This window comes from Phascolarctos cinereus, unplaced genomic scaffold (assembly GCF_003287225.1).
Source record: "Phascolarctos cinereus isolate Bilbo 61053 unplaced genomic scaffold, phaCin_HiC Scaffold_5;HRSCAF=322, whole genome shotgun sequence".
In the NCBI taxonomy this organism is placed as follows: Eukaryota; Metazoa; Chordata; class Mammalia; order Diprotodontia; family Phascolarctidae; genus Phascolarctos; species Phascolarctos cinereus.
The window spans coordinates 78,201,891-78,457,084 of record NW_027555958.1 but is presented as its reverse complement, the minus strand read 5'-3'; the positions used below and the strand labels follow the sequence as shown (position 1 = coordinate 78,457,084).

Here is a 255,194-nt window from a genome sequence, read left to right as displayed (position 1 = left end):
GAGCACTAAAGAAGAAGAGAGAGGGAAGAAATTTCTAAAGAAAGATACACTAACAGAGGTGCAGAGACAGAAAGAGAAAGAAATAGGGGGAGAATGAAATAGAATGCTAAAAAAACAACAACTTTGGACTCTATTGTCTAGGAGAGAGAGGAAGAAGGGCATATATGTGAGTCAGTGAGAAGCCAAGGTCCACTGAAGGGATCCATGATGAGGGAAGGGGTCAGCATAGGGGAGGGCTAATGAGGACAGAGGGTAAGTGAGGGAAAATCATTGAAGAAGAGTGATGAGAGAAGATCAGTGAGGAAGAAAGTTTATTCAGAGAGTCAGTAACAGGAAGAGTCAATGAGAAGTGAAAGTCAGTGAAGGTGGAGGCAAGGGTCATGAAAGGGGTCAGTAAAGGAGAGTCAGTGAGTCGAGTGTCAGTCAGGGAAATGTTAATGAGGGAGGGTACCTAGGGCTCAGTTCTAGTAGCTGTGCTATGCCCCCAGGGGTGGGGAACCTTCAGCCTCAAGGCCACATGTGGCCCTCTAGGTCCTTAAGTGCTATGAAGTTTGGATTCAGTCAAAGGGCTGACCTAGAGGGCCACATGTGGCCTCGAGTCCGCAGGTTCCCCACCCCTGCCCCAGACCCTCAGATCTTGCCTCCTCTTCACACACTATCCCCTTTCTCCTACTCAATGGAGTCAGGACTCCTGGGTTTTCATCTCCCCAATATGAGACTAGCTAGATGCCCTTCCTTTGTTGCTCAGTTTCCCTATCTGAAAGTGGTATATAAATCTTTCCTTAATCTTTATCTCTCCATTTGCCCCATCAAAATCCAAGCCTAGTGTAACCTTAAGGGACCAGAAAGAAGTAGCCTCTGAGGGAACTATGTTTATCTTAGCTGTCCCTCCCTTCAACCACCACATCAGCTCTACTCAGTGAATGCTTTGAGATTCCTAATCAAGGACACCAACAGAAAACCTCTAACTTTTTGGAAGGTCAAAGAAGTATCTGACATCTGGGTCCTCTCCCTTCACCTCCCTTTGACATTGAGGTCATAGAGTTGGGAGTGGGCCTTTGACATGGGCTAGCCAAAGGACTTTGGGAACAGAAAGGGCTGAGAACATCATTTACTACCCTACAGTGACAGCTCAGCCAGAGACTTGGGGACCTTACAATAGCATCTACCTACAATGGGTCCCTTTAAAAAACTCTTTTTTTTATTCTATTAAGGAAATAAACCTTAAACACAGACCTAGCCCTCCTAAATTGAGGAGCGTTAATCTGTGTTTTCTGGAGGGATTGTCAAGGGATTCCTGCAGCTCTTTGACCAACATCATCACCCCCACCTCAATCCCAGTCCTGCTGGAATTGGTAGCTGTCCTAATCTCTTCCTCTAGCAGCCCTTTCAGGTTGCATCTGTGATATCCCCAATCTTTTTCTTCTTCAAGGTTATCTCTGATGTTCCTTGTGTAAAAATATTACAGGTAGTAGAGGAAGAGAGGAAGTAGATACAGTGTATAACTCTGTACCCGTCCCCTAGGGATGAACCTTCTGCCCAAATGGCCCAGACTTCACAACTGGGCAGGTCCAGAGAATGACAGACGTTGTCTGTCAAGGCCCAGACTGGGGAAGGGGCCTGGCAAGAGGAAAATTTCAGGTGGTTGGTGAGGATTTGAAAATTTGAAGGTTTTATTGGTTTGGGACATTCTAGGCTGGGGGAGGGCTAGTGGGCCATGAGAGGCTTTAGTGAGATCCCATTTAAAAGATTTAGCAAGAGGGCGGAAAGTTCAGAATGGAAATCTGGGGTCTGGGAGATCAGATTGGGGAAAATGATCAAGGAGAGACCTAACGATAATGCAGAAGAATGCATGTATTTCTCAGGCTTCCCACTTCTCAGGCTCTTCTGCACTGCTCAGGGAGCAGCTGCAAGGCTGAGCTGGGCTGGCTGCCAGGACTCCCAGTTTCTCTCCACCTCCGCCTTGGCTGAGCCCCTTCCCCTCTACGGTCTCAGATCCCACCTGTGCCATGGGGAGAAGACCCGCCCCGATGATGCTTTGAGATCCAAAGCTGCCTGGGGTGGGGCTGGGCCAGGGGGCAGTGGGGGGGTGTGTGTGTGAGCAACTTCTGTAATGATTATAATTATCACACAGTGGATCCTATCTCACTATGGAGCTTCCTGTCTTCCCACGGATACTCCCCTCCTCCTCCCTGAAGCATCACAGGTAAACTGAGGCATTGGGGAAAAGTGGATGGTCAGATGAGCAAGCAAAAGCCCTTGTCTCCATCTCCTGCCATTTCCCATAGAAGCTCCAGGCTGGCAGGCAGGCAGTCAACTAGCATTTCTTAAGTACCTACTATACGCTAGGCAGTGTGCCAAGGAGAAACTCTACTTCCTCTCTACCCCTCAGTATCTCTCTGGATCACCCAGAGAAGCCATACCAGCTCAAAGCCCCTCTCACTTCAGCTCCTTAAGGGGAGGGCTGGACAGTCACTGTGAAGTTGGGACACCCGTGTGTGTGTGTGTGTGTGTGTGTGTGTGTGTGTGTGTGTGTGTGTGTATGCATGTGTGGTGGGAGTGGGTTGGGGTAGGGAGGGCCATCCTTGATATGTGCAGGATCCAGGAGAAATGTCACTGTCGTCCACCTTATATGCAAGTGACATCTGCTTATGGGGAATATCAAGGGTAGCTTTTTTTTTTTCTGGAGTGGGGGTGAGGCAGTTGGGATTGAGTGACTTGCCCAGGGTCACACAGCTAGTAAGTGTTATGTGTCTGGGGCCGGATTTGAACTCAAGTCCTCCTGACCCCAGGGCTGGTGCTCTATCCACTTTGCCACATAGCTGTCCCAAGAGGTAGCTTTGGGGGCAGCTAGGTGGTGCAGTGGATAGAGCACCGGCCCTGGATTCAGGAGGACCTGAGTTCAAATCCGGCCCCAGACACATAACACTTACTAGCTGTGCGACTCTGGGCAAGTCACTTAACCCCATTGCCTAGCCAAAAAAAAAAAAAACCAAAAAACAAACAAATAAAAAAACCAAGAGGTAGCTTTGAAGGGAGAAAGGAGGAGAGGGGATGTTGTCCAGGAGGGTGGAAGAAAAAGGGGGACCCTGTTGCTAGGCATCCAGCTGTTGTCTTTTGGGAGCATTGTAGGGAAGATGCAAATTTTTTTTATGTGTATGTGAATAAGACTAAATTATTTTTCACACCAGCTTGCAGGAGCAATTCTCCTTCCCATTTCTCCCCTTCCCCCTCAAATCTCCCTGACAGTTTCTCTTTCATCATAGACTCCCCCCACCTCTCTTTTTTCTCTCCTCATCCCTCTCTCTGAGTCCATTTCAGTCAAAGCCTGCCTTCATACAGTGGAAAGATCAGATTTGTGGTCAGAAGACCTGGGTTTAAATCCTTACTCTGCCGCCTGGTAGCTGTGTGACCCTGGACAAGTTGCTTACCCTTTCTTTGCCTCAGTTTCCCCTATAAAACGAGTACATTAGACTAAGTAACATCTAAGGTTCTTTCAAGCTCTAACTGAATCCTATGCTCTGCTCCCTAGAAGTCCTACACCTTGAGGAGAGGCTGTCCCTATTCTCCACCCTCCTTACACTCTGCTGAGGAGATAGCTGAAGGGGTAGCATTGGGTGGAAGAAGTGGTGGGAGGCTGATCATGTCAGGAGCCAGGAACCTTATCATCTGACCTGTCCCTTGGGCAGGAATCTTTTGCTTCTCACGTATCCTTCTGTCAGCCTTCCCTGTCCACACATTCTTCCCATCCACATCCAAGTAACCATCCTTTCTCCCTATCCTCAGGAACAGGGACAGAAAAGTGGAAGATGGACTGTGCTCCCAGCACTGGGCAGTCTTTGCATGTATTTCTGTCAGGATGCATGTATATCTGTGAATGTGCGTGTTCTATGTGGGCCCCAATGAGTTGCCGTAAACACATATATGTATGTGTATGTCAATTTTATGTGTGCCTTTGTATATGCTTGTTCATATCTACACGGGCTCATCGTTCTTCATGTATCTGAACTTTCACATGTGTTTGCATCTGTCCCTGTCCCCAAGACAAGCTCTTTTCCTTGGCCAAACCGGTTGGAATGGGCTGTACTGAAATTTCTGTTTGTGTTAATGAGACTAAGACATGAGTCAGGGAAGGATGAGGATGGGTGGGGTGCTGTGAGGAGGAGGAGTGAGAGTGGGGGTCAACACGTACAAAGGGAGGAGGGTGTTGGGGTGGTAGGTCAGTGTGGGTTGGGTTGGGGTTGGAAGTGGGAAGGGGACTGACTAGGGAGGTTGGGGTAGTAGTGGGATGGGTCAGGAGTGGGAGTGGGACGAAGAACTGACAGGTGAGTAATATCCTGTTTGTCTGAAGCCAGGTCCTCCTTTATGAAAGAGCCAGAGGTTAGGGGATCACAAGTTTTGAGAATGATTGGGGCAAATGGGAAGCTGGAGGATAGAAGGAGGGGGTGGGAGAGCAAAATGGCCAGGATCCCTATGGGCTACACCTACCCATATGTAAAGGAATCAGGATGTATCTGCCTAACTGCCTCAGCTTCTCCATTGTGAGGACAAGCTGGTGCTGGAGGAGGTATAATATGCTTGGCACGGGGCAAGGTGGAAGAGGGGAGTTAATCAGTGTGAGGTGGGACCTTGGGAAGAAGAAGGCCCTGGGAGGCTCTGTCTTTCTCCCCTCCAACTAGGACTGTGTTGAATGGACCCTTTTAGGTTCCTAAAGAACCTAAACTCTGCATAGAAGTGAAGGTGGTAGCTCCAGGGTCTATTTCCTCATAAAAAAACACCTTACAGCTCTCCAAACTTTCACTACCCCCATACACCCCATCACTCTAACCCAGGGCATGAAGCCCTATTTTTCTCTCGCCTAAACTCTGCCAAGAGGGACTTCACTACTATCTTCAGGACCCTGGCCCAAGCCCAACATGAAGTCCAACCTCCAAAACCCTAAAGATACCTCTTTCCTTGATTTTAGGAATACCCTAGGGTTAAAAGCTGAAAGCCTAGAGCATAGAAGATCACTGTTTTTTGTTATTGTTGTTTTTTAATTAAATTATATTTAATTTGTTGTTGTTCAGTAGTGTTCAACTCCCCATGGCCCCATTTGGGGTTTTCTTGGCAAAGATACTGAAGTGGCTTGCCATTTCCTTCTCCAGTTCATTTTACTGATGAGGAAACTGAGGCAAACAGGGTTAAGTGACTTGCCTAGGGTCACACAGCTACTAAGGGTCTAGACCATATTTGAATTCCATTCTTCCTAACTTCACTGTGCCACCTAGTTGCCTATTTTTTTTTTGAAGTTTGCCTAGATTGGATTTTTATTACATGTTCTTGGCCACAGGGTCATTTTTATCCCAGGCAATTCCAAGTATCCTAATAAAAAAGCTCACAATAGAAGTGCCTCTTCTACCATAGTAATTGCAGCATCATTAAAAAACTGAAAAAGTGGAGAGAAATCTTTATTTGTAGAATTAGGGACTGTTCATGCTGGAAGGGACTCAAGAAGTTACCTGATCTGATTTCCTTGTTTTACAGAGAAATGAAGTGACTCAATTCCTTTTCTAAATCCTGGAATGGGGGTGAACCCTGATATTCTGGTCCCCTGCCCAGCCCTCACTGGCATTGCCAGGCATTCCTGATTGGTCTAGAGCAGAGATTAGTGGCAGTTCCACAGTGGGGTCCTTCAGAGAGATCAGTCACCCTAGGCATTGCAGGGACAGGGTCAACAACCTCAGTGCAAAGAGTGTGGGGCTGGGGAGGGGACAGGCTATAGAGCTGTGTGGAGAAAGAAGAGGTCAGACTTAGGAAGGGGCCCTGTTCCTTAGCCCCCACCCCCAAACCACTGGACAGAGCCAGACAAAGGGGCTTTGGGAACTTACCCGCAGGAGAACATGGGGAACAGTAATAAAGGGGCGGCAGAGCTGGAGACTTCTGTTTCCCCAGGAATTGTCTTTAACCAGATCTTCACTCTGTGAGCTTTTCCTGCATCAATCTACAGATACTCCGGGCATAGTTTTTTTTCTGGGGCTGAGCCCTTCTGGCTGACTTCAGCATTCCAGGCATTTTACAAGTGAGCCCCAAAGGAAAGGACCCTGAAGCCTCATACTTCAGGGTCTTCCTAGTACCTGGACAATGACGGTGGCAAGACACTTGCAGAAGTGTATATGGACCTGGAAGTAGAAAGAGACTGTGATACCTGGGGGCAAAAGAGACTGGAAGAAGGGAAGGGACTAAAAGATAGGGACAGGGACAGAGACTGGAGGAACATGAAAGGAGAACACTTAGAGGAGAGGGATGGGTGCCGAGTAAGAAATAGGATGACAAAGATAGAGGGAGAGATTGAGGCAGAGGAGGGCTTTGGGGTGACACATACAGACAAAGATGGGTCCTAGGGGAAACTTCTCTAGAACTCACCCCACATCCCCACAAAGTATTACCTCTCATGGAGCCTACCCCTACACTCTCTTATCACCCTTCTTCCCATCCCCTACCTCCACTCTGGGCTCCCCAGGCCACTAGGGCCCTTAAGCTCACTCTAGACCTGCATTTCCACTTCATGTTCCCATCAATGGTGCTCACTGCTTAACATGCAGGTGTCTTTGTCCTGATCAGAGGGTTGGACGTGGTGTAGAACCAATGGGGCACCATGCCCAGGGCTCAGTGCTGCAGGCCCTGACTCTGCCCAACCCTGAAAGGCCTGCCGCACCAGATCTGCACCTCCTCTAGGTTTTCTTTGCACCAGGACCAGTTCAGTATCTCTATCCCACTGTGCCTGGAGCCAAGGGCCTTGCCCAGTGCCACCCCCCTACCAGGGCATGGCAGGGTACCCGGGTTTCCCTTTTGAATGAACAGCTGCTTCCAACAGACTGGGGATAATGGCAGTTGAGGGGCTGAAGATGGAGGAGAGAACAAAGCTATAAAGAGGTATGAAGCTATAGGGGGACGAGACAATAACAGCCCTTCCAGCTTTTGTCTCCCTGGAGTCCACCCATTTTACCCAGTTCACTCCTTATCTGTTCTCTCCTTTTTCTCCAGTTCCTCTTCCCTACACTGGACCTTTAGGAAGCATTTCTTAACCAAAGGATCCTATAACATATATAGGAAAATTATAACTTTCCCCCCACTAACCTCTGACTCAAACTTACCATTCCTTTCAATTATGAACATAAGCAACAACACATTATTCTGAGAGGGGGTCCCTCGGCTTCACTGGACTACCACTGGACTGCCTATTTTCAGAAAGGAATGAGAATAGCAGGAGCTACGGGTCAAGAAGCAGGCTTCAGATAGCAATCTCTCACCCGTGATGACCTATATGGCTTAGGGCAGACAACCCATGAGCTGTAGGAGTTGGGGTTAGTGGGGGAAGGGTAATTGTGGTGAGAGCAGCAAAGCATGGTCACTGTTCTCTTCCTCATCCTGCCTTTAGTTCTAGTCTCCTGGGAGCCCAGTATTGTCCAGATCCCTGGGGGACCCACCCTGAGAGCAGTGCAGCTCACAAACGTCTTGTCCCCTGATAGGACCCCAGGTCTCAAGGCTGCCTCTGACAGCAACCTCCTTCCAATCTTAGAAGTATCCCCAAAACCGAACCCAAAGTTCTAGGGTATAGGCCAGACATACAATACGATCTGTTGCATAATAGGTAAAGTTCCACAGAAGCTCACAGTACAGAAAGAGAAAGACTCAAAGAAAAAGACTGAAAGAGAGAAAAACAAAGGAAAAAACAGGATTATAAAGCAGTAAGGATGAAGAAATAGAGATACAGGGAGATGTGACCATCAGAAACACTCAGATATACACTGCAACTAAGAAAGAGCCAATTCCATCACATCTTCAACCTGGTGTACCTCTGGGCCTAGTCTTTTAAACATTTTCATTATTCATTATTATCATATATTTATTTATTATCATTTTTATTATATATTTATTATCATAAATATTATTATTTTGACATTTCTTTTTCGGTTTACCTCTGGCCTATTTCCTACTCCCCGCCTTGCAAAAAGGATCATTACTGAAATTTTCTAGCTCTTCCATCCTGAGACCTCAGCTACTTAGCCCTTCTCCAGTGTCCTCACATCACCTTCCCCCAATCTCTCCACCCTTCTCTAGCTCCCTGTCCCCATGAAAGTCCAAGTTACACCATCTCCCTTCCCTCCTCTCACCTTCTCACTTGGAAGGGCTCCACTCCCAAGAACTGTATTTCTGGTCTCTTCTAGCCTACTTTTGTCGGTCTGTCTGTCTCTTGTCCCTCTGTTCATCCACTTCTCTAGGTTGGCTGAGCTGGGAACCTGGAACTGGAAGCTGGGATATGAGATCAGGAGACTGGGAGCTGGGAGCAGAGCCAGAAAGGCAGAAGGCCATGGGAAGAAGATAGAAAGAGCAGAGGGCAATGGCGAAGAGGTAAACAGGAATAGAAACTGGGAAGCCCTGGGGACAGAACGGACCAGAAGGAGGTATTACAAAGAGTGGAAACAGTGGTGCTCTTGAGGGTGGGAGCAAGGACTTTTGGGTCACCTTGAGGCAAGACCTCGGGGTGTTGGTCAGAACCTAGGGATCAGACACTCTCGTTTCCTCTTTCCACCACTCCTTTACTGATATTTCTCATCCTCCTAGTTCACTCCCAGATCCAACATCCCTCCTTCACAATGAAGTTTCAATTAAAGACCATTTTGGACCTTACCCTTGGGCTGACATATCTGCTGTGAAAAGTCTAATAGAGATACAGATTCGTTGCTCTGTTTTATCTTCTTTCCCCTGGCTTTCTGGTCTAATCAAGGCCCTCATCACGTGGAACAGACTCCTAACTGGTTTCCCTTCTTCCAGATGTCTCCACCCAACTACCAAAACAATTTTCCTTAGACTCAGATTTGACCGTATCAGTTGCTTGCTTAGAAAAAGAGAAAATAGGAGCAGGCCCTAAAGCAGAGATGACCTACCTGTCTGGTGGCTGGAGCGTGAAGGCCTTAAATATGCCTCACCCCTCTGTAATCAGCTGGGCCCTGGGATTTTTACCAGATTCTGCCTTGACCGTCAGGCGGATCCAGACACCACTTCTTGGCCACCCGGCATACTTCTCCTCTCTAAGCCCACCCCTATTTTCCACCCCTGGCTGGATTGATAATAAATCAACATTAGCATCACTGCTGTGAAGAAGGATGTTTCTTTACATAGAAGAGGTAGTCCTTACTCCTCTCCACACCATAGTCTTTGATCTAGGGCAACAATGGATAGAAGATGAATATTCTCTGGAAGGGATAAGGACACCTGAGATCATTCGGATCACTATCATGCAGAATCAGCAAAAATGGACATCTCCGTGGTCACTAGGTTGGACTATAGCAGGTTACCCACCCCTGGACTATAGCCTAGCAGGGATGGAGCCAGATAATTAATTTTGGGTTTAAAGCTTTGTGAAAGTGGATAGAAATGAAGACTCCAATACTCAGTCGGGGGCTGAGTAAGATGCAGGAGGACTAGTCAGCCAATCAATAAATAAACATTTATTAAACACCTACTATTGGTCTAAGCCTTGGGGATACAAAGAAAAGCAAAAGACCACTCCTTCTCTCAAGGAGTTCACAGGAGACAACAGACAAATAACTATATACAAACAAGATGGATCAATTGGAGATAATCAATAAAGGGAAAACATTAGCATTAAGGGGGACCAGGAAAGCCTTCCTGTATAAGGTGGAATTTTAGCTGGAACTTGAAGGAAGTCAGGGATTCCAGAAGGTGGAGATGAGGAGGGAGAGCATTCCAGGCACAGGGGACAGGGAATGAAAATGTCCTGAGTCAGGCAATGGAATGAGTGTCTTGTTCCAGGAATAGCAAGGAGGTCAGTGTCACTGGCTGGCGGCATGCTGAGTGAACGACACGGTGTAAGGTGTAAAAAGACTAAAGGGGGGGCGGGGCAGATTATGAAGGGTTTTGAATGCTACAGGATTTTATATTTGATCCTGGAGGTAATAGGGAGTCATGATAATTCAATGAGTAGGGAATGGGGTGGGGTGACATAGACATCCCTCTCTTCTACTCTCTACCTTCTCTATCTCACTGAGCCAAGCAGGATTGAATAAAAGTTGGATGAGGCCAAGGCTAGGAAGTAGGAGAGGTTGAAAGACTCCAAGGGTCAAGAATTGTCTTTTTCTAGGGGAGACAGAAGACTTGCTAAAAAAAAAAAATTTTTTTAAATCTGGCAAACAGCCAGAGAAGAAAACAGTTTCCGCAGACACCTAAGGAAACTGATCGAGATAGGCATAGACAGTCCAATGGGGTTCGTGTAAGAGAACCCACCCTCAACTGGCTCCTCCCTGTAGGTCCTGGGAGAGCGACAGATTCACACCCAGCTGTTGGGAGGCTAGCCAGTTAGAGACCAGCTGGAGGGGATGGGGAAAGGGAGGAGGCTTGTCTCTGGTTATGGGCAACAACTGGGGAAAGGAAGCCAGTGGTCTTCACCCAGAGCGCAAGGTAACAGAATTAACTGTTAGATACGGGAAGAACCGGGGCCTGGGTAAGCAAGAAACACTCCACTGGGGCTCAGCCTTAGGCTGAGAGTAGAAGGGGGGCAACTCCCAGTAAGAAGCCCAGCCTATCTACTGGCTTGGGCTGCAGATCATCTAGTCCCATGCCCAGCTCCATCTTTGACTCCAGCCCCTTCAACTGCTCCTTAGCAGTGTTCCCCTAGTTTGATAGGAGGTGGGAAAAGCTGGGGGCAGTACAAAGCAGAGTTGCTGGGGTCCCGGCTGGTCCATCACATCCCTTCATGTCAGAAGTGAGGTTCTTCCACCCCCTAGTGGACATCATGAAGACAGTTCTGCCACCTAATCAAGAGTTCAAAGACATGAGCTAGAACTACAGAATTTTAGAAGGGAGAGGGATGCTAGAGGTTTATCTCATCTAATAATCCCCAAAGTGTTTTTTTAACTTTTTTTTTTAGGCAATTGGGGTTAAATGACTTGCCCAGGGTCACACAGCTAGTAAGTGCAAAGTGTTTGGTCTGAGGCTGGATTTGAACTCAGGTCCTCCTGACTTCAAGGCCAGTGCTCAAGCCACTGTGCCACCTAGCTGCCCCCAAAGTGTGTTTTGTGGGAGCATAATGTCCTATGTCCTACATCTGTGAATAACTATCCTGTGAGAAAATTCTGTGTAAGTGATCTTTTCCCTTCTGATTCATTTCAACAACTATTTAGCACCCATTCTATGAACAGAGAGCTAGGGAAGTTAAAAAGTTTAGATAAGACACTGTCCTCATGGAGTTTACAATCTAAAAGAATTGATGTAAATTCACCAAGCAACCTTCTCATTACTGATTCAGTCTCACAGGTACCTTTAAGAGCATGCCTGGTATAGCTAATGAGCATTGTGGACATTGGAAAAGTATACTTTTTAATTATAAATTAATAGATGCTATTGCAAGCTGCTCCCCAGCACAAAGGCCATAATGCAAGTTGTGTGTGTGTGTCCATGTGTGTGTTGCCCATGTTGGTTATGTGTACATCTACATAGGTGTGTCTAAATGTGGATCTCAGAAAGTCTCTAATGTCTCGTGTGGGGCAGCTAGGTGGCACAGTGGATAGAGAACTGGGCTTGGAATCAGGAAGACTCATCTTCTTGAGTTCAAATTTGGTCTCAGCCCCAGTAACTGTGTGACCCTGGGCAAGTCACTTAATCCTGTTTGCCTCCGTTTCCTCATCTGTAGAATGATCTGGAGGAGGAAATGGCAAACCACGCCAGGATCTTTGCCAAAAACAAACAAATGAACAAAAAGAAAAACCCTCTAAATGGAGCCACAATGATTCGGACCCTACTGAAAAACAACTGAATTAGTGTCTCATCCCCTCCTCTCCTAGGGAGACTGTAATTCCTGCCTGGAGGGGAGCAGAAGGCTGGAATAATCTCAGAGTGATTACCTGAATAGAGTTTTGTCTATCTGTCCCTCAAAGTAAGTATCCCTAGTCAGCGGGAAATAATTTGTTTTGCTTTGGACAGCTGACTATCACTTAATAGGAAAGAGTGCCCCCAAGCTATATCAAAAGGCTTGACTCCCTTCCCACCCAATGCTAGTTATAAAAAGACTATAATTTTTTTGTTCAGTTGTGTCCAATTCTTCATGACCCCCCTTTGGGGTTTTCTTGGCAAAGATACTGGAGTGATTTACCATTTCCTTCTCCGGCTCGTTTTATAGAAGAGGAAAGTCAGACAAACAGGATTAAATGACTCACCCAGGATCACACAGCTAGTAAGTAAGTGTCTGTGGCCAGATTTGAACTGCGTAAGATGAGTCTTTCTGATTCCAGGCCCAGCTCTATCCACTGTGCTCCCTAGCTCCCCCTTACTATCATATTAGTAAATAAATACTTTATCCAAGCTGATAACAAACAGAAAACAGAGAAATCAGACAAATTAGAAAACACCAAATAGTACTCAAAGTGAACGATCTCTCAGATTCAGATAGACTGAGAGAAAGGTCTCACACAAAGTAAAATTCTCCAAAATCTCTGGTGTAATAAACTGGAGGTCAGAGCTATGCTCCAAGAGCCAGCTCTACATGGAAGTATCTTCACTAAGTCTTTCTCTTCCTCCAGGAATCTCTCCAGAAACAGAGCCTGGGGTCATCAGTGTTCTCACTCAAAGCCAGAAGCCAGAACTCTCCTCTCCCAAACTTTCACCAGCTCCACCCATCATGAAAGCACAGAAAGTGGAGTAATGATTCTATTTGCCAATAAGGATAGACTTATACAAATGCCAAGGCTCGAACCCTGAGATACATTCACACAAATATTCTCCTGGTGAGATATGGTTACAAATCTTGGAACAATACCACAATCTCTGAAGAATAAAAAGTTGTAGGTGACCCCAAAAATCAGTGGTGGGAGGAGAGGTCAAAATAGGTACATCTAGCCTGTTGCACTTCCAAAGAGGACGTACAAATATGTGATGAGATACTCAAAGTACTCAAATGGATCTTTGATGAATGAAGTCCCTTCAATGATGAAAGTCACAACCCATCCACACTGGTCTGTCTTTGATGACTTTTCCATGCTCTCCCACAAATTTGCTACAAGGGTGCTGGGGCACTTCCTTACTTTCTCTTGACACCTTAACCATACCAATAGAATACTCAATTGTCCAAAGATTTCATCTTCATCCTCTGCGACAGATGTTGAAGCTGCAAGTATTTTCACATCACTTCCCTACTCAATAAACTCTAGTGGCTTCCTATTGCCTCAAGGAGCAAATACAAACCATTCCGTTTGGCATTCAAAGCCCCCCATAACCTAGACCCTTTCTACCTTTCTAAAGTCTTCTTACACCTCATTACCCAGCGTATACTTTTCAACTCAGTGACACTGGCCTCCTGGTTGTTCTACAAGAAATACACTCCATCTCTCAACATTTTTTCTCTGACTATCCCCCATGCCTGGAATGTTCTCTCTCTTCCTCTTTGACTACCAATCTTTCCTGATTTCCTTTAAGTTCTAACTAAAATCCCACCTTCTACTGAAGCTTTCCCCAACCCTCTTAATTCTAGTGCCTTCTGTTTTGTATATATGTTTGCATGTTGTCTCTCCCATTAGATTGTAAGCTCCTTGAGGGCATCTTTTCGTATCCCCAGAACTTAGCACAGTACCTGGCACATAATAGGCACTTAATAAATATTTATTGTTTAACTGATGTACTGGGTTGGTTGATCAGGAGTACCTATGATCCATCCGAATCTCCCCTCCCCCTTCCACTGGATAAGATTATAGGGCTTGGATATTTGTCAAGAAGGGGAATATGCCCTACCCCTGACTCTTTTTTTTTTAGGCAGTCAAGGTTAAGTGACTTGTCCAGGGTCACACAGCTAGTAAGTATCTGAGGCTAGATTTGAACGTAGGACCTTCTGACTTCAGAGCCAGTGTTCTACCCACACCTGCCTGCCACACCTACTCTTACTGGGATAATACACTAAACTCCTCTGGTATCTGGTATCTGGTGATTGGAACTACCTCCTGATAACTTGTTACTGAAAGTCAAAGGGGATAAACACTCATCTAAGGAATATCCCCCTATCAAGGCTTCTAAGAGTGAGTTGTGGAAAGATTTGGCCTCTTTTGGACCTTCCTTGTAACACACTCTCTCTCCTTTAGAAGAGGACATTGGCATAACGGAAAGACTGCCAAACTTAAGAGTCATAAGACTTGAGTTCAAATCCTATCTATGAGAGAGTCACTTAAACTCCTTTGACCTCAGTTTCCTTATCCATAAAATGAGGAAAAATTGAACTAAATGACCTCTAAAATCTCTTCCAATTCAAATTCTATGACCCTATTATTACCCTTTGGATTTCTAGCAAGGGAGGATAGGAAGGGAATACCTCTAGTCCCCAGAAATAATAATGATACGTTGCAGAAACTCATGGTAGTGCAAGACTTTCTTGCTCAGGCATGTTTGAAACTGGAGGTTCTTGGGCCTTGAGTTATGGAAAGCCTTCCTTTTACCTGTTTCCTGTTCTGGGAACAGTTTAAGTGACTAGCTCTGGCGAGAATTTTCTGGGTCCTTGCTAGTGACTGCACGAATAAGTGTGCACAGGTTACAGACACACAAGTATACTACAGTTTATCCACTCAAAAGTGTGACGCAGCCCATCAGCCGGTGATGGACATGATTCTCACGTTTCCATAGATATAGTCTCTCCTGAGCTACGTGACCCAGAGTTTGGGTATGATCAGGTATGTCATGTAGGCAGACTTACAAAGTTAGTTTGGGGTAAAATAACGTAGGGCAAAAGAGAAAAAAAAATGCTTAAATTATAACAAAGGAAAAAAATGTTCATTAGCATAGCCATTTACACTAAGCCAATGGATAAGGTCTCTTCTTTGTCAGTTGGTTAATCAACATTCGTTAAGCCCCTAACACATGCTTAATTAGGGTAAAAGGGAAGGGAATGAGTTCCTGGAACTGTTCAAAGTCCAGTGAGTTTTTGATTTGGGGTTTTTTGTTTTGTTTTGTTTTGTTTTTTGTAACTATATTGGGGGAAGGGAAGTACTGAAGGAGACAGTCAGTACATTTATATATAATAACAGCAAATATAGCACAAAATAAAGTCAGTTATGTTCTTCCAAAAATTTACTTTTGACATAGCAATCCTGAGAAATGTACTATTCCATCCTCTTCAATTACTTTGTTCATTGAGAGTTCCTGAGTTCAGGATTTGGGCTTTCAGATATTAGAGGAAGAAGATTTCTATAAAAACATGGGGTTTTTTGTTTGTTTGTTTCTGAGAAAAGGACTGCCAAGAGGAGGATTCTACACCTGAAGGATTGAAGCCCTGCCGTGGTTGGCTGGGAGATCTGGACCTTGCCAATCCTTCATGGTAAATTGCTGTGAGTTGCTTGGACAATCTAGGTGTAAAGGAGTGACTCTTGATCATTCCCTTGTTTGGGGCTAATTTGGCTTCCTTGCTAAGTTAAATCGCTTTCACTTTTCTTTCAGTGGAGCATGCCTTGCAGCAAGGCTCTAAGAGAAGCAGCTGCTGAGTTTTCTGCCCAGACTTCTGTTTTGAGGCAGCAGTTGCTCATTTGAATATGACAAGCTGGAACCTAAGGAGAACACAATTTGTTTTAGGGATTTTCATATGAAGAATAAAAGCACTGGAAATTTTTTAAATTAACACCAGTTTCGTGATTCTGGGACAAATGTAACTTACCTGATTATAGACAGAGATGGGCATTTGCTTACTATAGACTAACTATATGCTCAGGTGGGGTCATCTGAAGAGATGACCTAGCAGCTGAACTGATAAAAGTTAGGAAAGGAGAGAGAGAGAAGTAAGAGAACAGATTTCAGAACTATGTGAGAGAGAGATCCTAACTGTGCACTCTCACTTGTTAGCAGGCACATTTTTTTTTCCAATGAGCCTGGAGTACTCCCTACTGCCAGTTGTTACTGAGAAGAATAAGAAGAAAAAGGTTGAGAGAATATAGTCTGCTTTCTTTGATGGTTTGTTGACCAAAAGAGATGATATTTCCTCTGCATTGCTAAGAGGTGGAATCCTACAAAGGAGCAGAGTTGGAGAGACTTTGCCAACTTCAGAACACACATGGTTGCTTTTTCTCTCTTTTTTTTCCCTTTGGCTAGATGATGAGGCTAAGTAACTTTTGCAGGGTCACACAGCTAGTAAGCGTTTGTGTCTGAGGTCAGATTTGAACTCAGGTCCTTCTGACTCCAGGGCTGGTGCTCTATCCACTGCGCCACCTAGCTGGCCCGTGCTTTTTTTCTTCAAAGAACATAATATTGCCTTAGCTGAAGTTATCACCCAAGGCTAAAGTTGGAAGAGATAGATACTAGAGTTGCTGCACAGCTGAGCAGAGGTATAATTTGGAAGCAGAATCAGAGAAGCTCCTGTGGATTAAATAGTAGATTAAATTGTATGGCTGACATTTCATCCCCCTTGAGATATTAGTCAAGCACATCACAGATCAGCTCAGCTTAGCAGTGGAAGCAAAAAGAAGCTATGCTTATCAAGGAAGTTTTATGGACTGAGATAGAAAAAGGGAACCCAAGTTCACATTTTCAAAGTTATTCATTGTCGTGACCACATATTACCCTGGAATATTAAGTGCGTACCTAACCTCCTCATAGATACTGTGTGCATTGCTGGAAGCATGTAATTGAGGTTTATGGGTGGAATGTTATGTAAATGTTATGTGTTCGCTTTGCATTTTTAATAAATTTGGTTAATGTTAACTGAGCATTTATAAACCATGATTTATTCATGGGAAATAACCAGTAAGGACTCACAAGCTGTAGTATTAATGGGAATAAATCACCCATGAGGATTACCCCTAGGATAGTAAGAATTGGAATAATAACCACATGGCTGTTCTTTTGGGAAGCCACTTTAACCTGCTAAAGTGGATGCAGGTAGGGTCAGCAATCCAGTCCTGGCCCAGGGGAAGAAAGAGCCTAGGTACAAATAGTAGCACAAAAGGTCTTTACCTTCCAGAGGGAGTATAATGAGTATAAAAGGCTATTTGAATGTTTTATGCTTCATATATTTTGCCACGCCTTTTTTTTATATGTGACATATTTTCTGAAGTGAAGGAAATCTAAACAAACAAAAAACTGCCCCATACCTGATACTCATATAATATATCAAATGCCTTTATTACTCACATTTGGGGAGACCCTAGACATGATCCATACCAAAGCCATATTGTAGAGATTTTCTGTAGATTCCACTTCCAGGAGCCAAGATGGCAGAGTAAGAAGTAAGTTGCTCTCACCCTTCCTTATTGACCTCTGAAAGCCCAGAAAATATCATCCCAGGAAAAACCCTGGGAACAGCTGAACCAGCAGAAAGATGGGGTGCAGCAGTCTTGTAGCCCAGGAAGCTTGGGGGGAGGGGGAGCAGTACAGAATGGAAGGCTTCCCAGAAAGCTAGTAGAAAGCCCCACCTCAGCATATCAGGGGGAGATCCTGAACCCCAGATGGTAGAGCAGGCAAGCACCAACACCAGGACCCCTAAGTGCCTCATTACCGGCAGGGGAAACCGGTGGAAACCGGCTTGGAAAACCACCACGTCCCACAGTGTTCTCCACCAGCCAAATCTCCCAGTGCCTCAGTAAAACTCTGGGAAGCACAATTCCAGGAGGGAAAGCCCCAAGCGAAAAGACATCCTGCAGCAGCAAAACATCCCTCTGCAAGGCCTGGGTGAGCAGGAGCCAAAGATAGGTGTGCAATGCCTGGTGAGCAGGCATCCTCCAGGGGCCAGACTCCCCACCCCTACTCCTAGAGCTCCAGTGTTGCTGATTCCAGCCCAATACCAGGTAAGCTACTGGAACCCTACAACCTCCAGCTGCCAGCATCTGAGGCCTCAATACCCCCTGCTCCCCAGCAGGAGAGCTCAATTTTTTTTTGTTTTTTTGGCTAGGCAATGGGGTTAAGTGACTTGCCCAGGGTCACACAGCTAGTAAGTATTATGTGTCTGAGGCCGGATTTGAACTCAGATACTCCTGAATCCAGGACCTGTGCTCTATCCACTGTGCCACCTAGCTGCCCCTCAATTTTTTTTTAAAGGTCAGGAAATAAGCAAATACCATCAGCAAAAAGAAACGTACAATGACCATAGATTCTTATTATGGGGACAGCAAAGATTGAGGCAGAAGTTCAGAAGAGGAGGGGCAGCTAGGTGGCACAGTGAATAGAGTACAGGCCCTGAGTCAGAAGGATCTGAGTTCAAATCTGGCCTCAGGCCAAACAACTGACACTAGCTGTGTGACCCTGGGCAAGTCACTTAACCCCAATTGCAAAAAAAACCCCAAAAACCTACAACAATTTTCAGAAGAGGACAACATGTTAACATACACACATCCAAAACCTCAAAAGGGAATATGAACTGGTCTGAAGTCCAAAAAACCTTATTGGAAGAGCTCAAGAAGGATTTTAAAAGTCAAATAAGAGAGGTAGAAGAAAAATCTACTGACCCCCATAACACTTTTCTTTCTTTACTTCCCCAGTGAGTTCAGTGCTTGGCTCACTGTTTTTCTAACCCAACTCTTGTTTTCCTACAAAGGAACTTCAGTATATATGTGTGTACATGTATGTACATGTATGTATGTATAAGTATGTGTACACATATATATATGTGTATGTCTATGTGTGTGTGTGTATATATGTGTGTATATACGTACATTTCTTCAAATACCCTAATTTCCCAGTTCCTCAATTTACTCATTTCCCATGACCTTCACTCATAGCTTTTGGTAAAAGAATAATGCTGGAAGGGGAAGGGTTATCCATAGGACTTTCCCTCCCTAAGGTCACATGGCCCCCAAGAAAAGGGCCTGGATCTTTGACCTTTTGGTCACTCTCCTGGGTTCTGGGAGTAGAGTTTCTGACTTTGGGGGTTTCAAAGGCCAGAAGAGTTAAGTCACAGAAAGAAATGCAGGAATCGAAATCCAGCCCATTTACCAAGTTATTCATAAGTATTCCTCTTTTGAGCAAGATCCACAACTGGTGATGTACCATGTTGTCCAGCAGTCTGTCTCTACTTAGGTTCTTGTGATCCCATAGGACCTATATTCTTAAAGGTCTCTATCAAAAAGGACCAGGCAAAGTGGGGCCTATGACAGGCACCAAGTGTTGACCAAATTAAAAGGCTATTAGGTTTCTGGGGCCAGCAGCTACCCAAAGTGGCCATTTAATACACCATTTTTAAAAAACAGTTACTTGCCTGTTATTGATATTGAATATAGTCATATCATTACTTCTCATCTATACTTAGGTATTACAAGGTGACCTCGCTAATAAAATAGGTAAAGCACAGAAGGCTTCCACTGTTAGATTCAAGACCATGCTCTCCCAAACCTTTATGGCTTTAATACCCTTCACGAACAGGTTTCTGACTTTACTAGAGTCTGAGATCTTCAATCCCAGCCCCAATACTTTTTGTCTTCTACTAGACAAATGTTGTTGTTTAGTCATTTTCAGCCTCGTCCAATTCTCTTTGACCCTATTTAGAGTTTTGTTGGCAAAAACATTGGAATGGTTTGCCATTTCCTTCTCTTCTAGATCATAAGAGATAAGGGGGGCAGCTGGGTGGGGCAGTGGATAGAGCACTGGCCCTGAAGTCACGAGGACCTGAATTCAAATCTGGCCTCAGACCAAACACTTGACACTTAATAGCTGTGGGCAAGTCACTTAACCTCAATTGCCTAAAAAATTTTTTTTAAAAATAGATCATAAGAGATGAGCAAACAGGGTTAAGTGACTTGCCCAGGATCACACAACTAGTAAGTGTTTGAGGCCAGATTTGAACTCACTAAGATGAATCTTCCTGACTCCAGGCCCAGCACTCTATCCACTGAGCCACCCAGCTACCCCCTAGTCAAATAAGCCATTGCCTAAAAGGACAGATCTCTTGAGGAATACCATTTTGTCCAGTTATATGATGACTCTACCAAGAGAGAGGTATGTGCAACTGGACCTCAGTGATCATTAATCCAATAATGATGAACACTCTGAAGAATGGGGGTCCTGGAAACTGCTCCCAGTGGGGCCAAACTGTTGGTCATATGACTGACATATAAGAGAACCTTAAGGAACAAGACAGACACGATTTTTATTTATACTGGTTCCTGGGCAGTGACCATGGTTCTAGTCGAGTGAAATTGGACCCAGAGAGAACAAAACTGGACAGTTAGTTCTTTTAAGTCAGAACTAGTGGAGGAATTTTGTTTATGCCCTCTTCTTTTTTTAAAATATATTTTATTTTCTTCCCAATTACATGTTAAGTTTAATTTTCTTAAGTTTTAAGTTCCAAATTTTATCCCTCCTTCCTTCCCTTCCTTTCCCCTTCCCTGAGACGGTAAGCAACCACATATAGATTATACATGTGCAAACATGTAAAACATTTCCATATCAGTAATTTGGACAAGAAGACTCGAATAAAAGGAAAAGAATGAAAGAAAGTGAAAAATAGCATGCTTCAGCCTGTATTCAAATAATATCAATTCTTTCTCTGGAGGTGGACAGTATGCTTCATCATTACTCCTTTGGGATTTTCTTGGATCATTGTATTGCTGAAAATAGCTAAATCATTCACAGTTCTTCATGAACAATATTGCTGTTGCTATGTACAATGTTCTCCTGATTCTTCACTTTGCATCAGTTCATGTTTATGCCTTCAACTGTATACAGTTCTTTATGGGACATGTTAGTGCGTATCAGAGACATCATATGCCTTTTGCTGAACTGAACAATAAGGTTGATGTTCTTATGAGAACAGCAGAGATTGGGGACTGAACCAGTCATTAATCTGGACATGGGGATTATGATGCTGTGATCCCCTTAACTAAGGAAGAAGCAACCACTTCTGCTTAATGACGTTCTTGGTGTCATTCCGAAGCATCCACCTTCAAAAGATCATCATGGTATGATGTTACATGGTTCTCGTCAGCAAATTGATTTTATCTTTTTCTATTATCTCAGTGTAACAGGTTTGCCCTCACTGCAGCTGACAATTCAGATTGAAATACTAGTGAAGCCTGCCACCTTCATGGCCACCATCAAAGTTCTTAGAGAACATATCCTTCTTCTTTTTGGGGTTCCCTCTACCATCACCTCTGATCAGGACACCCATTTAACCAGGAAGAAGTTTGGAGATTGGGCCTATTGATATTATGCTCTTTTGGTTTATCCTCTTCAGTATCATGAGGCAGCTAGTATCATGGAATCTTCGATGAAAATAATAGCTTTGTTCCTTGTTCATCAGGGTTGGATGTACCACTTCCAAGAAAACGTGTCTTCTGTTAATTTAGTGCTACACCAAGAAGTGGGAGAGTGTTCTGGTCCAGTGGTTTCTTAGATTTGACCTTTACAAAGACTGACCTGGTGAAGATGGACTACTTTTAGACCCAGTTCCAGTTAAACCCTCTCTAACCCTTCCTTAGTCCATTTCCTATGCAGAGTTGCTGGGGCCTTGAAGTTTCTGCCCCCTCAATGTTCTATACAACCAGAGGAAATGGTTCAGATCCCCCCTAATTGGCAGGTTTCCTTTACCCCAGGCTGATTCTGACAACTCCTTCCTAGAAAGGGCTTTCGAGATTAATAGGTGGAATTATTGGGAAGATGCTTTGCTTTGTAATGATATGGAGAGGTAAAATTATCTTTTTATAATTATAGGGAACAGAAGTTCTCCTGGAAGAAAGAGAATCCTTTAGCTGATGGGGTGGCATTCATGGATCCCTAGATGAAGTTGAAGGAGAGTTTTAATCCAAGACCATAGCAGAAGAGGGCAGCCTCTCAGTAGGGACATCTAGATGGGCCAAAATTTGGTACCATCCCCCAATGGGGCTCCTATGAAGAACGTTTTAACTGTGGATTGGGGAATACTGAGGGAGCAGAGGTATGGGTTGAGTCTTGGTGTTGATTCAGGCTCTGCCTTGCTAGAGATGGGGATTGGTGACTATTACAGGTAATCTCCTCTATTCTATGGACCTGGTGCTGTTCTTGGCCATCATGGTTTAATTTAGCTTAGTTTTTTAAATCAGATCTACTCTGCATTATCCCTGACAATACCCATGATACATGAATTATATTTTTAGAAGATTGTATTATTTATTTTTGATCTTTTTTTGGGGGGGGGTTAGGCAATGGGGTTAAGTGACTTGCCCAGGGTCACACAGCTAGTAAGTGTTATGTGTCTGAGGCCAGATTTGAACTCAGGTTCTCCTGACTCCAGGGCCGGCGCTCTATCCACCGCGCCACCTAGCTGCCCCTATTTTTGATCTTTTTAAAAAATAATTTGCATTAGGCTTCTCCTCTAGTGCTGCTTATGAGGTCAGAATTGTTTAAAAATTATTTTAATAGTAGTTTATATTTAATATAATATTTATTTAATAATAGTATTTAATAGTAGAAGGTTCCCTAGAAAATTTAGGGGATCTTGACACAAAGGGGTGGGATGTGATAGGAACGGCAGCTATTTTATATATAGACCAAGACTGGTTTCCTTTTTAGGGTGCAGGGAACCCCTCTTTGTAGCTTTGTTGTCTTGAGGTAACTAGAGATTGATTTATTTATTGGTTTGGCTTCCTTGCCCCCTCCCCCCCCAGCATAAAAGGCCCAGGCTATGGGAAATTGGTGTTCTGGAGGTTTTAACAGAATCTCCATTGCCCTTTGGGGATACCTTCACAACTGTTGCTAATTGCTATAGTGAGTAAGGAGACAGAGAATCATTTTTTATTTGAGTTTCGTGAGGAATTATATATTTGGGGGCAGCTAGGTGGCACAATGGATAGAGCACCAGCCCTAGAGTTAGGGAGACCTGAGTTCAAATGTGACCTCAGACACTTACTAGCTGTGTGACCTTGGACAAATCACTTAACCCCAATTGCCTAAAAATAAAGAATTTTTTAAAAAAAGGAATTATATATTTTTTAACCTTATCACTGATAAAGTTGTTTTTATTGCAATTTATGAGGAAAGTCCATGAGTACCTTGTTGCATTCTAAACCCCAGCTGAATCACTGGACTTGCCTAAAATAGGTTTGGCCCAGAAAGGACCCATATAGACAAAAAGTTTTATAGCAATTTTCTGTTGCAGCAAAGAACTGGAAACCAAATGAGTATTCACTGGGACTGGCTAAACAAAGTATAGCATATGAATGTACTGGAATAATATTGTGCCATAAGATTAACATATATAAAAAGGACAGACTCAGAACAACCTGGGAAGTCCTATATGATGAATTAACACAGAGTAAAATGAGCAGAACCAGAAGGATAATTCATGACACTGCATGTTATAAAGGAAAACACCTTTGAAGACTTAACAACCCTTATCAATGCAATAACCATCAAAACCCTAGAAGACTGATGATGAAACATACTTTCTTAGGTTCAGAATGAGTCACACATTTTCAGATGTTCCCAATGCACGTATTTTGTTTGATCATACTTATTTGTTATAATCAAACACATTTATTTGCTAGGGAGAGTTATGGGAAGTACTAGAAGGGTAGTGATAGTGATGCAAAAAAGAAAAACAAAGGACAGCAAGAAAAAAGTTTCCACAAAACATTTAAAAATACATGGAAGAAAACAGAGGGGAGTTTGGAAGGGGACATAGACAAGCAGGGCTGTGTTGATATATACGTTAAAAACCCAAGTTGTTAATAGGAATGTATATGTATAGCCTATATCAGATTTTGTGCCATCTTGGGGAGGGAGGGGGAGAAAAATTTAAAACTCAAAAGCTTATAAAAGTGATTGTTGATAAATTAAAATAAATTAATAAAAATAGATTTTTAAAAATACAGAAGGCTGATTTATTTACATGATGCTTCAGTATTTAAGTAGACCTCTCATCTCATCTGTGTAAGTGGAGTTTATCCATATCTTCTCATCCTGCTCAATTCTTGGCCATTTTTTTATGTTTCTTCCACAGAAAAGAATTTTCCCAAAATGCTAGGAGTCTTCCTCAAGGCCTTTCTACATTTTTTCCCATTTTTTAAACTAGCATTTTATTTTTTCCAATTACATGTAAAGACAATTTTTAGACATTTTTAAAAAAATTTTGAGTTCCAAATTTTCTCCTTCCCTCACCTTTACCCTCCCTAAAAAGGTAAGAATTTAAAATAGGTTATATATGTACAATCCTTTCTACATTTAAAAATATGTTCAATTGTTACTCTTTTATTATAACGTCAGTCATTTCCAATAATTTCCCATTACCCCCAAAAGAATTCTACTTTTGTAACAAATAAGTATATTTAATCAAAACATACCAACAGATTGGCCATATATGAAAATGAATGAATCATTCTGCACTTAAAAGTCTACTACATCTCTACCAAGAGAGAGTAATCATGTTTTATCATCGGAACACTGAAGTTAATTTGTCATGTTACCCATCAGAGTTCTGGTTTTTCATTTTTAACATATTTTCACATTAGTGATGTTGTAAGTAAGAATTAGAATAGGAGGAACCACCAGAAAGAGGAAACAAAACACAACAGAAGAAAAAAAATAGCAAATAGTATGTTTCAATCTGAATTCAAATTCCATAGTTCTTTTCTTTGGCTATGGATAGCATTTCCATCATGATTTAGAGCATTTTTTCATATAGACGGCTAAGTTGGAGGTACAGAAATCAAAGAAACTGACTCCCTGAGATGGAATGATTTATTAGAAGGCTAGTGGCAGGGCTAGGATATGAAATTAGGTCTCCAAATCTCCAGTCCATATCACATCCCTAACGATTGGGTGCAGATTAGGAACTCAGAAGTCATAAAGAACCGCAGTCCCCAGCTGCCTGGCAGGGAGACACAGTCCCCTATATGTCCACCTCGACCTGATTCATGGCATTGGTAGGGCACACAGCAGGGTTCCTCGCCCCTTTCTTCACCACACTCGAGCTTACCTACCCGGGCTCTAGAGCCAATTAGTCCTCCGAGGGTTGCTCCTAATCGCCCCTCCTCTAGTTGCCATAGTTACCAACACCTTACTGGACACCGGGTAGCTACCCGGTTAACAGACTTTTATTTGCGTCCCCGTCGCTATGGTAACCAAGCCTTTCCGGCCACGCAGTTGCTAACAGTCGTCGTTGCCAGGGCAACACTGGGAAAGGCGGGGCTCCGAGGTGGGGGAGAGCTCGCCACAGGGTGGGGGGGAGGGGTTGGGTAAGGCTGAGAGCGGGGTTCCCGCGAGCCTGGGGGCGCGACGTGGGGGCGGGGCGGAGGGCGGAGTAGGCGGGTGAGAGGCGGGGCCTGGCAGAGGTACCTCCCGGCCTTCTGACCCACACCCTCAATGGCCGCAGCCCCGCGCCCTGCGTGGGCCTGGCGGCCCGTGGCGCGTGACCCGCTCCTGGCGCGGGCGTTTCACTCGTGCACCGTGCTGCGGGGTCGGTTCTATGTAGTCGGGGGTCTGTCGTGCGGGGGAGCGCGCGAGCCCCTCGGGGACGCAGTGACCTTTGACCCGGCGGCGGGTCAGGCCGAGCGGGCTGGCGCCCCCGGGGGGCCCCGGCGCAGCCACCACGACGCGGTGGCCCTGGGTGGCCGCTGGCTCTGCGTGGTGGGCGGCTGGGACGGGTCCCGGCGCGTGGCGGCCCTGGCGGCCCTGGATGCGGAGCTCGGGGCCTGGGAGGCGTGGTCCGCGGCCCCGGGCAGCTGTGGCCCGGCGGGGCTCAGCAGTCACACCTGCACCCGCCTGTCGGACCGCGAGCTGCGCGTGGCCGGCCGCGAGGGCGGCACTCGCACCCAGCGCCGCTACGGGAGCGTCTACACCCTGCACGTGGACCCGTCCGCGCGCACCTACAGGTAGGGAGGCCCCGCGGGAGGCCGCCCACGGGCACGGGCGGGTTCCCTCCCCATCCTGGGCCGGGCCTGAACTGCCCATCCCCGCAGCTACCGCGAAGAGGGCGGCCACACAGCCTCGCGCTCGGGCCACTGCGCCGCGCTGCTCCGCACCGGCGGCCCCCACCCCGGCCACCAGCTCCTGCTCTTCGGGGGCTGCAACTCCCCCGAGCCCGAAGTGGCCGGGCGCTGGGGCCCGGGGCAGATCCAGGTGAGTGCTCCGCTGGAGGCGGCGTCGGGGGACCCTTTGGCTGCCCGGCTGAAGCCTGTGAACGCCTCCCCAAAATGCTGGCTCTAAATGCATGAAATAACGTACCATTACAAAGGAAACCAGATGTTGAAATAAGGAGGTAATTTTTTTCCTCATCCACGTTCAACAGACCACAGAATCTGGCCAGGGGACCCCTCAGGGGGTCTGCAAACCCACTGAGAGATGCGTGACTTGCCCAGGGTCACACAGCCAGTTGGTCAGAAGTGGCTTCGGCCAGCTCATAACCGCCATGCAGCTTCCCGTTTCTCTCACCCCCCCACCCTCCAGGAGGAGCCGGTTGTTGCCTCTCGGCTGACAGGACAGCTCTCCGAGTTAGTGAGCAGGGAGCAGGGGTCCCTCCAGGGACCCCAGGGTCTTCGGCACCATTCCTGCTCCGTGGTGGGGCCCTTTGCTGTGCTGTTTGGTGGAGAAACTCTGACCAGAGCTCGGGACACAGTCTGCAACGAGCTCTACATCTATGATACCCGTGAGAGCTGTCCTAATAGTTGGGATAGGGAGGTAGTACAAAGGGAGGAGTATGGTAATAAGGCTCAGGCTGGGGAAATAGGGCGAGGAAGAGGGGAAATTAGCACATGTTTAGTGGATTACTAAATATAGGAAAGGGCCAAGGGGAAGGGAATGGACAGAGCCTAATAAGGTAACTTTCCCAACTTTATATCCTGAAGTGTTTCTCTCCCTACAGGCAAATCGACACATCGATGGTTCCGATTTCCATGTGCAGATGGAAGCATGAAACGGGTAGGCCATCGAACCTGCCTCTGGAATGACCAGCTCTATCTAATTGGGGGCTTTGGTGAGGATGGCAGGACAGCTAGTCCAGATGTTTATACTCTAGAACTATCTTTCTGAGCCAGGGAAATCGGCTTCCTCAGTTCATCCAGACACACAAAGCATTATCCTACCAGACCTATGAAGTTGTTCATTAAATGCTAATCTGGAAGTCAGACACACTGACTCTCTTCATCTTTTCTGGGGTTGGGGTGGGGAAGGGGCATTGAAAGTCAGGTGTGACACTCTGAGTTTTTAGCCTATCCTAAGAGCCACTAGGTATCTGTATAATTCATCTGAGTGAGTCTTGACCTGGTCCCTCTTCTCAATTTTTATCAATAACATAGGAGAAAGCCTCAGACCAGAACTGGGCATTGAGACCAAACCATTTATTTAACAAAAATATTACAAGAGCAGCAACAAAGAAAAATAATAATAAAGGGTATAAGAGGCATGGGAGAAAAAAACGTCACAGAGGTCTTAATTCTTAAGAGACCAGCACGCCAGCTGAGCTGGCTTTGGCCCCAGACCCCTCCCCGTTGTCCTTGGCTGCTGGCTTCTCATCCTCACCCATTAGCCGAATATTATGTTTCTCCCTGAAGTCATTCAGCTCCCTTCCCTTTGCTTGAAGCTGCTGGGTCAGTGTCTCAATGATCTTTTGAATCTGGTGGGTAAGAATTAGTGTTAAATTAGAATACCAAACCTAGGAATAAGCTGTTTATAGGGGAAGTAAAGGAGAAATCTCACCTTAATGGCCACCTCTAACCAAGACTAAGCAGCCCAACTGATGAGTTCAGAAAAAGAAATAAAACCACTGTTGCCCTTCTCCCTCCCACAGCTCAGCCCAGTTGCAAAGCCCATAAAAAGAATGGGCCTAACTCAAAAGACACAGAGGCTAGCTTTAACCAGATGTCCCTCCTACTCAGTGATCTCAATTTAAGTTCCTAACCTCCTCTCTTTTCCTGCCCCCCCCACCTTGTCATTTCCCTTCTTACCTGCTCCTTGTTACCCTCCAAGGCAGGTAGCACCTCTTTGACAGTTCGCTCCACCAGGACCCCTCCAACCATTCGATAGCACTTGCGGGTTGGGTCCACTTCTCTCAGGGTATCTATCACTAGGCTACGGTAGGAAGAAGGGTCTAAGGATACAGCCCCAACAGAGCACCCTCAACTCTTCCTTATATCTTCCCCCAGACCTCTCACCTGTGCTCATTCAACTCCATTTCCAGCTCAGCTGCTTTGGATGCCAGGCCCCTCTGTTCCTGACGAAGGCGGTTGAAGCCAGCAACCACCTATGGGAGAAGAGAGAAGAGGTGAGGGAGAGAAGCCTATGGAGATGGCAAGAGAGCAGCTTCTTAGGTGGTAGCCTACATAATGAGAAAAGAGTATAAATCAGGGGTCCCAATTCAGGCTAATGGCCAGGACAAGTATTAACATTGGTGTTAGGGGAGCAAGTACAGAGTGTCTCCTCACATATAGCTGTTTCCTGGGCTTGCACTCTCTACCTTCTGCCTAGGACTGAGAGTATAAACCAGAGAGATTAGCCCAAACCCTGACCTAATCATATTAATTCAGTGCCAAATCTTCTATTCCCCTCCCTTCTCTATTCTTATATCCAGAGAATGGAACATAGTTACTATCTTAGCCCTACAGATTTCCTTACTTCTGGTACCTCACTTGCTATGCAATATATCAGTATTTGCTTTGTCCCTATTTAAAATCCTCCAGTGGCTTCTGCTGCCCAATAAAATGACCTTCGAATTGGTCACTCTTCTTCCAGTCTCTCAACATTCCAATTCGTCCTCCACACAGCTGCCAAAGCTCAGATGGGACAATGTGGCACGCTCCCACCCTCATTCAATAAACTTCAATCCTTCCATATAAATATGCTTCCTTTTAGCATTTAAAGCCCTTTATAATCTGGCCCCATCCTACCTTTCCAGCCTTACTGTACAGTATTTCCCTTCATATACTCTATGATCCAGCCAAACTGGCCTTCTTGGTGGTCATCACACATGACACTGTTTCCTATCTCCATGCCTTTGCACTGGCTGTCTCCCATGCCTAGAACACACTCTCTACTCACTCCCCACTTTTGGAATCCATAGTTTGCTTCAACAGTCAGCTCAAGCATCACCTTCTGCATAAGTCCTTTCCTGATGCCCCTAATTCCTAGGACCTTCCTTCCCCCAAGTTTCTTATATCTACATATATAGGTATATGCTGTCAACTTGTTAGAATATAAGGCAGGGACTGTTTGAATTTTGCTGAATCTCTAGAATCTAACACAGTGCCTGACACATAGTAGATGCTTAACAAATATTGACTGATCAACTTGGACTCCAACAACATCCAAATGACTTCTGTGTGAACACAAATGATGGAACCTACTTAAAAGAACTCACCTGAAAAGATAACATTTTCTGAGCACACACTCAAAATGTATTACTTTGTGAAATAAAATCAATCCTTGAATCCATGAGGTTAAAACAACTAAGGGAAGTTAGTATTTAAAAAACAAAACAAAATTACTCTTGTTAACTAATCAGAGATGCTTCTAGGTTAGAAGTGAATTTTAAATCAGATGTCACACCAAATTAAATCCATTTAAATTTGTTAGAGAATTTCAGCCATTCCTGTATAGAAAGATAATACTTTTAGCAGCTACCCAAAATCTTAGCTGCAAATTTTTAAAGAAGCAAAATAATCCAACACTAACTCTCATGGGAATGCTATGCCCTGGCTCCCTGAATTTTCTATTTACAAATGATCTTTCCTACTGTGTTTTTTTCTTTTCCTATCCAAATGCTTATATGTAACTCTCTACTTCCCTTTCATCATATTGTTCTCATGTTTTCTAGCATGGCTAGAGATGACCAGAACCAAATGAGTCTATACATGAAACATGTACACATACAGGGGAAATGGAAGTTAATCTCAGAAGGAAGGGGAGAGGGAAAGCAAGGAAAAGCTTCTAGCAGAAGGTGGGATTTGAGCTGAGTCTTGAAGGAGGCCAGGAAAGTTAGGAATTCAAACAGTGGAAGTGACGAAGTAGTACATTCCAAGGAGGGCCAGGAGGTAGAATGTCATGTGTAAGGAGCCAGCAAGAAGACCCATGGTCCCTACTAGCAGTTGGTGGTGCAGTGGATAGAGTACCAGCCCTGGAGTCAGGAGGACCTGAGTTTAAATCCTGTCTCAGACCAGACACTTGACAAGAGCTGTTTGACCCTGGGCAAGTCACTTAACCCCAACTGCCTCACCCAAAATAAGTAAACCAACCAACCAAACAAACAAAAAAAGACCCATGTTCCTGAATCATAGACTATATGGAACAAAGTATAACAAGAACAGAAAAGCAGGAGGGGGCTAGTTTTCAAAGGGCTTTAAAAGCCACAGATGATTTTATATTTGATACTAAAGGAAGCTAATGGACTTTACTGAGTAGGGAATTTGACTGACATGGTCATACCAATGTTTCAGAAGGTTAGTTTGTAAGCTTTTTTAAAACAGAAAAGAATAAAAATTCTCTTAAAGTGCAGGTTCAACTATGTCACCCTGCTGCTCAGTGGCTCCATATTGCCTCTAGGAACAAATAGAAAATCCTTTGGCATTCGAACCCCTTAATAACCTAGTCCCCTCCTACCTTTCCAATCTTTTTCCCCCACCACATATTCTTCAATATAGTGACACTGGCCTCTTGGCTGTTTCTTAAACAAGATGTTCCATCTTAGCTGAAGACATTTTCTCTGGCTATCTCCCCCTCCCACCCCCACCATGCTCTTCCTCATCTGTGCCTTCTGGCTTCTCTGGCCCCCTGGTACCAACTAAAATCCAACCTTCTACAGGAAGCCTTCCCTGTATTTAGCTTGTTTGTACATGTTTGTTCACCTGTCTTTCCTTGAAAGACTGTAAACTCCTTGAGGGTAGGGACCAGTTTTGCCTTTTTTTGCACCCCCAATGCTTATCATAGTGCCTGGCACATAGTAGGTACTTAATAAATGTTTACTGACGGACAGACATAATCACAGACATTTCTTATACAGACAAAAGGGAAGCCCCTTGCTTTTGAGCTTACATTTTATTAGGGGAAGCATATACAGATAAGGACACCCCCCTAAATATGCATATAAATAAATAGAAATACAAGAGAATTTTGGGGAGGAGGCATTACCAACAGGGGTGATCAATAAAGAACTCATAGTAGCTGGTGGTGCAGTACCCACAGAGTTCTAGGCCTGCACTAAGGAAGAACTGAATTCACATCCAGCCTCAGACTCATTATCTATGTGATCCTAGGCAAGTCACTTCTGTTTGCCTCAGTTATCTCATCTGTAAAATGGGGATCATACACCCCCCCCCAATGGGAATCATAACAGCTACCTATTTCCCAGGGTTGTGAAGATAAAATGATATTTGTAAAGCAATTAGCACACGGTGCCTGGCACATAGTAAGCACTATACAAATGCAGCTCAGTAGATAGAGCACTGGACCTGGAGTCAGGAAGACCTGAGTTCAAATACTAGGCTACTGGACCCTGGGCAAATCACTTAACCTCTGCCTTAATCCATTGGAGGAGAAAACAGTAAACCATTCAAGTGTCTTTGCCAAGAAAATAACACGGAGGGTATTAGTGTGCTGTGGTCCCTAAGGCTGCAAACAACTGAACTACAGCAAATTATCTTCATCATTTTTACTACTAATATTTAGAAAGTAGAGCTTTAATTCTGAAGGAGACCAGGAAGTGCATCCCAGCATGAGGGGACAGCAACCTATGTTGAGGTAGGTGGAGTGTTCCACATAAAAGCAGCAAGGCCTCAGCACCACAGAGACTAATTCACTCCTCACCTCCCCTGAGAATGGCTTTGTATTCATAACTCCCTCTCCAGATCAAGGAATTTCTGGCTGTATGTATTTTCTATATTCTGTACAGTGGACACTCCCCCAAATGCTCAATAAATATTGGCTTCAAAGAGCATAAAGAAAAGCAGAGCCAGCCATGAGCAAGAATCACTTTTAAAATATTTTAATAACAAGTTTTTAAATATTTTAAGATTTAAATAAATTGAATATTCTAATTTTAAGTAGCATTTAAAAAAATACATGGGGGGGGCCAGAAATCCCATTCTTTAGGTAAAAGATTTTGTGACAAGTCACATACTATTACATTGAGTATTCTAAACCGCTGGTGGTCAAGCAGGGTACAATTTTCCACTCGCCCAAGAGCGGATGTTTTGGAACACAATTCTCCCAACACCTGGTAGGTCTTAGTCGTTTGGGTGTAGCTGTGGGCCATCTCGCAGGTAAATGCCTTCAGGCACTTTCCTGCAGCACCGCAGGAGGGGTGGACCTTAGAGCTCGGGCTGAGACTAAGCTAGCCCAGAACACCAACTGTCAAGAGCCCACAGTGTAGAACGCGGGGAAATCTCCCCCAACAAGCTAAACGACAGGTTCGGGGCGCTGGCCTGCACCTCAAAGACCACGGACCTTCCCTAGACTTGTGGATTTCGGGCCTCACGTGACTCTTTCACAGGGAGGGGCCTGATCCTCTCCAGCCCGTCTCTGGGCCTTTCCCAGAATCACTGAGAACGGGGATCGGCCTCTTCAGGGCCCACAGCCACGGATGGAGCTGGGGGTTGCTGTCCCACGCTCCTGTCACGAGAGGCTCCCCTCCCCCCGAGCCCATCGTCGTGTCCATACTCACCCTCAGCACAGACACCCCCAGTTTTCCAGCACGCCTCCCGCGCGCTTGCCTTCTCCCTCCGCAGCGGGGGCCCCAGGATTGCCCAGGTCCGCGAGCCCGGGCTGCGGCTGGGGGCACCGCACGTGCCACGGGCCCCGCCCCCACAGCCCCTAAAAGAAGAGCCGGGGTCGCCGTGAGGGCAGCTAGCCTCACCTGCTCCGCCGACACCGCCCCCTTGCCCGCGCTGCCAGCGCCGCTGCCGCTGTTGCCGCTGCTACCGCTCTTGTTACTCCGGTTGCTACTCTCCGCCATCTTTACCCGCCCGCTAGGTCTAAGGCCCTAGAAGCCCAAGCTCGCCTCCTTGTGCGTCACATCCGGAACTCTCAGTCCCAGCCTCCTCTGGAGCCTTGTGCCTCGAGCGCCATGTTGGTTAGGGGCACTTCCGGTGGGCGGGCCCGACGTTTCCGGGTGCCCTATGGCCTCGAAGCTTCAAGACCTTTGGGCGGGAGGCGAGAGAGGGAGCTGCGGACAGCCCTCCTCGAGGCTCCGGCTCCATGTAGGATCCTATTCTGTGGCTTCCTCCGCTTGTACCAGAACGCCCCTCCCGGGAAGGATGTGGGAGGAGGGAAAGGTCGAGCTGGGTCAGAGGCAGCGCGTGTCTGGTTGAGGGGCAGGGGTCTGGGAAGTGAGTGCAGAGTTGGGACGCTGGGGAGGGGGGATGGTTTTCTTCCCTTTAGGGATTCCCGGCGTCGGGAGCGAGAGGAGACTTGTCCTAGGTCAGTGAGTGACCTACGCGCTCAGAAGAGAGGTCCGAAGGCGGGCGGCGGCGAGCCGGGGCCACGGAGGTCCTGTACTCCCGCCGTGCCCGTCTCGCGGGGGCTTAGCGTCCCGCGCTAGGAGACGGGCTGGACAGAGCCGGCTGGGGAGGAGCCGGAGGTCGGGCCTGGTCACGTGGCTTGTGGGCACAGGAGGGGCCGCTCGCTGTCCTAGCATTCCAGGGCGGGAGTGGGGCGAGAGTATCCTGGAGCCCTTATCTTCTCTAGGCTGAGCTCCACCCTTTGGATGCCCAGAAAGTGCCTGTTCCTGCTGCGATCTGCATTCAGGCTTCCTGGTCTCTCTCAACTCCGTGACCCAGCAAGCACCAAGCACAGCAGGTAAAGCCCACTCTCACCACTTCTAATCAAGGTGGAGGAAGGTCCCCAACTAGGTCTAGAGATATGTAGACCAATAATAGCAGCTCATCTGTTTATCTGCATGTATAGCTTTTCATAGTTTACAAAGCACTTAACCATAGCTCAGTAGAGTTTAAGTATTAAGCACATTTTACAGCCCCCTGAGGCCGAGGGAGGTTGAGTGACTTAAGGATACTGTCAGAATAAGAACTGAAACTCTAGCTGACCACTAGTCCGCTTTTGCTGGTTTTCCTTCTTTGTCAGAGACCAAAGTCACGGTCAGAAATATGTATGGAGAAAACGTCTAATTCTCTTCTAAGCTCTCACTTTCTCAATTTGGGGATGTCTGAATATTCTGTTCTTCACAGGCCTGGGACCATGGCCGTCTCCTCTTCTTCTCGAGGTTTGCCTCTGGTAGCAGTGTGCCAGGTGACATCAACACCAGATAAGGAACAGACCTTTGCAGCCTGTTCAGGATTAGTTCAGGAGGCTGCCAAGTTGGGTGCCTGCCTGGCCTTCTTGCCTGAGGCCTTTGACTTCATTGCGCGTGACCCAGCAGAGACACTTCAGCTGTCTGAGCCACTGGATGGGGATCTTGTGAATCGGTATGCCCGACTTGCCAGGTATGGAAGGCAGCAAAGGAGGAACAGTGTGGGTTAGTAGGTTCAGGTGACTCTGGTGGAGACAGGTTTCTGAGAACGGTTGTTTCTGTTGCTCTCTACAGGGAATGTGGACTCTGGATATCTCTCGGTGGTTTCCATGAACGTGGCCAAGACTGGGAGCAAACTCAGCGTATCTATAATTGTCATGTGCTTCTAGACAGTAAGGGTAAGACTTTAAGTCCCTAACTCCCTCTTAGTCCTCTCCTGCCCTTCTGAGTTGCATTCCTAGAATCCCGTTTTCAGCCTCCAACTTCACTCCTTCTACTTTCCTTGCCCAGAGACCTTGGAGATAATTTACCAAGCCCTCAAGGCCATTCACCAGTTGGATTTCCTCCACTCCTCTTCTCCCTCCTCCTCCCTCCCAAACACATACACCTTGTGGACATAATGTCTATGCCTCTGGTTCCTAACTATAAGTAGTTCCCTCTCTGGGGGCAGTGGAGGAATACAGAATCATCAGCAGAGTATTCCTCTTCTACTCCCAAGGCTCTATTGTGGCCACATATAGGAAGACACACCTCTGTGATGTGGAGCTTCCAGGACAGGGATCCATGTGTGAGAGCACCTCTACTGTACCTGGGCCCACTCGTGGGTCACCTGTCAGTACACCAGCTGGCAAGGTTGGCGGGGATGGAAGGGAGGAGGTTAAAGTGGGGAAAAGGAATGAGAATATGTTGGAGGGGGCAAGATAACAATGGAATAGTATGAAGAGTGGCCAGTACACCAGAGAAAACTAAATGTTCTACTTTCCTCCATCCCAGATAGGCCTGGCCATCTGCTATGACCTGCGTTTTCCAGAGCTTTCCCTTGCACTGGCCCAGGATGGTGCTGAAATTCTCACCTACCCTTCAGCCTTTGGCTTAGTCACAGGACCAGCCCACTGGGAGGTGAGGACTTACCAATATATAGTACCTACCTATCTGACTAGAAAGAAATGTATTTCTTCCCTGTCTCTCAACTGAGTGGGAAATACTTGCTTCCAAAGGTCACCACTCTTTTCCTTCCCACTTCTCCCCTCCAGATGCTGAAGATGATTTCATCCACCTTCATTCTCTCCCCAGGTGCTGCTCCGGGCTCGGGCCATCGAGACACAGTGCTATGTAGTTGCAGCAGCACAGTGGGGACAGCACCATGAAAAAAGAGGGAGTTATGGACACAGTATGGTAGTGGACCCCTGGGGAGTTGTGGTAGCACGCTGTTCTGAGGGGCCAGGCCTCTGCCTTGCCCACATTGACCTGGCCTATTTGCGCCAAGTACGCCAGCATATGCCTGTGGCCCAACACCGAAGGCCTGACCTGTATGGCAATTTGGGTCGCCCAAATCCTTGCCTTCACACCTGCTGACTGAACTGGGGTCCTATTCTGGGCCGAGGAGGATCTGTGGCTTGGAGGCAGGACCCCAGGCCACTGAAGAACCTCTACTCCCTTTCCTTTGTGGCATACAGGTTCAACCTGTTGTAAAGCCCCAAAAAATGCTTTTATGGGCTCAGACTTTAGTTGCATATAGATGAGCTCTTAAATCACAATTTTATGAAAACTAAAGCTACACTGAAGTCTGAGCAGCACTGACATTGAAAAAATATAGTCATGAAGTCCAAGTCTCGACATCTCCTTTGGGGGTAGGGGAAAGAGTGTAGCAAATGTACTGGACTGTGGTAGCAAGTAGGCTCATTCATAACTCCTTAAAACAAGTGCAGAAGTGAGTTTCTGTCCAAGCCCAATCCTGAGGAGTAAAAAGGAACTGGGGCTGTTCAAGCACTGAAGGCTAGGAAGAGAAAGGCTGTACCGAGATAAGACTCAAAGGGATGTCCCAACCCCAACTCCACCCCAAGCCAGACCACAAAAGAGATGAGAATGGGCTGCAGGATACATTTATTTTCACTTGAACATGGAAGGAAAAAATGTCACACACCCCTTTCTCAGGGAGTGTGTGCTACCAGCAACCCTTCCCCCTCATCCTGCATACATACAGGCACTTGTGCACAAAAGTGCACACACAAAGGGTTCTCGGGATGCCCCAGTCCTCCCTTCTCATTGCTTCCTAGAAGAGGAACTGACAAAGGGTAAAGGAGGGACCAAGACTAGGAAAAAGAGCCCCTAATCTCTGTCCCTGGGGAATGGGAGGGAAAGAGAGGGAAGCACCAGGGGCCAGGAGTGAGCAAGTGAGGAGGCCGTACCTTTAAAAGTGTTGTTCAACTTGTTCCTTACAATCTCAGTAGGGTGGAGGGAATGTGGTAGTAAATCCCCATGATACAACCCTGACTCTTAACCTCTCTCCAGCAAGTTCCCACACCACAGCCCTTTGGTTTCTCAGACAAAACAAAACAAAACAAAACTAGCCCTCATGAAGCCTGAGGGCGATTGAGACAGCCTCCTATTTACCCCCTCCCCCCAAACCACTTCAGCAGTGGTTCCACAGAGCACTCTGAGACAAGACTGCTTCTTTCTTCCTTGCCCAGGCTGGATTCCCAGGCTTGTGGAAGTCTGGGTGAGGGAAGGGATGGGGAGACACACCACTTCCACTTTTTTGTCTTTTCCTTTAAAAAAGAAGGGGGGGGCGAAGGTGACAGTGTGTGAACTCCAGAGGTGGGTGCCAAACTGAGGCCCCAGATTTGTGAAAGGTGAAAGGAGGGTCAGGGCAGTGCCTGCAGCATCAAGTTCCTCAGGAGTTTCTGTCGGCCTAGCTCATAGTCCTCCTCATCCACATTCACCAGCAGCTTGATAGCCTCATGGCCCACAGCCTGTTTAAGCGAGTCTGTGATGAAGACACCTTTGAGCGCCTCCAGAAGGGAGCCGTTGATGTAGTCGCGCCAGAAGGCATCGAGGTAGGTGAGCTCAGAGAACTTGATGTCACAGATGATGGAACCCAGGTCCCGGGATTTGAGGATGGTATTGGCCTGGTTGAAACGTTCAAACTGGCGCTCAAGTGGGTCCTGCTTATTTGAGAAGACGTTGCCCTGCAGAGCTGTCTCGTGCTGGCAGTACTCAGCCCTCACCCGAAGCCTGATGTCTATAGGAAAGAAAAGTTTGAGTGCTTAGGCCATACCCTGTTAGGAGAGTGACCGGGGTGGAAGACCAAGGCACTACAGTAAGGTAGTAGTTACCCATCTCCAGGGTAGAGTTCCCCTATGGCTTCTCTATACATGTCTCATCTTGGGATTTCCCTTATGTATGTCCAAATTTGTTTGAGCCCATGCTTGGGCCAAGAGAAAAAGGCAGTAGAGGGAAAGATTTCATAGTAATGGGGCACAATAAAACTACATCACCTCCAAATCAAACTTGCATTTGTGGATGTGGGGATGACCTTCTTCTATATTAAATAGACTTAGCTTCATTGCACAAATTACTTTAACTCTTATCTCCACCTTGGATGGGAAGAGACTTAGCAGGGAGAGCCTTTGATATAGTACAACCTGAAATTAATTCAGGATCATTCTAGAAGGACAGTAGGGCCATGACAAGGCAAAAGGTCAGCGCCTCAACCCTTTTCAATGTCCCCATCCATCAAGAAAAAAAGTATGGTCTGCCTTTTGGAAAGTAACTTCCCTCCCACTAGCTCCCTGCGTGGGCTGCACTATAGCCTCCCTTACCACAGGTCTGTTTCTCCTTGGGGTCTGGTGTCACGGACTTCCGGCGCTTCCGCTGACTTACAAATGTAGCTCTCCCCCGAGCCGGCCGTTTGATGCACATCTGTTGGCCAGCATTAGGGCAGCACACCACAGGATAGTGGGGAGGCACTAGTGGAAAAAGGGGAGTAAATGAAGTAAAGACCTATAATCATCTATCTATTCCATTGTCAATTTATGGAACTGAAAATAAGTTGACTGTTGATTAACTTTTTCTTTGGGAAGGAGGGGAAGAGGCAGAATTAGTGGAAAGTGACAGTGAAGGGGAGAAAAGAACAGCCATCAAACATTTTAAAATAATCCACGAAACCTAAAAGGAACAGCAAAGAGTACATTTAGGGGCATCGCCTTAGCTTTGTGCGGGGCCAAAAGGGGAAGAGTCAATATCCTTTCTCCTGGTTTTGGAAGTTAGGCATAGAATAAGGCTAGAATCCTCTTACTGAGAGGAACTAAAGGACATCTACATCTTTTCACCTGATTTAGGGGTTGGGGGAGGTCCCGGCTCTGGGTTACTGTGGGCTCTGGGGGTCACGTAACGGATTGACGTTTCCTCCAGGTATTTGTCTACAAGGTCTGGGCACACTGTGTGTGGGGAGAGAAGAAAAGTAAGTCATTCAGGGAAAGATGGGAGACATACACCCATACCCATCTAATCCTATACTAGGGGCTTTATATGCCGCTCTCATCCAGATGCTTTATAGGGCAAGACTCACACCCAGGACCACAGTGCTACGCCTCCCCAGTCCCTCATGAACTCCTTCGTTGACCTCCCCATGTTCCCAGTCCCCAATAACCCCCTCACCAGCCCGCCTCCTCTTGAGTGTGACATAGGGCAGCAGGTCATGTCGAGTGATGATACGCAGCAGCTGCAGCACCTGTCGAAAGTTACTTTCGTCACATCGGCCCTGGCGCTCCAGTGCTAACAAGAAATCCCGTCCACTTCGAATGAGGCCACGCTCGTGGTCGTCAATCACATCAACGAAAAGGAAGGAGAGGACGCGCACATCTCGGTGCGTCAGGTGGGTGCCCACGATGTCAAACATGCGGTGCAGGCTGTACAGCCCATGCTCCTGTTCTCCCCGCTCCTCAGGCCACACTTGGCTGGCCCGCCGCTTGAGCCCTGCCATGCTGGGTCGGGGCTCAGGGGCACACTGCTCTCCAGAGCCCCTGTTCACTGTAAGAACAAGGGGAACATCAGTGACTTGGAGTGAGGTGCCCATCCTCACCAGGAAAAGTGCTCCCAGCCTTGAAGTCCACTTAGGGGGAGGGAATAGTTTACCTTCCCCAAGCTGGCACTTTCTGCCCATTTTTAGCATCATGTTCTTAGAAGAGATGCTGTCCATTATCACCTTAATCATTCCCCCACTCACCTCCAGACGCTTTCCATCTCCCACTGTATCTCCTACCACAGAGATGTCCTTTCTCATACTAGTTCAGCTTATCATGAAGAAAGACAGGGAATTCTGGGTTCTAGCTCTAGCACCTAAGTCGCTACACCAGATGTAATGAGTCACAGAACTTTAGCTATGGAAGAAACCTTAGAAGTCATCATGTCTAACCTCATCTTAGAGATTAGGAAAATGAGGCTGGGATAAGAGAGCTGAATTGTGAAGTTCACTTGGGTAACAATTCACAGCAGAATCAGAGCTCAAGCACAACCTATACTTCGGTAGAGACTTAACTGTTACTGATGACAGAATGAGCACTATGCGCTTCTCTAGTCCAGTCATCCCTTCTTCTGGCTGAAGCCCAATTTGTCTTAGGGCCAGTTAGTCAACAAACATTTATTAAATGCATACTATGTGCCGGGCACTGTGCAAAGCTACAAAGACAGGCAAAAGACAGTTTCTGCTTTTAAGGGGAAAGACAGCCATGTACAAACGAGATACATACAGGATAAATTAGCAATAATAAACAAACGGAAGGAATTAGCATGAAGGGGGATCAAGGAAGACTTCTTGTAGGTTGGATTTTAGCTGGGACTTGAAGGAAGTGAGAAGGCAGAGATGAGGAAGGAAAGAATTCCAGGAATGAGAGACAACTAGTGAAAATGCTCCAAGTTGGGAGATGGAGTGTCGTGTGGAGGTCTAGAGGTCAAAGAACTGACTGTTTCCCCCAAGCTTGGTTAGATCACAAACCCCTGACCTACATCAAAGTTTTGAGAGGAGAGCACACAGAGGTGGCTAGGATACCAGTCCTGCCTGCAAGATTACAGGAACAAGAGATTCACTTATAAGGTTATAAGTGTATAAGATCTCTCAGCAGGAGTGACATCAGGTGCCAAAAGCTACAGTTAGAAACCCAACAAGGACTAGTCTCTGCCTCTAACCAACTTACTCCTCTCAATATAAGCTAGACAAATAAATGGATGGACTAGAAAATAAAGGAAATTTGAAAGAATTTATCCAGGCAGATCTAAAGTGAGAAATCTTCCAAGAATGGCAGGGGAAGTTTCCAAGTTTTCAGACTTCCTCTAGTAAAATTCCTTTTGTGAGTTCATGACCCAGGGGACCACAATAAACCAAGTAACACACTTTAAAATCAAGTCCCAACACATAATTCAGGTTTCTAAGTGTCAAACAACCTCTTCACTAATACCCTGCTCACGATCTGGACACAGCACCATTAACAGCCTTATCTGTTGTGGCAAAGCCCAGAAATAGCCTCCTCACTAAAAGAACAGACCACTCTACGTATTTTTTACATTAACAAATTTAAGTCCCTAGACCAGTAAAGGAATTAACAAATACAGTACTCTTCTACCAGAGGTGCTTTACTGAGGAGTCTGAGGGGAAAGACCATGATTAGGATACTGATTAGCAGGACCTGGCTTGATCTTTACTACTGTTTCAAGGAGTCTAGAAAAAGAGGGGAATACTGGAACTGATCTCTATTAGAAAAGAGAAGGGGAAGAACCAGGTAGTGAGAGAATTTGGTACTCCACTAGGACCTTTGAGAGGAATGTGGCCCATACCAAGATTTGAGGGCGTAGATGCCCTAACTCCCAAACATGCAAAGGTCCTGGGGAACCCCTGAATAAAACAGTCACACGGAATCATAAAGTCATAGATCTGGTCATAGGGAAAGAAGGTCATCTAGTCTGAGCTCATTTTACAGATATGCAAATAAGCCCAGAAAGGTTAATTGTCTTACCCAGTCAGACACAGGAAATAGCAGAGCTAGGAATCAAACTTATGTACCACAACTTCAAGTTCATCATTCTTTTCACTATGACCTCCACGGTCAAGTGATCTATCCACAAGCCAGATCTTTTTCACCTCAATTTTATACCTCCAACTGTCCCCCAGATAGGGACAGCAAGAACAGTTTCTTGCTTTTGGCTGGTCAGAAGGCACAACCATTTAAGTCCACCTTACTCCCTATGCCCAGCTGTTAGCCGTGAGGGCCAGAGGACAGGCAGCTAGACAGGTAAATACCTTACTGCCAATCAATCAGAATAGGTGTCACCAATTCAGATAATGGCCTGGTTGAATCCTGAATTTTTCCATAAGAGAGCAAATACAACAGTGTCTCCCTTCTACAACTTTCCCACCTGCCTGCCTGGCTAGTGGGAAATAAGACTCAACCTAGAGGTACTGCAGCCACAGCGGAGTAATAATCAGGGAGAAGTCTAAGACAGTTCTGAATTCTCCAGACCCAAGGCATTTCCAATGCTAATTTCCCCAAACTCCACAGAAAGTAACAACCATATTAAGTCCTAAGTTAAAAGATCATGCAGATTTAGACCTGGAAGAGACCTCAGAGGTCACTTTAGGGAAGAGGAAACTGAGGCTGAGAGGTTAACTGGCTTTATGATAAGGACCATAAGGCTATTCAGCCAACAGCAGATGGCAGCCTCACTACAAGCAAGCCTGACCAGTTTGAAGAGGTTCAGTGTGAACTCTATTCTGGGATCACAGCTCAAGCTTCCTCACATTCATTTCAATCTTTATTCTAGTCTTCATTGCTGAATTGGACAGCGTGATTTCATTCTCCATTGGTTTACTCTAGGGAGCAGAACTGGAGGAGGGTTTACCAGGTTCTCAAAGATATACCCACTGGGTCATGGTGGGTGACCAGAGACAGCCTGACTTAAATCACACTTGAAATAGGCCACCACTTCCTTCACAATAAGGATCTAGGAGTTTGCCCAACTTCATCACTAGCAGAACTTGTTCCCTCTCAGCCTCTGTGCCACTCAGATGCCTGTATCAGATCAGTGAGGTGAAAGAAACAATGAATGAGCCTCAGATCCTAGTTAAGTGAAAAGGAAAGAATGCTCCATTCCAAAGAAAAAATCAATGGGATCTCTGGGTCTTGTTATATGATAAACTGTCAAAGGGCACAAGGTAAATAATCCAGTAGCTTCCAAAACCCAAAATCTTCCTCTTACCCCAGGCTGGCTGGTGCCGATAAGAATCTCTGTGAGTGATACCTAGAATGGATCAAGGAGACTGATCTACCAGACACTTTGGGTTTCCAGAGTGAACATTCCCTGTGTCTCCTATCTAATGAACTGACAATAACCTTAGAATTATGATTTAGCAGTGGTCTAAACGTATCTTGTTAGCTAATTCTGATACACCAATCAGGAAGTATAGTATCATTTACCCCAACATCTGAAGCATGGGGTTCACCCCATGATCTCATTAAAATCAAAAAGCCACTATTCCTTCCCTTGTTCTTTTCCCCTGAATGGGAGCAAAAATCACTGACAGTGTTAGACCACCTATGCAAGTTTTTCTTCCCCACTCTCCCTAGCAATTATGTTCAAATACAGCAGCAAAACACAAAACATGAGTCAATTCTCAATTTCTAACACACAAAAACCCAGACACAGTCACAGCCGCACATGCTGTCCTAGAGACCATACAAACAAACGTAAGGATTTTTTCACTGAAATAACCTAACCCTAAGATTAGAGACAAATGAAGGGCAAGATTAACCTGACCTGCCAAATGCCTTCGGCCATCCCAGCAGCAATTCTCCCTCCACCAAACCTGACGCTAAGACTGTCTCCTCCAAGACAAGACACATGGCAGATGTTACAAGTTCAATGACTGCTGGGAAAACTGAACATAGTGAACATTTAAATGCAAGAATGACACTTCATTTACCCCAGATTTCCACGCTTCCCCAGTTCCTGTTTATATTGTGAAAGGAGGAAAGACTAACGTTGACGGTTTCCCACTATACCCCCCCTTCCCAAGAATATGGTGGCTTAAGTGGCTGCACAGCCAAAGCTGAACATCCAGCCGTGTCCTATATCTCTAACAAGGGGTTCTTTTACCCCTTGTTAGAGATATAGGACATGATATCTCTCGTTAGAACTTCTGCCCCTTACATGCCACGCAAGTGTTCTATGAGGGCTGCAGCACTCAAATGCCAAAATGTCACCAGGCTCTCGGGAGTCCGTATTTTGTAGATACAGAATGACTACTCCCTCCCTCCCTGACACAGCATCATCACTAAAGGGACAGATGAAGAGACTCACTTAATGGGCCCTGTGGTGCTCGACAATGACTGTCCAGTTTTGTTGTTTTGTTTTTTCCCCCTGGTCTCCCCCTTCCTGCAACCACCTTTCCACAAAAAACTCCAACCCGGCAAGGACAATTTCCTTGCTCTGCTCTTTTTTGTTTTCTGACTTAAAAACTACAAAAGTACTCTTCTTCCTCCGCACCCGCATATCACCTCCCCGTTCCCCCCACCCCACCAACAAAAATAAGCCCGAGAACACTGAAGTGGGGAGCTTCCGAGAAAGTCCAAGAGTTGTTCGCCTCCTCCCCCCGTCCTCAGCAATTCCCCCAACGACCACGGGCACGTCCCAGAGGCGCCTGGGCCGCCCACCCCCTCCAGGCCGGAGGCGGCCGACGCTGCCCAACTCTTCGCTGCCCTCTCCAGCGAGTCCCGGGTCTCGAGCTTCCCGGGTTCTCCCCGCATTCAGCTCGTTTCCCCCTCCCCCCCCCGGGCCTCTCCCCTCCCCCTCTCCCTCTCCAGCTCACACTTTTCCTCCAGCCTCGCCCTTTCCCCAACCGACGCCGGCCGAAGGCAACTCCCTCCCCCACGGCCAACTCTCTCCTCGGGCCCCCCCCTCGCCCCCAGCCCCTCCCCAGCCTGGCTCCTCTCACTCCTGCTCGGCCTCTGCCCCACATGCCCCCTCGGCCTCCCCTGGCGTTTATTTCGGCTCAGCTCCTCCCCTTCCCCTTCGCCTTCTCCCCTACCTCTTTCCCGGTCTCCGCCCCGCCCCGGACCCACGGTTGCCCCCTCCCCCCCTTCGCCTCACCTCACCTCGCGGCGCCCCGACCCGTCTCCGCCCCTCCCCTCTCCTCTCCTCTCTTCCCCTCCCCTCCCCTCGGCTCCCCCGGGTTGGGCCCGTAGTCGCCACTTCCCCTTCCCCACCCCCAGGGCCCACCGCCTCCCAGCCCCGCCCCTCTCCGTTCCCCGTCCCGGGCCTCACTCTCGGCTCAGACTCGGCGCCGCCATGTTGGGTCCATCGGCTCCGCTCTCCCGGGCCCCGTCTCGCTGAGCAGCATCCGGGCCCTCAGCGCTGCTGCTGCCGCTGCTGCCGCTGCCGCTGTCGTCGCCGCCGCCGCCGCCGCCGCCGCCGCGCCGGCGTGAAGAAGGGGGAGGGCGGGCGGGGGTGGCTTCATCCGGGAAACCGCGGCCTGTAACCTGGGCGGTTGCGGCGACTTCGGCACCATTAAAAAGAATTGGGATGGGCAGCCATGTTGAGTGAGGGCGGCCTGGCAGTGACGGGCGGCCTGGCAGTGACGGGCGCCCGTGAGACCCTGGCGTCAGAGTAAGTAAAAACACTAGAGGCCGGTGGCCATTTTTGGTAGGGGCAGGTTGGGTATGTTGGGCGATCCTGGTGGCTTTTGGCTTCGAGACCATAGAAGGGAATTGGGAAGGGCAGCCATGTTGAATGAGGAAAAACGGGTAGTTTCCGTTGTCCGGCTCATGCTGGCTTCACTTTTCTTGGAGAGAATAGGAAAAGGCAGCCATTGCGGGTAAGGGCGGAACTGGCGCGAGAGGCTGCAGGGCCTGGAATGGAGGGAAAGACAAGGACTCGAAGACTGGCAAGAACAGGGCAGGGGGCTCCTCGTCAGTGGGTCGTGGCTGGTTTAGGACCCCAAATCTGGGCACATGGTCTGATGAGTAGAAACTCTTGTCTCCCCCGATTGCTTAAAATACAACTGTTCAAAGTTAAAACCACACACACTCACACTCACTGTCTCTGGATGGGGCGCTAAGACTGGAATCAGGAGGACTTGAATTCAAATGCAGCCTCAGACGCTCAGCTGTGTGACCCTGGATAAGTCACTTAGCCTCCGTTTTCCTCAGTTTCTTCAAATGTTGTTGGACCTTCATTTTTTTGAAGAGTAATGATGTCTTGACTCTCACGTGAAACAGATGTAAATGAGGCCGACTTGCACAAAGTCATCAGCCTCACTCTTCCAGAGTTGTGGAAGTCCAGTGGCAACACCAAAGTGTCTTCCGTGCCTGAACGAGTTCTCAGCCTGCTTCAGCTGGCTTCACGGCCCTGTACACACTGTTCTCCTCTGCCCGGCTGGCGTGCTCGGGGTAGACATCCCCCTAACTCACCGAAGGGTTTGAGATCCCTCTGCTGCCACTGGGGTGTGGCGGCTGAGAGCGCGGCGGCCAGGGGATGAGCACACCGAAAAAGGCTGGCCCCCCTGGATCACCCCGTGCACTCCGGAGGGAAGCCCCACTGACACACGCGCGTACACACACATGCGCACGCACACGCCGCCCCAGGGCTGGGTGACCAGGGGATGAGCACGCCGAAAGAGGCTGGTCCCCCTGGATCACCCCGTGCACTTGCACGCCCACACGCACACACACGCTTGTCATGTTACAACTAACGTCTGGTATGATAGAATGGCATGAACGTAATCACAGAAACTCTCAGTTAGGATACCGTGAGATGTTGGAAGGCTTGGGTCTGCGTACAGACTATTATACGAGGCCGATGAAATACAAGAGAGACAAAGTGGCATCAGCTTTTCCTGGCTTGCCAACAGCTTGAGGGTAGACGGGGACAGTGGTTGAAGCGCTTGTGTGGATGGAAGCTTGGAATCACACGTTTCTTCTCGGCTGAGCAACCTACGGGAAGAAAAGGGAAATGATGTAGATGGTGGAGATACTGCCTGCTAGCACTGATTGTACCTGTCCTTTACAATGAAGTTCACTCACGCAATGTTAAATTTTCTGGAGAGGCAGCCAGTGCAGATGATGATGGGGTAGGTAAATATCCTGACATCTGGGAGAAAATGATCAAGGAATGTAGATTCATTGACCCACAAGTTTTTAACATGTAGGAAAGTCCTACTCTGGAAAAGAATGTCTTACCTTACAGAACTTACATTTCTTTCTTTTTTTTTCCCCGAGGCAGTTGGGATTAAGTGACTTGCCCAGGGTCACACAGCTAGTAAGGGTCAAGTGGCTGGTCAGAGACCAGATCTGACCTCGGGTCCTCCTGACTCCAGGGTTGCTGCCCTATCCACTGCTCCACCTAGCTGCCCCCAGAACTTACATTTCTTTTTTTTTTGGGGGGGCTGCTTTTTTGGTTAGGCAGTGGGGTTAAGTGCCCAGGGTCACACAGCTAGTAAGTGTTAAGTGTCTGAGGCTGGATTTGGGCAGTAATGTAGAAAGGAATATTACACTAAAACCAATCTTGCTTATCAAGGCAACGAGGTGATGCAGTGGAGAGCGCTGGGCTTGGAATCAGGAAGGCTCATCTTCTGGGACTCATATCTGGCCTCAGACACTTAACTAGCTGTGTGACCCTGGGAAAGTCACTTAACCCTGTTTGCCTCAGTGTAGAGCTGAAGAAGGAATCTTTGCCAAGAAAACTCTAAATGGGGCCACAAAGAGTTGGATGTGACTGAAATGACTAAACAACTTATTTATCAGACTTGAAAGCCTTGCCCTCTGAAAGCCTACAGTCATTGACCATTTCCCATTGTTTGTTGGTCAAATAAGAATGCATAGATGACTAAAGCTGTTTTCAAAGACTAGTTTTCAAGTTATTTTAGCTCAGCTGTTGAAAAGTATTGCAAGGACAACAATGTCATGTTTAAAGCATTACTGATCTTAGATACTACCCTAGGTCATCCAGCTACACTTGGTTAATTGTGTGTGAATTTGAGTATGTAAGTTCACTGAGATGTAGATATATATGAAGATTTTTTTAAAAGACAGTTCAATTTATAATGCTAACATTCTAAATGACAATAACAGTATTTTTGTCATAGCAACATAGGCTTATCTTTAGGTACAATATTCAGTAATTAAAAAAAAACTTTGCTTACTATAATGTATTATTTTATAATAAACTTAAATCAGAAATGCATTTTTCTTCTCCTTTGCTGTTAACAAATAAACTGAAAAAGAAATACATTTCTCTTATCCTTTGCTGTATATTAATTAACAGATTTTTAAAACTTCTATAAATTTTTTTTGCATATTTCCACAGAGCTGGAATCAATCACCATATTTTAAACATAATTATAACTTCAAATAGTGTAAATTTGAAAAAAAAATGGGACCACTTCATAGGAATTTGTTATTTGAATTAATTAGGACCTAGCTGTGATCTTTTTAAGTGTAAGGATTATTTCCATTTTTTGGCTTTGTATATGTATCTTGTATTCCTTTCCCTAGTGATTTAATTGGTTTAAAGAAACTCCTTCTGTCATTGTAGTTCTGGCAGCTGCTGGGGCTGTTGATTTGTTAATCATACTTCTTTGTTACCTGGGAGGGTTCATTTTGGCACAGGGAAGGAGGGAGGGGTTCATTGAGAAGTGACAGACAAATAAAAAGAAAGCATCAATATAACATTTATTTAAAAAAAGAGAACCTGTGACAAGCAGAAGACCAATTTAATTCAATAAACATTTAAGTGCCTATTTTGTGCTAGGCAGTGTGCTAAGCACTGGAATACAATTAAGAAAAAGAAGGTTCCTGTCCTCAAGGGACTTATAATTAAATGGGAGAAGACTACACACAAAAAGAAGTTGAAAGAGAGGGGGCTCCACCAGGGGGTACTTGGCTGGGGGCATGATGTGTTCCCCAGAGTAGCTGCTGATGGAAAATGGAGAGTTACCTGGAAAGTGCTGAAAGTTCTGAGCCCTCCATAAAGGATGACTTTGAGAGTTTATTGCTCCATCCTCCAGCCCTCCAATCAGAGGGGAGGGAGAATGGGGGAGTTGAGGTGTTGAGTACCTTGCCCTCTTCCCTCCCCCCCCAGAAAGCCCCCAAAACTCCAACCTGCCCGGTGATGAGATTTCAGGTGATCATCAGCTTGTCCTGGGGGAGACAGGATGTTCCCTGGAGCGGCTGATAAAAAAGTTACCTAGTTCTAGTTCTTGCTCTCTTAGGTCAGTCCTTTTATCCCTCTATGCACGGTTTCCTAATCTATAACAACTAGAGTACTGGACTGGATTTTTCAAGTCCTTTCCAGCTCCAAAATCCTATAATTTTTTGAGATAGAGGAACTAAACAAAATTATATTTGTTGAGTTTCTATCTCCTCTGTTGCATGTGATTAATAATAGCCAGCCTCAGGAAAGTAATAGGGCATGGTGGTGATATTGATGACCAAATAAATGGTTTGGCCCCATTTGGAGTTGTAGAGGCTATAATCACGTGAGCCGAGTTGGCTCTGACAAGTAGGTATGTAAATATGCCTTGTCCACGTATAACCACGATAGAGGGGCAGCTAGATGATGCAGTGGATAGGGCACTTGGCCTGGAGTCAAATGTGGCTTCTGACACTAACTGTGTGATCCAGGGAAAGTCACTTAACCCTGTTTGCCTCAAATACCTCATCTGTAAAATGAGCTGGAGAAGGAAATGGCAAACTGTTCTGTTGAGGTGTAGGTCCTAGGGATGCTGGGATGCCGAAATCAGAACATGTGGGTCCTGTCTGAATGAATTCGACCCAAGTCTTCTTTCAGCCAAAGACAGGGTTTTGTTAGAGATGAACCATACAGGCCAGATTCTTAAGGAATCTGAACATTAGTGATGCCCGAAAGGACAAGAGGGCACGAGGAAATCTCAGCGTTTAAATGAGGGCCAGGATGGATCTTACATACTGCCAAGTAATTTTGGGTGACTGGAGGAGTTTAGGGAGAATCCTGATGGAAATGTCTGGGAAACTGAATGGGGTCATCTGGGAATAGACAATGGAGGGCCAGGCTTCATCAGGGTAACAAAGAACTGGAAGAGGTTAAATGGGGTCTGGATGAGATCAAAGATGGGAAATGTACTAGGCTTCATTAGGGTGTCAAAGGGAGATAGGGCCTAGGCCATAACTCCAGTTAATGATCAGGAGACTGCTAAACTTCCTTGACCAGATAAGTGATTTCAAAGAAAGTTTAAGGGTTTTCTGGGGCCCGTAGACAAATGGAACCCAGATTCTTTTTGGAGTGACGGGCAAAGGTCTCAGCTTGGGCCCATACCCCATCAGTTCCAGTATCTTTGCTAAGAAAACCCCAAATGGAGTCATGAGTCAGACATGACTAAAAACATCTGCACAACAGCAAACCTCAGCAAGCAGTCTCCCCTCAATATATAGATCTTATCTCCAAGTCATGGGACAAGAATTCATTCTCCCCTTTGTATGCTGGAGTTGCTCGACACCTTGCAAGTTCAAAGATAATCCCCATTTCAATTTCCACTGCATATTTGGATGTTTCCACCTCTCACTCTTACTCCTCAAAACCTATATTGAAAGTTAGGCTACAGTTTTCAGGCAAATCAAAGCTATCTATAGTCATGAAAAAATGCTCTAAATCACTATTGATTAGAGAAATACAAATTAAAACAACTCTGAAGTACCACCTCACACCTATTGAAGTGGCAAAAAAGGAAAATGATAAATGTTGGAGGGAATGTGGAAGAACTGGGACACTAATGCACTGTTGGTGGAGTTCTGGAGAGCATTTTGGAACTAGCCCAAATGGCTATAAAAGTATGCATACCCTTTGATCCACTGGTAGGTATATATCCCAAAGGCATTGCAAAAGGGGGAGGGAAACCTATTTGTACAAAAATATAGCAGCTCTGTTTGTGGTGGCTAAGAATTGGAAATCGAGAGGATGCCCATCAGTTGGGGAATGGCTAAATATATGATTGTGATGGAGTATCACTGTGCTATCAGAAATGACAAGCAGGATGATTTCAGAAAAACCTGGAAAGACTTACGTGAACTGATGCAAAGTGAAGTGAGCAGAACCAGGAGAAAGTTATATACAGTAACAGCAATATTGTACAGTGAAGAACTGTGAATGACTTAGCTATTCTTAGCAGTGCAATGATCCAAGGCAATCCCAAAGGACTAATGATGAAGCATGCTATCTGCCTCCAGAGAAAAAACTGAAATTATCTGAATACAGATTGAAGCATGCTATTTTTTGTTTTCTTTCATTTTTGTATTCGAGTCTTCTTGTACAAAATGACAAATATGGAAATGTTTTCATGGTTGTGTGTGGGATAAGTGGTCAAAATCCCACTCAGTTGCACATGTTTAAACTATATCAGGTTGCTTACTATCTCAGGAAAGGAGGGAGGGATAGAATTTGGAACTCAAAACTTAAAAAAAAACTTTAAAAATTGTTTTTAATATGTGCCAACCTGTCAGAGTTTGTTCTAAGAAAGAAACAAAATTAGGCTGTATGCACTTGTTTATTTTTCTCACAGCTAGCACGTGTGCATGCTTGGAGCTCAATTGAAATGGGCTCCCTTTGGGGTCAGGCTGCACAGGTTATGTATCCATAGAGTAAGGAGGTGTTCCCCCCTTCTTCCCCCAACTCAGGATGCCTACGTCAGCCAAAATTATAGTTTCCATAGAACAAGAGGGTGCACCCAGGGTGTCTGGTTTCTGTCAGTCATAAACAAGGAAATGTCATAAGAGAATGTCATAACAGGATAGTGTCCATAAAACAAGCTAAGAGAAGTGCCATTAATCAAGAGAATATCCAGTCAAGGTGCCTGCACCTTATTAGTTATATGCTTACAGTTAGCTTAATTTGCAGGTTCATTCAGAGCATTTCAGAGGGTCTCAAGCAGGGTTCCACAGATGTAATTGGGGGAAAAATACATTAAAAAAAGAATTATGCTGACTCAATGACTCCATTGTTTCCTGTCCTGCTTGTCAGTCAGTGTTGAGGAAGGCTCTGTTGGGGTGGATGATACCCAGTCTGCAGCTTTTGTTTTACCTGCTATCCAACACATAGTAGGTGGTCCCCTGCTTGCTAGCTACAGTTTAGAAGCCCATTCCCCCTATCTATAATCTCATTTCCTTATGTTGCTACCTTGACCTATTTTTTTTAAAAACAAAACTCTTAATTCTCACTTTCCAGGATTTTGCCTCATTAATCAAGATTTGAGTAATAAGAATTATCATATTAAAAGGAAGAAAAAGAAAAAAACAAAGAACATGTAAAGGGGTACTCATCTATTGTGAAATGGCAAAATGTGGTATATGCATGTAATGGAATATTATGTCATAAGAAATGATGGAAGAGATCATTACAGAGTATGAACTGATGCAGAGTGGAGTATAAACAGAATGAGAACAATTTATATAGGGATATACAACGTTTAAAAAAGACTTTGATTTTTTATTTTGTTAAATATTTATCAATTACACTTAAAAAAATTTTAACATTAATTAAAACAAAAATTTAGTTCCAAATTCTCTCTCCCTCCCACTTCTCCCTCTTGAGAAGGCAAGCAATACCATAGCTATTATACACGTGGAGTCATGTAAAACATTTCCATATTATCCATGATGTAAAAAAAACACACACACACAAACATACATACTGTTAACCTGAAAGTTTGGTTAAAGAAGGCAAACAAGTTAGGTGATACATGATTATATAGTTTATTCTCTTTCAGCTAGCGAATCATGTTAACATGGAAGCCAGAATGTGGCTTCCGAGAGGGGTTTTATACAGTTTAGAGTGATCAGACTCAGAATGTCTGTGTTACAAAAAAAGGTATAGCCTCCATATGTTTCTTAACATACAGCATAAAAAAAGGGAAGTTACTTAATTGCATAGATTGCAAATACAATAGAAGAATCTCAAAGTATCAATCAAAATTATAGATCAAGGATATGTGTTTCCTCTACATAACGTATGTCTATAGGATACAAAAGAAGGAAAAGTCTCATTAATCAAGAGAGTGTCTAGTCCCAGATATCCTGGGCTCAGTGATGACAAACAGGAAGAATGTTGGTGAGCTCCATCTGGTCCTGAAATTTGCTGACACAGGAAGGGGTGTTTTTAGTTCACTCAGAGAGAAAAAGATTAATTCAGGTTTTTGGCCCTTATTGGGGCTCAATTGATCTCAAATGATTATCAATACAAAACAGCAAGAAAAATTTTAAAAGTGAAAAAAATATGCTTCAGTCTGCGCTCTGATTTTACCAGTGCTGTCTCTCAAGGTGGACGGCATTTGTCATCATAGGTCTTTTGGAATTGTCTTGGATCATTGTCTTGATCAGAGTAGCCAAGTCTTTCAGCTGATCATTAAATCATTAGAATGTTGCTGTTGATGTGTACAATGTTCTGGTTTTGTTCATGTCACTTTGCATCAGTTCATACAAGTCTTTCCAGGTTTTTCTGAAACCATCCTGCTTATAGCACAGTATTGCGTCATGATCACATAACACAATTTGTTCAGCCATTCCCCAATCGATGCACATTCTCTCAATTTCCAAGTCTTTGCCACCACAAAAAGAGCTGCTGTAAATATTTTTGTACAAATGTGTCTTTTTCCCTTTTCTTGGATCTCTTTGGGATACAGATCTAGTAGTGATATTGGTGGGTCAAAGGGTATGCTCAAGTCTTCTTAGGCTTTAGGCATAGTTCCAAATTATTCTCCAGAATGGTTGGATCAGTTTGCAACTCCACCAACAATGCCTTAGTGTCCCAATTTTTCCACATCCTCACCAGCATTTGTCATTTTCCTTTTTTGTAATGTTAGCCAACCTGGTAGGTATAAGGTGGTATCTCAGAATTGTTTTAATTTGCATGTCTCCAGTAATAATTTAGAATACTTTTTATGTGACCATTGATAGCTTTGATTTCTTCTTTTGAAAACTGCCTGTTCATATCCTTGGGCCATTTATCAGCTGGAGAATGTCTTGTATTTTTTATAAATTTGGCTAAATTCCCTATGTTTTTGAGAAATGAGGACTCTTATCACAGAAACCTGTAAATCTTTCTGTTTCCTGCTTTCCTTCTAATTTTGACTACATTAGTTTTGTTTGTTTAAAATCTTTTTAATTTTATGAAATCAAAATTATTCATTTTACCTCCCATGATCCTCTCTGTTTCTTGTTTGGTCATAAACTCTTCCTTTATCTATAGATGTGACAGGTACATTTTTCCATATCCCCCCAATTTACTTAGGATATCACCCTGTATGTCTAGGTCATTTATCCATTTTGACTGTATCTTAGTTTGTTGTGTGAGATGTTAGTCTATATCTAGTTTCTGCCAAACTGCTTTCCAGTTTTCCCAACAATTTTTGTCAAATGGTGTGTTCTTGCTCCCCAAACTTGGATTTTTGGCTTTATCAAACACTAGATTACTGTGGTCATTTACTGCTGTGTATTGTACAGCTAATCGAGTCCACTGATTTACCACTGATATACAACATTGTAAAGAAAAACAACTTTTAAAGGACTAAGATAAAGAAAGAAACATACATTTTTGGGTATGACCATTGTATGGATTTGCTTTGTTTAACTATGCTTATTTGTTAGAAGAATTGTTTTGTTATGTTTTTTTCCCCATTCAGTTTTTAGTTGAGAGAGAGAGTTGGAGAGGATAATAGTAATGCCCTTTAAAAAGAGGGCTATTGAAACACTTTTCAAAATGCATAGAAGGGAACAGAAGGAAGCACAGACTAGCAGAATGGTTTTGAAAGTAACATGAGAGGGCAGCTAGGTGGCGCAGTGTGACCCTGGGCAAGTCACTTAAACCCACTGCCTAGCCAAAAAAAAAAGAGAAAGTAACATGGAATTTTTTTTTTAAAGCAAGTGATATGAAATAGAAACTCACAGTTTTATATGCAAACTTCTTTTTTTGTGTTTTGCTGTGTATGTTGAAATATTCTTTTTGGTGAGTTTAAGTTTGGAATAAAGATAAAGTTAAAAAAAAAAGAATTATTGCCAAGGAGTGCCCCACTGGTGACCAGACTGTTGAACATAGCTCACTGTAGTAACAGAATCATAGATCACTATGGTGGGGGGATGGAAAGCTGAAGAATCTTGATAATTTGACCTCAGGAGGCCTTGCTTCTGTTCCTTGAGCTGCACTGGGGCTAGAATCCTGACCTTTCTGACAAAGCTTCCATATTCCAGTAATTTTGTCAGCTTGCCATCTGCAAATCAGACTAGAAAGTTCCCTCACAATTGTGATCTGAGTAAAGATCTTGTTGAGGGGAAGAAGTAGGGTAGCTTTTTTTTTCTTTATTAATTTATTTTGAATCATCAACAATCACTTCCATAAGTTTTTGAGTTTTAAATTTTTCTCCCCCTCCCTCCCCACGATGGCATGCAATCTGATATAGACTATACATATACATTCCTATTAAACATTTTCACATTAGTGATGTTGTAAGTAAGAATTAGAACCAATAGGAAGAACCACCAGAAACAGGAAACAAAACACAACAGAAGAAAAAAAATAGCAAATAGTATGCTTTGATCTGCATTCAAACTCCATAGTTCTTTTCTTTGGATGTGGATAGCATTTTCCATCATGAGGCCTTTGGAAATGTCTTAGATCCTTGTAATGCTGAGAAGAGTTAAGTTTATCAATATTAGTCATCGCACAAAGTGGTTACTGTGTACAACATTCTCCTGGTTCTGCTCACTTCACTCAGCATCAGACCATACAAGTCTTTCCAGGTTTTTCTGAAGTCAGCCTGTTCATCATTTCTTATAGCACAGTAGTATTCCATTACATTCATATACCACAACTTGTTCAGCCATTCCCCAATTGATGGGCATCCTCTTAGGGTAGCATTTTTTTTAGCCTGGCATAGGGCCCTAAGCTCTTCTCTTTTCTCACATACCTACTTGTCAACTAGGAACTTGCCTATGAGGAGAGTAAGCACAGACCCTGGTATGAAATAAGGTAGATATGGAAATAGAGTCAGACACAGGAAATGCTATCTGCAGGAAAGGTATCAGTTTAAACCCAATATAATAGTGATTTCCAACTTTTTCAAGTATGAGAATGCCTTTTTAACACACAAAAAAAATTTCATACCATCTTTTCCCCACCACAGGTGCTAGTTAGTTGTATACATTTATTGAGAAAATACGTCATAATAATAAGCTAGGACTTAAGTAACTCTTTAAAATGAATTTATGATAATAGCTATTGTGATAAATATGCTTTGGACTCAGTCTTCCAGGTCAAGTCCTGCCACATCTCCTCCTCACAGTTCTAGGGGTACACTCCCGTTGGGGTATTGGTTCTCTGATACTATTGTCTTATCCCTGATGGTTTTGTTTCCCTCACTGTTAGCTTCCAGTGACTAGTATTCCAGTTCCATTTAAAATCGATTAGCTTTTAAAGAAGGATATTTACTTTGAAGATATAGCAAGAACACATATACAGCCATTTCTCCCCAACATCCTAGAGGCATGCTGTCCCCTATCCCACCTTGGTCTCTGAGGAGAGTGGTCTCACTCTTAGTTCAGATCCTATATAGCACTGGTCCCATCAAGTTCCCATTCACAGGTGCCAGATGAGTCTTTGTCTTGGCTCCCACTGGACTGGGTCCTGAAGGTCATTTCTTGTCCTTTGGGGCTTTGATGCTGAACTGGCTGCAAAACCTGGCATGGTTCCTAACTCTCAGATTCCTGGACTCTTGATGTCTTGCTCTCCTTAAGTCAGAACCTCTAGATTAATCTTTGCCCTTAGAGGGAGAGGCTTCTCCCTGCAGAGCATTGTTCTTCTCCTTGCATGTGGGAAATATGCATTAGCCACATATGCTAATACATCCAGTGGATTTGAAAAATTTGTCACTTTAAAAAAATATTTCCCCCATTTAGAAAATTGGCAGGCATGGGTTTTGAACACATTGTTCATGTCCCCAAGCCAGAAGATTCCTCCGAGGTCCCAGTGAGGCATAAGCATTAGTATTCAACAAGTACCTGGCTTGGTAATCAAAGTGTCATTCCCCAACACAAAGACAATAAAAGAAAAGAAAATCAGCTTCAGGTCTGAGAAGAAAACCTGATCCCTACAGAACTTCCCAGACCAGGTGGGGTCCTCCCCAAAGGGATTAAGGACCTGGGCTCAACTGGAAGTTATCCCTTCATGCTCAGGGGAGAAACCAACTAAAGATGAACATTTTTCCACTAGGCACCAGAGTTGTAATGATGCATGCATCACCACCCCCTCATTGTTCTAGGGGTGTGCTGAGGGATTGGGATGTCTCTTATCTAGTGCTGTAAGCTCAAGCCTCCACCAGGAGTATCCCCTCACAGTTAGCCATGAATGACTGTGCTGCAGTCCCATTTAACCATTTGTCATCAATGAGCTTTTAGAAAGAGATATTTACTTTGAAGATATAGCAAGAACAAAAGTTCAAGCATTTCCCCTCTGTCCCTCAAAGTTACCTATTAAAAATGTGATGGGAAGACGCAGCCAGCTTGTCTCTGGAATAGTGAGCTATAACATATTTGCTACACATGAGACCTTGTCTAGGATAAAAGTGACCCCTTTCCATTTGCCAGGGACCAATGGGAAGATTATCTATGTTTTTTTGTGTGTGAATACCCTAGTTTAGGAGATCTTAGAGAAACTGGCAAAAAAAATTTTTTTCTTTGTTTTAGGCTATAACTTTACAATTATTTTTCCAGTGTGTCTTTCCCATTCAAGTCAGTTCCTTTGAAATAATTTTTACAAGATTCAGTAATATAGTAAGTAGCAGTACTTAAACATTCAACAAATTAATGAATGAAAACTCCATTACACTAGCACTGATATAGCTTAATGTATGAAAAAAATGCCTTACATATATTATCTCACTTGATCCTATTATTATCCCCATTTTAAAGATGGGTAAAATGAGGCTGAGAGAGATCAGGTGACTTGCTCAGGGTCACACAGTAAGTGTCTGAGTCAGGATTCAAACTCAGATCTTCTTGACTCCCAGTCTAGGACACCTAGCAACCTTTATTTTCATCATCACATTTGAAAATGGTAATATTCATGTAAGATATTTAGTCTAAAGAAAGTTGGCCTTTTAATTTTTAATTTATTTTATTGATATATTTTGTTTTTATATCACCTATATTTCCTCCATTTGCCTTCCCTGCCTCTCCAAGAGACAGTCTCTCTTATAACAAATAGTTTTTTAAAAGAAGAAAAAGATCAAAACAGATCATACATTAAATAATGTCAATTATTATACTCAGTAACACAATGTTTTACTGAAGTTAAAGATAAAAATGATAATGCTATATCATTAATGAATATCTGTTCAAATTTTTAAAATAAAATTCTGTCAAACAGAATGCAGTAATTTATACAAGAAATCATTCATTATGGCCAAGTTGAATTTATGCCAAGGATGGTTCAACATTAAGAAAATAATCAACATTATCAATAATATTAAAATAAAATCATCTAAAACCACATGATTAGCTCAATACATGCAGAAAAAGCCTTTGACAAAGTACAATACTCATTCATGCTAAAAACCCTACAAAATATAGGCAGAGAGTGACCTTTTTTAAATGTCATAAAAAGTATTTAAAACCAAAAGCGAGCATCACATGCAATGGGAATAAATACCCTTCCAATAATTTAGGAGTAAAGCAAGAATGCCTACTTTTCCCACTGGTATAGTTCTACAAATGCTACCAATTGCAATAAGACAAGAGAAGGAAATTAAAGACATAAAGAATGGTAAAAAGGAGATAAAACTATCCCTATTTGCAGAAGATATGATGATTCAGTTGGAAAATCCTAAGGAATCCGCAAAGATACAATAGCTTCAGAAAAGCTGCAGGTTACAAAAAACCCTCAAAAGCCAAATCCATGTCTATATAACAAAATCTAAAAGTCAGTAATAGAATGAGGATTCCAATTCTACACACCTACAGGTATCTGGGGTTTGATCTACCAAAACACACGGTAGACTTACATAGATTCAATTATAAATTGCTACTTTAAAAAAATAAAGAACTTAAATAGCTGGCAGAATATTCAGTGTTCAAGCCAAGTTAACTTAAACTTTTAATGCTATACCAATAGAATTATCAAAGGGATACTTTATAGAACTTGACAAAATAACAACAAAGTTCATTTTTAAAAAACCCCAAAAGATCTATAATATCATTGGAAATTATGAAAAGAGGTAGGAACAAAAGGAGAATAATTGCCTTACAGGCCTTAAGCCGTATTATAAAGCAGCCATAATTAAAACATCTGATATTAATTAAAAAAGATAAAACAATGGAACAGACTAGACAAGAATTAGAAGTAATAGAAAACCCAGTGTTTGATGAACTTGAAAACATAAATTAGGAAAAAACTCCCTATTTGATTAAAAAAAACTACTGAGGAAACTGAAAAATTAGATTTATATCAGCACTTTACACCATATTCCATAACATATTCTAAATGGATGAGTGTCCTTAAAGATCCTGCTATTAAAAAATTAGAAGAGAAGCAGATCATATAATAATAATAATAGCTATGAGTAGGAGTAACCAAAGATTAGAAATAGTTACAAAAGATAAAGTAGGTGACTTTGATTACATGAAACTGAAAAGTTTCTGCATAGACAAAATTAATGCACTTAGGATAAGAATAGAAGTCAAATGGGAAAAACAAATAGTGCCAGATTTCTCTGTTAAGGGTTTGGTATTCAAGATATATAAACAATTAATAGATCAATCTAAGACCAAAAACCATTCCCCAATAGTTGTGGTCAAAGGATATGAATAAACAGTTCTCAAATGAAGAGTTGCAAACTAGTGTTTTTTGTCCTTCATTTTCACAGAGGACCAGCAACACCGTGGGGTGATGTCTTTACTCATGCATCAACTGTATTTAAGTGAGGCAAAGTTGCACAAAGTTGTCAGCCTCACTCTCTGTTCCAGAGTTATTGAAGTCCAATGGCAAGACAAAAGTCAAGATGACTGGCAATGGCCTGGGATGCAGTGGATGACCTTGGCATCTTTGATCTCTAACCAAGCTGTAAGCATTCCAAAGGACCTGCTTCAGCCACCTTCATGGCCATTGGAACAAATTGTTCTCATCTGCCTTTTCTTCTAGAGGATGTCTTCATGACCCATTTGAGGCCAGTCAGTTACCTTCAACCTGGGTTAGCCCCTCTACTGAGGTATGGCCTAGGTATGGCCACTGCCTATGCTACAGCTTCTTGGAGTCACAGGTGAGAATTCAGTTTCAGGTAGACATCTATGGATGAGCAGTCCTGAAAAAGGCTAGGTAAGCCATGCTAGTCCTCCATGATTATCCCAGATACCCCCTGCAAATTATTAATATCCATATGAAAGAATTTGCCAAATGACTAATAATAAATAATAGAATAATAATAAAAGAAATGCACATCAAAACAACTCTGAAGTTTTACCTCATATCCGGCAACTTGGCAAAAATGACAAAATATGGGAATAATCAATGTTAGAAGGGTTGTGGGAAGATAGGCACACTGGTATATTGTTAGTAGAGCTGTGAATCAGTACAATTTTGGAAAGTAGTTTGGAATTATATGAAGTTACTAAAACATCCATACCCTTTGACCCAGAGATTCTATAACTAAGTTTATACCTCGTAGAATCATTGATAAGAAGAAAATCCCAACATACATCAAAATATTTGTAGCAACACTTTTTGTGATAGTCAAGAATTGGAAACATAGTAGATGCCCATTGATTGAATAACAGCGATATAAAATATGGCACATAAATGTAATGGAATATTACTGTGGGGGGATGGAGCCAAGATGGTGGAGTAAAGGCAGTGACTTGCTTGAGCTCTCCCCCAAGCCCCTCCAAATACCTGTAAAAAATGACTCTAAACAAATTCTAAAGCAGCAGAACCCACAGAAAGACAGAGTGAACCAAATTTCCAGCCCAAGACAACCTGGGTGGTTGATCAGAAAGGTCTGTGGCCCCGGGTGCAGAGAGGAGCACAGTTCAGCGTGGGCAAGGAGGCAAAACAGGCCTCAGGGAACCTGGAGCAGCCTCAGAGGACTGCATCACTGGCAGCTGTGGTGGTTTCCAGAGTTCTCAACCCAAGAACGCCAAAGACAACTTAGAAGATCAGTAGGAAAAGTCTGTGACTACAGTGAGAGAGAAGCTTGGTCCCTGCCCGAAGCCCTGCATGTGGCCCTAGGGCTACAGCTGCCTCTGGAAGTTCCAGCCCACAGACTGAGGGGGAATCGAGTGGCTGATCAGAGGGGCATTGCCGGGATCTCTTTGCTGGTGCAGGATTCTCTTGCTTTGCCTGTGCTTAGATCTGAGTCAACAATTCTAGATGGCAGTCCTGGGATGAGGAGGGGTGTTAGCATTGTGGAGTAGTTTGTAGTGGTGGTGAAGAAGAAATCATCCTCACAGTTCCAAGGGAGAAAAGAGTGCTTGTGGTCACTCATAGACCAGAGCACAGGCCAGGAAAGGAGTAAACACCTTGCCCCTAATCATACCACCTTGGAAGAACTGAAAATTTACAGGTCCCTAGAAGTATCTCTGAAAACAGCTGCACAAAACCCCCAAAGCTTGGGACAGTACATTCTCCACACTGGAAGCAGACCCCTACCTTAACAAAGCATTTATAACTCAAGTAATTGGCTGGGATCATGAGCAAACCTCGCAAAAAGAGTCAGACCATAGAATCTTTCTTTGGTGACAAAGAAGATTGAAACATAAAACCAGAATAAGACAACAAAGCCAAAGCTCCTACATCCAAAGCCTCCAAGAAAATATAAATTGGTCCCAGGCCATGGAAGAGCTCAAAAAGGATTTTGAGAAGCAAGTAAGAGAAGTAGAGGGAAAACTGGGAAGAGAAATGAGAATGATGCCAGAAAATCATGAAAAACAAGTCAACAGCTTGCTAAAGGAGACCCCAAAAATACTGAAGAAAATAACACCTTAAAAAACAGACTAACCCAAATGGCAAAAGAGATCCAAAAAACCAATGAGTCGAAGAGTGCCTTAAAAAGCAAAATTGTCTAAATGGGAAAGGAAGTCCAAAAGCTTACTGAAGAAAATACTTCCTTAAAAATTAGAATGGAGCAATTGGAAGACTTTATGAGAAATCAAGACACTGTAAAACAAAATCAACAGAATGGAGTATTACTGTGCTATAAGAAAGGATGAATGTGATGAATACAGAGAAGCATGGAAAGATTTGCATGGTCTAATACAGAGTGAAGTAAGCAGAGCCAAGAACACAATATACATAATAACTAGTATAATGTAAATGGAAAGAACAGTAACAAAACAAAAATTAAAAGTGAAAGTTATAAATTATAAAGAATAAGCAAGGCTCAACAGAAGAGGTATGAGAAGACCTTCTATCTCACCCCTTTGCAGAGGAGGGAGGCCCACAAGTGTTGCACATTGCACATATTTTCAGACTTTTTTAATGTATTGTGCTGATTTTTTATTCTTTGTCTTTAAAAATACTATTTGTTACATAGGATGGCTTTTTGGGTAGGGGAAGGAGCAGGATACTGTGGAAAATGATGGTATAAAAAAAAAGACAAACAAAAACTTATTTAAAAATTGTAATACTTGGCATACATATGGATTCAACACGTTTGGCTTTGAAAAATGTGGCCAGCCCATCAGAGTTGCATTCTCTGCAGTAAAGTTTAAATGCTTGACAATTCAGCTGAAGAAAGGACCTTAGTGTCTGGTACCTTTTCTTGCCAGGTGATCTTCAGAATCTTCCTAAGATAATTCAGATGGAAGCAATCCAGTTTCCTGGCATGGAGCTGGTATGTTGTCCAGGTTTCACAAGCGTACAGCAATGAAGTCAACACAGTGGCCCTGTAGATCTTCAGTCTGGTGGGCAATCTAATACCTTTTCTCTCTAACATTTTCCTTTGAAGCCTATCAGACACTGAACTAGTTATGGCAATGCATGTGTCAACTTCATCATCTATGTGTACATCCCTGGAAAGTATACTGCCAAGGTAAGTGAACTTATCCATAGCGTTCAATATTTCTCCATTTGCTGTAAGTGATGGTTATACATATGGATTGTGTGGTGGTAGCTGGTAGAGAACCTGTGTTTTCTTGTGTTAATTGTTAGGCCAAAATTAGCTCAGGCAGTAGAGAATCAATCCATACTTTGTTGCATCTCAGCCTCAGAGGCTGCATTGAGTGCACAATCATCTGTGAACAAAAAATCCTGCACCAATTCTCTCTCCTCTTTAGTCTTGGCTTGTAGCCTTTTCAAGTTAAATAATTTCCATCCCCATGGTAGCTGACCTTGATGCTGTGTTTAGTTAGCCTCATTGAAGGGATCTGACAACATTGCTGAAAACATCATGCTAAAAAGCATGGGAGCAAGCACACAGCCCTACTTCATTCCATTGGTGACTGGGAAAGCTCATGAGTTTTGTCCATTATCTAGAACCTCTGCAAGAATGCTGTCATGGGGGGCAGCTAGGTGGTGCAGTGGATAGAGCACCGGCCTGGAGTCAGGAGGACCTGAGTTCAAATCTGACCTCAGACACAAAACACTCACTAGCTGTGTGACCCTGGGCAAGTCACTTAGCCCCATTGCCTAGCAAAAAACAAACAAACAAACAAATTAATTAATTAACTAATTAAAAATAAAAGAAGAATGCTGTCATGAAACTGATGTATAATACTAATGAGCTTCTCTGGGCAACTAGAATTTAACATAATTTTCCACAAGCCCTTACGATTGACAGTGTCAAAAGTCTTAGATTGACAAACAACTGGATTTAAGTGAGGCAAAGTTGCACAAAGTTGTCTACCTCACTCTCTGTTCCAGAGTTATCAAAGTCCAGTGTACAGATGTCTGTTCTGTTCTTGGCATTTCTCCTGGAGTTCTGGTTGCCAGCAATGACTAAGAAAGAGAACACCCTGTGATTGCACGGAACAACCTATTTCCTTTACTTTTACTCAGATGGACAATGGAGGCATCTTTGAACTCCTGGGGGATAACCTCCTCTTGCCATATAACCTGGAAAATTTCAGTCACCTGCCTTATAAATCTCATCTGAGATTTACATCAGCACCAGGCACTTGGCCACACAAGAGGAGCCTAATGGCATTCAAAACCTCTTCAGCCCTGAAGTCAGGAGGACATGAGTTCAAACCCAGCCTCAGACCAAACACTTGACACTTACTAGCTATGTGACCCTAGGCAAGTCACTTAACCCCAACTGCCTAACAATAAAAAATAAATAAAACCTCTTCAGCTGGAGGTTTGGCTAGAGAGGGACTGACTTCAACCTGAGGTATATAGTCAATGGCTTCAGCATAGATTGATGATGGTGTGTTGAGAATACTACAAAAGTATTCAGACCATCTCTCCAGAAGCATGTCCTTATCCCTAATCAATGTGGCTCTGTCAGTACTGAGTAGTTCAGAGGCACCATAGGTCTTTGGCCCATATATTTCCTTCAGGGCATCATAATAACTCTTTGGATTGTTACTGTCAGTGCAAAACTGAATTTCGTCTGCCTTCTTACTGAGCCAAGAATTTTGAATCCAAGAATTTCTCTAAGCTTTGCTTGCACTTTACTTCTGATGGATTTAAGCACTGCCTTCTTAGAGACAGATTAACTATCTTGCTGGTAAACCCTGTGGAGTTCTTGTTTTTTCATTTAGAAGTTTCTGAATTTCCCCATCATTTTTGTCAAACCAATCTTGATGTTTGCAGGTGCCCTGGCCAAGACGAATAAATGTGGTGCTGTACATCAAATCTCCAAAAGTTACCCACTACTTTTCTGCTCCACTGTTGCCAACCCTATGTTGGCTCAGCTTTCCCACCAAGCTAGCAATGAATTGTTCCCACTTGGAGAGTCCTCTAATGTGCTGACATTAAGTCTTCTGGTAGTTGTCTTGCCTTGGGGCTACCGCTTTTGTTGAATGAGAATATTTAGCTTGGAGGGGATAAGTCTATAATCAGTCCAGCACTCTGCACCTCACATCCTTCATCACTCTCACATCCTGTGTCTTTTCTCCTTACAATGATATAGTCTATTAAATGCCAATGTTTGCTGTGATGGTGTATCCACAAAGTTGTGTTTAGGTAAACAGAAGACAATGTTGGGGATGAGAAGGTCATGAGATGCACAAGTTTCAGTAGTATGTGACCACTGCTATTGCTGTTTCTGACTCCACTCCTCCCAGGGACTCCCTGACACATCTGGGTAGTCACCCAGAATTATAAGCTTGTCCCCTTTTTCTGCATTGATAATGAGGGTCTCCAGGTCTTCATAAAATTTTTCTTTGATTTTGTCAGAGTTTGTTATGGTGGGACCATACTCACTCATGATGGTGGCGTGGTGCTTTCCTACCAGTGGCAATCACATTGTCATGAGCCTGTCATTCACTGCTTTTGGTAGGCATACAAGCTTGTTGACTAGTTTTGATTGCAAAACCTACACCAGCTGCTTGGTGCTCCCCTTCACTGCAGCTACTCCAGAAAAACATGTATTCAGTTCCAACTTTGGTAAGCTGGCCTTCATTTGCCAGCCCTATTTCACTCAGGGCTGCTAGTTGGATGCGATACCTGCTGAGCTCTCTCATGAGAGCTGTTTGTCTTTCAGGTCTCCTGGATTTTGTGTTGTTCATAAGTGTGTGCATGTTCCATGTATGATGATGAGTGGAATCATCTTTGCAAAAGTTTTTGCAGTTTTTTTGTGTATCAACCACAGGTGGGGATCCCTGCCTGCTGTGGTGAGCAGGCCAGGGTTGAGTGAAGCAGGCTTTTTTTTATAATCCATTTTATTTTTTCCCTAATTACGTGTTAAAACAATTTTTAACATTAGTTTTTTTAAGTTTTGAGTTCCAAATTCTATACCTCCCTCCTTCTCTCCCCCTTCCCTGAGACAGTAAGCAATCTGATAATTTATACATGTGCAGACATGTAAAACATTTCCGTATTAGTCATTTTGTACAGGAAGATTTGATTTTTAAAAAAAGTGAAAAATAGCATGCTTCTATCTGTATTCAGACAATATCAGTTCTTCCTCCGGAGGAATATCATATGCTTTATCACAAGTCCTTTGGAATTGCCTTGGATCACTGTATTGCTGAGAATAGCTAAATCATTCACAGTTCTTTGTTGTACAATATTGCTCTTACTGTGTACAATGTTCTCCTGGTTCTGTTCACTTCACTTTGCATCAGTTCATGTAAGTCTTTCCAGGTTTTTCTGAAATCATCTTGCTTGTCATTTCTTATAGCACATTTCTTATATTCCATCACAATCACATACCACAGTTTGTTTAGTCACTCCCCAATTCCCTGAATACACCCTACACCCCAGTTTGACAGGTGAGCCTACAGGCACATTATGCCACCTCCCTGGCACCTTGTGTATCCCTCCCACCCATCCAGCTCCCCACTTTAATATATTGTCTTTCCTTATTAGAATTTAAGCTCGTTAAGGGTGGAGACTGTCTTAATGGTATCTTCGGCACTTAACATTGTTGAAAATGGATTTTTAGAACATAACTGATTCCATTTTGTGCTATATTTGCTGTTATATAAATGTACTGAATGTTTTCTTTGGTACCTCTATTCTCCCAATTACTTTACAGAAAAGAAAATTCACAGGACTTTGAACAGTTCTAGGAACTCATCCTCTTTCCCTTTATCCTATCTAATAAAGCAGGTAGTAGGGGCTTAATAAAAGCTGATTAACTAACTTACAATTACTATATCATACTGTACATATCATTGGTTCAGTGCAATAGCTCTGCTGAAGGACACATTTTTTTCCTTTGATAATAATTTAAGCATCCTTTTTCATTTGGGAAGAATATGCCTTTTCCTGTCTACCTGTTTTACCCGATCTTATCCCAGATCGCTCTGTAAGTCCACCTACATGACTTACCTTTTCTTATCCAAACTCTGTCATCTGTGCAATTGAGAGACACACATTTCTGTAACCTACTGATGGTGTGTACCACACTCTTAAGTGGATAGATAAACTGCAGCATACTTCTCTTTGTAACCTGTGCTGGCTTATTCATGGAGTGGCTAGCAAGGAGCTGGAAAATTCTTGTAACAGCCCAATGCCTGACTCATAGTAAGCACTTAATAAGTGATTTATTTATCATATCATATCTAAAAGTATTCATAACATTTAGCCACAAGACTTCTGTGTAGTCTGTTAATCTTTGGCTTCTCTCATTCCTTAATTCTTAGCCCTATTTTCTAACACACTTTTCGCCATCCTCACCTGTTCCCACCTTTGCATTAAAATAATGAAATATCAAAGTATATAGCACAATTATAGGGACTGGACCTATATACAGCCTCCATCTTGAACTTCATTACCAACTGCCTTTTGGGTATCTCAAACTCAGTATGTGCAAAACAAAATTCATTGTCTTTTCTCCAAAAACCTCCCTTATTCTCAACTTTCCTATTAATGAGAACACCACCCTCCTCCCAGTCAACCAAGTCTGGGTCATTCTGAACTTACTCTCCGTCACTTCACATATTCAATCCACAGCCAAATTTTGTTGATTCTTCCTTCACAACATCTCTGGTATACATTCTCTTCTCTCAACTTATACAACAACCAGGTGCTCGTCATTTTTCACTTACCAGTATTGTAAGAGTCTTCTAATAGGTTTCTCTGTCTTAAGTCTCTTCCCATGCCAATCCATCCTAGACTCAGGTGCCAAGGTGATTTTCCAAAGTGTAGATCTGACCATGTTTCCCCTATGCTCAGTGAGCTTCAGTGGTTCTCTATTACCTCCAAGATCAAAGATAAAGTCCTCTGTTTGGCATTTAAAATTCTCCATACGGGGTCCTTTCCTACCAGTCTTCGTATACATCTCTTCCTTCCACAAGCTCTTATGATTCAGCTACAATGGCCTAAGTGCTGTTCCCCAAGCACATGTCCCGTTATCTCCCATCACTGTCTGCTCCCCAAGCCTGGAATGCTCTGCCTCCTCACCTCTTCTTTTTAGTTTTCCTGGCTACCTTCAAGACTCAATTCAAATCTTAACTTGCGTAGGAAGAATTTCACAATTCCTCCAGCTGCTAAGATTACCTTCCATTTACTCTTGTATATGCATAGTTTTTTACATATGGCTTCTTGACCTGTTGAGCTCCTTGAAGGCAGGGGGTGTGTTTTGCCTCTCTGTGTATCCCTAGTGTGCCTAGCATCCTGGTACATAGTAGGCATTAATAAATGCTTGTTGACTGTACTTTTATTGGTTTAGGGAACATCCAGATGAGGAAGTTTCATCCTAGCAGTGCAGGTCAATACCTCTCCAACTTATTGTCTTAGAATTTTGCCTAGAGCATTGAGAGATTGCCCAAGATCACATATCCAGTATTTGTCACAGTATATAATAATTTGGAGGGTATTACCTACTTCTTCATAGAACATCTTTATCTCTTCATCCTCTGCGAGAGATGTTAATGCATTTGTTGGTGTTTAAGTCCTTTCAGTCATGCCCAGCTCTTCGTGACTCCATTTGAGGTTTTCTTGATAAAGATTCTGGAATGGTTTGCCATTTCCTTCTCTGGATCATTTTACAGATAAGGAACTGAGGCAAACAGTTAAATGACTTGCCCAGGGTCACGCAGCTAGTAAGTGTCTGAGGCCAGATTTGAACTCAGGAAGATGAGTCTACCTAACTTACCCCCTTGTTAATTCATTAGCTACTATTATATTCTTTTAAAAAATGTAAAATTTTTGGGGCAGCTAGGTGGCACAGTGGATAGAGTACTGGCTCTGAAGTCAGGAGGACCTGAGTTCAAATGTGGCCTCAGACTAAACACTTGACATTTACTAGCTGTGTGACCCTGGGCAAGTCACTTTAACCCCAATTACCTAAAAAAAAAAAAAAGTCAAATTTTTTAATGATGCCTTTTGTATTTATATCATATTAATTTCCAAATGTAACCTACTTACCTCCCCCACCAAGCACACCATCCCCTGTTTAAACACTAAATAAATAAATAAAATGAAAAGAAAGAAAAGCAAAAGCATTTCAGCAAAATCAACCGCCACATTGACTGCATCTGACAGTACATGCATTATTCCACACCCATATTCCTCCACCTCTTCAGTGGAGAGAGATGCTATAACTTCTCATGATAGTGCTGTCACAAATGAGTCAGCCTTGCCATAGTGGATAGGAAGCTGAACACCGAGCCTGAAAGACCTGTACTCAAGTCCCACCACCAAGGAGGCGACTTCAAGGAACTCTCAAACTATACAATGAAGAGCAAGTGTCATTCTGCTTCGGTAGCAGTGTCTTTAGTTCCTTCTATACCAATGACATCACAGTCCTAGTTCTTTTATCTACTTCCCTTACCCCCCGTCTCTCTCTCTCTCTCTCTCTCTCTCTCTCTCTCTCTCTCTCACACACACACACACACACACACACACACACACACACTTTTGAAAATATTTTATCGTGAACATTGCAATATGAGATGACCAAACATTCAATAAAATTATGTTTCTATTGCCACTGGGCACATGATAAAACCAAGTCTGCAAGCTCTTTTATTTGCCCTCCAAGCAAAATCTCTGAGTCTTCCTTCCATTTAGCTACAACTTATATCTTTTTCTGATTTCATTTATAGTAAGAATGTTAAGAATGATATAATTCAAATAATTGGAAAAACATCAGTTGCTCATGGGTAGAGCTAATATAATAAAAATGACAATTTTGCCTAAATTAATTTACTTATTCAGGACCATACTAATCAAACTACCAAAACAATTTTTTTTGGGCAAGGCAATTGGGGTAAAGTGACTTGCCCAGGGTCACACAGCTAGTAAGCGTCAAGTGTCTGGTCTGAGACTGGATTTGAACTCAGGTCCTTCCGACTGCAGGGCCGGTGCTCTATCCACTGCGCCACCTAGCTGCCACTAAAAACTATTTTATAGAGTTAGAAAAAAATAATAAGAAAATTCATCTGTACGAACAAAAGGTCCAGAATATCAAGGGAAGTAATGAAAAGAAATGCTAGGGAAGGTGGCCTAACATACCAGCTCTTAAATTGTATTATAAAGCAGCAGTCATCAGAACTCCTTGGTACTGGCTAAAAAATAGAGTAATGGATCAGTGGAATAGATTAGGTATATAAGACACAGTAGTCAATGACTATAGTAATACTCTTTGATAAATCCAAAGATTCCAACTTCTGGGATAAGAACTCACTATTTGACAAAACCTGCTGGGAAAACTGGAAAATAGTATGGCAGAAACTGGGCATAGACCAACATCTTACACTATATACCAAAATAGAGTCAAAATAAGGCTGATACTATAAGCAAACTGGGAGACCAAGGAATAGTTTACCTGTCATATTTACGGAGAATGGAAGAATTTATGACCAAACGAGATAGAGAACATTATGAAACATAAAATGGATAATTTTGATTACATTAAATTGAAACATTTTTGCACAAACAAAGCCAATGCAACCAAAATTAGGAGGGAAGCAGAAAATTGGGAAAGATTTTTTACAACTAGTATCTCTAATAAAGGTCTCATTTCTAAAATATATAGAGAATTGAGTCAAATTTATAAGAATACAAGTCATTCCCCAATTGATAAATGGTCAAGGGATATGAATAGGCAATTTCCAAAAGATGAAGAAATTAAAGCTTTCTATAGCCATGTGAAAAATTGCTCTAAATCACTATTGACTAGAGAAACATAAATCAAAACAACTCTGAGGTACCACATCACACATATCAGATTGGCTAATGTGACAAAAAAAGAAATTGATAAATCTTGGAGAAGATGTGGGAAAATTGGAACACTAATGCATTGTTGGTGCAGTTGTGAACTGATTCAACCATTCTGGAGAACAATTTGGAACTATACCCAAAGGGCTATAAAAACATCTATACCCTTTGATCACTTCTAGGGCTGTATCCTAAAGAGATCATACAAATGGGAAAAGGACCCACATGTACAAAAATATGTATAGCAGCTCATTTTGTGGTGGCAAAGAATTGGAAATAGAGAGGACGTCCATCAATTGGGGAATGGCTGAACAAGTTGTGGTGTATGAATGTGATGGAATATCATTGTGATGAGCAGGCAGACTTCAGAAAAACCTGGAAAGACTTGTATGGTCTGATGCTGAGTGAGGTGAGCAGAATCAGGAGAACGTTGTGCACAGGAACAGCCACGTTGTGCAATGACTGATATTGACAGACTTCGCCCTTCTCAGCAATATAAGGAACTAAGGTGTCTCCAAAGGCCTCGTGATGGAAAATGCTGTCCACAGCCAAAGAAAGACCTGTGGAGTTTGAATGCAGGTCCAAGTATACTAATTGCTATTTTTTCCCTCTTCTGTTGAGTTTTGTTTCTTCCTTCTGGTGGTTCCTCCTAATTCCTTCTAATTCCTACTTACAACATCACTAACGTGAAAATATGTTTAATAGGAATGTATATGTATAGCCTATATCAGATTGTGCACCATCTTAGAAAGGGTGGTGGGGAGGAAGGGGGAGAAAAATTTTAAACTCAAAATCATATAAAGTGATTGTTGATAAATCAAAATAAATTAATAAAGATAAATAAATAAATGAATTTTTAAAAAAAGAAAAGAAAAAATGTGTATGTTGAGCCTGTATTGGATTGCATGCTGTCTTGGGGAGGGGGAAGGGGAGAGAAGTAGAGGAAATTTAAAACTCAAAAGCTTATGGAAGTGAATGTTGTGAACTAAATTAGTTTTAAAAAAAAAGAATGATACAATTCAGTTCCTCCCTTCTTATGTCCTTGGTCATAGGACAAGCTTCTCCCAGTTTGAATATAAACAGCTATCCATACATAAAGTATATGGACAGTCTAAAAACTGTGATTCTCAGTACCCTCTGTACCCTTTTCTGCCATCGTATTACAGAAGTGGAAAGGGGTTTCACAAGAGGTCCATTTTGTATTTTTCTTTTATTCATGGGTTGATATGGCCAAAGAATTCATTATCAACTGGCCAGACTACCTCATGAGTTTCTCTAAACTTAGGTAATTTCTCAGAAGGCAAACTTATTCTCTCTCTCTCTCTCTCTCTCTCTCTCTCTCTCTCTCTCTCTCTCTCTCTCTCTCTCTCTCTCTCGCTTTTTGGTGAGGCGATCGGGGTTAAGTGACTTGCCCAGGGTCACACAGCTAGCAAGTGTTAAGTGTCTGAGGCTGGATTTGAACTCAGGACCTCCTGACTCCAAGGCCAGAGCTCTATTAACTGCACCACCTAGCTGCCCCAAAGGCAGACTTATTCTCCTGCTGAGACTATACTCAAAGATTTTCCAGTATGCAAGAAACATAGCTTGTATATAGCCTTCCAGAATCCAGGATCACTACCACAGCATGATGAGGCATCAGCAAAGGACTTTGTGAAAAGCTTCAAAAAATAAATGTTTATTAATATATCATTTTTAGGTAATTTACATTTCCCAATATATCTCTACCTCCTAGAGGGCATTCCTTATAACAATTTAAAAAAGAAAAACCAGTTATCAAAACTAACCAACACATTGAAAAAGTCTGATATAAATGCAATATTCAATACCCAAATGTTCCCACTTTTGCAAAAAAGGTGGGAAAATGCCTTTTCATGTCTCTTCTTTGGGGCCAATCTTGGTCATTATAATTTGTGAAGGACTTTTAATCAGTATAAAGCAATTGCTACAACAAAGAGGTCAGAAATACCTTGGAATTTGCCTCTGTTAGCAAACCTTGCCAAGCAGAGAGATACAGCAGCAGTGAGCAATAGTGATTTAGAATGTAAACTCCTTTGCAAAATCTTTTGGGGCAGGATAATAGAAACTTAGGAACAGTATCACCACATAAAACATTGGAAAGTTATAGAGGGGAAAAATTACTTTACAGAAAGCTTGGTGAGAGGCCCAATTAATTCAGATTATCCTGAGAACTTTTCCATTTGATGGCAAAACTATGAAAAGAGAATAACAAATGGACAAAAATGGAAGACATGTCAAAATAAAAATGGTTGTCAGACAAACATAGGCAAGAACAGCTCGATAAAATCCGATCTGTTCAGAGGAGATCTATACTGGAGGCTTTGAGAGTGCTGACGGAGGCTTTGAGAGTGCTGACGGAGCCTTTCTCAAATGATTTGAAAGAAGGGAAGATGTCCAGCAACTGCAAAAATCACAGATATTATTACCACCAAAAAATGATCTAATCAATCAATAAATCAAAATTCATCCATTAAGTTCTTCCCCAGATAAGCCCATTACTTCTAATCTCATCATCATGCTAGTAACTGTAGCCTTGACTGACACTATCTCCCTCAGCATCCTTTCCCCTCTGATTGAAGGGCTTTGCCTTCCTTTGTAGAGGGCAGAAATTGCATTTTCAACTCACTCCACTGTGCACCTGCTGCTCTACCTAATTTCATCTCCATAGAACAAGATTCTTCTCTCTTTCACCTATCCCACTTTGCCTTCTTAAGGGCAAAGGGCAGGGACTGTCTTTGTTAATAGTATCCCCAGCACTTAGCACAATGTCTGGCAGCAAATAGGTGTTTAAAAAATGTTTATTGGATTGGATTGGATTACCATATGCTAGGTGATAGAAGTGAGTACATTAGCATCTTCCAAAGATAAAGATAGTAATCCATTTATTCCTTTTTTTTTTTTTGGCTAGGCAATGGGGTTAAGTGATTTGCCCAGGGTCACATAGCTAGTAACTGTTATGTGTCTGAGGCCAGATTTTTGAACTCAGGTCCTCCTGACTCCAGGATTGGTGCTCTATCCACTGCACCACCTAACTGCCCCTCATATACTCCTCCTCATCCCATAGGACTCTTGTCCATTCCTCTAACTAATCTGGTCAAATTTCTTGGGGCTTTACTTTTGTACTCTCATGACTACCAATGTTTGGAAGCACAGGCTCTTGCTGTGTGACCAGCCCATCTATTTTCTGGTCATAGATTTCTCTTTTGATATCCTTTACACTGGTTCTCCAATTAGATGGTATAGTGGATAGGACTCTAGGCCTGGAGACAGGAAGACCTGAGTTGAAATCTACCTTTGCTTACTCAGACTCTGGGCAAATCACTTGACCCTGGAGTGCCTCAGTTTCTTCAACTGTAAAATTAGGATAACAATAACACCTATATCACAGGGGTTGTTGTGAGGATCAAATGAGAATATTTAGGAAGCACTTAGCACATAGTAGGTACTTAATAAATGCTTATTCCCTTCTCTTCCCTTCTACAGCTGTTTCATAATTTCTTGATATCTGAGAGCCGCTGAATAAAGTTGTCTCTGTTTTTGCCTCTTTCAAGGAATCTTGTAGAATCTTAACATATGCATGGGAGTATAAATCAGCTTGCCCCCTCCCCAGACCAGCTTGAGCCTCCCTCACCTGAGAAAGGCCTAAAACCTAGACTGGCCAAACAGAAGAAACACCTTTTTGTGTCACTCTGGGCTTTGCATGCTCTGGCATAACACACATACTTTGCTTTGCTCTCTGAGTGAACCCAAAATGCCCCTTCCTGTGTCAGTAACTACAAGGCCAGATGAAGTTGACCAGGAGCATTCTTCTGTTTATGACTGACAAGGACCAGGTGCCTTGAACAGTACACTGTCTTGAATAATGGGTTTTTTCTTATCTTGGTATTTTATGGACACTGTTATGTTATGTCATGTTAATGATAGAAGAAACACAGACATCCAGGAACTATAATTTCAATTGACACTTTGGCATCTCTCGTATCTTATTGTATTTATGAATCCTATTAAGAAAATTCCTTTCTTATATTATGGTAAACACATATGGAGACTATAGTTTTGGCTGACACAGGCATCTTGAGTTGGAATGGCTCTGAGGATATAAGGTCCTCCTCAGCTGGCCTTTCTTGAGGTCACTTCGAATGACTTCCATGCACGGAAGCATAGTCACTTGATTTGAGAGAAATAAACATGCGCATCCAACCTAATTCTGTTTGTTTTTTGATCAAGCCTCTGGTTAAGGGGGAACCCCAATTCTGTTTGTTCTTTTGAACAAAGCCTCTGGTTAAGGGGGAAACCTGATTCTAATAGTTCTCTGAACATGCCCTTGGTATAGGATGACCAGTTGACAGGAGATAACTTGTAGAAAGAGAATCTTTAAAGCTACATTTTGTTCTACCCCAATCCCTCTTTCTCAATATCCAGTCAACAAGCAGTAAGCTTTATACTGTCTGCATCTTTCCTAGGATGACTCAAAATTTGGTGTCATCTGAGGGATAACGGAGAGAAGGGCAGTGGGCATGGTAGGCAGCAGTTCCCAAGATGATTGGAGAAGTAATAAAAGAGTAAAGAGATGTATGAGCAGAATAGCTAGTGGGGAAGGGAGAGAGCCAGGCATGACAAAACGGACAGCTAGTCTGATGGGCTACATTGGTACCCACCTAACGTCAAAGGCCTGGAACTGAAGAAAAGGTGTGGCTGGGTTGTGATCTGCACCTACATATCGAATGCCAGAAACCCTTCCCGGTTCCCCTCCATGCTAGCGCCTTCCCCTGGTAAAGTTGCCTCCAATTCATCATCTTGTATGTGCATAGTGATTTGCAAGTAGCCTCCCCACACTGGGCCATGAACTCCTGCAGGGCAGGGGCTGTTTTTGCCTCTCTTTATATCCTAAAGGATATACCACAAGGCTTGGCTTTTAATAAACGTTTGCAGACTTGACAAATCCATTAAAGGGCCCACGTGTACTTGTTTGGGCGCAGTGACTCTGTAACGTCGTAGGCCCTGCGCTGCAGGGAAAGCGCTCGGTTGACTTTGGTTGGTTGATTGAGGGCCCTCAGTAGGTCACGGTCGATTTTCGAGTCGCGCATGCTCAGTCTGGACAAGGAGCTGCGTATATACATTTAGAGGGAGGGGAAGTTGTTGGATAAACTTTCTCTGTGATGAATCCTGCGGGTCTTCGGTTCAAGAGAACCTGTGGCACGCACACGGGATAGGGAGATGAACAAAGACGAGAGAACTGCCATGCAGCTGCCACGTTAACTCTTGGGGTTGGGTAAGTTTTCTAGGAAGAGCTCACCGAGCATGAGCGGAAGTCACGCGTCATTTTTGTGACCTCTGTGACAAGCTACCGGCAAAATATCTTTTTCGTTTCTCTTTGTCGTTTCACTCACAGGCAAAGGGGCAAACACACATACATGTCGGTAAACGACAGGGCACTCGAACGAGTATCACGCTGTTCTATGGCGTTCTAGCTTCCCTTAGTAAAGATGATGGAGGCTGAGGAGACCAATAGGAAGAATGCTTCCGGGTCGCCGTGTGCCCTGATCTAAGATGGCGGACGAGGCCACCCGGCGTGTGGTGTCCCAGATCCCGGTGCTGAAAACGAACGCCGGGCCCCGGGATCGGGAGCTGTGGGTGCAACGACTCAAGGAGGAATATCAGGCACTGATCCGGGTTGGTAACGATTTCTCGGTCGTCTGGGTTGGGGGAGGGGGAAGGTGGAGAAATAGGTTCTTCGGGAATAGGCTCCGGGCGGAAGCTGCTTCCGGTTTTTCTTTTTTGGGCCCCCCTCTCCCCAGAACCCCAAGATGCTTGAAGGAAGAGTGGAAAAGAAAGTTTCCATCTTCCGAGCCACGGGCCTCGCGGACCCTGATCGTCACTGCCTTATGCGCAGAGCGTTAGTAGGGTGCCTGCAGGAACGTGACGTGTCCCTCCTGCGCAGCTGTGTGCCCCGGGGCCCCGGATGAAGCCTCCAGAAGGCCAACATCCGAGTTCTTGTGGGGGGGCTCAGCTCCCTAGGCTCCGTTTGTCCGCTTTTCTCCTGCTGGAAGACTAACTAGCTCCCGGGGAGTGCGGCAGCCTCGGGCAGGGAGCTCGCAGAGAGCACGGAGGGCGTGGAGGTGATGAGCCTTCGATGGAGAGATGCATCCCCTTGACTGCGTAGCCCTACCCTGGCCCTACTCTGCAGCTCCACACTTTGCTGCCCCATGGACGTTTTCACCCTAGAAGCCCGTGAAGGAGAAGGGCACTGACCATCTCAAACTGGACATGTCCAAAACAGAACTCGTTATCCTTCCCATTAAACTCACCCCTTCTCCGGGTTTTCCCATTTCCATTTGAGGGCACTGTCATTCCAGGTTCACAGGCTGGAAGTCTTCCTTGACTCTTCCTTCCCCCCTCCAGTTCTCTCAGTATTCAGTCACTTGTCAGTTCTACCAACATAGCTTAAATCTGCTCCCATTTCTTCATATACGCAGCTACTGTGGTTCAGAACCTTACTGAATCTTGTCTGGACTACTGTAACATCCTTCCAATTTCACTCTCAACTTTCAGTCCATACTCCACCCAGCTAGCCAGTTAATATTTCTAAAACGTACGTGCAGCCAAACCGTTTCCCTCCTCAAAATCTTCAATGATTTACTATTGCTCTAAGATAAAATACAGAGTTCTCAAGACTGGTTTTTAAAGCCCTCTTCAACTTCATGTTATTCCTTTCACACTACAATAATTAACAATACTAATTATAATGTTTTTGTAATAATATTTATATCATATGGTTATTATTTTATATGTTTATATAAATATGTTTGTTTGTTTTTAACTTTTAGGCAATTGGGGTTAAGTGACTTGCCCGGGGTCACACAGCTAGTAAGTGTCAGGTGTTTGGTCTGAGGCCGTGTTTGAACTCAGGTCCTCCTGACTGCAGGGCTGGTGCTCTGTCGGCTGCGCCACCTCGCTGCCCCTTATAAATATGTAACAATAACATTTTTATATAGTACCTACTATGTGCTGGACACTGCACTAAGCACTTCAGAAATAATATTCTTTTACTCCTCCCAGTAATCCTGGAAGACAAGTGCCGTTATCTCTGTTTTACAGTTTAGGAAACTGAGGCAGAATCTCTATTGAGTTAAATTGAAGCTAGGCCTTTCTCTAGTAGAACAGGAAGGTAGCCAGTGTTATGTTAAGTGACTTCTCCATGATCACACATGTTTTCCTGACTCAGGGCCTAGTCCTTCTTTCCCTTGGACCACTCCATGCTTTAGCCAAATTGTTTGACTTACTATATAGCTTTATCTCTGTGGCTTTGCACAGGCTTTCCCCGTTACTAAAAGCCACTCCTTCATCACCCCCACTTAGGCAGCTAGATGGTACAGTGGATAGAGTACCCACCCTGGAGTCAGGGGGACGTCAGTTCAGATCTGGACTAGGGCACTTGACACTTACTGGCTGTGTGACCCTGGGCAAGTCACTTAATCCCAATTGCCTCACCAAGGTGGGGGGAAAAAAAAGACTTAACTAATGTGCCCCTTCTAACTCAAGGTCTCTGATTAGTGTTGTTTTCCTCCTCAAAATATCTTGTAGTTATTTATCTGCATAAATAATGTAAAGACATCATTCCCAGTAAAGTAGAAGCTCCTTGAGGGCAGGAACTGTTTGATTTTTGTCTTTTTTATTCTCAGCAACTCAGTGTTTTACTCATGTCTCTTATTAAGTATCTGTTGGATTAAATTGAAGCTGGGCTCTTCACTAGTCAAACTGGAAGGTAGCCTGGTGTTGTGTAAAGATCATCAAACTGGAAATCAGGAAACCTGGTTTCTAATCTCTGCTGTGTTTCTATACAGCTGTGTGGCTTCACCTTTCAGGGCCTTAATTTTGCAATAGCTTGCCGGTGGGTCTGCCTGCCACAAGTCTGTCCCCACTCCAGTCATCCCTACACTCAGTTATCAAAGTGATCTTCCTAAAGTGCAGGTCTGATTCTTGTCACTACTCGACCCCTCCCTTTACTTCCACTCAATCAACTCCAGTGATTCTCTGTCACTTACAGGATCAAATATAAAATCCTCTATTTGGCATTCAAAGCCCTTTATGACCTGCTCTCCCCCTCTCCAGTCTTCTTGTACCTTACATCCCTCCACATACTCCTTAGTTAAATGACAGCAGCCTCCTTGTGGTTCTTCAGACAAAACACTCCACTTCCTGAATGGGCATTTTCAAACCAGCTGTTTCCCTTGCATGTAATGCTATCCCTTCTTATCTTCACCCCCTGGCTTCCTTCAAACTCTAGCTAAAATTCCTCCTTCTACAGGAAACCTTTCCCAATTGTTCTTAATTTTAATGTCTTCCCTCTGTTGATTATGTTCAATTGATCCTGTATATGATTTGTCTTTACTTAATTATTTTACCTGTTGTCTCCCCTGTTAGTTTGTAGACTTCTTGAGAGCAGGAACTATATTTTACTTTTTTTTGTATCCCTAATACTTAGCATGGTGCCTAACACATAGTAGGCCCTTAATGTTAGGTTTCATGGAAAGAGCCTTTTGTTATGAGAAATCTGAAAGGGTTGTGTTTTTTTGCTTTTTGGCTAGGCAGTGGGGTTAAGTGACTTGCTTAGAGTCAAACAGCTAGTAAGTGTCAAGTATCTGAGGCCGGATTTGAACTCAGGTCCTCCTGACTCGAGGCCTGGTGCCCTATGCACCTAGCTGCCTCTAAATCTGAAAGGTTTAAAGAGATGGAGATATCACTAAATTCTTTCCCCACCTTCCCCTCCAGCTCTCCAGATGAAATTTTCTGTTACAGTGAGAATGTGGAATAGAAATTCAGTAGAACCCTTGTGTTGTACTTAGGCATATGACTGGGGGAGGTGTCAAGGTGGCCCAGGAAAGCTAAGTTTAAATCCTAACATTACCACTTAATAGTTACTTTACCTCAGGCACATCACCTAATTTCCCCTATCTTCAGTTTTCTCATTTTGTGAAAAAAAAAATTATAAAACTTGGATTACTTGCTTCACGCAGTTGCCAGGAAAGTGCTTTGCAAAGTTTGTAGTGTACTAAATATCTATCAGTCATTTGCAGAGCCAAATCTTCCTGCTGATACTTGTCTGGGTGTATTGAAGTATGGCTTGGTTTCTTCAAAGGGATATCTGCTTTGCCCTACAAGGAGCATCTCTTTGTTAGTACATAGCCAGGGCAAGGGAGAGAATAGCTCAAATTTTTTAGTACTTTTTGAACATTTTCTCATTTATTCCTCCAAAAGAAGCAGTGCAAATATTATTATCCCCATTGCACAAGTATGGAGTTTGGGAATCAGAAGATTGTATGACTTGTTCATGGTCACAGATCCCCAGTGATCTGCTCTATCTCATGGAAAACAAACCCACATCTGTCTGGGACCTCAGCCTTTGGCGTGGTCAAGGTGACCTAGGTCAAGGCCCGAGGGATTGTTAGGTTATTCTGAGAGACCATGTGGCCACATTTCTCCATGGTGAGAAGAGAATTCTCTTCCCTCTGAACTGCCTCAGTGTTTTTAAGTTTCCCATCACTGGAGATTTTCAAGTGAAGTCTTTATGACTACTTATTGGTAATTTTATAAATATCCCAACAGGGTATGGGTTGGACTAGATGATCTTTGAAGTGCCTTCCAGCTTTTAAGTCTCTGATCTTATGCTTCCTCTGTACCTTTAGTACGTGGAGAATAACAAGAATGCTGACAATGACTGGTTTCGACTGGAGTCCAACAAGGAAGGGACCAGGTAGGCATGGCCTCTGGGGAGGGGTGGGGCAAAGGTGCTTGAGTGGGTAGGATTAGGGGTCTGGCACCGCAAATCTCACATGTAGGGCTGCTTCCCCTTTTCCTCTTTCCCAGTCAACCTAGTGCTTGGTAATGCTTCAAACATAGCTCCCAGGTTTCCATTTTCTCCCAGTTGTTACCCCACAATGGTCTTTCCAGGCCTATAACCCAAGCTAAAGAGTCTGTGTGGTATGAGTAGAAAAGAGGGGATTAGAAGTGGGTCTGAAATCTTGGAATTTATTACAGATGGTTTGGAAAATGCTGGTACATCCATGACCTACTTAAGTATGAGTTTGACCTCGAGTTTGATGTGAGTGTGGTGGGATAGAAAATATGGTGGTGGGGGAAATAGGGGAACTCTCAACATGCAAATTAGCCTCTTGGGCTAAGGAAAACTATGAGAATGAAGGGATGAAACTGGGATTGAGGAGATAAGGATACTTTGGGGAAAACATTGCTAACCAACAGCCACCTCCATGGCTGGGGTTATAGAACCCTGCATGGGGAAGTTCATGACTCTTTTATTCTTCTAGATCCCGATTACATATCCCTCTACTGCACCAGAGATTGCTGTCCCTGAACTGGATGGAAAGACGGCAAAGATGTATAGGTTGGGACTGAATTGGAGATGAGAAAATGTTGGGACAAGGGGAACTCATGTCAGAGGGGTTTTTCACCTACCCTTTTCGGATAATGGGATGGGGGATGTTGATTGGCCCTTATCTTGGCTTGAATTGCCAGGCAGGGGAGGGACATTTCTCTCCATTTCCTTTCCTGTTGCTGTTATACCCTGTAGTTGGGGAACCTCAAGTCTTCTCACTTTCCTTCTCTCTCCCTCAGGGGTGGCAAAATATGCCTAACTGAACATTTCAAACCCTTGTGGGCTAGGAATGTACCAAAGTTTGGGCTGGCTCATCTCATGGCTCTAGGGGTAAGTGTGGTGGTATATGGTGAGATATCTATAGATAGCATATATAAAAATAAATATCAGAGGAAATGGCCAGAGATGGTGTAAGAAAGATAGCTGAGAGTTACAAAGGGTTGGAAATGTTTCTGGATTCTTCCAAAGAATCTCTCAATTTTTATTGGGTCAAAGTATGCTGTGAAATTTCTATGGATTCCTTATTTTGTAGTTGGGCCCTTGGCTGGCAGTAGAGATCCCAGACCTGATCCAGAAGGGGATGATCCACCATAAAGAAAAGTAATGTCTCTGTCTGAACTTCTGACGTGCTCGGCTCCTGCCTCCTTCAGCCATCACCACCTTCATCCACCCAGCTGATACAGTGGGTCTTCTCTGCCTTTTGCCTTGAAGTTGCAGTGACTGGGCCTCTGGGTTGCATTGCTACAAATAAGCTTTGCTCCTACTCAGTCTGGTATCATTTGGGGACAGGGCTGAAAGTAGCTGGCAGACATTGGGACCATGATTCCACCACTTCCCCACTATTTGGAAAAGTATCAGTATCCTGAAGAAATGCAACATGAAAAGTTGTGTCACCTCCTCTGCTTGAGGCAGTAGTTAAGCCCTCCTTGAATAAAAGCTGCTTTCCCTGGCTCCTGTGTCTCATTCATTTTTGCTTGAGGAAGAGGGAGGGAAGAGGTATTAGCCATTTACAACTGGGAGTGGACTTGAAGTGGGCAAGTTGCAGTAGCTGCCTCTGACCTAGAAGATAAAAAACAACTTTTTCAGCCTGGCATTTAAAATCCTTCACTCTCCAAAACTACTTCAGTCTTACTCAATACTGCTTCTTTTCTCATATTTTACATTCCAGGCACAATAGACTATTAGCTGTCCAGGATCATTCTGCTTTTTGCCTCTACATGTGTGCAAGCCTTCCTCCATGCCTAAAATGCATTCCTGTCTCTGTTAAAATCCTTCTGTAGAGAAACTTCAAGATTCAATATCTGACAGAGAAAAAGGACCCAAAAGCACAAAAATATAGCTTTTTTGTGGTGTCAAACAACTGGAAACTAAGAAAGTGACCATCAGTTGGGAAATGGTATACATATGTAATGGAATACCGTTGTGCTACATAAAGGGGATGGTTTCCGAGAAACCCAGGACATGAAGGAACTGATGGAGAGTGAACAGAACAGTGACAACAACATTGTAAATACAACTTTGAAAGACTTAAGAACTCTGATCAATACAGTGACCAACCAGAGGACTCATGAGTGATGAAGCATCCTGACACAGAGTTTATAGACTTAGAATACAAATTGAAACATTTTTTGGACTTTGGCAATGGGAGAATTTGTTTCCTTGATTAAGCATAGTTACAAGGGTATTTTTCCTTTTTCCTCAAGATAGAGGAAGGGGGAGGAAGAGAGGATAGAGATAGTGTTTTTGTTACTTGACAAAAATAAAGTTGGGGTTCACCTCAGGTGCTGTTGTCTTTATAAAGCCTCCTTGATGCCCCAGCTGAAAGTATCAGCTTCGAATTATAGAAATCATGTAAAACTAATAAGCTTTTACAAGAACAAAATCAGTGCCACTATAACAAAAGGGAGGCTGTCAAATATGCCTGATTAAGGTCATATCTAAAGAGCTAGGCAACATGTACACATGAGAATGACTTTCTAAATAGACAAATAATCAAAGAACATGAACAAGCAATTAAAAATACACATTTTATTGATGCCTTTTGTCCTTATATCACAACATTTCATCTCCAATTCAAACCCTCTCCTTTTAGACAAATGCTTAAGCAAAAATAATGATTGCAGCTGATACTGTACACCATGTAATGTCCTGGTAGACCCCTGCTTTTCTGGGGTGAGAGGGTGGCATGTTTTATTTTATGCTTTTCTCTGGAACCTTCATTGATTTTTCAGTTACTCAGAACGGACAGGCAGAAGAAATACCATTAAAAACCATTTGATAGTGTTCCAAATCACTAAAGAGAAATCCCAATAAAACTAAGGCTTCATTTCATATCTATCATATTGGCAAAGATGACAAGTGGTGAAAATGGTAAATGTAGCTATTGCTGTGGTGATGCAAACACTCCAGTACAAGAGTTCTGGAAAGCAAGTTGAAACTATACTAGAAAGTCAACAGATATGTTTCCTCTTTCTGATGATTCCTCCTATTGGTTTTAATTTTTACTTATAACAGCACTAATGTGAAAATATGTTTTATGGGAATGTAAATGTACAACCTATATCAGATTGTGCGCTGTCTTGGGGAGAGTGATGGGGAGGAATGGGGAGAAAAATTTTAAACTCAAAAGCATATGGAAGTGGTTATTGATAAAACAAAATAAATTAATAAAATAAAAAAAAAGAGAAAAGTTAACAGAGTGTAAATACCCTTTGGCCCAGCCATCTCATTGCTAGGCATACTACCCTAAGGAGATCAAAGACTGAGGGAAAAATCCTATGTGGACAAAAAACATTTATAGTGGTTCTGAAAAATTGGAGACAAAGCAGATGCCTATTAGGAAAAGGCTGAAGAAAATGAAACTTGGGAAGATGTGTACGAAGCAATGCAAATCATCCAGAACCAAGGGAACAGCCTTCTAGATAACAAGGAAATATCTCTGCTCAATGTAGTTGCCAATCCTGACTTTGAATGACCCTTCTCAGAGGTGGTAGATGCCGAATGAGGCAGGAGTATACTTACATGGTCAATATGTTGGTTCCTTCTGGGTACCTACACAGGTCTCTGTTACAGACCTAGGGGGTCTGGGTTTAAGGTGGGGTGCTGTCAGAAAGGAACTGGGGAGTAAAAAGCTTCAGTAAAAATAATTGGCCTAGAACACTCTGAATCCCTCTTCTGCCCCTAATTCAACCCTTCTTTGCATTTTCCAGTCACTTGCATCTCTGATTTCCTACCCTCAACAAAACGTTAGCTTCTTGGTCATTCATTTTTCATCATTGCATCCTGGGGAGAGCAGGATTTTGCACACTGGTAGGAACTTCATAACTAAGTGAATGAACGAATGCGCTTAGGCTGTAGGACTGGCCCCTGCTGCACCTCTAAGAGAAGCCTCGTCCACGCCAGGCTGGGGTTTGCTCAGGTTGGCTGGCTCTGGGTTAGTATCAAGTCAGAGCTGTCATAACCTTGGAGATGGCAGATTGAATAACATTAGACCTGGGGGAGAAGGCCCGCCCCTTCCTAGTGACTGACAGCTTCCCCTACCCAAGCCTGGCAGCCTGCAGTTCCCTGTCAGTCAGAGAACCTGGGCCCGGTGGCCCAGCAGAATGACGCGGGAGATGTCGCCCGGCCAAGGCCTTTGGAGACGTCCAGCTCTGGGCTCAACTACTACAGTTGGCTGCGTTTCCATGGCACCCACCGCGGGACGCAAGGGGCGGGGCGACGCCAGTGCCGCGAAGGAGGCGGTCCGAGCGAATGCTGCGCTGCGCAGGCGCTCTCGTTCCGGGTGAAGCTCGGGCCCGAGCGCCGGGCGGGAGGAACAAAGATGGCGGTGGCGCCTGCGGCGGGAGCGGCCTCGGCGGCGGCAGGGCCAGCAGCCGGGCCCGCTGGGGAGGTTCTCTGGGGCAGGAGGGGGTGGCCCTGAACTGGGGCCCGGGCCCGCCTGGCCCTCTGCCGCCTCGCTGGGGACAGGTACAGGCTGAAGGGCCACGGTGGTGGGGGGGCGATGCTATCCTCCTGCCGCTGCAGCGCCGTCGGGGACTGGGGGTACGGACCCGTGTGCTGGCGGCGTCGGGGGAGGGCCGCGTTTGCAGTTGCTGAGCTGGGGGCGGGACGCCGCCGCTGAAGTGGGAGGATGGCCGGCGGCCTGTCCGCCGCGGCCTGGGAGCCTCCCGCACCCGCAGCCAATCAGCGGCGACTACATCCCTGGCCCTCGGCCGAGGCACCTGGGGGAAGGGGGAGCACTTCGCGAGGGAGGGGACGCGGGCCGACCCGGGCCCGGGCGGGAGGTCCGATAGACGGGGCTGAGCGTGGGGTGGGCTCCTCGGGCTTTACTGCGGTGCTGCGAGGTAGCCTTCCGCTCGCTTTGCACGGGCCTTGGAACCCAGAGGGGCGAGTCCCCCGCCAGGGGTAGGACCCTAGCCTCCCGCACAGCCTGGGGGCTCATGGCTGTGTAGCCCTGGGTGCTTAGCCAAGGGTGCCGACTAGAGTGCGGGCAGTGAATGGGATGAGGAGCTGGAGCTGGAGCGAGGATGCCCAGCCATCAACCCAGCCTCCCAGAGGACAGCCCAAATGTGGATGGGCACCGCCCCCGAGGGGGGCTTGGAGCTGACCCTTTCCTCTCCTCCCAGGGCCTGCCCCGGGTCTCCAATATGCCCCAGGCTTCGGAGCACCGACTGGGCCGGGCCCGTGAACAGCCCATCAGTGTCCAGCCCCGGGTGGGAGCCAAGGTACCCATCAGCTCCAGGGCCAGGAGCAAGGAGCGCCGAAGCCCAGCACCTGCGCCTAACCCCGTGCTAAGGCCTCTGCCCCCTCGGCCCGGACCCCCTGAGGAAAGGTTCAAGAAGCTGGAGCTGGGGCGGGGGAGAAACTCAGCCCCTCGTCCTAGGGGCCCTCTCCGAGCTGATCATGGAGTGCCCCTGCCAGGCTCACCACCTCCCACTGTGGCACTGCCTCTGCCGTCCCGTACTAACCTGGCTCGGTCCAAGTCTGTGAGCAGTGGGGACTTGCGGCCAGTAGGGGCTTTAGGTGGACATCGAGGCTGCGGGGAGCTTGGAGCTGCACTGAGCCGCCTGACTCTCCGGCCTGAGCCCCCAGTGCTGAGACGCAGCACCTCTCTTCGTCGACTTGGTGGCTTCGCTGGTCCCCCTACCCTGATAACCATTCAGTCAGAGCCCCCTCCCACCCACGGCCCCTTTCTCACGTCTGCTCGGCCCCTGGAGTCTGTCCACCCTGATGACAAGATGGTGAGGACTGTTTTATATAGATCAGTCTCCAAATCTGAGCTCCCTCATACCCTTGGGCTTCTGACTTGGTTAGGTTTCCTGTCCTTGCCTCTTTCTCAGTCTCTTCTCCACCCCTTCATCATTCTTGTTGTCATATGTAGGCAGTGCTAACTAGTATAGCCCCCTTCTAGTCTCCCTTTCCCTTCCTGGGCTCTTGAGACCCTTTTCTGAGACACCTGAGGCCCTTCAGAATCTCCTGCCATATGGTCCTGCATCAGCCCCTGGGGATTCACTTTAGCTATTTGGGATTCTTCTTTAAGTCTCTATGCCCTTCATTCCCCAATGACCTCCCCTTTCCACCCCCCCCCATCTCTTGGTTTGTGGCTAATTAATCTCTTGGGTTAAGGTGGGGCTAGGAATATCTGAGGGAGCATGGGATAGCTGAGTAAGCTATTGCTGTGCTAGCTGAACTAAGCATAGTTGGGGCCAGCAAGGGAATCTGCCACGGGGGCAGGAGGGGGTCACAGAGGCAGGAGGGTGGAGGCTGGGGGTAACTGGGGAGTCATGCCAGTGCTAGGGGAACTGCCCCGGGAACTGCAGCGCCGACTGGCTGGGCAGAACCGGAATGGGCTAGGAGGTGGGACAGCAATGGCAGAGTCAGTGATGCACACAGCTGTGCTGGGGATACTACTCATGGCCAGTGAGGTAGGGGGACAAAGGGACCTGTGGAGGGATTGGATATAAGTCAGAGGATAGGAAAAAGGGACCCAGAGAGTCAGCTCTCTTGGAAGGGGAAGACACAGGTTGGGGATTTTGTTGTGGTGTCTGGGAGCCCTCAGCTTATCATTGTGGCCTTTTCCTAGGCTCATCACACACTGCTCTTGGGGTCTGGCCATGTTGGTCTCCGGAACCTGGGTAATACGGTGAGTGCTCCTCAATCCCTGGCAACAAGAAAAAGGGGAGGGAAGTGACAAAACTCATGACCTGAGATGAGGCAGAGCAATGTGCTTGCTCTGTCTGGGTGTGGGCCTGAATGGAGAACTCTGTGTGTTCTACAGTGCTTCCTGAATGCCGTGTTACAGTGTTTGAGCAGCACAAGGCCACTTCGGGACTTTTGTCTTCGGAGAGACTTTCGGCAAGAGGTGCCTGGTGGGGGCCGTGCCCATCAAGAACTTACTGAAGGTAGGAAAACATGCCTGATCCATTCTTTGTAGCCTCATTATTTTCCTTATTGTTAGCATGTAGTAATATACTTTATATTATTATTTTATATGTGATTAATATAATTAGCATTTTGTATCTGTGTGATGCTTAACAGTTTTTAAAATTTTGTTCACATCTGTTAATCTCATTTGATTCTCACAATATTCCTGTGAGGTAGGTAGAGCAGGTATTATCCCCATTTTACAGATGAGGAAACTGAGGCTCAAAGAGATTAATGACTTTCTCAAGATTACCCAGCTAGTAAGTGGCCGAAACAGCATTAGAATATAGGTCTTATCATTCCTAGTCCAGTGGTCCCTCTGCTCATTCCACCCCAAATTCTCCAACTTTTGAAAACTACCCTTGATACCACTGCCACCTCCATCAACAAATACATCTGATACAAATGTATCTGCCCTCTCCATAATGTCCATTAATCCCAAAGAGACAACTTCTTTCCTCCAGTGCCCCTTTTCCACCTCCCTCTTCAGTGGTTCACCTTTGTCCATCATCCCATAACAGCCTTTGCAGATGTGCTGGGAGCTCTGTGGCACCCTGACTCCTGTGAAGCTGTGAACCCTACACGTTTCCGCACTGTCTTCCAGAAATATGTCCCTTCCTTCTCCGGATACAGGTGGGGGTCTGGTAGGAGGAAGAACTTCCCTCTGGCCAGGTTGGTGAGGGGTAGGGGTGGGACAGGGCAGGCAACCCTAAGCAGAGGTAAGATAGGAGGATTCTTAAAATGTCACTCATGAAACTATAGATAATCCTTATTCTTGTGTGGGATGCTGTCTGGGAAAGGGGGACAGGGAGGACAGGAGTCAGTGTCCACCAGTCACTGTTTGGCTATAGCCAGCAGGATGCCCAGGAGTTCCTGAAGCTCCTCATGGAGCGGCTACATCTAGAGATCAACCGGAGGGGCCGCCGGGCCCCACCCATCTTGGCTGATACCCCAGCCCCCTCTCTACCCCGGCGGGGGCCTCCTTGAAGAGCCTGAGCTGAGGTAAGGGGAGAGCCTTCTTTCTTTTCCTGATCCCCCTTCCTTATTTATAAATCTATTAGTTTACCCATATTTTCTGTATATAAGCTCATTAGGCTTAGGAATGCAGGGTTAGAAGTGACCCTTTCTGGGGCGAGGGGGAGGCAGAGATGCAGCAATGATTTGGGAAAAAGGGGGCAGGGATAGAATGAAGTGGGGAGAAGATGAATGTTACAGAAAGGGATTGAGGGGAAAATAGGGAGTTGGCCTAGCTGAAGCTTTTAGGGAAAGGGAGCAGACTTAGCATGGCAGAAGGGGCAGAAGAGGACTCCCACACATGAGAAGTGGGGTAAAAGAAATGAGACGCAGAAGAAAAGCCTTCTCTCTCTCTCTTTGTGTGTTCATGTCTTTATCTTTGTTTCATCTTCCTTGACCTATGAGACGTTCCGTAATGCCCTTACCTCCTACAAGGTTAGTGAAGGAGCGAGGAGGGAGAAAAGAGCACCAGGCTCACTTGGGGGCACTTAAGAATGGGGCCTCTTCTAGTGAGAGAGAGGGCAGCCTGAGGCTGGTACCCTGTCTTCCTGGGGCCTCAGGGCTGCTTTCCATGCTCTGTGACAGTGATGATGAGCGAGCCAATCTAATGTGGAAACGATACTTGGATCGAGAAGACAGCAAAATCGTGGGTATGAAGGCAGTGTGAATAGGAAAACATAATAGAGATGAGGTGGAGAAATGGGAAAGTGGGACTGGGAAGACTGAAATATACCATAGAGGGGAGGAAAATATGAGCAGTGTGTGTGTGAAGGAGGGTGTGTGTGAAGATTAGCAATAGAAATGGGGACAGGGCATTTTGTACAGGTGGGACAGGGCTTCAGGGCTAAAACTCATCTCCCCGAGACCTTTTGTTTTCTAGACCTGTTTGTTGGCCAGTTGAAAAGTTGCCTCAAGTGCCAGGCCTGTGGGTATCGCTCCACGACCTTTGAGGTTTTTTGTGACCTGTCCCTGCCTATCCCCAAGGTGAGGGTTTAGGGGGATTTAGGGGATGAATAGACAAAGGGACTGTGACCTCATGGAGCCTATTCCTAGCCTGCCATCTTGGGTTTTCATTGGTTTTTTTTTTTCTATCATCTGTATTAGTGATGAGTAAATATCTATCTGTCTTTGCAACTGTAGCACTATGCACTTTTAACTATATATCCTTGGACCTTACTAAACTTATTCCTCTAGGTTTGGGAGTGAGGGGGTTGGCCCCCTAGGGGAGGGTACCTGAAAGGGATGTGTAACATCTTGGGTGAGTCCTGGGTTGGAGGTGGTCAAATTGAAGTTATACGGATACTGTTTCCCTTTTTCTCCAGAAAGGGTTTGCTGGAGGTAAGGTGTCTCTTCGGGATTGTTTCAGCCTCTTCACTAAGGAGGAAGAATTGGAGTCAGAAAATGCCCCGGTATGCAGTAGTGGGGGAGGGGAGACAGAGCCATAACATGGAAGACTTAAGAATTACCACACATAGTGAGAGGGGAATTGGGAGATGATTTTCTAGTCACCCCCAATATTCAGGGGAGGGGGGGATTGATCATAAGTCCCTCTGTTCAGGTGGGCGTGAGGGACAGATTGCAGGATACCAAGTGAATGGAGGGCACAGACAACTTCAACATGTTTAGGATGTGGGACTCGTTACCTTCATTTGCCATGCAGGTGTGTGACAGATGTCGGCAGAGAACACGGAGCACCAAAAAGCTGACTGTGCAAAGGTTCCCCCGGATCCTTGTGCTCCGTATCCTGCTCTTGGGATGGCCTCTCCAAGTCTCCCGTCACCCTCACTTACTGCTCATCTGTTAGTGTTCCTGTAGGCACACTGTCCTTGAGCTCTTCATACTCTTTGAGGTTGAAGAGATTGCCCTAAGAGCAATAGGGTGTGAAGTGGGTCTGGTCTTCCTTGGGGTGGGAGCAGTGCATGATATCTGTCTCTCCAGGTGTTCTTTATGGAGAGTCAGTAGCTTTAGTCTGCAAACTTCCCACCTTGTTTCCCTTCACTCCATGTTCCTTAACGGGGCCTAGACCTGAATCGGTTTTCTGCATCTCGAGGCTCTATTAAAAAAAGTTCTGTTGGAGTTGACTTCCCCCTGCAGCGACTGAGCCTAGGGGACTTTGCCAGTGATAAAGCTGGTAAGTCTGGTCGTGTGGCTTCCTGGGAGATGGAGAGGAAAGGAAGGAGGAAGAATACCAGGGGACTCTGGTGCCCAAGGGAGGCAGTCCCGGGGGAAGGACTTATTAAATAGCTTTAATTTTACAGGAAGTCCTGTGTACCAGCTGTATGCCCTTTGCAACCACTCCGGCAGTGTCCACTATGGTCACTACACAGCCCTGTGCCGGGGCCAGACTGGTTGGCATGTCTACAATGACTCTCGGTGAGGACAACTACGTTGTCTCATTCTTATCTCAGCATTTCCCCAACACCTGTCTCTGACTCTCAAGTCCAGAACAGGAGCCAGTGTGGAGAAGGGAGGGAAAGGGGAGGAGGGTATGTGTTTTAGGTGACTGGGATTCTTCTGCCTTCTCCTGGGCCCTGGAGAACTGGACACTTGGAGGTGACCAAATCACCAACCAACTCTCCCTGGTCCTGTTCCCATTCTCCAGTGTCTCCCCTGTCAGTGAAAACCAGGTGGCCTCCAGTGAGGGCTACGTGCTGTTCTACCAGTTGATGCAGGAGCCAGCGAGGTGCCTGTGATAAACTCCAAGTCCCGGGACCTGTGAAGCCCTCTTGATGCCCATAAATCCCAGACCTCCCATTTACCTCAGAGACGTCTATTTTTGTGTCTTTTTAATCTGGGAGGGGCTATCTCCCCTGTATTTTTTTTATTAAAACAAAAACGACCCCTTAACACCTGGAGGCTTCCCCGGCCTCCCAGACCCGTGTACAGAGCTGCCCAACCTTTTGCCCATGTACAGCCCCCATTCCCGCTGCAGTCTCACTTTTTGTGAATAAATTTAATAGGAAAAAAAAGATGAACGTGTCTGTTTATAGTCAAGACCTCGGGGAAAGGCCCCTCTCCTGGGTTTCTGCAGCCGCGGCGGGAGCCTTCGTCCTTCTCCAGTGACCGCCTGGGGGCCCGCGAAGCCAGGGGGAACAGGGGGGAGGGTCGGAGGCGGAGAGTCGGGCTCAGGGGCGAAGCGACTCCCCGCGAAGCTTGGGGGCCCCCTCCGTGTTGACAAACACCCGCTGCGTTGCCGGGCGCCCTCGGCTCCCGCAGGTCCGGCTTGTTGCTAACATCAGCCTGCTGTTTATGGAGCCCTTTCCCCACGGTCCCAGCCTCCAGTGGCCCCAGCTTCTCTACCACGCGCCCTGCCCCTGGGGTCTCTGCCCGGTCCCGCTCTCCCGCCGTGCCTAGGGGCCCCTAGCTCTCCTGGGCTACCTTCTTGACCCGCAGCCCCAGTGCGGCTGGGCACGGACGGGTTAAAAAAAAACCACGCCGGCAGTTGGCCCCGCCCCCTATGGAAGCGGCCCGGTGACTCAGCGTCTTTATTGGTACAGCCTACGGAGGGGTTTCTGGCCCCGCCAATCGGAACCCACGAAAGTACCGCGCCCCGGAGCGAGCCTCCCGAGAGTAAGTGGACGGCGAGCCAGAAGGGACTGCCAGGGTTTTGCGGAGCAGGGGGCGGCCTGGCCTCTGAAGGAGGCCTCTCGCCATGGGAGGAGGTCGGGGCCCGCCCTCCTGGGGCCTGACTCCTCGCTCTGGCCTCCCTGGATTCGGCAGGGTCAGATAGCGCGGGGCGCGGCCCTTATCTCCTCTGCCGGCCAGCGGCTTGGGGGCGGGGTCTCCAGAACCCAACGACCCCCGTTTTCCACCTCCCCTTGCCCTTGCTCATTCTGTCTCCCGGCTTCTCCAGGTGAGTCTTGGATTGCGGGGTTCCCGGGGGTCCAGGGGCGGGTCCAGCCCGGCGAGGTCCTGGTGGGAAAGAGTCGTTCGTTCGCTGCCGGCCGGAGGGCCCCACGTGTGGCCGGCTGCCCACGTGCCCAGGGGGCGGGGGGCAGCGGAGCCCACTCTGCAGCGGCCGCCTCCTCTCCCCCACTCAGGCTTTCTGATGCCCGGGACCGTGGCCGTGCTGGGCGGCGGCATCAGCGGCTTGGCCGCCTGTTACCACTTGAGCCGGGCCCCTTGGCCTCCCAAGGTGAGTGCCCTGCCCCGGCCAGTCTTTTCCGACCCCACTCCGTTCTTTCAAAAAACGCAAGCTTGGCGCCCGCCAATGAACCCCAACTTTGACATCAGTGGGTCTTGCACCCCGGCGCGGGCTGCCCATGAGTGGGGAGCCGAGTCTGGTGGCCGTGGGCCTCTCCCACCCTTTTCCCCTAGGTGATCTTGATCGAAGCCAGCCAACGCCTCGGCGGCTGGATTCGGTCAGTCCGAGGGGAGGATGGAGCTGTCTTTGAACTTGGACCCCGAGGAATTCGTCCAGCTGGAGAGTTAGGAGCCAGGACCTTGCTCATGGTGAGGGGGCGTAAACCGTGGGAGGGGGAGAGGGATTTTCCTTTGTGATCAAGTGAAAGGAAGATTACCTTTAAGACGACCCCCAGCCCATGCAATACCTCCGACTCCTTTTCTTCTTTTAATTTTTCTTATTCTTGCGTGGGTGGGGTTTGTTGAGGGCAGGTGTCGGAGCTTGGCTTGGACTCTGCGATTTTGCCAGTTCCCGGGAACCATCCTGCTGCACAAAACCGCTTCTTGTATGTCGGGGGAACCTTGCACCCTCTGCCTACTGGCCTCAGGTAGGTTTTATCTTACCTTAAATACCTTAGTTCTGGCCCTTCTATTGAGAAACTGTTTTTGCCTACTCTATTACCCTCTGTACTCACCCACCCTCCTCATTTCCTGTTTCAAGGACACTTCTTTAGCCTCAAATTCCTTGATTTCTCTTATAACAGTTATCCTGGTTATAACAAACCCTTGATGTAGAAATAATACTCTGGGGTCGAGGAGCCTTTCCAGCTGACCCTTCCTCATCCTGGACTCTTTCTTCTCTTGGAAAACAGGGGACTGTTCCTCCCAGCCCCGCCTTTCACCAAGCCCCTGTTCTGGACTGGGCTTAGGGAACTGACTGCTCCTCGGAGCATGGAACCTGACGAGACTGTGCACAGTTTTGCAGAGAGGCGCCTGGGACCAGAGGCAAGTCCGCTATAGAGCTCCCTTAAATTCTCTTTTCAAAACCCGATACCAGGATATAATCCCCACCGTCTTGCACCCAGGTTCACCATTGACATCCTTTGGGAACATTTCCCACACTGCTCACCTTCACTGCACACCTTTCCCATAGGGCACCAAAATCTAAAACTTTCCCAGTCCTCCAGTTCAGGAAGAAAGCTGTCATTGAGGAAAGGCAAGGATGCAAAGCCTGGGAGAGCCAAAGGCCTGACATCTTTTCCATTCCTGTCTTTTTCTGAAGGTGGCTTCCATCGCCATGGACAGTCTTTGTAGAGGAGTATTTGCAGGAGACAGTAGAGTTCTCAGTATCCGATCCTGTTTTCCCAGTCTCTTTCGGGCTGAACAGACTCATCGATCTGTTCTGTTGGGGTTACTGCTGGGTGCAGGTGAGGAAGGGCAGCCCTGAGGGGATGATTGGTGGATCTGGGGAAAAACTGTGACATCTATTTCCTAACTCCTCTAGGGCAGAGCCGCCAGCTAGATTCACCTCTGATTAGTCAGGCCAGAGCTGAGCGTTGGAGCCAGTGGTCTCTCCGGGGAGGGCTGGAGATGCTGCCTCAGGCCTTGGGCACCCGCCTGATTCATCAAGGAGTCACTGTTCTAACGGGTCAGGCAGTTTGTGGACTCAGTTTCCACTCTGGTCGATGGCAGGTAAAAGTGGTTCTGGAGATAACCTGCCCCTCAGGGCTGTCTGGCTGTATCTGTTTCTCATTGGGTCTGCCACTGTTGTTAGTGGACTAAGTAGTAGGACCAAGAATGTTGTGTTCCCTACTGACCTCAACTTAGCTATCTCTTTCCCTGATCCCTAAACTATGAACCCCTCGTAACTGACTGCCCAACACTGATGTACTCTGGTGCTTGTGACAGCATCAGGCCTTCCCAGTTTCCACCAGGAGTTTGGGTGAGGGGCATCCCTCCTCTTTGCAGTGCAGGTTGATGACTGTGAACATGAAAACATTACATTTGTGAGGGAAGATGAATGTGTAGGAAGGACATTGCCATAGCGTACAGGCCTTTCTCCGTCCCCCAGAATTTGAGTTATGCCTCTGATCCACTTCCATCTGTTTCCCCGTCTCTGTCTCTCTCAGGTGTCTCTGGGAGATAGCAGCCTGGAGGCTGATCACATCATTAGTGCTGTCCCTGCTGCAGGTAGTGGGGTGAGAGGGTGTCCCCCCGGGTGGTGGTGGGGCAGCATTCTCCACTCTCTCTAGGGGTGGGACTAAGCAGTCAGCTTTTTGTCACCTCTCCTTTTATCCTTCCCTGCAGGGACTGGTCGCCAGGAGTCCTTCCCTAGAGGAAGGTGCCAAATGACCATGTGTCTCTCTCCCTCCAGTGTTAAGTGAATTGCTTCCCTCTGAAGCAGCACCTCTGGCCCAAGCCCTGGCCCCTATTCGTGCCGTATCTGTGGCTGTGGTGAATCTGCAGTATCAGGGGGTTCACCTGCCTGTCCAGGTAAAAGGGAACAGAGGAGGAACTTTGGAATAAGGAAACATGGGCATGTCTGAGACCCTGCCTCACTGACATACTTGCCCCTTCCCCAGGGTTTTGGACACCTGGTTCCATCTTCTGAAGATCCTGGTGTCCTGGGAATTGTATATGATTCTGTTGCCTTCCCTGAACAGGATGGGAGCCCTTCCAGCGTTAGAATAACGGTGAGAAAGTATCCTTACTGGGGGCTATCAGGCAGCAAAAGGTGTCGGAAAGATGTGAACTAGTCCCCACCTCTGCTGCTTACTCGTTGTGGTTAATTCAGTTCAGACTTGACATCTATAAAGAGGGAATGATTTTTTTAAGAACAAACAAAAAACTTACCCAAAGTCATGATTCTGTGATTAAAGAGATCTTATTATGTTGGAGAATGGGGGATAAAGGCTGCTTAATGTTATATCTGATGCCAGGTGATGCTGGGGGGAGCTTGGCTGCAAGCACTGCAGGATGGGGGGCAGAAGTTACCTGAGGAGCTATTCCAACAAGAAGCCCAGGAAGCAGTTGCCACACAGTTGGGGCTAAAAAAGCCACCAACTCAAAGCCTGGTCAGCCTACATAAGGTAAGTTAGGGGAGAGGGCTAAAGGGGAGAAGGCTAGGAAGCCAGCCCTAACCTCTTGATCTTCTCTCCTCAGAGCTGCATTCCCCAATATACCTTAGGCCACTGGCAGAGACTAGGTAAGTTGTGAGCGGAGGGAGAGACACACAGTGATGAAGGGTCAAGAAGTAAAAATTCAACTGTGATATTTCCCAAATCTTTTCCAGAAGCAGCTGCCCAATTTCTAGCCAACCATCAATTGCCTCTGACTCTAGCCGGAGCATCTTATGAAGGTGTTTCAGTCAATGACTGCATTGAGAGTGGGCGACGGGCTGCAGCTCATGTCTTGAGCACTGATCCTGACCTTTGACCTAGAGCCTTTTTTCTTATCTCTGCAGGCCAGGGACTCCAGTCAAGACTAATAAAATTGCTCTAATTGGACAGTAGCTGCTTGTTTTTCTTATAATGAATTTCCTGTCCTTGCCAAAGAGAGGCCAGGCCTTTGGGAAAGACAGGTCCAAAGCCTAGGTAAATGAGTTAGAGAAGACAGGGGCAAAGGAGAGACACGACAGAGTCCTTTATTAGAAAATATATAAAAATCCCAGGGTTCCCAGACCGACCTGGTGGGGAGAAACACCCCACAAGAGAATCCCGAAGGGGAAGGATCATGCCTTCCCCAACTGACACATTCCCCCAGGGGCCATAAATAAAATAAATATTCACAGGGGCCCAGGGAGGAGGGTCATACCTGAGCCCTCTTTTGGGGGTGGGAGGGTAAGGAGGGAGTAGGAGAACCCTAGGGCCCAAACCTACTCCTACCCTAGTGGCAGGGTACTCCCACAGAGGTGGAGAGTCAGCGTTATGTATAACACGTCCGGGAATCACAGTCATGTGCCCTATCTTGGGGGACTCAGAAGTAGGGTCCTCCAGGGCTGCAGGAGCCCAGCTCCAACACAGCAGAGGAACCCCCTTAGGCAGCAGTGAAAGGGGACCAGGAGAGGACACATTCCCTCTAATCTCAAATGAGAAGAGGGGTCAGTGGGAACCAGTGTGGTTGGCAGGAGGCAGAGGACCAGGCCGTGCTGGGGGCCGGCGCTGTAGCATTTCGTGACGAAAGGCCTGAGAGGAACCAGGTGGGAATTTGGGACCTGAGGGGGACCGAGGGCCACGGGGATCAACCCCAATGTCTGCTGTAATATTGGTATAAAGTGGGCCCAATTCTCGAGCCAGTAGTCTGTATGTCAGCGAGTTCATTCCATCCTGCGTCCATGAGCGTTGTGTCCGGATCAAGAGGTCAAACCTGGGGGTCAGAAATTATAGAGCTAAGATCCTGAAGGATAATGGGAAGAAAGTACCAAGCTGAAATTTCTTCAAACCTCTAACCCTCAGTCCCTACCTGTGGGGGTTTTCTTCATTTCCCTTATCTCCTCGGTGTTTCACCATCTTGTAGTGTCCCACAGAGATGGGTGGTCGAGAGATCTTCATCCCAGCTAGACGAACCCTAGTGGAGAACATGGTTTTAGCAGAGTGTAGAGCTGCCAACCTATATGGTTGTTCAGTCCTTTTTTTCAGTCCTGTCTGACTCTATGACCCCATTTGGGATTTTCTTGGCAGAGATACTTGAGTGGTTTGCCATTTCCTTCTTCAACCCATTTTACAGATGAGGAAACTAAGGCAAACGGTTAAGTGACTTGCCCAGGGTCACCCAGCTAGTAAGTGTCTGAGGCTGGGTTTGAGCTCAGGTTTTCCTGACTCCAGGCACTCTTATCTACGGCATCACCTAGCTGCCTCGCCAGTTTATATAGGTCTGGGAACAGGGAGAAGAGACATCTGGGAATGGGAGAACAGGCGAAGGAGAAGGAATACTTATAACAGGTAACTGAAACCTTTTTAAAAAAGATAAACCTATGATCATGACCAGAAAACTAGAAAAAGGAGCATGTGTTCTGAATGAATAAGAGGGAAGAAAATGATCGAGGCTCCACAGACGCTAACTCTATGGGACTGGCAGGTATTGTTCAACCCCTTGCCCTCATCTCTAAAAGGCTCTCAGAAACCAGAAGTTGCCCTTGATGCCTGAAAAATGGCAGCTGTGAATCCTAGGCTGGAAAAGAAAAGCAAAAACCCAGGAATTAAAGAACCAATCAGAGGGCCTAAATTTTAGCACTATGAGGCATGTCCTGACTGGTGACCCAGATAAGGGAATTCCTTCAAGTTCAAGGGTACAGCAAGGGTGACTATTTAATAAAACAGTGACAGAATTCTGAACTCTGAACTTTGTCAATTGTCTGACAGGTGGCAGGGAGGAGATATGAATCCAGGGCAGGGAGCACATAATCACTAATACTCTCAAACTACATGTGACAAGGAGACAGATGACAGCAAAGGCTAGGAGTCAGGATAACAACGTGACTTTTAAAACAAGCAATATGGCCCCTTTGTAAATAAAACTGTAACACCTTTTCAATAATAAAACCCCTTTAGAATGTCCATCTTTGGAGTTTTCCAAACACAGCTTATCTTAGCAAAAAGCAAGAGGGCTAGACTAAATGACCTTGAGGGTCCCTCTCTAGCTCCAGAGGGATGTGGTTCAAAGCCAGCCAGAACTGGGGACACGAAGAGCAGAAAAAGGTGGTGAAGAAACACAGTGGGACACCAGGCCCAGAGGGAGTCATAGGGAATGAACTGGGGGAGGGCAAGTGGGGACAGGTGACAAAAAGAGTCTAGGTAGGGGGGCAGCTAGGTGGAGCAGTGGAAAGAGCACTGGGCCTGTAGTCAGGAGGACCTGAGTTCAAATCCAGCCTCAGACACATAACACTCACTAGCTGTATGACTCTGGGCAAGTTACTTAACCTCAACTGCCTCACCAAAACAAAAAAGAGGCTAGCCAACTCGGGGTGGGTGATGGTGGTCTTAGGGATGTCCAGAGGGTCACAGCCAATCTGACCTGGTGGCAATATCGTCATCTTCTCCGCCCCAACCCCAATACTCGTTGGGGAAGCCATTCATCTTCAGGTACTGATCTGGAGTAAGAGCTGAGACCCCCCCAAAGTACTGGGGGTATGGGAGGCTAGAAGAAAGCAGAGACACTCATAAAGCACTAAGAGAAAACATCCTTTGTCCAACCAAATCTATTTTTCTCCTCCCCTGGGTCCCTACCCCAATCCACAGCACTGGTATCTCTGTTGCTTCTAGACCTCCTCCTCTCCAAATCCCCAGTCAGCATTAAAACACATACCTATATCCAAACTTGTTCATGGCAACAGCAACATGTCTGGGCCCCCCAGGGTCACAGACATAAAGATTGTGATCGTTTTCCGGCAGCAAGTCCACATCATGCAGAAACAGGCAGTCCCACTCTTCATCACGAAGGGCCTCCCGAACCCCCACATTCAGAAGCTTTGCCCTGTTAAATGTTCCGTTTCCAGCCTAAGAAACAATGGAAAGGCCTCATTGGGAATGGTTTTGGACGGAGGGAAAATAGAACAAAGGAGGGCCAATGAAAGGATTATAATTACCCTAGGAAGGGTGATAAATGAAATGGGCCAGTAGTGGACATCGAGAAGTACTGCTTTATTCTCCCCTCTGGGAGTTTTATCTGATTAAATTTAATTGCCCTAATATGAAATATAAAGTAGAACTAGGGGTACTGTATACATATTGACTACAATTTGGTAAAAGAAAAGAAGTACTGGCATACTGCACACATTGTTATTTGTTCAGTTATTTTTCAGTCATGTCTGACTCTTTGTGACCTCATCTGGGGTTCTCTTGGCAAAGATACTGGAATGTTTTGCCATTTCCTTCTCCAGCTCATTTTACAGATGTGGAAACTAAGGCAAACAGTGTTAAATGACTTGCCCAGGTTCACACAGCCAGAAAGGTGTCTGAGGCCAAATTTGAACTCAAGATTAGTCTTTCCTGACTTCAGGCCGGGCACTGTGCCACCTAGCTGCCCCCAGCTGGCAGACACTATTTGACAGTGTAGGGAACTCACACTACCAATGCAGATATACAACTATTTGTCAGTTTAGAGTTTCAGAAAGTTTCTTGGGGGGTCCTAAGAGGTTAAGGGATGTTTGTAGGGTTACCCAGTCACTGATGTATCAGAAAAATTCAAGGCATAGTCTCTAACCACTACATGACACTGCCTCTCAAATAAATACACAAATAAAAATAAATGCAAAACAGAAATAAAGCTGTGATGTCCTATTAAATGTTGCCTATAGCAAGTATGGGGGAGGGTACCTGGTGGATGACATAGATGCCATAGGCGAGCTGCTGACGTTGTAGAAAAGGATGCAGGTGGTAGAGGAGCAGACGGAGATGGGGCTCCCGAGCCCGATGTGGCACAATGATGGCGGTTCGAGATCGAGGCTCACAGTCCCCTGGATGGTAACGGCCCCCTAGCTCTACCCGAGGGTTTCTCTCCAAAATCTGTGCCATTGACGGCACAGGGCTAAAGGACACTGACACAGGACCCACTGTTGGGGGAGGAATAGTAAGGTCAGGGAAGCTGACACCTCATCTGGCTTCGGGCCTAAAATTCCAGAAAGGTTCTGGAATCTCTGGCACCACAGGACAGATGTTCATCAAGTTGAGAGTTTGGCCCTTGAACCTAGAAGTTTCTTCTAATTTCTGATTTCCTCACTTACAAAATTTTCCTCTCTGACCAAAGGTATAGCTGGTCGTGACAGCAAGTATGAAAGCAGGTACGTAACTGGACAAATACTGAGACCTACAGACTCAGGATTACCTGTGAGGGGAAAACTTTCTAGGGCTGGGGACATGGTAAACCCAAGAGGTGAGAAAGAGCAGGAAATGGAACACAATGAGTCTAACCAGGACTAGATTCCCAGGCCACCCTCAGATCTCCTATTGGACCTCATCTTTATAGGTCATGCCCCCAGAGCCATTTCTCCATGCTAGTCAAACATGCTTCCTCCCACTCCACAGTGCCCTTTGCTCGACTCTGTGCCGTCTTCCCTCTCAGCTCACCTAGGAGGGGAGAGCGCTCAGGGCAGTAGGGCAAAGCCTCTGGAGCCACAGGAGCCCCCGGGGCAGGAGGGGCACCAGGCAGGCGGCTGAGGTTGGTATAGACATCGTGGGGTCGTGAATAATCGAAGGTGGGGCCTGGGTCTCGACCAAACAGGGCACCAAGGCTACGGAAACCACCAAGGGACAGGTACATCATGACAGCCAGCTGGGAGCCGACAAGCAAGGCCAGGGTGCAAGGCCGATCTAGAATCCGACGAAACATCCTGAAGTGTGACTAGAAATGGGCAGAAAGACATGGAGTCTGAGAAGAGGTAAAGAGGGGCAAAGGCAGGGGAAAGCTGGGGAAACCAGGTGGGTCAAGGTGAAAGTAACGGAGAAAACGTCAGTGTCTGGGGGACAAGAAGCAGAGAAACAGGCTCAGGACAGTCAGGACAGAAAGGAAGAGGACACAGCAGGCAGAAAGAGGTGGTCAGAATAACAGGGATGGGAGCAAAGGTGAGCAGGGAAAACCCAAGTAAGGACAGAACCAGACCACCATCCCTACTGAGTATGTCATAAAGTCAATTCCAGACAACTTAAGAGAGAAGAGTCACTGACATTTTGATGGAGAGGAAAGAACTCACCTGGACTCAGGCTGTCGCTTGAAGGGAAGTAGGGGGTCCAGGGGGCTCTGGAGGGGTAGGTCTGTGAGGCATCATCTAAAGTTGGGAATGTTGGAAAGAGGAGAAAGGGAAGTTCTCTCCATTTGTAGAGAGACAGTTTGGTGTCCTAAAATGAACAATGGACTTGGAGTTAGACCTGACTTCAAATCCAAGCTCAGATGATTACTACCTGTATGACCCTGAGCAAGTCACTTTACTTAGAGCCTCAGTTTCCTGACTTGTAATATGGGAATAATAATACTGACCCTACCTACTTCACAGAGTTGTTGTAAGGAGGCCTGAAAGTACTATATAAATGTGAACTATTATTACATTAGGATCCTAAGGGACAACCAGACTCTGCTCAGGAAAAGAAAAAACACAGGTCTTTAGCTTCCTTTAGGATTAAGGAAATAAGATTCCCAGAGCGGGGAGGGAGGGATGATACTGGACTGGGAGCCAGTTCTTGTAGTTAAGAGAAGCCTGTTTTCCAGGAGGTGTATGTAGCGAAAGGTAGATTGGGGGGAGGGGGTCAAGAGAGATCCTGGATGCCTTAGGAAATTTGAGTCGGGGTTTCCCTAGAAGCCAATCTCAGCCTTTAGGTTGGGACCTGGGGAAGAGCTCCCAAATACTTCCCCCATCCCCAACAGAGCACCAGTTTTGGAACCAAGGACTTGGGGTGCCCATTTGATGAACTTATGCCCTTAGGGAAAGTGCCCAGCTGGAAGGAGGGGGTTGGGGACGTGGCACAACCAGAGCCCTAGAAGGGAAGGGCCCAAAGGGGCAGAGCAACATCAGCTTCCCCTCCTCCTCCTGCCCCTCTCCCTCCTCCTCCCCAGCTTGGCAGGTGCCACCTGGGAGCCGGAGACTGATCGGCAGCCCCGGGAGCCCGCTACGCTAGAGCAGTGGGGACGACTCTCACTCCGACCCACACGGAGGTTCGAGATGGGGAGCCATCTAGGGGAAGAGAGGTGCGGGGTGGGGGTAGGAGGATGGGGGCCCGGCGCCCCAGCATCCGGGAGAAAGCGCCAGCTCACCTGGAGGGGGCGGACCCAGGGCGCGGTGGCGTCCCGGGCAGACCGCGAGCCTCCCCCTCCCCCCCCCGCCGCCTCCGCAACGCACGCTCCTCTTCCCCTCCATGACCCCTGCGGGCTCCCGTCTGCCTGGGAACAGCTGAGGACGCCCCCGCCTCCGTCCTCTCCATCCCCCAGCCCCGCGCTACCCCCCCCCCCCCCGCCCCTCCGACCTTATGGGCTTCTTCGCCCTCCGCTCCCCACCTCGAACCTGGGCCCAGGTCCCCTTTCTCGGCGCCACCAATCCCCAATACCTGGCCTTCTTTCATATCCCCCTCCACCGCCGCCCTAAGCGCCAGGAAAGAGCAGCCACCGCCATCTTGGAAAAGGGCTGGGGGTAGTGGGGCGGAGCTCGCCTTCCGGGGACCTGAGGCTGGATGGGGAGAGAGGCTTGGCCAGGGAGAGCAGGGCCTCGGGAGGGGTGGGGCCTAGAGAGGGGCGGAGCCTAGGAGACGGACAGAGGCCAGGGAGGGGCGGGGCCAGGAGGCGGCGGCTGAGCTCCGCTAGGTCAAACAAGAGTCGTCCCCTGCATTTCTCAGCCAGGAAGGGGAATCCGAGAATAAGAATTGCTTTGGAGGGCAATATCCCATGAGAAAACTCAAAAGGATCCTCCCTCGGGAAGGGTAAATTCTCTCCCTGTGGACGACTGGCAGAATTGTAGATTAAGAAAGCTCTGGCTTTGAAAAGAAGTTGGGAATAAGCATTTCTTTAGCGCCGATTATGTGCTGGTCACTGGGTTAAGTACCTTAAAAATATCTCATTTGATCTTCACAACAATATTTCGAGAGTAGGTGGTGTTATTAACCTCATTTAACACTTGAGGAAACTGAAGTAAGCAAAAGTTAGGCGATGTAAAGCTAATAAGTGAAGCTAGATTTGAATTTAGGCCTTCCTGACTTTAGCCTGCACTGTGCCACCCAGCTGTATGAGACTAGCAGTTCTCAAACTTTTTGGTCTCAGGATTCTTTTACACTCTTAAAAATTATTGATAACTCTAAAAAGCTCTTGTTCATGTGTGTGTTATATCTATTGATATTTACATGTTAGAAATAAAATGTCTTAGTATTATGATGAATAGTTTTGACCTTTTAGATCTCTAAAAGGGTCCCCAGGGTTCTCCAGATCCAACTTTGAGAACTACTGACTTAGACATAAATAAATAAGACATCATTAAAAAAAATTAAAGGATTAAGGAAAAAATTAGCTCTCAGATCTAGGGATAGGGTAAGAGTTCATGACCAAACAAGGGATAAAGAGGCTCACAGAAGATCAAACATAATTTAGATTATATAAAATTTAAAAAGTATTTGCACAAACACCACCAATGCAACTAGATTTAGAAGGATGTTGCCCAGAAACCAGCTTAACCTGTCTTCTTGAATTGCCATATTTTCCAGAAACACTGGACCCAGAGTATGCAGGACGTCTTGAACAAGTTAAAGATGAAGCATCCCATTCCCCCTGAGCTGATATCATTTGTTATTTGCACCATTAGCTGGACTCTTGATGTGTCCTTGAAGGCCAAAACAGCTACAAGACAGGTACTAATCAATGTATATCAGAGTGATAAACTATGCAGCTGAGACCCATGTAGATAAGAGATCATTATATCCTCATGGTCTAGCAGTTCTCAAGGGAAAAGAATGATACTGTTGTCATCCTCCTTACTCCTGTTCCCCCTCCCTTTCTGCTCACTTCCTTCCTTTATACCATTCTCATTTGGGAGGGGATTGCCCTCTACTCATCCATGAGACTTCCCCTTTCTGTAGCTTATAATATTCAAGGTTCTGCCTGGATTGTGAACTCCTTTGTAGGCGTTCCATATGCATGTTCATTTCTCTTGTAAGAAATCCAGTTGCAACACATGTCTCATGGACTTATGATATACATAAATATACATATATATGTATATTATACACATATGTATGTATATATGTATGTATATATACATACATATGTATATATGTATGTATATATACATATATATGTATATATGTATATATATACATATATATACATATATACATATATACATATACATATATACATATATAATATATATATATTTGGTTCACAATAATTGGTGGCAGCAGTAGGGTATGATGAGAGAAAGTGATTCAGACTGGCCAGAGGCTTCAGACACAGGGCTGGGTACCAGCATGAAGCCCTTTATATCCCACCTGTTTTCTGATTTCTGGTTTAGTAAGAACTATCTCTCCACTCATATCTTGGACTCACATCTTTTTTGGTTGAGTTCACTATTAAAAGAGAAATTAGATTGTTTGATGCTAAAGGGAGAAGGGTAAGGCTTTTTTTTTTTGAGAATATCCCAGTCAAAGCAGATTTTAAATCCAGTCCAGATTCTGGTATTAGGAAACAGGTAACGGGGAAAAATCTTTGCAGTAAATTTCCCTGACAAAGGTCTCATTTCCAAGATATATAAAGTACTTGTTAAAATTTATAAGAATAAGAGCCATTTCCTAATTGATAAATGGTCAAAGGCCATGAACAAGCAGTTTTTGATTATGAGGTTTTTATGCTCTTATACATGGTCAGTTTTTGGGTAGGTGACATATACTGCTGAGAAAAAGGTGTATTCCTTTCCATCCCCATTCAGTTTTCTCCAGTCTATCATATCTAACTTGTCTAAAATTGTTTAATTCCTTAACTTCTTTCTTATTTATTTTGTGATTAGATTTATCTAGTTCTGAGAGGAGGAGGTTGAGGTTCCCCATTAGTATAATTTTACTATCTATTTCCTCCTATAACCCATTTAACTTCTCCTTTAGAAACTTGGATGCTATACCATTCGGTGCATATATGTTTAGTATTGATATTACTTCATTGTCTATGGTACCTTTTAGCAAGATGTAGTTTCCTTCCTTGTCTCTTTTAATTAGATCTATTTTTGCATTTACTTTGTCTGAGATCATGATTGCTACCTCTGCTTTTTTTACGTCAGCTGAAGCATAATATATTTTGCTCCAGCCTTTTACCTTTACTCTGTGTGTGTGTCTCTTATATGTTTCTTGTGAACAACATATTGTAGGATTTTGGTTTTTAATCTACTCTGTTATCCACTTTCATTTTATGGGAGAGTTCATCCCATTTACATCAACATTATGATTACTGTGTATTTCCCTCCATCCTATTTCCCCCTTGTTTATACTTTCTCTCTCTCTTCTTTCACCCTGTCCCTCCTTACTAGTGTTTTTGCTTCTGACCACCACCTTTCTCAATCTGTCCTTTCTTCTATCAGCCCTTTTCCCCTGTTCTTTTCCCCTTCCGCTCCTACTTCCCTATAGGGTAAGAAAGATTCCTATACCCAATTGAGTGTGTATATTATTCCCTCTTTGAGCCAAATCTAATGAGAGTAAGCTTCAAACAATGTTCTCCCCCTCCCTTTTTTCCCTCTGCTGTAATAGTCTTTCACATCTCTTCATGTGATGTAATTTACCCCATTCTTCTTCCCCCTTTCTTCTTCTCCCAGTACAATCCTTTTTTCCACTCCTTAAATTTTTTCATATCATCATATCAAAGTCAACTTATACCCACATCCTTTGTGTATATTCCTTCTAACTGCCCTAATAGAGATACATTTCTTAGGAGTTACAATGTTTATCTTTCTATGTCCGATATAAACAGTTTAACCTTATAGAATAGCATGGGTTTTTTTTCCTATCCTTTTGATCTTTTTATGCTTGTCTTGAGTCTTGTGTTTAAAGATCAAATTTTCTGTTCAGCTCTGGTCTTTTCATCAGGAATGTTTGAAAGTACCCTATTCCACTGAATGTCCATTTCTCCTTCTAAACAGGCAGTTTTTTTCTTTAAAATCTTTTTTTTATTGGGGCAGCTAGGTGGCAAAAAAAGAAATTATTAATTTATTAACAATCACTTCCATAAGCTTTTTTGGGTTGGTTTTTTTTTTAGGCAATTGGGGTTAAGTGACTTGCCCAGGGTCACACAGCTAGTAAGTGTCAAGTGTTTGGTCTGAGGCCAGATTTGAACTCAGGTCCTCCTGACTTCAGAGCCAGTTCTGTATCCACTGTGCTACCTAACTGCCCCCATAAGCTTTTGGGTTTTAAATTTTTTCTTCCTCCCTCCCCTCCCCCCAAGATGGCACACAATCTGATATAGGCTATACATATACATTCCTATTAAACATATTTTTACATTAGTCATGTTGTAAGGAAGAATTAGAACCAATAAGAGGAACCACAAGAAAGAGGAAACAAAATGAAACAGAAGTAAAAAAAATAGCAAATAGTATGCTTTGATCAACATTCAAACTCCATAGTTCTTTCTTTGGATGTGGCTATTTATTGTGAGACTTTTGGAGAAGTCTTAGATTCTTGCATTTTTGAGAAGTGCTATCTCTATCAAAGTTAGTCATCGCACAGCATGGCTGTTACTGTGTACAACATTCCCTTGGTTTTGCTCATTTCACTCAGCATCAGTCCATACAAGTCTTTCCAGGTTTTTCTGAAGTCCCAAACAGGCAGTTTTAAAAGGATGAAATCCAGGCTATCAAAAGCCATATTTAAAAAAATGCTCCAAATAGCTAATAAGTAGAGAATAGTAAATTAAAACAACTCTGAGGTTCTCCCTCTTACTTAACAGACTGGCAAAGACCATAAAAAAATAAAGACAAATATTTGAGGAAAAACATACACATAACTGCACTGTTGGTGGAGCTAGGGATTGGTCTAGCCATTATGGAAAGCAATTTGGAGCCGAGTCCAAAAAGTTACTAAAGTTTGACTTGGCATCCTACTTCTAGGCCTATACCTGAAAGAGATCAAAAAAAAGGAGGAAAGGACCCATATGTACAAAAAATATTTACAGCAGCTGTTTTTGTGGTAGCAAACAACTGGAAACTAAGCTGATACTTATTAATTGGGGAATGGCTAAAGAAATTGTGGCATTTGCTTATAATGGAATATTATTATGCTATAAGAAATTTTGTTATTCAGTTGTTTTTCAGTCAAGTCTGACTCTTCATGACCCCATTTGGGGTCTTGGCAAAGTACTGGAATGATTTGCCATTTACTTCTCCAGCTCGTTTTGTTGTTTTTTAGTCATTCGGTTGTGTCCAACTCTTCATGACCTCATGGACCATAACACACCAGGCCAGGGGTGGGGAGCCCATGGCCTTGAGGCCACGTGTGTCCCTCTAGGTCCTCAAGTGTGGCCCTTTGACTGAATCCAGACTTCACAGAACAAATCTCCTTAATAAAAGAATTTGTTCTGTACAACTTGGACACAGTCCAAAGGCTGCACCCAAGGACCTAGAAGGCCACATGTAGCCTCAAGTCTACAGGTTCTCCACCACTACACCAGGCCCTTCTATCCTCCATTAACTCTTGAAGTCTTTCCAAGTTCATATTCGTTGTTTTCATGATACTATCTATCCATCTCATCCTCACGTGTCCCCTTCTCCTTTTGCCTTCAATCTTTCTCAACATCAGGGTCTTTTCCAACAAGTCCTGTCTTCTCATTACATGGCCAAAGTATTTAAACTTCAGTTTCAAATATCTGCCTTTCCAGTGAATAGCCTGAATTAATTTCTTTAAGTATTGACTGATTTGATCTCCTTGCTGTCCAAGGGACTCTCAAAAGTCTCCTCCAGCACTCAGCTTCCCTTATAGTCCAACTCTCACAGCCATACAGGTTACGGTTGTGTTGTGTTCTGGTTGCTGGATTCTAAGGGAAGTTGAGTGCTGCAGAACTGTGGTGCTGGAGGAGGAGAGGAGGGGAGCTGGAACTGGCTAGCTGGGTCGCCATTCAGGCAGCTCAGACTATTCACAGGTGGTGGTTTGTCCTTCCTTCTTGAAGAGGGTCACAACTTTAGGGAGATAATGAGATCATCTTCCCCCCCTCTCCCCATGGATTGGACAACAATAAGTCCCTGCCCAACTGCCACTTAATGACTGTTTTTTGGGTCTTCCAGACTCGGAGTGAATGTAAATAGTAACCGTTTTTCTGTTGGCCAGCAACCCTGAGGGTCTTCCCCTCCCAGTTTGATTTTTTTTTTTAATTAATTTAATAATCCCTGGACTCACTTCCTAAAGAAGCCTATTCACTGAATGGGTTTTGCTTCACTCAAAATGAGAACATAGATAGAACTTAGCTTAGCAGGGCCAAGGTCTCCCACTGTATCCTGGGCAGTCTTCAGTCATCCTGATCCATATCTGGTCACTGGACCCAGATGGCTCTGGAGGAGAAAGTGAGGCTGGTGACTTTGCACAGCCTTCCCTCACTCAAATCAAAGTCAATTGCAAGTCATGTCATCATTTCCCTGATGTCATGGTCCTCGTAGCTTTGTCTATACAGACTTTTGTTGGCAAGATGATGTGTCTACGTTTTAGTATGCTGTCCAGATTTGCCATAGCTTTTCTTCCAAGAAGCAAGTATATATACATATTTTTTTTTTGGCTAGGCAATGGGGTTAAGTGACTTGCCCAGGGTCATGTAGCTAGTTAAGTATTATGTGTCTGAGGCCGGATTTGAACTCAGGTCCTCCTGAATCCAGGGTGGGTGCTCTATCCACTGCGCCACCTAGCTGCCCCTAAGAAGCAAGTATCTTTTAATTTCATAGCTCCAGTTGCCATGTACAACGATCTTTGAGCCCAAGAATGTAAAATCTGACACTGCTTCCATTTCTTTTCCCTCTATTTGCCAGGCAATGATGGGACCTGTTGCCAAGATTTTATTTTTTTTTTATGTTAAGCTTCATGCCAGCTTTTACTCTCTCCTCTTTCACCCTCATCAAGAGGCTTCTTCTTTCCTCCTCAGTTTCTGCCATCACAGTGTTATATCTAAGATTGTTGATATTTCTCCTGGCAACCTTAATTCCAGCTTTTGATTCCTTCATCCTGGCATTTCTCATGATGTACTCTGCATATAAGCTAAATAAATAAGGTGACAATATACAGCCTTGTTGTACCCCTTTTCTAATCTTAAACCAATTAGTTGTTCTTTGTTCAATTCTAACTGTTGCTTTGTGGCCTGCATGCATGTTATCTTTGAGAACTTGACATATTTTCTTGTGATCCACATAGTCAAGGGCTTTAGTGTAGTCAATGAAGCATAAGTAGATGTTTTTCTCTGGAACTCCCTTGCTTTCTCCATAATCCAGCAAAGGCTGGCAATTTAGTCTCTAGTTCCTCTGCCTCTTTTAATACAAACCTGCTTTTCTGGTAATTCTTGATTTATGTATTACCAAAGCCTAGTTTGAAGAATCTTAAGCATAACATTGCTGGCATGTGAAATGAGTGCAATTGTTTGGTAATTTGAACATTCTTCGGTATTGCTTTTCTTTAGGATTGAGCTATAAAGTATCTTTTTCAATCCATTGGCCACTGATGAGTCTTCCAAATTCATTGGCATATTGAGTGCAGTTCTCTAATAGCATCATCTTTTAAGCTTTTAAATAGTTCACTGGAATTCCATCACCTCCATTAGCCTTAATGTTAGCAATGCCTCCTAAGGCCCACTTTACTTCATTCTCCAGGATGTCTGCTGCAGGTCAGTAACCACACCATTGTAGTTATTGGTGGTGTTTAAGATCTTTCTTGTTCTTTTGTGTATTCTTGCCACCACTTCTTAATCTTTTCTGTTTCTATTAAATCCCTACAATTTTTTACTTTTTTCATGCCTATTTTCGCATGAAACTTTCCCTTGATATCTTTAATTTTCTTGAAGAGATATCTTGTCTTTCCTGTTCTGTTGTTTTCTTCTATTTATTTGCATCACTTATTTCAGAAAACCTTTTTTTTCCCCTTGCTAATTCTCTGGAATTCTGCATTCAGTTAGTTATATCTTTCCCTTTCTCTTTTACCACTTATTTTCCTTCTTTCTTCAGTTATTTGTAAAACCTCATCGGATAGCTATTTTGCTTTCTTGCTCTTTTTCTTTGGAATGTTTTTTATTGCTGCCTCCTATACAATATTGTGAGCCTCTATCCATAGTTCTTCAGGAACTCTCTCTACTAGAGCTAATCCCTTAGATGTATTTATTGCCACTACTTCATATTCATAAGGGATATAACTTAGGTCATACCTGCATGGTCTGATGGTTTTCCCTACTTTACTCATTTTAAGTCTGAATTTTGCAATAAGAAGCTAATGATCTGAGCCACGGTCAGATCCAGATCTGATTATATAGAGCTTCTCCACTCTTGTCTGTAAAGTACATAATCAGTATGATTTCTGTATTGACCATCTGGTGATGTCCATGTATAGAGGCACTTTTGGGTTATTGAAAAAGAGTGTTTGTGTGACCAGCAAGTTATCTTGACAAAACTGTATTAATCTCTGCCCTGCTTCATTGTGTACTCCAAGGCCAAACTTGCCTGTTATCCTAATTATCTTTTGACTTCCTACTTTAACATTCCAATCCCCTGTGATGAATGTGATATCTTGGGAGGGGAGGAAACGGAGGCAAACAGGATTAAGTAACTTGCCTATTAGTGTTTGATAAACCCAAGGATCCAAACTCTTGGGACAAGAACTTACTATTTGACAAAAATTGCTGGGAGAACTGAAAAGCAGTATGGCAGAAACCAGGCATAGACCAACATCCCACATTGTTTACCAAGATAAGCTCAAAATGGGTATGTAATTTAGACAAAAAAAGTAATATCATAAATTGGAAAAGCCTGGAAGAAAAATTACCTATCAGATTTATGGATAAGGGAAGAGCTCATGAACTACCAAGAGACAGAAAGGATCATGGGAGGTAAAATGGATATTTATTACATTAAATCAGAAAAGTTTTGTACAAACACCAATACAGCCAAAATTAGAAGGAAAATAGGAAACTAGGGGGAGGGATTGTTTTTATAGGAAGTTTCCTTGATAAAGGTATCATTTCTCAAATATATAAGGAAATGAGCCCAATTTCTATAAATAAGAGCTATCCCCCTATTGATAAAATGGTAAAAGTATATAAACAGGTAGTTTTCAGTTAAAGCTCTCAATGGTCATGTGAAAATATGCTCTAAATCACTATTGATTAGAGAAATGCACATTAAACAACTCTGAGAGACTACCTCCCAGGTTGGCTAACATGATAGAAAAGGAAAATGATGGAGAGGGTGTGGAAAAACAGGTACACTAATGCACTTGGTGGAATAGTGAACTGGTCTGATCATTCTGGAGAACAATTTGGAACTATGCCCAAAGAGCTATGAAATTGTGCATGCTCTTCAATCCAGCAATACCATTACTAGGTATGTACCCCAAAGAATTTAAAGAAAAAGGAAAAGGACCCAACTATACAAAGATGCAGCTCTTTTTGTGGTGGCAAAGAATTGGAAACTAAGGAGATGCCCATCACCTGGGGAATAATTGAATGAACTGTGGTGTGTGATTGTGATGGAATATTATTGTGTTGTAAGAAATGAAGGGGATAGTTTCAGAAAAACCAGAGACTTATATGAACTGATGCAAAGTGAAGTGAGCAGAACTACATTGTACATGGTAACATCAATATTGTAATGATAATCAACTGTGAAAGATTTAGCTACTCTGACCCATGACAATTCCAAAGGACTCATGATGAAAAATGCTCCTCCACTTCCAGAGAGAAAACTGATGAACTCTGAGTGCAGATTGCAGCATGTTTTTTTTTCACTTTATTTTTCTTGTTTGTTTGCAACATGGCTAATGCAGAAATGTGTTGTATGAATGATGTGTATGGTATTCCTTGCCTTCTTGATGGGTGGCGGAAGGTGAAGGAAGGGAGAAAATTTGGAACTAAAATTTAAAAAATTTTCTAAAATCAAACAATCCCTACTCACAAAGAGCTTATGTTACAGTGGGGGAGAGAGCAAGTATAAATGAAAAAGTATACAGCATTAAAATTAAGTAAATACATACAAATATATATAAAGTAGCTAAATACAGAGTACTTTGGGAAGGAGGGCACGTGCAGAAGATAGTTCTTGAGCTTCCTCTTGAGGGAAGAGAACTATGTTTATAGTGTGGGATATTGCTTTAATCAGATTTTTTTTTTCCTAAGATGCCTCTGGATTTCTTGCCTCTTTGTTTTCCATATAAAACTTCATTATAATGTTATCTAGTTCTATCAAATCTCTTGAGGTTTTGATTGGTATCTCATTAACTATGCAAATTAATTTGAGAAAGATAGTCATTTTTGCTATACCAACGAATACCTAAGTTAAAGTGTCATTTTATTTGAGTTACTAACATTTTAAGGTTGTCTTTAAGTAGGTAAGGGGTTTTGTTGCTATTGCAAATGAGATTTATGATGTCATCTTGGTCATTATTGTTAGTAAATAAGAATATGACTTATACCTGCAACATTGCTAAACTCAATTACTGTCTCCATTGATTTTCTGGTTGAGATAGTTGGATTTTCTAGAAATGTGATATATGCAAATAATGTCATTAGCATTTCCAATGTTATTGGCAAGATTAACTTTTTCCTGTCTCATTGCACTTGTTAGAATTTCTAACACTACTCCAAATAAAAAGTGATAAATTGGTCATTCTTGTTATTTACTAGTTTTTTAATGGGAATGCTTCTAGTATTTCTACATTGCATTGTTATTTTGGCTCTTGACTTAAGGTTGTTATTCAGTTGTGTCTGATTCTTTCTGACCCCATTTCTTGGCAAAGATACTGGAGTGCTTTGCCATTTCCTTCTCCAGCTCATTTTACAGATGAGGAAACTAAGGCAAGCAGAGTTACGTGACTTGCCCAAGGTCACAGAGCTAGTAAGTATCTGAGATCACATTTGAACTCAGAAAGATGAATCTTTCTAACTCCAGGCCCAGCACTCTATCCACTGTATCACCTAGCTGCCCTTGACTTAAGGTACATACTTTATGTTATGTTTTTAAAAATCTCCCTATTTCTATTTTTTTTATTCCATTAAGAAGTGATGAATTTTATCAAAAGCTTTGTCTACATCTATTAATAAAATAATGACATTTTCTGAAGAGCAAAACAAAACAATTCAACCTCTCCACCCTACTTCCCTCCCCATCCCTGCCAATCTGCAAAGCTGGTCAGGCTGGTTTTCTGAGTCCTGAGGTTTTCCCTTTTCAAGGTACAGAAGGGTAAGAAGGAAAGGCAAGTGTGCATGACTCTGAGAGATTTCCCCTCTGTCCATACGGTAGATGGCGCTAAAGAATAAGGCAGCCTTTCCTTAGTGGCCTTCTCAAACAGTCCAATCACCTTAATGAATTGCAGGGCCCGTGGGTGTCTAGTTGGGGGTTCCCAGCTCAAGGCTGCTGTTGCCACTGCTAACTTTGCCTTTCTCCCCTCTGCTTCTCTGCTTCTCTTAATGACTTCTCAGCTCTGTCTGCTTCTGTCTTCCGGTTTCTGTATGCAGCTTCTAACGCTGGTGACCACCTTCTAATTCCACAGGTCCTCCATCTCTCCCACCTTCAATCAGGACCTCCAATTTAGGTTAAAAAACCCCAAATCCACTTTTCTGTCAGATTTGACACAAATAGTCAATATACAATTGTATCGTAGTTCCTAAACTCTTCTTTGAGTCTGAGTTTCCTGGGATTAAACTTAAAGTACTAAAAAAAAGTCATATGTAATTAGATGCTAGGAAACAATGCTCTATATAGTCAGTCAGTAAACATTTATTAAGTACCTGCTATGTTCCAGGCAATGTGCTAGGAGCTAGGGATAAAAAGAAAGGTAAAAGACAGTCCCTGCTCTAAAGCATCTCACATTCTAATGGGGAAGATAAGATGTACTAACTTATGAACAAACAAGCTATTTACAGAATAAGTTAGAAGTAATTAACAGAAGAAAGGCACTGGAAATAGGAAGGATGGAAAAGGCTTCCTGTATGTAACTAGGTTTATCTGGGCATGCCCAGATCTCTTAACATGGAGACCCTAAGGTGCCTTTGGATCATGCCTACTCTGCATCCCCTACTGTGTGGATGTGATGGGGTGGTGGGGCCTGGACCCCAAAAGGCAAAGGTCATATCTCTGAAAGCAGCCCAGAATCCCAGCAAGGTCCCCACACCTCATCCCCATGAGAAAAATCTCTCCCTGTGGCATGGGCAAGCGCGTGGGAACACACACACACACACACACACACACACACACACACACACACACACAGAGTTGACCCTGTAATTCCTCAAATAAAAGCTATCAGCACTGGCAGGGGGATGCCTGCCCAAGGACCATGCTCTGACAGCCCTTCTATCTTGTCCTTTCAACAAAGCTATCTCTGTTGACTCCCTGAGTTTTCCCATACATTCCAGCAGCCCAGCACCCAGACTACTTGCATGTGCTGACCACTACTTAATCCCACCCCGAATCACCTAATCAGCATACTTGGCACTCATTTGCTTTACTTTTTCTATATAAGCTTTAGCTTCACCCTCATTAAGTTGTAAGTTCCCTAAGGAACTTCAACCACTTCTACTGGTGTCACAATAAACTTTGCCACTTGAATGGAAGACTGTTTGAGTGCATGAATTCATTCCAGGAGATGCTGCCCTGTACTCTGACATTTTGGGGGTCTGAAAAGAGGGAGCCCAATTAGGTAATTTCAATAATAGAAGCATGAAGGGATGAGGGCTTGGAATAGGATGGATCAAATATATAAGAGAAGATTGACAGGATTTAGTGGCAGTTATAAGGAATAACAGGGAGGGAGAAACAAAATAACTCCAAAGAATTGAATCTGGAATACCATTGATTGAAATGGGGAATTAGAGAAGACCTGGTTGGAGATGGTGAGAGATGATGAAGCTGTGAAATAATACTTAGTAGTTCTGCTGCCTAGGTTCACTTTCAATGTTGGAGGTGGGGATAATGCTAGAGAAAGAGGAATCCTGAGAATCATCAAGCATTAGCCTGATTTCCTGAGGAATTAATTTACTTATTATGTGCTTGAGGTCAGAAGTATTCCATCATCCTTAGATGATTCACTTCTGGTGATTCATGTGGGGACGAAAATATTGCTATTAGAAAACTGATAAGGGACCCTAGGGACCAAGAAGTCCTGGGAATTAAGTTCAAGGATTTAGGGGCACAGTTGTGGCTTTGTCATTTCTTCCAATTAAAGGTTGGGATTTTTTTTTTAAGAGAAAGGAGGATATGGGAAATGAGCAGCTGAGAGTATTGAATAAGTGATTAGATTTTTTTTTTTTGGATCATGGCTAAGACACTGGAATGATGGGTTCTTTGCCAAGGACAGAATACATATAATAAAATAAGAAAAAATGTATTTGCTTGAAGATTTTCTAGCATATCTAATCCAAGAAGGCTTTAAACTGAAAATAGAGAAAAAAGAAAAAAAAATTCTCAGAAATAACTCTTTTTAAATTTAAATTTAATTCTAAACTGAAACCCCCCAAAAAGAGTACATTTCTGCATATACGCAGCAGACCAAAGGAACATTGTATATGAAGCTAAGTCTCTGTTTTATATTACGTATTCATATATATTCACACACACATACGTCTGTGTATATATGTATATATTTCCACATATTACTTTCAAAACTGTCCTTCTTGTCTGTATTTTCTTCAGAACTTTCTTCTGTCTTTTATTCATTTAGCAAATGTTTCCATAGCTCTGTTTTTGGGGGAAGGCATCATTATTGCTGTCCTTTTCCTCCCAATCTCTCCAATTAAAAATCAGAGAAAAACAACCCTTTTTAACAAATAAGTGTAAAATAAATCCACACAGTGTTTATGTCTCAAAATATATGGCTCTTTGTGTACCTTGAGTCCATCATTTTTTGTGGGTAACATGCTTCATATAGTAACTGGTCCTCTGGGCCAACATGATTGGCTATTTGTTTGATTAGAGTTCTTAAGCCTTTCAGAATTGTTTTTCATTACAAAGTTGTTGCTAATATATAAGTTGTTCTTTTGGTTCTAGAAGCTTACTTCACTACATATCAGTTTTTACTTTCTAGGATTCTCTAAAATTGTCTCTTTCATAATTTCTTATGGCATAATATTTCATTATATTCATATACCATATATCCCTAGTTGATGGGTGTATTATCCCCATTAGATCCTAATTTTTTGTTATCCTGTCTTTTTTTTCCTTTTTATTCCCCCTTCAGGATCAGGAAGATTGTGTTGCTTTTGACTATTCCCTCTCCAATTTTATATTTCCTTTTTTCCTCCACCCCATTTCCCCCCACCTCACTTCTTTCTCTGTTGACTATACATGCATATGTGTATGTGTGTGTGTTCAACCATTTTTTGTCTGTTTCAGGTAAGAGCGAGGTTCATCTGATACTTTCTTCACCCACCCCTTCCTCTATTTTGGTGTACTTTATCTTCTTCTCTTGTTATTCTCTTGTTATTTTCATTTGTGTCCAACTTTTCATAACCCCATTTGGGGCATTCTTGGTAAAGATACTAGAGTAGTTTGCCATTTTCTTCTCTAGCTCATTTTACAGTTGAAGAAACTGAGGCAAACAGGGTTAAGTGACTTGCTCAGGGTCACACAGCTAGTGAGTGTCCAAGACCAGATCTGAATTCAGGAAGATGAGTTTTCCTGACTCTTGGACTGACACTCTATCCACTTCCTCACCTAGCTGGTTCTTCTCACATATACCCAATTACAAGAAATAGCAAATTCCATCCTCTTCTTCCTTCTTTCCAAACTAGTGTTTTGATTTTACCTTCAAATGCCTGCTTCTTTTGCATTTTGGAATGTTGTACTCCAAGCTCTCCTCACATTCACATTGGAAGCTGCCAGGTCTTGTGTGATCCAGATTGTGGCTTCTTGGTTTTTTTAACTCCTTTCTGGATGCTTTTTATTTTTCTTTGACATGAGAATTCCAAATTTCAGCTTCTTTCAATTCTTTTCTCTAGATTCCTTATTTCATTTTTTATTTCTTGGTATTCTTTTCTTCTGGGTATTCAAATAGTCCCTGTGGAAAAATCCATTTATTGCTTTGAATCTCCACTTGCAGTTGTTATAATAATACTCTTTCCTAGGTTGGATTTTTTTTAAAAGTCTCCCAGGATCTATAGTATTTCTTTATAGTAGTTGGTTTTCAATTTCCCTAGGACTCTTTATTTGTTTTTATTAATTTATTTTGATTTATCAACAATCACTTCCATAAGCTTTTGAGTTTTAAATTTTTCTCCCCCTCCTTCCCCTTTCCCTCTTCAAGATGGTATGCAATCTTATATAGGCTATACATATACATTCCTATTAAACATATTTTCACATTAGTGATGTTTTAAGGAAGAATTAGAACCAATAGGAGGAACCATCAGAAAGAGGAAACAAAACACAATGTTGTGTCTTTGCTGAATCCATTCTATTGTTAAGTGAAATTCTTTTGTTAAATGTTATATGATTTATGAGTATCTCATTTCATTCTAATCTGGAGCCTGAAACACTGTCCTGAGTCATGCCTGGCCAGATACATGTTTACATACTTCACAAACTTCACATACTCTATAGTCCAGTCAACTTGACTTAATTGAGGCTCCTCACACATGGCACTTTATTGATCCCCTACATCTGGAATATACTCTCTTCTCATCTTAGAAACTTCTCCTTCTTCCTCAAAATTCAGCTTAAATATCATCTTCTAATGAGCCCTTTCCTGGCTCTCCTAAGCTATTAGTGCTTCTTCCGTAAAAATTATCTTATATTTTTTGTATGTATCTTGTGTGTACTTTTATATATCCTTTTTATATATCTTTTGTATAGACTTTTATATCTACTCCTATACAGTATGAGTTCCTTGAGAGCAGGAACTGTTTCATTTTTGGATTTGTACTCAGGTCCTTCTGACTCAAGGGCAGGTGTTCTATCCCCTGCATTTCCTAGCTGCCCCAGAGCTTAATAAATTCTTATTGATTGATTGACTGATCTGATTAAGAAGGCTTTCAATTGCACATGTGGGAAGAGAGATTAAATTGCCCAGATAAAACTGTTCATTGGAGGAATTAGGCTTTTTCTGCTTGGCCCTAGAGGGGAAAACTAGGAACAATGATAGAAGTTATAGGGAGGTGGATTTACGAATTTATGACAACTAGAGTCATTCCCCCAAAGGAATGGGCTTGCCTCCTTCTCAATCACTGGAAATGTTTGTGCAGAAGAATGGATTAGTGTGGTTTTATGTCAGCCTAGCTAACCTAAACTCTCAATTTAAGAATTCTGTGGTGCTCTGATCTGTTTACAACACAATTGTTTATTTACAAAATCAACACTAGAGGTCACTAATCTTCATTAGGAGAGCAAGGTCATGAACATACGGTAATTCAGATTTGTTTGTTTTTAGTTTTTTATTTTTTGTTATTCTGAACCTGATAAACACCAACAAACATGAATGTTTCCACATACAAAGAACAGAGAAAGAGGATTGTATATGAAACCTCAAATCACAATTACATTCAGCAGAATTATGAGAACAATTTGTAACCACATTATAAAGAAAAGCAACTCTAAATCCAACATGTTGGCCCTTGCCTGTGTCTCCCCTGGGCTTCCTTTCTTCTGTGCATTAAAAAAAAATAAAAGGTTTCATTGATGTTCTATTTTTTTCTCTCTTTTTTTGGAATCACTATTGATCAATTGATGAACAAATGAATCATTAGCTCTCCTTTCCTCAATTTTCATATCCCTGGTTTTTTTAAACTCCTTTCTTATAACAAAGATTATTATGAAACTAGTCCATCTTCTCTCTGTCAGAAGGTGAGACCTCCTTACTACTCCTACCATCTCCTACTTTTTCCCTCTGGGGCCAAGCAGAATACATCTAATCCCTCCAATTAATAGTTATATGTAGGCACTTCATTCTTTCTAGCTGCATTTCAGTTGAGAGCCTTCTTAATCAGATCAGAAAATCAGAAACATCATGACTTAAACCCAGATTTTCTGACACTTAAGTTTAGTGCTCTTTCAATTCAATAATTCAAGTCAATTTGACAGTCATTTATTAAGCACACAGTACAAGACACTGTGCTCAACATATAAAGGCCAAAAAAAAATAGTCTCTTTCTTCATGGAGCTTATATTGTCTTTCTACTCTACCATGTTATCCCTTTTTGTCTAAAATTTTCTTTATTCATTTGTTCTCCAATTTCTTTTTTTGGAGGTGGGAAACAATCAGGGTTAAGTGACTTGTCCAGGGTCACACAGCTAGTAAGTATCAAGTGTCTGGATTTGAACTCGGGTCTTCCTGACTCCAAGGCCAGAGCTCTATCCACTGCACCACCTAGTTGCCCCTCTATTAGTCTATTTTTAGGCTAATCCTTTTTTTTTCACCCTATTTATTTATTTATTTATTTATTTAGTGAGGCAATTGGGGTTAAGTGACTTGCCCAGAGTCACACAGCTACTGAGTGTTATGTGTCTGATTTGAACTCAAGTACTCCTGACTTCAGGGCCGGTGCTCTATCCACTGTGCCACCTAGCTGCCCCTTTTTAGGCTAATCCTTGAAGAGGATCAGAAACCCCTAGTATTTATTTCTATGATGCAGAGGCAAACTGGGTGTGTATATGATAGGTGTCCCAGATGACACTGGAGATGCTACGACAGTGAGCCTACAAGAGACTTATCATTCAACAAGTGAGTGTAGTTCATAATTTTGCTCATTAGGTGGTGCTGTACTCCATGCACCGGCCCAGTTGCTCTGTCATGGTGCCTTTGACATGTGCTAAAACCTTGAAGTCAAACTCAGAGTTTCTAGTTGAGTCAAACTCAACTAGAAATGGGGCCACGAAACTGTACATAAGGATCTCTGTAAGCTTCATCTTGACTTAGTTTTAAAATGTAATGCCATCTATGTTTTCTTGTATTTTTATTTTCTTCAATATTTCCTGATTGCATTTTAATCTGTTTCTGCTGTACTTGAGACTATTGCAGGCTGAATACAGTACATAAGCTGTGTATTTGATGACTCTGCACTGAAGATTCTCACTGTAGCAAGTATGTTCTGGCTCACTCTTCTGGAGCCAGGCACTTAGGATTCTAGGGTCCACCGAGGGGCTTGAGGCAGGCTTTTTCTCAGTCTCATTCTGTTCTCCCTCATTGTTAGAGGGCCAGTGACTAGCACACCCAGTTCCATTTAGTCACTTACCATCAGGTGGCTTTCACAAAGGAATATTTACTTCAAGAATGTAGCAAGAATGAATGTACATTTTTCCCAATACCCCCCTTAACCTCTGTGGGAGTAGGCTGAAGACTTAGTTCACAAAACTCCCCCGCCTTTTCAGTTGCCTTTGATATGTGGTCTTCACTCATTAGAATGTAAGTTCCTTGAGGACAGGTACTGTCTTTCAGCTTGTATTTTCATTTCGAGCACTTAGCACAGTGGTTGGCACAGAGTAAGCTCTTAATAAATGTTTGTGGACTTGTTCACTTGGTCACACCAAGTTCATGTCCAGATGCAGCATGACTGCTGGATGAATCCTTCCGCTGGATTTGAATCCTGAAGTTAGGTCCTGATCGTGGCTCCTCATTTCTGGGGCATCAAAGCTGCACTGACTGAGAAACCCTGCCTCAACTCAGACGCCCAGTTTCTTGTGGCTTGCTCTTCTGACATTTTAAAGTTCCCAAAGTCATTCCATTCATTGGATTCCATGAGTGAAGGAATCATCTAGATCTTGAAGAAATGAATAAGGCAAAGAGACCATTGTTAAAATTTATAGGACTTTTTGAATGCCTCCACAGCCAATCAACGAGCTCTTCAACACTTAGCCAGTTGCTTAGCTAACTGGAACCAGTTACAGAATATCTACACAGGCTCCAGTCTTCCCTAGTCACTTCCCTTATGCACCATCACAATTCTTCCAGAAGCATCTCTCTAGTGTCCTTCACAGGAAGATATATCACCTTATGTAGTCTAGGCATGTGGCAGACCCCCATTACATGTCCATGACAATAGGCATATCCTATCTAGCCAACCGGTTTGTTCAAAGAGCTAGGCAAAGATAAACTTGTGCTCATTAGGTTCTGAATTTCCAATAGAACATGAAAAATAAAATATCACCTTCAGATATTAATATAGAATTTATGGCTCTTTCCCTCTACATGTCTCTGGAAAATTTCTTGCTCTTTGTTGACCAGCAACTACATTTATAAGAAGACTCAGGCAAAGAACATTTAGTGGCTATGGAGTTTATTTAATGTAGCAAAAGTAAGAGAGTTTCAATGTACCTATATTTGCATACTTCTTGAACTTCCTCCTCCACTCTAAGTCACAGAAAGGGGAATTAGGAGGTCAATGCTGGGGCCCAAGGGCTCCTCACTGGGTCCTAAAATGGAACAATAAAAAACAAGATAAAAGGGGAACAGTTGGGGCTTAGGAAGTACAGGGGTTGCGCTGGAATATTTTAATCACTAATATCTGAGATTTTTGAAATTTGTTCTGGTTCTCCACTCTGTCCAGACACAGTTCCCCTTACACTAGTTGCCCAAATGACTATTTTGTCATCTGAATGACTGTTCTTCCACTCCAATCTGACTTTCTTGCTGCCAGGTCCCAGAAGTCGTATGATGATTGAGAACCTCCCAATCTCAGCTACTGAAATTTTCTCACCTCCTTCTTCCAAATAGCTTCTTAGGAAGTATGTGGGGCAGCAGCTGCATTGGCCACTCAATCCAGCAGTTTCAATTCCCAAAGTCAGTTGCTGTTATCCTGCCTGGCAGTCAACCACCCTGGCTTCACCCAGTAGTAGCCAAGTGCTACCATACCCTGCATGGCTCAAGAAGGAAGAATTGGAAACTTCAGGGCAAATGGGAGGAAGAGGAGGCATCCAATCAAGCATCCCATATACTACTTTATCACTGCTTTGTGCCCTCACACAGCCTCCTGTTTCTTAAAAGTGCATGCTCCTCCCAACCTCTGAGAAGGAACTAGGGGGCAGTTCTATATATCAGGTCATAATGTGGAAAATGACAATTCAGAAATCTTCCACCATCCTTCTCTCAGTTTCTCAGCTGCCATCATCCTTCAGACTCTGAGGGGCAGATTGCCAGAAAATATTAGGGAATCTGTTTTGGGCACCCTGTTCAAACATCAGTTACATATCTAAATAACACAATATTCATTGTGTATTCCTATATGTAGGACTCATGCATTTTGGATCTGGAAGGAGCTTTGTTGTTCAGTCATTTTCAGTTACTTCTGACTCTTTGTGACCCTATTTGGGGTTTTCTTGGCAGAGAAACTAGAGTGGTTTGCTATTTCCTTTTCCAGCTCATTTTATAGATGAGGAAACTGAGGCAAACAGAGTTAAGTTGATGGAATCCTAATAAAGCTGCCTCCAGCCCCAATATTCTAACTTCCTTATGGGCTCCACTGAACAGCAGGCATGTCCTGATTTAGCCACACAATCTGCACCATAGGCCCCCAGACTCAATATAGCCACTGCCCCTAGCCAGCCACTGCCCTAATATCCAATTCACATATTTGAACAGGTGTGTCCTTGTACTCAACCACAATCACATCATCCATTTAGCCCAAGACAGGACCACAATACCTAATTATCCATCTTGACCAGACAGGGCCACAATAGCTAGCCAATCAGAAAGCAGCATGACTGAGATGTTTGCTCACTGAACCACAGAAGGGACCCATCCCCTATTACCTAATCCCTTGACAAACCCCTCCTGCCTTTTTAATAATCATAATTTCTGTTGTGTAATTGCATCTTTACCCTACAGAAATCAATTTTATTTCCTCTGAAGTTTCTGGTTCCTCTTGGAACCTAGCCTGCTTCTGAGGGGTGTCAGTCCTCAATAAATGCCTATACTTGGATTACAGGTGGTCTGACTCTGAATTCTTTGAAGTGGTGCCACCACAACACACTGTGATACCACAACAAAGTGACTTGCTCAGGGTTACACAGATAGCAAATGTCCAAGGCCAAATTTGAACTCAGATCCTCCTAATTCCAGGCCTGGTGTTCTATCCATTGTACCACCTAGTTTAGGAAGGCGCTTTAGAGATCATGTAATCCAGGTGTTCTTAACCTGGGTCCACAGATTTCCCAAGGGATCCACAGACAGATTTCAGAAGGTCTGTGAATTTGTTTGGGGAAAAAAATTACATATTTTCTCTAACTTCTAACTGAAATCTAGTGTTTTCTTTAGTTATGAATTTTCTTCAAAGAAAATAAATTATTCTGAGAAGGGGCCCACAGGTTTCTTCAGATCGCTAAAGGGGTTCATGACACATACAAAAATTAAGAACCCCTGGTCTAATCCAACCCCTTCATTTTATAGTGGAGAGTACTTGGACTTATCCAGTAACCCAAGTCTTCGGATTCCCAGATCTAGTGTTTTCACCACTATGTCATGTTGTATCTATGCGTATGAGGAGGCAGTATGTGTGTCCGTACTGTTGCGTGTATTGCACAGTGGGTGTGTGGTCTGTTACCAGTTTCCCACTGAGCTGAGAGGCCCTCCTTAATCCTCACTTCCTTTTCTTCCTTGAGCTCCCTTAGATTCTCTGCCCCTCTCCCCATAGAAGGTCTCCTCTGGGGAAGTTGTTTAGTACTGTTTGTTCATCTTTTTTCTTTTCTTTCTGTTTCAGGAACAGTGGTTTCCCTAAGCCCTCTCAGCTGGTTATTCCTCACTGCCCTATTCTGCCTCAGGTCTTGGCCTTTCCCCAGCCACATGGAAGAAGGACATTGCAGTCATCTGTTTGGAAGCATTGCTGAGCCAGTCAGATGTCATCCTAGAGATTTTCTCCAGACCAGTGGAAAGCCTATACGTCATTGATGGACAACACTGGTATTAAGAGGGGAAAGAAAAAAAAAAGATCTTATTTGTATCTAAACTAAAGAGGATGAGAGTGGACCTGGAGATGGTGTGGAAATGGAACTGGAAATGGATGGTAGAAATGGAAGCGCTCCCTCAGAACAATTTCCCTGATGTTCCCTATAAAGTCACTCCCTCTTCTCTATCTACTTCTCCCTCCCCTCCAAAACTGGATAAAGACAAAATTCCCTCTGACTCCCAACAATCTCCATCCCTTCATTCTTCTCTGCTTCCCCCTCTCAGCTGGGGCTCTATGGGTACAGTATTACTAGAACTGCCTAGACTTCCCACCTTCTTGCTGTTGATGTTTCAACTGCCTCTGCCAGGGTTCCGAACAAGCCTGGGACCCTTGTGGGGTTTGAGGTGAGACTAGAGCCAATCAGGGAGGAGGAGAGTTCATCCCTCCCTGAGTCCGAGAGGTGAGTAGCACTGAGTTTGGGCCTGGGGTCATCCTAATTAGACCTATCTAGCTGTGGGCAGAGGGCCCTGGCTAGATTTTTAGCTACAGCATATAAGGTGGAAATTTCACACTGGCTCTGGCCCAGGAAGAGGGATGGGAAACAAGACTGAAGATACTTCCAGAGAAGATACTTGCTTTCTTTGGGGAACTTCTATGACTGTTGCTTGAGAGGGTACCAGCATCATGCCCTGACATTCTTTCCTTGTCCCCTTGTTTCACTTGGCTGCTTCTGGAGTTCTATCCAAAAAAACTCCTTTTCCTCAAGGCTGTTTCCAGGATCAGCCTTCATCTCCTTTCTTGGATACCCTCTTCTTTTCCTATTTAAGTTCTTCTAATCTTCAAGACAAGTTCAAGACTTATTTCTTCCAAGAAGCCTTTCCTGACTGCACCAGCCTACAATGATCTCTCCTTGCTTTCTGAATGCTAACATTTATTTAATTCACATTTATTGAGGACCCACTATGTTGGATGTTGTGGCAAGCATGAGAGTAATACAATAGGTTCTCTGCCTTCATGGAACTTATGGATCTGGGAGATCAGATAAAGCATGTGCACAAAGATAATGCAATGTATCATGTGGTAAGTGATTGAGAGATATACAAGGTGCTATGAAAAGCAGGATCATCTGTCATATAGCAGTCAGTCATTTGGGCAGTCATCAAACTTTCGGGTGCTTACTATGTACCAGATACCAGGCTAAGTGCTGGGGATACAAAGAAACACCAAAAACAAAATAGTTTCTACCTTTGGGGAGTGTACATTCTCATGGGGGAGACAACATGTAAATAAATAGGTATGTATGTGATCTATGCAGAATAACTGAAACGTAATCTGAAGAAGGAAGGCATTTGCAGCTGAGGGGAAATGGGAAAGGACTCCTGCAGCAGATGGACTTTGGGCTGAAGCTCGAGGCCTGGCAAGCTAAGAGCTTGGGGTGGGGATGGGGGCGGGGGTGGGGCAGAGCATTTCAGGCATGTGGGAGAGTCAGTGGAAAGTCACAGAGACATGCCTGGATCATAGAATGCATTGAGGGGAGGGAGGTAGAAGAGGACTGAAAAAATAAGGAAAGAGGGGACATGACCTCACTACCTGCAGCATTGGCTTGTGGTGTAATCATGAGGAAAACAACCCTCATACTGTAAGTTGTGATTATTACAATATTAGTCTTTATCTCTGTATACGTACAGTATGTCACCTCTCCATAGGTTCCCTGCTTAGAGCAAAATGGCTGTCTCTCATGTCTTTGTTTCTCCTCTCCCCCTCCTTTTTTCCCTCTCTGCCCCCACCCCCAAACCCAGCACCTGCATGGTAGTGTTCAACCAATCTATATTACCACTCACGAAGGGGTCTCAAATTGCATATATTTTTGTTGTCCTGTTTCTGTCTCCACTTGTATCAGACAGCAGGGGAAGGTGGTGCGGGGGGGTGTTGTTCAGAGAGAAGGGTGCCGGGTAGAGTTGACTGACTGGTTGAAATGCGTTGGCCAGCCCTAGTTTCAGCCATCCGCAGGGAGTGGTAGCTGTTGTGGCTAGCACTAAGATTGAATGCTGGTACGAGGCAACAACCTGCTACTAGAGCAGGCTAACTCTGCCCAGATGCCTATGAGACAATTTCGTTTTCCTTTTCCTTCTGAAACCTCTCCAGTCACTCTTCCCCTTCACAGGAACAGGGGTTGCCAACACCATCTCGATTTTCCCCTAGGACAAAAGGTCTTAATCTCTGGTGTATCATGGGCCCCTTTGGCAGTCTGGGGAAGCCTGTGAACTTCTCAAAATAACATTTTAAAATGCACAAAATAAAATACATACATTACAAAGGAAACCAGTTATATTGAAATACAGTTATGAAAATATTAAAATAAAAACAAAACAAGTTCACAGATCCCAGGTTAAGAATCCCTGCCCTAGAATCATAGTCTGAGTACTATTAAGCCATTTCTTTCACTCCACACATTCTGAACTTTATCACATCCTGGCTAATTTCTTCCCCTATCCCCATTTCATCCTTTCCTCGATATTCCCCCCACTGCCTCCTGAGTGCTGGTTTTTCTTATTTTATGCTTATAAATTACCAGCTCCCCTGAGTCACGCCTTTCTTAACCCCTTCGTGTATCTTTGTATTGTTGGTGTAGGTTTTTATGTTTGAATTGTCATATTCCATCAACTATGTTAATCACCATGTATTTGTGCCAAGTATTGAGTCCCATCCTGCTCTAAATCTATATGCACATTCTGCTTCATCTGGATTCCCCCTCAGCACCCAGGCCAGAGCTTTGCCCATAGGAGGAGCTGGGTATTAGCAAGGATGGGGTAGTTAGTGGTAACTGAAAGATGCATAGTTGAATACTCATATCCAGTGGCCCTGTAGTCCCCTGGAAGGGGAGGAGGGCAAGAAAGGGGCCAGATGCTTAGATCTTGCCAACCTTAAGTCCTAGACCCCATGCATTCCAGACATAAAAAGGGAAGGGGTGGTAGCCCTCAACTCCCAAAACGAGCACATAGTTGCTGCCCAGTGAATAAATAATGAAGTTAAATTTATTAGAAAACATGATAATTCATGCCACAAACTCCTGTTATCCCCTTTGTTTCTCCTTTAAGGGACAGGGGGTGTGTTTCAGGAGCATACACAGACATACACAGACACACAGACACACAGACACAGACATACGCAAACACACCTCTCATGCCTGTCACCACTAACACTTGATCCCCTGGGTAGGGCAAATGCTATGTGTAGAGGGACAAATTTCTACCTTCCCTCTCTACCCTTCCTTGGTGCTGACCCCTCACAAATCAATGAATAAATATCAAATAAATACAATTGGGGCCCACCCTGCAATTCCTCACCTCCTATGACCAGCTTTGGAGAGGGAATGGGTGGGTACTGAGGGACTCTCCCCCATCTTAGACTTACTAGCCCCCAGTCACATCGTAGCTGGGCTGCCTCTCTCAGCCAGGCAGCCCAGGGCAGGGCCAGCCTGCAAGATGGGGGAAAGGGGTAGGTCCTGCCTTTATTACCACTTCCCTATTGTGCCCTATAGGAGGCAGCTCCTCAGAGCCCCCTCCTTGAAGTCATTTGTGTGCCCCCACCAGGGCTGCTCCCCTGGGAGGGTGAGGTTATTTTTTGCCCACCCAATGGCGCCGCCGGAGAATCTCCAGGATTTGTGCACGCTGTCGCAGCCAGTCCTTTGGGGTGGGTCGAGGGGCTGGAGGTGCAGGCCGGGGTACAAAGAAGCTATAGCGGAGGCGAGGATTCTGAGGATCACCCACCACCAGGGCCTGCAAGGTCAGGGGCTGGGACAACGGCCCGTGGCCTGTTAGGGTTTCTGAGGCTGCAGTGGCACCGCTGTATCGAAGGCTGGCGCCTCCAGGCAGAACCACGTCACTCGCGGATGGCAGTAGTGTGTAGTCCCCGTTGAGGGCATAGGAGCCATCTTGAAGCTTCAGCGCCAGGTAAATGCTGTGGGGGCCAGAATCCCCCTGTTGCCGCACTAGAATGTGGGTAGCACCTGAAGGGATGGTGACCACATCATTGTATCCATACCTGGAGAAGGGTGCAAGAGGGCAGAGTTAGGGAAGGAGGAGGACAAGAAAAAGTGGTCTCCCTTTATCCCGCCTCCGTATTCTGAGGTCTATCATTAGGGCCGGGGTGAAGAAGTCATCTTCCTTTACCTGAACTTCTTGAAGGAGCCTGACTGCTTGCTGCAGCCCGAGCCATCACCGCCACATTGCATACACTTGTCAAACTTTTTCTTAGAGCCAATAATCCGGTCACAGCCAGCATGGATACAGCGGCCCTGAACACAAACTGAGGTGCTGTCCAATGAGCAGGGGGTCCCATCTACCACCTGAGGAGAAGAAAAGTAATGAGGGGAAGTCACCCTGGTGACAGAGGTAGAGGCTTGTGGGGATGGGAAAAAAACAGGAGCCTCATACTACTTCAAGAAGAAAATGCTATAAGGTCTTGGCAATCAGGTCAGGAGCCCAACATGCCAACAAAGTGATAATAATAATAGCTAATATTCACATAGTGCTATGAGCATTTGATCATCACAACAATACTGGAAAGTAAGTGCTATCATTTTACAGTTGAGAAAACTGAGGCAAAGAGCAGTTATGTGATTTGCCCAGGGTCACACAGCTAGTAATTATCTAAGGCTGGATTTGACTTCCAGGCTTCTTCCTGGCTCTAGGTTCAGTGCTCTATCCACTGAGCCACCTAGCTATCTTTGAGATAATAGTGAGTTTTAATGGTGAAAGTAGGGTAAAACTTAGTGGTTACCCTACTTTGCTTGGTACCAACAACACTAAGATTGCCCTGAGGCCAGACCTCCATATTGTGGAGGCTGGTTTGAGGAGCTAGGAGGAGAGAAGAAAGCAAAGGAAAGATGATATCCTGGGTGGCTGGGGCTACAAAGACTCTAATAGTCAGATATACGTGAGCAGTAATTTTCAACACTTTGTGGTTTATTATTTCACCAAGCAGCTGTAAGTAAATATAGATGGCCTGTCTTTGACATAGATTTTTTTTTTAAATTTTGGAGGCAATAGAGGGGTTAAGTGACTTGTCCAGGGTCACACAGCTAGCTAATAAGTATCTGAGTCCGAATTTGAACTCATGTCTTCCTGACTCCAGGGCTGGTACTCTATCTACTGCATTACCTAGCTGCCCCCAAGATGTTTATCTCTTAGCTTTCAGAAAATAGGGTAGGATAGGATCTGTCAGGGTAGTGTGGGAGGTCAGGGCCTTGAGGCTCCCCATACTTTACCCTCCACCCCTGCCTTTGTCCTCACCCTAGGCTCCAGGACATAGTAATAGCCAAGGGCCCGGGCCTGACAAGTGAGCTTGCACTGGTCCTGGGGAGCCACACCACTGTATCGTGGGACCCAATCCATGGGTCCTGGGAAGTTCTTGAAGAGATCAGAGCGGAGATTGTAGGCAGCACACTGTTCCTCACGGAAGGTCAAAGCTGTAGTATCCCAAGACACAGGACAAATAATTAGGACTGAGTCCTACCCCCACCCCCAGCTTCTATCCATCTCCCCAGCTTTGCCTACCATCTGTTTTCCCAGTACTATTTCCAACCCCACCCCTAACTTTCACCACCCATAAACTGCCAAGGAGACGTTGTGTTAGACTCTAAGACTCAATGGCCTTCTTCAACCATCAGGTTCACCAGCACCCATGGCATAGGCATTAGGGCTTCCTCTCCCCTCCCCCCCAAGGGCCTATCCTGTGTACCTTCCCCTTTTGAACTCAGAAGCCCTACAGGGGTGCATAGGAGTCTATGTACAGTAGTCCTACTACCACCCCCCACAGAATGATTCTGTCTCCCAATCTCTAGAGCTTATAGGACAGTTCTTAGAGTCGCAGGCATACCTCTCCATTGTCCCTCCCGCCCCTTACCTGTGCCTGTGGGGCAGTCCTGGGTATGGCAGGAGCGGAAGCGTGTACGGCGGCCCTCACAGTATTTGCCACCATTCCGGGGAACAGGACTAGTACAGTCGCGGGAGGAGAACTGGACACCACCTCCACAAGTCCGAGAGCAGTCACCCCAGGGGCCCCAAGAGCCCCAGCCTCCTGCCTGTGGGGTCTGTTGAAGCATAAGATTTACACCTTCTCACTCACATACCCTCACACTGCCCCATCCTAGCACCAGCCTCATATCCCTCACTTTGTATCCCCACTCTCTCCATCCCTTTTCCTCATAGTCTTTCTTTCCCTGGCCAATAGCCATCCCCCTAGTTACCAACCCCACTCCCACATCTCCTGAACCTCACATTGAAATCCTGGAGCTGAGCACTCTGGAGGCAGCGGCCACTCATGCAGGCCTGGTTGGGTCCACAGGGGGTGCCATCAGCCCAGGGAGAGTGCTTAGTTTGGCACATGGCATGGCCATTGAGGCGGCCAGAGCACCAGAGGGCAGCACAGGGTGGGGGAAGCTGGGGACAGTGTCTGGAGTCAGGCCCAAAGGTCAGCTGGCATTGGCGGTCAGCATCATAGTCCCTGCCAGGGAAGGTCACGGGCAGGCGCAGAGGGGCTGAGGGCTTGTCTAAGAGACAGTGTCCTGGGGAAAGAAAAGAAGGAAAGAGAAAAGTTATCAGGGGCAAGAAGGGGTAGATCCTGATCCTGGGACTAGAAGGCTGACGATATTCCAGCTTCTTAGGGTCTGCTGAATGGGACAAGCACAAGAAACGAGCTCATAAGGACAGTTATGCTTTCTGCCTTCTTCTCACCATTTAGATAGAAGGCACTTGGGGGAGCAAACCCTGAAAAGAGTGGGAGTCTTCCAAGAAGCAGGGATTAAACCTAGGAGGGGCCAAGAGGAGATATGGGGGCAGGGGACACAAGTTTTCACCCATGGAGGTCACGGTTCACTGTGGGATACTGACCATGGCCGTTGTCAAGGAAATCAGTGATGAAGCGGGCGCTGCAGGGGGACCAGGGTTCCTCAGGGTCCACGTGTGCCATAACCGGTGCCATGACATGACGGGAGGAGCTCCCAGGACCGTTCAGACTCACACATGGCTTGGAGTTGTCATGAAGCATGTTAAAGACATGGCCTGTGGGGGCAGAAATACTGCTAAAGACCTGGTCCCATCCCTACCCTTCCCCTTCCATCCCAGGGTGGATTGGATACCTATGCCATGACAATGAAGCATCCAGCAGTTTGCAGATTGAACTCCATCACTCTCTAAGCCCCCCACCCCAACCCAACACAGCCTCTTTATCTGTAATTCTTATGTCTTCAATTCACATCCTTTTGAATATTTATGGAGTAGAGAGTGTAATGAAAAGTACACAGAGGACCTAGGGTTAAATCTTGGCTCTCCTTCTAAGTACCCAGGTGATCTTAGACAAATTACTCCACCTTTCTAGGCCTCAGTTTCTTCAAGGGTAGGATGATAGATTTAATACTAAAAGGAGTCTTGGTGGTCATCTAGGCCAGTGAACCCTTGATATCCCTGAGATTCTTTGGGGGGGGGGCAGGGTCTTTGAAATCAAAACTATTTTCATAATAATACTAAGATGTTTAAATTTCTAAAATAGTAAATATCCATACACACAACCCACATAAATGAAAATTCTTGGGGGGAGGGGGGTTAAGAGGTTCTGAGACCAAAAAATTTGAGAACTGCTGATCCAATCAAACCCCATCATTTTACAGATGAGTTAGTCAATAAGTATTTATTAGGCACCTATTATGTGCCATGCACTGTGTAGGTTGCTTGGTATGTAAAGACATAAAAGAAACAGTCCCTGACCTCAAGAAGCTTGCATTCTATCAGGGGAGATAAAATGTATACACACACCCAATTATATACAAAATGAAAACAAGGTGATTATTTTGGAGGGGAAACACTAGCAGCTAGAGGAGAAGACCTTCAGGAAAGGATTCTTGTAGCAAGTGGCATTTGGGTTGAACTCTGAAGGGCAGTGGGGATTCTAAAAGGGGGTGGTGAGGAGGGAGTGCACTCCGGGCATGAGGGACAACCAGTGCAAATGCCCAAAGATGGGAAATGAGTGATCATGTATGAAGAATAGCAACTAAGCCAATAATGCTGGAGTGAAGAGTGTGTGGAAGGAATAATGTGCAAGAAGACTGGAAAGGTAGGAGGGGGTCAGGTTGTAAAGAGCTTTACACACCCTCAGAAGGAGTTTATATTTGATCTTAGAGGTAATAGGAGTTGATGGAGTAGGGAGTGCAATTTGGGAAAATCACTTTGTGGCGGATGGATTGGAGGAGGGAGACAAGAGGCAAGGAGGCCAGTCAAGAAGTCATTATAATAAAGCCCAGGTGAGAAGGTCCAGGGGAGGCAAGAACCTGAACTAGGGCAGTGGCTGTGTGAAAGAAGAGAAGGGGACAAGAGCATGTATGCAAGTGGTGATGAAGAAATTGAAATGGCAAAATTTGGCAACTGATTGGATTCACAGTTGGTGATGAGATGACAATAAGGTTGCAAATCTGGGTGACTGAACAGATAATGGTGCCCTCAACAGTAACAGAGAAGTTTGAAAGAGGAGTAGGTTTGGAGGGAGAGATAAAGTTGTTTTCAACATGCTGCATTTGAGAAGCCTAGGATATAGTTTGAAATATCCAACAGGCAAGATGATGATGTTAGAATGAGGCTCAGGAAAGAGAGCAGCTGGGATTTAGTTGCTTGATGATAATTGAACCGATGAGAACTGATGAGGTCATCAAGTAAGCAAGTACAGAAAGGAAAGAGAAGAGGGTCTAAGTCAGAGCCTGAGAGGATACACTCATAGATAGTGCCTCTAAAATATCCCTTACCCAGTTCATGAGCAGCAGTGAATGCCGACTGGAGTCCATCATCTTCCACAATGGCACAGCTTCTGGCTGGGTCACACACTGTGCCCACATCAGCCATGCCAAGTGTGTCACATGTAGAGACACCACACAGGTCCTGGGGGAGTACAGATGTGTTAGGAACCAGGAAACCAAGCTCCATAAGGTTGGGCACTCTAGAACATTAGGGGACCTGGATACTGGAAGCTTAGGGGTATAAGAGGCCTAGATAACAGCATAGGAGGGTTTGGGGAAATGGGAAGTTGGTTGGGGACTCACCTGTCGAGTAAACAGAATGGCTGTATCAAAGTGGTCAGGGTGGCTGTCCTCAGGAATGTTGAGGCCCTGCTGCCAGGTACAGAAGCTGCGCAGGGTCTGAGCAGCGCTGGGGCCCACCTGAGGCCCTTCTTCACCAGGCCCAAGCACAACCAGCCGGGTTACCACCAGACTGACTGGATTACGAAGACTTGGGTGGCGGAAAGCCTTGGCAGCAGCTGCCATGACAGTCAGGAGGTATCTCTTCAGCCCAGCCCCATGGAATGCCGCCATCTTGTCATCTGCCACTACCAGGGTCTCCACAAAGCGACTTACTGAGGCAAAGCGCTGGGAGGAAGAGCAAAGCAAAGGAGGGTTTAACCCAGAGACACCAGTGTTTCTTCCCTCCCCCTCACCTCATCCCTACCCCTTTTCCTCTAGGGACTGAAGTTTAGCAGAACCAGATTGGAACCCCTATGACCCCACTGGGTTCATGCTCTTATCTTGGTTATTTCCTTCCTCCCTTCTTTGCCCCAACTCCAAGGGGCTCCTGTGGTTACTCAGAGACATCAGCTGTCGGTTTAGGGAAGGGGAGGGGAAGGGGGTGCCACGTCCCCTGCCACGTGGGCCTCAGGGGGAAAGAACAGCTGAGAGTGCCTGAGAGAAGATGTGGGGGGGCTCCCCCTGTTTGTGAGAGGGGCCTGAAAGCAATGGAATAGATGGTTGAATTGCAACGTGTCTGTGCTATGTGGTGGTGGGGGAACAAGTCTGTCAGCAGCCAGGGCTGGGGCCAGATATCCGGCAATGGCTGGGCTTAGAGGGAGCGTCTGGTCTGGATTAGAAGGAGAAAGAAAGGGAGGGAGGGAAGGAGGGAGGGAGAGAAGGAGGGAGGGAAGAGGGTAGTTAGGAAGCAAAGAAGGGAAAAAGGAAAAGAAAGACCAACTGCCTACCAGGATGAGAAGGGGACAACCTAAAGAGAGATTATGGATGTCCTTCCAGTTTCTGAAAAGGGGTTTGGACTGAAGGGCCAACTCAGATCCATCCTCTTCAGTACAAGCAAAGAAACTGCAAAGTGCTGGGACAGGGATAGGGAGCTAAAGTATGACTGCCTAGTCTGAAGGCACTCCATTTGGGACTCCCGGTGCTGGAGAGAGGGGCCTCAAGGGCCAGTTATAGGGAGGTGTGGTTACTTTCCAGCCGTAGTTTCCATGACTGCTGCAAATTCACCAGCTGGACTCAGCCTTCTTCTAGCCAAGAAAGAGTCTGGGGAGGTTTGGAAGGGGGGCAAGTCAGGAGACTGACACGAAAAGAACACCAAGGGTTCTCGCCCAGAGCTTGCTGGCAAAGTGAATGACTGGTGACCCCTAAGAGAAAGGCGAGTAGAAATAGAAAAGAAAGGAGAGGCGAAAATGGAGCAGGCAGGGGTGGAGGTGGGTGGGGAAGGGATGAATGGAGGTCAGTGGGACAGATATGGTGGAGCGGATGCAGCAGGGACTCTGAAGCTGCCTACCTTGGCTCTTCGAGGGCTGGGGCCTGGGCTCCCGAGTGGGGCCCCAACGTTGCACATGGGGCCCTGGTCTCTGGTGGGGCTCTTTCGGCGTAGGATGTGGGCCCCTTTCCCCCCAGCAGAATTGGGAGCACCCTCTTCTAGGGGCTGAAGGTGGAGCTCTGTCCCCCGGTACTGTAGGACGCCCAGCAGGGCTCCCCCATCCCAATGCAGAGATGCCACAGACTCAGGGTCCCCATTGATGGTGCCCGTCAGGTATGTGCCCACTTCAGCCCCACCTAGCATCGAAGGTGCCTGGCCCAGGTACTGCACAGTCAATCCCTCAACCCGGACACCGGGGTCCTGCTCCAGCTCCAGAAGCAGCGTCTCCCCAAAAGCTGGCAGCCGATATAACAGGAGCCCCTGGGAGCCGGGGCCGGGAAAGATGCTGCCATTGAGTCTCTCGGGAAACACGATCTCTTCCTCCTGAGTGGGGAGGCCCACCAGCTGGGCAAGAGACAAGCAGGAGTCTAGTAGCAGCAACATCAGAAGTAGCAGCCCTGGAAGTGGCTGGGATGGAGTGGGGAGCAGAGGGCTGGTCTGAGTTCCCCCTAAGTCCCTCCTGGGACCTATGTCTGCCTGGGACATGGCACAGCAGCAGTAGCTAGAAGGAAGTGGGGTGTTCGAGGCTCCAGTTACTCCCCCTGCCTGGCTCTTGGAGGATCCTCTCAGCAGGAATCCCCTGTGGGTTCTGACCTGTGCCAGAGGAGGATGCAGATGTTGGCACAGGGACCAGGGAGCTTTCAAAGAAATAAAGAAAATACCCCCACAGAGTTGAGAGGTAAGTCTGGAGCCACCTCCCCAAACACCCCCCCCCTCACCCAGTGGAGTAAGTGACTCCTCTGAGGTTTCCCCTGTTCAAGCTTCTTCAAGTCTCCCTCCTTCTGTCTCCCTCTGCCCTATCTCTGTATGCCTCAGATTCCCTGTGTGTCTGTCTCTTTTGTTTCTATGCCCTTTTCTGTCCTTTCTTCCTCTGTTTGACTTGCTGCATTACTTTCTGACTTGTGGATTTCCCTATCTCCCTATACCTCTCTCTGGGTCTTTGTCTCTTTCTGTGTCTCTCTTCGATTCCGTGTTTGTATCCGTGTCTCTGTCTCAATCTCTCTGTGTCTCCCCAGCCCTCTCCCAGTTGAATTCTCCTTAGTGGGCTCTCCCCGCCAGCGCCTTTAAGTACAGTGAAGAGCGGGGATTGGCTGAGCTGGCGGAGCCACTCAGACTAGAGCTTGAGGTCTTTGGTGGGAAGGCAGATGGGGTGTCTCATTACTTCCAAAAATTCAGGTTTTCAAAGGAAATTGGGGGTGGGGTGGGGGGAGGGGAATCCCCAGCAGTCAGATCCCAGGCACTTGGCCAGCTGATGACACAGCTCTTTTCCTAAATTTGACTCCAACTCTCAGCTGTTTCTTTCCTTTTCTGGGAGTTTATCACAGCCCTGGCTGGGGGTGGGGGGAAGTGGAGTTGGGGGATAACACCACCCCCAGCTCTAGTATGAACAGAATAACAACCAAAGCCAAGAGAAAAACTACCCCCCCACCCCCATCTAAATCTCTTATTCCTAACTCTGAAGGGGATGGAGGACTCCCTAAAGATGACCCCTGTTCCCTGGGAGCTGGGTCTCGGAACTGAGGGAGATGAATGAGTGAACAAAGAGGAACAAAAGAAATAGCTCAGAGAGGAACACACCAGAAGTCCCAGTGAGTTTAGGGCAAGGAAGTTTTAAGTTTAGGGATGCTGAATGGTCTACCTGGGACAGTGGAGAGGATGAATGGGATTGGTGGTGGCGGGGGGGGGGGGGGGGGGGGGGGAGGACAACGGGACAAGGGAGTTTATAATTTGGAGGTAGGGCAATTCTGCTTGGAGCTAGGGTTGGGGATAGAGGGCAGTATGAGAGGAGTTAATGACTTTTCCTTTTGTACAAGGAGGATCCAGCCTGGGCCAGGGCAGGGATTCCCGTGCCAGAAACCACCTCCTCTCCCTTACCATCCCCCCCCACTCAGGCTCCCCTTTCCTTAGCTTCCCTCCTCCCCTCAACACATACCCGGAACAGCCATTCCGCCTCCGTTCTCCCCCAGGGCTCCCCCTCCTCAATTCATGTCCTCCCCCCTACTTCCTGGCTCCCCCTTTTTCTTGGCCTGGCTCCCAGTCAATTCCCCTAGGGCTCCTGGCCCCACTCCTACTCTCTCCCAGAAGCATGGGTCCCTGTCCTACCCTCCCCCAGAGACTTTCTTTCTCATCTTTCTCTCCTTCCCTGCCCCCCCCCAGCCTGATCACTCTAGTTTGCCTCTCCCCTAACAGAATTAGTTAGGGTCCATCAGGACCTCAGAGATCACAAATTGAGGCCCCAAGAGGATGTGATTTACCTAAGGTCACACAGCTGCTAAGTATCAGAGTATGGACTCCAACCCAATCTAAGTCTAACCCCCAAGTCCAATATTCTTTCCATATTGCCTTTCTCAGCCATCCCTCAAGAGGTCTCTATTCTCATATATCCTCAACTCTGCTTCTAACATTTCCATCCTCCCACCCTTACCCTGGGAACTCGTGGCCTTATAATCATTATTGGCTTCTCCTTTCTTATTCTCCAGGGGATGTCTCCATTGTACATACGGGGAAATTGACACACAGAGAAAGACAGGAACTTTGTGTGTGTAATGTTGGTAGTAAGGGGATGGAGGGCTTGGGGGAAGGGACAAGTACAGGAGAAGGCTACTTCTGACATACGAGCAGGGTCAGTAGGAGTCTGGACTTGGGGCAATTCCTGCTCTCACCCCCACCCTATGGCCACTCCTTTCCCCAGGAAATCCCCAGGAAGGATTGAGTTGCCAACTGATCCCTCCCCCTTCCCAGGAGCAAGACCCCCTCCTCCCTCCCATTCATACCTCTAATTCACTTTTCCCAGTCATCTCCCGCTCCTCACCTCACATCCTGCCCTGCCATTTCCTTTATCCTTTTCCCCTTCCACCCTAGGGGCCACCAGTACCTGCCCATAATGCCTACTACCTCCTGCACCACCCAGCCCTGCATCACTGCTGAGCCATATTTTCCTCTCTTTACCTAATACACCAAGCCCTGATGATATTGGGAATGTGAGACTCTCTGGGGTAAAAGCAGGGGCAAGGAGGGAGCCTGGGCTGGGACAAGGCTAGGGTCTGAGGCAGGAAGGGGCTGGAGCAAGAGGAGCTATCCCCAGAGGGCTCCCCCACCCCCACCCCTTTAACACAAGAGGAGGACAAAGGGGGTGACAAAGCAGATGAAGACAAAGGGCCTCAGAATGGCAAGGGGGGGTGGGTGGCGGCAGCCTGGGTAGGGCACAAAAGATTCAGTGTCCTGGGCAGCCCCCCTAGGAGCCGGCCCCGCCTGAGCTCAATCCACCCTCCAGGGCTAGTGAGCACAGATGCTAACCCCCACCTCTCCTGAGCCTAGCGAGGGCAAGAGACAGAACAATCTCTTTATTTGTAACTTTCCTCCACTCCCCCATGCTCTTTCTCTTCACTGTGCCCATCCCTCCTATTTTAAAGAGTAAAGTTTCCTCTGGGGTCTCAGAGATGGACTCTGTGCTACAGAAATCATAGCAGCTCATCTCTCCTCACTCTTGCTCTGTGGGAGTCATTCCTCCGCTCTGATCCAAGCCTAGGCTATTTCCCATAGCCACAGGCTCTGGCCCCACCCTTTGGAACATTTCCTATTAGGTCAGTTCCCAGGCAATAGTAGTCTGGCCTCTCCCTTGTGTCCACCCTTTCCCCCCACTCACACAATTCTGGAACTTGGTAGCTACCTGTCAATACTTTGACCCCCTACATTGAACCATTACCTCCCACATGTCCCTTTAGGCTCACTGCTGCCTTGGTTTCTCCCCACTTCCCACCCCAAGTCTTCTGCAGTGCTGGTGGGCTACGTCTGTCCCAGGGTCCCTGTCTGAATAAACCTCATCTTTCCACTCTCACACTCATATGGTGGCTGGGGATGGAGTTCCAGACTTAAGGGGTGGCCCAGCTCTAGCTGGGGGGCTTGGAGGACCAGGGTGAGGGTGGGGCCTCCAAGGGTGGTTAGAAGGGATATTCTTCTATTTTTTCAGAACCAGGATCAGGATTAACATCCTGACTACTTCCCAGCACTGGGCCAGCAGAGGTGAGGTTGTGGGTCACCAGCAAGGCCAGAAGCACAAGAAGAACAAGATAGGGCCTAGGCTAGGAGAGAAAATGGTGGAAGTGGAAGGACAGTGCCCAGACCCTGGGTCAATTAGAAGGATGTCTACCCCTCCCTCAGCCTCTCCCTTCCCATGCTGGGTGTAGCTGCTGTCTCAGCCCCAGGTTCCCCCTTTCCTCCCAATGCTGGTGGCCTTGGCTCACACTACTGTTTTGATTTCCATTTGGCGGGAGCCCCCAGCCCCTCCCCATTTGGGTTCCCCCATCCCTATTCAGAACATCTGGGAATTAGGCTGGGGAGGGAATTTCCCAGGCTCCTGCTGCCTCCGACCCTGCGATGGGGGAGGGGATGGGGAGTGCCTAGGGCTCCCCCGAATGGGGCCCAGATGTGCAAGGCCTCAGACACATTTGGGCAGCAGGCCCTCAGCAGGGAAAGCAGCCAGATGGAGAACAGCCTGGGCGGGGGAAGCTTCTGACAACAGTCCGAGATAGGGCTCCACCTTCCCAGCAGCTGTGGCCTAGAAGCCGAGGAGGGCTCCTCCAGCTTCCGCGTTTATACTGTCCTATAGTACCTATATGCTAAAGATGCTCCCCCTCCGTACTTCTCCCCCCTCCCCCCTTCATTGGCTTGAGTCATAGAGATAGCGCACTCGCTCCAACACCAGGGGGCGTATTTCAGCAGACCCAAGACTTGCCCACAGTTAAAATGGAAGGTGCCCGTAGCGGACTCAAGCAATGAAGCCAAGCCCCGGGACCCGGATGTTGCCCAGGCCACTCGCCCGAAGCTTTTGCCAGCTTTCAAGATGGCATCCCCACCGTATCCAGCCGTAACAAGAAGCTAAGGGAGTGACGCGTAGCGACCGCTTCCGCCCGGTTCTCCTTCCTAGGGGCCTGCAGCGGCAGCAAGATGGCGACATTGAGGGCTCTGGGGAAGCTCCGGACCCTCGTGGTCTCCGTGCCGCGGCCTGGCTTCGGGGTCCGGCTGACGCTTCAGCCCAGCAGGTGAGGAGGAGGAGGAAAGCCTTGGTCCTGCTCCCCGCCCCCAACCCCCGAAGGCCGGGGCCATTACCCTAAGCCCTTTGACCCCCAAACAGAGTGAGTGACCCAGGCTTGTGACCTCGTCTCTCCCCGCTCCTCCCCCCGGTTTTCCGTAAGCCTCTGGGCTGGGTGATTCCCCCAATTTTAGGCTGGTGGTGGTAAGGGGGTGCCCTCGGTGGCCTGCGTGGACTCCCTCGTTCCTTGCCCCTTTTCATCTGTGGACTTGAGATCCCCCCGTCCCCCGAATCTCCCACGGTCAGGCTGGGGGGCGGCTGCTTCGTTATCCCCGCCTTAGCTCAGTGAAGGCAGGGCCGGGGTCTTCCTTCCCCCCAGGCTGGGATGCACCCTCTGGTCAGCCGGGAAGCTGGGTCTGCCCTGGGCCCGGTCCCCTGAATGACCTTGGACAGCTTGTCTAGGAGGAGCAGAACTGGGCACTCTGTAACCTTCCCTGGCCAAGGAGTCATGTGCGAGCTGTCTGTAGAAAGTAGTTATTGATCAGGATCAAATGAGTCTACATAGTTAGTAAGGCCTTTACAAACCTTTGAGTACTAGATTATTATTATTATTGTTATTTATTATTGTTGTTGTTAGAAAGAGGCTATACTGATCCCTTGTCATTTGACTTGGTTGGAAGGTAGGGAAGAGGTAAAAATACCCTTCCCTCTGCAAACAATTAGATCTGGTCCATCTCTCAGCAGGCTCATTCAGTTCAATTCTGCAAACACTAAAGAATCACTGTGCAAGGCACTGGGGATATAGGATGACAGAGGGAAAAGAAAATAAAGCAGTCCCTATCCTCAGAGAGCATAGAGTTTGACTTTTGTCCCTGCTGACCTGCTTTCTCATCCCCAGAGGTTCTCGGCAGTGGCAGCCAGATGTGGATTGGGCAGAACAGTTTGGGGGGGCTGTCATGTACCCAAATAAGAAACCACCCTCTGGAAGCCTGCACCCTGGAATGGTGAGTCTGAGGATCCATATGCCCCTAGTTCCACCAACTTTGTCACTCACCCAGAGCTACTTCCCTTGTGTTTCTACCTCAGTTGATATCTCATTAGTGTTGAGTTGGTCTCATTTGAGCTATCCAGTCCTTCTCTTAAGCATGTTTCAGCCCCCTATTCTTTATGTATTCCCTCTCAGAGATTCTGTGAATTTCCATAGTGTCAACTAGCTCCCCTTTTAAAACTTTATCTTTAATAATAACCTCCCTCTTGAGTTCCAGTCCTGCAAGTCCAGCTGCCTGCTTGATACTTCTAATTGTATGTCCCACTGTCATCAGATTCAGTTTATTTTCATCCTTCCAACACTGGCTTGCTTCCCGTTTTTTCTTCTTTCTGTTAGTAGTACAGTCCTCCTAATCCCTCAGGTTCAAAACTTTGAGCCCTCTCTTCCCACATCCAGTAAATAATTAAGTCCCCCTACCTCACATTTAGCTCTCCTACTTCCGTTTCTACTTCTGCCAGCCTAATTTAGGTTTTTAATCACATCGTGTTTGTATTATTGCAGTAGCCTCCTAAGTGGCCTAGTTACCTTGAGTCTGTCTTCCCTTGAACCTATCTTATTCATTGCTACTACATTGATCTTCTGAAAATATCATCTTCACTGTGTCACTACTACTCAAAAACCTTTAGGGGTTCACCATTGTCCACACGACAAAGTCTGGCCTCTCATTCATAGCCCTTCACAAACTGGATCCAACCTACCTTTCTAACTTAATCTTCCACCATTTACCAACATGATTTCTGTTCCAGCCAAGCTGCCATGTTCATTGTACTCCAAACCACCTTTCACATTTTATCTCCATGCCATTGTATGTTCAGATTCTCTCTGTTCCCTGATGTCTTTGCCTTTCCTCTGCCAAGTACCCTATCTAAAGCCTCCCCAACCTTCAAACCCAGTTAAAAAATTATGTTCCGTGAAGCCTCCTTTGACACTTCACCCGCAGTGACCTCTCCCTCATTTGATTTCCTTTAGCATTCATTTGTCACTTAAATATTTCCTTGTATTACTAATTTTCATGGTAATATTTCTGATATCTCTAACTAGATTATAAAATTTGAGCAAGTTTCATGTATTCAACATTGCCTTACGCTTTATGAGGAATTAGGAAAAGTAAGATTTGGGGTCCCTGCCCTCAAGGAACCCAGACAGTCTTCCACACTTCTCCTTTCCTTTGACCCTTAAGCATTTTAAGGGTATAAAAGGAGGAAGGCAGTAAAATTGGTGTGCTAAGGGGTTAATATAGGATAGGACCTCCCGGTAATAGGTTAATAACCCTTTTAGTCCTTGGGAGAATTCCAGAGCAGTCACCATCTATCCCTAAGCCTCGTATTCTTCCTCTTCCCCCCACCCACAGATGTGGATCTTCCAAAAGACACTAAGGTGTCCAATGTGACTCTAAACTTTGGGCCCCAGCACCCAGCAGCTCATGGAGTCCTTCGGCTAGTGATGGAACTAAGTGGAGAAATGGTGCGGAAGTGTGATCCCCACATTGGCCTGCTTCACAGAGGCACTGAAAAGCTCATCGAATACAAGACTTACTTGCAGGTGTGGGGAATGAATAAGAGGTGAAAATGTAGGGTGTCTAGGCTTTGTGATTTGTCATTTTGGCCACTCTAGGTCCCATGGAAGTTGTGGGGGCAGTGGGGAAGCATGATGGTTATCCTTTGCACCTTTTCCATGTTAAGGCAGTCCTGGGACAGATGAGAAGAGTTGGGGGAGAGCTGTGGGTTAATGGAAAGCAATGCCATGATTGATTGGGCTTGGATTTAGCAGTAGAAGCCATGTCTCCTAGCTTCTCTTCCTAAGTCTCCCATCATGTTTTTGTTTTGTTTTTTAGTGAGGCAGTTGGGGTTAAGTGACTTGCCCAGGGTCACACAGGTAGTAAGTGTCATGTGTCTGAGGCCAGATTTGAACTCAGGTCTTCCTGACTCCAAGGCTGGAGCTCTATCTACTGAGCCACCTAGCTGCCCCTTCCCATCATTTTCTTGATCAACTTTTGGCTGCCCCTCTTTACCTTGTGCCTCAGTTTCTCTGATGTCATATCAAATCCAGCCAGTGCGTCACAGATTATTTCCCAGGACAGGGGACAAAGTGAAAGACGTCATCTTTTTTTGTTTGGACGTCCCTGTATCTTCCAGCTGCCTAAGTTTCCTTTTGAAATGTTCAGTGAGTCAGAATTACTGAGAATGAGAGGTTATGGCTGCTGCTGGCTTGTGGGATGGAGGAGGGGGTAAGTGGGAACTATGACAACCAAGTGGTGAGAATCGGGATGGCAGCATTGTTGGGGTTTGTGTTTGAGGCAGGATTCAGCAGTTATTTATTTATTTATCTATTTATGTATTTATTTATTTATTTATAGCCTATTTGAAGGGAGAGAGCAAAGAGTCCTAAAGTGAAAGGTTGTGAAACTGAAACTTAGTGGCCAAGTAAAGGGGTCAGGCGTAGTGACTGTGAGATTCCCCAGGAGACTTGAGAATGATGGTTTCTGGCCCTCGGGTCCACGGAATTAAAAACTCTTCAGCTTAGCTCCACGTCACAGTGATGGCCAAGAAAGAACGAACTGTCCTGATGGAATCAGCCCAAGCCCCACCTCTTTCCTGGAAGCTACAGCTTGGACAGCAGAGGCCTAGTGCGAACTCGATGAGAACCTTATGCAGAGGACTACTCTAATCATGAACAAATCCTGCCCGTCTCAGTTCTAAAGGGCCCTATTCCCTTTAGACCCTTATTCTTGACAATTCCTGTGACCGTTCTTCCCAGTCCCACTTCCAGCTTCTTTAATTCCTTTTCTTCTGTTAGACTTGGAGAAGACATGATGACTTGGTAGTTTAAGATATCATGCAGTTGTCGCCTTGTCTGGGATGCTATTAGAATAGCTTAAATTTTGCTAGGAGGCCAAGGACTTGGCAGACACGTGTGGTCCTGGCTCCTGGAGCCAGTTCAGAAGAACATTTGCCCCAGTCAGACAGGAGATCTGTACTAGATACGAGATGTGGCAAGATTTCCCTTATTGTCTGTCTTCTTTCTATAGGCCCTTCCATACTTTGACCGGCTGGATTATGTGTCCATGATGTGTAATGAACAGTGCTATTCCTTGGCTGTAGAGAAGCTACTTAATATCCAGCCTCCCCCCCGGGCACAGTGGATCCGAGGTATGTCTCAGTCTCCTTGGTGCCCACTCTGGGGGTGATATATCTGAGTCCTGTTCCCCTACCTGCCCTGGAGAGCAGTGTATAGAAGAGGCAGTCCAGCCCTTCCCTTTTGATGTTCGTTGTTCTCGAGCGTCTCAGACTGGACAGAGTAGGCTCTGTTGGCTTTTCTGAGATAGTTCTGCCTCCCTTGTTCTCATATTTTTCTGCTCCCTCTTTCCTCCCTCTCCACAGTGCTATTTGGAGAGATCACACGGTTGCTGAACCATATTATGGCACTGACCACACATGCCCTGGACATTGGGGCCATGACTCCCTTCTTCTGGATGTTTGAAGAAAGGGAGAAGGTATAACTGGGCACAGAGATTAGAGGTGGTTTGAAGGAAAGTACAGAAAAGGGAGATATTGAAGGGCTCTGGGTGTGAGATTGGGAAACATAGCTGACATACAGAGTAATGGCCAGGGGACCGGCTTCTTGGAAGTTATCTTGATTATTTTTTAGTGTTGGAATGCTACAGGTGGTGATACAAAGAGTGTGGTATTCTTGGGGGGCCAAGGGCTTTATCTCTGATTTTCAGTGTGTCCCTTCTAGATGTTTGAGTTTTATGAACGAGTATCAGGGGCACGAATGCATGCAGCATACATACGTCCAGGAGGGGTGCACCAGGTAAGAAGAGCCCCTTCTGCAGTGCCTGCCATCCTCCCGTCCCTTCATGCCTCACCTCTGTTCTCTCTGGCTACAGTATTTTAGGATTCCCTGACTGGGGAAAATAGGAAGTTAGATGTAGCCCTAATATTCCATAGGGTTAGGCATGGAGAATTTTGGGACTTTCTCTGATGGGTCAATGTCCCTTTCTCTAACTTGCCTCTACCTGGCTCCTCAGGACCTGCCCCTTGGGCTCATGGATGACATTTATGAATTTGTCAAGAACTTCTCCATTCGGATTGATGAGCTTGAAGAAGTAAGATAAAGGGGAATGAGGAAACCTGCCTGGGTACTGCCAGGAATTACTCAAGGTGGAGTGGGGAGGTACTAGCCTTTGGTTCTAAAAAAAATGAGAGCTTCCCTGGCATGAGGTGATACATTGGCACTTCTTTCCTTGGGGTGGCAGATGCTGACCAACAATCGGATTTGGCGAAATCGAACAGTTGACATTGGAGTGGTAACTTCAGAAGAGGCCCTAAACTATGGCTTCAGGTCAGTAGCTGGACAAGGCAGAGCAGGGATGAGTACCCTTGGGCAAGGCCCATGTTATACCCAGAAGTGAAGAAACTGGTCTTTTTGGGTGGGAGGCTAGGCCATCTTGCTGCTCTTGGCATTTGTGGTATTGTCCCTCTTCTGGCTGCCCTTCAGCTTGGACTTGAATCTGCCCAGAGGCAGTGTGAAAGAGAGCAATGGCATCTTTGTTGATTATGGAATGTAACCTTCTCTCTCTACCTTTCCTGTAATAGTGGGGTGATGCTTCGAGGCTCCGGGATTCAGTGGGACCTGCGGAAGACTCAGCCTTATGATGCATATGACCAAGTAGAGTTTGATGTCCCCATTGGTTCCAAAGGCGACTGCTATGACAGGTAGGACGGAGCCGCCTTCCAACTCCTGTCCTTCCCTCATCTTCACCTGCAGTAACTGCTGTTTGTATAGAGTTTTTTACTCACTGAAGTGCTTTTACACATAGACATTCTCATTTAACTCAGAAGATCTTTGATTTCATCCAGGGAGGAATCTTGTTATGGGAGCTGTCTCTACCTGCACAACTCATAAACTGTCCCTGACTTAGATAAATGTTGGAGTGTTGCTTAAGGCACATAGAAGGCATGACTTACCTGGAGTCAATCAGTAGGTGGCAGAGTTGGGAGTTGAACCTAGGTCTGACTTGAAGCCTAGCACTCTATTCACCATGTCGTACTTCCTCCTTTATCATTTTACCTTCGAGGTGACCTTTGAAGTGCTGGTGGAATTTTGTTTTACGTTTGAGAAAACTAATGCATAGATTTGGTTGCCTTTGTCAAGATTATGTTAATGGTAATGAAGCAAGGACAAGAGTCGAGTTCTTCTTCCTCCCAGCCCACAGATCTTTAGTTTCCCGAGCACTCTCATGTGCATATTAATTTTCTGAGAGGTCATCAGGGTAAGTCTTCGTCTTACAAATGAGGAAGTAGAGCCTGAGAAGTTGGGGCTTCCCTGGAGCTCACCGAGTTAGAGCAGCACCTTCTGCTGTCTCTTAGTTCCACCTTTGTCCTCCTCAGTCATACAGCACCATCCGATTGGCCCTGCCTTGCTCCATCCTAGGAAGGAGCACTGGCTAGAGAGGTCCACGCGTAGTCCGCCAACCTTCTGCTCCAGTGGGGCGGTGTGCTCTCCTAGTGCCCCCTGAGAGGGCCACTGGGTGGCTCCAGGGAGATCCAGCAAGCCGTAGGGAGTCAGTCCTGCCTCCTAGCATCTTACATTCCTTTGACACAGTATAGATAATTAATCTGTAGGCAGTGAGTAGAGCACAGAACTTGGAGTCCAGGGGCCTGCATGTGAGCCTGCCCTCAGACACTTAGTAACTGCAGGTCTGGGCCACAACCCTTAACCTCCCTTTGCCTCAGGTTCCTCATCTGTAAAATGGGCTTAATAGCAGCACCTACCTCGATGAGTGGTTGTGTGAGGATCACATGCATAATGTATGTAAAGCCCTTTGCAAACCATAAAGTACTGTGTAAGTGAGGTCCTCTTGAAGAGGGCCATGACATCGGGAAGGTGATATAATGACTTGCAAGTGAATTGGATTTAGTGAGGCATGGCTGTGCAGAGTCACCAACCTCACTCTCTCCTCCGGAGCCATCTGGGTCCAGTGGCCAGATATAGATCAGGCTGATTGGAGATGGCCCCCATGTAAGTGTCAGTTATTTGGTGGAGTGGGAGGAACAGCTTCCCTAGGGCCTAACCAAAAGAAACAAAGAGAAGACTGTGGGAGGGGTCTTACAGGGTTGTTGGGATATGCTTCAGGCTCAGGGCGAGGCAGAAATATCAGAGGTAGAGAGGTCTCATATAGGGGGCTTAGAGTAGCCAATGGGTACAGTTTAGGGTTTTGCCCTGCTAGACCTGGGCAGGGCAGGACCCTAACTGATCTCAGACCTTCCTTGTTTCTCTGTTGGACCACCTTCTAGGTACCTGTGTCGGGTAGAAGAGATGCGTCAGGCTCTCCGGATCATTCTGCAGTGTCTTAACAAGATGCCTCCTGGGGAGATCAAAGTTGATGATGCCAAAGTGTCTCCACCAAAGCGGGCAGAGATGAAGGTTGGAGATAGGGAATGGTCTAGGAGAGGAACTGAGGACAGAGAAAGAATAGAAAAGGGGAAAGTGATCAGAGCTGAGCTTCAGTCCCTGAAAGGATTGTCTTTGTGAGGCTAACACACTTTGGTCCTCTTTTCTTTGTTTATATTTCATTTGTAAACTTTGTTATCTATATTTACACTTGCATTTTGTTTTATGTGGGTATTGATTATCCTGTTGGTTTCTTTCTTTCAATTGGTCCTAAGCATAGGTCTCTCTCCCCATAGAGTGTACTCAGGTCTTTGATTATGACTGACTGAGTTTTTCACTCCTTTCTTCTTCGTCCTCTAGACATCCATGGAGTCACTAATCCATCACTTCAAGCTCTATACTGAGGGCTACCAGGTTCCACCAGGTGCTACATACACTGCCATCGAGGCACCAAAGGTAAGGAATTACCACAGTGGGAGAAGGCATAGTGATGTGCACCTAGGAGGACTTTGATGGATGAATGTTGATTATATTGGAAAAGAAACATGAGAATTGACAAGAGAAATAGGAAATGGTCAGGAATTGTCTTCCTTTTTGGGGAATCAGGGATGTGACATCTCCCTTGCACCTTCTTGCACAGGGAGAGTTTGGAGTATACCTAGTTTCTGATGGCAGCAGCCGCCCCTATCGATGCAAGATCAAAGCACCTGGCTTTGCCCACTTGGTGAGAACAACAGACCCCAGTTATTTCCAAATCCCAGGGCCTGTAAGAACTGACTCCCTACAAACCCTCAGTGCTCTTTCTCTCCTTCCTGTATTCCACCCCCAGTATTGATCATCTGATGTTCTTTTGCTTTCTCACATCTCCAGGCTGGTTTGGACAAGATGTCTAAGGGGCACATGCTGGCGGATGTGGTGGCAATCATAGGTATGAGTGTCTTTGGGTGGGCGGTATAATGTCCTGCATGGGTTGAGGACTGAGATCGAGCATAGGGAATAGAAATGTATGGCCCCTGCAGACACTAGTTTCTTTCTTCTACCCTCTAGGTACCCAGGACATCGTGTTTGGAGAGGTAGATCGGTGAGCCAGAGAACAGCAACTTATCTCTGCTATCTCCTCACTGATTACCATCTCCTGAGGGAAGTGGGAGGGAAAGATAGGCTCTGTGTGTGTGTGTGTGAGTGAGAGAGATAGAGAGAGAGAGAGAGAGAGGGAGAGAGAGAGGGCGTGGGGTGCACGCACACACTCACTGAGTGATCTGTGCTTCTGCTAAGATAAAGGAAATAACAATAAATTAGCCGCTCTGCGGTCCCCGTGTCCAGCTTCCCTTTCTTCCTTCTGTCCATCCTTCCCATTACTTTACTTTGCCTATGAAAGTTTTTTTGTCTATGGGTTTTTCCAGGATCTTGGGTAAGAAGGGTAGAGGGAGGGGCAGCTTAAACCCCCCTCACTTCCCCGTCACCAGACTCAGATGTCTGGGGATCTTTTACCACCCTTGCCACTCCCACATGCTCTTTCCACTTCTCCTTTCCCTGTTTCCTTTGTTCTTCCCCTTTTCTCCTCTCAGTTTCCTCTGTCCTTGCAGAGCTGCTTTGGCCTCATGCTGTTAATTCCCATTCTTGTAACCCCTCTACCCTAAACCTTGGGTAGAGGCAGGAAACCGCAGGGAGAAAGAACGTGGTAGACGCTTGGGGATCGCCTCCAACCCAGGGCTTGGGTCCTCGTCCTGTCCAGTACAGAATTCCTCTAGTGCTGTGCTGGAGTGGACAGTGGAAGCTGGGTCCAGCCTTTTCTCCATGGCTGAGAGGGCTCATTCTCTTGGGGTTAGAGGGTTTTGGTTCTTCAAGATCTTAGGTCTGCAAATGGGCCACACTCAGGCATCCTTGCTGTCTGATGTGGCCCTTCCGGGAGCTGCCCAGCCTGTACTGCAGGAAGGGGAAGGGGCCGAAGCTGGTGGGGGAGGCGGGGCAGGAAGGGGGGAAACTGTGGTCAGGGAGTTGCTGAACACAACTGTGAGGAGCCAGCCAACCAACCAGCTGAGCGCCCAGATCTCAGCCTGTGGTTCCCGAGCCCCTGCCCAAGATGACCCGAGTGGTGGTCTTGCTGTTGCTGCTTCTGATTCAAGAAGCCGGTGAGTTGAATGTGGGGAGTGGTGAGGGGAAAGGACATGGGCCTTCGAGGCCCATGGAAAGCAGAGATCAGTTCACAGAGGGTGTAGTGGCATAGGACGGAGAACGAGCTAATGGGTGTGAGCTTCGCAGTGAAATACCTGTGCCTCTGATGGGGTTTTTTTTGATTCTACCTTGCTCTAGTCTCTTCTGTCCCATTTCAAATGCTTATCTGTGGTTCCTGTGACAGATGGCTCTATCTATCAGTGTCTTCTTCCCTCCCTCTGGGTTTCATGAGACTAAAAAGGGACCAAGAGTTAATGGTGCCCTTCTACGCGGCCCTGTCTTCACCTTCTGTCTTAATGTCCCACAGGAGGTGACTAGCCACTCTGGCCTCTGTGATGGAGAATGACTGGTGTAGTTAGGGAGCCGTGGGGGTCCATGGCTTTATACTTGGCATAGAGAGAAGGAGCTGACAGTAAAGAGTGATTCTTACCTCCTGTAGCCACTGGTTCACATGTCAGTGTGGTGGAAACTGCAGGGTAAGGGTGGGAGACAGAGTCAAGGGCCCCTTCCCTCTTGTTGAAGGTTCTTCAGCATTTGTGGGAAAGCTGGGGTGGGGCGTGCTTGTAGCAAGATCTCTTGAGACTTTCTCAGTTCAGGGACCTTGAAGGTCCTTTGTAATGTCTTAGCCGTCATTGAGATGTCGATGCTGGGAAACATGAGGGGGGTAGTGGTGGGCATGGCAGGGGGCAGAGAATTAGAGGCAAGTGGATCCCATAGCCTGTGCTTTGATGAGGAAACCAGAGAGCCTAGATATCCTGGATGATTTTTTTTTTATATTGAGGAGAGTCTCTCACTAGAGAGTGATGGGAGCAGTAAGGAGGAAGCTCAGGCCATTACTGTAGCCTAGTTTATGTCAGCAGGTAGCTGTCCAGAAATCTGGCCTAGCTTTCCCTCTCTGAGCGGTCAGTGGAGGCTAGAGCAGCTGGGGAAATGGAAGCTTTGACTGTGGCACCTTCCATGAACTCTATAACTGAGCTGCTGAGGACATTGTGACATAGAAGATAAGAGTATGATACTTGGAAGTCAGGAAGACAGGTTCACATTCTGAGGATTTTGTAAGCTTGGACAAGTCCCTTAAATTCCCAGCCTGCTTCCTCTTCTGTAAAATGAGCATAACACAAGAACCATGGTACTTACCTTACAGGCTGGTTTTGAGGTTCAAACCAGATAGTGTATATATGTTGTAATCTTTAAGACACTCCTTAAAATGTCAGTTATTATTACAATTACACATTTCTCTGGGTCCTGGCTCTATCGCTCACCCCATGTTCCATCTATTCTAGTATTGAGAGAGTTGGGGAGCCCCAGAGATGAAAAAACCAGGAAATTGTTTTTTTGTTCCCAGTTGTGATCCTTATTTAGAGGGAAGTGATGGGGCCAAGGCTAAGAGATGAACAATAATAGACAAATTGCTCCCTCCCTACCCCTAATATACATATCCTTCCTGTCCAGCCACATCAGCCACAGGTCACAGGACTTAGTAAGAAACACTGTGGTTTCTGGGCTGAAGTTGTCACTAGCACTCTCTTGCCCTACCCTTCTGAGCTGAGGTTTTGGGTCTCAGCCCAGTGAACACTGATGAGTCCCTTGGGGAGAATTGTGCTCAGTGATGCCTTAGAATTTCACCATTTGTAAGAAGGAAAAGATCCAGGGGAAAGCCTGGGGATTTAGGACGGAACTTTAGTTCCCCCTTCCCTCTATAAATTACTTATGTTATCAAATTTGACAGAAATGGTTTTAGACTTATTTTTCCCCCCAGTGGGTAAAGAGAAAATAAATTTAGAAAGTAAAATGGCTATAAAATACTGATAACAGCCCACAAGCAGGAGGCAGAGAGATTAAGTATTTCCAAAGCCATGACTGAGGTTCCCAAACTGTCCAACCTGGTAATCAAGCAATAGGCATTTATTAAAGACCTCTGTCTACTAAGTACTGTGTATAAAATGAAGCAATCTCTGTCCTCAGTCGCTTACATTCTATCAGAGGATACATATATATGTATTACTTGCAAAATTTACCAGGTAGGTTTTGGGGGGAGGACCCTAGCATCTGTGGGGGTAAGGGAGGGTTGGGAATCAGGAAAGGCTTCATGTAGGTGGTCTCATTTGAGACGAGTCTTGAAGGAAAACCAGGGATTCCAAGAAGTGAAGTGATGACTCCATTCCTGGCAATGGGGACAGCTAATGCCAAGGCATGGAGAGGGAAGGTGGGCTAGTCATGCATGAGGAAGAGTTAAAAACCCAATTTGGCTGGAACAAAGAGTGTGTGAAGGGGAATAATGTGGAAGAAGGCTGGAGACAGATTGTGAAAGGCTTTAAATAGCAAACAGAGGAGTGAAAATTTGATCCTATATATAATTAGGAGCCTCTAGAATGTACTGAGATGGGGAGTGATATGGTCAGTCCATGCTTCAGGAAAGTCTGTTTACTGGCTGTGTGGAGGATACCTTAGAGTGGGGAGATCTAAAACAGGGAGCACAGTTAGGAAGCCATTATAATAGTTGAGGTAATAAGGGCCTAAATTGTGTTAATAGAAGGGGATGAGAAATATGTTGGTGGTAGACATAAGATTGACACTAACTGGGTATTTGGAGTGAAGAGTCAAAGATGATGCTGAGTATGTGCGTGTAGGTGACTGGAAGGATAGTAGCGCCCTTCACAGAAATAGAAAAAGGGATAGTTTGTGGGAAAAGGTAAGTTCAGCTTTAGATGTGTTAAGTTTGAGATGCCTAAAGGACGTCCAGTTTGAAATGTTTAATAAGCAGTTTGCAATGCGGGCTTGAAGCTCAGGAAACGGACCAGAACTGGATTAAATTGAAACGCTCATTTTATTTGGAGTTTAAGTTCAGAATAAAAGACAATTTCTAAAAGCTGGCATGATTCAGAAGCAGCTTGTGTCTGTGGGTTAGAGTCCAACTTTGGCATATCCTAGCTTTGTGACCACAGGCAAGTCAACTTCTCAGTGATCCAGGAAACTCCCATTAAGCCCATATGTTACAGAGGAATTGCTGACTTATATCGGTGGGAAAACTTCTCCACATTGATAAAATCATAGGTCCTAACAAAAATAAAATAAAATCCCTACTCTACCTACCTTGAAATATAATTCAAAACACTATGTAAATATATGAAAGTGAAGTGTCTTAACAATGATAAATAATATGACAATGCAGTACACACAGAATTTTAATGTATACATTGATATAATCATAGAATTTGAGATATGGGAGGGATCTTAATGGCCCATCTGGTCCATCTCACCCCCCAAAAAAACCCCAATTATGAAGTACCCCCCAAGCCTCTACTGGAAAACCATTAAGGAGGGGGAAACCCTCACTTCTTGAGAAATAATTCCATTTTTGCACAACTCTAATTGTTAAGTTATTTCCTCACATCAAGCCTAAATTAGCTTCTTTGTAACTTAGACCCATTGTTCTTGCCTCTGCCTTCCCTAATTAAGCTTAGTCCCTTTTCTACATAGCAGCTCTTCAAATTCTTGAAGACAGCTATCATGTTGCCCCTGAGTCTTCTCCCAAGGTTAACATGTCCAGTTCCTTCATGAGATGTCATATACTCAAGGTTATTTACAGCTACCTTTTGGACCCTCTCTGGTGCTTATAACTGAACACAATACTCCATATGAAATCTGATGAAGGCAGAGCACAGTGAAACTATCACAGCTTTCTGGAAGAGGAACCCGGAAGTTCCTTGATGCAGTACAATATCACATTGGCTTTTTTTTGACTGCCCCATCCCACTACTGATTCATATTAAATTGTGGTCCACTAAAACCCCCAGATCTCAGGTCTTCCCCCATTTTATACTTGTGAAGTTGATTTTTTTGTACCCAAATTGCAAAACATTTATCCCTGTTCAATTGCATCTTGTTAAATCCAGCCTAATGCTTGAGCTTACCAAGATCCTGTTTGGATACCAACTCTGGTTGGCCAGTGTGTTAGCTCTCCCTCCCAGGTTTATGTCACCTGCAAATTGAGGAACCATCTATGCTGTTATCCACAAAATTGATTAAACAGCACAAGACCATACATAAAGCCCTGGGGACCACCACTGGATACTCCTTATAATGTGGACTCGAATAATTAATAACCACATTTTTAGTTCTGCCACCAACCAGGTGTGAATCCAATTGATCATATTATCACCTAATCCATATCTCCATTTTCTTCAAAAGGGTAGTATGAGATACTTTATCAAAAACTTTGCTAAAGTCTAGGGGAACAGCATTCCCCTCATCTACCTATCTGGAAAATTGAAGTCCCCCATCACTACCATCTCATGCTTCTCAACCAGGCTTATGATCTGTTTTTCCCAACTCTTTATTTCCTCTTTCTAAGGGATCTGTAGTATACTTCAGTGGCATCATTTCTATTTCTCCCTCCCTTGACCTTTACCCAAATATTGAGTCATGTTTCCCATCTCTGGTTCTTGAATTTCCTCATGAGTATATGTAAGTAAATACAATTTCATTCCTCCCCTGCCCCCATAATAATCCTATTTCTTTAAATAATGTATACACATCTATTCTAGGATTGAGATTATGTTGATAATGTTGATCATAACTGATAATACTAATGATGACTAATGATAATAGCAGGTTGTAGATGGTTGGAGTCTGACCACACTCATACTCACTGGGGTCATCCAAACCCATCTTGCAGTTTGACTCATTGCTATATATTTAATTTATTAATCCTGAATAGAATAGAAATCTAATGATCATTAGATTTGTTGGCTAATTTACTTCTCTTCAGTACATTTGAAATCTCTCACTACTGAATTAGTTTGAGCCCCCCACTCCAATTCATTAAATATTAATTATTCAATGAACTAGAGAAACTTCCTTTCCCTGAGTAATTATGCTTATTCATTCATATTTTAAAATATGCATTCATTCATATATATTTCCATCCATTCATATATTTAAATATATATTAAAATTGCCAAATATGTAATTTATTGGTGAATGGAATTGATAACAAGCATAAAGACACATGCATGACCACACACAACATAAACATTAACAACATACAACTATACACACATAGGTATATGTGTACACGTGTGTACATGTATGTATATGTTCATATAAACACTACACATGTTATAGAGTATATCATACTTGTGCAATGAATCATATAATTAAAATAATTATAGTCATAACAACATATATTTAAATATTTATGGCATATTATACATGCCATATATCATACTAATAAAAATGAAATAATATGATAATGTATTTTACTAACATGTTAAATAATCCATTCTATTTACTATCATTATATAATAAATTATAAAATGATACATTATGTTAATATAAGCATACTCCAGAGAGTTACTTCAAACTCTCAAAATATCAATAGTTGATTCTTCTTCTCTGGAAACTTAGTACTGCTTTACTTGGGGTTTCTCAAGATATGTATTAAATAAAGTTTCTTCTCTTAAATCCTCTTTGTAAGATAAAGTTTTAAACTGCTTCTTCATAAAAGATCTTTTCGTGCTTTTCTTCCTGGTTCTATCTTCCTGAACCTTCATTCTAGCAATGACAAGAAACGTCTCTGTGGCTGCTGTCTTCATATTGTCTCCACGGTTTATCAAGGAGAGCCTTCTAGGTAAAAAGTTAAAACACACACACACACACAAAATCTCCCTGACTCCATAGGGGAAAGCACCCATAGAACAAATGCTGCAAAGATCCTCAGGGGTCACAGCTAAACACATAACTCTCTGACTCCATGCAGAAAGGGGTGTCACATCTAAACACTTCTCAGCTGTCATTTCCACCTTAATCTTTTATGTTTCAGTGTCTTCATGTGTAAAATGGAGATAATAATACCTGTAGCTTCTACTTCATTAAAATTGATGTGAAGAGCAAATGAGGTAAAGTATGTACAATGTTTTGTAAACTTTTAAAGTGCTAGGGGCAGCTATGTGGTGCAGTGGATAGAGCACTGGCCCTGAAGTCAGGAGAAGGACCTGAGTTCAAATGTGGCCTCAGACCAAACACTTGACACTTACTAGCTGTGTGACCCTGGGCAAGTCACTTAACCCCAATTGCCTAAAAACAAACAAAAAAAAAACCTTTTAAAGTGCTGCATAAATAGCTGCTACTAATGGCTTGGCATCAGGAGAAGAATGAAAGACACAGAGGGAAAAGGGTAAAATATCGGAGTGAAGGAAGTATTTGAAATAAGGTTGGCAAGGCAGGGTGGAGCCAGGTTATGGAGGTCCTCAAATGCCAGGCTTGTCTTTTACTGGATTGGCTCAAAGGGCCTGGAGTTTTTGAAATGGAAGAGTAATATGTTTGACCTAAAATATTTGAAAGATTATTTTGGTACATTTGTGAAAGATGGTCTGGGAAGGGGAAAGCCTGGAGAAAGGGAGCCACTTACAAAGTCACTACAGTAGCAAAGGGGAAAGGTAATGAGAGGTTGGCTTGAATGAGCATAGTAATGGTATAATTGAAATGGAGGAAATGACTGTGGAAGGTAGTCCCCCTTCTGTATGTGGACGTTTTGGTGTTGAAAGAGGTGTATAAAGAACAGTTGTGTGAGGAAAACTGATCAAATCATCTTGAGAAGAAATACGGTCTCAGATAAAATGCTGAGGAGAAAACATGGTTTTCTCTCTCTCTCTCTCTCTCTCTCTCTCTCTCTCTCTCTCTCTCTCTCTCTCTCTCTCTCTCTCTCTCTCTCTCTTTTTGGTCACAGTTCCAGAGAACCCTCTAGTACAAGACCCTATCACGTCATGGCTTGATTATTGCAAAAGCCTACTGTGGGTCAGCCTGCCTCAAGTGTTTCCCCACTCCAGTCCATCCTCCATTCAGCCATTACAGTGATTTTTCCTAAAATGCAGGTGCGATCATCTCAGCCGCTCCTACTCAGTAAACTCCAGTGTCTTCCTGTTGCCTTCAGGAGTAAATATAAAATGCTCTGCTTGGTGTTCAAAGCCCTTCCTAACCTAGCCTCCTCCTACCTTTCCAGTCTTCTTATACCTTACTCCCCAACTCATACTCTCTGGTCCAGTGACACTGGGATCCTGGCTGTCCCAATAGTAAGACAGTCCATGTCTTGGCTCAGGGGCGTGTTCTTTGGCTGTCCTGAATGCCTGGAAAGGATCTTTCTCCTCAACTCTGACTACTGAGTCAAATGCTTCCTTCTAAGTCCTAACTAAAATCTCACTTTCTATAGGAACCCTCATCCAACCCCTCTCAATTCCAGTGCCTTCTCTTTTTTAATTATTTCCTACTTATTCTACATGTAGGTCACTCTATATATATTTGTTTGCTTGTTGTCTCCTCCGTTAGAGTGTAAGCTCTTTGAAGATAAGGACTGTCTTTTGCCTCTTTGTATCCCCAGTGCTTACCACAGTGACTAGTACATAGTAGGCACTTAATCAATGTTTATTGATTGATTGACCCATGAGGAAACATGCTACCTCCCTCCTGACAGAGATGATCAACTTGAGATGCAGAGTGAGACATACATTTTTTTACATGAACAACAGTGTTCTTTTTAAAAGACATACATTTTAAACTTATTTTTAACATTCTTTTAAAATTTTCAGTTCCAAATTCTTTCCCTTCTTCCTATCCCTTCCCCACCAACTGAGAAGGCAAGTAATCTTATATTAATTATACAGGTGTAATCATGCAAAACATATTTCCATAGTAGCTAGGTTTTTTTAAAGCAAGAAAAATTTAAAAATGAGAAAATTATATTTCAGTTTGCATTCAGAGTTCATCAGTTTTCTCTCTGGAGGTCGATAGTATTTTTTCACCATGAGTTTTGGAATTGTCTGGGATCATTGTACTAATCAGAGTAGCCAAGTCTTTTACGGTTGATCATCATTACATTGCTGTTACTGTATGCAGGGATCTCCTGGTTCTTCTCACTTCAGTTTGTATCAGTTCATATATGTCTTGCCATGTTTTTTTGAAACTACCCCCCTCATCATTTCTTATGGCACAATAGTATTCCATCTATAATCATAGGCTACAACTCGTTCAGCCATTCCCCTATTGATGAGCATCCCCTCGTTTTCCAGTTCTTTGCCATCACAAAAAGAGCTTCTGTATATATTTTTATACATTTAGAACTAATGGGAGGAACCATAAGAAAGAAGAAACAAAACAAAACCACAAAAGAAAAGGAGAGCAAATAGTACGCTTCCATTTGCATTCAGGCACCTTTCAGACACCAGAGTTCTTTCTCCGGATGTGGATAGCATTTTCCATCGTGAGTCTTTTGGAGTTGTCTTAAATCCCATAATCTCTTTCTGACCAGTTGTCCAAACCCTTACTGCTGCTGCCGCCACCACCACCACTTGTGTGGGTTCTGGACAGGCCTCCATCCCAGTGTCACAGACTTCTCCTGCCAAAATCTTCAGTTTTCTTAGGCCCGAAAAATCTCGTACCTCCACCTTTTATTGGCTGTGCTACTCCAAAATTTTATTTGAGGTGGTATTTTAAAGTTGCTTGGAGGGGAATGTTGGGAGAGTTAGCTGGGTGGCTGCCCCTAACCTACCATCTTGGCTCCCCTCAGACTGTTCTGAAGAGAAGACCTGAGAAAGAACTGCCCTTCAGATAAAGGTACTCAGAGAATCTGTTTGAAGGCAGAGCTTAGACTGAGGAAATGATGGCTACAGGCCATTGTGCTCCATCGGGTTCTTTACATATAATTGTTTTCCAAGCCTCAGAGGCTATAGCTGATAAACTATAAATCAAATAGGTATTTGAGGACTATGGGGAAATTATTGTTGAGCTCATGCCTGACAGAAAGTTGGACTTTTTGAGTTTCATACCATGAGCTACAGAAGGCCACTGCTCGTGAGGAGGCCTAATTAGAGGCATTAAAAGACAAGAAGAAGAGCCGAATTTTGAAGGAACAGATCACCTGATAAAGACGGGAGGAAAAAGCAAAAGCAGAAAAAGTCATACCATCTATACAACAGATGGTAAAAGGATAATGATAATGTATACTCAATGGAGAGCAAAAGCAGTGTGGCAGAATGAAGAGGGGAGGAGACTGTCATGTGTGGCTAGAAGGGAGGCAGAATAGACATCTCTAGCCTCTTCTCCCCTGACCCTTCTCCAAGGGAGACTTTCATTCCTGTCAGGAGGGGAAGGAGGAAGTTGGGGCCAGAAGCCAGCACTCTGCTCTCTTCAGAGAGAGGGGGTACCAGACTAGAAGTATATCTGTCTGCTCCCTTAAGTATTATTTGTCTAGGAGATATGATTGAGTTTAAGTCAACTTTTGATGGCTTTGTCGTTTTGTGGGGAAGGAGAGAGCCCAAGCTCTGTACCCCAGGTATGACTCCTTTCCCACCCAATACCAGTTCCACAGTGAGCAATGAACCAATGACAAAGAAACCCATTAATCCACATCTTAGCAGAATATAAAGAAGGGAAGGTATACACAGGAGGATATATACCAGACAACACAAAGTGAAGAAGCTCTCACATTGGGACCTAGGTAAGTCAGCTCAACTGAAAAAGAGGGTCCTGGATCTCATCCAAGGAAAGGCTCCTCAAAGTCTCTAGAATAGCAGACAAGAAATAGGGAATGATGAAACCTTCTGGCTTCTCTCATGTCTTCCCATAGTCTTTTCCTCCAGCAACCTGAAATGGAGTTGGCTTCTTCCATCTCCTCTCTCTAAACTGGAAGCCAGGAGCACCTGAAGTGACTCAATGCTAGGAAAAGAATTGAAGCTTCATGAGTCCCTTGATAAGTCCCCAAAGGGGAAAATCTCACTTGAAAAGTCCTGAAGGTGGATTCAATGAGGACTCTTGCTTGGAGAGTTCAAAAGGGGTACTTCCTGAGAACTGAAGTTTTTACCTCTCACCAATTTTGCCCTGCCCTTTGTATCTGGAAGTGCCTTCATCTCCACTGATAAGGAGAAAGCCTTATACTAAAGGGATTTGGGACAGGGATTAGAGCAGGAGATATCAAAATATAATAGTTCGTCCATGAATCTGGGTTCCACGCATGGAGGGATGTGTACCTGTGGGGGAAAGTGGGCATCTACTTTTAGAAACTAGGAGGGAGGCACATGCTTAGGAAAATCCACATGCCTAGAGCAACTGATAATTCTGGACATTGGGATTTAGTGTCCATGGTCTTTTAGAGAACAATTTACACCATGAGTCATTTGTTGAGCAAGTTGTCTACTCAAGTTGCTGAAGCAGCAAGAAGCACGTTTAGCAAACAGCCATCTTTGTCAGTGTGCTAAGAAAGCATTAAGCCCTTCCAGTAGTAAGTAGTTCCCCGAAGATTGAGAACTGCCATACTTCTCTCAGATCTGGGATTCTGGGGAGTTTCTCACTCTCAAACTGCAGATAATGATAAAAGCATGCAGCCTTTCCCCAGCCAGCTCTTCAAATAGCAGGGTATTCTGTTTTGTCCAATTAGACCTCTTCTCATACTATGCCTCTTCTCACAACAAAGCAGGTGCAAAGCCTATCTTTCCCTCTCTGTTTTTCCTGCTCAAGATAGAAAGAGCAGTAAAGGGCAACCCAGGCAAACCATTGAGAGGTTTCCACTCTGTTGGGCTGTAAATGGTGCTGGTGGACAATCTTGCCTTCTTCCAGCCAATCAGCTCTCCATAAAGCAAATAATGCTACTTTTCTAATTAGCATGGGTTCTGGATCCTGTCAGCTTTGATTTATTCCTGTATACTGTCTTCTGTAAGCAGCTCCTCTCATTGCCACCTGTGCCTTCTGTCCCATACTCTTCTTATGGCCAAGTTCCTCCCTTTATTCTCTCTTCAACCAGTCATGTCCTACTCCTTTGATCTTCTGTTCTTGTCTTCTAATGCTGCAAATGGGTCTTCTCGTAAGCAGAGACCATTTCTAAGTTATAACATGAATCTCAGAAAATTCCACCTTTACGTCAACAATCCATATATAGTCTTCTTGTAGTCTCCAGTTATTTAATTTATAATTTATCAGCTACATTGTTCAAACCTCTGAAAACAAATGCATGGTAGTGAACTGATGGACCACAGGGCCATTGTTTCCTCAGTCAGTGCTTTGCCTTCAGACAGGTCCTTTCAGTACATTTTGTCAAAGATGGGTACAGACACATATCTGGGGGGCATGGCCAATGTTCTAATTTACTTTGTTTGACTATGCATATTTGTTACAAGGATTTTGTTTTTCTTTTTTTCTCATTGGGATGGAGGGAGGGAGGAGGGAGGAGAGAGGTAGAAAAGAGATTTCTGTCTAGAAAAAAATTTAAAACCACTTTCTTCTCTATCTGATTTCTTGCACAAATGTTATTGTTCTCCTTTCAGCAACCAAAATGCCCACATATGAAAGGGGAAATACCTTACAGATAGAAGTATAAGGATGGAATAAAAATCTCCTCAACTCACTTAGCTCTTATATTTCAGTCAGTAAACATTTATTAAGAAGTATTATAAAAAGAGTCAATAACATTTGGTAACTGATTGCATATGAGAGATGATGTCCATAAGTACATAGATTTAGAGCTGGAAGAACCATAGAGGATACCTAGAAGGGAGTGAGAAGAGTTAAGGATGACTCAGGTTTTGAATCTGATTGACTGGAAGGATAATGATGTCATCAACAGAAATAGGGAAGTTAGGAGGGAGGGCAAATTTGGGGGAAGAAGGCAATAAGTTCAGTTTTGGACACATTGAGTTTGAAGTGCTGGAAGAACATTCATATAGAGATATCCAGCATTATCTTAGAAAAGTAAAATGAGGGAAAAAAAGTAAAATCAGAACTCAAGAGAGAAATTGGGGATAGATATATGGTTTGAAAGCAGCAACTTAAGTAGGTGTTCTCAAAATGGAGAACCAATTCAAATTCTGTCTTTTCAACCTCTTCACATGCTGGCTTCCTTCAGCACTCAAACTACTTTAAAGATACACAATTACCTTCAAAACATAATACAGAAGTCAGTCCTCACACTTAAATTTTACACTTTGCAAACAAGTGACTATACTCACACCAGCATACGTGACTTGTTGTTAGAAGTCACTGAGAGTAAAAGAGATTGAACATTTAATGTTTTAAAGTGAAAGAAGTTCTACCATTGAACAATGCATCAGATGTTTATTATGGCAACCAGAAAGTTGTTTTAATCAATTGTATCTACATTTAGATATGGGAGTCACATAGCAGTGATAAAAGAAGTCAAGCCTCATTCCCTAAAGAGTTCAGAGTCAGAAAGAAAAGTCACACACACACATTTATAGCCGCCCTTTTTGTGGTAGCAAAAAACAACAACAACAACAAAACCCCCCAACAACTAGAAACAAAAGGGGGTGCCCATTAATTGGGAACAGCTGAACAAAGCATAGTCCATGAATGTAATGGAAGACATGAATATAAGGAATTCAGAGAAATATGGGAAGACATGTATGAAATGATGCAGAGTAAAGTAAGTAAACCAGAAGAACAATATACACGATGACAAAGATAATGAACTCTAATTTTTTAATTAATTAATTAAGAATTCATTAATCTTGAGGTGGAGAACAGATGGAACACCTTATCCCTCCTCCGTAGGTATAGGATATTGCACATCCTGTCTGTAAAACCAAATTACAGATTTAGATCTGGAAGAGGCCCCAGAAGTCATCTAGAAGACGCCCTTATTTTCCTGGGTTTTAGAGGAAACCGAAACCCAGAGAGGTTAAGCAATTTGCCAGAGATCACAGAAGTGTTGTGTCAGACCTAGGATTTGAATCAAGGTCCAAAGCTGTGCTTTCTGTTTAATTGGTTTTGCTTAATTGTTTTATTTGTTCATTTGTTTTTGTTGTTATTACAAGGGAAGGCTCAATGGGGTGACCATTATATTGGGAAATGATTGTAAAAAAGACATAAAAATCTTCAAGAAAATATTTATAAAATGAAGCCATAGGAATGAATGAGACTACCAAAAGAAAAGGGCAGCTAGGTGGCGAATAGAGTGCTGTGCCTGAAGTCAGGAAGAACTGAGTTTGGAATCTAGCCTCAGACACTTCGTAGCTGTGTGATCTGGGCAAGTCGTGTAACCCTGTTTGCCTCAGTTTGTAAAATGAGCTGGAGAAGGAAAGTATCTTTGCTAAAAAAAAACCCTATGGACAGTATTGGTGTTCTGTGGTCTACAGGGTCAGGAAGAATTGGATGCAACTGAACAAAAACAAACAGCAACAGCAAAACAGAATCAAGAAAAGAATAGTAATGCTAACACTAATTAGCATTTCTAGGATAGCTTCTAAGCATCGGGCACAAAATAGCCCAGGACAGAGCCTGAGGAAACATCCATGCTTAGGGTATGAGAGGAAGAAGATGAAATACCGAAGCCCTATTTCGCTAGAAGAAGCAGTCTTTCGGAAAGCCAACAGCAGAGAGAGTACAGAAGACAACTCGACTGTGTTGAAAGGCTCACTCTCTTTCTCACTTCCCAACCCGTCCTGACCAATTGATAGTGAAACCTGTACACTGTTAGAGAAGGAGAAAGCCTCCCTTCTCTCTGCTCCTCCCCTCAGGGCCCCCTCAACTGTCCCTCTGACCCCTGAAGTTCTCTGACTTTGTGACTTGCCCTTTTCAGCGGCTCTCTCCGAGCCCCAGCTCTGTTACATTCTGGACGCTGTGCTGTTCACCTATGGCATTGTCCTCACACTGCTCTACTGCCGCCTCAAGGTACCGGGGTCTGCAGAAAGGGGTAGGAGTGCTGCTGTGGGTAGGGATCACATACTAGAAAAGGGGAAGGGAAATCCGTTTTGTCCATGAGGAGATGAGGTGGCTATGTGGAGGAGGACGTTGTCTACACTGATGGCTTTCTTTTTCCCCTTCCCTCAGATCCAGGTGCGAAAGGCAGCTGCCAGATTTGAGGTATGGACCAACTCCCCGATCTTCCACCCCACAATACCCAGGAGCTATTATTGGCTTTGCTAACCCTTAGCTTCAGTGAAGCTGGAAGCCTCAGAGTTTGGAGACTCAAAGGAGAAGATGCGTAAAATCCTGTTAGAAAAAAATATCCATAGGTACTGGGACCGCAATATCACTGCAGCTCCTGACATTCTCAAGACCAGCAATCAGATGTGGCAAATGGAGGTGTTTGTGCTTGTTTGAGGAGGATGTACTCGTGGGTCTCAATGAGCATGGGTATGGGTACTTAAGTGCTAGGCATTTGACTGGCATCTACACAAGGGTAGATCTGCTGCAGCTCTGATCTTTGATCAATTACAAAGTAATTGATACAAATTCCCAATTACAAAGTAAGGTCCATGCACACTGAAGCCTTTAGAGACTGACCTGGTTTAAGTCTTCCCCCCCCCCCAGTCATGGCCCACTCTTCATGATACCATTTGGGGTTTTCTTGGCAAAAATTCTGGAGTACTTTATCATTTCCTTCTCCAGCTCATTTTACAGATGAGAAAACTGAGTCAAACAAGGTTAAGTGACTTGCCCAGGGTCACAAAGCTAGTAAGTGTTTGAGGCCAGATTTGAACTCAAGAAGATGAGTCTTCTTGGTTCCAGACCCAGCATTTTATCCACTGTGCTGCCTACTGTCCTGCTTACTACCTTAGTAATAGGAGTTGGGAGCTCCCCATGAGCTGGAGAATCCTCCATACAAAGATCCCAAATTTACCCATGGGCCATAAAGAAGGGGGAATGGTTACTGAGGAGATTCCTAGGATTTTGGGTCCCTTATACTCTATATCCTTTCTTTTCACAGAAATCTGAGGGAGTCTACACAGTAAGTGACACTTTGTGGTCCTTGCCATTATTGTTTGCCATAGGAGTGGGTTAAAGGGATTGGCTCCTTTAAGATATTGAGAATCTTGAAAATGATCAACAAAGAGTGAGCATTGGGGAAGAGCATGGTTAAGGGTGCCTGACTGGTAGGCTGTTGGGAGGGCTATGGTCCTCATGGTGGTAGGGGGATTGGGGAGTGGGAAGTTCACCTTGGTTTGGAACGATGGTCTTGGTCCCCTGATGAATCCCTAACTCACTGTCCTAGGGCCTGAGTACCCGGAACCAGGAGACTTATGAGACGTTGAAGTATGAAAAACAGCCACAGTAGAAGAGGAACTATGGAGAGAGCCCCCAGGGTCACAACAGTCTCTCAGTCCCAGCCCTGTCTACTACCTGACTGCCCTTCTTCACCCCAACCTCTGCCCATTGAGATCAACACACGAAGTGTCCCTGTCCTCCTCGTTATTATGATGGAACTTCACTTCTCTGATAATCAGCTGGCTATGCCCCTTTATTAACACACAACCCCACCTGCTCATTTTAATATCCCTGCCCTTTATTAATATGCAAAGATGTCATTGACCCTCATTACCATTCACATACTGACCCTTGACCCATGATCCCACGTTTTTAAAGGGTCTCCTACATCTTGCCCTAAGTCATCCCCAACCCTGCCCTGCCTTTCCTCTGCTGATTGTGGGGTTTCTGAGGGTGGGGCTCATCCCTCAATAAAGCTGCCATTGGCTGAAGTGTTCTGCTCTGCTGGACATTGAATACAGGCTTTGACCAGGATCTACAATCTCTCATCGAACCATAAACCTGATTGGAGAGTAGGGCTGTGCAGTTGGGTAGTACGATATTAGGTCATTTGGGGGACATAAATACCATCCTGAGTCAGTCCTATGATCCTGTCCATCACCCACAGCATTCTGTCTCTGTCGAGGGACTGACCAATGAGTTTCAGAAAGCCTTAGTTACTCCCCCTGGCAACCACACTCAATGTTTAGGGATCTGTAAGAAGAAGCAGGGTGTGGTGAAGAGAGCACAGGACTTAGAGGCAGGAAACCTGGGTTCTGTTCCTGACTGACCCTAATTAGTTGTGTGTCCCTGGACAAGCAGGTTAACCTCTCTGTGCCTCAGTTTCCTCTTCTGTAAAATGGGTATAAAAACACATTGCTATCTCACCAGTTTGTTGCTAGGAAAACTTGAGTTCAAATCCAGTTTCAGATACTTAACTAGCTGTGCAACCTTTTGGAAGTCACTTAACTTTTGTTTGCCTCAGTTTCCTTAACTGCAAAATGGGAATAATAATAGCACCCATCTCCCAGGGTTGTTGTGAGGATCAAATAAGATAATATTTATAAAACAATTTGCACAGTGCCTGGCACATAGTACATGCCATATAAATATAAAGTATATGTGTACATGTATGTACACACATGGATGTGTATATGTATGTGTACATATATGTACGCATGTGTGTGTGTGTGTGTGTGTGTGTGTGTGTGTGTGTATGTAGAGATATATACAACTTGCCCAGGGTCAGGCAGCTGGTATCTGAGGCTAGATTTGAACTCAGGGCTCCCTAACTCCAGGCCCAGTACACTATCTACAAGGCCTTCTAGAGCTCCTTAAGTCCTTCATGTCTCTTGTGCTTACAATACTGTGTGTCAAATTCATTCTTCTACTTAGACCTTCAATGAACTGCTGTTCTGTACTGTAAGGTATTATGTAAGTATCTTAATTTTGTAAATGAGGAAGCCGAAGTATGAAGCAATGGATTTCTCTTGACAAAGAAGTCAAGTGATTTCCCTTAAAGTCACACAGTTTCTAATAGATTCAGAATGAGAATACAGGGCACCAGCCCAGGCACCCAGATTCCAATTTTTTTCATTATCTTCCCCTCCCCCTCATAAGATTTGGGCAAAAGGGTGAACTTAGTGAAGGGTCATGAAAGCCACATAGAGGAGATTGAGCCTTGTTAGCTGGAAGATAGTAAGATTTCTGAGCAGAGGAGGCAAGGTTATTAGATAAAAATGGAGGCTAGTGGAAATATTTGTTTTAAAAGTAAATTGAGTTGTTTCTAGAAAAAAACCTCATTCTCTCCTGCCCCACATCCCAGGACTTTAAATCTCATCCACTCTGTGTTAGGCCCCAAGAGAGCTGAAACCAATGGCCCTAGGATAGTAACAGCGTAGAGTCTGACCTTCCCTAGGAAAGGAACCTGGTTAGTAGGTGATAGTGGATCTGAATGGAGGGGTTAAAGAATTGGGTGAGGATGCATGAATGGGCAGGGAGGAAGCATGAAGAGGAAATATTAGGCTATTTTTTGTGGGGAGGGATTCTGGAGGTTGTGTATGTTCTGGGTGACACCTTTTGCAACCATTGCTTTGACATTTATTCATGGGTAATTTGTGTGTCTCCCCCTACTCCCATTCCAGAGCTCCTCAAATCTATACTCTTACCTAGGTCCCCAAGTGAGCTCCTGTCCCTCACCATAACATTTACTTCCCACCCTGCAGAGGGATTTCTTGAGTTTGAACTCCCTAATTTTGTCTTCCCACTTTGTTCTTTTACCCCTTAACACCCCTCATTAGGTTAGGCACCCCCCCACCTCCTCCCAACTCAGATAATTAGTTGAACGGAAAAAAACAACCCTTTATCCTAAACACCAAACCCCAATACTCTATTTCTCTTTGAAAGTACTCATACCTGCCTAGTACCTTTGACGCTCTTCCCTCCCCCATTGCAAAGCCCCCCCTGCCTATTTGAGATCTCAGAAATGCATCAGACACATGGCATGGCTCATGTAATATTTATTGTAGAAAACAGGGGATGTTCAGGGAGTGGGAAGGAAAGGACAGCTTGAAGACTGGTCTGAAAGGGGTTTGGGAAGGGTGGGCTGAAGTTATGTAATATGTATGTTCAAAGGCAAGCTGGGAATAGGAAAAATCCTACTAGCAGGCAGCCTTTTTGCCCGACTCCACAAGAGAGCTGAAAAAGGTCATTGTGTCTGTGAAGGCCTTCTTGGCAAGTGGGACCACTTGCTCTTGTGACTTCTCAAAATAAGCCCTAGGAATAGATGAAGACAAAAGTCAGTGCATTTGGGGGATAGGAACTGGCTAGGGGGAGAAGGGTTGGTGAGAGAGGAATGTATAAATGTGTCAGGGTAGACTGACCCAGGTCACCAAACTCTAGTCTGTCTTTGGCTAGGGGAAGAGGAGAGAGAGGGAACCCTTTCAGAAATATACTGATGAACTCCAGGGTCCTTATTGCTACTGCTCTTCCTGTGGCCAAGAAGTGCTGGCTTACTAAAGGATAACCCCCCCCCACCCAGTTCAGCAGGTCCTTCAACCTTAGCCCCATAATCTCCACTCCCAGGTCTTCCATCCCTACCTGCTCCCCATGCCCATTTCCCTTTCCCATGCTTACTGGACTTGAGAATGAACCTCTGGGGCTTTAACTTTATCCGATATTTCCTTGATTACATCAGTCAGCTTCTGGAAGTACTGAGAGAATACGTTCTCTGTCAAGGGCTCTTCTGCCTGTCTTCGAACCAGGGCTCCTGGACAGATACACATACCAAGCTCAGTCTCAACCCAGGTGTCTGGCTCAAAGTCTTCCTCCCCATAAACTTAGCCAAAACCCAGGCATCTGGCTCCTTGCTTCTTTAAAGAACCAGATTTCTGGGTTGGGGGGAATGGGGAAGAACCCAGGGAACCTTCTCCTTGGATCTTTTAACTGGCCCAGTTTGTATAGGAGAACAGACCACTGGGTGGTCTGGCACTTTTGCCCTCTTCCCTAACACATACCTTCCAGGTGGCAGATGGTCAGGATCAGCACAGTCAGGGCAAGCAGCTTCATGGTGATGTCAAATCAGTGTTGAACTGTCTAGGGACAAAAGGGTTGGGAAAGAAACTGAATGGGAATCAGCAGCTATAGCCCCTGGGCCACCCTCCTTGGGTCTCTTTCCAAAACTCTCTCCAGCCCCCCAGCCCATTTCATTCCCTTTCCTTCCCAGGATCATAGCCCAAATGCCCCCATAGACACTGCCCTCCAGATTTCACCCTACCTTGTCTAGGTCAGGTCGCTGGCTGTGTGAATCTGCCCAGGGGGAAAAGGGGTTATATACACCTACCTACTTCCCTTCCCCCATCAGGTGACCAAGTTTGTGGCAAGACCCAGTGGGTCAGGGATCATAGTTAGGGTAAACAGATCACACTGATAGGAGAGCTGAGGAGGGACAAGCAGGAGCTCAAAGTGATGGTAAAGAGAGATTGATTAACCTGAAGGGATGGCATTAGCAGATGCTAGGAACAAGAAAGCCTCCTAGAGGAAGTGAGCTGAGTCTTATAAGAAGCCAGGGATTCAAAGAGTCCGACATTGGGAAGGAGAGAATTCCAGGCACGGGGAGTAACAGCTAGTGTGAAGGTAGCAGAGAGTATTTAAAGCACATCAGAATGGAAGAAGATTGGAAAGGTAGAAAGGACCCAGTACTCCTGAATCCTCCTCTGGAAAGCTTTTCATATGTTCCACCAAGTCTCTGGGTCTCAGTTTTGTCATCTCTTGTTTAGGGAACCCTTTCTCCCTCTCCCCTAAACTGTAATTTGGGGGAAATCCTTAAAGACAGTGGGGGTGGGGGTTAAGCAGGGGATCTATAGGCTGAGGTATAGAAATAAGGACTGGAGGATGGGGGTATCTGAGCTTTGAGGTCAGAGGGTAGAGAATGTTGTTTTTGTCTTTTTCCCAGGTTAATATGTAATGGAATTTGGAAGGCCAGAATGTATGTCCTTCTGGCAAATGGATAATCAGTGACTTGCCCAGCCACTAAACAAAATAATTAGGGTTGCCGGACTCGTCCCCACCAAGTGAATGGCTCTGAAGGGACACTGGGAGAAAGACTGCAGAGTGCTATAAAGGTTAAAGGTCTTCCAGTCACTTTTTATCTAATCTGCTGCAAATTGTAACTGGTCAGCAGAGCCTGAGTCATCAGGTTTCACAGAACTGACTGTGGGGTGAGATTGTGCTTAGGGCCTAGGGTCTTGCAGCTGACTAGGGATCAGAATTGTGTTGGGGGGGAGAGGCTCATTTGTTCTGATTCCAGCATATAATCCTGCAGCTATACGGCATTTAATGAAAAAGCAACTAAGGATCTAGGCAATCTATCCCTGCTGTCATAATCTTTCAGACAAGTTGGCTGGAAGGCATCTTTACTGGTCCTAACAGGCTTGTGGGTGATGGAATAAAGAAGAGAGTTGGGAGTGAGAACTCCTAGATTCTGTTACCCTCCTTTTCTTATGGGTTCTTCTTTGGAGGAAAGGTTGAGCTGCTAAATGGAATGGCATTCTTACAAAGGAAATTCCCATATTTTTCTAGCCACTCCCATATTCCTTTTGCATCTAACCCCCCTCTACCTCTCTCCGCACAAAGAAGAGAAGTAAGTTGATTTTTATGCATTCTGGAAATAGCCCCGCCCTATTATACTAGCTGTGTGACCCTGAGCCAGTCACTGAACCCTGTTTGCCTCAGTTTCTTCATATGTAAAATGAGCTGGAGAAGGAAATAGCAAACTATTCCAGTATCTTTGCCAAGAAAACCCCAAGTGGGATTACAAAGCCTCGGAAAGGACTAAAAACGACTGAACAACAGAAACAATTACACACTTAAGCTCTTGAGTAGGGGCCGATGCTGTTACCACTTATTCTACAAGACACTCCAACTTCCAGCTCCCTGGATCTTTACTGACTGTCCCACATGCTTGGAATTCTCTCCCTCCTCATCTCTGTCTCCTAGTTCTCCTCTAGTCCCAGCTAAACTGGCACCTTCTGCAAAAAGCCTTTCCTGATCTCCCTTAATGCACGTGCCTTCCTTTATTGATTGCCTCCAAATTAGCCTACATATTTTGTTTGTACGTAATTGCATTCCCCCATTAGACTGTAAGCTCCAGAGACTGTTTCTCCCCTCTGCACCCTCCCTTTTCTTGGTATTCTTAATGCTTAGCAACCGCTGGCACATAGTACCCGCTTAATAAATACTTGTTGCAGGTCTATTGTGTGTGGTTGAGAGTCGTCTTGAATTGGGGGTATCTATGGGGTTTGGATAAAGGGTCTATCAAAGTCGGGAAGACGTGGGTTCAAGTGCTGCCCTAGAACACAACCACGGTCAAATCATTCCAACCTCTCGGAGCCCTGGGCAACTCTAATTTAGAGAGGAGTTGTCAATGTGCATAGGCAGAGAGCGTTTCTACATCGGAAATTCAAGGCACTCATGAAATCACAACCGTCCTTTAAAAAAAAAAAGGAGGGAATGATGCCCCTCTGACACATGAAAACTTCTGGAGAACCATGGCACATTCTGCACTGTGCGGATGGTGCAGAAGGGGAGGCAGTGGCCTTTCCTGACATTTCCGCTTAGTGGGCTGGAATCCTTGGGATTCTCCCAGCACCTTTGGAGGTATAAGCCCTCGGGCTTCAGCATGAACCAATTCCCAGGTCCTTGTCAAGCTCACAGTACAGGAATCTCCCGCCCCTCAGCCCTCTACGCCACGATTTCCTTTTTTCTCATTGGCCTTTGAAACACGGAGATCTCCTTCCTCATTGGTGGGATAGAGACAGGGGGCGGCACCTGATGCCCACGTGGCGAGGGGTGATTTTTCCTCCCCTTGCTGCCAGGATCCAAGATGGCGCTCGCGGCCGCGCTAGGAGGGCGCTGTGAAGCCGCGGCTCTGCCCTCACTCAAGATGGCCGCCCCCATCAAGATGACCGGGGTGTGCCGGGGGTAGAAGGGTGGCGCGGTGGCCTGAGCAGGTAAGGACCGTGGATGCAGAGCCAGACTGTACTTGGGGTCATCTGGATGCAGCGGAAAGAGCAAAGGAAGATGGAAGAGTGGACTTTAAGGCTGCGGGGTCCGGGGGCGGCGGGCGGGGCTAGGGAGCCCCTTGGAGGGTAGGTGATGGAGCTGGGCATGGCTTTGGGGCGACAGGTGGGGTACGGAGGGGCTGAGTTACCAGTCTGTCCCACTGATATCTCTCTCTTCCTCCACTCCCCTCCTCCGTTCCAGCTGCAGGGTCCGAGCATGTCGAGGCACCCGGGGTTGGGGTGCTGGGTAGCGGGGGGTGGGGTCGGCGGGGGCTGGGGAGGTCAGTAGCGACCCCTCTCCTGGACCCCACCCCCACCCTCCCCCAGGCTGAGATGGGGAACATGTTGGGCCTGGCTCCTCCGGGAGCTCTGCCCCGCCGAAGCGCCCGTCGCGAGGAGCCGCTGCCCAACCCGGGGAGTTTCGATGAGTTGCACCGGCTCTGCAAAGGTGGGGATCCTGGCTGAAAACCTAAGGGTCGGAACTCAGTTCGTCATTCATTGAGCACCAATTGTTTACCAAGCCCTGCACTTTTTGGCCGGGAGGGATACCAGTGATTACTGTCTAGTTTGGGGATAAGGAACATACCCAGGTAACTTATTAAGTAACCTCTTAAATAATTCGAGGCACTGAGCAAAGTGCTGGGGATTCAAAGAAAGGCAAACACAATCCCTGACTTGATTGAGCTCACATTGCAATTGTTCAAACTACGTACAAACAACTATGTAGCATGCAACATATACAATGTAAATGGAAGGAACTCTTAGAGGGAAGGGGTGGGGGGAGAAAGTTCTGCAGGTGGGAACTGAGCTGAATCTTGAAAAGTTGGTAAGTAGAGGTGAGGAGGGACAGTATTCTAGGCGTGGGGGACAGGAGAGATGGAGTATCTTGGGCAAGAGAAAGAAAATAGGCCCCCATAGCTGGATTGTAGTGTGTGGAAAGGTATAAAGTGTATGAAGACTGTAATATGCAATATTACCTGTTTAGTACATTAGAGAGCTGTAGAATGTACATGAAGTCTAAAGGGGAAAGGTTAACTGGAGGAAGGAAGAGAAACTCCCTGGAGGAGGTGGAATTTGAGTTAGACTTTTAAGGATTAAGGAAGGGGAGACATTTCAGATATATGGAATAGCATGACCATAGGCATAGAGGTTAGGAAGTTTAGGGCATGTTTTAGCGACAGAGTAGTCCAGTTTGGTTAGAGTCTAGACTACATGAAGGGCATTGGCCTGAAATAAAATGGCACTAGATTGTGGAGAGCTTTAAATGCCAGGCATTCAGTTTTTATTCAGGCAACAGGGAGTCACAGAAAGGATTTAGAAAGGGAGTATATGGAAGAATATTCTGGTTGTGGCATGAAGGATGTATTGGAGTGGAAGGGAGACTAGAAGTAGGAAACATCTGTTAGGAAGCTAGCGTCCATGAATCATAATGGGAGACCCCTATGAGGAACAGAGGGGTGGATGGATGAACTATATTACAGAGGTCAAATTGATAAGATAGCTTCCCAGGGCCTGGGTGAATAGTCCCAGGAGTGGTAGGTCATGGTTAGATGGGGGTATCTGAATTACAAGGCTTAAGGAGTGAGTAATTCCCTTCAGTCATCTATCCTTTCTCTTTGGGAGGAGGTTTCCTTGTGATTAGAGGGCCCCTGTCTAGACTAATCCTTTCTTTTGTTCCTGTATTTTAGATGTGTTCCCAGTACAGATGGAGGGAGTGAAGTTCATTGTCAACAAGGTTCTGAGCAGCCATTTCCAGGTGTTCTCATTTTCCAGTAGAAATCCCCTGGACCTGATTCCTTCCACCCAGACCACCGCTCCCCTTATCCTGACCTATTCCTGAACCCCTTCATCCTGCCATCTATTGTTTCCAACCTCTAGCTAGGCTGTATATATGACTCAAAATGGTAGGAAGAAAACCAGTGACTCCTGTATCCTTTTACCTCTTAGCCTTGTGGGGAGGGAGTAGGGGATAGAGAAGGACTGGAATTACAAATCAGGGTGACCCTCATATATGTGGTTTGTTAAGGGGTTACTTGAGTGGCAAGAAAGAGAGGAGCTCCCCATTAATCTGCTAACCTACACTCCTATAACCCTTTCTTCTTCAGGTGACCCACACTGTGCACATGAGTGCCCTGGGCTTGTCAGGTTATCACCTCCATGCTGCTTTTGTTGGTGACCAACAGCTCAGTTCTACTGAGGTAAGGGGATCAAACAGTTGGTTTATCCCACCAGAAACCTAAGTGAATACCGTGAAGATGAGGTTGAAAAGGTTTTCTTTTTGCAGGACCTGAGTCTGGGAAGATCTAATGAAGGGTAGGGGGTACTTCTTGAGGAATAACCATTCTGTCTCCATCCCACTAACATCTTCCACCCAAGTTTCCGATCAGTCAATCAAAAAACATTTATTAAATGCCTACCATTTGCCAAGCACTGTGCTAAGTGCTTACAAAAAGAGGCAAAAGATAGTCCCTGCCCTCAAAGAACTTATAGTTTAATATATAGGATTCTAATTTTTTTCTGTCAGTTTACATTGTCGTCATTACTGTGTATATCATTTTACTGGTTCTGCTCACTTTACCCTTCCACAGTTCATATAAGTTTTCCTATGTTTCTCTGAATTCTCCATATTAATTTTTCTTACAGATTATTGATATTTTATTATATCTACATACTGTAACTTATTTAGCTGTTCCCCAGTGGATAGGCATCTGTTTTGTTTTCAGTTTCTTGTCATCACAAAAAGTACTACCATGAATATTCTGGAATTTATGCTTCTGTCTTTGGCCTCTGTGGCGTAAAAGCCTAGCAATGAGATCTACATGTGAAAGAGTGTGGACATTTTAAATCACTTTTTTAACGTAATTTCAAATTGCTTAATGGAATGGTCGGACCAATTCACAGTTCACCCAGCAGTGTCTTCATAGATATGTTTCTTAGATAGCATTTCTAAGATCCTTTATAGCTTTTATGTGTCTGAGTAGGCAGAAAAGACGGTCCTCTTTTTTCGTTGTGGGTTGTGTCCATCTTTCTGGTTCCACCAGAGGGCGCTGGATACAATTGTGAAAGTACTGCCATTGGCTTTTGGAATGGGATGTTGGTACCGGCAGAGTCCCTCTCACCGAGCCATCTTCTCCGACAGGTGTTCCCTACTGTTGTGGGGGATATGGACAGCAGTGGGGAGCCTCAATGCCCAGGTCCTGCTTCTCGTGGCAGAGCGGCTCCGAGCCAAGGCAGTCTTCCAGGTGACCCACCAGTACTGACCCCCATAGCACACTGCCTTCCTCCAACCAAGGGTATCCCTATTCTAAAGATATGGAGAGAAGTGTTACCTGGGGTGGCGGATTGTCAGGGTCTGGAAATGTGAAAGGGGTTGTGAATTTACTGGGGAGGTTGGCGTGGGGTTGAAGCGGTCGAGGCTTACTTCTTTTCCATCTAGACCCAACAGGCCAAGTTCCTGACGTGGCAGTTTGATGGGGAGTATCGGGGGGGATGACTATACTGCCACTCTGACACTGGGGAACCCTGACCTGATTGGGGAATCAGGTGAGGAACCAGTGTGGGGAGCTGGAGAGGGGGAGGGTGGAAACCTTCCCTTTCTAACCTCAGCTGCCCAGCCATCGCTTCTCCTTTTCTGTCCCTTTTTTTTTTGTCTATATGGCTTAAGGGCAGAATGAAGGGGGAGGCTTCCTTACTATAACCATACTGCTTTGAGGGATGTGTAGTTGGGGAAGCTCCTGGTGGGGTATTGGTCCTGGGCAAAGGGGGTTCCTTGATTACTCCCTGACCCCATGTTTCCCCACCCCCCACCTCCCCCCCACACAGTGATCATGGTCGCTCACTTCCTGCAGAGCCTTACTCAACGTCTGGTGCTGGGGGGAGAGCTGGTATATCACCGGCGCCCAGGAGAGGAGGGGGCTATCCTGACGCTGGCTGGGAAGTACTCTGGTATGAAATGAGACAGGATGGGGATGAGGTTGGGCTGATTCTGGTCTGCTCGGGGGTCTGTGGCCTGTGTTCCATTAATGACCATTAGTGACCGCCACCCCCTGTTGGTTCTTGCAGCTCTGCACTGGGTGGCTACACTGAATGTGGGGTCAGGCGGGGCCCACGCAAGTTATTACCACAGGGCAAATGAGCAGGTGAGGCCCGCACCCAAGCCAGACTCAAGTGTTCTTCATCACCTCTGCTTGTCCCCATCATGCCAGTCCTCACTCGGAGCCCCGCTGACCCTTTCATGTTCTTCCTGATGGCCCTCACCAGCCCTATTTATTCTTTTCTCCCCACCCGTGGGGGCGCAGGTTCAGGTTGGAGTAGAGTTTGAGGCAAACACTCGGTTGCAGGACACCACCTTCTCCTTTGGATACCACTTGACATTGCCCCAGGCCAACATGGTGTTCAGAGGTGAGGGGGGGTATAGGGATAGGGAAGAGGATCCTGGTGGAGTAGAGTTGTGGCATCACTTAGCACAGTGCCTGGCACATAGTAGGCACTTGATTTATATTTATTGACTGACTGAAGGATGCCTGATCTGTTGTGCTCTCCCCTCACCCCCAAGGTGTGGTATTGGCTCCCCCCTCTGATAGTCTGTTATTTTTTTCAGGCCTCGTGGATAGCAACTGGTGTGTTGCTGCTGTGTTAGAGAAGAAGATGCCCCCTCTACCTGTCACCCTGGCACTTGGAGCCTTCCTCAATCACTGGCGTAACAGATTTCACTGTGGCTTCAGCATCACTGTGGGATGAGAAAGCTGGAGATGGCTCCCCTGAGCACTTGAAGCCATCTGAGAAAAAGAGAGAGAGCCAGGCTCTGGGTCTCTTCCCAGAGACCAGTTTGCTCAGTGTAACTCCATGGGATGAGTGAGGGCCTGGACAGAGCCCCCCTGCTAACTGGAGCTATCAAAATGGGCAGGATGGGAGGCTTTCCTGTCTTCCCAGAACTCTTGCCTGACTGCTTTCCTCTCTAAGCCCTTGAGACTGGCAGGCTCTGGACTGAGGGGGAGGGCTATGATTATGTCTGATTGCTTTCTTCCATCCCTGTGTATTAAAGCCAATTCTCCTCACTGACCCTCAGCAGAGCTAAGAAACCTAGGTGGGTACGAATCCCATCCTACTCATCAGCTCTGCGCCTAGTGCTGGAATAGGGAACAGGGCTATGGCTGCAGCTGCTTCGGCCTGTACCCAGTGGGCACTGCTTCACTTGTGAAACCAGCTCTGACCCTTTCCCCGTGCAGACTAGAGAATGAATGAATGAATGAATATATGGCCCTTCCTCGACAGCAACATGGAGATGTGGTGTTGCCTTAGTCATTCACTGGTCACCTCGGGGTGGGGTGTGTGGCCCCTGGACCTCTTCCTTACTACTGGTCTTGACTTCAGATCTGGACATGAGGCCCTCTATGGTCCTGTAGGAACTGTGCAGAGGGGAAGGGAAGGGCCAGCTGCTGCTTTTGTTTAGGAAAGCTAAAGTAGATGTTTGGAGAATATCCCAGATGGGTGGGTGGGTAGGGACAGGTTGTTAGTTGAGCATGTTGTGGGGTATAGGAGCGGGCAGCATCTCAACTGTAGATTTCCTGTAGCAGAGGCATCATGGCATACAGCTCATGAAGGTGCTGCAGCTGGTGCCCGTACTCCGTGTTGAGACTTCGAAGTTCTGCCAGTAGCCCAAGCATCTTTGCATAGAGAAACCTGCAGAGTTGAACATCACTGACTGGGTCACCTATTCAGAACTTCTAGGGGCCCCCTCATCCCCACTGGGGAAGAAAAAGCAAAGAAAAGTAGGCCAAAATCTTATAGACTTGAAGGTTTGGCCCTGGGCCCCTGAGTCTTCTCCACCGAGCAGCTGTGAAAATGAAACCCAGGCCTGTATTCTAAAGAAAACCAGCCAGCAGGCCCAGAATACATTGGCTTAGCAGCCTGTCGGGGTTTGACTCCTCTGGTCTCCATAGTGTATGTGTTGACAGGAGCAGGGGGTTCTCTGAACTCTGCATCCGGTGAAGGCTGGATGTGGGAGAAGGGGTAGGGCTGTGTTAAGGTAATGGCAAACATTTTTAAAGAGACTAGGCTTTTAGTCCAGTTATCTGAGGCTGGGTTGAAAATAGGTTCTAAGAACTCTTGCTGTTTGGTTGGAGAAGTAAAGCAAGTCATGGTCAGTTCTGACCTTTTCTTAAGGTGGTTCTACAGAGAAAAAGAAGAGCAAGAGGATTGGGGAAGAATAAATTGAGAATGGCCTGACCCTTGGCCAGATATGGGTCTTGGGGCCAGTTTTCATCCTCAAATTCAAAGGGAAATGAGAATCAGGGAAAGTTAATGGATAGAGTAGAGGAGGGCTGGAAAAAGAGAATAGAAGGAGGAAAAGTGAAAAGGGTTAGGTTTCTTTAGAGAAACAAAGATGGGGATTGTTGAATGGCAGAGTTGGTTATTTTAAGCCCTGGAAGAACCATAATATGGAACACAAGGTTCAGCTATTTTCTATTACTAATGAATAAAGAACTGGGGAAAAAATAGAATTAAATTGCAGCAAGAGGGATTTAGCTATGAGACATGTGAGGTATAAGGACCATTTTTGTCCAAGGAGAAAGACTAGATGACCCCTGGAGAACCTGGTCCACAAAAGGAAAGGATATTGAAAGGCATTCAGCCTGAGCCGGAACATGAGGTCTCAGTTCAAGTTAACAAACATTAGGCTCTTACTACATGGAAGGTGCAACGCTAGGCCTTGAGATACAGATGTTTTTCTAAAGAAACACTTTCAAGCCTCAAAGAGTTTACGTTTTATTGTGGAGATAAAACATATATGCAGACAAGTAAATGCAAAGTAATTCCAGGAGAGGAGAGAGCAATAACATGGAGGACTTAAGAAAGGCTAAGCACAGGAAGTCTTCCCAAAGCTAGGGCTTGAAAGAAAACATTTCCCTAGAGCTTTGCAACCTTTTCCTCATGTAATGCTCAGAACAGCCCTGGGAGCGAAGTACTAGAGGGGTGAACCCCTCTTTTTCAGAGGGCGTGGCATTCCCCTCGGGTGACAGTAAGGGTTCAAGGCAGGATTTGAATTTGGGTTTTGCTCGCTCCAAACCCAATCACTGCTCTTTTTGTTACCCCACACTTTCTTTTGAGGGAAGTGTGTGAGGAGCATGCATTCCAGGCTTGAGGGGACATTCAGTGCAAGGGCCTGGAGATGGAGAGTCCGTGAAACATTAGTAACATGAAATATGTCTGGAAAGGAAGGTGAGGGGAACAGATCGAGGCCCTTGAACTCCTGAAGCTGAGGAGTTTGTGGTTTATTCTAGAAGCAACATGATGTTGATGTTGCTGAAGAATGTTTTTAGCAGAGGTGTGTAGATCTGTAGAGTAATAATTTGGTAGTTCTGAAAGATGGAAAGGGAGAGATTAGAAGCAGGGAAGACAATTAGGAATCTATTGCAAGAGTCTATGTTAGAGGTGATGAGGACCTGAATTGGAGTTTTGGGGGGAGTTGGAAGGGGAATGTCAACCAGTTAGTTAAGTATGTGCCGGGCACTGTGCTAATTGCTAGGGACACAAATACAAAGAAGGAGTGGATGCCAGGGATGTAGTGAGGACAAGATCAACAAGAGTTGGCCACCAATTTCCTATGGGAGGGGAAAGAAGAGTCAAGGAGGATTCCAAGGTGACAAACCAAAGCGACTGGGAAGATGATGGTGCTCTCAGCAGTAACAAAGAAGTTTGAGAGAGGGATGGGCTGAGGGGGAAGCGAACTCCGGACTATTTTGAATGAGAGACTAATGGGATATCCAGGTGGAGAAGTCTACATTTGGCAACGTAGGCCTAGAGCTCCAGAGAGAAATTAGAACTGAACATGTAGATTGAGGATTCCTGTGCAAAAGTGATCATTGAACCCATGGGAACTGATATCACAAGAAAGTGAGAAGGCCTGCTGCAAAACCCTAGATAATGCCCATTCTAAAGAGGCAAGAAATGGATGATAAAGAAACTGAGGAGTGGTCAAAAGAAGAAAGAGGAGAAAGCTTCATGTAATTGTAAGCCAAGGGAGGAAGGAATCATCCTAGAGAGAGGATGGTTGATTGTATTCAGGGTTTCAGAGATCAAAATGAGGATAGAGAAAAGGCCATTGGATTTGGTAATTGACTTGGTATTTGGTATTAACTTTGTGCTGAGTACTTTTAGTTGATTTGTGGGGGCCAAATTGTAAGAGATTGAGAAGTGAGTGTAAGGTGAGGACACGGAGGCAGACAGTATAGATGATCTTTTCTTGGAGTTTAGCTGGGAAAGGGAGAAGGACTCTAGGAGGATGGCCTAGACATCCTGTGAGACCCCTCCCAACTCTCCAGATCTGGGATTTTGGATAGTGTGAGGTGACGGCGGGATCAACTGAAGCTCTTTAAAGCTCGTTCCAAGAGAGAGAGCTGGTGGACAAGGAAAGGTTGAAGATGAGAGAAAGGACAGGATCTGTTGATTGGTGGGGACGAGGATGGGATCAACAGCACAAGGAGAAGGATGGGCCTTGGCACAAAGAGGGACCATCTCTTCTTTGGAGACTGGGGCACAGGAGTGGCTGGGACGTGCTGCAAGATGGAATGGGAGTGGAACAGAAGAGGAAGCTCAGCATGGGTAGCCTCTTTTCTCAGGAAAGCAAGAGTCAGGAAGCTTGTTCTTACCGGCCTTTGGGCCGGGCTTGCTGGCCCCTGATGTAGCTCTGCAGTGTCAGCGCCATCTCCTCTTGCATCTGGTCAATCAGTTCCCTCTGTGTCACACCAGGTCGGTCTGGGGGTGAGGGGGCCGGGGTGGGGGGGGGAGAGTTGACAGGACAGAGAAATGGAGATGGTAGAGTTGTCTCGGGTCTACCTGAGGCGTGGGAGGTGGAGAGTGATGGCATTTAAGGTTGAAGAGGTGCCAGAAGCAGAGCTCTGGGGACTTGGGGGTTTCTCACCTGGAGAGAAGAGGGCCAAGGCTGCCATAAGCGCATACTCGGGCTCCTGCAGCTGCAGTCGCCTCAGCGTCACATGGAAACGAAACATCGCTGCCAGAAACTGCTCCTGGAACCCCACTGAAGGACACAGCGGGTTCAAGGGCAAGACCAGTTTCCTGAGCTGCTTCCCAAGCCCTCCCAACCACATTCTATCAGGGGCAGTGCACGGGGAGCTGTGCCCCCTCACCATGAGCTATATCCTGGAGGGTATAGCGGAGAGGCCCACACAGGAAAGTGTGGCTGTGGGGGCAGAAGGTGGTGTTGAGCTCGATGTGACAGATTTCCGGGGCTGCGCCCTTTAGTAGGGATATCTGATCTTCCATGGGCAGAGACCTGTAGGGTAGGAGAACAACGGAGGAGCTGAGCTGGATCGCTGAGAGACCCCCTACGGAAGGGCGGAGTGGCCAAAGGCTAGGCAGGAGTTCTCAGCCCTCGTGAAGGCGGGCGACAACAAGGCTGGGAGCGGGAGAGCTTGCCGCGGACACGGCAGAGAGGGTTAGGAAAGGGTCCTTCCCCAGGCCGCGCAGAGGCGGAAGGGCTCACTGACCGGAAATGGGGCAGGTCCTTGGTGAACTTGATCACTTGCTGCACCATGAAAGTGCTGATGTCCGCTAGGTGTATGAGCAACGGCAGCGCAGGTGGCAGAGGGGGCGTAGGCTGGTGGCGTGTGAACAGATGGGCTGGCGGCTACAAGGACGGAAAGTCAGAGGCCGTGGCTCAAGCATCGACTTGGTGCTTTCACCCCTCCCGGGCTGAAGGGGCTAATAGCCATTCTTTGGCCATGAAGCAGTTCCGTCTCTTGGAGCTGGCATCCCAAACACTAGCCTTCAAACCTCCTGCACAGGTCAGCCTTCCCTAGTGCTCTGGCTAGTGCCGATACCCAAACCAGGAAGAGTCGAAACAGAGAAAGAAAATTATGGACCAATTTCCCAAACGAATGTAGATGCAAAACTTTTAAATAAAATATTATCAAGTAGATCACAGCAACTTATCTCAAGAATAATACACTATGGCCAGGTAGGATTTATACCAGGAATGCAAGGCTGGTTTCAATGCTAGGAAAACTATCAGCATCATTGAGCGTATCAACAACAAAACTAACAGAGACCGCGTGATCATCTCAATAGATGCAGACAAAGCTTTTAACAAAATACAACACCCATTCCAATTAAGAACACTAGAGAGCATGGGAATAAATGGAGTCTTCCTTAAAATAATAAATAGCATCTACCTAAAACCTTCAGCAAGAATCATATGTAATGGGGACAAGTTAGACGCATTTCTTAGTGTTCTGGCTCTAGTCTTCCTGCCCCCCTTTTTTTCTTCTGGAGCTCTTCGCACCTTGATCTCAGCAGGTACTCACCCTGAACTGCACAAACTGGTCAAATATGGTGCCCACATGGCGGGCATGAGCCCCTAGTAACAATTGGACTAATGCCTTCTGCTTCTGATTCAGCTGCACAGGTTCCTGCTCTGCCCGCTTTTGTGCCTGCTTTGCCCTCCTCTGTGCCAGGACTTCTGCTGACAGGATCACTGTGCTCCAGAAGAGACAAAAGAGATGCTGAGAGAGGTGGAGTCTAACCATACCAGGCCTCTGCTCCAGGAGCTCCTCTGGGCTGAAAACAGCTCTGCCATGGCTATAAAGTCGCCCAAAGTTACCCTTCAATGGTTTCAGGGGCCCTAAAGATTTTTAAGGTTCCATAGGGTAAGGACAGCTTGCAGGGGTCTCTGGCCTATTGCCATCAAATTTGCAGGCTGCCGCACTAGGGAATAGCTCAAGGTGGGAGAGCGTTGGAAAGGTTTGTGATGCCAGGGCCTCTCATACATGCTCTGGTGAAAAGAGAAAGGCTGTTCTATGAGTGTAAAGGTGATGTGAGAGGATAGGGCCAACAGGTGTGGAGGTGCAAGAGACGGGTGACAGTACATGGCCTCAGGGTCTTAATACCTACAGAAAGAAAATGGAAGGTTGGGTCAGGGAAAGTAAGATGGCCCTTGGAGTTACATGACCGGTATGGAGTGGTGGTAGAATTTGAACCCAGGCCTACCAAGTCCAGTGCTCTCCCCAGTATGCCACCCTTCCCAGGGGATAGGTTGAGGCTGACTCACTGTCCTTCCTCATGCCTGCATCAAAGCATTTCTGTAGCCTACAAGCTGGGCAGTGGCGCCGCTGGTTTTTGCTGACCTCACAGCATTGTTCGAAAGGACAGGTGAGTCCCATGCCCTTCTTGACAGTTCGCCTGTGAGACACAGAGAGGTGATGCAGGACTAATAAGGCATAGGAAGGAGTCAGAGAAAAATGAAAGTTTGTGTGGCCTGGGCTGAGGAATGTCTCTGGGGAATCTGTGTGGAGCGGATGGCATGGGCCGATCTGAAGCATGTAAGGAGACCAAGGGTATGTGGGAAAGCTCGGGTAATTCGGTGCTCTGCAGAGAATGGCTATTGTCACAGCCGATTTAGGAATGCATTACATCCAAGCCTACTTGAGAGAGGTTGAGGGACCTCTAGGGCCTAGGGACCTTGATCCCAATCTTCTAAAGGTTTTCTGTAGGGCTCTAAATTATATAGCCCAGTCATGACAGTCTGTGCAGTAACTTGATTTGAGTCCTTTTTGTATCAAGTTCAGTAATGCGGTAAGTATTGTTTGGCACATGGCAAATATTTACTGCTGCGAGTAGATAAGCTGGCAGTAAATCTGAGACAAAAGTTCAGGGTTCCGTCTTTGCCTTCTACTTGTTTGTACAGTGTTGGGGTTGGCAAGACTGTGAGTGTTGGCTTTGGGGTCAGGGGCTGCAGAACATGGAAATGGGGCCCCATGACTGATATGAGATGGCCGAGCCTATGTTCTATGGGGGCCTAGGGGCAGAGTGATCAGCTGTTTGAAGGCTCATTCATGTGGCTGTCTATATGGGAAAACGGATCTCACCTGAAGAAACCTTTGCAGCCCTCACAGGTCAGGGCGTGGAAGTGATAGCCAGTGGCCCTGTCCCCGCATACAGCACAGCTCCGCAGTCCATCCTCTTTGCTTGCCATTGCTTTTGCGACTTCAGATGGGCCCCAACCCCCTGAGAATGAGGAACGGTGAGCATTTTGTCCCGGCAGCTTTGAGCCTTCTCAATTCCTCCCTCCTACAGGACCCATCCTCAAACTTTTGTCTCAGGCCCTAGCCTTTTGTAGTTTTGCCCCCCTTATTTCTCAGTTGCCAGTTTCTCAGACGTTCTGCTTCTTGTGGTCTGGAGTTAGCTGCACTTTGCTGCCCTTTCTCAAAATTCCTGTTCTAGCTCTTACCCTGCTCAGCCCACCCAAGCCATCACCATTGTTGCACTTACCTGTATGGCCCTCAGCTTCTCCATGGGAGTCATCAGGCTCCCTCCCCTTCCCAACTTGACACCTAGTCCTTGCCCTAATTTGGACTCCGTTTTTAGTGTTAAGGATTGTGGACCTCAGTACCTGAGAGAGGGCAATGGAGCCCAGTGGTGTGACGCCTCCAGTTGTTCTCAGTGCCTTGGGCTTAAGGTAGACTTTGGACCTAGGATAGAGACCAGGATGGGTGGTTTTCCCAGCATGCCCAAGGAGTTGGCGTTGGCAGCGTGGAGGAGGAGCTTAGTGGGAGTGAGAGCCTAGGAAATCACTAACAGTGGTTTTTGTCCCCTCTCACACCTCTCACAGTTCAGGTCTGCCGATTGTTGTCTGGGTGAAAGTATGTGTGGCAAACTTTAAGAATGTCCAGTGTGTATTTCCAACTTGTGACAGGATGAAAATAATCTGGCTTTCTTAAAGGGAATTCCTCCTATTAGAAGGAAAAACTGGATAGACAGGACAAAGTGTAGGAATCTGACACATTAATAACTATGTGTATTAATAGAGTAGGTGTAGGAGGGTAGAGACTACTCTGATATTAAGATGCTATTGTTTTGTTCTCTGAGCCCCAAGATAAAGGAACTGATGATTTCTGATAACGAATTTTAAGATTCGACCAGGGTCAACTCCTTTCCTTCTCTCCCTTATACATATACAGTTTTCCACAGGGAAGTAGTGGACTACTGGTGTGGAAAGAGGCATATGTTTTCAGAGCTGGTCAATGTGTTGATATATCTTGCTTGTCTGACCTTATTTTGCTAAAAGGAAGGGTCGTATGATGGGATAGAGTAGGGATGGGGAACCTGGGGCCTTGAGGCCTCTAGGTCCGTGGGTGTGGCCTTTTGCCTGAGTCCAAGTTTCACAGAATAAATCCTTTTATTAAGGGTTTTTTTTCTGTAAAGTTTGGATTCAGTCAAAGGGCTGAACTTGAGGGCCTCGAGGGTCCCGTGTGGCTTCGAGGCCCCAAGTTCCCCACCCTGGGCTGGAGAGTCATTGGGAAGTGTTGTTGTTCAGTTGTTTCATTCATGTTAGACTCTCTGTGACCCCATTTGGAGTTTTCTTGGAAAAGATACTGGAGTGGTTTGCCATTCCTTTCTCCAGCTCATTTTACAGATGAGGAAACTGAGGCAAACAGTGTTAAATGACTTGCCCAGGGTCACATAGCTAGTGAGTATGTGAGGCCAGATTTTAACTCAGGATGATGAATCTTCCTGACTTCAGGCCCAGCACTCCATCCACTGTGACACCTAGCTGTCCCCAATATGGGGGGAAGTGATGGTGTTATTAAAAAAAAACCAAATGTTTTAAAGGATGAGCAAAAGAGCATCATTAAGCATTTAAAAAGAACAGAAAAATTCAAGGGCCTGTAGTTTTTAGGATAATTCTTCAGTGTACCCTTCACTGATGCATATCACAGATCACAGCCCTTCCATACATTACTAGTTGCTTTAATGAATTGCTATGGCTAAAACAAATATATTATTTGGTGATGAACTTAGCTAGGCTGGGCCTTGGACAAACAGTCAGCTGCTGGGTGCCATGTTCTTAAAACCTTTCCAGCTTAGTAAGACCCACTGTGTGTGATGACCCATCAGAGTAAGCCTGAGTAGAGGCAATGTCCAATCTTCACTGGTAACATTGGTAAGTAGCATACCTGGACTTTACAGGGATGTACCTATCTGTGTCTCTGTGAGAGCAGGCCTTTCTTTGCATTCCTCTGTAGGGTTGTGCTTCATTTTTCCTGAGTCAGCCACTGACCCACAAGGCCAGAGGCTATGTCTTCTTCCTTGGTCTCCCACCTCCAAAGACAACTCTTTATAAGGTTCTCACTTTATTCTCAAGTACTATGGAGAGGTACAAAAGAAGATGCCCCTGGGTGAATCACTCTACTCTTAATCATTTGGATTGGAGAATCTCTAAGCCTCCTGATACTAACATTCTGTGATTCTGAGATTTGGTCTCCACACTTAAAGAATTCAGAATATACAGAAATGAGACATATATGCATAAAACAAAATGCCCAAGACAATAAATAATAAAGTATGAGATAATAGCTAATAATAATAGCTAACCTTTATATAGTTCTTACTATGTGCAAGGCGCATTACAATTATCATCTCATTTGATCCTCACAACAGCTCTGGAGGTAGATGCTATTATTATTCCCATTTTACAGGTGAGGCAAACTGAAGCAGACAGAGGTTAGTAACTTGCTCAGGATTGCACAGCTAGTTAAGTATCTAAGATCATATTTAGAACTCAGGTCTTCCTGACTGTAGACCAGGGGCGGTGAACCTCAGGCCACATGTGGCCTTCTAGAACCTTGGGCGAGGCCTTTTGACTGAGTCCAAGTTTTATAGAACAAATCCTTTCATTAAGGGGATTTGTTCTGTGAAGTTTGAATTTAGTCAAAGCCTTCTAGGTCCTTGGGTGAGGCCTTTTGACCAAGTCCAAGTTTTACAGAACAAATCCTTCTATTAAGGGGATTTTTTTCTGTGAAGTTTGGATTTAGTCAAAGAGGCCCACTTGAGGACCTAGAGTCTTTGGCAAGTTCCCCACCCCTGCTTTGGACCTAGGTTCTATCCACTGTATACTTAGCTGCCTATCATGTATAATAAAGTGTTTAGTCCTTAACTTTAAGAGACTTACACTGGAAAGTTCCCTGTGGACTGAGAGAGTGAGGAAAGGTTTCCCAAATAAGTTAAGGCTTGAACTTTGAAAGAAATTTGTTAGATTCAATCATGCAACAAATATTTATTGAGTACCTACTATATGTATCTCCTCATTAAGAGATGTGGAGGATATTCTCCATTTGTGGATACCATATTTACCTGTACCGTATTTTGTACCTAACTGTGTTTCAAGGATCTCTACTGAAGTGATGTGGATATTAGTACTGTAAATCAATCAATCAGCCTTTAATTGCTTAGTATGTGCCTGGCTACACAAGTGGCTGAAGGCAAGAGAAGACAGATGTAAAGGGTCCTGACCTCAAGAAGCTTACATTTAATGAGGGTTGGGGGTGGGGAGAGAAGAAAATGTGCAAAAATAAGCATGTGGAGAATATATACAAAGTAAACACAAGTTAATTTAGGGAGGGCGGGCTCTAGGAGCTGGGTGTGCATAGGTGTACAGAGGAGGAATCCAGAAAGACTTCCTGTAGAAGATGGTGCCTGAGCTCAGTCTCAAAAGAAACAAGGGATTCCAAGAGTGGGGGGTGAGGAGTGAGGAAGAGGGAATTCCTGATATGGTGGAGATGGCGACACCTTCATGCTTCCTCATCCCATGTAATTCTTGTCCCTGTCTTCCATGAAATCCTCCACTGAAGAGCTGCCCACTGAAGATCTTCTGGTCCTTTGAATATTTTATGGAAACGAATGCAACACTCTGGCTGTCCATCTGTTATCCCTTGCTCTAAATGAGGGACAGGCACATCTCCTTTTCTGTGTCATGGGTGCCCTTGAGAAGTGACATAAAAGACATCATCAATGGCAGACCATTTTTGGCAATATGGCACAACCTACTTATACCTGAATTCTGTGCCTTTGCATTGCTTTAGGTCATCTGCTATTTTGAAGTGCCTGTGATCGTGATGTTTCATGATTCATAGTCACATAGCATGGCTGGAAGAATATGGATGTCAGAGAGAAGGGTTTTTGGAACAGCCTGAGATCACTGAAAGTGCTACTGCTGCTTAATTCCCCCAATCCAATCCAATCCAGAAGCAGCGTGCAATAAAGGGAAGGAAGAAGTGCTGGACTTGGCAGGGGTAGCCCCTGGAGGGGGACCCAATGACCTCTAAAGTCCCTTCTGGCTTTAACTCTGTCATCCTATGACCATTTCTCACCAGGCTGGGCCCCTCTGGCCTTTGCTATCCACACCAGGGATCTCTTCATCCTGGAAAATCACTTCAACCCCCAAACTCCACCTCCTACTTCACTGCTACCTTCTGTCCCTGGGGCCCCTTCCTCTGATTGTAGGGTGAAGTGCTCTTTCCAGAATTTAAAGAGGATGCCCAGGCCGGTCATCTCTTTATTTCCCTTGCCCCTATAGCCCTTTGGAGACTTGACATCTGAGATAACACAAGTAAAACTCTTTGCAAACCTTGAAGTGCTATATAAATGCAGCTATTACTGTTAACAAGCACTTATTAAAATGTGCCTACTATGTGCCAGGCATGGTATTCATGCCTCTTTGCAATGCTAGTATCTTCCAGTCTCCTCCTCACCCTGACCCACCCCAGTCCACCCCACTTCAGTTTCCTTTTCTGTGTGGTCTTCCCCATTAGAAGGTAAGCTCCTTGAAAGCAGGGGCTATCTTTTGTCTTTGTGTCCCCAGTGCTTAGCATGGTGTCTGCCACATGACAAATGCTTAATAAATGTTTATTGAATGACAGTATACATACACATAAGATACGAGAAAAATTATTATTTCTCCCTTAATAATCAATTATTGAATTAGGACTAGGATTTTTTCAGAAGTTTATAGGTCATTCAGTCTCAAAAGGACAGATTGCTGATAATGACATTGAATTAACTGTCTACAGGATCTCATTCAAACCCCACCCACGTGGGGAAGCCTATTGTGCTCTACTCAAGTTTCGGTGGGGATAAATTCTTTGATTACTTTGGCCCAGGCTGGGCAATTTAGAAGTAAATCAAAGTTACATCCCGAGCCCCTCATTAGAATAGACCTGCCTCTCATGGTAATGTTCATTCTTCTCATTAATTGTTGACCAATCAGAGTTGATTGCCCACCTACTCTTCTAAGGGCTTATAGGGAGGGCTATAATTCTCTTTGGCATTCGAGAGTATCACTGACCCATTTAATTGGTAATATGCTAACAGTATTAATGAAATGATTAATTACCCAGAAACTGTGTCTCTTGAATTTTTTGAACACCACAGATATGATAACAAGCATGTGCATCGTCCACAAAATGATCTGCCCAGTGTGTGACTGGCTCTAATACTTCCTAAATTGTAGGTACTTTCCCTAGGCCTATCATTCAGTTTAGCCTAATGCCCCATGGCCATTGGTAATATTCTTAAGCAACCCCCAGAAGTAACCTGTCTTCCTGGGCCCCAGGGAGGTGGTGACTATGTTACCCCAGATCTGTGAAAAGGTTTTGGCTCCACACAGCTTGCTTTGGTGTCCCTAGGGATTAACTCGGGTGATTCCCAATGCTGGATCCTGGTATACTTCCTACATCTATCCTTATGAGGTCTACCTTGGTGACTAGTCCACAGCTTTCTTCCTTACCCAGGGAACATCACAGAAATATGTTTATATTGCTTAAGTTGCTGTGGGCCATAGATTTTCCCCCCCTCCAACTAAAGTACCCCAAAAGTTTATAAAGACATCCCATATCTTCACATTGGTGAGGAAGATGGAGGAGGAGCTTTTAACAATCGCTGAACAAGGCAGCTAAGTGGCAAAGTGGAAAGAGTGTTGGACTTGGAGTCAGGAAGACCTGAGTTTGAATCTTGTACCAGTGTATCACCTTCTCAGCCTCAGTTTCCTCATCTGCAAAATGAGGATAATAATAATAACTACCTCACTGAGGATCAAAGGAGATAACACAGCTAAAACTTTTTCCAGACCTTAAAGTGCTCTATAATTCCAGCTATTGGTTTTTTTTTTAATTTCCAGCAATTATTATTAACAAGCATTTATTAGGTGCTTATTATGGGCCAGAAGTGGTGGTGCTGGGGGTACAAATACAAAAGAATGGATCAATCCCTACTTAGATTCTAGTGAAGGAGACAATAAGGACTGTCTAAGCATACACAGGACAAATATAGAGAATACAAAGTAGTTTGGGAAGAAAGGCATTAGCAATTTGGGGCGACTCAGGAAAGGCTTCACGTACAAGCTGGTAGCAGTAGCTGGCATTTAGATATTCCTGTAAGGTTTTCAAAGTGCTTTACATGTGACATTTCATTTGATCCTCACAACAACTCTGGGAGGTAGGTACTGTTATTATCCCCATTTTACAGATGAGGAAACTGAGGCAAACAAAGGTCAAATGTCTTGCCCAGGATCACACAGCTAATAAGAGTCTGAGGCAGGATTGTTAACTCCAGCGTCCCCGTCCCCAGCGGCACCAAGGCCTTAACAAAAGCTGCCTCATTTGTCAGACGGAAGAGAGAGTGAGAGATGATGTCAAGGGTTTTAAGGTGCTCAGAAGGGGTAAAGAGGGAAGCTCACAGCAGATGGCTTTGATGTTTTAAGTAAAGAGACAATGTCCTCAGTTGAGAGGATGAGGAGAAGGAAATATGAGAAGTTTGAGGAGAGAAGAAAAGATTGAGACTAGCTTTGGTGGAGAGTGGGATAGGATATCAATTAGGGAAGAATAAAAGGATTGTTTTGCCACAGTGAGGGTCCATTCGGGGCTAGATAACATGTATTTTTAGCGTGTTCAGTCAGCTAGGTAGTGTGACTTCTTTGGGCTCTGTTCAGCAGCACATGGATAGGAGTGGAGGAAGCAGATGGTGAGAACAATCCAGGCTGGCATTTCACAAGGGATGAGTGGTGATATGGCTTTGGGGAGAGACAGAGAAAGGCTTTATGTAGGAAGTTACTTCTAAGCTGATCCTTGACGGGAGCAAGAGATTCTCAGAGATGGAGATGAGGAAGGTCAACATTACAGGCCTGGATAGGAGTCAGCCTGTGCTAAAGTGTGGGCTGGAGACTTCCTCCCTGCCTGGGGCCTCTACTGAGGCCCTAGACTCCTATAAAGAGCACAGCAACTAGACTCATTTGACTGGCATTTAGAGTACCTGAAAGGGAGTAGTAAGATTGTGAAAGTGGGTTGTATTTTACCTTGGAGGAAATAGGGAGCTACTGAGGATTCATGAGCAGGGTGCATTCTGAATACCCCTTCCCTTAATCTGCCCTCCCTTCTATCACCCCCCCCGCCACTTCTCTTATCCCCTTCCCCTTCTATTTTCCTGTAGGGCAGGGTTGATTTCTATACCCCATTGCCTGTATATTTTATTTCCCAGTTGCATGTAAAAACAATTTTTGACATTTGTTTTTAAAACTTTGAGTTCCGAATTCTTTCCTTTCCTCTGGGACCTGTTCTTGATTAAGCCACCTCTGAGTCTCTGTGACCACCTCTCCATTTTCATTAACCATCCCTTCCATAATATACCATCTTGAGTTTTGCCAGGAATCAAAGGTAAAATGGCCTATGTTTTATAGATGCCATTCTCTTCCCATTTTTTGGAAACTGGAATGCCACGTACTTCTCTCTTCCTGCAGAGCCTCTCCCACTCTCTGTGGTTTTTCCAACATCACCCTACCCTTAGACAGGTATTTCCTTCTTTTCACAATCTTCTCCTCCTACTCCCAAAATGGAATCCTCAACATGTGGATCTCAGCCCTTCCTAATACCTCATTCAGTTCCTATATTTGTTTCTTCCCTCCATAACATCATTGACTTCTCCTCAATTGGCTTCTTCCTTTCTGTTCAATTCTTCCTAACCTCGAAAACCATTCGTCTGATGTTGTAGTCTCTTCTGACTACCATCCCATATTCTCTTCCTTGGTAACCCTACTCTAGCTGTTGTTTGTTGCATCTGACTCTTCATGATCCCATTTGGGGTTTTCTTGGTAAAGAAAAAAAGAAATGAAGTAACTTGCCTGGAGTCACATAGCTAGTAAGTGTCTGAGGCCAGATTTGAACTCAGAAAGATGAGTCTTCCTGGTTCTATCTATCTACTTCATCACCTAGCTGCCCCTGACTTGTTATGGTCATTTGCCACCACCTGGAAGCTCAGACCTGCTTACATTCAGAGACTTATTCTGACCCTGGGCAGAAAATCATTCATCCATTCACTCATTTACTCTCACCAAACATCAGCTGAGTGCCTTCCAGACTGAGGAGACACTCAGCTCTGAGTATGTAGGAACTGTTCTGCTTCAGGAGGGCTTTGCCTTAAAGTTTAAGGCTTGCTTGTGCCCTCCCCCTTTCGAAGCCCAGACCTTCTGCCCTGGGGAAGTGTGACCTTTTGTTTTTACTGATTTAGTCACCTGATTCTTTATCCCTGCTTAGCCCTATGGTACTTGACTGCTTCTTCCAGTCTGGTGATTTCTTTGAATGTGCTTCCTGACCTGCCTAATTTAGAATAGCTTGCCAGGTGCCCCTCCTTTGGGGCCAAACTCCAGTCCTGGTCTCTTCTCCTGCCCCAACCCGTCGCCACCCAAGTCTTGGCATGACATTTTGTCCTCAAACATCTTTTGAAAGGAGGATTAGTCAATACCTGCCACTTCTTTTTGACCTCTTGCTGTCAGGCTTTCATCCTATGTTCAACCACTTTAGGTCAAACGGAGCAGATTTCTCTCTGACTGCCCCCCTCTCCTTTTCAACCACTCTGCTACATGTAATGCTCTCAACAACCTACTTTCCCCCTGAAATTCGATGGCCCCTTGGCTTCTGTGACTATGTGCTTCTGCTCCATTTACTGCTGCGCTCCTCCTTTCCATCTCATTTTCTTCTTGCTGGATACCCCTCTTTCCTGAAATTCTTTCCTCTCAAATCACCATCTCCTGGCTTCCTTCAAGTTCTCCCTAAGATCCTACTATTGCCAAAAAGCCTTTTCCTACGCTCCTTAATGCTGATGCCTCTGAGATTATCTCAAATTTATCCTGCACATATCATGTTTGTGCATATTTGTTTACATGTTGTCTCCCCTTTAGACTGGGAACTCTTTTGAGGGAAGGGACTGTTTTTTACCTTTCTTTGTTTCCCTGGCACTTAGCACAGTGCCTGGCACACCATAGGTACTTAATAAATGCTTGACTGATTGACTCTTCCTTTGTCCTGTCAACTGTGTTTGCACAAGGCTCAGGATTAATTAGCCTGCTATTTTCTCTAATAGGTGCTGTTTTAGAGCAGAGCCCATCTCTTCATATAGCATAAATTAGCATCCATATTTGAAACACTGTCATCTATAACTTCATTCTTGTATCCTTTGTTTCTTCCAATGGTCCGCTCATTCTCAGCTATTCGTCTTGAAATCTTGGAGTTATCTTTATTTCTTTCATTCATTCCCTGTACCAATTAGCCAACAAGCTCTGTCAATGATTACTTTCCAACAGCTCTTATACTTGTCTTTTCATCTTTAAGGGAAAAAATCATATTATTAATGCCTTCTGTTTTTATATTACAATGAAATTATTTTAGAAAAAAATTAAAAACCTCCACCTCCAATTGAATCATCTTCTTTAACAAGCAAAATAATTAAGCAGAAACATCTAGTTCAGTGACTGTACTCGGCAATTTTCCACAACATCCTGCCCTAGTAGAATCCTTCTCCCTCCTCCAGCCACCTTTGAGGGAGGAGGCATGCTTTACCATCTATTTTCCTGGTATATCAGTGGCTTTCCATTTGTTCAGAGTTCCACTTCCTGCTAATGATCCCTTCATTGTTGTCATGTATATTGTCATGTTGTCAAGTATATATATACAACATGTATATTGTTCTTTTGGTTCTGCAGATTTCACTTTGTATCAGTTCAGAATTCTCCATATTTCCCTGAATTCCTCAGTCACCATTTCTTACTATGCAATAACATTCCATTAAATTGATACGCTGTAGTTTTTTTTCCAGCTATTTCTCTATCTATGGACACCTACTTTGCTTCTAGTTCTTTTCTACACACAAAGGGTGCTGCTATAAATACTTTGACATTTGTTGGGCCTTTGTTTCTACATTTGAGCTGCTTGTAGTATCAGCCTGGTAGTAGGATCACAAAGTCAATAGGTACGGATGGTTTAATCATTTTTCTTCTCTCAATTCCAAATCAATATCCAGATGGATAACCAAATATCCATTTGAACAGATGGATGGCTCCACCAACAATGTACTAGTTAGTGTGCCTGTCTTCCCACAACTGCTCCAACATTAACTGTTCCTATTTTGGGTCATCTTTGACAATTTGCATGGTGTAAGGTAAAACCTCAGAGTTGCTTTAATTTGTATTTCTATATTAGTGACTTAAAATATGTTTTCCAATGATCATTTATCCTGTGAAATCCTTTTGAAAACTGTTCGTAGCCTTTGGCCACTTATCTGTTAAGGAATAGAGCTCTTGTTATTACATGTTTTTAGCCAGCCAATATGGATAGCTAGGTGGCACAGTGGAGAGAATGCCAGGCCTGGAGTCAGGAAGACCTGAGTTCAAATTTGGACGCAGACACTTACTAGCTGTGTGACCCTGGGCAAGTTACATGACTCTGTTCGCCTCAGTTCCTCATCTATAAAATGAGCTGGAGAAGGAAACCATTCCAGTATCTTTATTAAGAAAATCCCAAATAGGGTCACAAAGAGTCTGAAATTACTGATCAATATCAGTAAGTATTTATTAAGTGCCAGGCACTGTGCTCAGCATTACAATACAAAAAAGAGGTGATCATAGAGAAGGGAATAAGCTTTATAAAGCACCTGCAATGTGCCAAACACAAATCATCTGATCCTTACAACAGCCTTGTCAGGTAGGTGCTATTATTGCTCGTTTCATAGCTGAGGAAATTGAGGTTAAGTGACTTGCCCAGAGTCAAACAGCTAGTAAGCATCTGATGTCAAATTTGAGCTCAGGTCTCCTTGACTGGAGGCTTAGTGCTCTATTCACTGCATCACCAACCTCATGGCTGGGGAGACAACAAGCAAATATGTACAGTCAAACTATGTACAGGATAAATAGAATATAATTAAGAGAAGGAAACTTTAGAATTAAGAAGGGTTGGGACGGTTTCCTGTGGAAGGTCAGATTTTAGTTGGAACTAAGGAAGCCAGGAGACAGAGATGGCAAGAATTCCAGGCATGGGAGATGGCCAGAGAAAATGCCAGGAACCAAAAGGCAAGTGTCTCTTTTGCAGAACAGCAAGGAGACCAGTGTCATCAGATGAAAGAATATGTGGTAGGGAGTAAGAGGTAAGAAGACTGGAAAGGTGGGAGGGAGGAGATGGGTTATTAAGGACTTTGAATGTCAAGCAGAGGACTTTGTATTTTATTCTGGAGGCAATTAGGAAGTCCCTGGAGTTTGGGGGTGGAGGGGAGGTGTGACATGATTGGACCTGCACTTTAGGAAAATGTAGGATGGAGTAGGGGAGACTTGAGGCAGGCAGACCCACCAGCAGGCTACTGCGATAGTCCAGGTGTGAGGTGATGAGGGCCAAGGGGTTGGTTGTGGCAGAGGAGAGAAAGGGGCCTAATAGAGAGATGCTGCAAAGCAGTCAATTCTTCATATATCTCAGATTTCAGACTTTTACTGGTATTTGATGTAGCTATTTCCCCCCGCCATTTTACAGTTCCTCTTATTTTATTTTCCTTGACCTTATTCTTCTCCTCTTCCTTCCCATTGTCACTACATTATATCTGACTGCATTATTAATTCAGCCTCTGTGATATATGTGGTGAGCATTTCAAATCAGCTCATGTGCTGCTTTCCTTAAGCCTACATAAAAGCAATGACTTTCTCTATTAGTTGTCCAGTGAGGGAGCACAGTATCTGAGTTGCTTATCAAGTGGTACTCTATTAGAGAAACCAGATCAGTGGTCTCTCCAGTATAGTCTCCTTAAGGGGAAGGGGGTTGGGAGCGGTGGCAGCTAGGTGGTGCAGAGGATAGAGTACTGAGCACCCAGCCTAGAGTGAGGAAGATCTGAGTTCAAATTTGGCCCCAGACACTTACCAGCTGTGAGACTCTGGGCAAGTCACTTAACCTCTTTTGCCTCAGTTCTTCATCTGTAGTATGGGGACACACTGGAGAAAGAAAAGGCAAACTACTTCAGTATCTTTGCCAAAAAAAACCCATGGACTTTTCTATAGGGTCATGTGGAGTTGGACACAATCGAACAATCGCTTTCCTCAAATGTTGCAGTATTACTACTCTCCACCAGAGGGTACTCAGCCTGCATATTTTTGTTCAGTTGTGAGATCTATCCACCCACCTCCCACCCTGAGGCCAAGATTTGAAGGCGCAGGTTCAGAATTGAATTCAGTGGATGACATGGAATATTACTCAAAATATTAAAATATGGAATCTATAGTCCATATACAACTCTAGAGCCCTTCGACAGATGCAGGTTTGTATGTCTATACTCTGTTCCCTCTGGTGGCATGTAGTTCCACCCACAGCCACAGAACTCACCCTCAATATACTGTGATCACATAGTTTATGAATATTTTTTTTAAAAAGTAGGGTGGGGGAAGAAACTGGTTAGTACTCTTATATGGAGCTACCCACCTCCAACCATCTCATATATCTCTTCCCTTTTGTTTTTCCAGATCTTTAGGGGGAAAATTTTAGAATCACTGACTCCCACAACTTATAGAAAAGAGAAAGGCCAAAGGTGTCTGTCTGTGTGGGTGTATATGTGTGTGTGTGTGTGCAAGTCCATTTGTGTGCACATTTGGCACAGCCTTTTCCTTTTTTTTAAATTTTTTTTTCAGCCTTTTCCTCCTTACTCATCAGCTGATGGAATTCTCAACTGATCACCATTGGTCCAGGATCTCTATTTACTCCACAGCCTGCTCTCTGGCAGTTTTATTGCATTTTCTCAAGTCCACCGTAGCTGCAGCCTTACAATTTATTGCCTTAAAGAGAGTTAACTGGGATAGTAAGAGGTTAAGTGATTTATCCAGCATCACTTAGCCAACATGTGGCAAAGCCAGATGTTGAACCTATGAGCTGGTATTGGAGCAGCAGCAGCTGGAATTCAGTGGCAATGCCAGCAGATAATAACAATAGTTGGCATTTATAAAGTTTTTATGTACCTATATCTATATCTATCTATCTATTTATCATCTGACTGTCTATGTACCTTATGTCATATACATCACCAACACTAACAGCCGACCGGGGCAGCCAAAGGCAAGCCATCTTAATTAAAGCAGAAAGGCATCCTGAAGAAGAGACAGAAGGCGGCTTGTGATATGTGGGTCAAACCATTGCCATCTCTCAGTGGATACTGCCCAGGACACTTTTCAGCCAAATACCACTTCCACTCTCATCCCCTAGACCACAAGCCCAGTGCCTGTAGCCACCATCCAGGGGAGCAGCCTTTGTGTAGATGAAACCTAGCAACTGCTGCTGCGGGGGCTACAGTCCCTACAACCTCATAGCCATCACTACCAAAGACCCAGAATGGAAAGTTCTCATCATCAGATTCTTTGGCACAGACAGATGGTTGATTGGATAAGGTTTTATTAATGGCATTGAAGAAGAAGAATATCATCTTCTTTGCCACTGCATGCTAAGAACCTTTCCATCTGACTTGTAGCCAAAACTTCTTATATGTGTTATGTTCCCCATTAGAATATGATCTCCTAGGGCAACTAGGTGGTGCGGTGGATAGAGCAACAGCCTCAGACACATAACACTCACTAGCTATGTGACTGGACAAGTCACAACCCCAATTGCCTCACCAAAGAAATTAGAATATGAAGTCTTTTAAAGGAAGAATTTTTTTAATTTGTATCCTCAGCACTAAGTACATAGTAAGTGCTTAATAAATATTTTTTCATTCATTCATGCAGTCATGCATTCATGCATTCATCCATCCATTCATTCATTCCCATGGCAGTAGAGAGCAGCACAATAATGAACAACTCAGTGGAGAAGCCAGCAGAGAGAAATGTGGTGGAGAAGGCAGATCATTAGAGGACCCCAGCTCAGCAGAGAAAGTGGATCACAGCCCACTAACAACACCAGTAATTATTGATAATTCAGCAAGTAAGCAGCGGCAACTACAGAGGCAGAGATTTCCAGCAGGAACTGACTCTTCCTGAAGACCTAGCCAGGCATATTCCCTAACCATATGTGTTCCCTGGCTACATGTACATGTAAGTGCCTCTATGTATGTATTCTCTCAACAAATACCAAGGGTCCTATTTCTAGCCCAGTCCCCAAAGCCTTCATGGAGGTATGACCTGGCTATTTCCTCTACAGGTTCTGTAGTCCCCAACTCCTCACAATAGACCTCCTCAGTGTGCCACACTTGTTCCAAGTAGGTATCCTGTCTCCCACTGGTGGTGTGGTGATCTGTGAAAGTACAGCCCTGTATGTATTGTGGGGGGAGGAGCTATTTTACTACTTATTTCATTTCATTAAATGTGCTGTGCTTTCAACTAATTAATATGTCTTCTAGTTGACTTAGTAAAAGAAACATTGGAGGAGGCATGGGGAGGGTGGCTCATAAGTTTCGGGTTTTCGGAATATGCTGACCCACAACATGCTTTGAATTTAGAATAACTTTTCAGGGTTCCTTCTGTGAAGGGGGAGGGGGAGCTGCTAAATAAGAAAATCTGAGAAGATAGAAAAGACTAACATCTAAGGGAATTAATAAAAAAAAAAACTTCATGGGATGTGGGTTGGGGAGACCTTAGCTGAGACCTGAAGGAAGCCAGGGATTCTAAAAAGCAGAGAAGAGGGAGTACCCAGGATCATCCTGGTATGCTAGATCAGAGCTGGGAGGCATCTCAAGAGATGCTCTCATCAACCCCCTCATGTTACAAATACGGAAAGGGAGGCCCAGAGAGCTTCACTTCCTTGCCCACGGGCATACATACAGGTACTAATACTTTCCAGCTTAGATCTTCAGATTCTAACTCTGGCGCTCTTCCTAGTGTTCCAGCCTAGCTATGTAAGAGAAGGGAAGGCAATGGGCGCTAGGGAGGTAGAACTGAAAAGACTTGGTAATTGATTATATATGAGGGGGTGAGAGAGAGGGAACCTGAACGGACTAGAGTGAGAATGCTCTCAACATAAATTGGAATGTTTGCAGGAGGAATGAATGAATGAATGAAAAAGCACTTAGGTGCTTCCTCTGTGCAAAGCATCATGCTAAGTACTAAGGATTCAGAGAGGAGTGGGACTGTCCCTGCCCTCAGGGAGCTCACATTCTAAATAATATGTGTAAGACGGCTTGGCTGCAAGTCAGATGGAAAGACCCAGGGCTCCTTTGAGAGCAGCAGCAAGACAGTAAATTTTGCTCTTCAGTATTATTTTCATCATTCAAACCATATTAGTTTCTGATTTGGCAGTGTCCGGGACACTGGTGGTAAGAGCTTTCTTTTCTGGGTCTTCTGAAGTTTGGGCTATTGAGGAGGTGGGGGCTATAACACCTGCTAAGGAAATATCCAGGTCACATCTCCATGATGGCTTTGGAGGTGGAGCCAGAAGTAGGGCCAGTAGTGTCCATTGGGGAAGGGGTGCTGCTGTTCCCAGGGCTCTTGGAATTATTTACCTATCCCTAGCAGTTGGTCAGCAGTTAGTGTTGGGTTAAGGGGAAAGGTAAGAATTCTGTTTCTCAACGAGTTGGCTTTGAGATACTATTGAGAGAAAGCACTAACAATTAGGTTGTATGCTGCATTGCTTTCTGTTTGTGAGGTCACCAAGTGGTGTGAAAGATGCTGTTCAGAAAATGAGGTGGGCTATTTGGGTAGTGAGAAAGGGAGTGCTACCTTGGCTCGATGAAATGGAGAAGTGTGCCCCTTTTAGACTTTTGTCCATTTGTGATTTTGAAAACAGAGTGCCCTGACATTTCATTGTCTCTGTTATCTGCTTCTTATATCTGTATGGACTTGGGGGGGGGGCGTGATTCAACAGATCAAGGAAGCCCTTGATCAATTCCTTACTACACGTGGAATGGTAAGCAACTTAAAGAAATCTGGGTAGAGCCTTCTAAGGGAGGACATGGACAGGGACAAGCGGAAAGAAAGGATGGATGGGTTTGTATCTGCATGTGCCATGGGAAGAGTGCTCTCCTTGATGGGATCACCGATCCTTTGAAATGTAGAACTGAAACATTATGAGATAGCCATTATATAACTATTTAAAAACTGCTCGAAGGCTTCCTTTAATAAAGAAAAAAGTTTTTTCCAACGCTAATTAGCCACTCATTAAAAAGGGAAAAAGGAAAGGAGGTAGCAACATAGAAAAAAGTTGGAACTGCCCTAGTTAGCAACTTAGTAACCCAGGCTACTATATCCTTGTTGAAAGGTGAGTCATGGAATCTTAGGTATATGGGGATGTAGGGAGTACAGAGATCTATTACCGGGGGTTAAGAGGGAGTAAGGTGGGTGGAAAGAAAGACCAAGGTTTCCAGCGTCACAATGTGGGGATTTAGTTAGGGAGGAGGGAGGATGGGGTGGTAGTGGGAGGAAAATAGGGGGAAGGTCACCAGTTCCTATTGCAGAGGTCATTTGCATAGACTTTCAGGCTTTCCATTAGTAGCACTGAGAAGGTTGCAGTGAAACTCCTCAGCACAATTCCAAGCCAGGCCTTTTCAGTCTTCTCCTGGGGACAATCTATAAGGACTCAGACTAGGGCCAGGAGTATGTAGTAGTTTAAATGAAAATCTTCCCCTTTGGGGAAAGACACAGAACAACAAGTGAAAATCAACACAGAGTAGTTAAGTGGAAATGGCAGGAGAGAGTGATAAAGAGCAACCAGTTATTGAGAATAACTCAGCAGAGGACTCCAGTCTAAAGAGAAAGTATCTTATAGACCACCAACTTCACCAGAAGACATCAGAGAAATAAGCAGCAGCTAGGATTTTAGTAGGGATGCAACCTTAGGTGTATGAATTGCACTGGCTGTGTGTACTCTGCAGGAGTGTTCCCTGGTTATGTGTCCTTTGTATATGGTTTCTTCCCCTGGTGGTGTGGGAGAGTGTACCTCTGGCATTTATTGGGGAAATCTTTTTTTGTTGTTGTTGTTTTGAACTGCGTCTTCTGGTTAGCCTAGTAAACAAAACACATAGGTAGGGGAATTGTGAGCTACAGTTTTGAGTGGATACAGATTCCCAAAGTGTCTTGGAGCTAGGGACAATATTGGGGACCCATAGGTGAGAGATATTTGGGGACCTACTGAAAAAAAGAATGATCAAGATCTAGCGATTAGAGAGGAAAAGTGATTTGGGACATCGACTGAAAGTAGCTACTTAAGGAAAGCTAAGCAATAGCTATGAGTGAGGTGAACCTTTGCCATCAATGAGGATAGTAGGGGAAAAGCATCTAAAGAATTTTAAAATGAAAATTGCAAATGGCTGGCATTGCCTGGGGGTATTTTTCTAGAAAGTCTGAGAGTGTCTTTAGTGACAGGCTTCAAAGACTAATGAAACGAAAGGCAGAGTTTTGATGAGCAATGACTAGTAATAGTTGAAACTTAGTTAAGGTATATAACTTGTGAAAAGCAGCATGGACTGATAGCTAGACTGATACACTTGAAGTCAGTGTTGTGTCATTTCAGTTCTGTTCAGCTCTTTGTGACCCCATTTGGGGTTTTCTTGGCAAGATACTAGAGTGGTTTCCCATTTCCTTCTCCAGCTCATTTTACAGATGAGGAAACTGAGGCAAACAGTTAAGTGATTAGCCCAGAGTAAAACAGCTACTAAGTGTCTTGAGGCCAGATTTGAACTCAGGAAAATGAGTCTTCCTGACTCCAGGCTCAGTGCTCTATCCACAGCATCACCCAACTGCCCAGGCATATAAACTCACTGTGAGACTGTGAACAAGTCATTTAATGTCTCAATGCTATAGATGAGTCTCTGGGATGATATTGAAGTGATAGTTTTGACTCCATTAGTAGAGGAAGCTATCTTAGCTGGGAGTTCCCCATATCAATGAAATTATAGGTCTAGTCCCTTATATTTACCTATGTGACTTGTCCGTAAATGTTCTCTTTTAAATTTTGAATTGAATGCCTCCCCACTCTCACCTCCCCCCACTCCAAATCATAAATACTGATAGTAATTAGAAAGTAGCATTCTTGTGACCATAGTGGAAAGAGGCCCTGATTAGGAATTCCTGGCTCACTGTTCAGCCTTGCAAAGGTCACAGCCCATTTCCTGGCTTTAGTTTCCCCTTTTGCAAAATGAGGAGGCTGGACATGAAGAACTGTGGTATCTGTGTCTGTAGGTATACAACACAGATTGGATTGGCTGCATTTTCATCCGTATCTCTCCATCAGCTAGTCTCCTTATCTAAAGGTATTTCAGTTGCTTGGTGCTTAGTAACCAAATTCCTGGCACAGTGCTTGGGAGGAACTGACCAGACTTTAGAGGGCATGCTGTGCCAAGCAAACAGCTTCAATCCAGAAATGTGCCTTATGTGTTTAATCTCCAGGGTGAGAATGTAGGCTCCCTGAGAGCAAGGGACCATGCTTCAAATTTCTTTGCAGCCTGTACAGTACCCAGGATGGTAGCAAATATGTTATTGGTACCCAGTCCTTGGAGGGGAGGGTGAAAACGACAAGTTATGATGATAACAGTCAAGCAGGTGGTCTCAATTTTCTCTCACACGGAAACACTTTGGAGTGATCATGGCTTCTCTTTCTGTTTGCCCCCTACCTATACATATCAGCAAGAACCAGTAAGTGGTTCTAAGTGACATCTGTTGGATCTTCCCTTTCCAATCCATGCTCTCTCTCTACTTCCCATCACCCCTTGCTATTTCCCTCCCAACTTTTCCCTCCTGGTTTATTTCTTAAACAAGTACTCCCCGTCTCCAACCCCCCCCCATCTCCCCCTCCCTCCCGCTCGTTTGTCTATCTTACCCTAGTTTGGAAATGCTGCAAACCACTGAGCCTTCTGCCATTGGCTGGGCCCGACTGTCAGTCTTCCGGTATAAGGCATCCCCATTGGCCAAGCCGGAGGTGAGTCTCGGGAGCTGGATATAAAACACGGGGCGGGCATCGCGGAGCCGCTTTGACAGGACAGGTCGGAAAGGGATAACGGGAGTGAAAGCTCTCCGAAGCTGGGGTGCTGAGTGCCCAGCCGCGGGGGTCTGTCTGCATTCCTTCCGCTTGTGTGCCCAGCCTCGCGCGCCCCGCTCTTGGGCAGCCCGGTGAGACAGCTGCCGACGGCCAGGGGCTCCCGGAGACAACCGCCGCCCCTGCTAGCCCCTTCACCTGCGGGTGCAGCTCCTCCAACGAGCCCCGTCCTGCCGCCATGAGTGAGGTGAGCCCGCTCTCTGGGGGATGCCCCCCGATCCTGCCCTGCCCCGGGGAGGGAGGAAGAGTGAAAGCGGGGGGGGGGCTGCTGCGGGAGGGGGGCCCCGAAGGGGACGCGCTGTGGGGTCACCCGTGGAGGGGGGAGCACGGAACCCTGAGGCATCCCCCCCACCTGCCCACCTCGAGGAAGCCCAGAGCTGTGAGGAAGAGGGTGACTGACCCCTTGTGTCACTGGGATGAGAGCTTACTGCCAAGGGCGGGTAGGAGCTTTAGGGGAGATTGGAATACTGTGGGGTGGGTGGGGGGATGGATTAGAGCTCAGAGTGGCAGCCTTACTACCCACCTCTCCCTGCCTTGAATCCCCTCAAGATTCTCCCACTCTGCAGCTCTGGCTGCCTGGTTCCTGGGGTTATTCCTGGGCACCCCAGGTGCATTCCTTCCCCCTCCAATCTAAGCATTCATCCTTCCTTTATTATTTATGCACTTCTCTGACACCCTTCTCCCTCCTCTTTCCCTCCTCCCTCCTCCTACCCTTCCCTCAGCTCAGGAGACTTTTCCTCCTTTAGGAAAGAAAATGGTGGGGGAAGCCCTCTGCTGGGGGCAAACTGGAGTCTAGGGAACAGCTGTTTTATCATTTTCCATAGTACACCTTGGTGGGTAGTTTCCATAGTCTCATATTCGAAGACCTATATTGGGGGAGGAGGGGAGAGTGGTTTGAAAGTGGATAAGTACCCTTAAGTAGCATACATCTCTCCCTCTGCAGTGTTAGTCAAGCTGTATGGCTGCCAGGGGAAACCTCATTGGAAATGAGGGTGGCCAGTCTCAACACTGTCATCTTATGGCATTCTGGTCTCAGACTGTATCCATGGGGGAGGGCAGAGGACTGACTTTGAGGAATGTCCCCCAGTTGTCTGCTTGTGCTAACTTGCTAACAGTTCCAGATCCAGAAACCAGCATTCTCTTGCTAAAGTATAGCTATCTTGGATAGTGACAGCTCCAGCTTTCTTCTCAGGGTATAGCTCTCCCTTTGTCCCCTTAGTGACTTGGGATTGCCAGGAAAATTTGTTGAATTGCTTTCTGGGCATGAGTTAACCCCAACTTCTCAGCTTGGTGCCAGAGCCTTCAGTTTCTCTTATCTAGTTTAGAGATATTGAAAGGGGGCAGGGGAAAGAAATAGTGCAAATATTCCCAAGGTCACCTGTTTAGAAATAGGACCTTGGAGTTCTGATTCCCAATTGAAGGCTCAGGCTACAGAATTGCTCTATTCCCTCTTGCTGGGGGATGCCATCCAGGGTGCTAATTAGTTCCAACCGCAAAGTTTTCTTTGGTTTCTATGCCCACTAAGTTTATCTTAATAAATTCAGTTAGTTTAGGGGCCACCAGATGAATAGAAATGGCTCCAGCCCCTCAGCTGATTGCAACCGTGACCAAAGGGAGCCTTTCAGAAAAGGAGCAGGAAATGGACCAGGACTACCTCCTTCCTTTACCCCCAGCTTTGTTACTTAGCACTAATGTGAGAGCTGAGGTGACCTTAACATTTACCTGGTTCAACCCTCCTTCCCCCCTTCTGTATTTGGCTGATAAGGAAAATGAGTCCCAGAAAGATGAAATCATTTTCCCAGTCACCACAGCTAAAAAAAAAAAAGGCAAATCTAGGCCTTGAACCCTGGCCTTCTGACTTCCATTACATCATGCTTCCACCTTTAATGTGGATGCAAAGATTTTCTTCTTTCTCCCTCCACTGAGGTCTAGGGTTGATCCCTCCTGGTTGTTTCTAAATTTGAAAGTTTGCAACTCAAGCTATCCCTGGGAGTCTAAGCTCTAAGAACTGTGGCTGCGTGGAGCTGATGAGGTTAGCCTCTTCTGTTGTAGAAAGGGCACCGCTCCTCTGTGGGACACTGCTCTAGGAGATGGTGTTCGCTATAGGGTTTTGATCAGAGAAAAACAATTTCCCTGGAAGGAAAAACAATTTGAAGTCTTAAGGGTATATAGGTCTTGGGGGGGGTGCCCTGACTCAGTAGCTGAGTCTGATCTCAATCTGGTGGGTAGTGGAGTGGTTGGGGATAGAATCTCACTATAGAGAATTAGCCATCATTGTGTTCAGTGCTGCTGGGTGTTCCCAGTCTGTCAGAATGAACTGGATCTAAATAACAATTTGGCTATTGAAACTGTCCTTCTGAACACTGAACTGAGCCTAGCACTGGAGATGGATATTTATAAAAACCAAACAGCAAAAATTAGCCACCTGGGTGTGTACAGGGACCAGCTGACTCTGGAACTGTTCCCCAAGGGGTCCCTGCTTCCCAGGGGTCTCAGGCCCAGCCTGTTTTCTTCCTCTCCTAAAGATTGTTGTGAAAATCGGAAGTGCTGATTGAAGGTCCGGAGCTCCAGGGAGACTCCGAAGTGCCTCAGTCTTTTTAGCCCATCCCTCCAGACAGAAGTGCCCAGCTTGGGGAAGCCCTGGGTACCCTGCATCTTACGCAAGCTTTATCTCCTCTGCTTGTCCCTTTTGTTACTCCAGAGAAGCTGCCGGAAAGGGAAGGTTTGGAATTCCCTTAGGAGATCCCCATTTCACCTGGAGAACCAGTGCCTGGGGGAATCCCCTTGGGCTTTACTGAGCTGAAGCTAGAGGTGCTAAGGGGTTAGGGGGTGAAGATCCAGTGGGGACAGCAGTCTGCTTCTCTTTGGTTTTCCTGGCTCTTATCATCCAGTACTGCAGCAGTGGATTTCCCTTTGAAGGTGTTTGTGTCTGCATGCGCATAAGGAGCTGCTAGAGACTAGCTTCTGTACATTTACAGCTTCAAGTAGGGTATGGTGGTTGTGTGGGGATGGCTGGGCCTAGGGGGTCTGGTTTAGTACCAGGAGAGGGAGCTCAGTATATCTTGTATAGTTTTATAAAACTTCTGTTTCAAGAAGAGATAGGGATGAGGTTTACCCGAGGACCCTGGTTCCTTTCTGTTACTCCACTGTCATGCAGTGAATCTGGTTGCTTGAAGCATAATTCTGGTTCCTATCCTCCTCTTCTTACTCTGCTGCATTCCTGTCCTGACAAAAGCATAGCTGCAGTCCCTACTCCAGTAGACTTTCTGTTGAAATGGGGCATATGAGTGTCTAGGTGACTACTCAGATGGGTCAGAGCAACCTTCCCCATAAAAGAATCTCTGTCAACGTAGCACAATTCTGTTGTGACCTCTCCAAACCAGTAGGCTGGAAACCTGATAGGGACCTTGAGTGACCCCATGTTTCTTAATAAATTCTTGTTAATTGATTTTTCTTCCTCTAATTGGCAGTTCCATCCTTGTTATACAATTCTTATATAAAACACAAGAGCCGCTTATCATTAGAATCCTTACATATATGAAGTAATCCAATATTCTCCACCTGGGAATGGATAAGGAGAGAAAATGAAGCCTAGCTAGGTATTAAGTTATGCAGCCTGTTAGAAGATTCCAGAACAAGGACCTGAAGAACCTGGTTCAGCACAGTTTCTTGAGATTGGTGTGATAGGTTGGTGTGGATAGGCTGCTCCTCTGGTCCGGAAGAAATGGAGAATCCTATGGTCCTATGGCCTAAAAAGATGTCTCTTCTCTTTTCAGCAAGAACAGCAGTGCTTGGACTCTTAGAACTGGAGTGGGCAGGGTGTGAGGGAGTCTCTACTGAGGCTCTTATGGGTTAAGCAATCACATTTCAGGTGGCCAGTCAGGGGCCAAAATTGATGAATCTTGCACTTGTAGCCAAGGAGAGCTCTGAGTATTTACTAGTGTAGTTAGGGGTATTGGAATTTGGGGGAATGTAGTACAAAGGTGAGTCAGAGAGGAGATTGTTTCCTCTGTCACTATTCATGTCCATTGGGAGAAGCAGGTGCAAGATTATCCTGGAACATAGATATAGCTGTGTTCTGTCTTAAAAAAGCCCCAATTAAAATCTGAACCAAAAGAACACAAATTAAGAAGTCATTTTACTTTATAAGTGATGTGCCGTAGGGTTCTTTTAAGTCACCTGTTTCACCAGTGCATTTAAACTGAATTTATTTGCATGCATTTTTTTTTTCAGGAAAATACTCTTTTATGTCCTTCACTGAAGTCTTACTTTCATGATCCATAGTGACCCTGGGTTCTTGAAGGCCATATCAGTGAAGTGTAAGCTCTGGCAGCGCCTGCTAAGATGGAAAGGCTCTGAGTACATGCCTGGCAATGAAATGTAGATCTCTCATCCAAGGACCCATCTAGCTAAGAGCTGAGAGGCTTATTGCCAGAAAGTTGGTCACCAGGTGATGCATTTTTTTGGCCCCAGCACTTCATGAAGTGCTACCAAGGTGTTGATGGTTATCTACTAAGGTGTTGATGGAACTCCCACACTGACAAAATCATGGCTCTTTTGGAGTAACTATTATGTACAATTAAGTACTAAACACAGAGGCTGTGACTTAAAAATTAGGCCATATATAAAGAGGGGGAAAGAAGTTTATCATGGGTCAAAATGTGACAAGAGAAATTGGTGGGGGCAGGGACACACAGTTTAAACTCATCTCTGTCCATTTTCTAATACAAGGCATGTAGTCACTTTAGTGATAGGCCACGCTGGTTGACAGATGCAATGCAGGTATGGAGGTAGTTAACTGGGAGAAAAGGGTTTTCAGGTCTCTTTGTATTACAGTGATTTCTATGACAATGCTTACCACATGTGGGTGTGAGGATCAAATAGGATAATAGATATGAAAATGCCTTTTCAATTTTAAAACACTAAATAAATGCAAGGTGGTTATTATTACTGGCACTACTACCACCACCACCTTAGCCCCTGGAGCTTATCAGAAACAGCTGCTACTACTGCATTGCAGAGAGGATTGATAGTATGAATTTCTTAAGACACCGCTAGCCTCTCTTGGTCCTGAGCAACTGTTAGGTTCACTGGATGTTGGAGATAGGACTGGTGGCTCAGGTTTGGGTATTTAGTTCTTGACTCAAAGGTATATTATTTCCAAGTCAAGTTCACAAAAGCCTTGGGAGGAGAAATGTGAGAGGAAGAGAGAAAAGAGAATCTGTTGAGCTGGTTGATGATAATAAGCAAAGACCCAGAGATCACCAGGCCCTAAGTATGTAGTTTCCAGCATCCGTGCTTCTGTCCTACTTAAACTGAGAGGATTTTACTCATTCCTCAGGGGAGGTAAATAAGAGACTTCCCCTTTCCTTTAGATGCCTATGAAACCTAGAACTTAAAGAAATCTTAAATCACTTTCTCTACAGAGCCTAGGGTTAGGTTCTCCTGTTTGGTTTTCCTAAGGGCTGGGCAGGAGCCTTTGTAAGCAAATCATTAGAAAGTCATGTGGATGCCACATTTTTTATTTCCCACCAGGGTGACTCCAGAGGTGATGCCCACCTAGGTTTCCTGGCCCTCTGTCTAGTGAAAGGAGATCTCAGGACTGATTATGCCCACTTACCACCATTGTCCATGACACCTTTCTCCTCCCACACTAACCCCTCCTGCTGCGTGCTTTCTTGTTAGGCTGTGAGGGGATTAATACGTTTATTTTGAGTCATGAGCGCCATGGGTGGGATGCACACTGAAGATTATAGTAATAAATGGTGCCTTGGCACTACTCTTCCCCCCAGTGTGAGGTGAAGGCACAGCCCTAAGCAATGTGCAGTGTGCTGCAAACAACCACTCATTAAACTGGTGCAGCCCAAGCTGGTGGAAATGGGGCTGGGGCTGTTGAGTCACTGCATTTGGTGAGCTTGCTTGAGTTTGGCTCTGGGTGAGAGTGGGGGGGGGCAGGATTGTCCCGCTATGCCAGGATTTAGGGGGAGATTGCTGGATGGGGAACCTGGGTTGGCTGGGAATCAAGATTATGAGGTCTCCCTTCCCTGTTCTTGAAGGGACCTAGGAAATATGTTTTCTGGCATTCTTTGAGGGGTTACTGATGAGTAAGGATGAGGGATGCCTGAGTTCTTTTTCTGACTATTATTATCTCAAGGGGTGACCTTGAGCGAGTATTTCTTGTTCTAGCTGTGTGAGGGCTGCAGCTGGATCCTATTCTGAAGTGAATGTAGTTCCAGCAATCTCTCCAAAACAGAAGTATGGAAGAGCCTGCCAAGGGCACTTGGGAGTCACAGAAAACTTTCTGTCTTTTGGCAGTGCCCTGTAATTAACAGCAAGACATTGAACATAGCCAGGGAGGGGCTAGTATTGGGCCTGAAGCCCCAACTTGCCCCATGAGCTTGGAACCTAGGTCCATTAACTCTGTCTTCCTTTAGTCCTTGTACTTTTAGGTTGGGGAGTTTAATCAAATCTTGCTTTTTTTTTTTTTAAAGGAAGAGGGCCCTTTTAGGATTCCCTGCCACTGATGTGCAGACGCATGTTCCTGTTAACGAGCACTGGGTTTGGTATCATGTGCATGTAGCTTATGTGTGCATTTGAGCTGTGTTTGTGTACAGCCATATTGAGGATGCAGCACGTAGCTACCTAGGCAGAAGAGCTCTGTCCTGGTGCCCAGGACATCCTGCTGATTTCTCTTTAAGGGGGCCTGTGAGATGGGAACCATGGAGTGAACGTGCAGTTCACCCCTCCCGAGATGAGTTCCAACTTGCTGTTTGGAGCAGAGAGAGTGACACTATCTTGCCTGTTCTGGTGGCAGTGGTTGCTGTGGCAACACCATTAAAAATGAAAGGGAGATGAAGGAGGAAGACGGGGAGGGGCTTGAGGAAGGGGTGGGCTAAGCCTGAGCCTAGGAGCTGACATCCAGGGTTATCCACAGCAACAAGAAAACCACCCACAAGCTTCTCATGCCTTGGATTTCCCTAGAGCTGTGACCTGCTTCCTCTTGAGGAAAGGTGTGTAGGCAAGGGTGTGGGGCTTTGCCTAAACTCCTAGCTTTCCAGGTGCCTCTACCCAACCAGGAGAAATATCCCATTCCCAAATTGTGTGACTTGGCTTCTACACTAACACCGTCCTCACTAAAAAACTTAAACTCTGGGATGGCCGAAGCCTGACTTCTGTTCTGGTCCTACAGGCTTCAGCCCCAAATCCCTACCTTCTCCACAAAGTGCTGTGCTGTCTTGGGCAAGCAGAACCACATTCCCCTGTCACAGCAGAATTGTCATTTCTTTCTTTCTTTTTTTTTTTTTTACATTTTTCCCCTTTTTTTTGGCAATTGGGGTTAAGTGACTTGCCCAGGGTCACACAGCTAGTAAGTGTCAAGTGTTTGGTCTGAATCCAGATTTGAACTCAGATCCTCCTGGCTTCAGGGCTGGCACTCTATCCACTGCGCCACCTAGCTGCCCCTCTTTCCTGAATCCCGACACTCAAGCTGGCTTGCGGCATACATACTTTGGATCCAAGAAGTCCCAGAAAGGCATGTAAGCCTGAAGACTTGCTGCAGGGGGCATGCCCCCTGCCTAAGATTGTTATACTTCCCTGCCCTGGAGAGTGGAACCATTCTGGAGATTTTCCAGTTAAAAAACCCAGGGTGGAAATGATTTGGAACTTTTGAATATCTGTGACATCCCAGAGATCATGATTTCTAGGACTGGTCCATACTAGAAGAGACTGCTCTGGGTATTCCTATAGTAAAGAAGAGGTTACCTGGTCTCCAACTCCCAATTCAGAAGGTCTGGAGGTTCCCTCCTACCATTTGGCTTAAGTTGGGGATATTCTGTGGTAACTTGGGCCCTTTGACCACATGCATCCTACTAACTTGTCCTCACCTGGTGCTCACCAAAATGTTAGAGTGCCCCAGTACATGTGGATTTAGACCCTACTCAAATGAATAAGGAGACTAGAAAACAGTGTTCACCCTTCTTTTGGTTTTCTTCCTTTTTCAAGGTTGTACATAGAGGTGAAGGGAACCATTCTTTTGGTTCTCCTTCTCTCTGTCCTACCAGCTGGAGAGCTGAGAACAGAATGAGATGTCCCAGTTCCATGTCAGACACTCAACTCAGGTGGGCTGAGTGAGGAGATAGGGTTAACTGGCTTTGGACTTTCTAGGAATTAGCACCTCCTTCCACACGAGAAGCTAGGATGCTTTTATGAACTAGCTAGCTGACATGATACTAAGAAGATACAAAGGGAACGAATGTGTGGCCATTGTCAATTGCTGGGAGGTAGGGAAGAAATAGGGGCATCCAAGTTTGGTGAAAGTAGGAACTGGGATGGGGACAGGGTTGGGAGCTGGGGAGGGGGAAGGGTGTGAGGTTGTTGCTTTTTTTTTTGTGCCTGTGTGAAACATCCTGAACCAGGGTATTTGGACAGGTTAGCAGAGACAGCACCTGAGATAGTAGGTCAGCCCCTTCCCTTCCTTTGTTTCGATACATTCTCATCTGAGAGTCCACGCAAGCAAAGGAAAATAAAGTGTGCCCACAGGGAATTGGCAGCTAGAGCTTGGCTGATGGAATGGAACATGGTAGCATGCTAGGCCCTGAGTTGAGGAAGACAGGAAGGCAGGGAGCCTAGGAGAGGAGCCATGGGCTCCATTGGGAGATGGCTGGCTGGGCCTGATGGCTCTCCAGGGTGGAGGTTCTGTTGCTAATAAGTAAGTAGATGTGGGGAGAGGTGGGGAGAAAGGATGGTGAATGAATAGCATTTGGTACACTGTGGGCAGGGAGGCTCTTCTTAATCAAGCTTTGGGCTTACTGCCTACCAGGTAACACTTTCACTGCTGTGAAACCTTGGGGTGGAAGACTGGGAGTGAGGAGGTAAGCAAGAGATTAAGCTGAAAGGGAGAACAGCTGAAGAGGCCAGGACCCTGGGCAGCACTGAGAGATGACAGACTTGTTAGATGGGCCATGAGAACCAGAGCTTGAGTGAGGATCCAAACAAAACTTCAAGTAAGGGGCTACAGTATCGTAGAACTGAGGGTATAGGCTTTGGTTGGGACCCATTCCCAAATCTTCAGCTTTTTGCACTGGCCCTGACCAGATAGACCTCCCTAATGCGAATGCTGCTAATTTGCTCCCAGTGGGATATAGAGGAAAAACAGCTATGGAAAAGGCCTTGGTAATAACTGTTTAGCTCTTTGATAGTAAGGAAGGGTGGTGGAGACAAAATCCTTGGGACTTTCTTTCCAACTCAGAGCCTTGCCCTTCCTTGTGGTAGGAGTATTTAATCAAGTAGTAGAGTTTGACAACCCCCCCCCCCAAAACACATGGGTAGGCGTGAGCACAACGCACGTACACACGCACACACACACTCTCTCTCACTCTCTCTCTCTCTCTCTTAGGGGTTGTGGGATGCTTCTCTGTATTTTCCTCCTAGTTTTCTGTGCCTGAGAAGAGAATGTCCCAACTATTAGCTATTATTATTATTTCTGGCTACAGGACAGCTTGGTATTGGGGATTGAAAGAGATGAGGCAAATCTTGTGGGGTTTGGGAAGAAAATTTGTGACCTCTCTATGGCTAGAATAGTAGTAGGGAATTAGGTCTAGACTGTAGGAAATAAATACTTAGGCCATTACCCTAGTGGCTCTGCCATTTGTGTGTGTGGTATACTTAAGGGGTGTGGGGCCTGTAGTGATCCTGCAGAGGTCCTTCTGTGCCTACTTCATTTTGTTTGGCTATAGAGAAGTGGATAAATAGATGCTATGTATACGTACTATCAACTCGCTATAGTGAGAGGTGAACGTGGTCAGAGGATGAGGCAATCTGTCCCATTATTTTCATAGGAACCCCAAATACAGTAGGAAAAAGCAACAAAAGGAAAAAGTGTATGCTCAGTGCAGGTCCTCACATACTACAGGATAGGTAGTATAAGGAGAGTGTGTGTGTGTGTGTGTGTGTGTATGTGTGTGTTGGGGAGAGGCAGGGCTGGGATTGTTCCTAAGGCCTTATTCCCTTGTGGTAGCTAAACGTCTCTTCATCTTAGCTCCACTGGATATTGGGAGAGGAGAAAGGGAAGAGAGCCTTGTTTATCTTAGGTGAATATTCTGGGCTTTTGGAAAATAGAGGTAGGTGCCAGGGGAAAGCCTGGGTAGTTCTTGGGTTGCTAGTGAAGGGCCAAGTACCAGAAAGAGGGTGGGAGTTGGCAGCTCCTGACCCTAAAAAAACCTAACAAAAACAAATAAAAAACACGAAGAACTAAATTGAGGAAACGAGTGGCTATTCTGAGAGCTAAGTGCTGGGGGGTGGGGAGAGGGAGAGGAAGCAAGGGAGAGAGATTAGGCAGAAAGAACCAAAGCTCCTAAACTTTGGAGTCATTTGGATCCAGCAGGAGGTGCTGCAGGGGCTCGGAGGAGTCCAGGCATCTTCTGTGGGGAAGGGGAGGACTGTGAAATGTTCTTCCCCACCACAGTCCCCCCAGCAGAGCCCCCTGACTATCTGCTTTTTAGACTGTAGTTCTTTACAATTTAGGCAAATTGGAGCTGGGAGTCCCTGTGAGGCCAGACGGCTGTTGAGCTGTGGCTTCATTCCAGAGGCAGTAATCTCAGGAGAGGGTCAGGCAGGGAGGGGAGGAGGAGGGAAGGAGGGGTCGTGTATAGCTCAGTCCTGACATACATCCATGCTTAGAGAACCCTCAAGGACAACCGATATGAAGTGAAGGAAGAGACAGGGATGAAAGTGGGCCACGTTGCAACAAGGTCCTTCCCGGGCCTCCAGGCTGGGGTTCAGGTTATTGTCACGAGTCGGAGCTGGCGGGAGAGAAGGGAGTGGTGGTGCTGGAAGGATTATGGGGAGCAGGCTCAGCAGCAGATAATTGGATAATGGCTGAAGCAAGGATCAGGACTGGGGGATTTACTGGCAAAGGGAAAATGGCACATGAAGAGTCAGTGTATAGGAATTTTCTCTTGTTACTTCCCTCTTGCTCATCTCGGGATGCTTGGTGGCTCTGTCCCTGTTACCTCTTTACCTTATCCATGTCAGACTCTCGCTGAGTGCGCAGCCCCTAGCACTGGCGAGATGCCAGAGTGGGAAGCATTGCCAGAGCTTGGCTATTGTTAGCCTTCTGGATTGGTGATACATGAAAACAATTTGCTTCAAGGAATGAATATAAGGACCCAGAGTGAGGAGGGCACACGAAGAAGTGCTAGATGCAGAGGTGGAGGACCAGTGTTCAAATCCTAATCCAAATATTCACCTCTCTGGGACTTATTTTCCTGGCTGTAAAATAAGAGGGTTAAAAAAAAAACCCAACAACTTCGAAGGCCCCTTCCTTCTCTAAATCTATGATACTCCTATGAAATTTTGGCTCTACTTCCTTAGGGGATGGTCCCAAGAATACATTTACCTGGTTGGTTTCCCCTTTAGAGAAGGGAAAGGAAGAAATCCCTTGGGGCCCCAAGGATCACAGTGTAGAAAGTGGGGGCTACCATGGAGGATTTTTGCATTGGGAGGGCCCCTGAACCATTCTTGGGGAGAGTGTTGGGGGTGCAGGGAAGGAATGAAGGCTTGAGCTCCTGCCATAGCGTCTTTAGGTTATGGTGTGTGTGCGTAAATTAACTTTTATGAGATGTGGAGAAGAGGATCACAGAAGGGACCTTAGAAATCATCGAGGCTAAGCCCCTTCATTTGACAGATATTAGTGACTTAAGCCTAGAAATGTTAAATGACTTGCCTAAGATGTCACAGCTGAGTAGCAGAGCTAGAAGTCAAGTTCAGGTCCTCTGACTCCAGATTCTGTGCCAAAAGGCCTCAAAGCCAGGAAGACTTGGGTTCAAATTCCAACTTTGACACCGACTGACTGTATGACCCTAGGCTAATCACCTAAGTTTTTTAATTGGGTACATTATATGCAACACTCTATATCCATAAACTACCCCCTATTCTAAAAAAGGATGGAGGGGTATTTTCTCATTTCTTCTAAAGGATGGGGTGGGGCAAGATTGGTTGGTTGTTATAACTGGATAATATTTATCTTTGTTTTATTATTGTTTTTATTTACATGGTTGTAGTCAGTAAGTGGCCAAAAGATATGAATAAACAAAAGAATTTCAAACTGTTAACCATATGAAAGACTGTTCCAAATGACTAATTAGAGAGATGTCAAATTAATACAATTCTGAAGTTTGACTTTGCTAACACCAAATTGGCAGAGTTGAAATGAGATGGAAACAGTCAATGCTGGGGAGAAGACATACAAATACACTGTTGAAATGATCCATTCTGGAAAACAATTTGGAATTATACATTACATATATATGTATATGTATATGATCCAGAAATCCCAAAGCGGGCATATGCTTCAAGGAGGCCAAAGACACAAAGGTTGATTTATACTCCAATGTTTCTAACAGCTCTTTTTGTGGTAGCACATAGCTACCTGGAAATAAAGTAGGTGTCCATTGATAGAGGAATGGCCAAACATCCTCTGAAGTCTGGGGAGGGCAGGTGACTTGTCCTCAGTCACCAAACAAATAGCAAAGCCAGCATTCAAATACATAGCTTGCTCTTTTTTTTTCTTTTAACCAACAGCCACTAGTTCATTTCAAAAGTTTTTCCATTAAAAAGTGTAACTTTGCTAAATTTTATTTCTTTTTTTGGTAAAAGAAATGTTAAAAAAAGACAAAAACACTTAACTATGCACATGATGTGACCAGATCCTCTTGAAGTATTCCTTAGTAGAAACTCTTTGTTTTTGAGTCTTGGTGTGGTCAGAATTGACTATTACCCCCCCCTGCTTGGAATTTTCTTGTGAGTTCTTGTGACTATTATTAAGGCTTTGTTGAATGACGTTAGTGTTAACACACTGTCCAAAGTACCACAATAATGTCTAAAAGGAGACAACACTGGAGAGTTCTGTATTATAGTTCTTTTTCTAAATCCAGGACTCTTGTGATTTGTTCTTTTTTTTTTCTTACTTTTTGGTGAGGCAATTGGGGTTAAGTGACTTGCCCAGGGTCACATAGCTAGTAAGTGTCAAGTGTCTGAAGTCTGATTTTAATTCAGGTCCTCCTGACTCCGAGGCTGGAGCTTTATTCACTGTACCACATAGCTGCCCTGTGTAGTTTTTTTGTCCTTCATTTTTTTTTTTTGCTTAAACCTAGGATTCTTGAGGCCATCTGTAGCTGGAGGAAGGAGAGTCAGAAAGGATGGTGGGTTAAGAGCAGTCTGCTTCTCACCTCCACTTGTGCATTCTTCTCTAAAGAGTTCTTTGCTTCTTGTTTTTTTTTTCTCAGCTCAGTACCAACGAGTCTCCAAAAGCCAACCAGGCATCCAGTCCAGAAGAAAAGGGTAAGTAGGATTGGACTGAGCAGTTTGTAGAACAGTGGTATCAAAAGAATGTATATTGTTAGTGTAGAAACTCCTGAAAACAGCTGGGCACAGCATCCTAGAATGGGTTAGGATCGGGATCTGGCAACACCAGTGAATCACTGGTCTGCACCAAATATGAGCAGGGCTTTGGATGAGCAAATAGACTTTCTAGGCCAGAGCAACTACTCCTAAATTTTCTTTCTCAAGCTGTGTTCACAAGGCCCAAGGGAGGAAACTTCTTTACATTTTAACTTTGAACACTCGTTTTGGGATTAAATCAGGGATGGAGCCAAAACTGTAGAGAGGAATAGACTGTTGAACTCCTGCCTCATCCATCAGTGCAGGAACTTAAAGGGACCTGTCAGAAGACAAGGATGGTGCTTTTGGCCTTGTAGAAAGTAAGAGTCTGTAATGTCTTGAGGTAGAGAGGCTCCTCCAGGAACCATGGACAATCTCCAACCCAAGTACCTTGTTTAAATTCATAAAGTAGTATCACTTAGGAAACTCTAGGCCTGGGAGGGGTAGGGAACCCCGGAGCCCAGAAAAATAGGGGATTTTAATGATCTGTTGGTTTCTGGAAGGGAAAAGGAAATGGCACTGGTAAACTCACCCAAGGGTCCTCCTTACTGTCCGCAGAGAAAACAGATGCCAAGAAGGGTGAGGAAGAAGAAATTGACATTGACCTGACTGCGCCCGAGACAGAGAAAGCCGCACTTGCTATTCAGGGCAAGTTCCGCCGGTTCCAGAAAAGGAAAAAAGATCCCAGCTCCTGAGCCACCAGCCTGAGCCTTTGTCCTAGCTCCCCTTTCCCCTTGTACCGTTTTCCATAGGCCCTGATTCTTCTGTATTCTTCTGTTCCTATTTTCTCCACCCTGTCCCTGGGGCAGTATCAACCCTCAGAATTGCCCCTGCCTCAGCCATCAGGGTGGCATAGCTATAAGGGACTGGGGGAAGTAAAAGAATCCAGTTAACAGCCACTTAGACCTAAGAGTGAGCCAATCTGCCCCTGGAGATAGTGATCCCCCCTGCTTGGTGTCTAGGTCTTACGTCAGAGACTAGCAGTGGCTCTGCTGGGAAACAACAGCCTGGAGACTGAGTAACGGACCCCCCTTGTCTGCAGGGATTGTCACCGTCAACCCAGCAGAAGAGATTGACATTGATTTGATGGCACCTGAGACAGAGAGAGAGCTGCAATTGCCATCCAGAACAGGTTTCGGGGCTACCAGAAAAAAAAAATTCCTCCTAAGCTACCAGCCCTGCCTTTGTCTATTACCACTTCCTCTACAGACCCTGAGCCCATGCATCCTGGTTTCTCTCTCCTGCTAACCTATCTGTGAGGAATAATTGTAAACCCTTGTAATGTCCCCTGTCCCCATCATCATAGTAGCAAAGCTCTAAGGAGCCTGAGGAAGCCAATCTCTCCTGCGTGAATAGAGCTCCATGGCAAGGTCTCGTGCCAGGGACTAGTAGCGGCTCACAAGGAGTCAGGACAGGAGATAATAGACCCTTGGGCAGTTGAAGCAGAGCCAGGGATTCAGAGAAGGGTGTTTGGGGGAGAGGTGCACACTTTTCCTTTCTGTCACATGCTAAGTTTAGAATGTAGGTATCATGTATCATCTTACAGCTCTCTATGTCCCTATTCCCAGTTTCCCTTTATGAGCTGAGCCACAGCAGAGACTGGAGCCTCCCCTTTCCACATCCCCACTTCAGACTCAAGAGGTTCTCACACTAGTGCATGCTGGGTAGATTAGAATTTCTGGGGAGGAAGACTGGGAGTAGAAGAGGCAAAGAATTTTCTCCCATTTCCCACTACCTCTCCCACCTTTCCACTCTTCTAAGGCCAGGAAAATGAGAAGGGAGTTCAAGCAGCTCAAAGATGAGGGGCAGGCAGGAAAATTGGGACTGGGACGGATTGAGGGTATAAGGATGTTGAGAGGCAGGAATGAAAGAGAAGCAATGGAGGCTTCCTGAAGCCTTGAGGTAATGCCCAGGTGAGTGCCCTCTATGAAAACTATCCTTGGGCTCTGACTAGCCTCCCTGCTGGTATGCCCTCCCAATAGTGGCATCTTCACCTTTCCCCCAATCTCCACCCGCCCCACTGTAGAGGCAGGGCAGAAATGAACAGTCCTTCTCCCAAGATTTTAGCATGTTTAATAAAAACCTCAAGTGAGTTTGTTTCTGTCTCTACTTTATCTGGGGGGTACAGTATGGAATTTGGGCCATGATGGCCACAGGGTGGCCTTGGGTATAGAGTGTTGCTGTCTACAAGGAATCCAAGTGAGTGGTTTCCCATTGCTGAACACCCAAATGTGGATTTTGATAGGAAGGCAAAATTGCTTCATTAGTTTTCAACGAGACTCTAATTCTCCTGTAAATCTCCTCCCACCCCTGCCATCCCACCCACCAACCTTGCCCTCACCTTGATTAACCTCTCAAGTTTCTTTGTCTGCTACTGTCACTTCCCCCGCCAGGCACCTGCTTTGCTCTCCCATCCCATTCCCTGCCTCCTCCAAGCTCAGAAGTTAGTGCATACTCCTCTCTGAGAACAAACCTCCAATGAATTGTACCCCTACTCCTCCTCCCTTGTTATTTTAAATTGAAGGGGGGGAATGACATTACCAGGGGGTCAGAGGCAAAGGGAAGTCACACTGAAAATTTATTAGGACTCTATATAACAAAATTATAATAGCCCTCAATTCAGCTTATAGTTGCTGCTTAATGATACACAGTGTGAAAAATCCAAAGCCCTGTTTAAGGCACCCTGCTTCAGGGAAGCCTGGCTCAGAGCCAAGCTGATCATTCCATTCTCCTGATTGGTGATAGGAGTGAGTGGTCCTGGCTGCTGTGATTAGCCTATGTGTTAGAGATTGGCTTTTTCCCCTTAACTAGGCCTGGTCCTCCTGGGATTGAGTCCAAACAGCATCCTTTATTGGGTCCTCAATTAGGGGCTAGGAAAGCCCCACATCCTACCATGTAGACAGATGGAAATAGGAATGGAGAGAGAGGAGAGGTTCTACAGTCCATACCCGAAGTTTACCTATATATCCTAGCACCATAACTTCAGGATAGCGCCAAGTTTCAGAACCACCAAATGGCTGATTCCTTCAGGTGCTGCCCGGGAACAAAAGGCTGTAACAGATCTAGGGGGACTCGGCTGCTTGGGGCTCTGCCCTACGTCTCTTCTTTGTGTGCTGCTGAAAGTGCCATGCTTGTTGTTGGCCCTAACATTCTTCCTAAGGGTGTGTGTGGCACCCCAAGCTCCATCTGAGGCTTGGAGGGCAAAGGGGTAAAGGGAGTACCACTCGCTCCTGGCATTCTAGACAGAAGGATGAAAGACATGTCCTTGACATACCTGCCTCCTTCCTATTTGCCTTATGGTCATTTCAGTGCTCCCTTCAATTATTCCCTGTCATGCCTGAAGTATGGTAAAGCCTGTTACTGACACTTTAGGCCAGGCGGGAGACAGATATTAGTTGCTGATGTGACTTTTTGGGCTTGGAAGTGAAGATAGTATCCCTGTTGTTGTTGTGAGGTTTGGGGGTTTTTTTTGCTTTTTTTTCCCTGCTGTGGTATCTCCTGTTTCTGGTCCAGCTGACAGGATATGGAGGCTGGAGGCTGGTTATTCCTAAATGTCCCATTCAGGCACTGAAATAAAAGTGATGCTCCCTGCCTTCTGGAGGCCTCCTTCTGCAAGCACTATTGCCTAGAGCATGTTTGCTTGTTTGTTCTTTTTTTTTTTTTTTTTGCTAGGCAATGGGGTTAACTGACTTGTCCAGGGTCACACAGCTAGTAAGTGTCAAGTGTCTGAGGCCAGATTTGAACTCAAGTCCTCCTAATTTCAGGGCTGGTGGTGCTCTAACTACTTCGCCACCTAGCTGTCTTTTTTTTTTTTTTGGTGAGGCAATTGAGGTTAAGTGACTTGCCCAGAGTCACACAGCAGCTTGTTTGTTCTTTACCTCGCTGCTCAGGGACACCCTGCCAGAGTTATCTGTCCTAGGGATCATTTTCAGTTGCTTTTGGAAACCCCTAAGTGTAGGTCCTTACCTTGTTCCTTTTTGTCAAGAGGGGCAAGGGTGGCTGCTGAGGTTTTTTTTTTCCTTCATCTTTAATGATTACTCCTACTGTTGGCCAAGGAGGCATTCCACCTTTCCTTTAATCACTGGTAGCTCCTGCTGTCGGACTCAAGGCTATGACTCCTTTCTCTGCCCCACTGGTAGATCCTGCTGTGAGCCGTGTGGCCTTGGGGAAATCATCTTCCAGGTTCTCAGGCTCCAGGTGGTGGGTTTATCAAGAGCTGTAAGATACTCAACACATTGGTGCTGTCCCAGGTAGGAGATTTGGCAAAAGAGATAGGTCTGCCATATGTGGCAACAGCATTAGCATTTGTTGGGATTCTTGGATGAAAACAGCGTTACGCACTCGCACAAAAACTGCAGCTGCCTCTTCAGGTGCTCTCCAGGTACACAGATGGCAACATCACAGTCGTGACACATACGAGGAGGGGCTGAGGCACAAGGCTATCATGTGTGCCATGCATATGTGCCCAAAGTCTATTTTGGCTGGCAAAACTCTGAGAGCAAAGTTGGTGGTTGTGAAGGGTAGTTTTACAAGCAAAAGCACAGGATGAGGGCAGTAGAGACAGGTGTATGGATATCCTCCTGATGGAGCATGTTAATTCTTGGTCACATTGGAGGGGGGTCAATGAAACTGCATCCACAGGTATAGCAAACATAAAAGTATCCTGAGCCATTTGTATCTTTGCACATTGCTGTAGTTACTGGATTCATGATTACAGGGAAGACAAAGGGACATGTAGAGTGACTTGCTGGGACTCCGTTTTTTGGGCTGATTGGATCTTCTTTCTAGAGTCTGCTGAAGAGGCTTGTCCTTCTCTTGGCCCCCACCTTGCTATAAAGCTACTTTCTTCCTCTCCTTCTACCTCCTGGGACTCTATCTCTACTGCTTCTGCCACTGGCACCCAACACTTTCTTGGGCATCCTCTACAGAGGTGGCCACTTCTGTTCCCCTCTTGGTCTTTTTTCTTGGTCCTTCAAGCCCTTCTCTAATGTGCTTTCTTTCTGAGGCCTCTTCTGGGACTGCCCTCTATGGAATGCCCTCTATGCCCTCTATGCCTCCTCCTGACCACCATCCCCTTCCTCCTCTGGCTAGTCCTCAGCTGATCCGCTTTCTGACCAGTTGGCTTCATCTTCTCCTCATCCTTGTTACCAAATCTGTAGCACATAGGCTATGTCCTACTCCAGAAATGAAAGATTTGAGGATGGTAGGGACCAGGCTCCAGTTTTCTGAAGCAAGAAGAATCAGGCTTGGTTGGATGGAGCCAGAGTAATGCTTTTTGTTTGTCTTGTCGCTGGAGTGGTCACTATAAAAGTAGAGGAAGATTCTTCGTGTGCCACATAGACAGCCAAACAGAGCCTCCCTCACCATATCCCTAGGCTCCCTGGTCTGTGAGTCCCTATCCCTCTCTTGGACTGACTAGTCTCCTCCCCAGTCCCAAGGAATTCTTACCATTCCCAACAACCCAAATGACCCAAAGTCTCTCCCCTTTTTCCTTAGTCTGGGTGGTGATAGAGACTTGAGGTAGGTGAGCTGCTAACAGATGTAGCGTCTGGGTTCCCAGTCATTTGCTCCAGCGCCATGACATCACTGATCTACCCTGCCTACCACTCTTTTGCCACTTATCAGAGCTGGGCTTGGACCCACAATTATTGGCTGAGTCCAAGGTATAACTGATTTAGCCTTTGGTCGCCTTCAGGGAGTGGGTATAATTAGTGGAAGTACAACCAGTTTGGCTCTCATTTCTTCACTGAATGAGAATTAAGTGCCTACTATGAATGCACAAGGTTATTCTACTAGTTCTTTTTTTTCTTTTCTTTTCTTTTGCAGCAGTGGGGTTGAGTGACTTGCCCAAGGTCACACAGCTAGTGTCTGAGGCTGGATTTGAATTCAAGTCCTCCTGACTCCCGGGCCGGTGTTCTATCCACCTTACCACCTGGCTGCCCCCATTCTACTAGTTCTAAGGATACAAAGACAAAAAACAGAAGTCCTTGCCCTTTGTGAGTTTGCATTCTACAGAGGAAATACAACATAGATGCCCTCTGCTTCTCCAGCTCTCTTGTTGATCAAAGTCTCCATTGTTCCTGGAAGAGATGTGTCCCTTATGGCCCCACTCCCAGACCAAAATGCCCCTCTCTGAACACCATTCTCCTATTAGAATGTAAACTTCTGGAGGTCTGGAATTGTCTTTGCTTTTGGTTTGTATCCCTGGTACTTAGCAGCTCTTCGCATACAGTACTTAAGAAAATGATTTTCCATTATTTTATTCATAGCAAGTGCATACAATGTATATGCAAAGTAATTTCAAGTGGGAGAAAGTGCTAATAATGGAGATCCAGAAAGATCTGCCTGTGGCCACCTGTAGAGGGCTAGGTGGCAGGTTGCGGAGCTGTCAGAAGCCCAGCTGGGAACCTGATGGGAGGATTCTTGACGGGCCTTACCGAAGATGAACTAAAACCCTGGAATAAAGGAATGTAAGAGGTTGAAGCCCTGATGTGAGGGGCTCACCTCAGACCCTGTCTCCCCAGAGCCCCTGCCCTTCTTGGATTTTCACACCTCTAACCATCATGAAGTTCATCTGAAATGAGGAAATGGGTTCTAGGAATGAGAATCCCAGTCCCTGGTCTCTATGGTTCAGTGGGTGAGTGCAAGGCCCAGCTCCTTCTGTGTGCGTGTGTGTGTGTGTGTGCTGGGACAATGATGGGATGGATGGGTGGGAGAGGAAGCGTCACTATGGGGCTGGATGAGAAATGGGACCATATGCCAAAGGATAGTTATATGCCAGCTGAGCTATCTGGACAAAGGGTGATGGAACTGAGGGAAGTGGAGGGGCTTCAGAGCAGAGTTACCGTGTGGGAGATTAAGTTCTCTCCCCTTTTCTAAATTTCCACTTCCCTCCGTTGTACTCCTATGGCTTTCCTTACTACAGAATCTTCCCCTTACCCCTAACTTTGCCTCCTCAAGTCTGGATCTTTCTGGAGACAGTTAGACTTGGAACCTTGTCACATTAGGACACTAACTCCTAGAGAAAAGGAATTAAGCCTATTTATCTTTGGGTGACCCATCCAAGCCTGCTCAATTCCAGGCAAGGTGGGAGGAAGAGTGTCCTTAGGGTGCATAGTTCTAACACCAAGGTGAAAATCTGCTAACAAGGAGAGTTTGCCAAGTGTTTCTGGACAATCTGCTAATTCCAGGAAGAAGCTCTCTGGTTAGAATCAAAGGCAGTAATAGCCCCAGTAAGAGAAGGGAAATTGAGGCTCAGAGTCAGGAAAAAAGAAATAAGAGATCCAGAGGGATGTCAAAAGGAAAAAAATACAGAAGGTTCAGTTCTCACTTTAGACTTTGTCTCTATGACTATCTCTCTAATGCCATCTTTATCCCTATCACTATTTTCTGCACCAGCACCCAGCCCATAAGTCTTCCAGCTGTGCCCTAAGCTTCTCACCTTCAAATGTATGCTGCAGATAGCTGTCCATCCCCCTGAGCTCAAAGGTGAGCCACTTTGAACTTATTTCTAGCTCTTTGTGTGATGGAAGGAGAAACATATGGCATTAAGCTAAAGAAAAAAACTTAACCAAGCTGAGGATGGGGACCATCCTCAGGGGGTAGAGCTGAATATTTGGTGCCCAATGGCAAAGACCAGTAGGGGCATGACTGGTACTCCCCTTACCACCACCCTTTCCCATGTTGGAGACTGTTTAGGGCATCACATAAAGCAAACTGAAATAGAAACAGGAGCCACTCAACAGTAGCTAAGGACCCTGGCAGGCCATGTTGACTTAGAAAACCACATATTAACATTATCTATGTTCTATTGTATTTTTATCTATTTTGTTAAATATTTCCCAATTACATTTTAATCTGGTTGGGTTGGCTCTCAGGAATGTTGAGGGCCACACACACTTGTGATGTAAAAGACCTAATTTCCAGAGCCAAAGGAACCTGTTCCTTTGGCTTCCTGTTGCCAGCTTTTCCTTTGTTTGACTTTGTGAGGTCTAAGGAAGGAAAAATTCTTTACTGATTCGGAGGCTCAGGGAAAGTTTTCTGGAGGAGATGGAATTTGAATTGGTCTCTCAAGGATTGGGAGGAATTCAAGAGAATTCCTTGAAGGAGTAGGGAATTCCAAGAATAGTGAACAATCTGAACAAAAGCACAGGGCAGAAGAGACCTGGTTCAAAACCTATTTCTCTCACTTACTAGTTATGTGACTATTGGCAAGTCATGACCTCTCTGACCCTTAGTTTCCTCATCTATTAAATAGAGACAATAAAAAAAAAACTCGAGTAGGACGTGACTAGAAATGATCAAACAACAAAAGTACTTACTTCGCTTGGTGATTGCGAGGCTCAGATCAGAACAGAAAGTTGTTTTACAAGCATCAAAGCATTCTATTACTGTTGGCTATCCTATAGAATGTACCGATGATTTCTCCTCAATGCCTCCTTCCCATTTGCCTACGAGAGCAATAATAACAGCTAGTATGTATGTAGCACTTTACAAATATTAGGTGCTATTATTATTCCCACTTTACACATAAGGAAACTGAGGAAAATAGAGATTAAGTGATCTTTAAAGGGTTACACAGCTAGTAGGTATCTGAGGCCAAATTTGAATTCAGATTTCTCTGACTTTAGGACCAGCACTCTGTCCATTATGCCACCTATGTCTGACCTCTTTTCCTCCCTATACTCCCTTCCTTATATTATACTTCTCTGTCTCTATACTGTATCTCCTACCCCTGGCAGAATGTAAACTCCTTAAAATCAAGGAACATTTCATTTCTGTATTTGTAGTCTCTGGCCTGGCACAGGTGCATTGTATTTAGTAGGTCCTTAACATGTGATCGCTGAACTGAATTGATTCATTATATCACAGAATCAAATAATATTTTAAGGTTGGAAGAGACCCTTTGACAACATACCCTAAAAGTTGTCATTTCTGTCTCTCCACCATCTCTTCCATCCAACCCTTTCTCTCTACCCACTCTACCACCATTTTAGTTCAGGTCCTTGTCACCTCTCACCTGGACCATTGTAAGAACTTCCTAATTGGTCTCCCCATACCAGCCTGTCCTTCAGACAGTTGCTAAAGTTTGTCTCTCCTCTACTCAATAAACTCCAGTGGCTCTCTATTACCTCCAGAATGAAATATAAACTCTAGATTTTAAAGCTCTTCACAACTTGGTCTCACTCTATCTTTCCAGCCCTGTTATGTGTTACTTTTCATCTTGCACTCTAGAGTCCAACTAAATTCATCTTCTTGATGTTTCTTATATGCTGCAGTCTCTGAGTCTTTAAAATGACATTCTCCATACCTGGAATGTACTCCCTCTTCATCTCTGTCTCATTGAATCCCTCACTGCCTTTAAGACGTGGCTGAAGCACCACCTTCTATAGGATCCTTCCTGCATAATACCTTTCTTGATTCCTACAACTGCTAGTGACCTTTCTCCCTCTTTAACTACTTTGCATTAATTTTATATATATATTATACACACACACACACACATGTTTCTGCTATAGAATGTAAGCTCTTTGAGAATGGGGATTGGTTTTTTTTGTCTTATCTCCAGTGCCTGGTAAATAATAGATACTTAATAAATGCTTATTGATTGATTAAGACAACAGGTACATATATAAATGTAGGGGTGGGGTTTGGAACCACCCCATTTGAATCTAGTGCCTTCTAGATACAAACACTTTTTAAAAAAAATTGAATCAAAAAATCATAGCCATGTGTGAACAGGGTCTGTATACCTCCCCAAATCAATCAAAACCAGTGAGTGAAAGACTGAATCATACTCTAAAGAGAAGTTATTTCTGAATCAGGGAAGAAGAGATTTTGAGCACTTGTATTTCAGGGGTGGGAACTAATAAGGAGCAAAGGGAGGATTGTGTTGTGGCAAAAAGGGGAGATATGAAGCAGGTCCTTGGCTCTATGGGCATCATGGAGAGAAGGATCTAGGATAAGGGAAGTCACATGAAAAGAGTGGTTCTGAGGGATAGCTAGGTGGTGTAGTAGATAGAGCTCTGGCCCTGGAGTCAAAAGGACCTGAGTTCAAATCTGGCATTAGACACATACTTAGCTATGTGACTCTGGGCAAGTCACTTAACCCCATTGCCTCAAAACAACAACAATACAAGACTGGTTCTTTCCCCGTCTTCCTCTCCTGATGCATATGCAACCACATATGCTATAGTATAATCTATTATTTTGTTACCCAAATATTATCAGTAAACTGAATTTTTCTCAAACCCACAAAGAAGTTAGAAGTTAACTAGAAGATATCAGTGTAAGGTTAAGCAGAGAACCCAACCTTTCCCTAAGTGTTAGGAATTTTTTCCCCTAACTGGGAGCTCAGAATGATTGTGACTGAACTCAGAATTTTTCATCCAAAATAAACATCCTAAAACTGAAGAGAAGGAAACTAAGTGGGCTGTTGTTTCAGTGTGAAGGATTCCAGAGAGATTAATGCTGAGATCAAGTAGCAGCTTCGTTGGACCAGCAAAGATGGGGCCTGGCAGGAGATCAAGCTTCTGCTCATACTTGACACTTGAGAAAGTGGCAAGAATACATTTATCAAGACTACATTGTATTTCCTCCTAGGCTTAAATTGAGCTAACCATTGTAACAAAGTAAAATGTAAATATATTGGGAATATGTATAAAAAATTAATGCAAGGTGTGTTGGAAAGGAAGGTGCTAGCCACTGGGGCAGGAGGTGGGGGTGGGGTGGGGTGGTGATCAAGGAAAATTTTATGTAGAAAAATGCCCTTGAGCTGGAGCTAATCCTTTTTCCACATGACAACACTTCACATATTTGAAGGCAGTCATCATGTTCCCCTCTTGACAGCAATCTTCTCTTCTCCAGATTAAACATACCTAATTTTTTCCACCAATACTCATAAAATATGGATTTAAGGGAATTTAAAAAGGAGGGAAAGTTTTAGGGAAAAGATAATGAGTTCGTTTTTGTACAAAGTACTTTAAGATGTGTACTGGATATCCAATTAGAGGCATCTAATAGGCAATTGGAGATACTCTTCTGAAGGTTGGCAGAGAAGTTAGAGCTGAATAAGTAGATTTAGGAATCATTAGCATGGAAATGATAATTGAATCTGTGAGAGCTGATGAGATCACCAAATGGAATAGTATAGCAGAAGAAGAAAAGAGGGCTCAGGACAGAGTCCTTCAGCAAACCCATCTTTATCCATTATGATCTGGATGAAGATTCAGCAAAGGAGACTGAGAAGGAGCAGTCAGATAGGTAGGAAGAAAACCAGGAGAGAGCAGTATACTGAAAATCTAGGAAGAAGAGAGTATTAAGGGGAAGAGGGTGAGCTCTTAAACTGCAGCATACAAGACTGTACACAATATTCCCAACAAGATCTAGTAAGGGCAAAGACGATCTTTTCCTCAGTCCTGGAAGCTCCAGAGTGCTTAGAGTTTGGTCAGACATTGAAGATGCCAAGGTCATCCACTGCATCCTGGGCCATCACCAGTTGTCCTGACTTTTGTCCTACCACTGGACTTTGATGAGTTTGGAAGAGAGAGTGAGGCTGATGACTTTGTGCAACTCTGCCTCACTTAAATCCCATTCACTTGAGAGTCAAGACATCACCCAATGATGTCATTGGTCCTTTTGGAAACTGAAGGACAAAGAACAACAGCCTTTCTTCACACAGCCCAAATCACATGAGCTTTTGTTGGCTGCCACATTCCACTGCTGATTCATATTGAGATTATAATCCACTAAAAACATTAAACTTTTTTCAGAGGAACTGCTATCTAGCCATGTTTCTCGCATCTTGTACTTAGGAGGCTGATTATTTTGAACTCAACTATAAGACTTTACTTTATTGCTATTGAATTTCATCCTAATTACACTGTCAAGATTTTTTTGGGGAGATTCTTACTCTGCCATTAAGTGTGCTAACTACCCTTCCCAACTTTGTGTCACCTGCAAATTTGATGAGCTTGCCATCTATGAATGAAATGAATGAATTTAAAAGCATTTGTTAAGTACTTACTATGTGTTAAATCCTGGGAATAGAAATACAAAATTGAGGCAATCCTGGTCCTTAAGGAGTTTATGTTCTAGTAAGGGAAGACAACACATAAAAGGGACTTGTGGTCAGGGACGGGTGTCTTAGAAAGTCCCGGGGATATAGAATGGAGCTGTAGTGAAAGAGATTGACATATCCTTTCCACTAGAATTGACATTTGTTATATCCAGAGCTATGGGGGGAGAGGGGAGGAAGGGGAATAAGGAGGAAGGTGGTTTGATTATGGCAGAAGACAAGAACAGAGCTCAGGTGAAGAATATAGCACAACTAGGGCCAGCTAAATATAGTAGTCTAGCAAGACGGTGGAGTAGAAGGAAGCTGTGCCACTCAGCTCTCCCCATCACTACAAGACTCCCTATCACCACATAACTGATGCGAAGTAAAATTAAACAGGACCAGAAGAACAATTTATACTAAAACCTCAATAGTGTAAAAATGAACGATTCTTAAAGACTTAACTATTCTGATCAACTAAAAGAGCAACTATGATTCCAGAGGGCTGATAAAGAAGGACACTGCCCATCTCATGAAAAAAGAGATGATGGGCTAATTAATAAGTAGAATAAAAAAATGAAGTTTTGGAAGTGACCAACATGGGAATTTGTTTTGCTTGACTATACCACAGAAGTATCATATAGGTATAGTTTGTTCTCTTTTTTTCCTTTCTTTCTCTCTCTCTCCATCTCTCTCTCTCTCTCTCTCTCTCTCTCTCTCTCTCTCTCTCTCTCTCTCTCTCTCTTTCTTTCTGTCATCAGAAGCATGGAGGCAAACCAGGGTTTATTTTCTTCTTCATCACTTACCTTTCTTTGCCATGAAGTCATCCTATTCTAATCCTGGATGACTATCGTCATAACTGATAATGTCTATGGCCCTATGGCATCATTCTTGGAGGACAACCAGTTACTTTCAACCCCCTGCTCTTAGGAACAGTCTCAAATCTCTTTTCGAGCTCTAAGTGTACAGCTGCACTTTTCCTTCTCTTTTTCCTATGTCTCCTGAAATGACTTAGTGTTCTCTCTCTATGTCTGTGTATCTGTGAGTGTTTGTATGTTGTTTATTTAGATATGATATATATGTATATATGTGTGTATGTATGTATATGTGCATATGTATAGGTGTGTATATGTATATGTGTGTATACATAAGTGTGTATGTATGTGTATGTATAAGTGCGTGTGTGTGTGCACGTGTGTGTGGTGTTGTTGTTGTTATTGTTTGTCCTTTGTTTCAAAAAGGACCAATGACATCATTGGGTGATGTCTTAACTCTTGAGCAAGTTGGGATAAAGTAAGGCAGAGTTCAACAAAGTCATTATCAGCCTAACTCTCTCTTCCAAAGTTGTCAGAGTCCAGTGGCAGGACACGTCAGAACAGCTGGCAATGGCCCAAGATGCAATGGATGACCTTGGCATCTTTGATGTCTGTCCAAGCTAGAACCTAGCATGACACCTTCCTTACACACAGAACAAGTGTAATAAATGTTTGTTGAAGTAGAAGGCGAACCTTTGTTCTGAAAGTCAGAGCACAAAGTCTGACAGATTCTGTGAAACAGAAACAGCTCCGAAGTGCAGGCTGTATACGAATTGTATGTCTGTCAACTGAGGACTGGCCTAGCTAATTTCAGAGTGGTTCATCGCCAGATGCTTGGTGATGGATATTTTTGGCTACAGAAACTCAAGGCTTAGAGGGATTTCAGTCCACATTGGTGGATTGCCTACCTCTGATGACATCACATGTCATTCAGAGCTAGAGGGAAGTCATTTAATGCAACCCTCACATTTTACAGATGGGGAACGGATCTAAAGAGATGAAGAGATATCTAAAGTCATATCGGTATTATGTGGCAGAGCAGTGATTTGAACCCAGATCTTTGGTCAACATCATAGAAGCCTTTTTGAGATGAGTGACTCCGTTCTGAATTTCCAACAAGCAAGTGTACTTCAAGCTCCTAAGTATGAAAACAACTAAAATGAATAGATTCGATAACCAGATACTTGCGACCAAATACTGTCACCTTGAAATGTGACATCAATATATTAGCATACTAGTATAAAAAACCTTGGCCACCAATTACATCAGCAAAAAGCTCAGTGGCTGACTAAATTAAAAACAGATCACAGAACTCAAGTTACCACTCTCAATAGTATCAGAATGGACTTATGCTACAATGCAGAACAAATACAACGATAATAATTATAGCCAGTATTTATATAACACTTTAAGGTTTGAAAAGTGTTTTACCAATATTTTCTCACTTGATCCTCACAATAATCTTGAGAGCTGGTGCTATTATTATTCCCAATTTGCAGATGTTAAGTGACTTGCCCCGGGTCACACAGCTAGAAAGTATCTGAGGCCAGATTTAAACTCAGATCTAAGCCCAATCAAAACAATTCCAGGAAATCCAACATTGGTAATGACCAGAGATTTGGGATGAAACTACAAAGAGAGCTATCAGCTTTCTAGAGTCCAGAGAGAGCAAACCTCAGTCTCACCAGAGACCTCACTCTTCTGGATCTATCCCAGCCATCGAAGCCTATAACCACTGGGTCTGTCTACCCAAATTCAGCTTCCTGTACTTTTCATCCAAGAACCTTGGACTAAAGACCATTACTTCCACCATTGGGGATGGGGTGGGGGGAGGGAGGGACAGACGGGGTCAGGGGAAGATCATTTTTGGTAGATTGAATGTGATGTTAGGGGTGCGCTGGGGTCAGCTCTAACAGATTTGGTCGAGTTAATAGTTGAATTTTCTGTGTCCATGTTTATACCTCAGAAATCGGCAATCAGATACAAGTCAAGGCTCGATTTATTGCTTTGTTGATTGTCTAGCCTTAAGAAAGGGTTAATAATGCATAGTAAACATAAAAGTGTGAGCATACATTTCCCTCAAACTCTCCTCACCCACCTCCCACCCCCAGTTTTACCAACAGGCCCCTGTGTGGCTCTATAAACCTTGCTCGACCTCAGCAGGAGGGCAATACAAGGCTCAGGGAATGAAGTCATCACCAGATTGGAGGCTAATAATAACAGCTGTTATTTATATAGCATTTTAAGGTCTGCAAAGTGCTTTAATCCAGTAGATCATTTGAACCTAGCAACACCCTATTTGCTCATCTCTGAGAATTTAAGTAATTTCCATTATGTGATATGGAAATGAGAGTGGAACTTTACCACTCTCTACTAAGTAAATTGAGTAAAGTAACTAAGAATAATACATATATTAATTAAAGTAAATAAAAGCAATTTGATTGACCAAAACTTTGAAAGCCTTGCCTTTATTTGGAGGGTATGTTCTTAAGTTTTGGCCACACTGTTTCACATAAAGCCTTGGGTACTTTAGTGACCTAAACTAGATTAAAATATAATTGGGAAATATTTAACAAAATAAATAAAAGTATGATGAAACATAAATGATATTACATTTTAAAACTAACTCAATATGCAGCCCGCAGGCATCCTTATGTATGGGTTAGCACACCACCTCCCCCTGTCCCCCCCCCCAAAAAAAAGAAGTGAATAAAGGAACCCTAGGGTAGTCTCACCAGAGACTAACTCCAAATCCAATACTCCTTCCAATGCCCCATACTGCTTTCAAGAGCCTGGTTTCTACCATATATGTTTGAATTATAGAAGCAATTTCTTTATAATGAGATACACAATGTTTTAACATAGGCCATCCATTGAAGCTTGGGAGCATTTCATTGAAATAGATTTTTTTGTGGTTATAATGGGATCTTACTTATATTAATAATACTAATAACAAGGGTTTATGTGTGTATAGGGAAAGGATATGATGGGAGGCTATTTCTCTTCCTGTTGTAAATTCATTCCATTATTTTCTCGTGCGTTTAATTAGCCATCTCAGGAGGCGTACCCTATTGCTAAACTATGCCAAGGAAGTTGGCTGAACATTTTTTAAAAAATCAAACTTGATTGAGTGAGTTTTACTTTATTTTTTTCAGTTCTGAGCCCTCAACCTACCCCAAGCAGAGTTCATTTAACACAAGTATCCTACTTATAGATGCAAATATTAATAAGTGTTTGATGAATTGATGAATATAATTCAGAGGTTGTGAGGCATCCTTAGATTGCCGCATACTTGATCTGCCCCAATTGTGCCAGGCAAGAGTATGTCACTGTAGATTGAAACATGGTGGCTAGGGGTTAAGAAGGAGCTAACCAGGGACAGACAAAGCGCTAACAAGATTATAGCCATGAAAATAGCATGGGGTGGGGGGGAGAAGAGGGGAAACTACACTCACAAGATCATAGAGACCATACATTTAGAGCAAGAAGGCACCTTGAAGGTCATCAAGTACACCCCTTATCAGATGCATAAACTGAGAATCTCCCAAAGGGGAAGTAACACGGCCGATAGGCCAAGCCAGGATTCAAAATCAGGTCCCCTGACTCCAAATCCAACATCTTTAGCACTAAGGAAACAGCAGCAGCTGAGCTAGAGACCAGGTTTTTGCTTGAGAGGGGTCCTCAGACAACCTTGTGATCACATTGGTGCATTGAGAGGAAGGAGGACTCCACTAGACCCAGGCTATAAGTGTGACACTCCCGGGGGGGGGGGGGGGGGGGGAACGGTGGATGAAGCATAAAAGAGACAGAGCTTTTAGACTTAGGGGCCAGAGGTATCAAACATGAAGCCTGTGGGTGGCATTTGGCCCTCCACACTCCTAAGTGCAACCCAAACTAAATTAAAATGTAATTGGGAAATATTTTACAAAACAAATAAAACTACAATAAAAACTAGGTAACGGTACATTTAAAAACTTAAGTCAATATGCAGCTTACAGGAATCTTTATGTGCAGACTCCCATTTCTACTTGGATTTGACACCTTTAGTCTACATTATAGGAGCTCATTTCTATGGTCCTGAGCTGGGTCCCCAAGCTCACGTCTGACAGAGACCAGGTACAATCTCAAAGATTGATTCAAAATGATTGATCCATATTCTCCTTTGGCTTGTATGCTGCTACCCAGAATTTACTCTCGGAGATCCCCTAGGTTTCCACAAATATGATTAATAGGGTCACCTTGGTGTTTTCTTGGCAGAGATACTGGAATGGTTTGCCATTTCCTTCTCCAGCTCATTTTACAAGGGAGGAAACTGAGGCAAACAGGGTTGAATAACTTGCCCAGGGTCACAAAACTAGTAAGTACCTGAGGCTGGATTTGAACTTAGGAAGATGAGTCTTCATGACTCCAGACCCAGTGCTCTATCCACATCTAGCTGCCCAAGCTAAGTCCTTTATAAATAAGATCTTGTTTGATCCTCACAACACCCCTGGGAGGTAGGTGCTATTATCATCCTCATTTTGCAGTTGAGAAAACTAAGGCAGACAAAGGTTAAGTTGCTTGCTTAAGATCACACAGCTAGAAAATGTCTGAGGCTGGACTTGCCAGGTCTAGTGCTACCTGGCTACTTTTGGCACAAAGCAAAAATGCCTTTTTTTTTGGATTCTCCATTGTTTATTGTATATTTAACAAGAAAATACTATTGCTATATATATGTGTATATATTTTTTACTATCTTCTGTAAGATTTTTCAAATGAATGTCTTTTCCAAGTCATTTGTGTTCTTAAAAATCCTATCTACCTGCTTGGCCCAGAAGTCAATTGTTTTCTGGCTGAGGAAGTTTCTAGAATCTTTTAGTTTTTGTTGTAGTGATTGTTTATACCCACTAATTGGTCGTAGAAAATACTTCGTGATAATGTCAGTTTCAGCATCATTTCCGGAAGGAAACTTTTTATTTACTGAACTAACATCTGGAGGTAAGGTAAAAAAAATTTTTTTTAGATAGTATATCTTTTTTTCCCCTAATTACATGTAAAAGGTAAACATTTTGAAAGAGCTCAGAGAAGCTGGCCCACTCTCTTGTATAGGTCAACACAGAGTAAGCTCCTCCAAAAAGAATCTGTCCTTCTAGAGTACCAGTCAAATAAATCATCTTGCGGGCAGCCCCAGTCACTGGAAATCAGTAGGAAGTTGTCTTTTATCCTCCCCTTACATTAATAAGAAACTAGTCTTCCAAACTGTCTTGTTATCATTCCCTGGCTTATAAGCTCATGAGTTTGAATTTATCGAGGAAACTCCCTTGATAACTCCTTTGGCTGTGAGAGGAGGCTACTGCAATAATAGGCCAGATAATTATTGGGCCTGCGGTGAGGGCCTGCTCTACTTTACTGATAATGGAAATACGTAGAAAGCAGGAGATGGATTTGAGCAAGATTCTGTAGGGCTTAGTAACTTATGGGTCGTGAAAAGAAAAAAAAAGGGAAAAGTCAAATTATCATAATCTTAGGGTTAGAAAAGACCTTAGAGGACTAGTTCAATGCTCTTATTTTACATATGAAGAGACTGAGGCCCAGAACGCTTGAAAAATTCACCCCAAATCATAATGGTAACAGAGTTAATATAGAAACTTGGGTCCTCTGACTCTAAAACTTTCATTCTTTCTACTACACCACCTCAAGGTTTTGAAGATAGGAGACAAAATAAATGGTGGCGCCACTCTCATAGGACCAGTGAACATCAAAGGAGGAGAAGATTTGGGTCAAAAGGTAATAAACTCAATTTTGGGATATGTTGAAGTTTGAGGCATTAGTGATTTAGCCAGGTGGGGACAGAGGCAGCTGGAGACACAGGTCTGGAACTTATGAGAGTCATCAGATTTGCGATTCATCTGTGCAGAAGTCATAGGAGTGAATGAAATCAGCAAGGGAAACAGTGTGGAGGAAGAAGAGAACACACAGAGATTCTTGGGAAATACTTGATTTAAGAAATTGGGAAGACATTGAATAGCAATTGAATGAGGCCAGAGACCGAGAAGGGGGTGATTAGAAAATAGTGAGGGAAAACAGTAAGAGTCCGATATCTCTGAAACCAAGCAAAGGAGGAGAGAGTAACTGCAAAAATTTCAGTGGGTAAGAAGGATAAGGACTAGAAAAAAAAGGCTATTGGATTTGGAGATTATATCACTGTTGTTGTTCAGTCACTTTTTTAGTCATTTCTGACTCTTCAAGACCCCATCTGGGGTTTTCTTGGCAAAGATACTGGAGTAGCTTGCCATTTCCTTCTTCAGCTCATGTTACTGATGAGGAACTGAGGCAAACAGGGTTAAGTGACTTGCCCAGGGTCACACAGCTAGTAAGTGTCCGAGGCCTGATTTGAACTCATAGAGATGAGTCTTCTTATCTAAGCTCTATCCACTTTGCCACCTAGCTGTCCTAGTTGTTGTTATAAACAATGCCAATTCCACATTTCTACGGAGAAATTTGTGGGAGAAGGATAAGGATAAGAAAGTCTTGAGCAAAATAAGAAGGCAATTATGCATGTCTCTATTTTGTATTTATTTATGTTGTCTCCTCCATTAGGGCTCCTTGAGGGCAGGGACAGTGGCCGGCGCATAGTAGGTGCTTAATAAATGCTTGCCAATTGATTGACATAGGTGTTTGGAGAGATTTGAGCTAGTAAAGAAGGTCAGAGATTGAATTTGAGAAGAGAAATTTGTAAGAAACTGAGGAATGTTAGAAGGAGAACAATTTCCAGTTCCAGATGCTATTTCTAGATCTATGGGGTGGGGGGGAAAGGGAAAGTTCCCTTTAACAGGATCAAGAAGGATTACTGAGGATTAGGGGGGATCAAAGAAGATAATGTAGTAATGAATTGAAAAGGAAGATTCAGGGGCAGGTAGGTGGTGTAGCAGACAGAGCTTGGGCCTTGGAGTCAGGAGGACCTGAGTTCGAATTCAGACACATGACACTAGCTGTGTGACCCTGGGCACCATCATTTAGCCCTGGTTGCCTTTTAAAAAAAAAAAGAAAGAAAGAAAGAAAAGGAAGACTCAAAAGAAGGAAAAGGAGAAGATAGTTGGCAAAGAGAAGCAAGGTAAGTAGGAAAATGTAAGTGGAACACTTGGAGGGTTAAGCAAAAGTGGCAGAATGATTAGTGGACTGGACAAATTGGTGAAACAGATATGAGATTGGTGTAGAGCAGAAGGAAAGGGAGTGTGTGACTTCTGGATTGTTGAGAGAGGTGGGAAGGAGAGAAGTGGGGTGGGGCTGCTTGTACAATGACTTGCAACAAGTGTGTGGTGGTCATATTTCTGCCCCAGGCAAGTGACTATGGACTATTTTAAGTACAGAAGTGCTTTTCCACACTTCAGGTTGTTAGAGATAATGAAGTGTTCCTAAAGTAGACAGAATTAAGGGTTCATTGAGGGAAAATGAGATCTGAGGTGGAGACGGGTAATTGTTGTTTCAATGATGTCCCCTTTTGGGTTTTCTTGGTAAAGATATTGGAGTGATTGGTCATTTCCTTCTGTAGCTCATTTTATAGATGAGGAAACTGAGGCAGAGTTAAGTGACTTACCCACGGTCACATACCTAGTAAGTGTCTGAGGCTCTATCCATGCACCACTTAGCTGCCCAAAGGTCCAATAGATCTTTGTTTAATGAGTGAAAGACTGTACTAATAACTGTAGGGATCAGGAAAGATTTCTTGTAGGAGTTGGCACCCCTGGGTTTAACCATGAAAGAAGCTAGGAATTTGGGGAAAGCAGGTTGAAGTGAGAAGGGAGTGTATTCCAGGTATTGAAGACCTCCTATGCAAAAGCATGAAGGTAGAAAATGGAAGATAGAATGTTATGTAAAGGGAACAGCCAGCAAGGCAGTCTGCCTGGAATGTGAAGTATGTAGAAGGAAGTCATGTGAAACAAGACTAGATGGTCGATAAAAGCCAGACTGCGGAGGTCATAAATATTAGGCTGATGATTTTGTATCTTATAGTAGAGGCAATAAGGAACCACAAGAGATTTCTGATAAGGGATTTGCATGATCAGGGCTGTGTTTGAGGACTATTGATTTGGCAATTGTGTGAAAAAGGGATAGACTGAAAGCAGGCTGTCCAATTAAGAGTAAATCACAATTATGCCGATAAGAGGTGCTAAGGAACTATGCTAGAGCAGTGGATTTGTGAGTGGAAAGAAGGAGGATTGGAAAAATGTAAAAGAACAACTCATAAGACTTGGAAATTGATTAGATTGGGGGATGATTAAGAAAAGAGTTGAAAATGACCCCATAGTTAAATATCAGGGATGTTGGAAGGACAGTGGGACCTTGACAGACTATGGGAAGTATGGAGGGCGAGGGATAGATTTTGGGGAAAATATAAGTTTTGAACATGTTGAGTTTGAGATACCTACAGAGCCTCCAGGTAGAGTTGGCCAATAGACATATATGGAACTGTAGGTCTGTACGGTTCAGGAAAGTTATGGTTGCATTATATAGTTTTGGGAGTCATCTACATAGAGGGGATAATTAAATCTATGGGAGCTAACAGGATCATGGAGAGAGAGGGTGTAGAGAAAGAAAAGAGCCAAGAACAGAGTGAGTATCCATTCTTAGTAGGTAACAGAAGGATGATAACCCAGAAAAAGGACTATGAGAAAGAGTGGTTTGACAGGTAAGAGGTAACCCAAGAGAAAAGCAAGGGAGGAAAGTATATAAAGAAGGTGATTTACAGTGTCTAGACCTACAGAGAGGCCAGGTAGAATAAGAACTGAGAAAAGATCTTTGGATTTAGCCATTAGAAGACCACTGATAACCTTGGAGAGAGCAGCAGTGGAATCAGAAGCCAGATCCTAAAGGACTGAGAAATGAGTAGGAAGTGAGGAAATGATGGCACATGGCAAAGATAGCCTTTCCTAGGAGTTTGAAGAAAAAGGAAAGAGGAAGCTTGGGTGAAGTTTTGCCCTGGTGAAATTAAGGTTGTCATCAGATGTCCAAATAGGACTTTAGGGGAGGGTGAGTGATAATAATCCACAGTCACGTGACATACCCTCACAATGCCCCTGTGAAACAGGTAATACAAGTATTACTATCCCCATTTTGCAGATGCTATTCTAATAGTCTGGTTGGACAGAAAAATCCTTCTTGCAGCCTCTTAATCTTTTGTTTGTATGTGATGGATGTCTTGCTTAGGCGTTGTGAGCCAACATCTGGGGCCTCTGAAGGCCCCTTGGTAATAACGGCATTCCTTCATCCACCATTCTGACACGTATCAGCCGAAAAGATCTTTGCAGGAAACCTAAACCAGGGATCATTATTTATTAAGTGGTTATCTTTTGGTTGCTCCTTTTAAGTAACTTTCTTTTACGTAGCTTTCCTTCACTCCTTTGTTGGTTTTGACTCATTTTTTTCAGTAGTGTCTGACTCTTGGTGACCCTATTTGGGGTTTTCTTAGCAAAGATACTGGAGTGGTTCGCCATTTCCTTCTCCAGCTCATTTTACAAATAAGGAAACTGAGGCAAACAGGGTTAAGTGACTTACCCAGGGTCACGTAGCTAGAAAGTGTCTGAGGCTGCATTTGAACTCATAAAGATGAGTATTGCTGACTCCAGGCCTGGCACTCTATCCACTGAACACCACTGAAGCACCTAGCTGCCCCTTTATTCAATTAATAATCATTTATTAAACACCTAATTTAGACCATGCATTATTTTAAGATTTACAAAGCATTTTTGTATTATCTTACTTTATCCTCACAACAACCCTAATGAGACAGGTACTAATGAATAACATTAGCCTCATTTCACGTATGAGGAAAGTGAGCATCAAAGTGATTTGCTCAAGGTCACATGGCTAATCAATGTCAGGGACATTTATTTAAACTTAAGTCTTACTGATTTCAAGCCCAGCACAGATCTGGACCATTTAAATGCTTATTAAACATTTAACAATTAATTAAAAATCAGGAAGAGATATATTTATTGCAACAGAGCAAGAGAATACTAAAAAACTGAGATATACACAGCCTTCATACAACTCCTTGTAATAAGGACTGACCTATTGGACACCATTTATTGGAATTATAGAATAAATTTGAATGTAAACTACAATGGTATGTGGCTTCCACCATGTTTGAAACCACAAATCCAGACAAGATGAAAGAGAATGAAGGGAAGGAGAAACTCTTAGATTTTATTATCTATGGGGAGGAGACTGTTCTGAGATGCAGAATTCTTCAAGGCCATCCAGTTGGACAGTAGTGAAAAAGGTCCATTTTCATGCTTTTGGTAATAAGGATAGTTAATGGGCTAACTCAACTTGTCTGGAGCTGTCCAATTCTACTGGCTCTCCTATCCTCTAAAGTGCAGTGTAGAATATAGTGATTTTAATTTTAAGGTAATTCAAAGAAATTTGTTTTAACAGTTTTGTAAATGAAGATACTTTAAATTGTTGCCAGGCCAGTGTTGGGACTCACTGTTTTAACTGATTTTAAAATGGGAAGGAGGTAACTGGATTGGAAATTTCTCTACCTGTTGTCAATGCTGGCAGGGGACAGGAGGTGGGTTTTTTGTTTTAGTTTGTTTTTAAGATTAATTATAGGTGGCAGTGGTCACTGATGACATTAAGATTTTGGGGGGGGATGTGTGCTGTTGCATAAAATGGGATTATAAATTGTCTGGTATGTGAGGTCAGTTTGATATGCTCATGAGGAGAAGAAAGCCCCCTATTGTTTGATGCTCAGTACTGCACCCTGCTCAGTGCTTTGAATTTGTGGGATATACTGTCCTTTTTCATCACTACACTGTTCCATATGAAAATGACCTTAAAGAGACAACGGACCTTACAATAGAGTCTTTAATAACAGGTTGTTGTACTGGTGTGGTGGCTATGTGAATTATAAAGGGGATATGATTGATATAGTTCTGAAACCTTCACTCCTTTCCAGCCTGAAACCCAGTAACCTTAACAGGGTGGTGAGTAGCTGGGAGGTAAGACCTTCAGCGCAGGGGAGGTTTCTGGGTTTATCTGTCTTTGGGATTGGAGGAGATTAGGGGACTGGGAGTGGGGTGGAGACCGGGAGTTGTTGCCAGGAGGCTGGGGCAATAAGAGGCAGACCCTACAACTTCTGGAAATGTCAGTGTTTATTAAACATTTAACACATTTGGGGAGTCTTAGGGGAAATATACAGAATGTAGAAAAACTCTAGGCATTCATTTCCCTGTGGCCGGGACTGCATCCTATCTCTCGGTTCTTTTCTCTTTCCATTTTTGCTCTGCATTTAGTTTTTTAAAAGTCATTCCCCAAGGCCATGGCTTGGCTCACGCACCCTCCCTGCCCCCACCTCACTTCCCCACTTCCCCACGTGCCTTCTCCATATAGAAGTCCAGCCCCAGATCCTTGCTCCAAGGGGAAGAGGGAGGGGCACCTACCCTGGGAACAAAGGACCTGGCTTGGGCCAGCCCACTGATCGGCCTGGCTGTCCCTGTGTGGATTGAGCATAGAGTGGGGAGGGTATAACACTGAACATCAGAAGCCTCATGACGTCATTTGTTCTCAGTCATGGGGAAGGAGGGAAGACTGGGCACTACAGGAGAGCAGAAGGGGTAGGATGGATACACATAAAAAATAGCAAATAGATTATTTTTTTAAAAACCCTAAATCAACCCCCTAGGAAAGCTTGATCTAGGGCGTTAGCTGGGGATAGGAGATGGGGAACTAAAGGAGGGAGCTGGGTGATGTGTCTTGGAAAAGAGGGTAGAGGGAGAGGGGCAGGCTGAGTGGGAATGGGGGCCCCTCTCTTCTCAGCACCAAACACACAGCCATTATTAGGGTTGTAGGTAGGGGGGAAGAGCGGGCTCTGCTGGGCTCCCTGAGAGCCAGAGTTGGAGGGGAAGTGTGAGGTACCTGGGGACTATGGCTTGGAATGAAACTTACACCTTGGGGTGGGTTGGAGGGAGGAGAGGAGAGAGAGAGAGAGAGACTAGGCGGAGATGGGGGGCACTGGGCAGGGGTGGGGGGGAACCTAGGCCCCCATGTTCTGGCAGGGCCTGAGGGGGTGGTCACTTGTCTGAGTCCAGGCCCATCATGGTCTTGAGGGCGTTCTTGAGGCTGGTTCTACTGGGGGACTTGACGGCAGGCCGGAGCTCAGTGCCCGGCTCATCCCCTCGGAGCTCCATCTCAATGACCACTACTTGGGAGCCTTTGGAGGGCTCTGCCCCAGGCCCCCGGGCCCCTGCCCGGCCGGCTAACCGCTATTTCTTGTCTTTGCGAGACTCCCCAAGCCCTTTTTTCTTTTCACTAGCTGCTTTGGTGCTCCGGCTGTGGTCCAGCATAGCATACAGAACAGGTGTCTACAATAGGGCATATTGAACAGAAATCAGTTCTCCACACCCTCACACCTGCCCCATTCCTTTTTAACACCTCCTCCATCTTCTTTCTCTTTCTATGGTCTCTTGTCTATCATCCCCTCCCTGATAGCCCTTCTCCCCTGGATTCTTGGAGGTTCCACTGACCTGCCGGCCTCGTTTAGTTGAATCCTTGACAGGTTTGTGTAGCTTTCCCTTCTCCATGGCACTGCAATGAAAGGGGGGGAGGGGCTAGCATTGTGACTGCTGTAGGGGAGGCCCCCACCTGAGACTGGAGCCCCAGAGCTGCTGAGGTTTCCTTTCTCGGCTTCCTTTAACAAACCCCTCCCCACCTCCCACCTCCCACCCTATACGCAGTCCGGCCCCACCTGTGGTGGCCTTCCCTGATGGGCCTGAGGGCTTCCTACTCCCCCTTACCTGAGCCTTCTCTGCAGAGCAGCTTGCCTCCTGAGCCAACAGTATCGAATCAAATAGAAGAGAAGCACCAGCAGCAGCACCAGCCCCAGGACACCCCCGATCACAGCACCGAGCACCACTCCATACCTGGTGGGCACTGAGCACCAAGGGAAGGAAGAAATGAGCTTGGGAGGGGCAGGGATCTTCTGCCTGCTGCCCCTTACTTCTGAGGGGTCCCTCCCATAGGTAATAAGAAGGATGCCGAACTTCCCCCATGATAGCTGGCGGGTCATATTAAGCTTTATTTTTGCAGTGTAAAAAGACCAGGAGCCTTCCCCTTATAGCTTGTAATACAGACAGGCAGAGCACACGGTGTTTCCATTGTACCTTTGCAGTTAAGCTCTCTTTGGCTTTTTCTTTTCAGCAATCTCTGAGGTTCTTCTCTCAGGCCTATATGAGGTACTATTCATCTCCTAGCCCCACTCCCTCCTGTCTTCTGGACCACCATCCTAATTGATTTTCCAGTTTCCAATCTTTTCTCTCTCCAACATGTCCTCCACAGAGCTGCCAAAAATAAACTTTCCTAATGTACTTATTACTCTCTTGTTCAAAAAGTTGTGGCTCCCCATTGCCTCTGGTACAAAGTAAAAATTTCTCAGTCTGGCAGTTAAATTTGAACCTACCCACCTTTCCAGCTTTCTTTCACGTCAGTCCCCCCAGAAAAACTGTGTTCTAGCCAACCTGCCCTATTAGGTGTTGCTGAATGGAATGGTCCTATCTTTTGCTTCCTGAATTGGAACAAAGCATCTGCCATGCCTTGATGCCTCCTGGTGGAGACTGCCAGCCTGATGCTGCCTCACACTTCCTCTTATCTCCTTGGCTTCTTTCAAGGTTCAGCTCAAGAGCCAGCTCCTCTCTGAAGCCTTCTTTGACCCCTCCTTCCTTCATTAGTACTCCTCTTCCTCCATTTACTTGTGTTATACTTATTTGTATATTTGTTGTATGCCCCTGGTAGAGCCTAAGCTCTTTGAGGACAGGGATTGTGTTTTTGTGTTTTGTCTTTATATTCCCACTGTGTAACACAATGCCTTGTACATAGTAGTAGTTTAGTGAAAGTTCATTTGTTTAATTGAACCCCATCATTCTCTCTCTTCCTCCATCCCTTCCCCATCCTCATCCCCCATACCTTTGTCAAAGACGTAAAGTGTGACCTGAGAAGTCTTGCCAACAATGTCAGGTGGGTTTTTTACATCGCAGGTGAAGGTGCCATTGTCACTGTAGTCTAGATTGTGGATGACAATAGAGCCATCCTTCCACCGAGGGTCCCCAACCCATTGGATCCTCTCCTTGAAGGCACCCACTTCATCGATGTAGGGCTGGCCTTTGGTGTAGTGGAAAATCTATGGTATGGAATTCAGATAGAAGTGGGCCCAGGGTTCTGGTAAGTGGGGATGGGGGGAGCATTGCTAAGATTGTCTCTTCTCATCAGTGACCTAATCTAGCATAGGCACAGTGCTGGGGCAGAGTGGGATGGAAGGAGAGCGGGAATAGGGAATGATGCCAGGAGTGTGGGCACTTAGTCACAATGGCATCCAGGGGATGGACTGCCATCTGCCACCCATTGTTCCCATAATATCTCTGTCCCACTAAAATTAGGGTTAGGGCCCCTACATACTTCACCTCAACCCAAATTCTGTTCCTTCCTGCCCTTAGGTCCCTCTCTTCTGAGACTTAATGGCCCCCCCTTCAATTTTTTATTTGCTGGGTTGCACCCAGGCCCTCACCGAGATGGCGTCCCGGCCACCCTCAGGCTGGTAGCGCCAGGTGAAGGAGATGTCATCTGAGATCCACTCGGTGGACCAGAAGGAACAGTGCAGTGTCACTTTGGAGCCTACTTCGCCATGGACCTCCCTGTCCGTGTAAACTACGATAGCCCGGGCCGGGGACAACACTGAAAACACATGAGCCCCACCCAGGTCAGAGCTGGCAAGGATCTATACCAAGTACATGGTCAAGACAAGGAGCAATTAATATGAGGCGTGGGAAATCAGTGACCCAGGGGACCACACAAGCATGGAGAGGGTCAGGCCTGAGGAAATAAGAAAGGCAGAGATATAAATTATCTGTTCCTAAAGTCCTAAATCTCTGAGATCTCATCTGGACAGATCGGCATGAGCTATGTATCTGTCTCTGCTTTTCTTTATATACTGTGGGTCAAAAGAAACCAACACTACAAGTGAATCATCTTAATGCCTTTCGAGAGGTAAAGGGTGGATTATGACTGCTTTCCCACTCTCTGTCATCTGTGCCTCTTTCCCTCCTCGCTCCATTTTTATTGAGTCTAAACAGAAGAGAAAAGTTAAAGAAATGACCACAGAATGGGAACTTCTCCTCGATGAAGGTCAGGGCCATGTTGCCTGGCCATGGACTTTGTAGGACACAAACTTTCTAATATTCATCTACTGTAGTGATTGCACCCAACTGAAAGAATAGAGACAGTTCTGGGTATCTCCTCTGCCTTTGCCGGGAAGACAATATTTCTGGCCTTAGATCTTTTAGGGTGAGGTAGGTATCTAGGATAGGAGACACTGAGCCAAGCTCCCCTTCTGTGCAGGGAATTAGCTTTGGACTTGTTAGCTAGTTAGGGTCCAGGGTTAGAATCAACTTAGTCTTCCTTTGGCCAGCCTTGGAGCCTTGGCATCTTGGGTGAAAAAGATGAAACAGGACCATTCACTCCTGTCTCTCACTTAGCCCAGCTGGGCAGGGACTTTTGCCTGAGGGATGTTTAATCAGGACAAAGATGCACACATAGCCCTTGCTCCCCATAGAACTCTCCTGAGATAATGGGCACCTTCTTTTCCATCTGCCTTTGCAGATATTGAAGCAAAAAACCAAATATAGGCGTTTTGACTTGAAGCCTCTTTTAAGCATTCTACCTTTGCTCCCTCTCCCTTAAAGTCCACTGTGGCCCTGTGTCTCGACCCAGGGCTGGCACAAGGGAAGTGCTGACAGGAACACTGTGTGTGGGCAGCACCCCAAGGGGGTGATGGTGGCTGAAGGCCCCTTTGTTCCCTGTGCTGAAAGACGGCGTGGGGTGGAGGTGGGGTGAGGGATTAACCAAGCAGACAGTGCTCTATTGTCTGGCCGAAATGAGGGGCCTGGCCTGGTTGGCATGCGTGCCCCACCCCCAACGCTTCCCCCATACCTGAGTCCTCCACCTCAGCATATAGGAACATCACAGACAGCCTCTGGCAGAACCTCCCCCAGTAGGGAAGTTCTTCCTCAGGTCCAAATCCTATCTCACCTTCATTGGTGTAGACCCTTGCCCCTCTGCTCAATCAACAAGAGGTTTATTGTGAACAAAGCACTTGATAAATCTTGGAGCTCCAAGTAAACAAGTTATCGTGGTCATTATTATCTCCTCTCCATCCCCATCTCTGCTGTTCCCCACCCTCAGCTTTTTCTTGAGGTGATGAGAGGCTCAGTATAGCCTACCCAGGACAGCTGAAGTTCAAGGCTTTGGGTTCCTCAGAGACTGCTGTTCTGATTTGCCCCACTCCATCTTACTCATTTCTCCCCATTCCCCACCCCCTTCTCCAGGCTTTGGGCTGCCAAGAACCCTGCAGATAGGCCTTCCCTTCCTTACCCACCCACTGCATGACATGCCAAGCTGAGGAGAGGAAGAGAAGGATGTCAGAATGCACAGAAAGCAAGATGGCTCTATAAGAACAGTCTAGCACCTGTATCCATCCTACCCAACCCTCCCAACAAAGACAGGCAAAGACAGGAGTTGTTCCTCCTAAGAACCTTGACAACTAATTAGTTCCAAGATCCCTCCCCCAGATCACACTTGACTTTTTCTCATGTGGTCAACTATCAGGATTCTTGTCAGAGTGTGCTGAGGGGTGGGAGGGTGGGTGCTAAGTGGAGACTGGGGACCAGGTATACTGATCTTGCCCCCTCCGCACCCTCCCTGACATCTGTCTTGGCAGACTCTCAGCTATAGCTCTGAGAGCAGCCTCTTTTCCCCCATCTGGGTTTCAGCACAGCCCAGTGAGCTCTCTACAAACATCCATACACACAACCTCTCCCTCTAGAGTATGTCTGTCCCCCTTCATCTCTTCCTCCCCCCTCTGCCTTATACCATGTTCTTGTTCTCTTGGAGATAGGGGTGGTATGAGCAACAGGGAAATAAGGGTATGAGGGCGCAAGGTAGGAAGGCTGGGAGATAATGGTATAAGATACAAAGATGTGTTTGAGTGTGCCTTTGAATGTAGAGGGTGAATGGGGGGGAGCATCTCCACTTACCCAGAAAGGAGAAGAGCAGCACAGTCAGGACGGGAATGGGGATGGCTGGGGAATCCCCAGGAGCCATGGCTGGGCCTGGGGTTGGGGCCAGGACGCCTGAGGGCCTGGAAAAGTCCTGGGAAGAACAAGAAACTGAGCAGGGTCTCCTGGAACCCGCTTAAAATCCCCTGGGGATCCAGCCTGGGTGGGGGGGCTGGCCTGAGTCAGCGGCCAATTGCAGTATGGCATGTGCAATTGGGGGGTGGTGGGGAGGGAAAAGAGGAGGGGGGCAGAGCTTAGGGTGGAGAAGGAGCATTGTGTGCCCTGGATTGGGAGGCAGGGTGCATACTTCCCTACACAGACTGCTTTGTGTGAAATGGCCTCCCTTCTCCCCTATGTGGAATGTTAAGGGGGGTGGTGGTGGTGATGAAGTAGAGACAGCAGCAGGGACAGGGATAGAGACACACAGCTCTCAGATGAGGAGGGACAATGAAACCCATCCTAGGTCCCCAGGGAGCCCTTTTGAGGGGCTCCTCCCTAGTGTCCTCACCTTCCATCTACAAGCTGGGGGATATGTGTGTATGCGTATAGGAGTGAGGACATTTTTACCCAAAGATCTCCTAAGAAGATGCCCTTGTCTTCCCCTCTTGGGGACTTTTGCGGCCATACAGACCTCTGGAGATGTCTAGGTCCTCTAGGACTTACCTTACTCATCCTCCTTGCTTTCTGAGCAGAGGGATCTCTTGTCTGGGGAGAAGCCCTTTTCCTCTTTCCATTCCTCATGACATGTGTCCTTCTGAGTCAGGAAGCTCTTCCTTTCAGCAAACATTGGTGTTATATACTATTATCACTGTCTCTTTTCTTTGTTTGAATTCTCATTGGCTGCAACCTTGGGGATTCTAACTTTAAATCTCCCTTTACTCTCACCCCTTCTCCAGCTAGGCAGGGCCTCTCTAGTGTCAGACAAGGTGCTGTCCTATTTTCTTCTCACCTTTCCTATTTCTCCTTCTCTGCCTTATACTATCCATCCTTGTTCTCCTTCTCGGGGCAGAGGGTGGATGCTATGACAGATGGGCATGCTAAGGTATAAGGTGGGAAGACTTGGAGATGACTCAGCCTTCCCAGATGAAGGGCAGCAACTACACTTACCCCGGCAGAAGAGAAACACAGTCAGGACAGAGTTGGGGATGACAGAATATGGGAATCCCAGGAGCCATGGCTTGGGCAGGAGTTGAGGCCAGAAACACCTGAGGGCTTGAAAGAGACACAGAATAAGGGCTCCTGGAACCCTCTCACCTGGCCCAATCTTAGTGACTATGCTTACCCACCCTAATTCAATTTGCTGCTGTAGATGAAATTCCTTGCTTTTCAGTCAGCTAGTTTGCTTCAACTCCGTCTACAATCTCTGGTCTGTGGCTGTGACCTGGTCCATGATGTATATAAGGATATATTTGTTATTTAAGATTTTTCAACTACAAGTGCCATCCTTTTTAGTATAAACAAGATACTACAGCTAGCTCTTAGAAGATAGCTATCTTATGTAGCTCTGTGTATGTGTGTATATATACCCCTCTCCCCACACCCACATATCTCTGTAGCCCAGGTATGACGCATTTTGTTGTTCTGACATTTCAGTTGTGTCTGATTCTCTGACCCCATTTTAGGGTTTTCTTGACAAAGATACTGGAGTGGTTCGCATTGTGTGACACAGATCCCAACTGTCTCCAGGGTGTCTCTCTCTTGAGTGGGGTTGGTTGGATCACCCTACTTTTACTTACCCCAGAGAGTCTACGTTGAGGCTATTACTCCAGCTCTGAGATTCCTATGGGTAACCCTATTGTGGGCTAGTCCCACTAACATGCTCCTCCACTGCGGTATTTCCCATTCAACAAATTAGCCACTAAGACTTAATTGATTTTTTATAAAAAAGATTATTTTTAGGATAGGCCTCCCCATATATGCTGAAAAATGTTCAGTAGCCACTGATAAGTTTGATCCCATGGCCAGTTAGCATAAAAGTTTTGGTCTGTTCTATTTCCAGCCTGGGCTATTTCATCCTTCCTTAAGCAGTCTGGTGCCCCTTACCCCCCAGTCCCCCAGGGGCTCACCGTATTGGTGCCAGACTTAGTGAGGACACCTGATGAACTTTATCCCTTGTGAGCTCAGAACTCCTGTCTCAGCCTCCCACAGTAGGTGAGATTATAGATATATATTACTACACCTGGCTACTCATTAATCTTAACTGAAATATTTACTGAAAATGAAAAGCAAGCACATAGTATTTACATAACATTCCACCCATGAGTGTCAATCACGCTATCCTATCTATGCATAGAATCCATGGGGAAAGTTAACAGACATTCAAGTCTTCGGCTAGTATTACCTACAAATAGCCAGCACGAACTCACAGCTCTGGAACTATGGACTTCAGTATTCTCTTTCTTTTTATCAAAGCAAATGAGATAATATTGGTAAAGCATTCAGTATGGTGCCTGGCACATAGTAGGCACTTAAAGAATACTTATTCCTTTACCTTTCCTTTGTTCACCCTGTCTCAGGAACTGTCAATAAAAGCTCTTTTGAACATAGGTTCTGTGTTAAACATATGCTTCTGCTACTAAGCAGAACTGATCCACATTGTGTTTAACTAACACTTCAATGGGCATGACATCTTAGATTAGTCAATCCAATGGGCTGCCTCTCTAATGCTCTCCTTCCAAGCTTCCCTCTGTTTAGCTTCTTCATAGAAGAAAATCATATTGGAGAACAGGGTATATTCTCTTACTCCTAAAGCTGCTTACTCCTAGATAGTAGCTGTAGAATCTGTCACTTTCAGCTTTGGATTGCTGATGCCTTTGGCCAAATTTCAGTTATGCCTTTTTAGGAAAAAGAAAAACAAACATTATCCTAAGATTAATAAAAACTACTACTACTACTTCTTCTTCTTCTTCTTCTTCTTCTTCATCTTCTCCTCCTCCTCCTCCTCCTCCTCCTCCTCCTCCTTCTTCTTCTTCTTCTTCTTCTTCTTCTTCTTCTCTTCTTCTTCTTCTTCTTCTTCTTCTTCTTCTTCTTCTTCTTCTTCTTCTTCTTTCTTCTCCTTCTCCTTCTTCATAAAAGAGAGCACAGGTTGTTGCCTCTGTTCCTTATTCTTCTTCTCAGCAGCTGGTGGCAGTACAGAGCACTGTAGCCTCTCATAGGTCAACCTGAACAGTGGAGGAAAATATTCACACTGTTCTGAAATCTGTTCTTTCACTTCTCACCTCTTCTCTCTTCCCAAACCTTTTCTGTTCTTTGTTTTGTTTTGGTTTTGTTTAGCAGCTGGTTCTTCTCTAGGAAAGGTCCCACTTAGTGACCAAATTCTCATCTGTCAAAAATCAAGTAAATTACATTTGCCTCATAATCTTTTTTTTGTTTGTTTTAAAAAAATTTTTTTGCCTCATAATCACAGAACAGTTCTGGTGTCCATATTTCCCTAGTTCTTAACCTAAAACTTCTCCATTTCTTCATATACACATCACTAAAGCAGACTGTTTTCTCTATTTGCTTCAATGTTCTACAGCTTGTCATATGCAAATGAGCAACTGTTATCTTAGAACTCTGTGTCAGACTTGATTCAGTAGCTGCTTTTCTTTGAACACTGAGATGGACCTATGCCCCAGACAAGTAAATTATCAAGGGTTACCAATAACATATATATACATATGTGCATGTATGTGTATATATATGTATGTTCGTAGATAGATATACCAATGAGATGTCCTGGCCTCAAAGCTAGGAAGACCTGAGTTCAACTCCCATCTCTGAAATATACTGGCTTTGTGACCCTAGGCAAGTCTTCTAACCTCTCAGTATTCCAAGCAACTCTCTAAAGGATGGTGTTAACCTGCGCTGGTAGAGGGTAGGCAAGATGGCTGAAGGTGATGATAAGGGCAGGACACATGGTCCCTGGGAGTACAGAGATGAGTGTCTTGGCTCTTTCTGGGTATGTTCTCTGGAGATCCACCATGAAATTTATTTTTTGAATCCAAATGTAAAACTTTACATTTGTCTCTATTGAATTCATCTTATTATAGTTGGTCCAATGCTCTAGCTTGATGAAATTTTTTTGGGTGGGGTGAGGCAATTGGGGTTAAGTGACTTGCCCAGGGTCACACAAGTGTCAAGTGTCTGAGGTTGGATTTGAACTCAGGAACTCCTGACTCCAAGGCTGGAGCTCACCTAGCTGCACTTGATGAGATTTTTTTTTGAATCCTGATTATTTTCCAGTATGTTTGCTATCTCTCATGGCTTTGTGTCATCTGCAAATGATTGCAGATGGGAGCTAATTAGAGGTAGGTAGGACACTTGCTCCATCATGATGTTTTTGCACAGGACATACTGTAGAAGTGATGTGTAATAATAATAATGATGATGAAAAAATTTATTAAGCATTATGTGCAAAGCTCTGTGCTAAGCATGGGAAATACACAAAAACAAAGATTTTGTATAGTATGTGTAACATATGATATCTAACATTTAAATGGCACTTTGAAGTTTGCAAAATAGTATATATGTGTGTATACACATACACACACATATACATGTAGAGATTTTATATTTATATATGTGTATACATGTATCATATAATCTCATTGGACCCTCATAACTCTGTGAAATAGGTACTATTATTATTCCTATTTTAAGAGTGGAGATAGGGATTTCATTGGTATAGAGAACTCTCTGGTAAGGAAACCTCCTCTATCAATGCAAGTTGGCACCTTCTCTGCAACTTATAATCTTAGAGGGTGGCCTAGAGCACTGAAAGGTTAAGTGACTTTCCCAAGGTCATCTAGCCAATGTATGTCAGAGGTAGGACTTGATTACAGGTGGGTACAATGCTAGCTGTATTTCTACCATACCAAGATACCTCATTTCCCCATTTTCAAATGAGGAAACTAAAGCTAAAAAAGGTTAAATGATTTGCCCAGAGTCAAACGGCATTTAATGTTTGTGGCAGTTTGAGGTCTTCTTGACTCAAAGCTCAATACTCTTTCTACAGTTACTGGGTTTTATATTTTAGGTTAAGTTGTAAACATGGGGTTCAGTCCCTACATCCACATATAGAACTAGGTTTGTTACTCTTCAGCTGATCCACACATTCCCACTTCAGGTAATTTCCCCCAACAACTATATAACAGCTAGAATTTACACAGTATTTTAAGGTTTGCAAAACATTTTACTTACAATATCTCATTTAGTATTATTGGTATTTTTATCCCCATTCTACAGATGAAGAAACTGAAGACCAGAGAAGATAATTAAGTGGCACGACCAGGGTCATAAAATTAGTGTCAGAGATGGGTTTGAGCCCCTGTCTCTACTGACTCGAAGTCCAGCACCTTATTACTATACCATACTTTTCCTCAATATAAGCATATTTCGATACTTAAAGAATATCAGTATGGCTCTTTTGGTTCAATAGCTGGGTTTTAGAAAAAATTTTTGTTGTATTTAAGAGACTTATTATTAAATAATTCTATGGTGATTCCTTCTACAAAATAAATAATAACTCTCCAATGTAATTTATACAAATTTTCATTTTTACATACTGTTCAGTATGTACGGGTTATGGTATATGAAAAATCCAAATGTATATATTTTTGAAATAATATTTTATTTTCCCCCAATTACATGTAAAAATAATTTTTAACATTCATTGTCTTTTTTTTTTAAGTTTTGAGTCCCAAATTCTATCCCTCCCTCCCATCCTCCCTCCCTGAGATGGCAAGCAATCTGATATAGGTCATACACTGCAATCCTGTAAAACATTTCCATATTAATCATTTTGTGCAAGAAAACTCAAAAAAAGAAAAGAAAAAGAAAGAAAGTGAAAAATAGTATGCTTTGGTCTGTATTCAGATGACATCGGTTTTTTTCTCTGGAGGCACACAGCATTTTTCATCATGAGTCCTTTGGGATTGTCTTGGATCATTTTATTGCTGAGAATAGCTAAGTTACTCACAGGTTTTCATTGTACAATATTGCTATTAATATATACAATGTTCTCCTGGTTCTGCTTACTTCACTTTGTATCAGTTCATGTAAGTCTTTCCAGTTTTTTTTTCTGAAATCGTACTGCTTGTCATTTCTTATAGCACAATGATGTTCCATTGCAATCATATACCACAACTTGTTCAGCCATTCCCCAATTGTACTATTCCCCTTAAAGTACTATTCTTAGCCACCACAAAAAGAGCTGCTATAAATATTTTTGTACAAATAGGTTCTTTCCCCTTTTTGAAAAAAATTCTTTGTGATACAAACCTAGCAGTGGTCTAATGGTACCCACAGCTTTATAGCCCTTTGGGCATAGTTCCAAATTGCTTTCCAGAATGGTTGGATCAGTTCGCAACTCCATCAACAATGCATTAGTGTCCCAGTTTTTCCACATTCCCTCCAACATTTACCATTTTCCTTTTTTGTCATAATAGTCAATATTAGTCATATTTTGTCATATTAGTCATTTTTTTGTCATATTATTGTCATGATGAGTGAGGTGGTACCTCAGAATTGTTTTAATTGGCATTTCTCTAATCAATAGTAATTTAGATCACCAAATATATCTTTTTTAAAAATCATATTTGTGAGTGAGCCAAAGGGCAAAGGAGAGATACATGGTTAACTGTAGCATATTTTATGACATATGTGCAGGGTTTTGCTGGTAAATATTTAATAACCAGCTCTCCAGGAAAAAAAAAGTACATACAGTATACTTTTAAATATAATCTGCATTACTAACATTTTCTCCATCACTTTCTTCAGTCTGAAGTGGCAATAATCAACAACACAATCAATCAATATCTGATTTGTAGTGTCTGCCTTTCTGAGGTATAAATACTCACACTGAAAATTTAATAATTGGCTCTGGATATCTAGTACAGCTGGCTGCAGCATACTTCTGCTTAAGTGCAAGCAGAGATTTAAGGTTTGTGATGAGGCAAATGTGTATTTGGAAAAGGATGTGGGCCAGTCATGTGAGAGTAAAGGCTTATTAATGCACAGAGTACTGAGACTAGAAACAATGAAATGTTAATTTTTTTTTAAAAAAGGCCTACAGAAAGACCTCTAGTACATTGGATAGCTCCTTTGTTGAGGATTTATGAGAGAACATGGACGGGTTGCTGATCTCTGAGGGAGACTGAGTGAGTATCCACATCAATGAGATTCACTGACATTTTGAACTATCACATTCATATAACAGGGTTCATCATATTTTATGGAAATTATCTTTCTCATTTTTTTAACTGTCAGCTATTGTGGCATCTTGTGAAATTTCCAGGCTGAAATTCATCAAAACTGTGAGATCATCAGAACCTGGAAATCTCTCTGCCATTTTGGGAAACACAGATGCATCATGGTGTTGATCATCTTCTTCCCCTTGATATTCTTTTTCTCTAGGCTTTCAGGACATCACTCTCTCCTCATTTTTATCTTACTGCCTGCCTGACTGCCTGCCTACCTGACTCTACCTGCCTTTTCTTAATTTCCTTTGTTGGATCTTCATCCAAGTCACACCTGCTAAGCATGCATGTCCCACAAGGCTCTGTCCTGGGCCCTCTTCTCCATCTGTACTATTTCATTTAGTGATCTCATCAGCTTCCATCTATTCAATTATCATCTCTATGCTGATGATTCTCAAATCTTCTTATCCAGCCTTAACTTCTCTGCCGACCTTCAGTCTCAAAACTCCAAACTGCCCATTTGACATCTCAAACTGGATGTCCTATAGACATCTTAAACTCAGCTTATCTACTGAACTCATTGTTTTTCTCCAAACTCTCCTCCCTTCTAAACTTCCTTATTACTCTTGACAGCACTACTGTCCTTCCAGTTCCCCAGATTTGCATCTTAGGTGTCATCCTTGACTCCTTAATGTCTTTCACACCTCCTTATTCAATCAGATGCCAAGGCCTGTCAATTTCACCTTTGCAACATCTCTCCTTTTTGTACTCTGACATGGTCATCACCCTGGTATAAGCCATCATCACCTTATGCCTGGACAATTGCAATAGCCTGCTGGTGGTACTGCCTGCCTCAAGTCTCTCCCCTCCATCTCTCTCCACTCCATCCTCCATTCAGCAACCAAAGTGATTCTCCTAAAGCATAAGTCTGATCATGTCATCTTCCTACTCAGCAAACTGCAGTGGTTCCTTATTACCTCCACAATCAAATACAAAATTCTCTTTATGGCATTCGAAGTCCTTCATAACATAGCCCTGCTTCCTCCTCCCTCCTCTAGTATTCTTACACCTTACGCATATTCTTTAATACAGAGAAATTGGTCTTCTTAACATTCCTCAAACAAGACACTCCATCTCTCCATGGGGTGTTTTCACTGGCTGTTTCCCATGCCTGGAATGCTGTCCTTTTCACCTGTACCTCAGAGCTTCTCTCATTTCGTTCAAGACCCAGCTAAAATCCCACTTTCTACAGGAAACTTTTTCCCATCCCCTTAATTCTAGTGCCTTTCTTCTGCTATTTCTTATTTATTCTGTAATAACTTGTTTATACATAGTTGTTTGCATGTTGTCTCCTCCCTTAAATTGTGAACTTTTCTGGGAGCAGACTATTTTTTGTCTTTCTTTGTATCCCCAGTATTTAGCAGAGTGTCTGGCACATAGTAGGAGTTTAATAAATGCTTATTGACTAATTGGTGAAATGAAGAGAGTGCTGGCAGGAGAACCTGGGCTCCCAACTGTACCACTTACTTTCTTTGTGACCCCAACAGGATCACTTACCCTCAGTATCTTAAGTTTACTCATCTCTAAAATAAGTGTCTAACCCTACCTCTGAAAGTTATTGTGAGGATCTGAGGGTCTTCAATGTATTAACAGAAATACTCTTTCCTGGTCAGAAGATTTGTGGACAACTGAGTTCAATTTTGGGAGCCACATTTTAAGGGGAACATTGACAAACTGGAGCAAATCCAGAAGTGGGTGATCTGGATGGTGAGAGGGACTTGAAACCATGTGACATGCTCACAAGAACAGAGGATGTTTTGCCTGGTGAGTAGAAAACAAGGAGACATTATAACTGTCTTCATGCATTTGAAGAGCTTTCATTCAGTTCCAAAAGTTTATGATTTTGTGCAGAATATGATTAGATTTATTTTGTGTAGCTCCAGAGCTCAAAACTGGGACTTAAGAGTAGAAGTTACAGAGATGTGGATTTTAGTTCATTATAAGGAAGCCCTTTCTAATTGTTAGAGCTGTCTAAATATGTGTGTCAGGGAATTCACATATCATTTCAGCTGAAAAGAAAGGATTAGAGATCAGTTCAATCCTTTCATTTTACTGAAACTGAGGCTCAGAAAGCTCAGATGTTTTGCTCAGGGGGACATAGCTAGCTAGCTGGCAGAGCTAGGACGCAGTCCAAGGAATATTCTTTCTATTATGCCTTCCTTCCCTTCTTTCCTTCCTTCTTTCATTCTTTCTTTCTTTAATCTTTCTTTCTTCAATCAAGAATGTTGGACTTTGGAGGGAGTGGAGATTTATTGCATAATTCCCCTTCTCTCTCCTCCCACTTGAGGTTAATAATTGAGTTAATGATTATCACCATTTAATTAATGATTATCACTCTTTCCACCTATATACCACCACAGACACCTCCCTCATTCCTCAATACAAACCCGTCTTAACCTCACTAAAAGGTTTCTGTGCCTGTAGGCATCACCCACACAGAATAGAAACAAGGTACACAAAAAGGGTTTGGGGCAGTGTGGGGTCCCCATTGGGGAAAAGCCATAATACACAGTAAGAGGTGAAAAGCCATTAACTTAAATTCTGTGAAAGGTGGAAGCCTGGACATGGTAACCTATTAAAAAATCATAACTTAGAGGCTGAATCATAACTCAGATACTGAGTCATAACTTGGATACTGTGACTGGTACATGACCGATTTATTACCAGTATTCAATGACCTTGAGTGCCTGAGCATTTACCCAACAATGCTGGATAAACACCTGGATGTCTGGGAACCAGGTTCAATATTAAGTATAAACTAAAATATTAGCCAGAACATTAACTAAGCAGAAAATCCCAAAATATTAGCCAATCTGAAGTGAAGCACCCTATGGTTCCTCCTCCCGTTGTCTGATTTCTATAACTACCACAGGGATTTTGGGGGGTCTAAGAGAGGATCCAGTGAATCCTCTGGCAGCGACCCTGGATTGCCCCATTTGTAAGTATTCACAATGATTGATTAAACTCTTATAATCAATCTGGAGCCTCTTGGCCTCTTCCTTTGGTATCAAACTCACCCCACAGTTATAGGAGAGGAATAGAGTTCCCCAACTAGGGGAATTCCAG

At 44.8% G+C, this 255,194-nt stretch overlaps 16 protein-coding genes and 5 long non-coding RNA genes across 33 annotated transcripts; 11 read left to right on the top strand and 10 right to left on the bottom strand.

Annotated features, from left to right (window-relative positions):
• Positions 1–25,180: 25,180 nt before the first annotated feature.
• KLHDC9 (kelch domain containing 9) lies at positions 25,181–27,053 on the top strand. Its single transcript, XM_020972045.2, has 4 exons — positions 25,181–25,802; positions 25,890–26,049; positions 26,377–26,575; positions 26,792–27,053. Exons 1-4 carry the CDS (start codon positions 25,294–25,296, stop codon positions 26,956–26,958), a joined length of 1,035 nt encoding a protein of 344 aa, XP_020827704.1. The 5' UTR covers positions 25,181–25,293; the 3' UTR covers positions 26,959–27,053.
• Positions 27,054–27,251: 198 nt separating this feature from the next.
• On the bottom strand, positions 27,252–32,921 carry PFDN2 (prefoldin subunit 2). The gene is made up of 4 exons (XM_020971994.2): positions 32,771–32,921; positions 28,080–28,168; positions 27,873–27,996; positions 27,252–27,541 (listed from the first exon to the last, which is right to left on the bottom strand). Exons 1-4 carry the CDS (start codon positions 32,867–32,869, stop codon positions 27,365–27,367), a joined length of 489 nt encoding a protein of 162 aa, XP_020827653.1. The 5' UTR covers positions 32,870–32,921; the 3' UTR covers positions 27,252–27,364.
• An 85-nt stretch (positions 32,922–33,006) lies between these two features.
• NIT1 (nitrilase 1) lies at positions 33,007–35,988 on the top strand. Of its 3 annotated transcripts, none has more exons than XM_020971985.2 (7): positions 33,007–33,113; positions 33,601–33,711; positions 34,098–34,352; positions 34,454–34,557; positions 34,878–35,011; positions 35,153–35,278; positions 35,453–35,988. In XM_020971985.2, coding segments are annotated over exons 1-7 (1,014 nt in total). In that variant the 5' UTR covers positions 33,007–33,111; the 3' UTR covers positions 35,735–35,988. The 3 variants fall into 3 exon arrangements, with proteins under 3 accessions (XP_020827644.1, XP_020827646.1, XP_020827645.1); XM_020971987.2 differs by having other exon boundaries at positions 33,009–33,188; XM_020971986.2 differs by having other exon boundaries at positions 33,009–33,242.
• Positions 35,989–36,245: 257 nt separating this feature from the next.
• DEDD (death effector domain containing) lies at positions 36,246–44,578 on the bottom strand. Of its 6 annotated transcripts, none has more exons than XM_020971988.2 (5): positions 44,474–44,578; positions 38,819–39,190; positions 38,491–38,598; positions 37,981–38,127; positions 36,246–37,400 (listed from the first exon to the last, which is right to left on the bottom strand). In XM_020971988.2, coding segments are annotated over exons 1-5 (1,005 nt in total). In that variant the 5' UTR covers positions 44,475–44,578; the 3' UTR covers positions 36,246–37,023. The 6 variants fall into 6 exon arrangements, with proteins under 6 accessions (XP_020827647.1, XP_020827650.1, XP_020827648.1 ...); XM_020971991.2 differs by lacking the exon at positions 44,474–44,578 and adding an exon at positions 44,300–44,367; XM_020971989.2 differs by lacking the exon at positions 44,474–44,578 and adding an exon at positions 44,145–44,208.
• Positions 44,579–44,617: 39 nt separating this feature from the next.
• Positions 44,618–70,782, top strand: LOC144457533 (uncharacterized). The gene is made up of 4 exons (XR_013486902.1): positions 44,618–44,815; positions 59,085–59,477; positions 61,981–62,243; positions 70,168–70,782. It is a non-coding gene; the product is annotated as an uncharacterized LOC144457533 (long non-coding RNA).
• Positions 70,783–71,640: 858 nt separating this feature from the next.
• Positions 71,641–75,044, bottom strand: LOC144457532 (uncharacterized). Its single transcript, XR_013486900.1, has 2 exons — positions 74,662–75,044; positions 71,641–72,404 (listed from the first exon to the last, which is right to left on the bottom strand). It is a non-coding gene; the product is annotated as an uncharacterized LOC144457532 (long non-coding RNA).
• A 132-nt stretch (positions 75,045–75,176) lies between these two features.
• Positions 75,177–81,347, top strand: UFC1 (ubiquitin-fold modifier conjugating enzyme 1). Its single transcript, XM_020972017.2, has 7 exons — positions 75,177–75,275; positions 75,396–75,676; positions 79,690–79,757; positions 80,042–80,105; positions 80,329–80,405; positions 80,636–80,726; positions 80,929–81,347. The coding sequence occupies exons 2-7, from the start codon at positions 75,554–75,556 to the stop codon at positions 80,998–81,000; spliced, it is 495 nt and encodes a 164-aa protein (XP_020827676.1). The 5' UTR covers positions 75,177–75,275; positions 75,396–75,553; the 3' UTR covers positions 81,001–81,347.
• On the bottom strand, positions 80,980–84,139 carry LOC110197946 (uncharacterized). Its single transcript, XR_002321609.2, has 2 exons — positions 83,418–84,139; positions 80,980–81,455 (listed from the first exon to the last, which is right to left on the bottom strand). It is a non-coding gene; the product is annotated as an uncharacterized LOC110197946 (long non-coding RNA).
• Positions 84,140–84,240: 101 nt separating this feature from the next.
• USP21 (ubiquitin specific peptidase 21) lies at positions 84,241–90,818 on the top strand. The gene is given in 14 exon segments (XM_020972013.2): positions 84,241–84,362; positions 85,022–85,636; positions 86,479–86,538; positions 86,674–86,797; positions 87,341–87,452; positions 87,671–87,796; positions 87,798–87,821; positions 88,419–88,483; positions 88,714–88,817; positions 89,156–89,242; positions 89,494–89,572; positions 89,857–89,964; positions 90,092–90,206; positions 90,436–90,818. Coding segments are annotated over 13 exon segments (1,689 nt in total). The 5' UTR covers positions 84,241–84,362; positions 85,022–85,042; the 3' UTR covers positions 90,527–90,818.
• A 480-nt stretch (positions 90,819–91,298) lies between these two features.
• PPOX (protoporphyrinogen oxidase) lies at positions 91,299–95,466 on the top strand. 2 transcript variants are annotated; one of them, XM_020972016.2, is made up of 13 exons: positions 91,299–91,403; positions 91,874–91,968; positions 92,151–92,285; positions 92,448–92,563; positions 92,828–92,960; positions 93,238–93,382; positions 93,460–93,647; positions 94,085–94,145; positions 94,330–94,448; positions 94,538–94,648; positions 94,895–95,044; positions 95,118–95,160; positions 95,248–95,466. In XM_020972016.2, exons 2-13 carry the CDS (start codon positions 91,882–91,884, stop codon positions 95,388–95,390), a joined length of 1,431 nt encoding a protein of 476 aa, XP_020827675.1. In that variant the 5' UTR covers positions 91,299–91,403; positions 91,874–91,881; the 3' UTR covers positions 95,391–95,466. The 2 variants fall into 2 exon arrangements, with proteins under 2 accessions (XP_020827675.1, XP_020827674.1); XM_020972015.2 differs by lacking the exon at positions 91,299–91,403 and adding an exon at positions 91,410–91,686.
• Positions 95,467–95,582: 116 nt separating this feature from the next.
• On the bottom strand, positions 95,583–102,106 carry B4GALT3 (beta-1,4-galactosyltransferase 3). 2 transcript variants are annotated; one of them, XM_020972052.2, is made up of 8 exons: positions 101,987–102,090; positions 100,642–100,716; positions 100,019–100,292; positions 99,269–99,504; positions 98,259–98,449; positions 97,968–98,090; positions 96,417–96,521; positions 95,583–96,320 (listed from the first exon to the last, which is right to left on the bottom strand). In XM_020972052.2, exons 3-8 carry the CDS (start codon positions 100,278–100,280, stop codon positions 96,056–96,058), a joined length of 1,182 nt encoding a protein of 393 aa, XP_020827711.1. In that variant the 5' UTR covers positions 100,281–100,292; positions 100,642–100,716; positions 101,987–102,090; the 3' UTR covers positions 95,583–96,055. The 2 variants fall into 2 exon arrangements, with proteins under 2 accessions (XP_020827711.1, XP_020827712.1); XM_020972053.2 differs by lacking the exon at positions 100,019–100,292 and having other exon boundaries at positions 100,642–100,786; positions 101,987–102,106.
• A 130-nt stretch (positions 102,107–102,236) lies between these two features.
• On the top strand, positions 102,237–124,752 carry LOC110197966 (uncharacterized). Its single transcript, XR_002321614.2, has 3 exons — positions 102,237–102,355; positions 103,130–103,273; positions 123,261–124,752. It is a non-coding gene; the product is annotated as an uncharacterized LOC110197966 (long non-coding RNA).
• Positions 124,753–125,756: 1,004 nt separating this feature from the next.
• ADAMTS4 (ADAM metallopeptidase with thrombospondin type 1 motif 4) lies at positions 125,757–135,255 on the bottom strand. Of its 2 annotated transcripts, none has more exons than XM_020972002.2 (10): positions 135,085–135,255; positions 134,021–134,796; positions 132,535–132,858; positions 132,241–132,373; positions 130,340–130,510; positions 129,728–130,014; positions 129,354–129,540; positions 128,741–128,916; positions 127,619–127,794; positions 125,757–127,490 (listed from the first exon to the last, which is right to left on the bottom strand). In XM_020972002.2, the coding sequence occupies exons 2-10, from the start codon at positions 134,642–134,644 to the stop codon at positions 127,064–127,066; spliced, it is 2,505 nt and encodes an 834-aa protein (XP_020827661.1). In that variant the 5' UTR covers positions 134,645–134,796; positions 135,085–135,255; the 3' UTR covers positions 125,757–127,063. The 2 variants fall into 2 exon arrangements, with proteins under 2 accessions (XP_020827661.1, XP_020827664.1); XM_020972005.2 differs by having other exon boundaries at positions 134,021–134,752.
• A 3,808-nt stretch (positions 135,256–139,063) lies between these two features.
• On the top strand, positions 139,064–147,952 carry NDUFS2 (NADH:ubiquinone oxidoreductase core subunit S2). The gene is given in 15 exon segments (XM_020972006.2): positions 139,064–139,200; positions 140,089–140,156; positions 140,159–140,194; positions 141,590–141,780; positions 143,267–143,387; positions 143,619–143,731; positions 143,977–144,051; positions 144,269–144,346; positions 144,497–144,582; positions 144,837–144,956; positions 146,538–146,667; positions 146,995–147,090; positions 147,275–147,358; positions 147,505–147,562; positions 147,682–147,952. Coding segments are annotated over 15 exon segments (1,389 nt in total). The 5' UTR covers positions 139,064–139,105; the 3' UTR covers positions 147,720–147,952.
• A 655-nt stretch (positions 147,953–148,607) lies between these two features.
• FCER1G (Fc epsilon receptor Ig) lies at positions 148,608–164,291 on the top strand. Its single transcript, XM_020972007.2, has 5 exons — positions 148,608–148,766; positions 162,392–162,483; positions 162,643–162,675; positions 163,523–163,543; positions 163,808–164,291. Exons 1-5 carry the CDS (start codon positions 148,718–148,720, stop codon positions 163,868–163,870), a joined length of 258 nt encoding a protein of 85 aa, XP_020827666.1. The 5' UTR covers positions 148,608–148,717; the 3' UTR covers positions 163,871–164,291.
• Positions 164,292–166,341: 2,050 nt separating this feature from the next.
• Positions 166,342–167,710, bottom strand: APOA2 (apolipoprotein A2). The gene is made up of 4 exons (XM_020972089.2): positions 167,615–167,710; positions 167,355–167,433; positions 166,975–167,107; positions 166,342–166,614 (listed from the first exon to the last, which is right to left on the bottom strand). The coding sequence occupies exons 2-4, from the start codon at positions 167,404–167,406 to the stop codon at positions 166,500–166,502; spliced, it is 300 nt and encodes a 99-aa protein (XP_020827748.1). The 5' UTR covers positions 167,407–167,433; positions 167,615–167,710; the 3' UTR covers positions 166,342–166,499.
• A 2,532-nt stretch (positions 167,711–170,242) lies between these two features.
• On the top strand, positions 170,243–175,682 carry TOMM40L (translocase of outer mitochondrial membrane 40 like). The gene is given in 12 exon segments (XM_078155019.1): positions 170,243–170,348; positions 170,727–170,847; positions 172,088–172,155; positions 172,505–172,597; positions 173,539–173,574; positions 173,576–173,641; positions 173,836–173,883; positions 173,885–173,942; positions 174,222–174,344; positions 174,462–174,538; positions 174,698–174,800; positions 175,000–175,682. Coding segments are annotated over 11 exon segments (927 nt in total). The 5' UTR covers positions 170,243–170,348; positions 170,727–170,732; the 3' UTR covers positions 175,140–175,682.
• LOC144457531 (uncharacterized) lies at positions 173,612–175,150 on the bottom strand. The gene is made up of 3 exons (XR_013486899.1): positions 175,060–175,150; positions 174,256–174,341; positions 173,612–173,703 (listed from the first exon to the last, which is right to left on the bottom strand). It is a non-coding gene; the product is annotated as an uncharacterized LOC144457531 (long non-coding RNA).
• A 269-nt stretch (positions 175,683–175,951) lies between the features above and the next one.
• Positions 175,952–182,913, bottom strand: NR1I3 (nuclear receptor subfamily 1 group I member 3). 3 transcript variants are annotated; one of them, XM_020972035.2, is made up of 9 exons: positions 182,809–182,913; positions 182,285–182,423; positions 181,468–181,598; positions 180,725–180,894; positions 179,909–180,048; positions 179,549–179,694; positions 179,323–179,439; positions 179,051–179,156; positions 175,952–176,081 (listed from the first exon to the last, which is right to left on the bottom strand). In XM_020972035.2, exons 2-9 carry the CDS (start codon positions 182,389–182,391, stop codon positions 175,952–175,954), a joined length of 1,047 nt encoding a protein of 348 aa, XP_020827694.2. In that variant the 5' UTR covers positions 182,392–182,423; positions 182,809–182,913. The 3 variants fall into 3 exon arrangements, with proteins under 3 accessions (XP_020827694.2, XP_078011144.1, XP_020827697.1); XM_078155018.1 differs by lacking the exon at positions 182,809–182,913 and adding an exon at positions 182,688–182,802; XM_020972038.2 differs by lacking the exon at positions 175,952–176,081 and adding an exon at positions 177,669–177,760.
• Positions 182,914–201,596: 18,683 nt separating this feature from the next.
• On the top strand, positions 201,597–217,028 carry PCP4L1 (Purkinje cell protein 4 like 1). Its single transcript, XM_020972041.2, has 3 exons — positions 201,597–201,686; positions 214,783–214,837; positions 215,495–217,028. The coding sequence occupies exons 1-3, from the start codon at positions 201,678–201,680 to the stop codon at positions 215,629–215,631; spliced, it is 201 nt and encodes a 66-aa protein (XP_020827700.1). The 5' UTR covers positions 201,597–201,677; the 3' UTR covers positions 215,632–217,028.
• Positions 217,029–238,923: 21,895 nt separating this feature from the next.
• Positions 238,924–247,042, bottom strand: MPZ (myelin protein zero). Its single transcript, XM_020972056.2, has 10 exons — positions 246,957–247,042; positions 246,177–246,271; positions 245,998–246,102; positions 245,554–245,663; positions 244,870–244,984; positions 242,346–242,512; positions 241,748–241,961; positions 240,583–240,718; positions 240,313–240,373; positions 238,924–240,150 (listed from the first exon to the last, which is right to left on the bottom strand). Exons 4-10 carry the CDS (start codon positions 245,629–245,631, stop codon positions 240,052–240,054), a joined length of 870 nt encoding a protein of 289 aa, XP_020827715.1. The 5' UTR covers positions 245,632–245,663; positions 245,998–246,102; positions 246,177–246,271; positions 246,957–247,042; the 3' UTR covers positions 238,924–240,051.
• Between the last annotated feature and the right edge of the window lie 8,152 nt (positions 247,043–255,194).

Excerpts from the sequence above, each read along its gene's own strand:
- KLHDC9 (XM_020972045.2), top strand. The coding sequence starts at position 25,294 with ATGGCCGCAGCCCCGCGCCCTGCGTGGGCCTGGCGGCCCGTGGCGCGT. Across the intron at positions 26,050-26,376 it reads GGGGCCCGGGGCAGATCCAG|GAGGAGCCGGTTGTTGCCTC; the intron begins GTGAGTGCTCCG and ends CCCACCCTCCAG. Across the intron at positions 26,576-26,791 it reads GCTCTACATCTATGATACCC|GCAAATCGACACATCGATGG; the intron begins GTGAGAGCTGTC and ends CTCTCCCTACAG.
- PFDN2 (XM_020971994.2), bottom strand. The coding sequence starts at position 32,869 with ATGGCGGAGAGTAGCAACCGGAGTAACAAGAGCGGTAGCAGCGGCAAC. Across the intron at positions 27,997-28,079 it reads ATGGAGTTGAATGAGCACAG|CCTAGTGATAGATACCCTGA; the intron begins GTGAGAGGTCTG and ends TTCCTACCGTAG. Across the intron at positions 27,542-27,872 it reads TGGAGGGTAACAAGGAGCAG|ATTCAAAAGATCATTGAGAC; the intron begins GTAAGAAGGGAA and ends CTTACCCACCAG.
- NIT1 (XM_020971985.2), top strand. Across the intron at positions 33,712-34,097 it reads GCAAGCACCAAGCACAGCAG|GCCTGGGACCATGGCCGTCT; the intron begins GTAAAGCCCACT and ends TGTTCTTCACAG. Across the intron at positions 34,353-34,453 it reads CGGTATGCCCGACTTGCCAG|GGAATGTGGACTCTGGATAT; the intron begins GTATGGAAGGCA and ends TGCTCTCTACAG.
- DEDD (XM_020971988.2), bottom strand. Across the intron at positions 38,599-38,818 it reads ACTCAAGAGGAGGCGGGCTG|TGTGCCCAGACCTTGTAGAC; the intron begins GTGAGGGGGTTA and ends CCCCACACACAG. Across the intron at positions 38,128-38,490 it reads TCCCCCAACCCCTAAATCAG|TGCCTCCCCACTATCCTGTG; the intron begins GTGAAAAGATGT and ends TTTTTCCACTAG.
- UFC1 (XM_020972017.2), top strand. The coding sequence starts at position 75,554 with ATGGCGGACGAGGCCACCCGGCGTGTGGTGTCCCAGATCCCGGTGCTG. Across the intron at positions 75,677-79,689 it reads AATATCAGGCACTGATCCGG|TACGTGGAGAATAACAAGAA; the intron begins GTTGGTAACGAT and ends CTGTACCTTTAG. Across the intron at positions 79,758-80,041 it reads TCCAACAAGGAAGGGACCAG|ATGGTTTGGAAAATGCTGGT; the intron begins GTAGGCATGGCC and ends AATTTATTACAG.
- PPOX (XM_020972016.2), top strand. The coding sequence starts at position 91,882 with ATGCCCGGGACCGTGGCCGTGCTGGGCGGCGGCATCAGCGGCTTGGCC. Across the intron at positions 94,449-94,537 it reads GGGTTCACCTGCCTGTCCAG|GGTTTTGGACACCTGGTTCC; the intron begins GTAAAAGGGAAC and ends CCCCTTCCCCAG. Across the intron at positions 95,161-95,247 it reads AGGCCACTGGCAGAGACTAG|AAGCAGCTGCCCAATTTCTA; the intron begins GTAAGTTGTGAG and ends AATCTTTTCCAG.
- B4GALT3 (XM_020972052.2), bottom strand. The coding sequence starts at position 100,280 with ATGTTTCGTCGGATTCTAGATCGGCCTTGCACCCTGGCCTTGCTTGTC. Across the intron at positions 99,505-100,018 it reads TGAGCGCTCTCCCCTCCTAG|TGGGTCCTGTGTCAGTGTCC; the intron begins GTGAGCTGAGAG and ends CTCCCCCAACAG. Across the intron at positions 96,522-97,967 it reads GATGACGATATTGCCACCAG|GGTTCGTCTAGCTGGGATGA; the intron begins GTCAGATTGGCT and ends GTTCTCCACTAG.
- ADAMTS4 (XM_020972002.2), bottom strand. The coding sequence starts at position 134,644 with ATGTCCCAGGCAGACATAGGTCCCAGGAGGGACTTAGGGGGAACTCAG. Across the intron at positions 127,795-128,740 it reads ACTATGTCCTGGAGCCTAGG|GTGGTAGATGGGACCCCCTG; the intron begins GTGAGGACAAAG and ends TCTTCTCCTCAG. Across the intron at positions 127,491-127,618 it reads GGCTCCTTCAAGAAGTTCAG|GTATGGATACAATGATGTGG; the intron begins GTAAAGGAAGAT and ends ACCCTTCTCCAG.
- FCER1G (XM_020972007.2), top strand. The coding sequence starts at position 148,718 with ATGACCCGAGTGGTGGTCTTGCTGTTGCTGCTTCTGATTCAAGAAGCC. Across the intron at positions 162,484-162,642 it reads TGCTCTACTGCCGCCTCAAG|ATCCAGGTGCGAAAGGCAGC; the intron begins GTACCGGGGTCT and ends CCCTTCCCTCAG. Across the intron at positions 162,676-163,522 it reads AGGCAGCTGCCAGATTTGAG|AAATCTGAGGGAGTCTACAC; the intron begins GTATGGACCAAC and ends TTCTTTTCACAG.
- APOA2 (XM_020972089.2), bottom strand. The coding sequence starts at position 167,406 with ATGAAGCTGCTTGCCCTGACTGTGCTGATCCTGACCATCTGCCACCTG. Across the intron at positions 167,108-167,354 it reads GACCATCTGCCACCTGGAAG|GAGCCCTGGTTCGAAGACAG; the intron begins GTATGTGTTAGG and ends GTATCTGTCCAG. Across the intron at positions 166,615-166,974 it reads GAGGTTCATTCTCAAGTCCA|GGCTTATTTTGAGAAGTCAC; the intron begins GTAAGCATGGGA and ends ATCTATTCCTAG.
- NR1I3 (XM_020972035.2), bottom strand. The coding sequence starts at position 182,391 with ATGGCAAGCAAAGAGGATGGACTGCGGAGCTGTGCTGTATGCGGGGAC. Across the intron at positions 180,895-181,467 it reads TGCAGGCATGAGGAAGGACA|TGATCCTGTCAGCAGAAGTC; the intron begins GTGAGTCAGCCT and ends TCTGGAGCACAG. Across the intron at positions 180,049-180,724 it reads ACCAGTTTGTGCAGTTCAGG|CCGCCAGCCCATCTGTTCAC; the intron begins GTGAGTACCTGC and ends CCGTCCTTGTAG.
- PCP4L1 (XM_020972041.2), top strand. Across the intron at positions 214,838-215,494 it reads ATCCAGTCCAGAAGAAAAGG|AGAAAACAGATGCCAAGAAG; the intron begins GTAAGTAGGATT and ends TACTGTCCGCAG.
- MPZ (XM_020972056.2), bottom strand. The coding sequence starts at position 245,631 with ATGAGGAATGGAAAGAGGAAAAGGGCTTCTCCCCAGACAAGAGATCCC. Across the intron at positions 241,962-242,345 it reads GTGGCCGGGACGCCATCTCG|ATTTTCCACTACACCAAAGG; the intron begins GTGAGGGCCTGG and ends TCCATACCATAG. Across the intron at positions 240,151-240,312 it reads CAACTAAACGAGGCCGGCAG|ACACCTGTTCTGTATGCTAT; the intron begins GTCAGTGGAACC and ends GCCCTATTGTAG.